Source organism: Megalops cyprinoides, chromosome 6 (assembly GCF_013368585.1).
Source record: "Megalops cyprinoides isolate fMegCyp1 chromosome 6, fMegCyp1.pri, whole genome shotgun sequence".
In the NCBI taxonomy this organism is placed as follows: Eukaryota; Metazoa; Chordata; class Actinopteri; order Elopiformes; family Megalopidae; genus Megalops; species Megalops cyprinoides.
In genome coordinates, this window is record NC_050588.1 from 12857821 (window position 1) to 13100000 (window position 242180).

At 42.9% G+C, this 242180-nt stretch overlaps 8 protein-coding genes and 1 long non-coding RNA gene across 32 annotated transcripts; all 9 read right to left on the reverse strand.

Annotated features, from left to right (window-relative positions):
* Window positions 1–11359: 11359 nt before the first annotated feature.
* snrpe (small nuclear ribonucleoprotein polypeptide E) lies at window positions 11360–16381 on the reverse strand. Its single transcript, XM_036530561.1, has 5 exons — window positions 16206–16381; window positions 15471–15497; window positions 13799–13861; window positions 11898–11976; window positions 11360–11629 (listed from the first exon to the last, which is right to left on the reverse strand). The coding sequence occupies exons 1-5, from the start codon at window positions 16257–16259 to the stop codon at window positions 11574–11576; spliced, it is 279 nt and encodes a 92-aa protein (XP_036386454.1). The 5' UTR covers window positions 16260–16381; the 3' UTR covers window positions 11360–11573.
* A 396-nt stretch (window positions 16382–16777) lies between these two features.
* On the reverse strand, window positions 16778–26513 carry zc3h11a (zinc finger CCCH-type containing 11A). 4 transcript variants are annotated; one of them, XM_036530558.1, is made up of 19 exons: window positions 26432–26513; window positions 25856–25896; window positions 24525–24590; window positions 24217–24352; window positions 23763–23882; window positions 23513–23636; window positions 23198–23398; window positions 23021–23098; window positions 22850–22930; window positions 22580–22693; window positions 21986–22090; window positions 21478–21585; window positions 21321–21380; window positions 20742–21215; window positions 20474–20544; window positions 19847–20375; window positions 19274–19467; window positions 18972–19174; window positions 16778–18791 (listed from the first exon to the last, which is right to left on the reverse strand). In XM_036530558.1, exons 4-19 carry the CDS (start codon window positions 24268–24270, stop codon window positions 18584–18586), a joined length of 2724 nt encoding a protein of 907 aa, XP_036386451.1. In that variant the 5' UTR covers window positions 24271–24352; window positions 24525–24590; window positions 25856–25896; window positions 26432–26513; the 3' UTR covers window positions 16778–18583. The 4 variants fall into 4 exon arrangements, with proteins under 4 accessions (XP_036386451.1, XP_036386453.1, XP_036386449.1 ...); XM_036530560.1 differs by lacking the exon at window positions 25856–25896; XM_036530556.1 differs by having other exon boundaries at window positions 24525–25896.
* A 330-nt stretch (window positions 26514–26843) lies between these two features.
* On the reverse strand, window positions 26844–34540 carry LOC118778962 (acidic mammalian chitinase-like). The gene is made up of 10 exons (XM_036530764.1): window positions 34305–34540; window positions 33288–33344; window positions 31235–31400; window positions 30446–30570; window positions 29963–30086; window positions 29677–29859; window positions 28499–28615; window positions 28238–28370; window positions 27814–28006; window positions 26844–26859 (listed from the first exon to the last, which is right to left on the reverse strand). The coding sequence occupies exons 1-10, from the start codon at window positions 34538–34540 to the stop codon at window positions 26844–26846; spliced, it is 1350 nt and encodes a 449-aa protein (XP_036386657.1).
* Window positions 34541–36778: 2238 nt separating this feature from the next.
* On the reverse strand, window positions 36779–43821 carry LOC118778942 (acidic mammalian chitinase-like). Its single transcript, XM_036530744.1, has 12 exons — window positions 43804–43821; window positions 42817–42874; window positions 42428–42454; window positions 42117–42321; window positions 41445–41501; window positions 40712–40877; window positions 40341–40465; window positions 38641–38764; window positions 38098–38283; window positions 37685–37801; window positions 37445–37577; window positions 36779–37185 (listed from the first exon to the last, which is right to left on the reverse strand). The coding sequence occupies exons 2-12, from the start codon at window positions 42839–42841 to the stop codon at window positions 36926–36928; spliced, it is 1425 nt and encodes a 474-aa protein (XP_036386637.1). The 5' UTR covers window positions 42842–42874; window positions 43804–43821; the 3' UTR covers window positions 36779–36925.
* Window positions 43822–47753: 3932 nt separating this feature from the next.
* On the reverse strand, window positions 47754–53042 carry LOC118779061 (acidic mammalian chitinase-like). The gene is made up of 12 exons (XM_036530922.1): window positions 53022–53042; window positions 52484–52547; window positions 52360–52389; window positions 51746–51947; window positions 51496–51552; window positions 51168–51333; window positions 50885–51009; window positions 50466–50589; window positions 49974–50156; window positions 49502–49618; window positions 48832–48958; window positions 47754–47998 (listed from the first exon to the last, which is right to left on the reverse strand). The coding sequence occupies exons 2-12, from the start codon at window positions 52506–52508 to the stop codon at window positions 47790–47792; spliced, it is 1365 nt and encodes a 454-aa protein (XP_036386815.1). The 5' UTR covers window positions 52509–52547; window positions 53022–53042; the 3' UTR covers window positions 47754–47789.
* A 2901-nt stretch (window positions 53043–55943) lies between these two features.
* Window positions 55944–60284, reverse strand: LOC118779051 (acidic mammalian chitinase-like). The gene is made up of 12 exons (XM_036530913.1): window positions 60271–60284; window positions 59706–59769; window positions 59589–59618; window positions 58980–59181; window positions 58740–58796; window positions 58405–58570; window positions 58103–58227; window positions 57755–57878; window positions 57424–57606; window positions 57049–57165; window positions 56589–56715; window positions 55944–56217 (listed from the first exon to the last, which is right to left on the reverse strand). The coding sequence occupies exons 2-12, from the start codon at window positions 59728–59730 to the stop codon at window positions 56009–56011; spliced, it is 1365 nt and encodes a 454-aa protein (XP_036386806.1). The 5' UTR covers window positions 59731–59769; window positions 60271–60284; the 3' UTR covers window positions 55944–56008.
* A 9637-nt stretch (window positions 60285–69921) lies between these two features.
* Window positions 69922–98568, reverse strand: cntn2 (contactin 2). The gene is made up of 24 exons (XM_036530765.1): window positions 98520–98568; window positions 96045–96128; window positions 91002–91115; window positions 88503–88644; window positions 86479–86654; window positions 85137–85232; window positions 84764–84976; window positions 84342–84444; window positions 83745–83926; window positions 82884–83020; window positions 81757–81886; window positions 81176–81326; window positions 80360–80487; window positions 79828–80003; window positions 79080–79200; window positions 78363–78521; window positions 77827–77976; window positions 76859–76929; window positions 76185–76419; window positions 75503–75618; window positions 73764–73950; window positions 73036–73148; window positions 71458–71626; window positions 69922–70031 (listed from the first exon to the last, which is right to left on the reverse strand). The coding sequence occupies exons 1-24, from the start codon at window positions 98566–98568 to the stop codon at window positions 69922–69924; spliced, it is 3312 nt and encodes a 1103-aa protein (XP_036386658.1).
* On the reverse strand, window positions 91057–102737 carry LOC118778888. The gene is made up of 3 exons (XR_005005022.1): window positions 102606–102737; window positions 102345–102464; window positions 91057–91115 (listed from the first exon to the last, which is right to left on the reverse strand). It is a non-coding gene; the product is annotated as an uncharacterized LOC118778888 (long non-coding RNA).
* A 17618-nt stretch (window positions 102738–120355) lies between these two features.
* On the reverse strand, window positions 120356–210620 carry nfasca (neurofascin homolog (chicken) a). Of its 21 annotated transcripts, none has more exons than XM_036531279.1 (34): window positions 210428–210620; window positions 174111–174168; window positions 168154–168326; window positions 165336–165353; window positions 163477–163582; window positions 161590–161786; window positions 161217–161339; window positions 160307–160477; window positions 158991–159041; window positions 154631–154742; window positions 154170–154354; window positions 153836–153967; window positions 153460–153603; window positions 152923–153034; window positions 152529–152695; window positions 152097–152244; window positions 151692–151816; window positions 151092–151136; window positions 150337–150438; window positions 149009–149206; window positions 148716–148786; window positions 148137–148359; window positions 147804–147919; window positions 146981–147191; window positions 146375–146494; window positions 145703–145876; window positions 144049–144066; window positions 140387–140551; window positions 138170–138292; window positions 134108–134257; window positions 132546–132677; window positions 131438–131507; window positions 127264–127296; window positions 120356–125648 (listed from the first exon to the last, which is right to left on the reverse strand). In XM_036531279.1, exons 3-34 carry the CDS (start codon window positions 168245–168247, stop codon window positions 125420–125422), a joined length of 4065 nt encoding a protein of 1354 aa, XP_036387172.1. In that variant the 5' UTR covers window positions 168248–168326; window positions 174111–174168; window positions 210428–210620; the 3' UTR covers window positions 120356–125419. The 21 variants fall into 21 exon arrangements, with proteins under 21 accessions (XP_036387172.1, XP_036387171.1, XP_036387175.1 ...); XM_036531278.1 differs by lacking the exon at window positions 210428–210620 and adding an exon at window positions 187817–188047; XM_036531282.1 differs by lacking the exons at window positions 127264–127296; window positions 210428–210620 and adding exons at window positions 130188–130199; window positions 187817–188047.
* Window positions 210621–242180: the final 31560 nt, after the last annotated feature.

The window sequence follows — 242180 nt, forward strand, 5'->3', positions numbered from 1 at the left end:
CTTCCCTACCTTTGTCTCACCCACGGAGTGGAGGTGATGTTGCTGACTTGTTTTTACTCTCTGTTTACACTCAGCCTGGCAGCTCGTTGGAGCAGGATTTTGTCAGGCCTGAAGAGAAGGAGAGAGGAGCACTTTGCCCCCTCTGTGTCCCGGTGTCAGTGAGACGGTCCTGCAGAGATGCCCGACTCTTTTCTGCAGTTCTTATGGCTGCAGCGAGAGATGCACAGATGGCCTCTTCCTGAATGAAAGCTCTATGTCAAAGCTCTAGTCAAAGACTATGTGAAGATACACGACAAACCGTTCAAACCCAGTTATGAAGCTGAGGGAAAGAATGTTCCTGAGATGTTTTTTAAAGGTCGCCTCAAGGCTGTTCTCTGAAAAAATTGTAATTTACCTCACAATCATCCTTTAAACTGTATGACTATTTGGAGATAAAAAGCCAAATGAATTAAAAAAAAAACCTTCACAATGAATGTACTAAGTACACATCTTGATCCTTGGCCCTTACAAGGTTGATTCAGAAGTGCCTGGCATGTACAACTAATCATTTTTTATTTTCAACTATAATAGCCCAGTTACGTTTTTAATAGAGAGGGTGATGGGGGTGAGAGAAATACTTGCATCTTATAAATATCTTTGCCAAGTCACTAATAACCACATTCATGTTGTGTCACAGGTTAAACTAATCAAGTGTGTGAAACTGAGATATCGGTTGTCACCATAGAAAATGTTTTTCAAACACAAGACGGATGTACATACAACAAAATGGAGTAGAACATCAGGACTGACTGACAGAGCGTGAGTGTGTGCCAGGCATCAAATCACATTAAAACTCACACCCACATGTTAAACCTGGGGCTGAGTTCAATACGCACAATGTTGTGTAACGTCTCTCCACAACCTTGCTTCTGGACTTCACCTCCCATCAGCGCCTTTCGGAGGCATTGCACAATGTTTTGACCGTTGTGCACATCCAAGATACCAATAGTTACTGTTTTACTTTTCACAGGGCTGTTTGCTCCAACTTTAACGGATCCATCTGTGTGAGCTGGCTATAATTTGAGAATAACTGGAAGGTCTATAGACTTTGGGAACTTTCTTTGAAAAACTGTCAAAATATTACCTCAGTATTATCATTTGACATAAACCCAATTTTAGACTGCAAAAAAGTACATATAAAGTACATGTACATCTGAGAAACCAAACAGATGTACTGAGCTGAACAGAGAGGAGCACATGTCAATGGCCTTCACTAAAGATCTTTTATTCTGATAAAATGGCAGATGCTTATGTCAAGGTTTTTCCTTGTGGGTTGTGAATAGAGTCTGCCTGTGACAATAAGAATGAACAGAATGTGTCATTCTAGCGACATCTGAACAAATTTAAGACACTCAAACAACTGCCAAAGTACATTTCATATAAGAACAAGTGTGTTTGCACGAAACAACATTAACAATATTGTGACATGGCCACAAAAAGGGATTTATCCATGCAATGCACTTATCTCTCTAGGCCACTCTACCTATCTTGCTACATATATGTAGAGCACAAGATGTAATTATATTAGCATTTTGCAGATGCTGTTACTCAGAGCCACTTTCAAAGAACAAGAGGGCAAAGTGCATCTAATAAAGTTGTATGAAAGTGATGTCTATAGTTCTAAGAAACCTGCTCCTTATGATACTAAGCTGAGCATACCCTCAGCAAGCTCTCAGTGTAAAAAAGATGGCAATCAAGTTTTTTTTGTGCAAAACTCCTTGCTTCTATGTGAATGTTAATATGTGATGTCTACATTTTAATATCTTATAATTGGAATCTCAGACACTTAGCTGATTCCCTTGCTACAGCTAAAAACTGCTCTGATCAGAGGTTCAGCCTTGACATCCCCCAGTTTCTTTGAAATAATCTCTAAGAGCTCAGTTCAAGACCCCCTTAAGTTTTCTCCCCTCTCCTAGTTTTGCTATTACTGACCATGATTTCTCCTCTTGCTGTTGCTACGATGACACTAGACTCACTCTTTCTTTTCACCCATTTGACTCATAGGTCTACTGACATGTTCTCATATGCCTTGTGGAGGTCTCTACTTGGATGGTGATTCATCAGCTCAAGCTCAGACCCTCCAAAACAGAACAATTCTAACTGCTGGATTAACCACACTGCTCTCCAAGACCTCTTCATCTCATTGGACAGCTCCATTCTGGTCTCCTTCCACTCCACCAATAATCTCATCATCACCCTTGATTATAAGATCTCCCTCACAGAAACTCTCCTGTCAGAAATCCAGTACTTCCAGCAAAACAGACTCTTTGAATAACGTACCTCCTCTTGGGCCACCAAGTGGTGGAAGGAGTTCTGAGAACTGCAGAATGTTTCATGATTCTACAACAATCTCCCACTGATGACTCCGAACCCACCTGTTCAGGCTACATGTTGGTTCTCAGAACCAGGACATGTCCTATACTTAGATTTTGCATGCCCCTTATCCAGAGTGAAAACTGACTCTCTTATAGATCACCATTAAGCACCACGTGTATGCTAGTGTGAGGTGAGCTGATACAGCTCTCAGGGTCCTTTGTTTTGCACTTCTATGGCATGTGCCAAACAAAAGTCATATACACCACCCCCACCAATAAATTATGTACAGGAATATAATAGGAATAAGAAATAAATACATTAATGAACCACCATCTTTGCATTTTCTATTTATTATCATTCCATTCATCCAACCAAACACTTTCTCTGGGCTTACATTTAGAGAATGATTTGAGGAGCTCATGAACGTGGTTGACAATCTACAGAAATTGTGTGACAATCTGTGTAGGCACTAAAAAGCTACACACACAAAACACTCACAGCAACACTCTCTTCCTAAAGTCTTCCCCGTTGGAAGTTTTACATGGTATTTCCATGCAACTAGAGAAGATCTGCGGTGAATGTGTGCGTGCTTGTGTGTGTGTGCCCTCCGTGCCCCTTCTAAAGCTATTAGCATATAACCCTATAATACAACCCACCTGAAACGTTTCCTGTTTCCCATCTCAGATATTATTTTGACCCATTTTCAGAGATACCTGCTTTCACACCCACACCCTCCCCTGCTGAGATCTTTATCAAACCGCACAGACTTTAATTATCTATTTGATTTACATACGTGTGGATTTAAACATTTGGCAGGTGTCACTGATGCATGCACAACAAACTATGGGATCACTGATTCATTTGAGGTGTATTCCTTTGAAGGCCATAGTGTGCACAGCACTGACATGTACAAGCACTCTCCAAAACAGCTGTGGATGATCATCTTTGTCTTTCTGTAATGTAAAGGTGCAGGCCTGACTGTGACAGTAATTCACAGGGAAACAAACAATAACAAAAATATGCACAAAATCCATATGCATACTCCAACACTTTTGGGCATTGCTGCCAAGATGGATTTTTGTGCTCCACGCTAGCATGGCCACCTGTCCTGATTTCAAGTCCCATTAAATAGCACCAGATCCTTCCAAAAGCAAACAAGCTCCCAATAAATAAATCTGATAAATAATGAACTTCTGAAGAGATAGCAAGAAAGAAAGATAAAGTAAAAAAAAAGCTGATTCCAGAAATGTCAGATCTTTTTTTTTTTTTTGCATATTCAAACTGACATGCCATTAATGCATATATGTACGCTTGTGCTGCACTGTGGACAATCTTATATTTCTCAGAAATAATATGTTCCCTGTTATCAGGCATGCATATGTGTGAAAGCCATATCTGTAACGCCTTCCACCTGTCCCAGTTTTAGATCCCACCAAATAGCACCTTGCAAAAACGAATGAGCTCCTAAGAGTCGGATCTGATAAATAACGAACCACTGAAGAGATGGCAAGAGAGAGACGAAGTGGAAAAAAAAAGCTGATACCAGCAATTATGTCAGACCATGTATTTTTTTTTTTTTTTTGGTGTATTGAAGCCGATATACCAATACCGCTTATGTTTGCACTTGAAAAACCAACATGCAAAAAAAAAAAAAACAGCATGGAAACAGAGATGAAGGGTGGATAAACATGCAAACCACATAGGAGATCTGGGGCGAGACTTTGCCAGCAATGTGGAGCAACAAACATGACAAATATGAATCGCACACATATGCACGCATGATAACAGGGGCCGTATTATTTCTAAGAAACATAGGGGTGACCACAGCGCCGCCCATTCCGATCCCACTTCCGAAGACGCTGACGCACAGAAAAATAAAATGTAGAGAAGAGAAGTGCTCGCCATTATCACTGGGGGTTGGGTGCTGTCAGCTTAATTGCAGACATTTAAGAGTAGAGGAATCACACTGGCCTAATTCTGAGGCCTAATTTTCATTCTCTGGGAGCTGAGCAGGAGAATGCCGCCGCTAGATGCTCGTTGTAGCTCCTTAAGCAACTCCTCTCGAAAAGTGTCTATTAATATGCCCACATTTAATTACCAATTGATCAGAGGCATACAATAACTTATTATTTGCCATTTGTCCACAGAAAACACTAAGGCAGGGCATTTACCTGGGACTCCTACTTCAAGGAGGCAGTGGGGTAGGGGGACACTGAGGGACAGGAGCTGATAGTGACATCAGAAGCTTAAAGTTACCAGATGAGAAAATGCAAATACGTTGGCAAAAATACTTCAGAAAGAACATATACTAAGTATTTAAATAGGGTTTGGTCAATACCGTGATGTCAGTGTAATAAAGCCATGTGAAAAGGATTTAGGAGAACCCAAAGAGACCACAATTTCTGCAGCCTTTCATTAGTGTCAGTTTCACACAGGTGGCAGCTGTACTGTAGTGTTTCAAACTTGGGCTTTTTAACTGAGTTTCCTGCATACTGACATTGGTTAAGAGGAAGGACATCCTTAAAATATGGTTAATGTCATTCTCAAACAGTCAACTGGGATTAGATTATTTTACTAGGCCTTTGCATGGGAGTTAGCCACATGAAAGATCTAACGCTCCGTGTTCAAGCGCAACTGGAGGTCAGAAAGGTAGTTCAAACATTATTCCCGTTTTAAACACTGTTAATTTTTCACAGGCCCCATTGATTACATTGATCGTTGAAACAGCCAGACTAAATTACTCGTGAAACATGACAATAGATAAAAGGGATGGAGATCATTTGACGATGTTAAATTCGACACCGTGGCAGCGCTGCGGCCAAAAGGTGGACAGCTTTTCTGGTTACGAGGTGACAGAGAAAGACAGAGTGTGTGTGTGAGAGACAGAAAGAGAGAGAGAGAGAGAGAGAGAGAGAGAGAGAGAGAGAGAGAGAGAGAGAGAGAGAGAGAGAGAGAGAGAGAGAGAGAATGTAAGAGAGTGAGCACCCCTTCCCCCTTTTTCCAACACTTTTCCCCGCCGTAGCCACCCACGCTTTACTTCTGTTCGCAAAAAGCAAACAACGGCCACAAAATAGCCCGGTCCGCTGCAGGGGCTGGAAGGAATATCGGCAGTGCCCCACACAAAGCCAACTCTGAAAATAGCCCCGCACAATGAGACCTGCCAGTCCGTCTATGAGATAATGTCTAATTGAAAACAGTGCGGCCATTGTGCTGCTGTCACCGGCCCCATTGTCCAGGGCCCCCTTTTTTTTTTCCATTGACGCGGCACGATTGTTCCCCACCATTGTGGCCCCCCTCTCTCCCCGTATTGTTATAATTTCATTACTCGTTTGTTTTTTGTTCCCCTTCTCCTTTAGCTCCCCTGCAGGCCTTTTGTTCCACATATTTGGCCACTTCATTTTAAGCTGCTTCTGTTACTGTGTGCATTTCACGCGTGTGTGTATGTGTGTCTATAAGCGTACGTGTGTGTCGGTGCATGTGTTTGCAATGTATCTTTTACTCACGGCTAAGAAATGGATTAATTAATTTTATTGGGACTTGAGATAACAAATCAAAAATTTGAAAATTTGGCAGTGTCGTTGTTGTATTTAATTATCTAGGCTTATAAGGCTCCCTGCATTGAGTCTATGGCGATACAAACATGCATTTTGTCAAAAGACATACTATGAACATTATAATAATGTAATAACACAGTGAATGCATGCTTCAACAGACTCAGAGTCTGATGCTTTTTTTTGATATCTTTACAGCAGGGCAGTCATAGCCTAATCATAATTTATGTGCGGATGCTGGACTCAAAAATAGTCATGAATATTAGGATATGCCACACCAAAGAAACAGCAATCCATATTCTGCTCCTCATTTGCTAGACCTGCATCCAGTTTCTGCAGGGGACCTGATGACCCTTTAAAGGCCAATGCTTGTCATACAGCACCATTACAATGCTGACCATTTCAGCAATCCCCTTTGGCAGGGTGACAAGTAGTGCTTTGAATGCAACATTTCTGCAACATTTATTCTGAAACCCATTCACACTGTTGTAATAAGTAATATGCTTTTCTCATGGGTATACCGGCAGCGCGCAGCTCTGGGCTTAAATCCACAAACACCTCGAGGTCCAACATTCCAACCACTTGAGTGACCTATTGCATGAAGTCCCGGGCCAGACTAAAATGGCCTTAAAAATGTCAAGAGTGTTCCCTGTCATCAATATTGTTTCAGGTACTCACACTTTGGAGATTGCTCATTCAACGTCCTTCTCACTGGCAACTTGCAAGGACATATCAAGGCTCTTTTATGAACACTTGCATGGGTGTCAAAATGTTATGAGGAATGAATTCCACAATGACAAAACTCCATAGCATTTCCTTGTTTTCATGAAAGCCATTTTTGAAAAGCCCTTATCGTACCTGCAGGATCTTTAGTATGCTAATTGCAAAAAAAAAAAAAGTCTTCCAAGGTTTTGGCCATTACGACTTGGCTGTGAAAACAAGATAAGAAATGTGGCACTAGCCAAGCTGTGGCTTTAGACAGAATTCTCTCGATTGCAATAAAAAATGTCCTCTTCGGTGAAAAGGTGTCAACAGGTCACAATTTAAAACAAATCCAGTTGAGAGTTATTTCCGTCCCATTTCAAGTGGCCCTGTCACGATTCTTGATGTTGCTGTTTAAATTGTAACAATTGCATTGGCTTACATATGCTTCTGTAGTGCCACTGAGCTACAAATGTAAACAATGTAGTTAATGGTGTATAAATCAGAAATGCACTGACATCAATAAGCATTTTATTATGTTTTAACAGATTTTCTAACAGATTTTCCTTGTTGGCCCATATTAAACAGACCAATAGAAGGTCATGAAGGTTACAACACCTTGAGTAATTCATAGACTAATCTCCTACCCCTAGGCGTGAGGGAGCACAAAGAAATGTTAGGGGCTGGAGCCAAGATTTAATATATCAAAAATGTACTTTGCTCTTAACATTGACAGATACATTTTAAAAATTACTACAGTTTATTATTATTTCTCACACATTTATGGTTGACTTCAGCAATTGTTGAACTGTTAATGTGCTGTGAAAAAAAAGAAATAAAAGAAAAATTTGTTTAAATTTGTTACTCAAAATTATGAAGGCAGCTTTTTTTTGCGGTTAGATCAATTCTGGGCCAGAAGATAAGTCAGGAAGTAAAAAAGGACTAATCGGCACACGATTTCCAACAGACGACCGTACCATGTGTGGTGAGGCGCATCAGCAGAAACCTGCCACACCACAACGCTGCTGCTAATAATGACAATCCTTTGCATTACCACATTCATCAGCTTGCTGTGCCCAACGGCTGCAAAACTGCTGTTGTACGGATGGTGATCTGGTTGGAATGATTTGCATGGTTAAACTTAACTTTCTGCTTTTCAATTCCCTTTTCTGAAGAAGGGCGATATAAAATAGAAATGAGCTGTGACCTTCCAACACCATGACACAACAGTGCCTTTGTTTTTTCACTGCATGGCCTTTGCATACACACCAGAGACAATATTTCTGCAGTAGGAGACGTTGAGATGGCTTGAGCCATTCACGTCAGGCTGAGAAGAAAGTGGGCCTTCTGAGCTTCCGTAGAGCTGAAACAGGACCCGAACAAAAATATATACACTCAGAACATGAATTTGCATCGGTCACCGCCGGAAACATACACTTCCTATGGAAACCCCACCATTGAGAGAATCAGAGCCACCTGCCATTCTGAGAGAAAGCATATTGATCTAAATGAGCAGGTCCCACTCCCACCGCCAGGTCTGTACAAGCAGGAGGGTGCTGACAAACCATGAATAGCTGCCGTAAGCACTGGAGACAAAAACCTCACCAGCGACAACAAAGCGGCGGTCCAGACGAGCAATGGCGACCTCGTTTCAGACACGTATTTATAACTTGTGTACAAACAAGGGGAGTGAAATGCGCGGCCGCGCACGGGGGAGACAGTCTGCCACCTGGCAGGTCCGACGGAGACGAGAGAGAGGGTTCGGGGGAACCGAGAACAAAGACATCGCTCCAACAATCGACCCGAGAGGAAGAGGAAGCTCTCTCGGGAGTCGCAATCTGACCTGGGCAGCGTTTCCGCCCGGTACATAGAAAACCGGGAGAGGTGGGCGGCCTGATGGTCGGGGGGACTGTGGGTCGGCGTGGGCACCAGGGCACCGACACCCTGCCCTCTTCCATGTTGTGTGCGAGTGAGAGTGGACGCCAGCACCCCCACCGCTCCCCCGATATGCCCAACATGGCTTTTGGGACAATGGGAGCAACAGGTGCAGCCATCAAATAAGACTCCTTCGCAGGCACATGTGCAAGGAGGACAGGGGGTGGTATGGCAGGGGCCCTTGCCCTTTTTCCCCTCCTCAGAAGTGCTCTTTCCATGCCCTTAAATTTGAATGTCTACCCACCAGAAAGTATGTGCGTGACTCTTGTCCATCATATTATTAGACCAAATTCTTTTTGGGGAAATATTTGGTTGAAATATCAGAATATCCACACAAATTCACATATAATTCATGCATATGGACTCATTAGAGGTCCCATGTGCCCAACTGTAAATTTTACTAATCCAGCTTTGCAGGATTATACAGTTGTAATTTCTCTATATTTTGTATACTGAACCCCCCCCCCCCCAATTCAGTCCTGACCGCTGTGGCCTTTCATTGCAAAGAGGACTATACCAAATATAATTTTAACAGATTGATCGGTTCGTTTAAAATGGCCTAGTTTCTACGGACCAGTATATGTATTTCAATACGTATCTAAGCGACAGAAGTACTAGCTCTATGCTTTTGCCTTTCTTTGGCTTGCTACTGCTTTCGATGCTATAAAAGCAGGTTAACGCATTTTGTTTGAGGGTAGGAGCTACGGCCTACTTAAATCCGTTTCAAAACACAAACAAATATTTGTGTTTAGAAACACAAAACCGGCGTCCCGATCGAAAGAGATCAAGCTGGAAACAATATTAAAAATAACATCCTCTACCACGTGGTTGAAGGCGAAGCGCTCTTAACCTCAGTCGTAAAAGGAACGTTTGGTGGAAAGTTGTTAATTGCAGCTCAGCAATGATCTTCTGCTATTAGCCTGCAAATAGACACCCCACACACGCACCTCACCGCTGCGGCTGTGAAAAAAAGGAGGTTTGCGCTCGCTTTCAAGAACAGGGTGCGCAACTGATTTCCCCCGCTTACGAGCGCAAGCGGCGCGCCTCTGAACTCCAGCGGACGCTCGCGAAGGATCCACGCAGTGTCGAGCGCCTCTCCGGTGTCGCTTCCTCCTCAGATGGCAGCGGGTTCCTGCCTCAGTGACGCGCCCCCCCTCCCCTCACTGCCGGTGCCCCCTTCCTCGCACCTAATGAGCCCCATCCTTGGCCCACCACTACTGATTTTTATCTTACTTCCTCCATATACGATAAATGACAACGGTAGTACTATCCGCAAGATTATACCTCAGGTTAGCATTTAACTTTGCAGTGGGGGGTGTTGCTATTAATAAACAAACAATTCAACAGTTTGGGGGCTGAGGGACTACCGGAGGAAATCTAACGGAAGCAATTCTACATCCTGTCGAATCGCTGTTTATTTATCAAACAAGACGCATGAAGTGGAACGTCGTTCCAAACTGTAAAATAATTAAAACCCGACGTGTATGGTCGATATGATCTTATTCGAAACTTTCCACTTTGCCCCAGCATGCGTTAACACAATTACACAGAAATAAACAGCAGGTAGCCTACTACCCAAAACTGACTTGATTGAAATTACGTTGTTGAGAGTATGAACCATGTTTTATGGTCCGGTTACAAACATCAGCTGAAGAAAGCTAAGGCCCTAACTAACGTAACACCGAAATGCAATATTGACCCACTATTTCATATACCGGAGCTACCATTCATCGCTGTTATCTTTGGATCCAAGATGCATGCATGTTTACTTCCCTCTAGTGGCTACGATGGGATCGTCATCATCGTGTATTCTTTAGGAGTGAAACCAATTTCATTCACTCCCCAGAACTAACTGCATGTACAAAATTTGTGTCCACAGAACGAATACATACGTGCATTCTAAAACTGGCAATGGGCATTTCCCACAGTCTTTAGAACCAGCAAATTGCTTATATGGCGAATTAAATTTCAATCATTCTACCCTAAAGAAAGTCCACAACTGGCTTGTAACCTTTTGTTGAACATTTTCAGGTAGGTCATCCCGTTTGGTTCAAATAAACAGCTAAAGAATTTGATGAAGCAACTATTTCCAACAAGGTTCATTAATGATAACCGCTCAGTGCAACTTTTCTTCCATCCAATTCACAATCATATTCAACAGAATTTCTGCATTTTTCTTAAAAAGTACAGGATTAGTGTTTCAATCTCTAGTTTCTCAATGGAGTTCAGACTGTCAGATGGAGAGTATAGAGACTATCTTAACTGTTTTCTTACTTGCTGTGTTTGCATGCCTTCCTTGGTCCAGGGCTTAAAGTCGTTATTTGGTGTGGCTAAATTTGCAAGTTGGTAAAATCACCTGGCAATCATTGGTATAGATCTGTAAATAAGTTGGTGTCCTTTTTTTAAAATCAAAGTCCAAAGGGCAAAACATTCTTACTATCATGGCCAAAGGGCAACAGTTCAACGTAAAGCAAACTACTGATTAAATGGAGATCACTTAAAAATCTGTGCCAATTCTGCTAAGGCCCCACACTTGACATACTTCATTTGGATAAACACACAGCTGTATTACTCCACAGCTATACTATGGTGCAATATTAAACTAGAGTATGTTTTTTGCTATGAAGACGATTCACTCAGCATAAGTCTCTGGTCAGCCAAAGAAGTGGCCCATGTTACTATTTAACAGCCGATTTACAGATTACAGCCATGGAAATTTGTAACCAACATGGAGAACTACTCTTAATACAGCAACTACTTAAACATTCAAAATGTCTTCATTTTTAAAAAGATTATGAAGCATCTTCAATATTACAAACACATCACTTTTATTATGAGTTGAAAAAAAGTTACAAAGAGGAAATAACATTCCTTATTCACAAGACAGTCATACCATTCACATAGTATCTGACTTAAATCTAAATTGGAAGGGAAAAACAGGATGTTGAATCCTTTATTTGCTATCACACTATTCTTTCAGAGGGGAAAAATGAAACAAAACCAAAACAAAAAAAAATTCTCTTCGTAGACTTAGTTAGCAACACTTTGTAGCAAGGTGATATTGTCGCCTTTCAGCATGATCCGGCCTGTGGGAAAGAAACAGCAATGTTTAGAGCAGTTGCTTTCCCAAAGAGCAATTTAGTCTGCAATAAACAATGACTTCAACTCCACCACCCTCATCCAGTTCCATTTACTTCAGATAATCTCATAACTGTGGAATTCTCAATTGTCAGTGGAAATTGCACTATACTGTTCTCATAAAGAATGAACACGACACAAAGTAAAAGGTTTTTAAAGTAAGGTTGGATTTTGCAAAATTAGCTTTTCCCGGAGAATGCTAAACAGTTCTCTTACCCAGGGGTTTCCTGTTCTTGGTCTTCATGTGGACCTCCTCAGCATCATCCAAAACCAGGTTCATGTATTCATCAAATCCCTGAGACATGTAAATAAAGGGATTAGTTTATAAAGTTATACCTCAACCACTCAAGACATCTGCCCCCCTTTAAGACAAGGGGTGCACTTGCAGGCACTGTGACAGGGCTAAAGTCTCACCTTTAGTAAAGATCAAAAATCAGATCAGTTTTTCCCATTTTTAATGCTGAGGATTATCCTGCAAATCTATGGTTGATGCTAGTTAAGGTTGGGCTCAGAAGCCCAGGCTGGGTACAGAAACATTTTGCTCCTCTCACTATAAGAATTCTTTTTGGCTTAACAAAAAGAAAGAAAATCTCAGAATGAATCAAAACGCAGTCTGGTCACATAGTAGCAACACAGTAGCACGGTAGTATCCAGTTCCCAGTGGCCTTACCATCTAAGAAACACCTTTCTTTATTCAGAGATGGGAGATGTCACTTAGCAGATGCCCTTATCAAGAGTGACTTACATGCACATTTGTTACTGTACATTAAATAACTGTATAACTGTTGAATAGGAATTGAAAACAAACAGAAATCTTAAATACATTTTGGATTACCACAAATAATCATCAATCGAATAATCAAGAATGCAAATACAGTTACTACAGGTACAGTTTACATTTACAGTTACAATTTCCATGTTCTGCATATCATTAAAATACAAAAGGAAATAACTCAGCATTACATCTTGAATCAGGCATTGTCATTCAAAACCATCTGATTTTCACACGTTCACATTTCTACAGAAATCTATGTACCATTTCTGTTCACCACCAGTACAATTTGGAGCTCATTTTTCTTCCAATCTTTTTCCCTCTCTAAAAATCCCAGAAAAAAATTAAAAATCAGACCCATGACATCCTCATAATTTTTTCATTCATTCTTTTAAACTGCAGTGTATGATATATCCTCCAAAGAGGCATTATTAAAATTCTTCACATCTTGCAGTTTCTCTTTATACTTAGGATGTTTAAAGTGAGGGATAAGGAGTCAACATATCTTCTTTATTAACTGTTCTATATGTGCAATGTATATTTTCTGAGTGAAACCCGTTTTATTATCCAATGCTCTCCTATAGGAACAAAAGACAACTTTCCACTAGAGTTCAGCATTTTAACAAAAAACAAACTACACTGCTAGCTTGCTCGCAATAAACTGAGTTGTGTCTATGCTTATCAGTCATGCTGCGAATAACGTGGGGAAAACGCATCTGAATTGGCTATGGAATACAGCTAATGGTTCCTGTTGGGAACGTCTGTGTACATAAGCCTATGAAAGTCATTCAGTGTAGCCCAGCTTGGTAACATTTCAACTGAAACCAATATCAGTGTTAAATGAAGGAATCCATCAGTATTTCACTCCCCTTTCAAACATAAGAGTATGAAAGCAGTGTGAATTATGTATCTCAGTTAAATTTGCTAGCTGATTATTGCATCTTAAGAGAAAATAGGCAAGGTAAAAGGGTAAATCCAAGGTGCTTTCAGCCATGTTTTGTAGAAGGATCATGAAAACAACTGTATTAAAGGTACCTACAAGAAACGTCAGATGCCCGCAGGAAGCAGAGGCATAGCTCAGCGAGAGAACTAACACATCAGACCAGTTGGACAGTGTAGCAGACTGCACAGCTCATGTTCTGGATCAGAGGTGTGAAGGACAGCCACTGTAGCCACTAAAAGACTGTTGCAATGTATGATACAACAAAAAACTGACGATCACTTCCAACTCCTGTCAGACAGTTTTACTGTTCTTAACTGATCATCTGCAAAAAAAACATCCCATGAGGACAGAAACCTTTAACTCAACTGAGAGAGAGGGGAAGAACTACACTGATTTACTTACAATGATGCAGCCCTCTATCCGCATGTTCACTTGCTCATACAGCCACACTTGGATTCTGGAGCGCTACAGACAGAAAAATAAAGTTACATTAAATAAAGTTATTCATGGAGCTGACAGAGTACATCACAACACATGTAAACTGTTCAACTGCTTTCAAAATTTCCCAAACTACATAATGATGAAAGTACAAGTAAAACAGCATAAAAGAGAAGGCCTCAAAAAACGAATTTTAGACCTAACTAAAAATATTCAAATGTATTTATTTGGCTTTAACCCTCCAATTATGTTGCAGGTCAGTTTGACCCATTTTTTACTGTACAAGAAACACTAGTCAACATCTGTTTTTCTCAGTGAAATTTCATGACTTTTTCTCCTTCGGGGTCATGATGTGTACTAGAATGTCTATGCAGACTTTGCATACAAAGATGAAGATGTGGGACATTTTGACCTGCAGCTTTTTATGTATGTAGAGATTTTTTACAGACACAATAATGTCTCTCTGATGCATTTTTATTGGCATTACTTTATTTCAATTTCAAATTGTTCTAACTGCATTTTTGTAAATATCTGAATGTGAATAAAAGCTTTCCCAAGCCTTCTCCTGCTCAGCATGGCCCCAGCATATTGCCAACAAAGACACTGAAAAATGAGCTCAAGAAAACTTTTATCACTGGTTCTAGACTGTGACATTGACACAGAGGAGGGCGTTTGATTCAGAGACTGAGGATTTTTCAGAGACAAAGGACAATGTTGCTGATGATGCTGATTGTGAATTTTCATCTGATGACGATTCAGAGAAAGGGGGACAAGGCACAGCCCTACCTGCCCTAACCCCCCAAGAGAAGAAGAGGTATGGAAGTATTAAGATCGTAATACAGAGCAGTTCACATTGCCACGTGAAATTCAAGGGAGACTGTCATCTTAAAATGAAATCAAAATGGTTCCAGTGCCTACAGGATTTATAGCCACGCAGATCCATCACATACTATCAGCATTTGAACTCATCCAGTTGAGAACATTTCACTGAGAGGATAAAGGTGTTGGGAAGAAGTGTGCTACGTCAGATCTGTCCCCCACGTGATGATCGTGAAACCAGAACCAGACATGTCAAACGGAGACAATACACCTGCAAAAGCACACACTTACATACTGCACATCAGCTGGAGTGTAAAATCTGAGATGATTTTGACACAGAGAAAAGGATCCAGATAATACCTTTGTGTTTTATATCATTAAAATGGGTATTTTAGAATGACTGAACAGTTCTATCAAAACTGGACTTTGTTATAATGTGAACACATTAAATAATTTGTCATTATTGTGTCTGAAATGAAAAGTGTATGTTCTCAATATGCAGGTGAGACGAATGAAAAGATTTCCCTGTTTTAGAATTACTGTCCGTATTCAGTCAATATACAGCTGGTCAATCTGACCCTCAACACAATTTATGTAACCATTTTTCAACATAATAGGAGAATTAAAACATTTAATGTGGTTTTGCAGACAAAGCTCGTGTGAAACAGAGCTCTGAAAGTTTAAAACTTACAGACAGAAAAATCTCAAAGGAAACAACTCGCGATTACATGCAACTAATTCTGTGCGTATGATGAATATGGACAGTATGTTACAGTAATCAATTACATGTAGGGAAAGGACATGCAAAACTACTCACGTTCTGAAGATATCTGAAAATGAGGTTCTGTGAAGAAATCAGTTAAGGAATACAAACAACACCGCACAAGAACATCACTACAGCCACTTACCTAGTTAAAAGCAAATTTATCTACCCTTGAAAAAATTAGCTAGATCACTACCTATGGTTGACTATTTGTTCACCGGAGTCGGTTCAAACCGAACGCTGCAAAAAAGTGATTTAGACACGCATCATTTGAATCTGACACAGTTCACAGATCGTTCAATCTTGGGATTCATAGCTGCCTTCAAAATGAACTGTATTACCGTGGCACATCTTATCGTGGAACAACCGTAGAGTATTTTACCTTAACGAATGCCTAAACATTACCACCAGTGACATTCACATTCATATAGCCATGGTCATACAGCACATATTTCCCTATGGTTGCTAGGTAGATCAATAGCACTGGCTGCGACCTGATTGACGAGAGGAATGAGCAGTTCGCTAGTTAGCTAGGTCGCTAAGTTGCTAGCTAATGTTACAGTACTCTCAGTAGTTACATAGATTGTTCCCTTAGCAAACTAATGTTTCTTCGCAGCTTGCTAGTTAACAGGCTAAGGGCACACCTAATACTCATATAATCGTTATTTAAATTTAGACTGAAGTTCCGTACGAATGAGGCACCTATCCTGGCTAACGTTAGTTAACAAATCTTTAGCGTAGCTACACTACCTAGCTACCAACCAAGTTAGCAAATTTGAAAAAGGATACAATTGGCTGCACCATAACCTTCTGGACCTTCTGTCCTTGTCCTCTGTACGCCATCCTGCAGGATTACAGTCTTCAGCTATTAAAAATTTTATTTTTATTTGACGACAGCTCCTTCTACTCGATGCTAATGACGAGGACCTCACGTTGCAAGATTTCTTTCTTGTATCAATGGCGCGCTTCCGCTACCGCAAAGCATGTTGGGAGCGAAGAGGTCTTCCAGTAAACCCATTGGCGCCTCCCATAGGTGGGAAGTCACCACTAGGCTGATCGAAGAAACTGAACATCATTAACCATTTCATAGGAATAAGCTATGCAGGAACCTACTGATGGGACTATTTGCTTATGAGAATATACTTGCAGTTAATGTCAGAAAAATACTTGACTGCAATCATCCTCACTGAAGTCTATGAAATACAACTTAAATGTGCTTATCTGTGCACGTTCTTTAAGAACATTCAAAGCACATATTTGAAACTGCATCTCTTAACGAAAGCGTAATCATATAGATTTACCAACCCTGTATTTATAAGAGAACTAGAACACTATATTCTCAGAAAGACACTACTCTTCTCTCCATGTTCACAAGTTTTTTATTATTATTATTTACAGAGGATATTACAGAGGACACTTTTATACTATTCGACTGGCATTTAAAATGAAATCATCCGAAAACACACACAGGTATTCAGATCACACCATCCTACTTCCATACTCAGTTCACATGTGGCAGGAGACATACAAAGAAAGTTGGGGGGGAGTCCATATGCTGCCAGAGGACAACTACTGTACTGTAGCGTGGGAGCATATTAAAACAGTATGAACAGCAGACAAAATCAGACATCTTCCCTGAGAGGCAGCTTTTTCACATTTATAATCCAGATCTTTGAAATTGTAAGAAGTGTTAAGGTTATGCTTGGATGACACCATATTTCCGTGGTGGAATATGTCTCTGCTCGTAAGAGAGACAGGTAAAGCATGGTCCCGTGGCATTGCACAACTGAACTTGAGAGGCTGAACAGCAGTTCATGAGAAGTCCTAAATTCACTCGGTAACAGAAAGATGTACAGCATACAGAAAACGTAAAGATTCAGATTCGCAAAAGGACATCTTGCAATGCATGCATCTCAAACTTTATGACGCGTTACATATCACACTGATGTTGATTAAAAAGAATGAGACAACTTTGAGCATTCTGTAATGACTTCAAAATACTTCCTCAGAACAGAGGACATAATTTAATCAGTCAAGGACTCAAGCTTGAGGACTGAAATTGATTACAACACAGATTTGGTCTTCTGAAAGATTTTTTTTTTTTTTTTTTTTTTTACATTAACACATTCAGTTTTCAGAGCAAACAGTAGTTTCAGAGAACAATGCTGCCACATTAAGACTTTCACCCAAACTGATTGTCTTTTTTAGTGTTACTGAGGTTCACATGGAAACGCCATTATATGCAAAATGGTACAGCTCAAATTAAGAAATGGCATGGTTCATAGTAACAGATGACCAGAATATCTAAGCATGATCTTTAGGACTACTACAGACCTACTAAAAGAGGGCAGCTGCAGGTTGTAAGTGCCACAAATCACATCCCCCTTCAAAGTCAGCTGAGGCATACATATACAGTACAGCATACATAGTACACAAATTGCAGCATTCCAATTTTTCCCCATTTATTACCCTATCAAAGAAGATCAGTCTTAACTTTCAGCAAACAAGAAATTTGCAGCGACTGAAAAACCTAGGTTTACACCATCCGGCAAAGGCAGGTTTTGATCTCTGCTGAAGGCAAGACTGAGCACAGACATAGTGCCCAAAGGTAGGACATACACCTTTTTCTTCAAACCAAAAAGATGCTGCTCCCTTACATCCTGCTTCAAATGAGGAATGATAAGCCAAGCAAATGAAAAGAAACATTTTAATATACATCTTATAAATATTCCCTCTGGGAACACATCAAAAGTCTCCGCATTTAAATGTTAAATCTGCAGAAACTACAGAAAGAAGGGGACATTTAACTGACAAACATAACTACCTTCTAAAAAAAACAAAGTAAAAATTAAAAACAGAATCATATCTGAAACCTTAAAATAGAAATGCATTTACATTTTTCCCCCCTGAAATGAGAGCAGACTGCCTGTGTACGGCATGCCTCCAGAGGAGGAAATGACAACACAGACTGAACTGCATCTGCAGTTCTGAAAGGAGAAGAGCCACATCTGAGGGGACGCAGAGCCTCCCCTCCCAACAAATCAACGTCACGGGTTTGAGCAAGGATGCTGGGAAAGGTGTTCTCTTCCTTTTCGATGTGACATGTAGGGCGTTCTCCAGGGGTGGTGATGCTGATGCTGTGTTTGCCCGTCCTCCGGCCGGGGCCCCTAGCTGCCGATCATCTCTGACAGCTCCAGCAGGAGGTCGTCCTCGCCTTTGGCGGGATCCAGCTCCATCTCGCCGTCCAGGCGGTCGTCTGCAAATTCGTTCATCAGTTCATCCAAGTCGTCCGACGCGGCGGGGCCCGCGGCTCGCGGGGTCACTGAGCTTTGGCGCCGTGCCTTGGGCTGGGTGGGGGTCTTGACCACCGCAGGGCTGTGGAGACCACGGACAAGCAAAGCAAGGGTTACGGGCGTACAAATCAGAGGGCTACGCCACAACAAACAAGGTTACATACATAACTATGGGAACTGAGGACACAGGTTACGTTGACACAGACAAGCGCTTATGAACACATGCAGGCAGCTGCTTAGGCATGCTCTGTACTGGTTTTACCTCTGTGGGGTAGCACGGGGCTCCTTGGCAGATGACACAACCTGTTCAGGTGTGGCGAGGCTGTTCTCTGCGCTGGGAGCAGCATGGAGCTCTATCTCGGGGGTGCTGCTGAAGGATGACACCAAGGATTCTGGGACTGACAGCGTGGGATCCTGAAGGGAAGCTTGCGCATCCATCTCCACACAAGCCGACGGGGATGACGTCTAGAAACATAAGCACACAGGCATGTAATGACACCGTTTCCACTCTCTGAGTCTCACTGCACAGACAAGCATTTGGCCTGCTCAAAAGAAAAGACTGACCTCTGGTGCCTTCACCTCAGCACGCTTGCCAAGCGGCTCCTGCACCTCATCCTCCTCTGCAGCGGGGGCGCTGTTGAGAGGCTTCACTGCAGCAACAGCAGAACGGTGACTCTCTGGGGCTTTCCTCTTCTGGCCTAGTTTCACCTGGTTGGCTGCCTTCATTACAGAAGGCTTCACATTCAGTTTGGGCCTCACTGAAATGTACAACAACAGAAGCATGTAAATAAAGATCCAATAAGGAGTGCTTCCTAAATTATCAACAAAGACCACGTACATGGAATTATTAGATGGCACATCACACTAATAGCACAGAGCACAAATCCAGTACATGAGAAACAACAGCTGATACTGTCAATAGTTACACACCGAAGCTATACTGGCAGGCAGTCCATAGCACTATTTTCTGTGTGGAAATGGTTTTATCCAGATGAAGACAAGCTGTTCCAAAATTCTTATGTGATAATCACTTTCTGGTTCTATGCCCCTTTTCTGATTAGCTGACTTGGCATTAACACAGTTAATTTGGCGTATCGTTGTAAGTTGGGAGTCTATGGGCCCAGTGGCTGTAAGTACCTTTGGTTTCCGACAAGTGCACAGGAGACTTCTTAGTAGCAGCGTCCTGTGCCCTCTCGGCCTGTGGCTCCTCTGGAGTGAGGCTGGGGGCTGCAGGGGGCGCTGGGGAGGCTCTCTTCTGCTTCTCCTGGGTGCAGTTCATGTCGCCGACACCGGCGGAGGGGGAATCTGCCTGCGGAGCAGCAGGTGAGGGCTCGGCCTTCTGTTCAGCCCCGGGCACAGGGCTGGGCTCTTTCTGTTTGAGGGTGATGCGCTGCCGTGCCACTGCCGCCGGGGCCTTGGCCTGGGCAGGGGGTTCGGACGGCTGCGGCGCCGCGCTCGCTTTCTGCCTGAGGGTAGCCGCGGGCCTGTGGAGGGTGGGCGCCTGCTGTTTTGGGGCCGGCGGGGAAGCAGGGTCCGCTGGCGGGACAGAGGACGCCACCTGCTCCTCCTGCTGCTGGCGGAGCCTCTTCTCCCGCATGATCTCCTCGAAGGTCTTCACCTTCACGCTCCCGCCGGACGAGTCCACCTTCCCGTTCGCAGAGCCCACCTGTGGAACAGAGAGGAGAGACGGCAAGAGCAAGAAACATTACAGGGCAGCTCCTTCAGAGTCAACCACACAGCCATACTGCACAGAAGAGGCCTCACCTCTGCAGCTGCAGGCTCCGCCGGCTTCTCTGTGGCCTCTGGTGTTTTTGCGTCGCTGGCGTTGGCCGCTCCTGTGAATTCAAAGGTGCCAGTTAGCCTCAGTTAAACGGAAGCTCATGTGTCCAAACATGCTGGGGATGCTTCAGCAAGGCTGTGGCCATTGTATTTCATTGGCCAGCACTGAAGTCGCGTGACGGAATACACCACGAAAAATAAATCTGCAGTTAGACTCAGACAGAAAGGGGGGAGAACCTTTGAGGGAATTCACCTGCAGCCGTGGTTTTGTTGATGCGCAGTATCCTCCTTTTCAGGGGAGCGGATGCGGGGCTCTCCTCTGGTTTGGCCTCCTGGCCCTTGGCCGGCATCCGTGCAGCCTTCTCCTTGCGGATCTCCTCCAGCGTCTTCACTCGGACTTCGCCGGGCTGCGCGGCCGTCTTCCTCGGGCCTGTCTCCTCCGCAGGTGCCTCGGAGGTGCCGACTCCCTCCGACGCAGGCTCTTCAGGGGCCACCTTCTTCTGCTCCTCCAGCTTCTTCTTGGCGTGCAGGATCTCAGAGAAGGTCTTCACGTGGACGCCAGCTATGGGCTTGCCAGCTTTCTTTACAGAGCTGGGGGCCTTGGAAGCAGCGGTGGTGGTAGTGATGGCCTGTCCCTGAGCCTGAGACTTGGCAGCCTTCTCTTGTCGGATCTCTTCCAGGGTCTTTATGCGGATCTCTTCAGCTGGCTTTGAGTCTCTGGTACTCTCTGTTGTTAAGATGGTTAAGTTAACTGTTAAGACTCAAAGAATGCTGGGAACAATGTTCATTAGCCCGAAAGGAATGACTACCCAACCAATTTTCTCCAGCTTACCAGTTTCACCATCAGTAGCTTGTGCAGGCAATCCCAGTCGGTCCCGCACTGGCTTTAAAGCTGGAGAATGGGGAAGAAAAGAATTTAAAAAAGAGAAGCTTTGACATTGGAGAATACATGAAAGTTAGGATCAAGCAAAGCCCAAAAACCACCTCACCTTTTGAAGCGGGAACATTTGTGTCATTATCAGGAGAGTCCACCTTTCTTCCAAGGCGCTCGGCGAGTCTGCGCTTAAGGGGCGGCAAATCGCTTTCTACCGGCAAATCTGCAAAGGTAAATATACACACTTCACTTCCTCACTGCTGCTAAGAGCCATAGAGAAAATCATACAGATGAATAAATCTATAGAAATGAAAACACTTCGATAAACCCTAATAGTATTTGAAAGACTGCAGCCTAAGCTGGGTCCTTTAAGGATTTTCCAATTATCTGCCTGCTTTAAATGCCTTAACTGCCACAGGTGCAGTGCAGGTGTCCTCTGAACTAAACCCAGCTACTCTCACTAACGTCACTAATAGAAACAAAAGACCAAAATAACTTTGATAATAATCTAAGCAAAGTATGACTCATAATCCACACACTTTTACCCAACAACTACGAACCAGGCAGGAAGCACAAAGGTTAGCGTGTTTAAGGTTACAGTGACAGAGTGGCATGTAGGATACCTTTCTGTATAACGAACAGCTGTTCTCCAGTGAGCGCGGCCTTTCTCCTCCCCAGCCGCTCGGTGATGTTCCGTCTCACTGTCTCTTCACCCTGCTCTGGGGCACCTGTGTGGGAGCAGGGAAAGAGAGTATTCCCAATTACAGTCAAAGCCAAAGTTCAGCTTGTGTATGTGACTCACTCTCACAGGACACTTTTGAACAAGAAAAAAATGGAAAGATGAGACTTCAAACTTTCCAGACACTGTCTCGTCTCTGCTGAATTTGAGATTACGATCTCTGAAAAGACACCAATCTCTTCAAATGGCCTTTACATTTTTTGGCTTAATTCTATAGCACACTGCGGTTACGGCTCCTTGGATGCAAGTGTTTAGAATAACAGGAGAGCTTTGAAGAAGATTATAACCTTTTGAACCTGTAAATTCATTCAACATATTGCAGAGATCAAAGAACAGAAACAGATAATAAAATTATATTTAATCAATAATAAACTTCTCACATTCAAGCCATTTGCACATAAAGCACTGTAAAAAAACATCCAAGGTAAAACCTACTCTGTTATTGTACAGAGCCAGATGAGTCTCTCCAGCTGCTTACCTTCCTTGGTGGTGAGCAGTGACGGCTGCACAAAAGACCTGATGTTCTCTTTTTCCACACTCGACCCATTGTTCGGCTGGGCTGGTGGAGAGAGACCGCCAGTGGCGGATTGACCTTTGAGAAGAAAGAACATTTTAATTCTATACGTCTGTATAAAAGACTCACACGGATCTTTATAAGACAGTTAGGAGTCAATGACAAATCAGCAACAGCTGGAAGAGAAAAACGAAGCCTGCTGCAGACAATGTTTCAGACCTGATGCACAATTACCTGCTTTCTTTAAATTTGCTTTGAGAGCTTTCCTCAGTCTGATTTCTTCAAGAGTTTTAATGCCAAAGTTTAGAGAATCATCTGTTATGAAGAGAAAAAAAACAGAATTTAGAAAAAGGAAGCAGCATATAAAGCTTATGTAAAAGGCAGTGGAGCGGACCAATACCATACCTTTATTGGTGCTAGAGATCAGTTTCCTGGGTGAGACCATCCTCGATGTGCTCTCCTCCCCTTCTTCAGAGAACTGATCTGGAGACACACACACATACACAGCGTGAACACCACTCCATGGAACCGCTTCATACAAACCAATGCTTCAGTGAGGAGTTCCGTCACAGAATCTCGTACCATCCTCATCCTCGTCCTCATCATCTGCGGGGTTGATGACCACCGGAGGGTGGGTGGGGCTCGGCACGTTCTCCAGGGTCTCAGCTTTGATGACCCCACGGAGCTGGGGGTTGGCCGGGCTGGCGACGGGCACTGGGGCTGGTGGGGGAGGATCAGCCAGCGGGACCGCCTCCTCCTCCGCCTCCTTCCTCGGGATAGGAGCTGCTCGAGAAAACGGAGCACCACTGACCCACGCTCTTCTCCAAATGCCTGCTGTACTGCAACTACAACACGTGTTCATACGGAAAACAGAATGGCGTTTAGGGCTTCTCTCACCTTTGCTAGGAGGGACAAACACCCCGTCAATCATACGAGGTTTTTCGTGGTGGAACGCACAGTGGGGCTTCTGGCAACCGGCTGGCTGGTTCTCCCAGTAGCAAGGAATCTCACTGCGCTTCTTCTGCACGTGGTTCAAGGTAAAAAGAAAAAAAAAATCACGTACGAGTCGAATGACAACAATGGCAGCACATACAAAACATGACCACCTCCGCGCGTGTCAAAAGAGAGCTTTGTGCAGAGTGTTTACCTTGATGTCCATGTGGCGAAACTTGCAGATCTTGCGAAAACAGCGGTTCTCCTGCCAGAGGTTGCACACGGTCTCGCTGCCCATGGCCGCCTCACAGTGACGGAAAGGGCAGCAGTCACCCTAGAAAAGGGAGAGCGCTCTGCATTAGGGAAATAAGGCTCCATTATGAGGAAAGCCAATCCTCATGACCAAACCGCTTTTTACAAAATTCATCATTCTCAAAAGAGACGCCAGTGCACAGGAGCCTGTTCTGCCATGCCATCTTTAATGGCCGCACTGACAGCTAAACACTGCGTATCGATACAGGAACCTCCCAATGTGAAATATTCTCAAGCACACTGAAAGAAAATACTGTTTTTGGTGCCCCTTTCATGCCGGGTGATGACAGCTGGCCCAACAATCCGATTCAGATTTAATCTGTACCAAGACTTGAAGCTAGGTGTACTCATCCTACCTTGGTGCAGGTGGAGTAGTAGTAGAAGTAGCAGTCATCTCCGTTGTTAGACATGGCTGGGCTGGAGCGGTGAAGGTCTCAATTCTGGGCTGATCACTTCCTGGGTCAACTGTCTTCAAGGCCCACGGGAGTTTCTCTGCTCAGAGCGGGACAGACGCGTTAATGACACCAACGTATCTATCCAAGCGCCGCTCTCTGGCTACCACTATGAGTGAAATCGAGCCAAGCGCTACATGCGATGGCGCCCTTAACATCATCCACACCGCCATGGGCTACATGGGCGGCACCCGTGCTGCCAGCCTGTTCACCTGCAGTGGTGGAGTAGGCGACTCCTCTTCACGCACTTCTGAGAGGTGCCTCCTTGGTGGGCGGTCCTGAAGGAACACTCATTCCATGAGTTAAGAGGGAAATGGGGACCGGAGACACCTGTGTCCTACGTCCCTTCTCTCACAGCTCAACACAGCTCAGCTGCCTCGTTCACCCTCAGCCTGCAAATTACTAGAGAGGGGTGGCCGAAGGAAGTCCTTTTTTTTTTTTTTTTGAATGGGGGTGAAGGGGGTGGAGATCTCTTCTCTATGGATGTAATCCCAGAAGACAGCCAAGGGAAAAAAATGGGGAGGGGGGGATGAAAAAACTGCAGTGAAGGTTAAAAAAATTTTCTTCTTACAATTGGGTGGCAGAGGAAGAGAATTATTGAAGGGGCTGTAGCAGCAAAGGCTCCCAGGAGCAAGAAAAAGAAAAAAACGAGAAAACCAGCCGTCTTCTGGGTATCTATTTTTTTCTTTTCACATAAATTCTATCTGATTCCAGTGATCTTCAGGCATGTAGAAGTAGCTGCTTCTTTACCTATATGTAGAAAGAAAACAAACACTTCCCCGACATTTAACATAATGATACTACGAATGGCAGTCAAACATGATCACAAAGCTCCTTTTCCCGCCCATGTTTTACCTTGTATGAATAAGCAGAGCGAATACCAAGGTTTCTATAAGTAACGTGCAGAAACCATTTCAATGTATTTTGGGCTAATGGAACAGTAAATTTGGGATGGACTCGAAAAGGTTTTGCCCACCTTCACATGGCAAGTTACAGTGCTTGTGCTGTCATTCGACACAGCAACAGCATGCCGTTTCTGTAAATTGTACAACAGCACGTGGCTCCCATTTCGGCAGAGATCTAGTTCATGTAATTTCCTTACGAACTGATCTCAGCTTTGCAAAATACAGAGCCCGTGCATTGCCACCAGACACATCTTCTACAAACACTGACATTTATCAGCTACCGTAAAATTCTGAATTTGGGAGAGTGTACATTAAAATCTTGCCATGTTTTCCTTGTTTTTAAAGGGACCTTACGAGCATCATCTGGCTCAACAGTCCTGTAAACGTTCATTGACCGTTTCTCTCGATAAAGCGGGATAACAGACATTTTCTGAAGTAACGTCATTTCTCGGGCCACTTGCAGTAACGTTAGCTAGGTGGAAAAAATAGCGTAGCGCTAAGCGTTAGCTATAATTTTTATTACAAGCAGTTAGCTAGATAGCCACCTCCATTTACTAACTAGTTTACCTAAAGAATTGCAAAACAAAATCCATGGAGCACAGAAATGAAACACGAAACAAATCGACAAGACGGTTTACCAGCAATTACTGGGGGTTTGCGTTTTTCGTCATCCACGGTACTGTAACACACAATTTTATAGAACGTTAGCTAGCTATTTTTCACATAGTGTCATTCGAAAAAAGAACCTGGATACAGCTGGCTAGCAGCGCTTTTGTTAGCTAGCTCGTTAACTAACTAGCTCTTCGACCACATTTTTTTTTTGCTCAAACTGTCAAAGCCGACAGCGTATCGAAGCTGTTAGCATACAAACACCTCTCAGGTTATTCTGATTTTAAGAACACTTCAACAACTGTGGTTGTTTTAAATTTCCCCAGAAATAATGTGTTTGCTAACATGTAATAACGAATTGCACAACCTTCTATGCAAACGCTATCCGGCTTACTTGCAAGCGAGTTATCCAGCTACTGATCATATTTTTCAAGGCCTTGTCCGGCCTAGCTGCCGTAGTTAGTTAGTTAGCTAGCTAGCTACCTAAAAATGGCTAACCAGCTATAAAATATACAAATAAACCCCACTTTCGGTTTAAATATCCAAATGACAGTATAAATAAGATCAACAGAGTGGATATTTCAATGAAATAACGAATTAGTTACCAGAATTACTTAAACAAGTATCTAATATTCCTTCTCCCACAAGAGCACAAACAGGTCGCTCCTCTCCAATCCCTTTCTTCGTTCCGTTCTGTACCTAGAACAAAATGGCGTCAGCCCAGGCGGGGAGTATGCATAGATATGCAAAGACTAGAACGGTTCGTCTTATTTGATTGGCGTGAAAGTACACTCCCCAAAATGGCGTCCCGAAAGAGCAGTCAATGAACACACATCGAAAACCTTATATTCTGAATCACAGTGAAACTCAGTACTGTGGAGTATGAATTAGCATACTTTATGATTCAATCCTTTGCGATGCGCCATTTTTTTGTTTTCACACGATTGTACCTAGTTTTATAACTGGAACCACTCTAGTAACTCTATGTCTAGCAACTACCTATATACTTTAGCGTCGTCACATGGTTGCATAGCTGCGAAGAAAAACACAAGTAGCGCTAGCAGGAAACACAGACAGTACACCGAAATTGTTTCCCTTTAAGATGTTTTAATGCGTACAAATGCTTTTATTTGGTAAGATTGGTTATTAATAGATGGATAAATCATCATGATATCGCTTAGATATATGTAATGAATCTGTTCAAGAAGTTATGGATAAGGAAAAAAACTCCCAAGTGTACATTCATTTCGATAAATATATATCACATGGCACGTGATGCTTTATTCACAACATTAGAATACAATCTAGTTACACCACTTTAAAATAGAGGTTTGTTAACATCTTGTGTTTGCATCTTTTAAGCGTGCCTGCGCTCAAGGTTCTCATTGCCTTTTGCCCTCGCCTTTCCTCCTGTTGTAGCACTTCAGTTGGCACCAACACGCATTGTTTGACTAGAGCAGCCCTGATCTTCTGTCTTCTGTGGTAGCAAGCTGAAGTGAGGGTGTTGCTGGAGGTGTGGACAAAGACGGATTTATATTCACACACACACACACACACACACACACACACACACTCAGCCATGTTCAAGATCGGGAAAAGTAACTCATCTTATTCATAGTATCAAAGAGATTAGGAACTGTAGGTACATAAAACAATCTCAAGCAGCCATTTCCTGAAGTCACAGAACAGTCTTTTACCCAGGATTTGATGGCACTGTCCACAGTTATCTTCCATCCTTCATTTGTACCACTTCTAGCCTCTGTTACTCAAATGGAGTCACTGATTAGATGGGGAGTGCAGTCACCTGTTATTCCAGGAGCTGATCAGCTGTAGAAGGAAAGTTATTCCTAAAACCAAAAAGACTTTGGCCCTTGAGGACTGGGGTGCCCCTCCAGTGCTGTACGATTTGTCAGGGGGGCACACTGTAACATTTTTTATCCCGTTGCCACACAGATAGAATGAAGCAGGGTTTTCACTTTTAAGGTACAGCCCATCAGCCTTGTCAGCGCAGAAGCTGCCGCCGGTATCGATGATGGTGCTGGTGCTCTGGACACACTTCTTAGGCCAAGGAGTGATCTTGGAAGAGCTTTGAGTTGTGGTGGTCGGTTTTGTTGTGGTGGTGGTTGTAGATGTAGTCACACTGGACACTTCTGGCCTGGTTGATGTGAAAGGCAGCTGTTCTGTAAAGATTAATGTATGTTGTGAATTGTTACCCTCCATGCCGAAGTGTTGAGCACTTTAGGTCAATAGGGAAAAAAGATTTCAGTGTGAATCCTGAGTGATTCTGAGTGATTCTTCCACTTGCAGCTGAAAAGTCAAACAGTGTTAATTATGCTGATACGTCAGCTTTAACTATTTTTTTTTAACTAAAGTGCTTGTACTGCACATCAGTGGCTGCTTAGAGAACTTACCGATATCCAGCAATGTCCGCAAAAGGGCAGTCAAAGGGTAACTTCCCTGGCCGCAGAATTGTCCCGTGAAGTCGTCTAAGTCCAGGGACCAGATGAAAGCCCCACCAAAATGGTTATCCTTCAGGTAGCTGACCTAAGAGAGGACAAGGGAAGGAGTCGGGTGGCATTTATAGCCTTTGTTTGATGGTTCCATCATGGGTTGCTCGGAGGTTGGATTAGTCTTGTGACCTTTTTCCTTCATTTCCACTGAAGCAGGCATACCTTGGTTATATAGCTTCTCTGGTTGTCAAACCCCACCCACTCATCCCCTTTGACAGCATAAGGAACCTTCTGCTCCTCCATCCATTGTACTGTGGTGCCTTTGAGGAAAGTACAGATCTGAAGAAAAAAATAAAAGGCAGGATCTCTCAGATGACTGGATGACAATACACCTCAAGAAAGCTGAGCTTTGCTCCCCTCAATTTTGAAAAGAGGTCACTAGAACCTTAAATGGGGTTTTAGTTTTAGGACTGTTGTCATGAGCGCACAAACCTTTTTGAGTGACCAAATCACAGTGATATGTACAATTGACAATATATAATATGCAACATTTTTAACTATGTTTTTAAAATAATTAATCATCTGATGTATTTATCACATCATAAGCCACAGAATACAGGAAACATGCAGGAATTATGCTCTACATCCCTTTGGAAAGCCCCTGGGCCTAATGTTTTACTGCAAATCTTTCAATACAACCAGACTTTTGCTCTGATGAAACTTATGCACACAATTCCTGAGCAATCTAGCCTCAGAAAGGAGAGGCAGAGCAGTCTTCTATTTGACATCTGGCAATTTTCAGAGCCTAACAATATTTACACCCATAGATGTGCAGTTCAGTTGGCTTTCAGTATTGCATGTTTGTCAGTTAAAAAACACATACATTGTGCACATATCATGCTTTTTTTATGAGAGAACTATTTAATTTACCATTCAAATGCACAAAAGCACAGAATGCAATACACACTGTATAGAAAATACTGAATTATGGTTGTAGTGAGAATGAGACAGCAGATGAAAGACTTTAAAATTTGCATCAATGCCTGAATTGTACCATAAGCTGTTCCATTGATCTCAGACCTCAGGGTGTTCTCGTACCCTTATCTTATTGGGGCACTCCTCTAAGGGCCTAGAGGCAAAGCCACAAAAAAGGTGTGCAGCCTACTTTTTGTGGCAAAATACCACTGCAAGGACTCTTCAGGCAACCACTGAAGGCAACCGCTGAACCACAGAAACAACCACACTGGGAAATATTAACTGTCAAGTCTGCTCTCCCAAAAGACACAAGTCTCCTAAAAACACTTAAACCGTCATGTTGTTGTCAGTCCATGAGAGTAATTTCAGACAAAATAATGGCGATGATCGGGTGATTTTCTCCTTGGTACAGACCATCGACTCACCTCATAATAGGACCATAAGCCCATCTCTTGGGTGTAGGGCCCAGGAGAGGCAGAACCCCTGGCCGGAGCTCCAGGGCCCTGCTTGGCTGAGGCCAGACGGAAGGAGCGTCCATATGTGGGAAAGCCCATCAGGAGCTTCTCTACAGGGGCACCCTGGTCCCTCCAGTACTTCATGGCATAGTCCTGAGTAGGGAGAGGAGGTAATGCAAAGAGACGCCAAAAAAAGGAATCTCGAGATTAAAGGACACTTTTTCAGTTTTTCAGCCTTCTCACACCCTGCCCTTACAGTGTTGGCATAGATGAAATCTCCTTCATCCTGGGCACCACCGTACAGGGGGCTGTTGTGACCGGTGATGCTGTCCCAGCTTCCGTGGAAGTCGAAGGTCATCACATTGATAAAATCAAGGTACCTGAAGGCACAGAATAATTTGAAAGAGCTGGACATTTCTCAGTTCTCTTATTAATATTGGACTGTCAGACCTAATGGACAGGCAGATATTGCACATTTCCTACATATTCTAACACATACTGTGTATTTATTATACAGTCTATTTGCAGAAATATGAAATCATAAGCATGCTGAATGCAATGGGTGTCATGACAGTTAACTCCCAAACCATCATTTGAAATATAATTTTACCTTTTAAAGGGCTTAATCTTTTTTTGAAAAATGAGAAACAAAAATCACAATATTGTCCTATAATTTGTGTATTTTTTAAAATCATAATTATTGCAGAATAAACAACCACAAACTCAATTCCAGACTTACTTAGAGATCTCAGCTATTTCATATCCAGCATCAATGGTGGCTTTCCCAGCAGCCACTGCAGCTGTGACCATCAGTCTGGGACGCCCACTCGCCCTGCTTTCAGTCTCAAAAGCTTCCAGGAGCTCCTGTGGGTCCAACAATAGGCACATCCAAAATGAGTAAAAGTTACATTTATCTGTCCCAGTATCCTCTCTGTTAAACTGCACTGACACAAATTTCGCTTGGTGTTAGGCAATTTTAAGACAACAGCTTATCAATTCATTTGTACCATCAAGCAGCCAATAAGTCTTAATAAGTCTACCATCAAGTAGCCCCAAATGAGTCTTACTGTATATGTTGGTGAATTAAACATCAGATTGTTAATAAACTGTTTCTACATTTCAATACAGGTAATATAAAGGTATCTTGATGAGCGGATGAGTAATGAAGAAGTTTTCCCACCAAACCAAACTGAGTAAAAAATCCCCAGTGCTCTTAGCCATTAGCATAACATGGATGTAGCTTGCAGTCCAGGGGAACCTGTAGGCCCAGTGTTGCCAACTTGGTGATTTTGTCACTGTATTTACTAGTGTTAAATTTTATACAGGTTGCAAAGTTGTTTTTTTTTTTACCAAATACTCAAGCAACTCATGTGAATTTCATCATGTTAGACTGTCCCAAAATAAAGGAAGTATTTAGCTGAAAACTAACTTTCCCACTGGATAACTTCCTCCTCTTCCATTTTGAGGATAAACTGGTGACTATTTGACCTGAAGAGCAAAGTGAGGGTAGGCTGTAGTTTAGACTCACCTTGCACAACAGTGTGAATCTCTTCTTGTCCTCTGGGGGGCTCCCTCGAGACCCTGGGTACTCCCAGTCCAGGTCCAGCCCATCAAAGCCGTACGTCCGCAGGAAACTAATAGATGACTGGACGAATTTCCGGCGGTTTGCTGCAGATGACACCATGATGGAGAACCTGGGGGAAGGTTCCAGTAGTTGCAATTACCATAAAACACCGAAAGCTGTGTGAAATGCAAAACTGCACGCAGATGATTTTGATCTAATATGGTGCCATTCAAAAGTTTGGACTCATCCAGCCATTTTCCACATTTTAATAGTAAAGACATCAAAACTATGAAATAACACAAATGGAATCATGCAGTGACCAAAAAAGTGTCCAAATTCTTTTTAATTAAACATTTTTTGGAAATTCATATATAGGCATCAACTTCAGTATTTAAATTTGTCTAAGAAACAAGTTTCAAGCATTTAAGCATAAGTCTTTAGATCAAAATGCCTTTGAATACGTTTCCCATTATCTTAATCGGGTGTGTCCAAACTTTTGACTGGTATTGTATTTTTGTGGTAAGTAAATCACCCATACAAAACAGCACCAGTAAGATACATGTCCTTGCATGATGTTGCATGTACCCTTCACCTCCAAAATTTCCCCAAAAGTCTAACAGCCATGAGTCATAGAATAGTTATTCTATGACACATTGAACGCTCTCAATTACTAGCTCTCAGTTACTGTCAATGGCACCACAGTAACTTCCTCCACTTCTGTGAAGAGCCTGGGAGTCACCCTCGACAGGCTGGACTTCACCGACTACATCTCCCAGACAACACGCTCCTGTCGATTCTTCCTCTTCAACATCAGGAGGATTTGCCCTTTTTTGACCACCTACTCCACCCAGCTGCTTGTCCAGGCTACCGTGCTCTCCCGCTCGGACTACTGCAACGCCCTCCTTGCAGGCCTCTCAGCCTGCACCATTTAGCCACTGCATCTCATCCAAAACGCAGCTGCTAGGCTGATCTACAATCTCCCGGTTCTCCAGCATCACCCTGCTACTGATATCCCTCCACTGGCTCCCAATCGCAGCCAGGATCCGCTTCAAAACCTTGTCTCTCACCTTTTCTGCTGCAAGAAAGACTGCCCTGACCTACCTTCAGGACCTCATCCTACCCTACACACCTGCTTGACAACTTCCAACAGAACAAAAGGCCCACGCTGCTCACAACGACGTTTTTCCATCATCGCCCCCCAGTAGTGGAATGAACTCCCCACCACCCTGAGAACAACTCCTTCACTCCAACTCTTCAGACTCCACCTGGACTGACACCCTTGCCATTTTGACCTTTAACTTTGGCCTTGTAAATCTTAGATTCCTGAATTGCACTAGTAGTTTTATCTCTTACCTTGTATTGTGCACATTTTTGCCTAGGTAGTATAGCGGTACTTTACTGTGCCTGTGATTGTATGCGATATATGTAATCCTGGATCAGATTAGTTCTGGCTCGCTACACCGACCTTACGCTCAGCTTCAGCACTATCTGCATTGTATGACCTGTACACATCTTGCCTTTGTGCCTGTTTGCCCACTATATGCACTTTTGTATGTCGCTTGGGATAAAAGCGTCTGCTAAATGAATGTAAATGTAAATGCTACATACCACAGATCCACACCATGTGCAACACTATATTTATGAAGGTCACCATTATCATGAAGGTTGGTGACCACTATAACTTTATTGCTGCATTCCAAATCAGAAATTTCATCATTAAATATAATTAAAATAAAATAAAAAAAATGGCATGTATCTGTAAATTAGCATAATCTAGAGGGTGTTGTGTGACCCTTGCGCAGATTATTATTTGATCCATAAATATATATTAAGAACTCTGCAGTCCACAGATGCATTCATTCAGCAGATGCTACACTTTACTGAGTTACAAGTAACATTTCAACTTCAAAGTCATCTTTCTCAGCGTCAATATTATGCATTTTGCGGAGCTGTGATTCATACTTTTGCCACCAGAGGGAGGGCTGTATCAGACAGAAGAAGTAGTACTCTGACTTACTGGACAGTCCCAAAGTTCCACCCGCCAACTGCCAGCAGTGTCTGCAGCCATGGGTTTCTGCAGAAAGACATTACCAAAAGAAATATTTCTTAAAAGATCACCTTGGGTCGTTTTATAGTAAAATGAATTCCATGTAAAATGTCTGGTTGAACAGAGTATTTTCACATTGTAGGGACTATTCACTTAGAGCTTGCACGTATTTTCCAGCTAATCTTTTCCCCGGGGTACCATATGTGTCCTTTAGAAACTTCAGAAGTTTTGAACACCTTTTAAAAATGTGAAATGTCAAATATTCATTTAAAGGCATTATATTAGAAAAGATCAGTAGCTGATCAGTAGTCCTAACTGCTGAGAGTGTCCTGATGAAGATATAGGGGTAGTGATCTTTGGCTCGGAGCCCAAAGAAGGAATCACACTTGGCCATGGGCCGAGGTTGTTGACCCCCCCTATTGGGACATCGTAAACAGGGAAAAGGAAACGGGGGTGATGTGGAGGAGGCGGGATGCAGTGAACAGTTAAAACAAAAAGAAAATGGGATTTTTATACTTATGGATGGTTTGTTAACTACTTCTTCGGGGATTGCCTGAAAATTCTATTTGTGAATCGTCAGGTTAATTTCAATACATGTAATGCAGATGCTGTCCCAGGATATACTTTCTTTTTCCTCAGAATGTACAAGGGTATCCAGATTTTTGTCAGGATAGCAGATCTATATACATCTATTCCTAATTTCTGTGTAAACTGCTAGGCTTCCCAATACCCACTGACCCCCATTTTTATATCGAATTTCTAGTAATTTTTAAAATTATATTTCTGTCCATTCTGTTCTACGTTCAAAGTGTGTCTGGATTATGTACATATGAATCTATTCTCAAATACCAGCAAAGTGAATATGACAATGAAATTAACAGTGTACTGGAGGATGTACAAAACCTTTTTTTTTTGACCATGTGCATTTGGTTACGCTAATTAAGCATCTATCGTGTGCATTTAATATTCAGTGACATAGACACATACTTGGACTTCAGGGCATTGAAGGACTTGTACATTGCCTCGTCGTTCCATTCCTGGATGCTGAGCTCGCTGGCGTAGTTTATGCTGGCAAAGGCATAGATGAGGTGGGTGCACAGGTCTGGATTCACATCATACGGCTGATATCTCCCGGCTTCAGCTCGGTACTGGGACCAGTTAGTGAAGTAGCACACCAACTTGGTGGCGGCAGCTGGTAGAACAAAAAGAGTGGATGGACACATCAGAATACATTCCACCAACCACTTTAACATCGCACACTTTAATTGAGTCATTTTTTGTAAACTTTTTCTGTTGACCTAAAAGGCTTTTTCTATGGGTCAAGAAGGTCACATTGCTTGAAATATAAACATTTGATAGTCAATTTCAAATGCCAGGTCTTAATGTTTGTACATTCAGTGCATTAATTTTGGTAAACAGGGGTCAAAGGGGCTAGAGCACATTGAGTTCTAAGAGAAGGTGACCTCATTTTTGTGTTCTTTACTGGTACCCTTTATTGTGCTGTTCCAAAAGGAATATTCATTTTCATCTAGTGAATGCGTTGGATGAGTTTTCCCCATATAAAAAACATGTTTCAATTAATTTTAAGAGGAAAATGAATCACAGTTTAAAGTAACTCTCTCCACAATCACTTATCTAGGGAGAAGTCCTTTACATTGTATAGTGGTAACTATAAAAAAATTCTGGCATGGTAATATTTTCTGAGCAAACACAACAACAAAAATGATAGCACATAATCAATAATAAATTAAACAAATATTTATAAGCTCCCAGACAGGCTTGCCTCCATGTGTATGCTTTGCCACATATATTACTACATTCTGTCAAAACAAAGTTAAAGTAGAAGTAAATGTAAGTACTCACCAAACTGAAACATCAGATTAAGACCTTAGGAGACATACATTGAAAGTTAGTAAATAATACTACAATACAGGATAAGAGGAAGTGCCCAAAACTAGACAGAATATTTAACTGTTATTTATATTTTGGCATTCACAAGAAGAAAATATAAATCTTACCTACTAAGTTGGTGAGCCATCTCATTGTGATTGACATTGTGCTGTTGCTGCTCAGCCGCATGAAAACTATGACTATTATATGATAGCAAAGAAGAGCAGGCGACACATAATGCAGTGTAATGTCAGACAACCCTCTCGAATGACCTCACAACAGTTTCGGGATGGGATTCATGGCAGCGGCTTGTGTGACAGAAACAACACAACGTGTCCGGTTTTGCCTATTCCTTGAATCATCGAGCATGCCTATGGTACTCATTCTCCAATAAATAAAGGCATGAATGAACAAATAAATGACTGGAAGGAAAGTTATTTCTTGGTCTTATTTAGAAATCATTCTTAGAAGGGGAATATGTGCCTCGTAGATCAAGCCAAATATGTCCCCTGGGATTTATTTTATAATATTAGCTTACTTTTTTGAAACAGTTCTTAGTATTAATCTGGAGCTCCTATCACATGTATGCACTTACAGTATTATAATATGTTTTTTATCATTTTTACATAGCGTATCAGAATTCTCACTGAATTTGGAATATCAATAAAATGGCCAGAGAATGGGTGTTTCAGTGCAACACCCAGGGTAATATGTTTGCCCTAGAAATCTATCCATCATAACATTTTTAATATCTGCTTACACAATTCTTCTAATGCATGCACTTATTTCCCAATGAACTCTTGAACATATATTTAGGCATGAAATCATAAAAATGCTTGTAATACTAAATGGACTGTGCATCAGGAAACAGAGCTTTTATTGTTGTGCACTCACTGTATAAATCTTTCTAAGGCAGAATACATTTACTTCACTCAGCCTATATATATATATATATATATATATATATATATATATATATATATATATATATATATATAATAAAACCCTGGTAGCCAAAACTTAATTCCATTGTGAGGCAATTCTTTAAACGTCTGAGTTTGTGTTATCATGTGTTAAAAATTGTGAAGAAAATATATGCATTGTGTATATATGCATTGTACGAATAACACAAAATTTACAGGATGTTCAGTATGTCCTCTGCATCTCTCCACTGTCCCTTAGTTTCCTCAGCTCTATCTCAAATGAAAAGATGGTGTTTTCCATGTAACCTAATGCTGTACTCTACACATATCTACTGTTAAATATTTTGCAGCAAATTTGATATCTTGTGATTATGGAGAGTAGGCATACACAGACAATAGAATGGCCCTGTCACACTAAACTCAGATACCTTTACCCCAAGGGCAGGTTTAACACCCAGCATTTGTGAAAAGTGTTAAAAAAGTAAGGAAGACACAATAAGCCTTGAGAAACAGGAGCTTGTTTATGACGCAGAAATACATATTTTATTTATGTGCTCAGAATGAACGGAAAAAACACACATTACAAAGGATTAGCTTTCACTGTTTGATTTTTTTACACATATTATATATACAAAGTGGCTTACAGAATGAAGCTTTGGTGCAAGAAAAAAATTACAAGAATGTCTACTATTTTATCTTTCCCATGAAAGCCTTGTAAGTAGAGCAAGTCCTCAGATCACTGGCACTGATCGTAATATTTCCTCACGGCTGCGCCAGCGCTTGGTCTGTTGGACTTCACTTCGAAGGCCAGGTGCAGCATTTGCAGGTGTCGTTGAAAACTGTGCCGCTCCCGCACTTCTTAAGGAAGGTCTTTCCCCCCGAGCACTCGTAGAAGGAGGTAGGGTCCTCCTCGTTGGCGTAGACACCATCGGGCTTCCCGGCGCAGAAGCCTGAGTCCGGGGCGTGTGTAGTAGTCGTAGTGGTGGTGGTGGTGGTGGTGGTGGTGATGGGGGTATCACCAGGCTCAGGAGGGGGGATGGTTGGCCTTTCTGTGTCTAGAGTTTAATAAAATGTTTATACTATTACAATATTATCTGTATCATAATGACTTTCTTCATCATCATGGTGTGCATTTTTGGATTTGAGAATAATCAATCAACTGTGTCAGGCAGTGTAAAAATGCTGTGTCTGATCTTTAAAAATGCCAGTTTTTTTTTACTTGAAAATCTTGGAAAAATCTTAATCCCAAGTTTTTTGAGAATACTTTGTGCGGCTGATGGTGCAAGATATGATTGTGAGGGTCAAAGGATGTACCTATCCCAAGAAGCTTGTTCAGATGGCCCATAAGAGGATGTTTTCCTTGACCACAGAACTGGCCTGCGAAGTCATCCAGGTCCAGGGCCCAGACAAAGGCTCCTCCAAATTTGTTTTCCTGCAAGTATTGGACCTGGGAGGGGGCAGATCAGGAAAGGGGAGAATGAGCCAAGTATAGTCTTTATATAACATCATCATCATCATTATCATCACGGGTCAAAACATGTGCCTGTGACTGACCTTGATCTCAAAACTCTCCTGGGTGTCGAATCCCACCCACTCATTTCCCTTGGTGGCATAAGGCACTTTCTGGTCGGCAATCCATTGGATGGTGGTGCCTTGCAGGAATGTGCAGATCTGAGGACCAAAAAAAAAGTTTCAGCATTTAACTGCTACATGGGTGTTGCTGCACTGGCTGTGCATGTGAGGCTACTACCAACAATGACATCACCCAATGGAGTCAGGATAAGAGCTTGTTTAACCATATAAAGGGCCTGGCTCTTTTGGGTAGTGAGCTAATCATCACTGATCAGGACATGTGCCCTACTGTCTCCTTTTAAACCAGCCTTGATTATGATCTCCAAAGACCTCTCAGAAATGACAATGAAGTCATGAAATGGCAGCTACTGTATCTTTCCCAGGTCGATACCCACCTCATAGTAGGACCAGAAGCCTGCCTCCCGAGTGTAGGGCCCGGCAGAGGCAGGACCGCTTGCTGGAGCTCCGACCCCGTTGGACGCCGCTGACGTGAGACGGAATGTGCGGCCGTACGTGGCGAATCCCATCCTGAGCTTCTCCACTGGGGCACCGTTGTCCCTCCAGTATTTCATGGCAAAGTCCTGGGAGAGAAAGAGAAAGGAAGAGAGCTGAATCTTGCCTATTTTGTTGTTTTTAATTTTACCTTTTCAAAAGACTTCCCAAGTCTTTTGTTTGAGAAAATGATACCCAGGGAAAGTTTCCGGAAAAGTGATATGCTTGACATTTTGAAACTGGCCGTTTATGGGTTGATGGCTTCACATTTCCTTCGTACATCTACCCAAAAACTTTATGTGTTATACATGACAAGACATGACAACTGTATGGCAAAAGTTTGATGAATTCTTTAGGGATCGATTCTCATTGTCTTTGAAACTATGATAGTTAGTAAATTACAGAAATGTCATCTGCAGTGATATAGGTCTTATGAATGCCCTTACAGTGTTGAAGTAGATCAGCTGCCCTTCATCATGGGCACCACGGTATAGGGGGCTGTTGTGTCCAGTGAAGCTCTCCCAGGTTCCGTGGAAGTCATAAGTCATCACATTGATAAAGTCCAGGTACCTATAAACACAAACAGCATTCTTTATGGACAAGCACTATAGGAAACACCCCACCAAGACTATCTTCAGGAGATTCCTGTGGGTAAAAATACTTCAACCACTCCCCTCTGGTAACCTATACAATTTAACCCACAAGTGACCTCTGTTGGTGAGTTGAGATTCCTGTTATCAACAGAAATCAGAGCATATGTCTTTCTGCTTGTAACCCAATCTTTCTCAGTCTGGATGTATATCAAATATAGTCTCAGCTTGTTGTGGACCTTCCTTTCAAGAGAAATCACACCACCCCTGTTGATTTTCCACAAAACCATGGTTTTTCACCACAACCTGATTTATGTCATAGACTTGTTTTAGCAGGTCTTTATTTTCAAGGTAAATCTTGGTTGGTGATTCATAATGAATTAAAAAAAGCAATACCTTTCCCTGAACATTGCAGTAGATATATGTGTTTTGTGGACATTAAAAATAACCACAAAAAAATTACCAAAGAATTAATTGACAGATGTTCACCCTGAGAAACCTTTCAAAATGTTTGAAGTGTAGCTCAGCAGTTTCTGAATAAATGCAACAGTTTCAGGTATTTTTTGCTCTTTTTTGTTTGTACAGTAGACTTCATTTCCATACTGTTTGCCCCAGTCTTCATAAAATGGCCTGTGGCAGTTTCCATTGGTACACCTTCCTCTCGATGCTCGCATGCTTCTCACGCCCTCTTAACATGTGAGGTGACTTTAACTGAAATCCACCTCTTTCACCTGAAACCCTTCAGGCTTTTTCTCCCCTTAGTCCAAGGGTGTCCTGCATTCAGTGTTACAGTACACTACCAGCAATATTGTGCCCAGAAATCTTAGATAAACAGATCGCTGTGCCTGTTTCTAATTCAGCTATATTAGTCAAAATAATCACTGTTAAGAAATGTATCTCTGATGTACTGTGTAGACCACTGAATGTTGTGCAAACAAAAACAGAAAACCAGCAAAAAATCAAGTGTTTAGCTTACAGCTCTCATTTAGTATGTATATTTTATATGGCTAAAATATGTGGGGATTTTGGCTTTTCTGGAGGGAAAGAGTGATTGACTAACACTTGGTGCATGTAGCACCATTGATATCACTTTCTCACAGAACCACCCTAGGTGTCTTTAGAAACTGATTTTGGCAACAAGTTTGTCTCCATGCCCAACTGATGCCCATGAGTTTATAACTCTTTGTCTGAATTGCTTTTATTCTCCAGGTCTCATTACCTCTAATTTATCAGTCCTGCAACTGGCCTCAGGTTATGTTTGAAAGGGTTTCCTGATGCCTTTGAAATTCTTTAATTCCTTGCTGACTTGGAAGCTCCTGAATGGCAAAGCCCCACAATATCTTTTGTGCACCCCTCTCCCCAGACTGTTTCGTTGTATGATGCTTATGTATGGTTGCACACCAAACCTTTTCTAGCTTGTGCAACTGGATCCTGGGTCTATAGAAATGAATGCCTTGGACACTATCCAAAATGGATATTTCTTTCTGCGGGTCACGTGTGATCTACTTTTGCATTTTGCCTTCAATTTAAATAATTGCAGAGGATCCTTGACTTACTTGGCAATCTCGGCAATTTCATAGCCGGCATCGATGGTTCCTTTCCCAGCAGACACTGCAGCTGAGAGCATCAGTCTGCGACGTCCAGTTGCTCTTCCCTCAGCCTCATAAGCCTCAAGTAGCTCCTGCAAATCCAAAATAAAACCAGTCAGCAAGGGTAATGCGTTATTCACCAGTCACTTTAGCGTTCAGGCTTTAAATTGTTAATTGTATTGAAGATGGTAGAAAGTAAAAACCCAAGGAAACATTTGTGTTGCCCTTAAATCAAGAAATACCACAAAATGTGACTCTGACAATATCCACCAATGATAAAGAGTCAATAAACTGGTGAGATAAATATCCGTTTGGTGATGGCAGTGAAATAGGTTCACCTTGACCAGGAGTGTGAATCTCTGCTTGTCCTCTGGGGGGCTCCCTCGAGACCCTGGGTACTCCCAGTCCAGGTCCAGCCCGTCAAATCCATGTGTTCGCAGGAAACTAATGGATGACTGGATGAACTTCTGGCGGTTTGCTGGGGAGGAGACCATGATGGAAAACCTGGCGCAGACGTTAAAGATTGATAAAGAAGATTAAGAGATGAAATCCCAATGCTGGAGAACTGTTCTGCCATTTAAGGTAGGCATTCTAAATCTGAAAATTGTGGGCCACATGGCATCAAATGAAGGTAAAGTGCATTTATCATGCTACAAAATTCTGCCGGGACCCACAGGCAATCCTTTGATGGAAACCATTACAATCAAGTGGTAGGTTATTAAGGCATAATTCATAAGGCACCATTCATCTTTACAAAAATGTAAGAAAACTCTTCTATTGACATCATTTAGGATGCTAAAGAGCTTTTGTTTTTCATCAGTACACAGATTATATGGTTTGGGGTAACCGTGACCAGGTAAAAATAGGAAGGACACCAAACATCAAATCATAGAGGGAGTTCTTCCCGTGTGTGCTGTTCCAGCTTTCTAATAACACTAATAACATTTATGAAGAGCATGTTTACTGAATGCCTTTACTGAATGCAGACTGCCCAAGATGTTATAGCTTATTCCGGAGCAACTACAATAAAAATAATAAAATAAAAAGAGGTGGAAGTAGAGTGTGGCTTACTGGGTTGACCCGAAGTTCCATCCACCGACAGCCAAAAGAGTTGTCAGATGAGGGTTTCTGTTGTAAGTAGACAAAGAAGAGATTATGTAAACCCTGTAAACATTGGCTCTTACTGTGGTGTACTAAGACACCATACTGCAACCACATCACTATCTGTGTTGTTTATGTGCATTGATGCTTTATTTGCATATTTGGGATAACATTCATCAAAGTTGTCAATGTGTCTTTGTGGTGATCCACATTTTCTCATTTCAATTTTGGATTTATGTACATCACAGTCATATGCACATATGGTAATACCATATGCATCTTCTAGACTTTCCCCAGTTAGAATCTGTGATTGACCTGTGGTTTCTAGGGTAAGCTCGGTGACTCATATCTAGATATAGATGCTGTTGCCAACACCCTACTGTACCATGTTCCTTTTTTTCAAAGCAATTATTGTAAATGATTTATTTACTTGGCAATTGTGATTAGTGCTGTATAATCTAGTTAGATAGATTATTTTATACTATATAGCAGTTTTCCATGACCTTTCTCAAGAACTCTGTGCACTTGTGAAAACCACAGGGCTGGGGTGTTGTCATGAAAGCCCCAGATTTTTAATAATTTAAACATTAAGGGTCACATTCTCAGATGCAACCAATGTCTAAGTGAGGCGCTGGTACATACTTATTCTTCAGGTCATTGAACGCCTTGTAGAGAGTTTCATCGTTCCACTCATAAGTGACAAGCTCATTGGCGTGGTTGATGATGGAGAAGGCATAGATCAGGTGGGTGCAGAGGAAGGGGTCCACGTTGGCGGGCAGGTACTTTCCCGTCCCGGGTCTGTACTGGGACCAGTTGGTGAAATAGCACCCCATCTCGACGGCAGAACCTGGAGAACGACAGTACAAAGGGGTCAGTATTGATGACCTCTTGAGAGTCGTATCAGAGCCATGTCTTGGGGGAAAAACACACTGAACAAATATGACATCACTCACCTAACTGGCACAGCACCAGGCACAAGCCTTGGGAAAAGACAAATAGTGGAGGTTAACAAAGAGCAAGGCAGACACATCACACTGTACAGATTTAGTGAGGGGGTTTACAGTAGTGACACAGCTTCCAAATGAAAGTTTGCGTGGGACAGTTCATTTATCATAACTGCTCTGTGTGCCTGGACCAGAAATGGGTAGTATAAACAGCCCTGTGTGTTTGTGGGTGAAACTATGAGTGTCACAAAAATCAGATTAAACACTGAAATCACATGGGTGAGGTGTGGAAGACACCACTAAATACAATCAAATGTGACTTTATTTAATCTTTACCGTGGATGGCATGTGAGGGATAGTTTTTGGACAAAACTATAGTTTTGGTTGCAAGCAATTACCTGCTAAGATGGTCAGCTTAGTCATAGTTGCGTGCTCTCGGAGGCCTTCTTTTTATCACTGAATGAAAGGAGAGAACAGATCTACCTGAGTGTTTGAACATCGTGGTTATCGCCCATGCCTGAGCAGGTCGTTAAGCTGTCCGAGTAACACCAAGCATTCTGTTAAGCTGTGTACTTTTGTTGCTATTCGATAAAAACATTTGGTCTTCCGTAAAACTGATTGTTTGATTGCTATTCACAAGACAAGTACTCCCAAACTTTGGAGTTCACGGTATTTTCCATTAATGCTCCATATCACCTCCCTAAATGCATGCACAGACACACACACACACACACACACAGAGGCACACGCTTATCTAATTGAGGCTGTCCTATTATATTTGACACTGGCAAAGATGCAAGTTAGGGCAGAAATTTAAACCCAACTCTTCATCGTAAGACTTATGTAAAAGCATCCAGACTGATCGGGGGCATATCAGGCGTGTTCTCTTAGTCAAGCACTCATTTATCTTGATACGCTGGCAATGTCTTTACTTGGACACAGAACAGGGCATCTAATTCGCACACGGTGTGGAGCTGAGTTACAAAGCTGTATAGGCCTACTTATTTTAAGTGTATACTGATTTTTAAACTGGGTTGATGATTTATTGTTTAAACTATTCACAACACTCTCTGTTCAATTAGTATCTAAATGGTATTTTGTACTCTGTTCAGTATAATGAATTTGTATCTAGCAGTGCTCTGTAAGCGATATTATATGAGGACATCGCTACAATTTAGATAAATAAATAAATAAATAAATAAATAAATAAATACTGCAGCCCTTCTGTAAGATTTTGGATGATTTCCAAAATCTTTCCTCAGGCAATGTTCTCAAAATCTGGGGAGCCAGCAACAATAAATAACATGGCAACATATACTGATTTAAAGAAGAATAAAAAATGTACAAATTTATAAAGGTCCACTTAGTCAGTTTGTCTGTCTTACCTCGGGCACTTCTGCGGCAGAGAGAACCAGCGATAACCAAAACCTATTGGCCTTATATAGAGGCACAGCACATAAAACACTGAAGGGGGAGTCTGAGGCCAAATAAACAAGATTAAATTGGCAATAAAATAGATTGGAGCATGATCGGATAAGATAGACACTACAGATGAACCCAATCAGTTTTCTTGATGACGCTCCATAAATGTATTGATTACGTAACTTTGTTGAGTAGAATTATACTTGGAAGGAGGTCAGACATGGAAGGCTGACTTACACCTACCAAAATAACATAACTAAAGAGTTGTTTAGTTGTCCTCCACTTTCTGTATATATTTACAACATTAAAAAGCCAGTTCCCCTGTCTTGGCAATTTAGCCATGGTATTTTGTGACTGAATTTCAGAGCTGATCAGACTTTTGTGACTGATCACTGATGGAAAACAACATATCTTGAATGATGAGGTCAGCACAGGTAGTGAGCTACTCTCCCAGCTGGCTATCCCCTAAACTGTACCCTCCATCTTTCACAACAAGCTAACTCCATCTAACTTTCAAGCTACCAACATACCCCTCTCTCTTACATCTGAGAATTCTGCACTAGAGAAAACCTCAAAATGGTGGCTATCGTTAAGTTCCAAAATGCTCCCTGTCTCTTTTTAAAAATTTAAGATCCGTGAACTCCCACCTAATGGTTGGAATAAAACAATCCCAGCGAGGAATGACCTGAGTGATGTACAACTGCCTATAATTTTCAGAGCCAGCAGTCAAGTTGAAAATCTGGCTAAGATCTAATCATTAATAGTGAGTTCCAACACTCCATTGTTATAGAAGAATTCAGTGAAATTTTAAATTTTCTGAACATAGTAGCATATTACTTTTCATTCAAGGATCTGAGCTCCATTAGTTGAAAGATACTCATTGTCACATGAGCCTCAGATTTTATTTCAGGAGTTTAAGAAATGAATTTTTCTTAAATTCATTTTTGGGTTAAAAAAATGCCAAACATGTAAATATATCCTAAAATGAGATGTTAATACTGTTAAGTTATGAATGTGTCATTATCTTATAACATATAAATGTTCTTATTTGGTTACATTTGTATTATGCTCTTATTAAAAATTATCATGATATTTGAACATGTAGTACATAAAAACATCAGTGCAATCATAGTATTAATGGAAACATAAGGCAGGACTTTGGACATTCCTTGGACTGGAATATAAACTTTAGATTCAGTTCATAATTAACTTTCCATTCTGAATACTTTGATTATGTGAAGACGTTCTGATGATGGTAGAAGTAATATAATTAACTACCAGGTAATATAAGTGCATGATTCATTTTTGGAGCACTTAATACACAGTGTATGCCAGTAACATGTTGAGTTCTAATGTTTATTTTCATCATATTATATGATATTAATTTAGTGGTTTTCACCTTGTATGAAACAACTTATTGCACCTAGCTTACAGTTGCATTTTTTCCATTTATGTAGATAGACAGTTTTCTGAAGTGATTGAATTGATGTAGAGGTTGATATTAAGAGCAGTTTCAAATCTGCAGATCAGGGCTCTGACATTAAGTACATCATTCCTATTCCTTTTTTTCCCCACAACATAGCTTTCCTTGGTGTAGTCTGAATGTTCCAGCTGGTAAAGGTCTAGACTTTCATTTGTGATCTTACTGCCTACATAATACAATGGGGGCACTTGGCTGAGACCAGAGTGATATGTGGACCATGGACAATGAACTTTTTATCAATTTTCTTGTAACCAAGACACCACTTTGTTCATGTTCACAAATGAATTATGTTCACTAGGTGCAGAGGGTAAAGAAGAAAATTCATCGCTTATCAAGACATTTTACCTTTGGTTCAGCTGGATCAGTGAACCAAACCTTCAGTGGACAAACATCAGGATTATAGAAAGGGTCAGAAGGGAGTTCATGAATAACTCTTTCAGCTGAACTCCTTTTTTCATATTTTTCCATTTGTTTTTATTACACAACAGTATTTATATAAGATCTTCATAAGCAATGATAAAGAGATTATTTATCAGACAAAATGTAAAACTGCAACCAACAATTTTTGCACAAATAAATTAATAATAATATACATAATAATGTGTCAGACACAATGCACACACACTGACAGTGTATGTCTTAATTATATCATCATTTTCTAAAACAGTGACATCACGCAGTCATTATTTTGGGCAGCCTCCAGCAGTCTTTTATGCGGTTTAGGGGCTGCACAGGAGGGATATTTGATCACTCTGTTGATGGGATTTTCTCCAGGTCTGTCTGGCTTCTTGCTTTTCATTGCCAATGTCAGGCAGTGAGCTGCAAACAAGGGAGACAGAGACCGTCCCTTCATAACGTAATTGTCCTGTTTTGACTGTTTCGCAGAATTTATGTTCATGCTCACCTGCAAAAGGAGTACAGATGAAACTCAGCTGTGCAGCTAAATCAAGTGCTTTGTATGTTGACACAAGTGCTGATATGTTAACTATAAAATTAATGAATGAAAAAATGATGGAATGAATGAATGAATGAATAAATAAATACACAATTAACAAGCATGCAGATTTAACTAGAGCTAACACTTTAGGAAGAACTATATGACGTGTTATGTTGTAACTCTGCTTTTGCACACGTTACATGAATTAAATTCAGCTGTGATGAAAAAAAAATCAAAAAGGAGCTAAGATCTCTTTGTTATAATATAATTGTTATAACAGATAATGTGACCCTACTGGGTATGGATGATCCTTGCTAAAATTTGGGGTACACACACACACACACACACACACACACACATACAGGTATATCAGTATCAATAGCAAATAAAGTCAATGCATAGTTCTAAACCAATTAGTATCAGCTTAGTATTGAATTAAGATGACACTCTCTTGCATGATGCTGAAGAGAAGCTAGATTTAGCATTTGTGTTTAACCAGACAAGACAATAATGATAAAACAATAATAATTTAACCATTGTCATTGAACATAATTTTATTGCAATTTCATAAATTGGCCATGGAAATTTCCAGAGACTGCCAAGAGACCTGTTCTACAGCCAGAGGTTGACTTTAGGACTTACAATAACACTATGACTTTAATGCTTTCACTGTTTACATCTGCAATTAACTCAGCAAGCCAGTAGTGACCATTGAGAATGAAAAAGCTGCACATGCACATGTGTTTTTAACTTTTACATTTGGGACTTTTTGCTTGCTGTGTGGACATGTGTCTAAAATGAACTATGACCTGTGTGTGTGATGTCTCGACATATCACACACACACACACACACACACACACACACATATATATATATATATATATATATATATATATATATATATATATATATATATATATATATATAATTATTATTAGATGATAAACATATAAATGTAATACAGTAGGTTGAAAAGAGTACAAACTGGACACTTTCTGATGGAATGCAAGTCTGTTAATCGCCTGTCTTTGATACTTATGGGGTATTTTTTCAAGTAAACCATTGTGGAAACTGATTGTCGTATCATGACAACATTTCTTAAACGTCATTAAAATTAAATTCAGAATTTTACAGATTGTAAGGAGCTGCCTGCAACAACAACAGTATGTGATCTGAAAAGTAGTGAAATAGAAATAGCTAGCTAGTGACAAAGCCTTGGGTATTTGTCAGTCAATGAGCAGACCAAAATTATACAGTGAAAGATACAAAAATGAACCAATTAGATAATACTGCAATACCTGCCTGTTGATGTGACATAGCACTAGCATACTTGACGCATTGCAACCTGCTAATGGTATAATTTGCTAATGGTATAAAATGTTTTTTTAGTATTACGTTTTTGTGAACACCCATATTTTTCTGGCAACATGTATCCAAATATTCAATTTTCAATCAAGCATGAAGACAGTAACCAGGAGAGAGAAGGGGCTTGGCAGCCAATAGGCCACGCTAGGATCTCATTTTTTCCTCAGGGGTAATTGCAGCACTTGCAGGCATCAATGAAAATTAGGCCTGGCTGGCAGGTGTGCAGATAGGTGTTCCCATGGGAACACTGGAAGAAGGTGGTTTGGTCAGCAGGGTTGGGGTAAAGGCCATCGGGACGGCCGGCACAGAAGGATGCATTGGGATCAGCGGTGGTGGTGGGACGAGGCGGTGTCGTGGGTTTGGGAGGAAATCCTGCAAAAGGAGACAGAGAAGGTGTATTTTAACAAGAGCTCTGACCATTCAGAATCAAGCGTTTCACCTACATCGCTCCCCAGTGGTGGAATCAGCTCCATGTCTCGCTACGGACAGCTTCTTCACCCCATTCCTTCAGACGGGGCCTGAAGACACACCTCTTCAGACTCTACCTGGACTGACCCAGCACACAACTGCTGCCGCCTCCCCCCCCCCCAATCAGTACTGTCATAAATTGCTGTGCTTTTTAAATTGTGCTTTTTAAATTGTTTCTTGTTGCCGCCTTTACCCTGACGCTCATTGCGCCGTTTGAAGTTTGAAGTTTGCCGCTTGAAGGTGTATTGTATTAGTTGCCCTATAGGCTGTAATTGTACAAATCTGATAGTACTGTGTCCTCAAACAGACCTTGCTCTCAGCTGAGAACTGTCTCATTGTGGAACTGTACACATCCTGTCCCCGTACTGTCGCTATACTTGCTGTGTGCACTTTTGTAAGTCGCTTTGGATAAAAATGTCTGCTAAATAAATAAATGTAAATAAATGTAAATGTAAGAAACAAGTTTACCATAAATAGTATGTTAGGGGCATATTCCAAAATATACTAAATAATTCATGTTATTTGCTGAAGTTGTCAAACTGAACCAAGATTAAGCAAATCTGACTCAAGAACAAAGGTAAACGAAAAAGCTCTAGAAGCCATTGTTTTTCCCCACTGTTTTGTTTCTGGATTGTACATCATTTTGCACTCTAATTGAGGAGTACATATATAGGATATCATGAATACATAAATGCTGAAAAAAAGTCTCTCCTAGATGAGGTGGTGTCCTGATTTACCAAGTGAGTTGCGGAGGTGGCTAACAAGCGGGTATGCTCCATCTAAACAGAACGTTCCCCCAAAGTCATCCAGGTCCAGTGTCCAGACAGAAGCACCTCCTAAGTTGTTGTCCCGTAGCCATTGGACCTGGTGAGCAAAACAGATGTGTGTCTTGGGTGAGTAAGGCAAACATGCTAAATAACTAATCTGCTATCCTAGATTTATTCTGCAATTAAAGTGAGTATCAAAAACTGGAAGGAAGCTGGACATATTTTCTTCTTTAACAATTGTGTCCAGCATGTTACCATCACCTTTGTTCACTTTGCATCAAATTATTTTCTAATAATAAGAAAGAGGTCAGGAAACATTACATTGTGTCGACTACAGCAACAAAACCAAAGAATAGTTATTATCTAAAAACCAGCTGTTTCCTTGACTGTGCCTCAAATGATGTCATGTGAAGTGCAAAAAGACATAGCTGGTGCATCTGATGCAATATCATAAAAAGTATTCAGCTCCTAAGTTGTGAACCTTACCTCAACTGGCATGGTAGTTAATTATGTAAAACAATCATAAATATGTTCAGAGTAAATACCAAATAAAGTTAAAGGTAAAAAAGTAATGAAAGTAAAAAGAATAACAAAGAGAAAGAAATCTGTCCTGTAAATAAACATATCTGATCATTCAAACCTTGATTGTATAGCTTTCCATGTTGTCGTAGCCCACCCATGCGTCACCATGGGTAGCATAGGGAACCTTCTGATCATCAATCCAGCTGACTGTGCGGTTTAGGATGAAAGAGCAAATCTGTAACAGAAAACCCGTGACTATAGAAACACTTCTGTAAGTCAGCCTGAGCCACTATCACTAAGTGCTAAGTTGTTTTGTGCTACAATAATGTGAAATGAGAGATCATCTGTTAATGCCAGTCATTTGTGAAGTCATCCTGCTGTTGACTCATGATAATGGAATCTGCTTGGCTCTGTTATATGCTATGCACTGTGAAGGTATGCAAATAATAGGAGTAAAGTTAGTAGGATAAAAATAGGGCTGCCTGAGTAAAATGCATAAAATGGAGTAAGCAATTATGCAGCATGTAGTTACAGGGAGTTGGCTGTAAAAGCCCTTGAGAGATGCAGTGTGCCAGCTGTGATCTGCTCACCTCATAGTAAGACCAGTAGCCAGCATCCCTGGTGTAGGGTCCAGCAGCAGCTGGCCCGTTGGCAGGGGCTCCAAGACTGGTCATGGAGGAGGAGAGGCGGAACGTGCGGCCATATGTGGGGAACCCCATCAGCAGCTTCTCAGCAGGGGCTCCATTATCCATCCAGTACACCAGAGCGGAGTCCTGACAGACAATGAGAGAGGTTAGGCTGTTCACCGTTTTTCCTCAGGGGTAATTGCAGCACTTGCAGGCATCAATGAAAATTAGGCCTGGCTGGCAGCTGTGCAGGTGTACAGTGAACGGACAAAAAGATGACTGACTTCAATGTTCAGTAATGACTGACTTCATGATTCAGAGTGCTTTCATTTTTGAACAACCGAATCCATTGTAATTTGCATTATATTTTACATTGGATATCCCTGACCTCTTTTTTTAATTCTTTGTTGAATGTAGTCTTCTGCCTGCTAGTTTCAGATGTGTTTTTTTCCGTACAATGTTGTGGTGAATGTGAGTTCCTTGATCAAAGGAGCTTCGGTAGAGGGGGCTGTTGTGTCCTGTGGATCTCTCCCAGTGTCCATGGAAGTCATAGGTCATGACACTAATGAAGTCCAGCTCCCTGCAGGGACATGCAACGGACATTATACCAGTACATTTATGCTATGGTTTACATTGACTATTGTGTTAAATTTTATTTTTTATCGTGTTTACGTTAACACGTTTGCAAAGAGAATTTAGTTGATGAAACTAGAATTAAAGGGACCTTGATGTGTCATTGACTTCATAGGTCCTTCAGACTACCATTTGGACACTAGAGGGCACCTATATTTACTTCTCCCTCTTACCTGAGTCATTATACCTGAGGAATCAAAAAATAAGACTGATCACAAGGATGTTTCAGCCTACATGCTTACCTTGACACCTGTGGGATCTCATAGCCGAAATCAATTGTAGATCTTATGGCTGCCACTTTTGCAGAGAGTAAGAGTCTGTTCCGACCAGTATTTGTGGATTCATCCTCAAAGGCTTTTTTGAGCTCCTATAGCAACCCACAAAAAGACAACAAAGAAAAATGGTGTTATCTGTTTCTGTGGTAGTTTTAAAGGCTTATAATAGGAATCATATATGATGCTTGCTTTTCAAACAAAAGCCTGAATGGAAATATTGGGTGCTGTGCAGTCAAGTGCAGCATCTCACCGCAACCAGAGCTGTGAATCTCTGCTTGTCCTGAGGAGGGCTTCCATTTTGTCCTGGGAATTCCCAGTCCAGGTCCAAGCCATCAAAGCCATGCAAGCGCAGGAAGTGGACAGATGACTGAACGAAGGTCCGGCGGTTTTCAGGTGTGGAAACCATCCCTATGAACCTGATGGGTACAAATCAACATGGAAAATGAGGGGTACTTGCTTAACTGGATCACATTTAATATGTTGAATTAAATGCTTACTTGCCCTGGTGTTAACATTTTTTTCACTGAAAAGTAATGCTATATAATTCACAAACTAATAATTGTTTTGTTCAGACTCACGGGCTTATCCCATTGACCCAACCACCAACTGACAGCAGAGTCTTCATCTCAGAATTGCTGAAAGAAATCAGAAAAGAAATACAATAATCAGTCCCCTCTACTGCCACAATTTAATGTGATGTGTGAACATGTCTAAATCCCTCATACCTCTGCCTCTGCAACACGGACAGACAAACAAATGTGTATGAGCACACACACCCACACACACTGCCGAAATGTGTCTCTGTTATTCAAAAGAACAGACACTCACATGCTCTTGAGGCTATTCAGGGACTGGTACAGACTCTCATCGTTCCACTCAATGGTTGCCAGCTGGTTGTCTTTGATGGTGGCTAAGGCATAGATCACATGGGTGCAGAGGTGGGGGTCCACATTATCAGGTGTAAATCGTCCAAGTCCAGGTCTGTACTGGGACCAGTTGGAAAAATAGCATACCAGTTTGGTGGAAGCCACTGGAAAAAAGAATGGCCCTGCATTATACTGGGTGAAGTCGGTCACAGTGAAAAGTCCATTGATTGAAACTCATGCATGTGGGTTATAGTTGCTCAGTTTGAGTAGAGAGAGGTCATTCTGTGAAGAGGCTTGTAGAAATAGCCCCCCAGGCCTCATGCCTGGCAGAGATAGACAGTGATGTGTAGTGGGCCAATTAAAATATAATCTAAAACACACCCCCTTGAATCCCCCAAACAAAAATGAATAGAGGTTTATTATTTTTATCTTCATCATGCCCTTTGCACTTTACCTGTAGCATGACATGTCAACAAAAAACAACAGCATAACAAGCAAACAAAAAGAGTAACAATTAGCAATACAGAAACAACCACATGCTCTATTAAATCATGTGAAAGTAGTTGACATGCTTACCTATCTGGAGTGATAGAAGAACACCCAACCCTATCGAACAAAGATAACAGAGACGATATAAACAATGTAAAAGAATGAGAACAACAACAACAAACAGGACAGTTTTTGGAGGGGAGGGGTTTACCTGCCAGGACAGTGATTCGTGCCATTGTGATCAGGTCACCTCAGGTTTAAATTCCAAGAGCCACCTGTAATAAAATATGGCATGGTTACCTAGTTTCTGGACTTGAAATACATGCTATGAAATACTTGTACACCTGTGTTTTTATTAAGCCAACACCTCTGAGTGAAAATACACTACCACATTTGACTATGTTGACCAATGATATTATTTTTATTGTAATCATAATTGTAATTAAGATTTATTTTGCACATGCTCAAGGACTCAAATCATACTCTTTCCATTTTGATATGCATGCAAACACACACACACACACACACACACACACACACACACACACACACACACACACTCCATATTCTATACTATACACATTCTATATTAGTACTCCTGGTCTGGTCAAACACCAGACTGAATCAATGCACTTGCTATTTGGTTAAGAAGTGAAAAGCTATTCAGAATCTGCTGTTTTCTTTAATTTAAATGAAATTAATATATATTCTAAAATATATGAACATATATGATACGAGAGAAAATTTACCTGCAGCATTACCAGAACGGAAAGGAGATTGCGCGGCACAACCACGTCCACACATATTTATACTTACAGTATAAAGTCCCTAATATCAATTGCATGAACCAAAGTACAAGTGATAAGTGTATGGCCTAACTGGGGAGTGGGAGGCTGATAAACAAAGGAAATACAGATTACAGAAAATAATGATGGCACAGTCATAACTTATAGTAAGCTAAACATGAACTATTACTGATGCTTATGAGTCACTGTTAATATGCAAGGTGGTGTATAGTGACAAATGAATGCCAATTATTAACCAGTGATTATGACATCCCCATCAGGGCATAATGTTTTGTGGACTGCCATGAAAAACATTACTCTGTCTTCATTGTTTTTAAGTTGATTCTGGTCTTTCCTCTTTATCTGTTTCTGCTGAAACATCCAAATGTTTTTTTTTAATAACATACTGACAGTCCAGTTGTTAGTTTTGGGTGTGAACAATAAGAACTGTGAACCAGTTTGTATTTTATGAAGGTAAAATCACTGTGCACGGTCACAAGATATTAAACAAGACATAAGAAAGTTCTGGAAAATTGAGAGTGCAGCTTGGGATCCTGTTGTGAAATGAATTTGAACAATGTCTGACTACACTGACTTCAAAAATGTTGTAAAAAGGAGCTTTGACAAGCTTTTACATTTAGGGGTTACTGGTCAAAATGAAATTTTAAAAAAATATCAAATAACAGATTTATACTGCATGCCCTCTCTGTTCTACACCTAAACTCTTTCATTGTATGGCCATATATTATGGATCAAAAGTGGGGTGCCCTGTCTAATTCATGTCATACACAGATGCCTATATTTAATATTTATGGTCGTGGTTATATATGGTTATGGTTCTGGATGTCATGCTTATATTTGGAAATCTGCTGTAGATGGAGTTCTCATTACCCCAAAGTATTGGGCTAATTGGAGTTATTTTTCTTTGTTATTTTGTGGCTATTTTTAGAAAAAACTAACTGAATGTCAAACTCTAGTGCTCAGATTCAAAATACTGAGTCTTTGCAGCAATAATTTATCTAGGAAAACATATTTTTCCATAGTTACATAATTTCTTGTTCAATGTCCCTCAAAATAGTGTAGCACTTGTTTGAATTTGTTATGGAGAGAGACCGTTATTGTTAAAATGAGTGTACCTCTAGGAGGTCCTGAAGTGGAACTAAATAGGTTACTTAAGGCTACCTTGTTTTGATGGATAGGAGTCTATACATTTTGTTTCCCCTTTAAAATTGTTAATCAATGAGCAAGCAATAAATGCTTGCAAATGACATTGAACACCTCTTATAGTTTATGGTATATTGGTGCATTATATTTGCGGCCATGACCCTTAAACAGAGAATTCTGTGCCCCCATGACTAAGGTAGAAAAAATGTACATACTTGACCACGCTATTGATAACACCGCCAATCACTATTAGTCCCACCGTAGTCAAACATTCACTTAACATGTATAGTAACTAGCCAGCTGTGTATGTGATGTGGTGGGGTCTCAACTGACTGATCACAACTGTTCTTTGCAACATTGTAAACTTCTACGAGTACACTTGCTGTACATATTTGTAGTCACATATTGTTGTAAATTAAATTGATAAACTTCTCTCCACAATCTAGCCCATTTAGCTAGCTGCTTGGTCAAATTTAACAAATCCATTTTCACTTTCCCAGGGCAGATAATGGCCTATAATTTTAAGAGTTTCATACAACAAATAGGGTGTAATATTACACTGAGCACTGTATCTTTTACCTGCAAACACGGACCTACATGGTTATATAGCTTAGCCACCTTAGCTACAGTAGGTTTTAAATTGAGAGTGCTTATTGGACACTGATTCCTATGGGATGCAGGTCTGTTGGTAATCATCTGTTTCAGATTAAAATATGACTGGAATATTTTTTCAAGTAAACCATTCTAGAATGCTATTGTTGTATGGTGATTTTAAGGACATTACAACATTTTTAAAACATCATTCAAATGAAATTCAGTATTTCATAGACTGCAAGGAACTGCCTACAGCATACAGTGTGTATTCATAAAAGTGACAGAATATCAAATAAAGTTAGCCCTATTTGTCCAAAGCAGTAGCCTTGACATCCATTGACTTTCTCATAACTTACCAACGCCCTTTTCCCAGTTCACCATGAAGGAAGACCACTCTGACTTCAAGACATCTCATTCCCAGATCCATCCTGGCTACATGTACAGTAGATAAGGCTTTCAAGCTGATTATGTGGAGCAGTTTAATAGGATGATTTGGGGTGCAGACTCTTTAGCCATATAATAGAAAGCTTACTGGTGATGTGCTGATATCGCATAGAATGTCATGTGTATGTTTTCTTGTCTCTATTCTCAAGGTAATTCAGTATTATTTTCTGGAAGAAAATAAAATCAAAAGTGGACAGCTGAAAATAACTACTGCATACACAAAGCTACTGTTGATATGTATTTTAGTAATGACACAAAACTCAGCATGAAACCAGAGATGTTTTATTGTTATGCTGTACTCACGTTTGTGATCCTTACTGAGGAAATGGCTAGTTGTGAAACTCTTAAATAGTTCCCTGTGATTGTTAGAAAGGGTCAATGTCACAGGGATCCATATACAGTATTTCAGTGCTGAAACAGGATGCAAATTGTAGTATATTGGACACAGAGATGTTATGTTGCATTATGGCACTTTACAGTTCACATACACCAATGGACACATAATCATACAGATCATACAATAATATTACATAACATGATATACACATATACAATGGGCACGCAAAAGTGGACCAGTGTTACATTTATTTTTGGCCTTACTCAGCGCTTTTATAATTAATGGGCATAACGGGAATGAAACCTCCCTATCATAGAGTCTTCCATTTTGGATCAAGCATGAGAAGAGTAACCAGGACAGATGAGGGGCCTGGCGCCCAACAGACTGCCTTGCGTTGGAACTCAGCTTTCCCTCAGGGGTAATTGCAGCACTTGCAGGCATCAACGTAAATCAGGCCTGGCTGGCAGCTGTGCAGGTAGGTGTTCCCACGGAAACACTGGAAGTAGGTGGACTGGTCAGCGGGGTTGGGGTAAAGGCCATCAGGACGGCCGGCACAGAAGGAAGAAATGGGATCAGCGGTGGTGGTGGGACGAGGCGGTGTCGTGGGTTTGGGAGGAAATCCTGCAAGAGGAGACAGTGATAGGGAGATTTTAAAAAGAGCTCTGAGCATTCATAATCAAAAAATGATTTTATCACAAATAGTATGATAGGGTCATATTTCAAATATTAAGCAAATCTTTACTGAAAAGCAAGGTCTACAGAAAATTCTGTAGAAAGGCCTTTGCCATCACCAGAGGAAAGCCAAACCTTATTTGCCTCCTAAGGATTATTCACCCTGATCCTTTCTATTATTTTTACGAACGCTGTTACTATTACACCCAAAACATTTATGATGAACATACATACATCGAGGAGGCCATTCACAGATTATCAAGAATACATAAGTGCTGAATAAAAGCTTCCCCCAGATGAGGTAGAGTGTTCTGATTTACCAAGTGAATTGCGGAGGTGATTCACAAGAGGGTATTTCCCATCTAAACAGAACGTTCCCCCAAAGTCATCCATGTCCAGAGTCCAGACAGAAGCACCTCCCAAGTTGTTGCCACGTAGCCATTGGACCTGGTGGGAAAAACAGATGTGTGTCTAGAGTGAGTGGGAGAAACACTGAAACATTAGAGCAACATTACCTAAAATATGCACGAAAAATGTTTGAATGTATGATTTAGTAAAAGTTGATGAGCTAATGCATCTGAAGCAGCCACATTAAAAAGGATTCAGCTCTTAAGGTGTGAGGCTTATTTAGACTGACACACTTATTAATTATCTAAAGCAAACAAAAATATGAATAAATATCAAATAAAGGAAAATAAAAGCATTGAAAGTAAAAATAATAACAGAGAGAACGAAATCTCCCCTGTAAATGGTCAAGTCTGACCATCACAGCGTTCACACCTTGTTGGCAAAGCTTTCTTTGTTGTCGTAGCCCACCCACGCATCGCCATGGGTAGCATAGGGAACCTTCTGGTCATCAATCCAGTTGACATTTCCAGTTGTGATGAAAGAGCAAACCTGTAAAAGAACATCCTTGACTATAGAAACACTTCTGTAAATTAGCCTGAGACACTATCACTAACTGCAAAGCTGTTTTGTTCTACAGTGGTGTGAAATGAGAGAAGATCATTTGTAACAGGAGTAAACTTAGTGGGATAAAAATTAGACCACTTACATAAAAGGAATAAAATGGACTAAGCAATTATGCGGCATAGGTGTCGGAGTTGACTGTAAAAGCCCTAGAGAGATGCAGTGTGCCAGCTGTGATCTGCTCACCTCATAGTAAGACCAGTAGCCAGCATCCCTGGTGTAGGGTCCAGCAGCAGCTGGCCCGTTGGCAGGGGCTTTAAGACTGGTCATGGAGGAGGAGAGGCGGAACGTGCGGCCGTATGTGGGGAACCCCATCAGCAGCTTCTCAGCAGGGGCTCCATTATCCATCCAGTACACCAGAGCGGAGTCCTGACAGACAATGAGAGAGGTTAGGGATGACCAAGCCTAAGGGTGAAGCGACAAAAAGATGATTTACTTTGTTCTCATTAGATATCATCTTAATTTTTTGCTTATTTGTTGAATGTAGAATGCTGCCTGTTGGCCTTTTTTTCCTTACAACATTGTTGTATTCATGGTTTCCGTGATCAAGGGCACTTTGGTAGAGAGGGCTGTTGTGTCCTGTGACCTTCTCCCAGTGTCCATGGAAGTCGTAGGTCATGACACTAATGAAGTCCAGCTCCCTGCAGGGACATGCGATGGAGGTGAGATCAGTGAATTTATGTCACACATTACACTTCTGGCTAATGATTGCATTAAAAACAGATTTTAGTAAGAAATAAAAAGTGGGAGTAATTTATGAGAGTTGTTAAACATAGAATCAAAACCAACTGGTCCTGCAGTCCACCATTTGGACACTAGAGGGCACCTGTATTTATTTCCCTCACTTATCTGAGTGATTGATTACCTTGACACCTGTGGTATCTCATAGGCTGAATCAATTGTAGATCTAATTGATGCAACCTTTGCAGAGAGCAAAAGTCTGGTCTGCTTGGTGTCTCTGGCCTCATCCTCAAAGGCTTTTTTGAGCTCCTGTGGTCAGCCCCCCAAATGTCAAAAAGACAACAACAAAAACATTGGTGAGTTGGTGTTTCTGCAGTAGTATTAAAGGGTTTATAACAGGAATCATATGTGATGATTGCTTTTCAAATAAAGGTATGAATGGAAATACTGGTTGGTCTTTCTAGAGAGTCAAGTGCAGCTTCTCACCGCAACCAGAGCTGTGAATCTCTGCTTGTCCCCAGGGGAGATCTCATTTTGTCCTGGGAATTCCCAGGCCAGGTCCAGGCCATCAAAGCCATGCAAACGCAGGAAGCGAATAGATGACTCGATAAAGGTCCGACGGTTTTCAGGTGTGGAAACCATCCCTATGAACCTGATGGGTACAGAACAACATGAAAAATGAAGTGTACTTGTGTAACTGGATCAAATTTAAATCCGTTGCCCTGGTGTCAACAGTGAGATTATTGGATTATTGGCTGTGAGCTTTGACAAATGGTTCTGAGTGGTATTTTGTCTCTGTTAATTGTCCTACTCAGACTCACGCGCTTACTCCATTGTCCCAACCTCCAACTGACAGCAGAGTCTTCATCTCAGAATTGCTGAAAGGAGTCAGAAAAGAAATGCAATAATCAATCCTTCATACTGCCATAATTTAATGTGAACATGCCTAAACCCCTCATGCCCTCAACTCGGACAGACAAACAAATGCACACACACACACACACACACACACACACACACACACTGCTGAAATCTCTGTTGTTGAAATAACAGACACTCACATGTTCTTTAGGCTGTTTAGGGACTTGTATAGTGTCTCATCGTTCCACTCAATGGTTGTGAGCTGGTTGTCTTTGATGGTGGCTAAGGCATAGATCACATGGGTGCAGAGGTGGGGGTCCACATTATCAGGTGTGAATTTCCCAATTCCAGGTCTGTATTGGGACCAGTTGGAAAAGTAACACACCAGTTTGGTGGAAGCCACTGCGAAAGAGAATGGGACATTGGCCCTGCATTATACTGGGTGAAGTCGGTCACAGTGAAAAGTCTCTTGACTGAAGCTCATGCATGTGGGTTATAGTAGTAGCTCAGTTTGAGAGGTCACTCTGTGAAGGGGCTTGTAGGAATAGCCCCCCAGGCCTCATACCTGACAGAGATGGACAGTGATGTGTAGTGGGCTAATTAAAATAGTATCTAAAATATACCCACTTGAATCCCCCCTTGATACAGCATTGATATTTTTATCTTTGTCATTTCCCCCTATATTGGGTTGGTAGCATGAAGTGTCAAAAAGCAAAAATAAACAACCAAACAAACCAAAACAATACAGAAACAACATACAAGAAACCACATACTTTGCTAAATCATATTAAAGTAGATGACATGCTTACCAATCTGGAGTGATAGAAGAACACCCAGCCCTGTCAAAGATAGAGAACAAAGATGACATAAACAGTGTAAAAAAAAAGAATAACAAAACAGGACAGAAAAAGGGGGGTTCGCTTTACCTGCCAAGACAATGATTCGTGCCATTGTGATCAGGTCACCTCAGGTTTAAATTCCAAGAGCCACCTGTAACAAAATATGGCATGGTTTCTTGGTTTCTGGACTTGAGGCACATGTTATGAAATACTTTCACACCTTCACACCTGCATTTACTAAAGCAACATTAACCTGAGTACAAATACATTGCCACAAATTACCATGCAAAGCATTGTTGAATGTTGACCTATGATATCATTATCATTTGAATTATTTCATGTGGTGACGTGGTATTCAAGTTGAATCATAATTAAGATTTATTTCACACTTTCACAAGGGTACTCAAATCACACTTTCTTTCAATTCTGATACACATGCAAATACACACACACACACACACACACACACACACCACTCTATATATTAGACATGGAATATATGTTAGTACTCTTAGTTAAGTGTCATACTGAATCAACACATCCATTTGATTTACAAATCAACAGCTATTAATAGCTTGCTTTTGTTCTTTTAAATGAAATTGACATATATTCTAAAATATATGAACATATCTGGAAGACAGGGCATATTTACCAGCAAACCCCGGCAGGAAGGAATGGACAGGACACAACAGAACCACGTCCACACATATTTATACTTTCAAAGCCCCTAATATCAATTGCAGGAACCAAAGTACAGGTGATAAGTGTATGGCCTCACTGGGGAGTGGGAGACTGATAATAGAGGAAATACAGATTACAGAAAACTGATGGCACAGATTCATGATTTACGGTAAGCTAAACTTGAACTATTACCAATGCCTATGTTAAAATGCAAGGCAGCTCACAGTGACAAAAGAATGCCAATGTTATGATCTCCTCATCAGGGAACCATGTTTTGTGGACTGCCATGAAATAATTAGACTTTACATTATCATTATTGTGAGGTCATTTCTGTTCTTCTCTTCTCGACCAGTTTCTGCTGCTTAAGTATTCATAAAGTGAAATTAAACATCCAAATGAAATCCTATAAAAAAAGATATGAAAAGAACAAGCAAACATACAGATGAACACGGTGTTGACCTGCTGTGGATTGTGTGGGTTGCTGGCTATAAAGCTGTGCAAGTTAGCAAGCTCATGCAGGCACATGCGCTGTGGGCAGTCATAGTGTGGTCAGTATAATATGGATGGCGCCAGCATAGGCATGGCCGCTCTGGGCCAGGTCTGAGCAAGGAGCCAGTCCAATGTACTAGTCCCTGTTTAGGCATGCCAAGTCGTGCCCATGCACACCATGGATATGCTGACATACCAAACTGCCATCAGGCTTTTAACTTGTTACCCAGATAAATCACTCATCTACCTAGATTTGAGAAAATACCAACAGCCACCAAGACATGCGTACATTTGTTTTTCAGTGATTTTATAAAATCACCCCTAAAATCCCCAACATTTCAACAGTTACAACAAATATTGCAATATTCTGCACACACATATCATCTAACATGTTTTTTTATGTACGGACAGTCTGACTGCTGGGTTTTGCCTTTGAAAAACAACATATGTTACCAGCATATGCCATGTTAATTTAAGGATATTTATTGCAGGCATCAGTTTAAACCCCGCTTGGGTATTCAATTAAGTGAATTTCCGTGTACCCAGGGGAAAACCTGCCTTGTGACTGAAGTGGTTAAGTGGACTGATATATTCAGTTATTTATGATCAGCAGGCAGGTCAAAGACTAAAAAATACACTTGTCAGTAATACCTTGCATAACAATACTGATAGTGAGTGCATTTGCGGTCTGTATATTGGATACAAACATTCATTGTCAAGTGAATTTAATTCTGGACAAAGAATAAGCTTTCCAGTGCTGTGTGTAAAGAATAGAAGTACATATATATTTCAATGTGATTCCAGCTGATTGAAATAAATATTTGGGAATAGTGTTAAAGCCCTGAACTTGAACTGACTTGAATCCCTGTTTTAGAGAGACTTATATGTATGTAATTAAAATCCATGCTGGCTATAAGCAGAGGTGGAAAAAGATGACACAATGTCAGAAAAGTGGATACCTGAATACCATCAAAATCTTTCTCTTTGCAATTCATGTAAGGCTTGGCACAAAAACATTTGTATTTCTGCAAAAAAAAAAAAAAAAAAAACTAGAAAAAGGAAACTTTATTTTTGAAGAATTGTGAGCCTCTACACAGCCTAGCTAGATCAAAACTGTAATGCATTTCATTTGCATACCATTAATGTTAATTCCAATTTGTATACAAAATATCCACAATATCCTACACAAGATAACGTGAAAATTCCAGGCAAAAGCTAATCTAAATGTAACTATAGTTATACATATTTTTGATGAAAACAAAACAGGATTGGAACTATTAAAATACATGCAAATAAAGTGAATTACTATTTATTTTCTGGCAGTTTTTTAATCTTTTAGCACATTATGTAGTTAACCTTGACAGGTTCCATGTGCCATATAAACGGAAACAGTGAGAAAATTAAAATAATAACAATTGTGGAATGGCCTCTTGTCTTTAGTGATAAAATGGCATTACTACAGGAGCTGACTGCTCAGTCAGTCAGTCAGTTTGTAAATGATTGAGGGACACTGCCATGCCTACGGATGCAACGTCCAGTCACAACCAACAATATAATTTAGACAAGGATGAACGACAGAATGTACAGCAATGCTGTATAAAGCAATCCTGTTGCAATTTTAAGTTCCAAGAAAGGAAAAAACGAAACCAGTAGTTTGATGAAAAAAAGCTTCAGAGGAGTGTTTGCAGAGATAAACTAAGCAACCTCATTGCAAGTAACTACAATTGCAAAAATGAACACCTGCCAGGTGCCAGGAATTCCATTGATTTGGTAGGAAAAGACAATCAGACACCTGGATGAAGATGGAACATGTTCCTGGTGGACCCATCAGGGGCAAAAGTCCGCCAACAACATCCAGCCAATAACAATAACAACGTAGACAAAAAGTCATTCTAGATAGCAGCCCCTCTGTGTACCTGGGGAGATCTTAAAATCTTGGCTCTGTGACCCATGGATGCCTGCTTTTAAAAGTGTCCTGGAGTTAGAATTTATGTCACTTTATAAACTAAGAAACGGAAAATCAACCAAAAGGCGAAGACCTCAATCGGTCCACAAGGGAGTATTTTTACTCAGCTTATAGAGTTCTTTTTATGCCACTCAAACCCCTTCTCTTGTACGGTCCATGGGTTTGGATTTGGGAGAAGTGATATCTCTCCATTTCTTGCTCTTGCTAAGAATGAAGACCATGTCCAGATTGGTCAGGTCTAGAAATGCCCCGTTATTGCAACAGAGCGTGCTTATGTCACCTCCAAGTGCAGACAATTCCCCTGTCACTGGAAATCAGCCTGACGGTACTGTTCCCATAGGGCACATGCAATTGGCATAATTTATTACCATTTATGACATTGGGCTGCAATCGACCATTTCCATACCATTTTCCTGCATGTGCAGCCCTGGTACTCCAATTACAGCAGATCAAAATGGACTAACCCCATGAAAAAAAATCACATTCTGTTTAGATTCAGTGTGCTTATTTTGAATAACGGTCAGCATGTAAATATTTATAGTGCACTAGCAAATCTAACGCGAAATCTTTACAGGCTCTTATGTTTGTTGTCATGTATGTGCTTATTAGTAAATGCTGCATGCACATAAATCAATGCAGATTTACAATGATAAAATCTGTAATGAAGTAACCAATGATTATTATGATTATTATACTGGGCCATTACAAAAATACTGTCTGTCCAAGAGCCCTTTGATGGCTTTGAAGTGTTAACATGCTGCCTGGCAATTAATCCAATTTGGATAAGAGGGTCAAAGGTCACAGGTCTGTGATTTAGGAGAATAGAAGACAGAAGAAAGCATTCAGCTTTCATCATCTCTAAGAAGTGTTTTATACGAGCCTATAAAATGATTTACAGCAGCCTCCAGACACGTTTATCTTTATATGTACATCCCAGGCTGAATATGAGTTAGGAAACAATGAAGCAGAGGTATTATAGTTCCTCTGCATTTTACTGCGCTTATTCTCCAGGGGTGCATGGCTGCAACCATGCTCACTGGATGAAATGTGTGATTCATTTTATGAGGTACAGAAGCAGAATACCAAATAGAGAGCAAACGCCTCTGTGGATGTTTATAGGCACCTATGCGAGTGAGTTATTAGCTTTAACTGTAGATATGTTGTTCACAAACAGTGGCAAATGTCACTACATGGCTTTGCCTTATTGCATAGCTAAAATATGCGAAGTGTTTGATTGATCTGATTTTGATTTGTCATTAATTTACTTTTAAATTGCTTTCTACCCCTTCCCGCAGCCCTGTTTTGGAATTGCCAAACGTGCGCTAGGCTCATCTCGCCGCCTCAGCCTTCATGCAGGAGCACCGGAGCGAGACGAATGCAATCCTCCGATGCACTCGCACACAGCCCGCAGCTATTTTTCTGCACAAGCCGCACGGCACGCTACAGCTGAGTGGGCATTCATTGGAGGGTAGATGCTGTTCCACTGACATCATACGAGCAACTCGCAGACATTTGACGCATTGCAGGACGCCTGAGAGCAGCGAGATGAGGAAAGCTCTGGCTCAACTACCTGGTTTTGAGTCACAGTATATTGCTTTTATATAACGCCTTTCAGGGACTTCAAAGTGAGGAAGGGTGCAGAGGGGTGATTCACTTCACTCACCATCTGCGTGCAGCACCCACTGTAGTGATCCAAAGCTGCCATGTTGCACCATGCTTCAGTTTTGGTGGGGAGGGATAAAATGATTTACCTAGTGAAACTGGGAGATTCTTAGACGAAAGATCCTGTTTGGGAATTTGACCAGAGCACTGAGGCACCCCGAACTCTTCGCAGTAACCGCCATAGGACCTTTAATGGCACACAGTGAGTCAGGGCTTAGATTTAATATCCCATCTTAAAGGCAGCATCTCTTACACTACAGTGTTCCTATCACTGCAGTGGGATATTGGTTTTCTTCTTAGTCCAGTGGGTAGACTGTGTCACAATGGGTGAGCGACACCACTTCCAGCAGACACCTAGGTTTTCCTGCGAGGTCTCCAGCCCCAGCCCCACTTTCAGACATGAGGCAGGAGAAAGTTAGAGTGGTTTGGCTGCTGGCCTAAACGCAGTAACGGCTCCTTGAAATCCCAGCAGAGACAGTCTGCTCTCTCATTTATAGTCAAGAGTAAGAACACAAGAATCAAAAGCAGAGGAAGAAAAATGGATGCACACATTTAAATTCATAGTGTGTTAATACACAAATGCAGTAATATTTCAGATTTTTTGTCACTAATATCTTTATCATACATAGGAAAAAGCCACTAGAACAAATGGAGTGTTTCTTAGTGAATTTAAGTTTTAAAAAGAGCACAAACATGACTCAACAAGTTCCATAAAAGCAACAGGGAGGGGATAAAATGGATTTATGCACGGTCTGTATCTGAATGCATTACGGTGTTCTTGAGATTAAATTGTAATGCATTCAGGTACAGATTTGTGTTGTACTCTGCCTCACTTGTAAGTTGCTTTGGATAAAAGCATCTGCCAAATGAATAAATGTAAATGTAAATGTAAATCCAGTGACATGTTCTGAGGAAAACTATTCTTTTTTCAAAACAGATTATCACAGATTTATATATCATGCAAGGAAGGAAATTTCAATTATCTCTCTCTGAACCTCTCACGTAAAGAAGCTGATAATATAAATGAGTGTGTCTAAATGAGCGGTTAATAAAGATATATAGTACCAGTCAAAAGTTTGGACACACCTGAATGGGAAGCATGCATTCAAAGACATTTTGATCAAAATACTTATGCTTAAATTCTTGAAATTTGTTTCTTAGACAAAAAAATACTACTTTGGAGAGTCTAATATATACGATAGTTTTGACTTGTTTAGCACTTTTTGGTCACTGCATAATTCCATTTATGTTATTTCATAATTTTGATGTTTTTACTATTATTCTAAAATGTGGAAAATAATAAAAATAAAGAAAAAATCCCTTCTATGAGTAGGTGTGTCCAAACCTTTGACTGGTACTGTATATTTGAAAGACAATATCATATGCTAATTTTATTATGTGCCAGCACATTCTGCTTATTAGTTGTGCTGCTGACACTTTGATCTGTATGTAGGTAACAAATATGTGTATATTATGTAAGAGTGTACTTGTTATGTAACGGGGCGGGTGAAAGACCCACACCATGATATGGCTGCTCCCCGCTTCAGCAAACTCTAGTTCATTGCTCTCTGTGTGATAAGGAAGACAATGTTATCAAATAACTAAGATTTACAGCGAGATCTATTGTAGTGTTTGTTTGTGCTAGCGATGGTTTAATGACACATAGGGGGTCTCATTCGCAATCATACCCACATTCACAAGCAAAACCACAACAAAAGCTATATCCTTTGTCACATTGACACATGTACTGCCTGTGAGATGACCTGCTAAATTAAATTGCTCTTCTGTTGGGGTGGAGTAAAAGTCACAGGACAAGGCAAACAAAGGTCAGTGCCAAAGTTCACAACAACAAAAACAAGGGTAGATTTTTAAATACAATCCCAACTTGTTTATTGAAGATTATTTACAAGTGCTGTTTTTACCAGTTTTCTCATTCAAGATTTTGGTATGGCATTAGTATGACATTTCGAATGCAACTCCGACTGACCTCTCGTCAAGAGGACTTTAGCTTCTTTCTACGCCTTGGCTGAAACCAAGCCACCTAAGCACCCTTCCTGGCTAACATGTCACTGGCATTATTGCAAAGCAATAGCAGTGCAATGCTGTTACTGGAACATTGTGAGAATGTTATGAATCAACAGGAAGTTAACTCAACATACATCTGAGCGATACCAAGACCCAATGATTTGACACAACAATGAATCAGTCAGCCCCCACCTCCCCCCACCCCCTCAACCCCACCCCAACCCCCAGCTTCTCAACAAAAAAGGCAACAACATAGTGCATTTGCACATACAGTAGTCGACATGGCTTTCATATGATTTGCTCATTGAGAAGGGAGACATTCATAGAAATTGGGCGCCGGCCTTTTCAAGACTTTATACATGACATTTAAAAAGGACATTAGGGAGAACTAGACATGTTCAGTGAGGTGGCCTACAATCAACTTATCTTGGGTATGCGATAGTAATTCAAGTGAAGTACCTTGCTAAAGGATACACTGTCAGCTCCCTACCTGGGATTTCAGTAATTGGTTCCAAGGCCATTTCCCTAACCGGCACTCCTCATTGCTTAAAACTTGCTCTTTATAATTCCTTCCTGGTCTATTTCTGAAGAATAACTTGTTCGTGATGATACTCGGGGAAAGATGAAGCCAAATAAATGAAAAGAAAGCATAAAATCCCAGCTTGAAAGCAACATGGCCTATTTGAAAGTCTTTTTTGGCAGCATATGGATCTAGAGTTTGTGTACTTAGTCCTGCTGTTGGTGTGGTAAAATGATTTTGTCTGCCATGTTTTTCAAGATTCATTATAAAGAGCTTGATGAATGAGAAGGACTGCTTGGATTGGAGTGGACATTTACTGTTGGCTTATAACCTCAGGTTTCCTTTCTTTGGAAGTGATGCACTATAGAAACCGTAGTCTAACACTCAATTTCATGTAAAACTCCCCGTGTTTCCATTTTTCAGTGTACAAAATGTTCTACAAAATGACCGTTCAATCAAATAGAAAATCACCCTGTATACCCTCAGTAGTGGAGTTTGAGGGTAGATAAATGAACTCAGTACTCTGATATGGTATTTTTATTTCACTACTGCAAATGGACTGAAAGGACAGAAAGGTGCTCTCTTACACTAAAACCTTGCCATGGGTAATTCTACATCATTGGATTTGCAAGGTGCAGCTACTCCTTGCAATGCGGTGAGGTGACATCTAAAACTACGTCAGTGTCTTATGGAGAAAATGTGTATAGAGTTATTTGCAAACGTGGTCTTGCAGTTCTGAAGGATTGTCTTCAACATCTCTCATAAGCATGACAAGACACATCTCTGTCTGCATGGCACTGAAAAGCCATAAGATAAAACTGCTGAAATTGACCCTCCCTTCAAAAAAAAAAAAAGAATAAATACAATATGTATGAGTCCCTTTTTGTGATTTGGCTTCAGCGCTTCACATTCTGGATTTTGGATGTTCATCTCATGGATATTAATGAATTAGACAAAATAAAAGAAACAGGTCTGCAATTCAACCCTTTGTTCCCAAACACAATACAATAATCCATTCAAACCAAGGTCAACAATAAAAAAAAGAAAACTGGTTTTGGCTCCTCGTCAACAATACTTTGTCAATAGAGAGACAATGTAAACCCACAAAATACCATTTGATTCTGTAGCATAATGGTAAAGACCACAACCATTAAATGATACAGAACAATTCTGAAGGATATAAAATGTAAACAAAATGCACAAATAAAATCTACAACTTGAGTTGGTGTGACACAAAAATAACTGAAGTCTTCATAAGAATCAATTCCATTTTGTGTCAATGTAGCCCAAACTCACCAATAACGTTTTTGAGAATTTTGTAGGTTCACAGGTGAACCAGCATTTTTTGTCTGAAGGTTGTCTAGTTTTGTATACCCTTTTCATATGCTGTATTGTTAGAGCACAGTGTTTTCAGTTTTCATCAAAAAAAAAAAAGATTTTTTAAAAAAAATAGCAGATTGGATAAAACTAATTTCCATCTGAATTTAAAGCGCATTGGTCAGTTTTTACCAATTTTCAGTTTGTGTGAAACGGTCTGATTAATGGTCTGATTAATGCAGCCAATTAATTTAGCTAATAGATTAGCTAATTTCTGGAATTCACTTTGAAGTAACAAACTTAAGGACTCAGAGGTAAAATAAATGGTAGGCTAAATTACCATAGATGATCTGACATGCATTTGAATGCATTTCTTCGTCACAACTATGCTACTTTTTGTGTCTTAAATTAATGTTGATTGGCCTAGTAAAAAATTAAGTTTTATTTTATTTGCTTTAATAATTAAAATCATTTGCTTACCTCTGTCATTGTCACACGGTCCAATCATCTGTGCCACGCTTAGATATTTATGCACTTTTCATGCAAGAGGCAATATCATGTGAACATAAACTGAGATTTTTGCCCAGATTTTTGCATGTTGGAATCTCTAAACCAACTTCCACCAGTATTTACAAATAAAATAAACAGCAAGATAGTCCCTGATTATTAAAGGATAAATGAAAACAGAAAACACTGGGCCCTATGTATAAGATATTTCCCATTAACAAGACTTAATGCCCTTCAGGCTGCATGAAATAAAACCAATATTGTAAATGATGCCCTGATAATAATGATAATATCACTTAAAATTTTCAATGATTGGAACAATGCAGTTCAGTTCATAGAACCTTTCATATCCCGAGTGATGATCTAAATGTAAACATGCCACAACCCCAAAGCATAAGCAGGTGTCTGGGTATCTAGCCTGGGTGAACACAATAACTCTACTGATTGCTGAGACTGAAATGACACTCTCAAAGCAGACATCAAAATATATGATCAAATATCTGGCAAATATAATCAAATACCTGGCAAATACCTTTTCAGTCATGTTCTCCCACCATAATGTAACCATTTGCGATATTTGGCCAAATTTGGATTAATACTTTTTTCATCCTAATGACAGTTAGTTGACACTTGCAGTTGCACATCTCAAGCATACAACTGATAAAGTTTCACTGTATAGCTGAATGTGAGAGGACAGAATTAACATTTAAAAGCTTTTTTTATGCACAATTATACGTGCATAAACACCTCAATGGTCATTAATCGAAAACCAGCTTCGAGATGTAGCTAACTGTGGTGTGATGATAAACCAGACCCCTGAAAAAAGATGAGCACTTGATTCACATTGGTGTTCCCATAAGGCATGTGTCTATGAAGAATTCAAATTCACACATTGTCTGTATACTGTTGTCCCAGTCTGAACTCTGTCAGCACCCATCATCCCTGTTTACAAAACATCCCATTTTTTATAAAAAAGAATAAAATGACATAGTCAGTTGTGGTCCTTTTTAAAAGCCCCTTTACCCCGCCCTGCCAATCCCCTTCCCCCTCCACATCCAAAGTCACCAAGGTGAGATCATTGAATCTGACAAATAGACTCAGACCTTGAGGCAGAGCCACCCAGGGATTGGTTGAAATCAGAGCTCCAGTAAGCCAATGAGAGTGAACAATGCCGCAGCAGTAAGGAGGACAGGACAGTCACAGGACTGGAGAAACACAGCTGTGTTCTGCACCATCATTCCAGTCCCTAGAGGAGAGACAAAATCACATTTAGAATAAAGACAGACATCCTGTACACTTATGCTTCACTTACTGTCCTTGTCCCCAGTTTGTCCAGATATGCAAAGTCACAATAATGCAACTATATATTACACTATATGCTGCTATTGTATTATCACCTCCAGCTATAACATATATGTATTTGTTTAGCATCACAAACTGAATCAATTTTTTAAGATATAAGATGGCCAGATAAAACTTTTCCACTCAAATTAATCAAATTAGAAATTATTTTCAAAACACTTCTGGGGTGCTTCTAGAAAACAACACCAAGGGAAACTGTTTAGCTGGAAGTACCAAGAAAATTAGCGCTGTAGGATCCATTAACTTAGTGTATGCTTGGTATATCTGACTTTTCTGCCAGATACCTTCTCTGTGGTTGAGACTCCTATAGAAGTACCCCATGTAACGGTTAAAGGAAACACAACATCAATTTCAAGCTCCAATTAAGTGTTAAATGATAACCGAAAGGTAAACGAATGCTCCTCTATTGTTTACATCTTTTCATAGACACCCTTATCAGTTACATCCTGCATAAAGGCAGCAGTTGTTAGATACTGCTAAGTTTCTTTGTCTACTTATAAAAAAGAAAAACTAGAAAGATTCAGCAAGCAGTATGCCTCAAGGTTACAGAGCACTAAGAACACTGTTGTGTAAATAAGCCACCATTCTAAATGATGGAGTTGTCCGCTGAATGTCCTCAAACAGTCTCGCCTTTCAGTTAGGTCAGTTTGTCTTTCATTTTGAAGCGTTTAGAGTAGACCCTTTGGCAAGGCAAAATGGCCCTCCAGCTCCCGGATCTGCTATCTCGCATAACAACTCACAAGGCAGGGTAACACAGCTTTGTCAGAAACACAAGTCACACAACCCTGGTGTATTAATTACTCTCGTACCCAATTAAGAAGACGTGTTAACTTCCTCATCTGTTGTATTCCCACAGCGCCAAACTAATTAGTCTGATCAAGTCCCTAAATTTCCCTTTAATCACTCCTCCACTTTTGTTGACCACTAATCCTTTCAGTTATTGTTCCATTTACCCTTAGGTTGTTCTTTGAGAAACTAAAAACCCAGAGAAAGTGTTTGGTTGGCAGCATAAAACAAAATAAGGCCCATAAGGGCCTCTGCACTGGCCCGTGGTTGAGATGTCTAACTAAACACTTGGGGTTCATATCTCAGTGCTTGTTTTGCTGTTATTATTATTATTATTATTATTATAATTATTATTATTAGTTTTCGAAGACTTTAAATGAATTCAGTTAAATACACATTTGTACACATCTGACAGCCATAAACCCCACAGATTACCAGGTGGAGGACACCCCTAGGCCATGATCAGAATCCAGGATGGTAGTGCTGTAGCCCTTCTCTCAGTCCCGGACTCCCTCTGCCCTCACCTGAATCCCGGGACACGATGGTCTCGTGAGCGGCCCCGTCACCGCCCTCCCCCCAGGAACGGATCTCCAGCACCACGTAACTGTTGTCCTTGGGCAGAGGCAGGCTGATGGAGGTTTTGCCCTTCTCCAGAACCTTCAGGGCTGACTGACCCTCGTGTTTGTACAGGACCTTGGTAAGGACACAGCAGGGGCAAATCACAGAGAGAAATGGCAGGCATTGGCAGGATAACAAAGGCAAATGTGGCACCTGTGTTTTTTACTCACACTCTCTTTCTTAGTGTAAATAAGGAGCTGGGCAGCACAGGCAGTGGTAAAAAGAAAACCTTGTAACCAAATGCCCTGCTGTTTAGATTGGTAATATATTCAATGTAAACTGTAACAGTTGCCCTGGAAAAAGACAATTTCCAAGTGAATCAATAAATAAAAAAATGTGACTGGAGTTTGAAATGATACTGCATGCAAAGTTTTTTTTTTGGAACACAAGGGCTAAATGTTTTATCGTACATATCTCCTAGTTTTATTTCTCACTTGTGTTAATAACATCTTTTGCCATAACTTTATCTCCTGATTTTTTTATCTGTATAAAACACACCATCAAACATCTATCCCAGGTGGCATTTTCTAATGTGCTGCAGATTGAATATCTCACCGCTCAAGGTAAGCAATGTTTTTATGTGAGAAATATATTTGGCATAAAGATCTTGTGTTGATATTTTGCTTTGGTTACTGCAGGAGCCAAACATTTCAATCTATTCATCAGACAATATTCAGAAAAACAAAGAGCAGATAACGTTTGTTATCAAAAGATTCACTGGAAGATCCTAAGCCGCAGATGATATTACAATATAATCTACTCTTCATCTGAAACAGAATAACTAGGACCTGTCAGTTATCAACATAGCAATTATTGATATGGGCAATTTGCTCCGGGATATCACTGGTGGCACCTTTCTTGCTTTTAGATAAACAGATTAATAAAACAGATTATTATACACTATAACCATTCATATTGATCTACTTCTATGTCCACTGGCGACCACAGTTTATATATTTACGTAAGCACCTTATATGACATGTTGATAAAGGAGTGCTCCAATATGTCTTGATGAATCTCCCATTTGTGTGACTTGATTCAGTCCCTAGAGACAGTACTAGGATGATTGTTGTGTTTAACTGCAATATCTGTATCTGTATCTGAGATGATTACCAGTGCCTAAAATAGGATTTTAGAGAGGCATTGTGTGTACATTTATTTCTATGTAGAATATTAGAGAAAGTTCCAATATCATGGCCAGAAGCAAAAGATGCTATGAAAGTAAAGATCCCGAAAAACTCTGAACAGAGGGGAAACAGAAAAGCAAGAGTAATGCACTGTTTCTAAAATTAGACAAATTTGGGCTTGGTGAAAAGTGGAACCCTCTGGCCTATTGTATTTCAATCTTTCAAAAGACACAGACCAATCACATGTGAGACAGCCGGTCGATTTCAAAGCTATAAATAGTCCCCCAGTTGATGACTGCAGTACCTAGAAAAAGCAGCCCAGACGCACCCAAGAATATAGAACTAACTGCCACTCACCTTGTACCCCAGCACAGCCGACTCATTCTTCAGAGCTTTGACGTGATCCCACATCACCGTTACCCATGATCCATCAGTCTTCCAGGAGACATTTCCCGGGGGGCGGTTTGGAGCTGCACATGCAGGGAAGTCTAATGTTAGCACGTTCATCCTTTAACAAAATCATCCAGATAGATTCACACTTTTTTATTTGTCTCCTGTCCTTTACAAGCAATGGGAATGATAGCCATGACTGTAAAGTCTGGAAGTACACCAATCTGTTTCTGGAAGGCTTAACAATTTCAGTTATTGGCTATTATTATAAGGAGATATAATTACAGTAAACTCCTCATAATTGCATACGCACTTAACCAGAGTGTGCACATAACAAGAGTAAGCAAGCACAGTGGAGTTAATGAGGCACCAGCAGCATGCTATGCACTAAAACACAGCATGCAATTATCCAACATGCAGTTACAGACAGCTGATTGCATGTATCTATAACAGATGTTCTCAGAACAGTTCTGCCATATTGCATTTTATAATGTCAGAGTAACATTGCGAGAATGTTACATGTTAGCTGGGAAAAAAACCTGCAAAACCCGTGGATTGGGGTTTGTGAAAGTGAAAGTTGAGCACGCTTTCTCACAAAGCCAGGCTATCGGTGATGCGTGGAGTTTATGAATCAGTTTACACCCGCAGGCCCGACACAGATGCGCTTCCTCCTTAATCCAGGCCGGCGCTCTTACGGGGTTTCTTGGTGGTGACAGTTGTGCGGGGGGAGGGGGGGCCCGTGCCAGCGCTGTTGTAGGCCAGGACGGTGACGTGGTACAGCGTGCTGGGTCTCAGGCCGGTGACCCGCGCCGTCGTCTCCAATCCCGCTGTCCTCACGCGGTCTGCCGCCGCCTCCTTCTCGTGGTGACGCCAGTAGCGGATCTGAAACCACGCGGTGCACGAAATCCCGGGGTTTAGGGTTAGGGTTAGGGGAAAGTATTCATAAAACATGACCAGATAGGCACTTTCTAGAGTGGACAGGTGCACTGTGCTAAAATAAAGTTGATCATGGTCATAATTAACACTGTTGTTGATATGCATGATACACACTGGGAAAAATACATATATCCAAAACTCATGAAGAATCTAATAATGCCCATACAATGTACTGAACAGCCACCCTGTGTATCATTTCACCTTCATCCCAAATCAGTGAGCAAGCAGTTCTCCACTCACATCAAGGATGAAATAATATATACAATATAATATGTATACATAATATATAATATCTATACATATGTACAGAGAAAGAGAGAGAGAGGGAGAGAGAGAGAGAATATACAGTATGTAATAACATAGAAGAGTGAGTGTTTTTTTCACACGCAATTTTATGCATTTTATTTTTTAAAATGGTAGAGTAATATGCAATATTTTACAATATGAGAATATATAAAAATGTCCATATTTTTACTTTAGTACAGACTATTCGTGTCTGATAATAGATACATGTGTGTGGAAAGTTCATGCTATTATTTTCACAGGGACGGTATGTCCCCGTTCTCTGATCTGTATCCTTTTGTGCACCTGGTGAAGGCAGCAGTCTGGACTCTGTCCCCTTCTATCAGTGCTGTTTGCGCCCCGGTCTCCACCTGGCAGTGCCAGTGGAACAAAAGTGACTGCGAGATCAAGAGTGCCTCTCCCAGGAATTGGAGATAATCTACACTATCTCCCCTGATGAAAGGAGAACATGCTGATGTTGCGTAATTTGCTCAGCCCACCATTAATAAATTCATAAACGAACAGATTAGCCACACACTTTGCCAACAGAGGGTTATGACCTATTTCTGCTATGTGTAGTTAGGCCTCTAAGGCCTTGGCCTGAGAAGCTGATGGTTGTCATTCTTTTTTAAAACTTATAAAAATCTTTTTTCCTGGGTTTTCTTCCCACCATCAGTCATAGAAATGATTTTTTACAAACATTGGTAGGCTTGTCAGGTATGTTATGAAATTCTGTATGGAGAAGCCCCCCTCTATAATTGATTATGTAATTATCTTCATACACAAAATTATTATAACAAGCTAAATGACCACTGAAGGGTTTTTCCTTCGAAGAGCAGTTTTCCTCATATTTGATAAGCTGACAGAAAACGGTAAAAGAGACAAGAGAGTCTCAAAGAAACATGTCGATCATCTGCAATGGAGGAACATCAGAGCCCCCATGCCCCCATGCCCCCACCCCCAATTATCTGGCTGTGCACCACTGGACAGTTCAAAAGAAACATCTAAATGATAGAGCCCAGCTACGTCTATGAGTGAGAGAGAGAGAGAGAGAGAGAGAGAGAGAGAGCACTCTTGACTGACAGCATGACAGCAAGAAAACATTCATTTCTGGCTCTCTGCAGCCACTGTGCTATTCTTGCTGTTGTGAGTGCTTCAGAGCTGAAATAGGATTTTGGGTGTAGGGAGTCTCTGACCCCTTTGAGGAAGGACTGACCTCATAGCCACGCAGGACCCCGTTGGTGGTCAGATGCTGCACGGGGTCCCAGGACACCAGTATCTCGAAGGCCGACAGGGCGGTGGCGTTGATCTTCCGGGGGGAGACGGTTGGTTCTGACGGCAGGAGTTGAAAAAAAAACACAATCAACCTGATTCTCTTCACCTGGAGAAATTGCATCCTCTGGTGGGGCAGTGTGAGGAGAACCCTGCAGCAGCCATGACTGTTGTTCTCATGGAATAATTTCACTTGCTGTCTCCTCACTCAACTCCTCTCCAGAGGCTATATTATACCTGGACATGATTTTATTTGAGTGTATCCTAGTTCATTCAGTGAAAATGTCTACTCAGTCTCTGGCTGTTGCTTTCTACCCACAAGTGCTTCACTTGACTTCCTTTCATAGGTAAACCCCTTTCATCACCCTTACCGTCCTTCTCTACACTTGTCCCCGTAATGTTACCTGCGGTTACTGACTAATCTTTGATTCAAATGCATGACCCCATCACATTCCCAGCCCTCTTTTCCACAGTCCCACCAGCCCACCTTAGCTTCACTCTGCCCCACTGTCTCTTTTCTATACCAAAACTTTACACATTACGCATTACCTCACCCTCCCAACTTCAGACTAGTCTTTGTATTCCCAGGTTTGTCTCAAATGCCAAACCCCCGCCGCAGTGCCCACCTTCCTCTGCCGAATGCACCAGTGCTATCTGGCTGAAGGGCCCCTCCCCCTTGCTGTTGTAGGCTTTGATCTTGACCTCGAAGGGGCAGTACGGCGACAGGCTCTGGTTGCGGTAGACGAAGCGTGAAGACTCCACGTTGGGCACCTTCACTTCCGTCCAGGTGGGGGCATTGCGCTGGCGGAAGGCCAAGATGTAGCCAAACCCATTCCCATTCTGGTATTCCCTAGCCATGGGCTGGAAAACAGGGGAAAACAGCCACTTGTAAGTCCTTTGAAAGGATACCGTGGGACTGCATAGTGATGTGATGTGGTGATGCGATCATTTAATCTTTACTGATCTCGTTAGCTGACAGCTTGACACCAGTTTTCAGGATTGAGAGTGCAGAAACAGAGTCAGCGGCATTGATTAACACATAGTACTGCTCTTTTCTCATCTCTTTGTAAAGACATGGTTGAATATGAAATATAGGGATGTGTCTGATGATCGTGTCACTCAGGGGGCGTGGTTTAATGGACAGAAACAGCAGTGGTGCATCAGTGAATTAATGAATGTACGCCGAGAAACACATAGCACAGAAATGAACTGTACCCCGTCAACTAATCCATTAGACAATGGAGTAATGACAATTGTATCTCTCACACAAAAGCATTCGCAGCCGTACATGCATACTTACCGTCCAGGTGATAATGAGCTCGTGCCGGTCTCCTCCTCCTCCCCCAAGTCCATTGGGGGCCACTGTAGGAACTGTGGGAGAACAGCAATAGACAGCCATAGACATAGAAAACCTTACATCTTTCAGCATATCTAAATGATAGGGGGAAAATATCAAATACATTTGATCTTACTGACTGAATGTGCACATGGGATGAAGGCTTACAGCACCACACATATGTGAAGTGAATATTATTTGCACATTTCTAACTGTATTGGTAGTTATATCGCTAAGCTTTGACAACATCTGAAATGAAACACGTCTGTAACGTGTCTGTAAGTGTTGTTATTCTGTGTCTGACATCTAGTCACTCTTCAGCTTTTAATGAATAAAACCATGTAAATAGTTTGACTCTTGTGTACATAGAGCTCACTTTAATGTTGGACAGGGGACTATGTCTTGCAATTTCCAGATTTGATTCCTGGCTATATTTTGAACTCTTCTTAATGGTCAGCACAACTGTGTGTGCAGTTCAGAATTTTTAAGGGGCATTTTAGTCTGATACAATAGCACTGATATAAATTGCAATGATAGGTTTGCCCAATCGCCAGTTTAAATGAATAATTCACTACCACCTTATTGTATTGAGTCATTATGGGTCTGATACAATCCATCTACCATTGCTTTATAAATAAAACAGAAAGACATGCAACACCTTTGTAGCATTTATCATAATGACTTATAAATAATTTGTTACAAAAACGAATTAATCACTGCATGGTCTGGGTTGTGTCCAATAGGCAGAGCACCGGACAGGTATTTGCAGAGGAACTGGTGGCCTGAGCTTGTTTAAATAGACCTAACCGGCTCTACAGAAGTTATCTCTGTGCTTCATCTCCCATCAGCCCCCGTCAAGGGTTTTCTGGTGGTCAGCCTATTGGACGCAGCTCTGATGAGGCCTCTGTTTCAGTGACCCCTGCTGCTCTGACCTGCTTGCCGTGTGCGGACAGTCTGTGAGGCCATGCTGGGCTCTCCACTGCCCAGAATGTTGCTGGCAATGACCTGGAATTCATAGTCCATCCAGGGAATGAGACCAATCACACGGGCCGACTCGGCGTTCCCCTCGATATTGTGTGGGTCTGTGTTGGCACAGATTAGAGGTAGACAGGCATCTCAAACATCCTTAAATAATTCCATATCATCAGTGCACATCCCCTGTCTTTCACCACCCTCCTATTGTACTGAAGACCATTGACACACTTTCTTAGTCCTGTCATCATGGTTTTCAGCTTGGGTTTTGCTCATTATGTACTTTATTATTTATTTATTGTCACATAATTATGTACATTCACAAATTGTAATGAGTTCTTAAAAACAAACAAGTCTTTTTTCCTATTATGCTAGTGAGGTATATGTTCAGATTATGTTCAGCTCAAGTACTCTCATTATTGTACGGTGAGGTATTAGACATCCGTCCTGATAGTTGTTACAGTGATATGGTATGTGGTGATACTGAGCTCCGCACCTGATCGCATCTGCTTCCAGCCCTGATCCAATGGTGACCTTCCCTTAATGATGTACTTCCCGATGGGACTATGATTATCATAGCCTCGACTCCACCGCAGCTCCACTGCTGTCTCATTCACATCCTTAACAACTACGCCCCCTGGTGGTCCTGGAGGACCTGTAGCAGAGTCAATTCTGAGTTAAGACCATGCTTGCTGTCTTTGTTTACTGCACAGAGTCCTCCAAGATGACTTATTGGCCTCCTTTGTAAAAAATAATAATAACAATAATAATAGAAAGACTCACTAAGCTTATCAGTTACTGGTCATTCTTTTTTCCCCTAAATCAGGAAATGGTTTGGGCATTTTTTTCAAAGGATGGACAGACAGATAGACACAGTATCAGTCAAAAGTTTGGACACCTGATTAAGATAATGGGAAAAATGCATTCAAGGACATTTTGATCTACTGAAGTTGATGTCTATGAATTGATGAATTTCTTTCCAAAAAAATGTTTAATTTTTAAACAAATATTTTTGGCTCCTTTGAAGAATATAAAAATATAAGATAGTTATGTTTAACACTTTTTGGTCACTACACGATTCTGTTTGGGTTATTTCATAGATTTAATGTCCTTACCATTATTCTAAAATGTGGAAAATAGTAAAAATAAAGAACAAGGGTTGTGTCCAGACTTTTGACTGTTTTACTGTAGAGAGCTCTTGACTCATTTTTACCTCTGACCACTAGCTTGGCTGAAGCAGAGGCACTGTCCACCACAGTCTGGGCTGTGCACACATATGTTCCAGCATGTCCTAGCTGGCCATTCACAATCACCAGATCACCAATGGTCTCTTTCTGAGGGGAAAAACAAGACACAGTACAGCAGAGAATTGTTATAGATCCAGGGCACTAAGGGAACTGTGTTCTTAAAGGAAAAAATACAACACGTGCAGTATTATGAACAACCTTAATATTATTAACGTAAATGATTGTTTCCCAAATCAATGCCTGTTTTTATATGACTTTTGATGCTAATAGGATTCTTGAGCTTAATTTGTTAACACACAGGAATTCTAATACTCAGTTTGAAGTCTCAGTTTAAATCTTTTTAAGCAGGCATACATTTTATTCAGAAGGCTGTAGTAGAATAATCCTAATATTCAGACCTTGTGTGAATACTAATGATCACAGTAATACCAATTCCTAACATAATTATACCCATTTTCAGTTTCATTTTTTAAAGTAACTTAGGAATAAATAACATCAACAAAATACTTCTGTTATTCCTTATTTTTTGTTATTTTTTTGCACATACAACCTCAAAGTATAGGGTCCCAGCTGTAAGAATAAAGATGTTGTTATTATACTGAAAGCTACAGTTGGAGTGTTCTCTCTATAATGAACAGAAATGATCATAAATGCTCCTATCGTAACAGCAATTACAGTGATCCTGTTTCTGTTGTATCAGTCATCAGCACTCACACCCTCCGTGCGATGGTAGTGTCCACTGGCTTCCTCTAGGTCCAACAGGACTCCATTTAGAGACCATGTGAAGGTCAGGTCCATGGTGGGATCGTGTGATGCATGGCACTGCAAGGTGACATTCTCCCCCTGGTTGATATCAGCATTGGAGGGTGCCAGTGTGATCTTAGTGGCATCTGGTGGAACAATGAGAGATTTGTCTTCTCATTTTTTTTCATGTAATTGTTTCATTATAATAAAAAGTCTGATCTTTTTTGGGTTGAGAGGGATAATGCTACAGGTTGCACATGATTGTGCAAAGTTCTAGTTTCAGCTGGAAAACAGTCATGTAAATTTGGGGTTATATGTTGGAAAAAGTGCGTGAAATGTTTAGTCAATGCAGTGTTTCAGTTATTACATTAACTATATATATGCATAATATATTATTCTTAAGATCAGCATCCATCCATTATTTAACAGAATCAAAGTTATAGCTTTGGGATCACCCTCTTTGTCAAACAGGAAAGATCCATTTGAAAAAAGTGAGCATTACCTCGGACAGAGAGGTATCCTGTGCTGTTGGCTTTGCCCAGGTAATTTTCTGCAAAGCACGTGTACTTCCCTTCGTCCGCCCGGCTGATGTTGGTGATCCAGAGGTTCCCGTCTGGTGTGACTGTCACTCTGTATGGATCACACCAGAGATCATGTGTGATAATCTCTCCCACACCCTCTCATGTGGTCACACTGATAGCCTGTGGTATCCATGCAGCATTTTTACAGCAGGCCGAAACAAAATGCCATGACCTGGAAGCCCCCAGCATTTGATGGAGTAAAGTAGTGAAGTAATAGGTTTACAATAATCTGCCACCTACACATCTGAGACATGATCTGTTCTTTAATGAACTCTGTATTCCTGTAACCCTCCAGTAGGTTTCAATTACTTGTTGGGTATGAGAACTGTCCTGTACAGCAAGTATTGATATAGAAATGTGTACACCTTTGTTTGAGTTACAAGTAATCCATAGGTTTTATGCAGGGAGATCCACAAGATGACCTTGAAACATTGCATAATAGAACCACAAGAAAGAAATACAAATAAAAAGAGGTGAATTAGAATGGTGCCACATATGCAGTAGCACTTTAAAGTAACTTCATACTTAGAATAATCTGTTATGAGGCCAAACTCAGTTGATTTTCAGAACTCCTGATAAAAACAGTAATTAGAAAGGAAAAAGTAAAATCTGGGTAGTTAAACGGGAAGTTATTGTTTTCAACTTTTGTATGGCACACACACACACACACTTGTGGTAAATACACCCTGGTAAGCACAATGGCTTGGCGCACTGAGTTGGGGACATGTGGGTCTCACCTGCTGTTGTTGGTCAGCAGCTCTGTCCCGCGGCTCCAAAAGAGAGTGGCTTTAGGGGCGGCTCGCGGCCTGCACTCCATCATCACCTGGCCCCCCCGTGCTGCCGGGACGAGTCTCCGCACGGGGCTCAGGCGAAAATCCGGAGCCTGAACTGAGACCACAACAAGGGCCCGACCCCCCCGGGAGAGGAGGAGAGAGAGAGGAATGGAGAGGAAACAGAGCACAGGACAGAGTGAGCGAGGCAGGGGGTAAGAGGCACCACAGGATCCAACAGGACAAGCATGCGCACACCAGGAAAACCCTGGGCTGGAAGACAAACGGAGACGAGAAAAGCAAAAGGGGGAGAATGCATGAACGCCATACAGGTATGATAGGATAGGGAAAAAAAGAGAATTCAACATAACAAACAAAAGCGTTAGTAATTCCTAACACTATTGAGTTAATATCTATGAGTTAAAAGAAGCAACAATCAGTTTCAGCGACGCTCCTTTAATTCATGACTTACGTCACCTGTGTCAGAATTTAGTTTGACTGTACAGTTCCAGTTTTCGTGGAAGTCCATCTGACCCCTGACCTCTCACCTTGCACCCTCAGCTCTGCATTGGAGTAGATGGTGCCGTGCTTATTCTCTGCCACGCACTGGTACATCCCAGCATCCTCCAGGGTCAGGTTGCTGATCTTCAGCTGGCCTCCGTTGACCTCGACTCGATCCTGATGATAGAGGCGGCAGGGAACCGCACATGAACGCACAGAACTACAAAAGCCATTTTATGTTTTTGCAGCAGAACTCTTAAAGGTAAATCTAAAACTATATGACCTTGTCAGCAAAAAAGACAAATTGAGTTATGTATCAAAGGCTTACATAAGGCGCCTCTGAGATTTTTCATGATTTTCCTCACATGAAATTTTTGGTCTTGAAACAGCGCTGCTGAATGGGGGCCTTTATTACTGATGGCAGACAATCTATAGGAGCATCATTACCCTTGCGTTACAGCAATATAGAGAAACTGGCAGCAGAAATAGGAGCACTCAATGGGGCAATATAAATTGGTGATCAAAAAAGTGGAGAGCAGCAGTATATACAGAAAAAAACGTTAAATTTAAGTTTCACACACTCGGTGAGGTTAAATAGACTATACAATATTCCCCGAGAGAAATGAAACAGACCAAAGACAAATGAAAATGGCTGTGTCTGTACAAAAGTGTAAAACACATTTTGTCTGACATCTTCCTCAGGCAGTTCCTAAATGAATGCTGACTGGATCTTATGAACGTTTCTATATATGGCTGCTCTCCACCTCCTTAACCTCATCATTCTGATAAACTTGTAATGTCTTGCAATAGTCTGTGAGACCAATATTACACAATATGATATTCCATTCAGGGTTTGGAGAAATCAGTTACTGGACTTTTTGGAATAGGACATATCCAGGTTCTGGGTTCAAGGTGAACTGTGAACAGATGGACATTCAGCTGGCGTTGGAAGACAGTGCATGATTCTGCAGTTCTAAGAGCAGCGGGCAGCTCATTCGACCACTGAGGGTCCACTGAGGCAAAGAGGCAACTTCAGCATGTGCTGCCGTGGAGGGGAGGAAGTGCCAGGTGACCAGGGGTCTTTTAGGTATTACACCAGCCTGGCTCTGTTACAGGCGACTGTGGTTCTGAACTGTCCGAGAGCTGATTTTCTGTGATAGTGCCGGTCCAGTACCTGAGTGCTGAGGGGCCGGCCGTTGCGCAGCCAGCGAATAGACGGCCTGGGCTTCCCTGCAGCCACACAGCTCCACCGGAGCTGCGAGCTGATCTCCACCTCCGAGTCGCTCATCACCTGCAGCCACTCCGGCTGGGCTATGGAGGCAAGGTCACGCAGGTCATTTTACAAGCAGCGCGATCATTTTTCACTGCATAGCATATATTTAGGAGCAGGATTCGATCTTAGCTCCAGAGTACGGTATTGACATTTTTTTCTATGGTTCTTATTTTTAAATTTTACTATTCCCGTCTTCTCAAGCTAGTTTAAAAGCTAAGTGTAAAAATCAGGCAACCATGCAGGAATAGTCATTTTAAGTGAAGCTTGAATACCATTAATTCTATAAGCAGCACTGCCTCACAATTAAAGATTCCCTGCATGTTCTAAGAGAAATAATAAAGGTCATAGAAAGGTCATCAAAGTAATTTCCTGTTTTTCAAGCATCATCACTTTCAAATTTGGTGATTGACGAGGAGGAACATTAATGATTACTTTACTTTCTGGACTCAATGGTATTAAGCTCTGAGCAACACTGAATATTAACACTGATTTCAACCAGTTTATAAGCCTATATGTGATGCAAAATCATTTGCTGATGTTACTGGCACATCAATTTTCTATGCTGTCTCACATCCAGCCTCCACTGAACAGAAAAATTGAGTTCCAGTGTGGGCCTCCCTGCACTAAACGATGCAGATGTACTGCACAAATTCATCAAAATCTATTTGACTTGCACGGGTCAGCCCAAAGGGTACTACCACAGACTCATACATGGTAAGTTGTTCTCTTAGCCTGCGTTTGGGCATTTCAGGAGCAGGATACCTTGTACGGTGATGCGGCCCTGGTGGGTGTCCCGGCCCTCTGAGTTTTGGGCCTCACACTCATACACCCCCTCGTCCTCGAAGCTCAGGTCCGGTATGGTGAGGATGGGCCCATCGGCGCTGGCCAATTCCTTGGAGGGAAGACTGCCGTCCACCTTCCTCCAGTGCAGCTTTGGCACAGGACTTGCGGAGAAGGAGAGAGTTCAAGCGAGGTGAGAGTGTGTACGCTGCGGAGCTGCAGTCCAGAGAAGGGACTCATGTTACAGATCCACAGCATGGAGGCTTCAGAAATGCTGATGCATGTATGTCAGACATACATAAACTATCCCCATGAAGATGGAAATAGTATTCTAATGGGCACTGTCTGCTCATCTTCACTGGAATAGTTATTGGATATATATGAGATAGCGCACATTAGATGTCCTGTAAATACAGATAAGGAACAAATAATGCATACTTATACCATACGTCTTGCTGATACTTCAAATAGAAATGTTTGCATATAATTAGATCCACAAAAGGTTGTGCATTGCTTTACTGGTAAAATAACTATAGACTGCTTGGTTTTCCATGCAGAGCTACATGGTGCTGGACTCACTTGCCGTATGCAAAACACTCCAGTTGTGTTGTCTGTCCAGCCAATGCATAGGTCTCGGAGGGAAAGCGCACTTTGATGTTTGGAGCAGACTTCCTGGGGTTAGCTAGTGGAGGAGTGGAGAAGAACAGGGAGAGTGAGATTTAATGGTTGTACTTACAAGAAAAACTTTAAACGACCACTGAATTATTCACAGAATTATTCTGATGCATTTTTGAAACAAATCAGAGGAGATCTGGAAATGAAGTTTCTCTGTTTCTCTTTGTGTACTGATTTGGGTATTCTGGTATCAGTGTCACTTATAAAGCTCGTATTGGTATTAATAGTGGTCTTGGTATTGTTATTGATAATATCTGTGTCAGTACTGGCAATGATGTTAGCATGGTGAAAGGTCATTGTAAGCATAGGTTAAATGTGTAACAGACCTTCAGGCTGCACTATGAGCTGGTTAGCCCTGCTGAAGACACTCTTGGTGTTGATGTCCATGCTGTTGGTGGTGAAGCAGTGGTAGTTGCCTGAGTCTTCAGTCTCCGCCTTAGCCAGGTATAGGTTCCCGGTCACCTGGGAAACGAACCACCGGCCCCCGTCCGACTGGACAAAGTAGGGGAACTCTTTGACGAACCAACGATAGGACAGAGCTGCAGGGGCAAGAAGAGGAAGAACATTTATGGACTTGTGAAACCTTGGATTGGCATCAAGCAACTTGTGCAGTGTTAGTCGCCAGGGTAAGATACGTGATTCAAGCACGACCGTATAATCCTAATGCATCACTTTCAACAGAAAGGCAGCTGTCTGTACCTGGGTAGTGGGAAGGGGGCTGGCAGTGTAGAGTGGCTCCTGCTCCTTCATACACAGTCTGCGGGCTCCTGTCATCTGGGGGGAAGTCGTGGAGGTCTGCAGACACAATAAGAGGCCAGTATGAGAAGGCAATATAATGTGAAGCACCAAACACGACCAGCAACATTTAAATGTAGGCATAGTGTGAAACATGAATAATTGTATAGGTAATGAGTGTAAGGTTATAAGGCCTAGGGACAATTTCTTCGTTCTGAAACTGGCTTTACAATTCTTTATTGCAACCTCTGTATTAGCCTAAATGTGACCGAGATTTGGGTTCCTAGTGGTGGATTGGTGGCAGGAAATAGCATAGGGAGAGAACTTGCATGATTATTGCCCAGAGCTTGCTTCCCTAATAATTAACAAGATTGTAAATTTTCTGTAAGAAACATCCACAGCTAATTTCAATGGGCTTAATTGTGTCTACTGTTGTAGACACAATATATAATTTTAATTACAATGAAGAGGTTTGGTTACAGCTCATTAAATCATTTCAGTTATAACAAGAGCTCAGTTTTAACTCGAAGCCTGTTGATTTTTTCATAATTTAAATGATTTCATGTGAAGTTCAAAAAAAAGGAAAGCACTCTAAAATCAGTTTCTAATGGGTTGTTATTTAAAATGCAACTTTTTGGCAGACTTGGCGCTGAACAAAAGCAAGAACAAATGAAAAGAAGAAAATAGGCAAAGGACGTAGGCCTGAGAGACAGGATGCTGCGATGGCAGAGCAACAGAGTATAATTACTCGCTGGTGCTTGGATGGAAAAACAGAAATCAAAAGAACAAAGAAGAGGCACAACAAGGCTGGCTTGAGATGTGTTGCAGTGCAAACCTACCTCTCCAAGAAAAGAAATAAAAAACGAGTAAAATGAAAATAAAAAGAAAACATTGGGGGGGCTTGCACAAGTCTGTCAACAGCACAAGCAAAAATGATGGCCAAATTGAAGGGAGAGTATTTTTTATAATTGTGGTTGAAAAAAAAATGGTACAATTGGTAAGGGGGGGGTTAAAGACTGCCCAACTGTTACTGGACTTTTTGGAATAGGACATGACCATGTAATTGGTCAAATACAGCAGGGCTGCAAGGCATCTTAATAGTGTGAGTAAAAAAATTTGAATTTTTTTTCATTTCCTCTTATTTCCACAAGTTACTAGCTCCGTTTCTAAGTTTCACCAGCAGGCACAAAGCAGGCAGCAGGCAGTAGATACTAAACTAAGCCATTTGACTGGTGATGTATTTTCTCTATAGCCCTCTGAAAGTGCATGTCATGTCCAGGAATGATAACAGCTGCAAGGTGCTTACAGCCAAACTTGAGGTTGGCAGCCCGGCTGATGATGGTGCCGCAGCGGTTGATGGCGATGCACTGGTAGGACCCGCCGTCCCGGCCTTGCTGGGGGCCAGTGATGACCAAATTCCCCGCCATCAGGGTGTATCGTGGGTCCTCCTCCACTGGCACTTCTGTCCCATTTACCCTCCACCTGTAGGGGAAGCCAGAGCTCCGAATCAAGGAACTGCCTGGAATAACAGAGCCCCTACATGAGTCAGCTTTGTCAGGGCAACTGAGAAGCTCATGACAGTACTGCACACCTAGTCCCACCACAGGGGGGAACCACTTTGTCTTTTATCTAGTATTACTCTTGTTCGGTCGCATTAATGGTGATGGTGGTGAACCTTTTTTCTCCCATCTATAGACATAAGAGCGCATTTCATCAGTTGTGGGATGAGCATCTGGTGTTCTTTTAGATCAGGTTAGTTTCACTCTGCATAGCCAATTAGTGTAAACAACATTATTTTAAGCTAATACATTATCTTGTGCTTCACAACTAGTTTGTAGCTTTTTACAATGTTTTGTCAGGTTGCACAGGTTAACTTATGGTAGGGCTTGAATAGTGTTATGCTCACATTCAGTGGTCTGGGAGTGTTGTTAATCTGGTCTGTTGCTCATTCAATTTGGATATACTTAAGTTCTATTGCACTGGAAGTCACTCAGGATGAGAGCGTCTGCTAAATGATTGTATTGTAATGTAAAGGCAGATGGTTGGTGGGCTTCAGTCCTCAGTGAAAAACTGATGTACTGCTGAACTGTTCTGAGGTAAGCATTGTGTTTAAAGAGCGACCATGAATTGCCATTGTTAAGAAGTCCAGCTGTGTGCTGAAATTATATCGTTATTCATAAAAAATAGCTTGTAACTGCTCAAGGACCCATTAACATAACAGTGCAAGTGGCAATTCATAAAAGAGAAGTGAGGATGATTAGTGTTACGGTGTGAGGCTATCATTACATTGTAGACATTTTAGCACAGAGAATTGAGGCATTTGTTGTCAAATTAATGTTCAAGTAACAACGAGCAGTCAAAGCACATCATGCAAAGCAAAAGCTTGTATGATGTCATAACTGTCAACGTCTTGCTTACAAAATAGCATTGAGCATGGAGAAAGAACTTCAAAGAAAGCTGATACGCTTTGTGAAGTCAATGATTCCCTTAAAAAATCTTGCTTTGTTCATAGCAATGCCTCTTCTGATCTGAGAAACTAAATATTTTGGTTTACTCTCCCTACCTTTGAAATGGAAAAATGTGAGACATAACTTGATTTACATGACTGACTCATTCACTTTAAAGGCTAGAGGAGAACAGCTATATGCGCATTGGAAATTGCCAATTATTTAGCAAAACTACAATAAAAATACATGGTAATATTTTGTTACAAAGATTATAAGAAATGTTGTCTTGACTTCCTACTACCTCAACTTTTTGATGTACCCACCACCACAGAAGAGCAGATGGTATTTTGTTTTATGAATCCCGTTAATGACACGCAAATGGAGAAAAGTTGTGGTTTTTAATGTTTTTTTTTCCTCCATTAACACACCTGCATATGATGTTTACAAAAAGCACATTGGGATGCTATCAATCGATAGCATAGCAAAAAATCTGATGGTTGGTTTTAAGAAGTGTCAAGTTAATTTATCATGAGGTGGCATGTACTCTAATGGCTACTATTTAATTGTCATGGGTTTGAATCCCAGGTAAAACACTACTGTTGTGCTCTTGAGCATGGTGATTTATTACAGCTGTTCCACTTAAACAAACAAACAAAAAACACATTATAGATGTTGCATAATGTAAAATTCAAACATTACATATCCGAGATACAGGTGGGTTGTCTTATTAGCAACTAGATGATGTCTTGGTGAAGAAATCAATTACCATATAGTTGCCCTGGGAACAACCAGTGGTAATATATCAACAGTGTGTTTACATGTATGCATGCATGTACATCTGTATTTAAATGTTACCCATATGAGTTTGAATTCAGTACATTACCTGTACGTGGCAGCAGGGCTGGCTCTGGCCTGACAGGCTAAGGTGACCTTCTCCTCTGTAAGGCCCTCGGGGAAGACCACGCTGGAGGGCTGCTCCTCGAACACAGGCCCGCTGTCATGGCCTGACACGCACACTTCTCCACCTGCAGCGGGGAGCCAGTCAGCTCAAAAACATCTCAAGACCACAGCCGCCTCACCGATCGATATTCGCTGCTGTAGCCATGCAGCCTGGCCCACTGACGTCAGCATCAAGTTTCCCACGCTTTGTGTCTGTCTGCTGAGGAGACTTGCTGCTCTTCGCCCCTGTCTCAGAACTGCTGCTCTCGTGAAGACAAGCGCTGCGTCCTCGTCTGGAGATGAAACTCCCGAACACCGCCCCAGCACCAACTAAAGGTCACACTGATGCACGTCTCCGGTTGACTACCTAACGCAGCGGGTGGTAAATGTCAGGCACCTGACCCAGAGACAAAGCCGTCCCTTCAGCTACGTTATTTCACATGGACCTGCTTATCATATGCAGTCCCATTTATTGGAGCCAATGGCTTTGTTGTAAGTTATGCGTGAAATTCGTTCCTTGAAAAATTGCACACACTGAACAGTGCGCAGTTATGTGTCTGTCTCTGAGTAAGTATCAATCAAAAGTTACATCCCGTAACATCATAAAACTGAAAGCCGTATCAGCCAGTTTAGACTAGTACTGAATTTAAATAGGTTCTGCAAAGCCCACTGGAACTGTTCAGACACACCAGTTATTGAATGGAACAATATCTGTTATTGCAAATAACACACTTCAATCAAAATGACTCAATAACACAGTGACAGCACTGGCTGAAAAACATTTTGTGTGTATCTCCGTAACTTCATATGATTCCTGTATTAAACCAGGAAGGCTACAACAAATACCTGTATTCACTCACACATTGCAGCGGAAAAAATGGACCTGCACCAACAGTGGGACCTGATTCCACTAGGACCTACCCTGCCAGGGTGAATGTTGTTATTGTTAATTGTATTTGCTGTAACAAATGTGACACGAGGAACAGAGGAGCAGGAGGTATTAGTGGACAGATATTCTCCTGGTGCACAGAGAATTGAGGCGTTTCGCTGTGAATTGAGTCAGAGCCGCAGAGTAAACACATGGGACAGCAATGCTGGGTTTATTTCTGTGTGTTTGCGTGCAAGGGGAAGGGGAATACAGGACGGGTGGGGGGGGTGGGGGGGTGGTGGTCCTTTTGAATCTGGGACATCAAGACACAGGCAGAGGAAAGAGGAATCACTAATCAGGTGCCTCACTCTCAAGGTCTCTCTGAGGCAGGGATTACACAATGGCATGTAGATATGTTTACTGCTGCTCCTAATGGGATTCTGGCCCTGAGCAGAAAAAGTCTTTCCAGATACATCTCTGGCCCTGAATGCAAATCCTTGCTTTTTTATGTGTAGCAGCCTTTGCAAGGACTCTGTTTCTTCGGCAGGGATTTTTGTCGAATGTGCATTCATCAGAGCCTCTATTTCGGAAAGTAATAATAATATTTAATAAGGTAGCAGGGTAGAGCAATAGGGCAGAGGGTAATAGGCTTCACTATTCTCATACAGGTCTGGGGTTCAAGTCCACCACCATATTTGTTTCAGTGTGTGTTCTGCTGCCCACTCAAAATCCAAAGGTATCTCTGAAAGATTCATGCCATGTGATGTGATGCCAGTGTGCTCTTTGATAGCCTGCTGTCCTGTCTGGTGTGTGTCCCAAGCCTGTGCCCTATGACACCCATGTTGGCTATGGGTGTTTAAGAGGGTGGTGGCTGAACACAGATAAATGGTTCTTTGATGTAACTGGGACAGACACTAGTTTTCAATTCAATCATTATCACTATTTCAGATTAGAGACATGTTCAGCCCTGACGCAAATGTAAGCATATTAGCTGTACAGTTATGTCTGTTGTGAAATCCTGCTAGCATCACTTGAAACACCAAGTTCTCCAGACGTGAATTCATATCTCGAAACACAGTGTTATCGTTCATTGTCAGGTGCTGAGATGAAAGGAGCAGTGTACAAGCATGCGTGAGAGCACGCGTGACTAGGCTGGGGCCGAGATAATTGAAACATAGGCTTTGCTACTTTTCCATCCATCTTTTATGAGATCTCTGAATTATTTTAACAGGAAAAAAAAAAATTCTCCAGAAAATCGAATCTCTTCCGCCTGCTGATCTAAAATAACAACATGCATTTTTAATATTCTTGTCCGGACCCCCACCCCCCTTGCCCTCAGATGCCAGACGCATTCCGAACCATCAGAGTGACGTCTTGCATTTTTATTTAATCGGATGTGGGGCGAGACAAAACAGACGGAGGGAGCTGTCAAAATGGGGGGGGGGGGGGGGGGGGTGTGGTGGGGGGGGGGTGATATAATGGGGAGGTGGTGGTGCATATGCACAAAGAAATAACTCCTAAAATTGGTGATGGGATGAGGTAGTGACAGAGGACTGACAGGGGATAATAACTTACCAACAGAGCAGCTCAGACACAGAGAGCTGAGCCACAGCAGACACGCCAGACGCGCCATCCTCACTCCAAAACCACACCCCACCGCTGGAATGGGCCTGTCCTCGAGAATCCTACCTGAAACGCAGAGGAAGCCAGATTTAACCCACTGTCAGCTTGCCATCTGTCCATTGCATTGCAGCTGTGCCCCTGTACCTATCCATGGTGCTGAAATTAGCTGGAGCACAAGTAACTCATATGGGCGGCAGTGTAGCATAGTGGTTAAGGAGCAGGACTCATAACCGAAAGGTTGCAGGTTTGATCCCCGCTGGGCCGCTGCTGCTGTACCCTTGGGCAAGGTACTTAACCCACAATTGCCTCAGTAAATATCCAGCTGTATAAATGGATAACATTGTAAAACAACTGTAACCTATGTAAGTCGCTTTGGATAAAAGTGTCTGCTAAATGAATAAATGTAAATATGGAGTTCAAAGTTCAAAGTTCTGACTATTGCCTAAGTTCAAGTTTCAGTAGAGCGTTGTTCTGTGCACACAGCCACAGCCCTGGGGGAGGTTTGAGATTCACAGCAGGTCCGGCATTTAACTGCACTCTTATTTCTTGGGGGAGATGCTGACAGGTGTTTGTTGGCAGGACTTTGTCGGGAGGTATGAGGGTAAATAAGCACTAACGATGCAAGGCCAGCAGCGGAAACCCTGCGTTTCCCTTTCTAAACGGCTGTCAGCTCTCCGCCGGCGCCGGAGCGCTGGCTCAACACTTCCTGCTGGCTCCTCTCCCCAACCGCATCCATTAAAATTTCAGCAGGAAGCGATTTGCAACAGCCTCTCCGGCCGTCATGACAGCCCAGGGACTTGTAGCCTCTCCGGAATTGGGATTCGGGCAGAGGAGCAAGCTACCCCGGCACACAGTTCCCAGAGCAGTGCCGTCATGTAAACTGCTTTACCAGGCTCCCTGCTCCCTTTCCTGGGAGCTGTCACCTATTGATGCATGACTTATTAAGACACCGGAATAGAGTGGAACAGACTTTTTAACAGGATCATATTAGGTTTTGACCAGGGGATCCAAAGGCAGGGTGCACTGCTCCATTTCAGGATGAAATCATGTCTCTCATCAGGCCCAGTGCTATGGGGGTGCTTAGGTGTGCATTGCACCCCCAGACAGACCCCTAGTTGTCTCCTTATATCCAGATGTCTACATAGTATTTATGACTTTTTGTGCACCCCCATGGATTGCAATTGCACCCCTCTATATTTTCTCCTGGTGCCAAGCCTGTCTCTCATGTCTTAATTTTATCATGCCACCCCCATTGGGGAGGAATGTTCAAAGGCAACATCCCCCCCAATCCTAATACATGCCTCCTCCTGCAGTGATTTACTAATTGCAACTCCCATTTTACAACCACTTGTCAGGGAGTGTGTTTCCTAACAACATACCCCCCCAGCCCAGGTCTGAAGCAATTATTCAGTCTCTGAAATACATGACAATTGCAACACCTGCATTATTCGGGAATGCAACTAACTCCTGTAACTCAGATGGTCAGAGCTATTACTTTCCTGGTCTTATATTGCTAACAGTGAAGAGCGGCAAGGAGATTTGTCAGTTGCACCTACATGAGACTGGCATTGATGGCTGATTGCTGCCTTGTGTTTTAAGGTCCCTTTAGGTTTGTTGTTTTCTCTGGAAGCATGCAATCTCTGATATCATAGTGTTATTGTAATGCTTCATGGGCAGCAGTGCACTTTAACCACCTGGACGATTGACTCCTGAACTGACTTGAATGGGTTTATAAGATGCCATACTAATGCCATGGGCAGAGGTTTTGGTGAGAACAGGTTCTGGGAAAGGACATGAGTCGTGTGTGAGTCTGTGAAGAAGAGTGCCTCTCTGTATAAGTGAGTGGCTTAGGAAAGGAACTTTGGATGCAGAGGCCTCTCTGTGTGTGGTCTAGGTCATGCATTTAGTATCCTTCATACAGGAATTTAATGGCCCTCCTCTATACACATGCGCGCTCGCGGACACACACACACACACACACACACACACACACACATACACACACACACACACATAGTGTGTACAGCAGTGTGCACACACAGGCGCAGGCACAGACACACGGTCACACTTACAAAGCCACACTCTCACACCCAAGTGAAGGCCTAATGACTGCCCCAGGCAGTGGTGCTTTTAGCTTTTCCCAGACATCTGCTGGCAGGATGCCCCTCCCTAAATGGAGTCTCCTCCCAGCAGGTGGGCTGTTCGGGACAGACCCAGGGCGACGAGCGGGACGTGAGCAGGAGACACAAAACACTTATTTATTTAAGGAATATTAGAGAAGCCAAGATACCCCTGGCCCCGCACCCCTGAGACCAACCCATTGGATGCCCTGTAACTCTGCCAGAGGGGATCTGTGCTGCCCAAAGGAGCTAGCTGTCAGAAGGATTAGGTCTGTGTGGGCATGCACCACCTTGAAACCATACCATCAGTCTAGACAGTCATTTTGTTGAGCCTGTGATGAGTATTTTGCCGCCCTAAAATTTCCATTCACTCCACTCAACAGAGAAGAGCTTTTTTAAATCAGTTCCTAGCACAAACCAGATTGGTGCTTTGTGGTTTGAGACTTGATTTTAAATAAATCCCCCCTCACTAAGATTAGAAGAAGGGGTTAGAACTTGACTCTTTGTCTTGCACTGGTTTGATGCCAGACCTGTATTTGCAGAGAGGCAGTTGTTACTGCTGTGTTTCTCATTGTTATGAAATAAATGGCAAGTAGCATGCAAGGCAATGAGGGCATTATGTGGGTATTTCGATACATTTGCACCTGTAGGAGATGCAAGTAAATAAAATTGTGAGCTATCAGACAAGTGAAACTGCTTGCCCAAGACCTTAAAGTAATCAGCACAGATTGTTAAAATCTTTGCTTTCTGAAGCCCTCTCCTAGCTACTCTTTGACAATAAACTTTACAGGCATTGGAGAAAGACAACAGCAATAGGAGTGTTAAGCATGGTGTGCTGGTAAAACTGGCTCTTTCAGTCTAATCTGGCCTCCCAATCACCCCATATAGCTGAATGGCAATGCATTTCCTATCTATATTGTTCCACAAAATCTACTCTGTTTAAGAGAGAGGAGAACTCCAATAGTCAAATGGTGAATAAACGAAGGCATAATTAATCACAGAGAGAAGAACCAGAAATTATTCCCACTTGTCAAGCTCCAACTCTTATGGCTTGGATGCAGTCGTAAATTGGAGATAAAAGTAATAGTTAAAATTCAGGTTGTGACCACCAGAGGTGGAAAACCCCGGCTTCAGAAAGTAAAAGTCCTACCATGTATTTGTTCTAGCCATTCACTAAACAAGGTGATTTCACTAATTAGCTCCTCTACCTGGCTGAAGAGTTGTGCTAATTAAATTCAGCTGGTGTAGTGCACGGGTGGAACAAATACGTGGCAGAATTTTTACTTTCTGAAGCTGGGGTTTTCCACCTTAGGACATAAAACCAGGGAGGCAAATGTTTGAAGCACCTGCTGCCTGCTTCTACATGTGGTCAGCTCTGTGTTTTAGATTAGATTCAGTGCCCCGGTGGCTCTGTGTAGCTGTCACTCACAGTGGATAAAGAGCTCCACTGTCTCTCCCTGACAATGTAGTGATGATGGCTGGGGCAGAGAAGCTGAGGGGGAATCACAGAGGCGCTGGAGGCGGCCCGGTTTCCTCAACTTCTGTGGGTCAGCACTTTCATTTTATGGGCCCTGTTAGGCATGGGTTAATAGGTCAGCCACTCCCGATAGCGCGGTGAGACACTGAATGAGTCCCTTTGTCCATCTGCGAGAGGATCCGATTTCCTGTTTCCACCCGGATCTAAAAATAAGGCTGTCCTTGCTAGTCCCTTCAAGGGGAACAGAATGCCACATTCACAATATGCCACGGCTGTCCAATGCGAATGCCACGGCATTACTTTTGAGGCCGGGTCTGCGGAAGAGAGAGCTCTTAAATCGAATTCAGTCAGCGTGAGCATGGGGTGCAGGAAGAATGCCAAACGGCATGATGTCCAAATTGAAATGACCACACTTCGGGCTGTACGTCAGAGCAAAGCAGTGGCTTGGGTTAAATTTAAACACAGCAATTCCACACTGAGTTTGCAAAGCATGCGGTCACAGTTTTTGCAATCAGATCAGTTCCTTTCTCTCATTCTCTGTTTCTCTCTCCCTCTCTCTCTCTCTCTTTCTCTCTCAGTCTGCATCCAGCTGCCCCACCCCCCCCCCCACGTTGACATCACAATTCAGAATGACAGCAGGAACACGGGGCGTTTGGTGTCATCTCTGACCCTGGCACCCCCTGCCGCTGACCAACACAAAGGACCCGTCTGCCGTCACCCCCTCGACAGGACCCGCTGAGCTCACATACGGGAGGAGTGACCGCGTGCACCGCTGATGCATTATTTACCGAAAAATGCTCTTCAATATTTCACTCCTCTCGCGCTCGCCCAAGCGGCGGTGACCAGATTAAATGTTAAAAGTGCCTCAGATTATTCTTTGCCAGGCCTGAGTGAGCGCGAGTGCACTGCTCTTAAAAGGCAAATGATCACCGCGCGGCTGTTAAGGAAATGAAAGGCTCCGGTGTGTGGGCACACAGCTTTTAGTGCTGTAATCTTGGATCTTAAAATATGCCGGAGCTGTCGATTCAAATACGTACCGTTGGCTCTAATTCAATATGCAGGGCTGGTGGCACAAAGCCTCGCCATTCCTTTCACAATGCACAACGCCACCTGTGGGAGCCTTGACATCTAGAATGAGTCAATCCATGTTGTGTATGCTATTTGGATGCAGTGCACTCTAGTTAAGCTGAGAGCTCTTGTTCTGGGAGATATCATTTTTGTGAAATTTCTCAGAAGCTCAGCTTTTCCCCTCTGTAATCCTCTCTCGGCCCAAACAATAACTTCTCACTCCCTGCAGCCGTGCCGCTATAATTGCTACAAGGCCATGTCCCACACTGTGAGAGCAAGGCCTGCGTCCCGCAGTTGCGCTTATAAGAAGACTGCAGGAGTTGATTGCACTTGCGAAGCCCTCGGTGAGTCTCGGGCAGCTGGCTGGTGTGGATGCCTCCTGGCCCCAGCTGGTGGTTTTAGGATGAGGGAGACCTGGGAGAGAGAGGAGCGGAAAACGCTGAGCGTATTAAAAATTGGGACGGCTCGGCTGGCAGAGTGAGAAAGAAAGGGGAGACAGGAGTCAGAGTCGAGGGCTGGATTCTTCCTCTGCTGCAGCAAACGGTAACCAATCCGCTGGAGTGGCTCTGCGGCAGATAAAGTGGTCTGTGTGTGTGCGCGTGTGTGCATGTGTGTGTGTGTGTGTGTGTGTGTGTGCGTGTGTGTGTGTGTGGACAGCATGTGGGCCCATACATGTGTGTATGTGCGCAAATGTGTGCATGAGCGTATACTCTATGTGTGCGTATACATGCTTACAGGTATGTTTGTGTTTGCATGTGCATGCATGCCTTCAGGTGTATATGTGTGTGGGCTGTGGGCATCGTGTATATGCGCCTGAATGGGCATGCATGTTTGATGGTAGTGTGTGTCTGTGCATCCTCGCACTTGGGTGTGCGTGTGGATGTTGACATATGGCTTTGTGTGCATGTTCACGTTCGCATGTGCGTGCCTGCATGTTTGAATAAAGAGCATACGTGTGCACACATGTACCACTTCAAATGAAACCACTGCGACATCACCAGGAGTGCCACATGTGGCAGGCTCTCACTGTGCTGACACTGTGCTGACATGTAAGCGCAAACGTGTTAGCACACAGCGCATGGTGCAGATGGTGCGTGTGATTGGAGGGAGATTCATCTGGTTGATGTTGCACATTTCCAACATCTGCGCTCATGCCTTTTTAAGCATATGTGAGTGCAGAGGGAGCTTCTGGGAAAATTCCAGGTTGGAAAGCTTGCAAGGCAATGTCACTGATAGCTTGCAGCCCTGTTTGCCAGAGCAAAATGCGATTGCCTATTGACTTAAAAGCCTCAGATCTCGATGGAAGGTGATTGCACGCTTTTGTCCTTTCGAAAAGGGAGCCATTTGTCTTTCAGGCTGACCTCTGTGATGGCAAGACTACACATTTGGATTTGGACTGGATAGAAGTGTGACGCTGCTCAAGACTCCTTATTATCACATTGTTTGACTTTGGCCTGAGCTTTCATGCTTCATTCATTAAGCAAAATGAAAATTATATGATGTCACACCATTTTTAGTAACTATCAACAAGCAACTGTTTTATGAAGCGAAATGCAATGAAAGCTGTTGGGCTTCCCCAGCAGACATGTTGAGAGGAAGGCATCCTTTTTAATTATGTGTTTCAGTTCTGCAACTTGGGTGTTTTGACACATTCCACTGGAAAAAGTTGCTGTGACAGCTATATGCATATCTGTGGCTATATTAAGACATGTCTGACTAGCCTTGGTCATAATTGGAGGGAAGCCAGTATAAGGCACACTGCCCATCTCTCCATCGGTTATCACATTGCCTTTAATGCAATCTGTCATAGCGCAGAGCGCTGGGTGTGGACCAAAGCTGGGAGTGCATGGCGTGATTCGCTCGGGAGAGCAGGGGCAGATCTGAGGGACAGAGGGAGCATCTGTGTCTGATGCATTCTGGGAAACAATGGAGGGCTCTGTATCCGGGGGGTTCCGACCCCCCTGCCAGAGTTAAATAGAGGCCTATTTACTGATGCGCACTTCACATTATTGATAGCTCTCTCCACCTCTTCTTTCGGACACAGCTCCTCTGTTATTCTGCTCTGGGTGCAGGACAACATGCAGCAGGCTCAGGCTCATGTGGGGAGTGCTCTGGCATCAAGGGGTCCGACTGCTCCCCTTTTGACCTCCAGATGCCATTGTTTTTGGGCTGTGAGGCCCGTTTTAACCGGTTTTATTAATCATTAGCCATCTGCACTTTTGCTCACATACCACACCATAAGACATATAAATTAGGCCGATTATTTGAATTTCCACAAGGAAGGTCAAATACAGGCAAAGAAAGCAATGTTAGACTTGTCAAAAGATATGTATAATGCCTAAATTGCACACCATTCACAGTCTTTTTAATTCATTAAAAGACTTAAAAGATCTCAGATAACTTTATCTGAGATCTTTGTCTGAAATTAGCTTCACCACCAGGGATGATGTTGACCACAGCTGTCCACACAAGTCCATTTGAACCAGAAATAACTACTCCGATGCACAGGATCAAACCATCTATAGGAGAATTCCCTGAGTTCTTGTAAACCAAACCAAAATCCAAACTGAAAGACTGAAAGGCAAAGCAGTGACACAAATGTGAACATAAACCAGGGTATACAAAATAGTTTGAGTTCTGACGGGAGAGAATGTTGTCTTGGAGCCATTTTGTAAAGAAAAAGCAAACACTCTCTGGCATCTCTCTGGCACAGTGGTGCACCAGAAGGTGCTAAACCCGAAGCGTGTCTGTGACAGGCTTGCACCTGCCTCCCCTTTGAGGCGTCCACCTCTCCTGAGACGCTACCCTGGCCTCGTGACTCTGGGAGAGGAGCAGCTGGGATCTCCGGGGGCATCCCGCCTCACAATATTGTCCCTGTCTCTCACCTCCTGTCCAATCCGCACACAAACACAGTCTCAGGGCCGGGGAGGAGAGGTGCAGAGAGGAAAGAGAAATCAATAAGGCTGGCTGGGGGAGGGAGGCTTTCCAACTGCTACACTACACAGATAGCTGTGACCTCAGCTCCAGGGCTGTCCCTGGCCAAAACCGCTACCCATTTCCCAGAACTGCTCTATATGGTGTGTGTATGTGGGTGTGTTAAAAACTGAGGGAAGGGGTGAGGATGCTACAAGATGCTAGAGGCAACCAAAAAGATGCAACAGCAGACATCGCTCATATTCTCCCTGTGTGCGTTATTAAGGACCCGGCATGTGGTTACAGATCTCAGCCAGAAACTGCTGCCAAAATACAAAATATATGGTGTTCTTTTGGAGCAGGGAGGCTTGGAGCTAGTACCATGATGCTGTGGCCTAGCTTTCTGTGGGAGCTTTTACATTGGCTTTAACAATGCTGAGTTTATTCAAAATTGTCTACATTTTAGACTTTCACGGAAGTTTTAATCACCATCAGTGATCTACTACCATGCTTTTTTGCAAAGATGGAAAATGTATGTGTCTCAACATTTACAAGTATTGATTATTTTGCGGGAGGGGCATGGAGACAGTTAGCCTTTTTGATACCCCAGCCTTTAAATATCTCATATTTTCCTCATCTACTCCCTTCCAGGAGCTTCTAGTCTATCGGTTGCCCTGATTTATTATCTGATTAAAATGCTGGATATCTGTAGGCAAACGCAAATTGAGATCACTTTATCTCTCTCTGCGGAGCTGAAAAAACAAGAATCAAAAAAGAACCTCTGCTACTTTTACCTTGAGATATCAAGGATTTCTAAACTGTGGCACAGAGGGAGTTTAAATATTCGCAAGGCTGAGGGCAGCATAAATCGCCTGCCTTTGAATGACTCATATAAACACAACTAGACAGACATGCGATAGAAAGTGAAGATTTATTTAAGTTCATTGAGGCAAAGCAGCTCAACCCAATAAACTCCTCTGCATTTAAAATGAATCTTTCCTATCAATCTGTAATCACTGCGCTTCAAATAAGTATTCTTTGGAGACACCTATTTTACCATAGGGGAAGAAAAACACGTTTTTTGTAAATTTCTGGTACTGTAAACTGCCTGGGGCTTCTTCATGTATTTAAATAACTACACAGCTGACAAAATGAAGCAAATAAAAATTTACCAGCGGGAATGCTGCAGAGAAGCATTTTAGACAGAACCTCAAAATAAACCATAGCTCCCCGAAAAAGCTTTTACAGTCACATCCAAACTTCATCTTGGTTATAGAAATGCTCTCTAAAAATGGGAGAGGCTGTTTAAAGTTTCATTGGGTGGTTGGACTGTGGCACATGGCCAGCTCCCATGCAGCCTGCTTCTCTTCCATCAATGAGACATGGCAGCAAGAGACAAAGCTACCTTCTAACCAGTCTCTTGCTGGATCATTTCACACACAGCTGCGTATGTTAAAATATTGTAGCAGTAATTTTGAGATGTGACAGGTTGACAGGTTAAGATTTGACAGTCAGAAGTACCACTGCTGATAATGTGATGAAAGTTGTGCGGGTTGTCAGTTTGATGCAGTCCAAAAGAATGCTGCCAGCAATGCAGAACAGCTGCCATATGAAGCATGTCTTGAGACATGTCAGCGTGCTGGGTGCATCTGCTATTGTGTGTCTCTGAAGCCTACCTTGCGTTCTGTGTGCAGGTGCTGTGACGCATGCTGTTTTTACCTCTCCCCCCTCCCCGATACCCCCACGATCTCTGTTTTGTGTCCCCTGGTTAGTACCTGCACTGTCCAGCCCCTGACCGACTGCCCGCACACCGGTCCTACCACCCCGCCGTGAGATTAGCAATCTGCCGGCTGTCTTCTCCCTCTGCTTCGCTGGGTTTTAATTTGTAGAGCTGCGGTGCATCCACTCATGGCCCCCTGCCCTCCCTAACCTGGTCAGCGCCCCCGTCTCTCTCCTCCCACCACGATCCCACTCCCTGTTTCTGACATAACGTGGCTGGTTTGATGAGTCGGGGGAGAATTGACGTGAGACGTGGTTCATTTAAACACCCCAGCACCGTGCTTTATGATCTCATCTTCGTTACTAATGGGTACCACATCCCTCTTTCCCCCTGGTATTAGTCACTGTAGTGGAGCAAATACCTTTACAAGGATAATGGGACGAATACATATCGAACCAATTTGGCTCACTTTCCGGGGGGTCTGAAGTCTCCAGCTGGGGGTGAAATTATGGGAAGGCATAAGGGAGAGAAGCACACGAGCAAACAAAGAGACCTGCCCGAGCCTGAGACGTGCACGAGTCGGAGGAAATCACGGAAACTGACAAACACAGAAGAGCAGTGATGGAAAGAAACTGGCTAACTTGTCATATCAAAGAGACACATTGTTCTGGGAGATGCACAACAGCTCGGCCGCGGTCAGTCTCGTTCGGCACTCTGAGTCGTGAAAGCGTTCCCTCTGTGTCGACGGCATATCTGTAAATCTGAACCATCAGAGCGACACTGAAGTTCATTCCTTATGACTGAGTTAAGTGTCTGAAGCACTTTGAATCAAACCCCTCTGATCCCTCCATCCTGCCTTTAGAATGATGGAATCTGCCTAGAGGCTGTCATTACAGGGAACAGCACATTATGGCAACTTTGACATTCTTGCTAATGGCACTTTGAACACCAGCTGACAATAGATTGTTGCCATTAATGTGTCTGAAGTCTGGGATTAAACATTGGTTCAAAATGATTACGGCTGTGCTTTTCAAAAAAGGCTTTCCTTGTGTCAGACTGTTGCCAGTAATGAACTACGGCCAATGCACTGTCCAGAGTCTGTGCTCTGATGTTGCACACCACTATGGCTGTTGTTGAGATAAACCAGATGCTCGTGCTCAACAGCTCAGAAAATGTACCCATCCAACTAAAGTGAACCAGTGTCACACCAACAGTACCCTATCTACCTAGAGGCATCAGCTGAGAGAGAGAAAAAAGAAGGAGGGGGAGCGAGGGCTCCAGTAAGCCCCTGGCATTCGACTGGCACTGCAGTGCACCTGTGCGTATGCCCGCAGCGGCAGCCTGCCCATCTACCCGCCTCTCTCCGCCTGTTGTATCAGCCCAGTCAGCGGGAGCGCCCGGAGGCAGGTGCTGGGTGATCCTGTGACGGGGAGTCCTGCTCACGCCAGGAGGACAAGGACACCCATTCTACACTGACCACAGAGCTGACTGGCCTGGCTGCTGTCCACACTTGGGGTCGACGACCCTCTCTCTACCCTCGGGGGGACGTAGATACAAGGAAGGGGATGCCCCGAAGGGGGCATTAGGATATGTCAATAGGTGTGTGTGTTAATGGAACAGCTGAGAGGAGCAGGAAGGTGCTCCCTCAGATCGGCTGTGTAGCGTTCTGGACAGATCCAGCCCCAACTTTGGAGTTTGCATGTGTCCTGTGTCTCTCTGTATACAGTCCTTACAGCTTCCCTGCATTGAAAATCCCTGTGCAGCTACAGCCCAGCTAAAGCATTAAAAGGGGATCCTCTCATAGCATTAAAAATCAATAACAACAAGCCATTACATCGCACCATGTCACTTTAAGAGCCCCCCCCCCCCCCCCCCCCCCGCCACCACCAGCACCACCACCACCATCTAACCTCCCGACACCGCACGGCATGCGCAGCTCCTGCCACTCGCAGTGTTCGTTACGGACAGTTCGGCAGCAAATCACGGCACTCACCGACCTTAATTAGTGGCAGAGTGCCGGCGTCCTCCTCGCGGCGTCGGGTTCTGATGCACGGGGGAATGGATGGGGTCTCTGGCTGTACGCGGCAGGCACTGCAGTGCTGTCCTCTGGAGATGTCCTGGAAGAGAAGAGGGGGACCACATGGGATTTTCAGATAACGAGGTTCTCTCTTTCTCTCTCTCTCTCTCTCTCTCTGTCCCCCAACCGGCGTGGTCGTCTTGACAGATCCGCGGTGTTCCTCCCTCCCTCACTCACTCACCCTCGTCCTTTCCCTCTCTCTCTCTCTCTCTCTCTGTGTCCCTCCACGCAAGATGCTTTGGCAAAGCTGCAGCCCTGTCGCATTAGGATGTGTCCTCCCAGCACAACAGCCCACACTGCCTCTCTCTCTTTCTCTGCCTCTCTCTTTCTCTCTGTCTCTCTCTCTCTCTCTCTCTCTCTCCTTTCATACTCCAAAGCATCCACCCCCCTTTCCTCTTCCTTCCCCTCGCTCTCACTCCCCTGCGCAACCCCCCCCCCCCCCCCGAACCACCCCCCAGCCCCCCATCCTGCGTGCTGAGAAACACTCGCCCCCCTCTTCTCTCACCTTCCTTTCCCTCTGTCCTCCACTCCCCTCTCCCAGATGAAACAGAGAAAAACAATGCAGCCCTGCTGCCACTGCCTTTTGTTTCCAGCCGCTCCGGTGCTTGCCGTCCGATTAGACTGAGTGCTCCGGTGATTTCACCGCTTCTCCAATGGGGGCTGTTTAATGCCCCCCCCCCCCACACACACACACACACCACCAACCCACCTCCTGCTCCCTCCTTCCATCTCCCACTCACCTCACTAATGAATTTCTCATGCAACAATATGCACACAATCACATCAGAGGGAGTCTCTGTATCTGGCTCAGGGGTGCTCTGAGCCCTTGCTTATTTCTGTTTCTTCTACATCCAATTCTTACATCCGATTCCTCAGATGCAAGCAGAAACTGCAGAAATGTACGCACCTGGAGACTTACGCATGTTATATACTGTTACACATACATAATCACGCACGTACATACATACATGCAAATATACAAACAGGCACACATATGAAAGCATACAAACTTAAAAAGGATTTTATACATAAATACAACCATACACATGCACATACTTGCGCACACACACACACACATACAGACACACACGCATACACATAGTGCCTTCTATATTTATTCATACCCCTGATTAAAAATGTATTCAAGAATTTACATATCGCACATTTTTATGTATACTGTTACTAAAATATACTGTGGGTTACTTTAATGTTAATATCATACACAAAGCAAAATCATATTGTTCACAAATAAATAGTTATATTTGACACATATATATGTATGTATATATATATATATATATATATATATATATAAAATATACTGTATATATGAATATATATGCATTCATTTTCCCTAAGACTCACTTGACAAATACATAGTTTACAAAAAGACATTCAAGCAGATAAACAGTCCCTGTGCTCCCTTATAAAAGAATGACAGACATTTGCGACAAATAGAGAGTCATATTGTCATAACACTGCATTATCTTGCGCAATGCACTGGAACAGTGGCCAGGTAATGCGTCCGTTAGGGCGGCGGGCCGGCAGGAAATGGTAACAGATCTTATCACTGTTAAATGGCCGAGAAAATGGGCTCAGTCCATTTAGTGCGCGGTGTGTATTCAGCCAGCGGCCCGGCCAGCCTTCATGTTCCGGGCATACGGGCACACACACACATGCACACGCGTGTGTGTGGAACGCCAGGATGTTTTTCGACAGAGGTGAGGAAGCTGCGTGCAAGAGACTTCCCTGACAGTGAAGAGCAGAGAAGCTTTCCTGCGGTTCGGCTCTGGGATCGTGCCCCCGCAGACACACTGGAAATGAAGATTAAGTGGATAACCGGGAAACGCTGTGATGAAATATTCAGAGTATCTGGGTCTGAGCACATTATTTGATAAATCCCAAGCAAGCCTTGCCTTACTGGCCATCTCTTTTTACATAGCCAAAAGACCGGGATCATTTTTCACCCGCTATCCCCCCTGCGAACTGCCCGGTCCCCCTGGATCCCTGATTCCTGAAGCTGGTTCCTGACCCTCTCACTCTAATTGCCTGCCGCCGTCGTTCCCTGCTGTCATATTCGTTTTCATTTGGGCTCCTTAACGTCACGTAACGGCTCGGCAAATCGCTTCTGCTCAGACAGAGGGATAACTGTTCATCTCCGGGCCTGTCTGTGTTTGGAGGGGTGATGTGATATCTCCCAAGCCTCCCCACTCTGCTTCTGTAATGAATAGTCTCTGATGCCCCCGATGAGGACCTGTCACTGAGGTTACTTGAGCCATGATGCCTCCTAACATGCTCCAAAAAACAAGTGCCTCTCTCCGTTTTCCTTCTTTTGTTAACTTGGGGCACTGAAATAGGATTCCCCATTCCAAAAGTTGGGATCAAGGATGGAAGGCGACAGTTTAGAAGCATGGTGTCCGACCCTGGTCATAGGGAAGTGCGGTTCTGCACTTTTCCCCAAAATCCTGAACCAGACCTTCCCAGGACCGGGACAGTAAGTTCAATTTCTGAATTTAAGACACAATTCAGACTCAACCACACTCAGACTCACAGGACCCAGTCTTTTTTTGGCTTCACCCCTTAGCCAAGGCACGGGACCCAGCGTCTTGGCTCAGGGCTCCCCGATTGAAGCCCATCTGCTGCCAAGGGGATCAATAGTTGTGATTTCTAATGATGTCTAAAAGCTCCCGAAACCCGAGATCATGGACTCGGGGCGTGCGTGTCATCCAGCGCTGTCACCCTGAGGAATGGTCCCCACAGTGCTCTCTCTCCCTCTCCTCCCCTCCGCCCTAATGGTCACCGTGTCCCCGAGATGGGCCGGAGCCCTCTGTACCATATGGGGGACGCAATCTGCCCATGTTTGTTTTACAAACACACAAGGCCGGAGCCAACGTGAAAGATCAAGGAACGATGCCAACCCAGTGGATGTATTTATGGGTTGGTGATGTATTTATGTGAGATGAGATGGTGCAGAGTGTGTGCTTTTTGTGTTTGAAATAAAGCATCCATTTGGGATGGGGGTGAGCCGTTCTGCTCCTCAAGGGCCTGCACAGTCTAGCAGGTAATGAATGACCTGTCAGTTAGCAAAAATGATTTACATCTGGAACACCGGGTGACTTCATATCCATGTAATGACATCAAGCAATTAATCAATCAATTAAGGGCTTAGGCAGAGCAACAACCAACAAGCACTGTATTCTTCCAAGACCAGAACTGACTGCCGCTGATGCCGAAGCAATGAAGAATACTGGAACATTAGAGAATTTTGCTGAGGGAACTGAACTGGTAATCGTAAGCTCCCAGATATGCATCTCAGGCAAATGATTACTTGAGCAAGGAATGAGGCTGAAAAAGTTCAGTTAGAGCGAGTAAAGGTATCTGCATAGCAAATACATGGTAACATGGTAAAAAATTCAACACAATCATTCACCTGCATTCATAAGCCTACTTGTAGTCTCATGTGTGTGTCTGCACGTACTGTTATCATCCAAAAAATTTTAAACATTTAAATGTGAATTTCATTTAAAGAAAAATAAATTGTTTCGAAAATAAGACTTACACTTTCCTTATTAATATGGCTTTAAAAATTATAATGACTTCCTTTTTTAGGCTTAATGAATGGTCATTAACACTTTTCAGTTGTTTTTCATCCACTGGAAACCCCATGGTACAAAATGTTACCAAATTTTGAATTAATTTCACTACAGATAATTGAGTCCAGTAACATGAATTGATTAAAGGTTTTCACATGAAATAATCAGTCTCTCTCTGACACATCTTTCTCAGTATGATAAATTATCAAAAAACACAATTTGAGGGTGACTGGAAAAGGAGGAAATGATGCCCAATTCCATTCAAGCCACGAGACAGTCAATTTGCATAAATATTTCTTATCATGACATATATCTCTCGTATGTGTTTTTCATAATTACACAATAAAACAGGACACATGATCTGAAAAAAACAAGGTAACATTTAAACCAGGAGTCATTTTTTCAATTTGGGTAAATTTGGCATTTGCCCACTGAACATCAAGAAAGAAAATCTGTAATATTTCCTTCTGAAAATGCCAAGGAGAGAGCCTTTTCATAATCTGAATGCATAATTAGACCCACTCCCATTAAGACTTAAGATGCCCAAGAGGGAGCCTTTTTCTTTTGTCTGAAGTACAGCAGAGAGAGAGATTAGGCCTTCTATTTAAATCCCAGTAAAGGCGGATCTTTTAAGTTATTAGTGATGGCCACCCCCACCTTCACCCCCCTGTGACAAACCGGAGAAGGGTAGGGGAGAGAGAGGAAGGAGCTGGAGGAAGATTTGTGCTGTAGCTTCAAACAGGGCGCCAGCGAATAGCCTGGCTACACTTAATCCTGTTCATATGCCAGCTAAACCCAAGAAGGAGGGAGTGTATGATCTTAGTCGAGATGTTAGCCACAAAGAAGCAGCAGGTAATTCAAACCAAGCCAGTAATGGAAGGAATACTCAAATTCTTCCTAGATTTCAGATGACTGTGGGCTTTGAGGAGGGTTTGGGAGTACAGCTGCTGTTCGTGGTGGGATACCTGATGATGCTGTATCTGTGTGTCAGTGGGGAGGAAATCACACACACACACACATACACGCACACACACACACACAAACACGCTCACGCGCCCACACACTCACCCGCATGCACACACACACACACACACACACACACACACAGGTGTTTTCAGCTGGATGCATTAAATAAAAACTGAAAGAATATATCCCTTCCTCTTGAAACTGGATCTGGTATATCAAACATTCCAGCCCTGACTTTACTTCCTGCTCTCTGTCTGAGCTGGGCCGATCGATGCATGTGTTTTTTTTCCCCCACCTATCTCCTTTTCAGGGCGCCGAGACAATTAGCATTTAGATGAGAAGTGCTCTTAGACACCGTTGGCATGGGGCCCAGCTCCGAAAACGCTGCCCGTTGGGATGCCGAGACATCGGTGGCGGTCTGAGGGAAGCCACCCACGCCTGCAGGCTGGCATCTGGACTGGCCTCTGGGATGGGACTCTGGGACCAGATGTCAGCTACGCGAGATGGGCATCTTCTCTTTGGTGGCATCGTGCAGAACAAGCTGCAACAAGTACCCCAAGTCAACTGTCAGGCCTCCCTCGGAGTGATGGCCTAGCCCATGCAGCCAGGCCCTGCTGTCCTGAGAGCTATGCCCGCCAGGTGTCAGAGAGTGGATCACTTCCTGGTTCTGCATCCGATCCCATAATCCATGTACATCCATTCAAGTTTAGCTGGCTAATTCACTTGGACGTCAGAGTGGCTGTGGAGCCAAACATCTGAAACGCCACTTTGGGATACCACCAGTGAGATAATAAATAATTAATACCAATAATTAAAAGTCCAGCAAGAAACCCAGATTTGGATTTTTATCGTTGTGCTTTTCTGTTGGTATTTGTGTTCTCTGTTCAATTCCATGAGGCCAACTTGCATCATTGCCTGGAAGAGGGGTGTCCCACTCTAGGCTAACAGGACAAAGGTCGGAGCACACAAAAGCACACATCACAGAACATAATCCTTTTTGATTTTTGACAAGATTTCCCCTTTAAAAAAACATAGATCCTAAAAAAATGTCCTTCACAACAAGGTAAAAGTTCCAAAGAGCAAGATGGAGAGACTAATTTGAGCGGCGCAGTCTCTGCAAACTGTCAGGGCTGACAGTCCGAGGACAGCATCTATGAAGACGGGCTCTGAAGCGCACCGCCTTGGCAGCGATGTTGCCATCTGGCTGCGGGGGCATATGGCGGCGCGCGGCGGGGTGCTGCTTAGACCGCACGGTGTGCGGGAGCGTGGCAGCGAGCACCGGTGCAGTGCCAGCAAAGCGGAAAGGCAAACGCGAAACCACCGGCACCCGTCTGGCTGCTGTTGTCTTACCTAATTAGAAGCACCGGGGTCTGCCTGCAATGGGCTCAAGCATAAGGCCATAAACGTCGCGATTAGCATGGGATTCATATTCCACTGTGCAGTCGGTAAACTGCGGTGTGCAGAGCCTGTTCTCCTGCCTTTTAAAACATCTCTGCAGCTCAGGCTGCCTGGACACTTCCCCCCCCCCCCCCCCATTTCTTACTGCTTTTGTTTTATGGGTCAACATTCTGACATAGCTTCTGAAACCGACCAGTCCTGATGCTGAACCGACTGAGTGGTCAAATTCATGCACAAAGGGGGGTTAACTTTTGCGTTTCCCACAAAATTGCTACAGGGACAAAATTTTAGTGAAATTCCAGCCTGAGGACAACTTAAGTGATCTTGTTTACAAAAGCTTCATTTATTTCAATGATAAACCTGTGTACCTTTGCGCTAGTACATAATTTAATGACTGAAATGAGAAAAACTGGAATCGATGTGAATTTATGTCTTTTTTTGGGAGACTTCCCAGATTTAATGCATTCATGAATCAATTGAACTGCTGTAGTTTGCCACGAGAGCTTCAGATGCAATCCAAGATATTAGCTACAGGATCTGCTTTAAGGAAGCAAATTGCATTAAATGTTATCTTGCAGCTTGCTTCCCCCTGATAATTATTAGAAGCTTCTGGAAAAAAATATGATTTAAAAGAACAATCACATCTGCGTTTGCTATTGATCGTGGGAGTGAGCCAAGGGAAAAAAAAGACAACTTCTGTGTTGTGTACAGATGGTTGCATATGTAATTTGAGTCTGATTAATACTCGGTCTAGGGCTGTCTATCAAAATGGCCATCAAATTATGACAGGGAAGGGGAGTTGTCTAAAGACCAACAACAGATGAGCTAAACTTGCCCATCCCAATCCCCCCAGCCCCTCCCCAGCCCCCCCTACCCCCCCCCCCCCCCCCATTTTCTTGTCTCAGAGTAGATGGGCCTCCTGGGACAAGACCCATTAAACTCCATTATCTCGATAGAGAGAATATGAAGGAGCAGTACCACAGATCTGTCAGGATGAGGGGAGTGAAGGGGAGGGGGGGGGCGTTCCGATGGGGGAGGGGAGCATTATCTCTTGTCTGATAAAGATGGATCATCTCAGAGGGCAGCTCTTTCCTTGAAAGGGGTCGACACGGTCCTCGAGGGTGACATCACTTTGTTGCAGACACTGGGCTCGTAACAAGCTCACTCGCAACCCACAGCAGACGGGCCAGTCCCTCTTGACAGCATACAAAAAAAAGAAGCTTTTTTTCCCTGAAAAACTTCCTTTCTAAGCGGTTCCACATCAGCCCCTGGAGATGAAAGAAATTGCTAACGCTGCAGCTCCAAGTCAGAGGAAAGGATAGAGAGAGAACACACCTCGTCTCTGAAGCTAAATGCTGTGGAGTTCTGATGAACGGATAAAACACTTGATCATAATGATGGTTACCGAAGCTGACAGAGCCGAGATAGTGGAAGGCTGCAGCCTGCCAGTGTTCTCTAAACAGCACACGAATTGTCTTGACAGCACAGCTTTGGACAGTAATGAGGAGCTGTAATGAAAATATTAATCATATCAAGACACTCCATGGGCATCTCAATTAGAGTGTTGTATTAAGATATGCACTTGAGACTAAATTGGTCTTAATAGTGGTGTATGGATATTTAATGTCTTTTCTAGTCAGTCAGCACACGCTCATGGCAGTGTACTTTATATACTATACTATATGCACGAGGTGTGTGTTTCATATAGGATGGTACAGCTATTCCTACAGCAGTAGATTTACTGGCACAATTGAGGTAAAGCTCTTTGCTCAGACAAATGTGCTGTCTCTGTATTAACGAAGATGTCAGACCCTTTAATCTCAGCCGATACTGGCCCAACAATATGCAACAGCACAGCAGTTGGAACCCCTGTTCAGGGCTGAAGTGGGGAGTGGCGGGGTGTGGTCTGATAATGACGAACAACAGCATCCTCCAGTGTGGAGTTCAAACCCACGGCTTCGGGCCGTCAGGACTCTGACCGCTAAACCGCCCTCTTCAAGCCAGGGGCAATATATCAGCACACTGTGGCCAGATGAGACAGTGTTAACCAGAGGCAGATCCCCCCAGATAGTCGTTTGATTCAGATCAGAGAGCTGCCCAGCCCCTTGGCTTAATAAACGCACTCACTTATTTCATTGCAGTAAAATAGGATGGGATGGACCAGCGATTAAGACACATGCATCATCCTACATCTCCTGTGGGGTAGACGGAGGGTATGGGAGAGGTATAATCATGCATTGATTTTGCGATTCAGCTAACCGCTTGCAATGTATAGATCTACAGTGGAACAGCCATGCTAACTGGTTGTCATGTGTTATCCCATGTTATCAACATCCATACTATCCTGCATGCAAACCACTTTTACATGCTGATAAAGTAAAAGTGTCAGTTGCCCATTCAAATTGTGCATGCTGATACAACAGATCCTGATTTCAGTATCATTGTAATTAGCAAGTAGTAGGCAAACAGACCTATAGTACTCATTGCACAAAGACTCCTTTCCTATTATCTGACAGACACCATCAGCTGTGGGATCCCGCTGCATCCATTGTCTCAGAAAATAACAAGCGACAGCACGTGTAATGAAATGCGTATCAGCAAGGTTAATAAAGATCACAGTTAAACCCAGTAATAAATAAGAAATGCCCTGGTTTCCCCCAAACCGCACCTTCTCTGAAACAGATGTCCTAACACTGTTCGGAGCTTCCCGCTGCCCCCTTGGAGAACAGCGGAGGATGATGGGTAATTGAATGTTTACCAACTGGGAACCTGGTGAACTTGACAGGCACCCCCCACCCCTACCTCCCTCCACCCCACTCTTACCCAGGGGGGAGGGTTGGAGTAGCAGAGAAAGCAGGCCCTCTTTTTTTGACAGGAGAGCTCATTACTGTCCTCTGACATCTGCGTATGGCAGCAGGGACAGTTCATTAAGGCACACTCGCATCCACCCAGGAGGGATCGATACAAAACAGGCCGGGAGGGGGGCCGAGGAGTAAGGCAGCCGGCGCGGGGGAGACGCCCCTGCAGGACATTAACCGCTTCCTCTTCCAGGGATACGAGGCTCTGAGGTCATTGGCTCCCTCTCTCTGGTCAGATACTTCAGGATGACATCAATTATTTAAGGCCAGTTGAGTGATAAAGGCTGTGGCTTTTAAGTGCAAGACTCCACGCTAGGGTAGGTTATCCCCCCCACCCCCCACCCCCCGCCACATTAAAACGCTCTTCCTTGACAAATGAATGGTAATGAAATTATTAAGATGCGTTCCCATGACTCCTTGTCAGTTAATGAATCACGCCATGCAGACCTCAGTATACAGTCTCAGATTAGATTGATGAGGAGGGTAACAGTGCGTGTTTTATCTTTATCACATCCTGAGTGTAGCTAAGTGAATTTTCCACTGAGCCAGCTTAAAACGCAGTGATTGTCTTGCGCATTAATATTACATTCTGTTCATGTGAGAATCTTTATGATTTTTTTTTTTTACCCCCCAGGACTGACTGAGTGCTTCATTTACAAATATATCGGCTTGTTAAGATGCTCAGCAGCGGAAAGCTTGCATATATTTTCACAGTATAAAATACAGCCAGATGCTGATTTATCTCCTCATGATTAACTCATCAGAAATGCTGCAGATTCAGCTGGGATAGAAATTTCAATGAATTGCAATGGCTTGTTTTTTTAAGAATAAAATTCTTTTATATATTCTTTTAACAGGCAAACTATATGCTTTACACTGAACTTCATCTGCAGATGGCATTATAAGTTGTTTATCAAAACCAAATTTTAGAAAAACAGACAACTATGACCAATCAGGGAGAAGATCTGGTCAAAACAAGCATTTAGGGAACAATTTGGAGCAAACATCTGAAGATGGATCAGTCTTTAATTCTGTCAGGTGTTTTGCTTAATTAATGGTCAATATGCTCCCATGACCATTTACACTTTGGCTCCTAAATTCCATATAAGAATAATACATAAATCCATAACTACAGAATGCCTCAGTGTCCAATTGACTCGCATAGACAAGCACCATTTTAGATCCATGAAAAACACCCATTTGGTTAAAAAGAAGGTGACAGAAGAAGCCTTCATCTGTGGTCATCATGTTTTACACCACTTCACCTCTAATATCCATGCAATATGTTCACGTATAGACTTCAGAGCTTTTCTCATCAGGTTCTGTTCATCTTTATTACGATGTATCTTAAAGTCATAATCTCATAATCTGCTGCAAAACCTCATGCCATACAAATTCATTAAAAAAGCGAAGAAAAACAAAAAACATATGTTGTAGACGTTACCAAGAAGTTACCAAGATTACATACATTATGTTCTTCAGACGAAGTTCCACATTTCATTTCCAAAGAACATTTTCTGTTCTGGATACAAATGATTTATTGATTGTTTGGGGGAAAATACAGGAGGTACAAGTGGAAGCCCAAAAAGCAGTGTTCTGTGGTGCTGCTGAAACAGATGTCAAACATGGTGAGACTTGATCCATGGTGAAATCAATAACCCCCTGAAGCATACTTTTTTCATATCATTGTCCTTTTTTTAGACTGAAATGCATACTTTAAAAACGATACAATACAGCCTTAAATTCCTCCCTACGCAATGCTGCTACCGTGCTAGCTGAACATTTTGTGCTTTTCACAACAACTTGCAGCCGGCCTCTACAGCAGTAACACACAATGTTCCATATGCGCCTTTCGTTGCAGCTGCTCAAACTACAACCTGCAAACCCTGCGTTATGAAAATCAGTGCTTACAGGTCCGGCTGCACCCTTAGTTCACTGCGTTAGTGCCTGGATCTCAGCAAGCACCCCATTCATCTGCAGTAACACCAGGCCCTTGACTTACAGCGCTAAAAAGGGGTGTGTGTGTGTATATGTGAGTGTTGGGGGGGGTGCATGATTTGTGAGGCACTCAGCGAAATTGTGAGAATCTGATGGATCTCTCACCTCTCACACCACTATCAATTAAGCCACCACCGTCTGTCGGTTGGTCGCAACGTCTGGGGAGATCAATCCCAAGGGTTGGGGGGGTTGAACGCTACCTCTAGCCCCCAAGTCTATAAACACGTCCTATGTGGATTTTTTCTTTTTTTAGTGTACCGTGCTCCAGAGGGTGCTGATGGACCTTGCGTGGGCACACCGGCATTCCTTTGACAGCTCGTCATTGCCTGCCTCCATCACACCTGGCACGGATACCGTCGCCAAGGGAAACTGGGGCTGTGCAATCAACAACCCCCCACAACAGCATCACCTATGAGTCAGCTGCTACCCCCATGTTGCGAGATTCCATGCACCACACTGTAGGATGTTAGGGTTCCTGGGCGGCACTTGCACGCCATGGATAATGCACTCAAGGGGTGTAGCCCTGCAGTATCAAGGAACATTAGTCAGACTTTCTTGCCACAGTACACACCCACTAACCCTTCCTCCCCCGGGATCACATCACCTGGTGAGTCAGGCATGGTGCAGGGGCTGAAATCATGCATGCCGTGCGACTGTTCCCTCTCAAAGGGACCTCTGATCCCACTCCTGATTGGTGGAGTTTATGTCAAATAGACATGCGCACACGCACACACACACATAGGCACATACATACACTCACTCACATACGTACACAGAAAAACAGCAAGCAAGCTGTGCATAGCAGCAGCTACCGTGCCATTGGTATTCTCACAGTGTTCACCCACATTCCTATTAGAGAACTTAATTGTAGAAATTCACGAGGCTGATAAACACCATGAAGATTGCATTAATTTAGTGTTTTGCATTGTTTTGAATCCTTTTTCACAATAATAATGTTAAACTCATTCCGTTGATCAGTCTAATTGCAAATTTTATTTCTGAAGGATGTTTTAAGCTCTCCATAGAGCCAGTTAGTTTTTGGCAAAATCAACGTATTTAGGCCTATGCCCAGCGCTTTATCATGTTGAAGTAGGTTTCATCATAGCCAAGCCTGATCAGCAGACAGGGGAAACTGCCTCAGTTCTTCCTTCAAGGGAGAGCCGTTTCCATCCAACCACAGGAGTCATACCCAATACTTTTTCCAGCTCTGTCTATATGGCTTCTTCAGAACAATTCAATGGAGCAAAAATAACGTAATAACTCTCTGCGCGTGTGTGATCATTTCTGACTTGAGCAAACACACAAGGCCCTTGTCATTTTGACATTTAAGTACAACGGACGGTACTGCCATCAAACTCACTTTACCACAGAGTTTATTGGGCTGTAAGATTTCATTTGGCAGTCTCATAGCCTATTGTACTTTTCACCTTGCACCATAGTGTCCCATGTTATCAGTGTAGTCCAATGTACTCCAAACATCAAGTAAGATACACCTTACTAAGCCAAATAACATACCAAGATTTTCTCCAACAGAAACGCTCACTCAGGAAATGGAGTAAGAAAAAAGTGAGAGAAAGGACTTACAGCTTACACCAAAAAGGAGAAAAAAATATTTTAATATCAAATGACACCAGGAAAGTTTGGTAACACTTGCTGCAAACATCTTTTGGAGAGTTTTGGAATGAGGATTTGAAATGAGTCAGTTCTGTATTCAGTATTATTTTTTGTATGTAAAAAAATCAATATTATCCAAATGCTTCTTAGAGCTCAGTCATATTCAGATTTGCTGTGTTTTACAAAAACATTCAAACTGAAAATATGAATCTTTTACAATGCCATCTACAGCTGCTGTAATATCATATACATATACATATACATATACATGTACATGTACATATACATACACATATACATATACATTCTGAATAAATAAATAAAAAGGATTATCTGGCAGAGCTGTCCCGTGATGTACAAATGCTACTTATAAGTCATAGGCACCCCCCCCCCCCCCCCCCCTCCACTGCCTCCTCAGTGCCCACCCCTGCATCAAGCTCTTCTGTTCCCCTTCCTACAGACTTACCTATACAACCCCTCCCTCACAAAAGATCCCAGCCTTGATATTGAGCTAAATACCAATACAGCATAAAGCATGTTAAAGGTACCATGAGTGAGACCCATGGCAAGGTAATAACAGTTATTATCATTATTGGAGGGAACAGACTAATTTTACATCATGGTACAGCTGAAATGGACATGAATATAGCACAATGATGCAGATGCTTGGGCACAGTATAGCGTTGTCCGTGTTATTAAGTTTGCACTTTGCTCATAGGAGGTGAACAGATTCAGTAAATAAGGCTATTCTGTATGGCCGAATGCCTTTTCTACATCGACAGAAGACCCTGCTGCAGAGACGTTCAGGTTGTTTGGCTTTTTCTGTGAGATCGAATAGTTTTTTCTTGTACTGTCGGAAACTGTCAGCAGCAGAAGCCTAGTTCTGTATAAATCCAATTTGGTCTGGATAAATTAGTTTGGGTCGCGCCCCTGGACATATTTCACTACAGAGCTCTGTTAGCATTATAGGCTGAGCATTTCTGTGTGTCATGGTGTTTCCTTTTCTCGCAAGAAGTTGAATGAGCTTAAGATATTGGCATAAATTTCAGAGCCCATTTGTCTCGTCATGCAAGATTTCTTTGCTCAATAGATGACGATTTTTGTTATAATGCAAGCTAACAATGAAATTAGATCATGCTCCTTTGCCACTGATACAGTAAAAACAGTGCACCACTAGTTCATCTGAAATCTGGGGTGTAATGGTTGGGGAACTTGGTATGCAAACTTGCAGGGTTGGTTTCTAGGTGGGGCACTGCTGTTGTGCCCTTCAGGTGCTTTATCTGAATTGTCAAAGAAAAGCCCAGTTATATGAATAGATATTGCATGTAAAAATGTAAACATTTTACAAATCCATACAACGCTTTTGTTCTAATAAATAATTGGTTTTTCATACTTGGTACTGCCTCCTGATAGCTCAAACCCCACACACCAGTTGCATGACAGCCCCCGGCTATGAATCTCTCTTCTAAACCACAAGGATGGGTGACCAAACATGCAACATGTACAAGTATATACATCCAACAAGTGAATTCATCACATGTGTGTTGTTTTTGATTCATGACCCGCAATGAAATACCACCCACTGGCTTCTCTGTATCAGCATTCTTTAATGGACAATATTGATGCTTCCTTTATTTTTTTAAAAAGGCACCTGCATTATGTATTAGTTTATGGTACACATAAAGCAGTGAACTAATGCTGAAAGCATGTTAGACTCAGGAACTATATTTTTTAGAGCAGCAGGGTGATCAATAGTCAAAGAAGGGGGACCAGTAAATACATACTTTAAAGGTTACTCACCAACATAATGCACATGACTATGGAGTCAAGGCTAATGCAAGAATACCTGCAAAAGACATCTTCATACTTGTTTTATTATAGTAACTAAAGAAGCTTAAAACGTATGCTTAAGCAGACACTTCAGGCTTCTTTGGATACATTTTTATTATGTTGACTGTTATTTTCAGACAGAGGCAACACTCAGATGTGCCCTGAGTGAAAAAGGAATCCATACTTGGCTAACATAAACAACATAATGAAGGAAAGGGCAAAGTGTTCCCAGAGCTTTAAATGTAATTGCATTATTGTTGTTAATACAAATAATATATAAGTCATGAATATAACTGTACTATTTCCTAGCAATAAATCATACCTACAGTACTCTTTGTAAGGATAACTTTGCGCTGAAAATTGCGATGGTAAGTTATACTCCAACAAATGCAGCACAAATCAATTTAATGAACACCCCTGTGGACAATGTGAATGCTTGCCCACTGAGTGCATTTGTACATTAATTAGCCAAGACTTCTTTCAATACATTTCAATGGCAAGGAATGAGGAGCACTTTTTTGGCAGTGATCTCAGAGCTCAAAGGGCCTTTTGGAAGTGTCTCAGGCCAGAGCTAAATGTTTAAAGAATTTCAAATCCTCTAAATCAATGAGGCAGACCTTGTGCCAATGCACTCTTCTAGATGAAAACTGGGCCTTTTTACAAGAGCAGGTGTATAATACTATAATATAATATCTGGCAGGACTTGATTATATTGTGAACATCTGCCTCTCTGTATTCTGGTAGTCCCTTTTGGAGAGCATGGAAGTAGCCCGTTACAAGCCCTTGCTGCCCTAGTTTTTTTTACCAGGGATTGTGTACTGACTCTCAGAGCTCATGTTGACAATGTCATTGTGTTCCTCTTGGCTGTTTGCAAAGCTGACTCCAACAGACATGCTTGATTATGAAGAAGTGCATGCCACAGCCAACAATGAAATCCCAAAACAACCTTCAGTTCTTACGCAAGGTCGAGGAATTGAAAGGTGCATGCACTGGGATGGCAATGAGAGAGACGAGAGACAGACAGAGAGAAAGAGGGAGAGAGAGAGAGGTAAGGTGAGAGAGAGATTTTAGTTTTCACCTCAGAACAGCTCATGACCACCAAAGCTTCTGTAAATCAAGGAATCGTGGCCTTTCTGATAAAATATTCCACCACCCAATGCCTTTTTATTGATTAATGTCTGAGGTAAGGTTAGCAATTTAAGTGTCCTGTCATCCTGTGTTACCATACTGCCATCTGAGTCACCTCCAAAGTGCTACATCTTCAGTATCTGAGGCATTCAATTTTAAAATCATAAAAGGTTTTGAAATCCATTGGTGCCTGTTAATGTAAAAGAGGATTTGCATTTTTTTTAATTAAATAATAAAAAGTTAGTAGTGCACGTTTCTTGTTTATGTTAAACTACCACTGGCCCATTTGCCTCTGTGTGAGCAAGCCCTCCGTTCACGTTTCTGAACTTTTCAGTAAGTCATTCCATGCCAACCCATACAAACGTTCCAATCCATAGAAAGGCATTCTATTCCAATCAATATGAAAGAGAACAGCTTGCCAAAGGAAGTGATCCAAAGGCCCTGACAGAATGTGACAGTGATCTAGACATGTGTGGACTCCTGTCAGAATTGGCAGATGCAGGTACCACAATTGTGGTGTTGGGTTACTAGGATACCATCTACCACACCTTAAGCTTTATGTGATTCATCACCACTCCCGCTGTAACTGAGGAGCAAAATGGAGTGGGGAACTACAGCAGTAACCAGCTAAGTAGGGAACCGGGAAAGTATTCCCGAAACTCATTTCAATGATGTAAAACCAAACCAACATGATACAGACTTGAGCTCTTTGCATTCATAAAACCTTCTGCTTACATCAACCCCACAACCCTATTCTACACATTCAGAGAAAATGTATTCTGGGGCGGTGTCTGAAAGCGACAGCCAGGCCCTTTGTTATTAAGGATATGTTCGCTGATGGCTTCCACGGGGGATATCTCTTGTGGAGAAGGCCGGGTGTGTCCGGCCCCTTTTGATGGCAGCCGGGATGGCATTAATATTTACAAGTCCCACAGGGGTCAAGGGGAAAATGTATTCGCCGCTTTTCAATAAAACATCTTGCCGACTTGCTTGCCGGAATCGCGCGCTGATTTATGATGAGAGCGGCTTTATTAATCTTGCCCCGTTTTCGTGTTTGTCACATCCATAAAGGGGTGCACAGCGGCCATCAGGTTTAATGGAGGCTGTGTAAGCCATGGTTGACTTTGCATGAGGAAATAAATCAGCGGGGCTGAATTACGGACGCTTCAGCGGTTGCAGGGTAGTCCAGGAAATGACGGCCCTCTGAGATTTTAATCTCACATTGACTCCCCGGTCGAGTGCATTACTGTGCTGTTCTACTATCAAACACTCTGCAAACACCTTTAAAGTATGTTTGTGTGGGAGCATCTACAATGTGAAATAAGGAGGTAATTATGCACATTCATGATTCATCTGCACATTCAGCAGCTTTCTCACAAAGAGACTGCTTGTTTCAGCACCTGCTGTTTAAATGGTGTATGAATATTTTACAGATCACACAAAAACACACACACATATATTGGCCAGGTTACAAACTGTATATATATGTATGTGGGCAAATACATTAACGTGCTGTATATGAATTTTTTGGGCAGCGAGTGGATGATTATAAATGATGGTGATAAAGAAGGCTGTTTAGTCTTGAAAAACAACATCCATCAGGCCAAATGTTCCACAAATTGTGCTCTTATGCTGAGCACAGTCAGGCAATCAATGTGCAAAGGGATCCTCCAACTCATAATAAGGCATATCAGCACATCTCTCTGGAGCAACAATTTTCTTTCATCTGACGGTGCTAAAACCAATATAATGGCACCTTTCTGTGGGTGAGTGCACGTCAGTCCCCTCTCCCACAATGACTGACTTCTGACAGCTATCTAAATCTAATGCCTTTCATCCCTGAAGATGGAAAGATGGGAAAGCAATATATGGGGGACAGTCATAGTATTTTAATCACATTCACGGGGGAGACATTTTCGTCAGACCACAATGTACAGACTGTGCGAAGTGCTTGGATTCCTCGGCTTCTGTAAATGTATGTCTGCTTTAGACAGCTTTTTTAAACATTTATCCTTACCTTTGACTGACAGCTAAAGAAATGCAGTCATTTTCTTGACCAACACATATCAGCGATAATCAAAATGAATGGAAGAACTTGTGTCTGTATTGAAAAAAGAACCCTTGCACTGTTTGAACAACACTTGGACAAATGCTAATTGAATCCAGGGTAATTAATGTCAGAAACATTCATGTGTGAATCCTCTCATAGGTACCCAGCAGTATTTTTCTCCTTAAATAAAAGACACTTTTCAGAACTTTTTTTAAAAGTAGGAGAGTCAGTGGTTTTTAATCACAGATGTCCAGTGTTTCAATCCATTGGCGGAGCCGTCATCCCAATTTTCATACTCAGAGTGACAGTTCATAAATATTCCTTGCAGTTCTAAGCAAGATGAACGACAGATACCAAGAGACTAGCCACCCTATAATTGATCGAGGATATTTTTATATATTATGTTAAGTTAAATTTCATTATTTTTCTCCTGCTGACATGTTCCCATGTCATAATCTACTCTCAGTGATTAAGTGATATTATGTCATTGGTCAGAGGAAAAGCCAATCATAAGACAGCCTGTAGTTTAGAGGGAGGGGCAAAAGACTAGTGTGGGGGAGAGCTTTTCAGAACTAAGTGAAGAAAGCCAGGGATTGAGTGGTGCCAGCTAATTATCAATCCCTGCATTGAGTTACTACATAATTTATTAAGTGGACAGGTGGATCGTACAGTAGGCTCACACATATGTGGGCTACAGTATTGCCTGATGTTAAGTGTTATTAATAGAGTGGGCTGTAATTTAAAAAGCAGGCAAAAGGCAGAAAGAAAAGAGGGGTTCTAAGGGGCACATTGTGTTGTACCTTGCTGAAGTTTGAGTTTCAGCACTTACTTTTACAAAACACATCTTAAAGATGACAAAATATGTTTCTACAAAGATTTGTCACTTTATAGTATAATCATTTCCTTTCAGTCTCTGGGAGCAATTATGAGCATCTGATTACTTATTAACTTTGTAACCACTAAGGTTTGATTATGAATGATAAAATTTGCATTGTAATTTTGGTATGAGTATGCAACTTTTGGTGTTGGGCTCTCAGTCAAGTCAACTTGAAATATTCGTCATTCTCATGCAATTTAACTACAGCACCATATTAGATGTGTGGAACTAATGTTACTAACAAAAATCCCACTCTCATGCACACTCGCGCACATCTGAGCCAGGCTACATTAGAAAATCAGCACTTGTGTGTGTATGTGAGTTCATGTGTGTGCCTGTATGCCAGTATTTTACTGGAGGACAAAACTGGGGCCGAAACAGTGCTTAATATTTGACAGAGTAGATGTCAGAGGAAAAAAAAAAAAAAAAAAACAAGCAAACAAAGCAAAAACACAAGTAAGAGGTCAGACAGTTTAGAGAAAATGAAATGACTTTACTATAAAGAAAGGCTTCCCTAGTGGATTAAGTTTTTGCCTCTCGTCATACACGCATACATGATGATTATGTTAATATGCCGTTTTTGACTTTTTTCATTTCCTTACAAATACTGTTAATCTTGCCTGTAGGAGCAGTGCCTCACAAAGTTGCTTGGATACAGTTAAGACTCTGTAAATTTACAATAGAAAATAAATACAAATCAATATAAAACAATTTCCAAATAGGCTGAATAGATGTATAGATATGTACTGTGTATAGTGGCAATTATAATAATAATAATAATCATACTCATAATAGTAATAATTGTAATAATAACAATAATAATAATTATATATTAAGACATGAGGTTATTCAAATATTAAGCATTTGTGTCCAATAACATTAATTTGAATTTCTTTTTTGCAGTTATAGTATTTTAGAATGTTTCTTTTAGGTTAAATGAACACAGTTCTCTATTAATGCACAACTGACATCTTGTTGAAAAGTGATTTGTTCCTGTAGCAGTCTAGGTTATGCATTCATTTTAAACAACATGAAACAACACACACACACACACACACACAAACACACACCTTTCATATGTCTTCTTTCATACGAGTTGTGTTTTCATTTTTCTGCAAATTAACAAACATTGACCAAATAAAAAAAACAAAAACACATAAGACAACATAAGAAAGCAATGAGAGTCAGCAGTATTTATACTCCTTCTGTGTTTTCTGTGAACTATGCCAGTCCTTTGGGGACCCCGTGGTGGGAGGTGGAGGGGTTGAAAGTGAGATTCGGGTGAGTCTAGCAGTCTAAGGCAAGTTCAGAGTAATGCAATCATGAGCCTAAGTTGAGCGTCTCTGTGGGGCCTCCCTCTGAGCATCCTCCAGGTGGGGGGGAGGGGCAGAACAAGGCTTGCCTCCATGAGTTCTGACCCCTTTTTCGACAGTTTGAAGGCATGGGCGCAGCCCCTGCACCGGTAAAGTTTCGCCACCGATCGAAAATTTCCTGGCCCCCTTCTTTGTGCTCCGTTGACTTGTCTGTGCTTGGCAGTCACAGTCCCGGAGGCCGTTAAAAAAAAAAAACTAACAAAAAAACAACCTTCAGGTGGCTAGATCCCCCCAAAAATCCAGAGGATATTGCTTTTGAGGTATCAGAGAAAGAGGGACTGCAAGTGGAAGAGGCACAACATGGGGTGGGGATGGGGGGTGGGGCATTTGTAAAAAGAATTTCACGGTAAAATATGAGATGAAGGCATTGCAAGAGAAATCCTTGCTAAAGAGCAAGAGCTAAAGCATGTGCGTTAAGCCCTGTCAAATAGCTGTCACCAGGAAAGGTGAGCCAGCAGGCATGGTAGGTGAAAGGCATGATGGGAAACAAGGGATCAGTGAGTCAGTGCAGTCTTACTGGGTCTGCCTGTATGTGAGCTTGATGGGCAGAGACAAAAAGTTTCTTTTTTACTTCACTTATAAAACAGTTTTATTTCTTTTCTTAAAGGTGTGCACTCATCACTTTGCGGCCTTAGAGTACATGATATTTACGGTCCCACAGTACTTGATATTTACATCTCCCATAGCTTCCTATGATTTGTCCACCTCCACTCATGAACTTTAAAAATATTTTTCAAATTAAAGTGTTTTTTTTTGGGGGGGGGGTTAGGGAGGCAGTCTTCTCTCCTACAGGCTAAAGGTGCACAACACAAGAAAACAGAAGCCAAAAAATGAAAGTCTTGCAAAGCCAGGCCTCAGGGAACAATGTTGTGTCAATCAATCACACCTCATCAAAATGCAGGACAAACTGCAGAGAAGATGGTGCACATGAGGTCTGCCACTCTGGGATGCCCCAAGTACGTTTATTATTGGGTGCAGATACTTGAAAAGTAAGTGTATGCAGCTAATTTTCATCTCGCTAAAAATTAAATAAATAATTACATAGATAAAATATAGTACTTTTTTTTTTTCTTCCAGGTCCTATTTATAACCAATAAATATAAAGAATATTTCATTTTTGCATTGTGTCAAAGTCATATAACGTAAATTCTAATATTAACATGTAACATTAATACAACAACATCATCAACAACAGTAATACTAGAGAGAAGCAGCATATTTGTGACTGCAACATGTTAGTTTACAGAAATTCCCACTGTCAGAAAAAAGTCTGCAAAAATTCATTCAGTTTTGTTTGTACAATTTTACTGAAATGGACACAGGGCAACTATCTGGTGTGGCAGACAATGGGTTTTTTTATCCTCCGTAATTTGACCTGCTAGTTCTAAAGTAACCATTAAAATAAAGTATTCAACACATAATTAATAAATTAATATTATCAGCATTATAAATTAAACTGAATTACGATAAAATATAAAATACTAAATACATTATGATCCCTTTTATTTATGGCAAGGTGTTAACTCATGGATTCTTTATGAATGGGCAATTATGCAGCAGTGAAATGGGTGGTAATGAGGAATGCTAAAGCTTTTTTACTTTCACCCGGTCTACTCGGAGCAGCGCCCTTGTTTAACAGTGACATGTCTGCCGGGCAGTGTGTGAACCATGCTCTGAAAGAGGGAACACCTAGAGTCTCTTCAACTGGCTCATCACCCGGGAGATGCCAGCTCTTATGCATCAGGAATCTCTGACTCCCTGTCCTGTTGTCTTTCTTGAAACTAGCTTCCGAGGCCTAGTCTACTGACATAATTTAAGGTCAGACTCTGATATCAATATACACTTGTGTGTCAAAGTTTGTGCCTCAACTGTCTCAGATACGGGCACCTCTGCCGGCCTGCAGAGCAGAGATCTAGAGCTAAGAGTAATTATTCCAGGGGAATTCAGATATTTTCTTGACCCCTGCCAGCAAGATATCTTTCAGATAATGATCATTACTCAACCATGCGAAAAAGTAGTTGTTTGCTACAACAAAATCAGCATTTCAGTCTACCAGCGTATCAGTGCACCCCAACCATTTTACACCTACACCTTTACATCTAGTTAGGACTGCCGTGAAAGTGCTGTCAGATCAGTCCTGGAATCACACTCACACATGTCATAAGAGCACAAAGAACAATGTTTGTCCAGTTTGAGGGCTGTGGCCATTCTTAGCAGATGCCCCAGTTGAGACAGGCTAAGAGTGAAAAAAAAAAAAATTGAGCTATTTGTGAGGTGGACAGATCATCTGAGGCCAGTTGACATATCACACCTTCATTACTCTCTTGTCTCTCCGCTGTCGCTTGCACTAGAACAATACCATGCTTTAGAATAATATTTCCTATAGTATCCTTTCCCCTTTACGGTGGTGCCGGGCAGCCTCGTCTTGCAAACTCATGTGGCTATAATGATATTGCTACAGTGGCAGCCATATGAATTTTCTGCAGGTACAGAGGCTGGACAAGGGAGAACGCCATGAATGACAGACACACAGTGCTATAACAACTTGGTAAAAAGACGAATTTTTAGCATTCTTTTTCTTTTCCAGTACAGCCAGAAAGGAAAACAACAAGGAAACGAGAGATTTTGGAACCAAACTTAACCAAAGCCATGGGACAGTTATACAGAGTGCATAGTTTTGCAGGGCACAGAGAGATGTGCCGGCACTGTTCACGGCATTTACTCGTTTATTCGATTTATCAACCAGGAATCAAGATCTTTCATTGTGAATATATCAATATGATAAACCCATGCCAGTATCCTGGTGATCGAATGGCTTGTACCTTATAGCTGATATGTTAACAGGTCTGGCCTTTTTTTTCTCTCCTTTCCTTCAAAACTAGCTATGGAAAAGGAGGGGGGAGGGCAAAGCAAATCCTCAAAAAGAAAACAGAAGAAAAAAAGCAAAGCCACACAAAATGCTTCAAAATCCCAACGTTGCCTCCTTCCCTCTAATCCTCTTTCAAAACCTGCCCCCTTTGTAACACACCAAGGTCTGTGTAGGGGAAGAGGAGCGTGGGGAGACTGGTACTGGTTCTGGCTCCGAAAAATGTCACCTTGGTGGGCCAATGGGGCGCCAAACTGTGGCCTGGCACACGCATGTTTTGTATCTTCCCCTCCGGTACACTGAAGGACGATGCATCCCTCAGGGAGTTGTGGGACGTCTTGGTTTCCCGGCGCTTGGTGTATATGTGTGTGTATATATGTGTGTATAGCACCCGCCAGCCTCCCCCAGACCCTTCCCAGGGGCGGGGCGGGGAAGGGGGAGGGGCTATGCCAGCGAGTAGATGGCGTTGACAGGAGAAGTGGCCTCAGAGCTCTCATTGCCTTCTGTCTCCTCCTTGTCTTTCTTGACGGTGTACTGGCCGATGAAGGAGCCGTCCTCGTTGAACTGGCCGTCGCCACCCTCACCATAGTCCACCAAGCTGTCGTCACTCTCCTTCACGTTGCCGTCCAGGGAGGTCTGGCTCCCCTGCAGTGGCTTGTTGTCCTCGTCACTGCTGAGGGAACAAGCACAAGGTCAGGGTTCAACTGTGACACTAAAGTTCCCGACCCCTCTCCTTTGCGGGCCTGGACAGAGTGTGGACAGACAGAAAGTCACCGGAATAAAGGGACGTTACATTAATTCAAAAGGTCTGTTGATGGGGTTGCATCTTAGCACGATGGTGAGGTCACTGGATTTTAACCATAATTCTGCATGTTCAATTTTCTGGTAATGAAATGCTACTGTAACCCAGAGCAAGGCATTTAACCTTGAGTTGCTTCTTACAAATATCCAACTGAATAAATGGTTACTATTTATGGGTTACTACTCTTTACTTCTGTTTTATTAGTGTTTCAGCCTGATTTTACAATAGCAGACCTTCTTTATAGAGCACTGAGTTATTGACTACTTCAGGTTTATAGAGATAAGAGCACAGGGTGTCTGCACAGTCTGACTGCAGAGCTACCAGTTCATTAATGGAGTAAACTCCAGTTTAAACCGTGCCACACCTAAACAATTCAAGGATTAAATAATTCAATAATTCACTTCTAATAAAATTTTAAATGTTGAGGTGCATGTTGTAGAACCAACCTTTATTAATTATGCAGTTATTCAATGTCATTGTTTGTTATACCTGTACATTTCCATGTTATTTGAGGAAGAGTGCAAACCTAGTCCAATCCTGATATTTTTTTATTGCTGTTTTGTTTGTGAAGACAGCATTCATGAAAAAAAATAGCATGAAAATGACTGTAAGAAATGCAAGGACATTAAAAATAAGATAAATTAGCAGAAGCCTGTTCTAATAAATGTAATGCAATGACCCTCTCCTCGATTCATTAATGCCTTACATTCCTATTTTACATTCAGCATATGAGTTAAACAAAAAGGTGTTTAAATAAGAAATGAAAACCTGTTAAACTGGGTGAAAAGCCCATGTTCTGCATGGAGAAAATTCCATCTTCTGGACGATCTACAGCCCTTAAATCTCAGCATTCCCAATAACATGCTGCGCTGTCTGAGTTTTATACCTGCAGGGGGTGTTGTCTCATGCAAGGGTATGAGGAATTATAAGTAGTCTTACTTTTCTTTTGACAGGCAAAGACAAGATCAATGCAACAGCAGGTAAGCACAGACGCAGCATGGTAAAAAAGGATGCACGATTTGGTCAAAGCTTGAAGTCTCTTTTATCTTCTGTTTGGAGGCTCCGTTTAGTGCAAGCTCTGTTATAGTACTGGTAAATAGGCAAAGGTGAACGTAATGCTATGGGGAAAAGTCACCAGGGTTACCGGGAAACAGCCCTCTCTGCATGCATCATGCCAGATTACAATGTCAACCAGATAAACAGGCAACAGGGGTCAGAACAAATACCAGACAAGCGAAAAAGAAAAAGAACAAAATGCTACCTCTCTGGCCACAACACACTGCCTCCTTCAGCCTTCTCATAAACTATACATTACCCAAGGGTAGGTCTGAATCAAAGGCATTATATACAAGACACGCACAAGATCCAGATGAAAACAAACTAGAAAAAAAATGCACAGGGGTAGATCCTTTTGTTTTAATCGATTAATCTGCAGAATGGAAGAATGGCTTCAGTGTTAATCTGTTAATTGCACTCTCATACATACCGTCTAAAGGGACGAGTGGGGACGGATTTTTTCCTACAACATGCATTGAAATAAAAGAACTTTATTATGTGACAATGCAGTCATACACACACAAACAACTTGTCTGATGTCTTCTCTCATACTGTGCACTGGATGTGTTAAACGGTTGAAGATACGCTCCCCAGTGGTGGAACGAACTCCTTGTCTCGCTACGGACAGCTTCTTCACCCCATTCCTTCAGACAGGGCCTGAAGACGCACCTCTTCAGACTCTACCTGGACTGACCCAGCACACAATTGCTGCCCCCCCCCCAAATCAGTGCTGTCGTAAATTGCTGTGCTTTCTAAATTGTGCTTTTTAAATTGTTTCTTGTTGCCGCCTTTATCCTGACGCTCATTGCGCCGTTTGAAGTTGTTGAAGTCCGCCGTTTGAAAGTGTATCGTATTAGTTGCCCTATAGGCTGTAATTGTACAAATCTAATAGTACTGTGTCCTCAAACAGACCTTGCTTCTCAGCTGAGAACTGTCTCATTGTGGAACTGTTTCTTGTAAGTAGATAGATGATTTTCAAATGTGTGTAGACCTATCAGAGTGCCAATCTATCTAATTCTCGATATTTGAATATGACTAAAATAGTTTCAGTCCCTGGGTCTCCAGCTTTCATCAGATGAGTCCTGTGGCACAAAAAACCTTAAGGAGTGGGGGGTTGTTCCTCTGGTAAACCACAAATCACAGGGCACCTGTAATGTCTCGACAAAAAGAATTGTTCTAGGCTTGTTCATTTGTGAGTTCTGACCAGAAAATTGAATACAGTGACTGACACAGTTTAGCTGAAATGTAATGGATATCATTAAAGCTTTGGTCATTTTGGTCACTCATTGTTTAATAAGTAAGCGTGATATCTAATGTGAGATGTTTATGAACCTTTCATGAATAATTCATTTAATTAAGATTAATCGATTAAAACTCATAAATAATAACAATAATGATAATAACTATAATAAAAACTCGGAAGAGCTGATATGCATCTTAGGGTTAACAACTAAGAGGAGTCACGTTACAATGCTGACACACATTGCTCTTTTCATACCTTTCCAGAGACCTGTATTGGTCCAATGGGAAAAGAAAAGAACAAAAGAAGAGAGGGGAACAGAATAAAAGGAACACAGAAACAAAAACAGAATGAGGGAAACAGAAGAATGGTTGAGGGGGAAGTGCGGAGAACAGTAAACTGTGGCAGTAGGTTGTGATGTTAACAACACCACAGTTATTACGTCTTACAGTAAGTGCGCTCAACCTTGCCATTGTTAGTCATACCACAGATATAAACTGTTAACCAGAGGTTGCCATCCATGTTTTGAACTTTTTGAAAATGGAGCATATATCTTGTAATGAATATCCGTTTTTTCCATTTTAAGAACATTGCATTTGCAATGACATGTGTTTTACTAAACAACTTAAAAGAACTGCATTCAATGACAAGATGTAAGCAGTTTTTTTCAATATCTTCTTCACACCTCCATGTATAATTTAATACATATGTACAAATCACATAAGCAGACATTACTCCACATGAAATGAAGGTACTGTGAACTGAACTAAGGTCTGGGAGAACAGGTGGTTTCCATATTTTGAAATAAGTTTAATGTAACCCTATCAGCACAATGGTGAAAGAACTATTCTAATCACTAGAACAGCTAGGTGTTCCTTGCAAGCATGCATCAGTGAGGTGAACATAACCACGAAAGCATTCACCAGTGTATTCATCCAATGACTACACTTGAATTGCATCAGTCCGACACCTATCAACACACATGCAAAGAAATGACATTAAACTGAAAAAAAAAACTGTCTGGTGCTGTACAGAGAAGGGTCTAGTGGCATGTACTGCATAAGTACCTCACCGCTTTCTGTTGAATAGTCCTTCAAGGGTGTCAATCACGGCTAAGTGAGAAGATGTTCTATCATTCTTAACTCCAGCCCCAGAGAAACTTCAATTGATTTTGCATTCCTGATTCTAACTCTTCACTTGTAAGTGGTTTCTTCTCAAACATCAGCCATCAAACAAAAGGAAGAAATTGGACGGATGAAACAGACACCCAGCTAGGCAACACAAGAAGTGCATATTTTCCAAGACTCAAATATAATCTGTTCAGTTTATATATACACACCCCGGTTTATATACTTTTGATCAATATTCCTTCAATTTTCAGTCCTTTCACAGATATTAACAGTCAAAAATTTGGACACACCTGATTAAGATAATGGGACACATGGATTCAAAAATATTTTTATCTAAAGACTTAAGCTTAAATGCTCGAAAATTCTTAGACAAATGACAAATAGTGAAGCTGATGCCTATGTATGAATTTTTTTTTCCAAAAACTTTCCTTTTAAAAATTATTTTTTGGCTATTTTGAAAAATCTAAAATTTAATTTAACTTAATTTAAAATTAATAAAGATTTTCCAGTTTTGATTTGTTTACTACACTTTTTTGGGTCACTGCATAATTCTTTTTGTGTTCTTTATTCTAAAATGTGTAAAATAGTGAAAATACAGAGAGAAAAGTGTGCCCAAACTTTTGAGTGGTACTATATATATTATACCTCACAACACCTTCAGATAATTTATTGCTGCGTTCTTTTGAAATGCCTTGCTAAAAAATTCAATCTACCAACCATCCTGTGATGTCTGTGAAAGGACTGACAATTCAAGGAATATTAGCATTAAATTCATAAACCAAAATCTGAAGAACGGTTGTGTGTGTATGGGGGGGGGGGGGTGTATAAGCCACACCCGCTCCTCCACTGTTTATTGTGTTTGACACCCCTGGAAGACGGGGGCTCTAATTGGCCCCGATGTGACCTCTGCTGTAAGAGAGAGACCCCTGACCCTACCACAGACATGCTCGGGTTCGAAAAAGATGCCGTGCTCAAACCATGTACCTGTTCTCATTCCTTAAGTTAAAGCAGCCGTTTCAAGGGTGGGGGAGAAAAGGAATAACAGTGAGGACATATGGTATCCTACAGAAAGGGACAGAGTCTGCAGGACAATCCACATCAGTGTTCACAGCACGGCACAAAGTCAAAGAGAAGGATTAAGGATTATAGATTCCTATTCAGATGCAATAGTTGCATTTTAGACTGTGTGTTCAATGAGTACTATCACTGACAGATGGCAGCTTAATGTAACACAGTGACACAATAAAGAGCACCAAGAAAGTTTCACTGCCAGACTAAAATGTGTTTAGAGCACAGCTCTCCTAGATGGACTTCCCTCAGTGATTGGACCAACCCCTGGTCAACCATTGGTGAAAGCAGGAGGGGCTAACTCATCAGCCCAGACGCTGTCTCTCGTGGCTCAGACTACACGACAGTACGAGGCTCACAGCAATTCCTGTGAATGCCTAGATTTAGTCAGGAAATGACAAAGAGCCGTGAGTTGGACAAGCAGAGGGTTAATTGGCTTTTAGGACTTTCTCTCCCCTGCAGGTTGAGATGAGTTACGGGGTCAAACGTGTAATTAAATCTGCAAGGAGGAACTTGACCCACAGCCAACAATGAGGCCACGTGATTGCCAGTCTCTGTGTAGACAACCACCTGATTCTTGGAGAGATAGTGAGCCACCTTGCACGATCGCGGTAAGTGAAAACCATGGGAACGGAGTACGAGTACAGGCCCCTAGAGTCAAAGGTCACTGCGTGGGCTGTCAGCTCAGCCCAGACAGAGATCGATATCTCCCTGCCACGGCTCTTATGCCTCTTTCCACAGCTACGGGTCCATGTTCTCCTGTGGAGCAGTCAGCATAGTCTCAATTCCTTCCATTCCAGATGAATTTGCACCTTACTGCATGACTGTTCTTCCAGCTGTCCCGAAAATCTGTCTTTGATGAGCATTGGCTTTAGTCTGATATAAAGAGCCCAGCGGATTTACTTCGAGTATCAGACATATTGATATTGACTGAACTGGAACAAGTCTGCCCAGGACACACTGGCTTTTTGGAAAAAAGAATTCATTTTATCAAAATGTTCAGTCATTCAAATATCACACCCGTGTTTTTAAATGAAAAGGGACTGAATATTGACTGTGATTGTTTGTCAGCCTTGCTGCAGTGTAAATGCCTTTCTGTCTGTCTTTTTCTCTCTTTTTTATCTCTATTTGCCTTTCAGCTGTAACTGGTGCTGAAGCAGACTTACCGGTAATCAAAGGACCCATCCTGATCTTTCTGATCAACCGAGTCCAATGGAAGGTCTTTCTTATCCCTCACTGGAAGAAGGAACAAAGAAAAAACAAGAACAGGAATATAATTCATTTTCCTTGTTAAATTTTCTGAAGTAGAGTGGTGCCTAATGGGAATATTGTGGAACCCAAACCTGTCATAACTGGATTACAAATACTAAGGAGAAAATTTTAGCATTTGCTTCATTTGCCTGCACAGCTTCTGGTACCTTCTGGTACTGGCAGTGATTACTCAGAGGAGCTTAAATTATCTCAACATGGAGAACTAAAACAGAAAAACACAAACCAAGAAATGGGAGTTTAAACTTAAAACGGACTGTTGAGAAAGTTTAAAGTCATTAACATTGTGAGATTTTGCTAGAAAGTACAGAGCTGGAAAAGTTGTGTCTGCCCTTTGGATTGCCCGTTTATGTTCACTTATCCCAGTGTACAATGTACAATTTGTCTTTCCAAACTACAGAAGAGGGGAGTATTCAATAGCATTCATTTCTGCATTTACACTTTTCCATTGTTGCTCTCCATTCTGAGTGCTATTCTAAGCCCTTCCTTGTAACCATTATTAGTACCTAGAAGCTGTGCATCTAATACTACTAAAATCAATCTGGTTTTAGTCCACAGTAATGTGCTGCTTTGTATTTTACTGCTTTTGTTCCCACAAAGACTCCTTAACATCTTTTTTAACATAATCACGCTCTAACCCATTTCTAGATCTCAAAAAAGGCAGTAGTTACTCCTCTTAAGCGTATACTACCAGTACATATAGGACTGAAAATGCACAACCAAAGGATGAGATGAGAGATGAGATGAGAGCCACTTCTAGTGTAAACACAGTCAAAACACTTAACCTGGCACACCGTTTTGACCTTTACTCAGATGTTAGCCTTTACTAATAATATTATTTCAAAAATGAAGCTGAAATTGAATGAGCTTAAGGAACAAGACAGGAGAAGTGTAAAGGCCCACAGTCAGGACACAGGAAACAGGGCTCTGTGTTCAGGGTGCCGCGGAGGCTCGCAGGGTGTGGTGAAGGACCCTGAAGGGGTCTGAGTGACGCTGCTTCCTCACCTGGGTATTTCCCTCCTCGACTCCTCTTGATGAAGCAGACAATGAGCAGGATGAGGACCAGCAGCGCGATGGCGCACATCAGCCCGATGAACCAGCCCTGCGTGGCGATGTCCACCTGGTCCTTACTGTAGGCTGTGGACCGCAAACACAGCACGCACACGCACACACACGTACGCGCACGTGTGCAGGCGTACACACATACGCACACACACATTCGCACAGACACATACACGCATGCGCCAAACACGTGGAAAGAAAAGATCGACGTCGGACAGAGGGAGAGAAGGAGAGAGAGAGGAAAAAACAGGGAGAAGAAAATGAGTCATCTGTGAGGCCATTTGAACACCTTTGGAATCGTTGCAAAAGCACTGCATTTTAAAAACAGACATTATTTTTCTTGACATCAGGTCCATGGTGGCTCCTTTAATGAACAGTAGAGTGAAAATGACATGCATTTCCTTCCAGTTCCAGGCCTTCCTGCAGTCTGGAAAGTGATTTTCAGCTTCACCTCCATCACAAGTCTCATGATAAGATGCTTTTTACCGTATTGTTTTGATATGCATTCTTCAAGCTCTGAAGTAAAATGACAGATTATCACATTTTCTACATCCACAGATGAATGATTTCACAGAGGTTTATACATTAGACTAGAGACACTGTTAGTCCACAGCATGCTCTAAGCCTGCTCACTGATGAGAATGAAGCTTTCAGTTGTGTCCCTTCAGGCAGCTAATCAAATTACCATTTGGTATTCATGAGCTTGAAACCCATTGTTGAATACTTCTGCATTGCTGCCTCTTCGAAGCAATCAGGATGTAAGATAATTGAAAACACTGAACCCAGACTTGAGGAGGTGTATCTGTCTGTTATCAACCTACAAGCCCAGGCATCTGTCAAACAGGGACTGCCAACCCAGCAACCAATGTGCCAAAGAGGTGCTGATTTTCAAGGGCCTTGTTTATCAAAAACATCCTCATGGACTTAAAGCCAAGTTACAGACCTGAAGAGAACAAAACGGTTTGAGCATGAAGTTATGAGAGCTGTCAACCTGCATTAAAATACACAGGTAGATACCCTGCACACAAGGACACCTACAGACCATGGTGTGACCTTCATCGCTACTTCACTTACACCCATTGGCATTCCTAGCAGTGGACGACAATGGCCCACGGTTGTCACAGTGTTAGTTGAACTGTGCACTGAACAGGTTCCACCATGTGAGGGAGGTAGGACAGATTGGGCCTGTTGGACCCACCCCCCCCACCACCAACAGCTTGCATCCCCTGGCCCAACTCCCCAACATGCATTAGACACATTTTATTACATTTACTTTGCAGATCTTCAGAGCAGAGATGTTCAGAGCACATTACACAGCTGACAATGTTTGCATGTTATCGATTTATTCAGCTTGGTTATTTTCTGCAGCAATTACAGTTAAGCGCCTTGCCCAGTGGCAGTGGGGACAGCAGCACCCCACCTAGGGTTCGAGCCAGAAAGCGTTAGGTTACGGGGCCTTCACCTTACCGCTAAGCCGCCCCTGCCACGGCCCCGGCCTGCCTCACCTGCACTAGTCTCAAAGTGGACGTATTTGCTGCTGATGCTGTCGTGCTCGTGGGAGTACACGCGCAGCCGGTACCTGGCCCCCTCAATCAGCCCCGGTAGCTTTATGGGGGGCTGCTGTTTGAAAGTCATGCTTTTCATCGTCCCGTTACCTTGGGGGGAGGGGAGACACAAGAGAGGTGGCGATCAAGGTGTGTGGCGGGGGGGGGTGGCGTGGCCTGCCGAAGTTTCTACAACGCGCGGCTCACTTCCAAAGCAGGCAACTGAGACTGCGGGGGCGCGGCCTCTCCCTGTAGGCCTGCTTGATTGTCGGGACAAAGTGTCGAGATGAGGGGAAAAATCAGAGCAATGCTGCTGGGAAGTCAGATGTGGGAGGTTATCGTTTTGTTCCTCTTTTTGATCAGTACAGCAGACTGAACCCCCATCACCATGGATGATTCTCAGGAGAGAAAGGACATGTTTACTGGGGACAGAATAAACAGTTCTGGGAACAGGTGTATCATATGCAGAAACTGCGGTGTGCGAACACGTCCGGGTTGCAAATTTCGGCTCACTGGAGTCGTAAAACAGCGGGATCTGTTGCTGTGAGGCAATGCACATAGCTGTTTGAGCTGTTCTGCTCTGCGGTCGTATGCCGTTTCCTCCTGAGAATCGCATGGTGCTCATTAAAAGGGAACAAGAGTTCTAAGGAGGTAGGTTGGGGGGGGGGGGTGGGGGGCGCACCATATCTCAATTACCTGCACACCTCTTTTCATCTCAGTGAAAAAATACAACAAAGCCTTTGCCTAAAGCGGCGATCCACTTTGTGCAAAGGGGGACAGGACACAGAGCGCCTCCTCGCAGGCGGAACGCAGTATGTCCTTTGTGACATCGATGAGAGTACCACATCATCGGACGGTGGGTATGATGGTGTGGTGTTCTGTTGATGTGCGGGGTGGTGAGGTCATCACGCACCATGCTGTGCAAAAGCAGTCCCTCGACCCGCCCAGAGGCACCTCACCACAAAACACATGGTCAAAGGGCGGGCTCTGATACAGCTCTGACCACAACACAAATACCCCTCTCTGAGCAGGGGGGGATAGAAAGGCCACTGCCAGTTAACACTGAATCATTTCACATGTCTCACAGTCTCAGCTAATGGAATTCTCTGCTCCAGCTGATGCTGGGGAGAGCTTCGGAAGGGTGCTGCATTCCTAATAATCCGAGTCCTCTCCCGCGAGGGACAGCAGACGCCTCATGCTACACACACAGGCAGAGATCCCACAGATGCGCCTTATCTGTGCATGTTAGGGTGCGCTCTCAGTGCTAACAGTAAGATAAGGCTACAGTCAGAAAAGTCCTACAAGTTGCGTGCTGTGACAGCCGTAATGAGCTTGTCAGGAAGCAGAGTCAGGGAGTGGCCCTGCCTGGAGTGCACAGCCTCATCTACCTTCATGCAGCATGCAGCATCTGATAGGTGGGCAGGATGGGAGGAGCTACTGATAGCCTGGTGCTCAAGGTGGGAGGAGCAAGTGACATTTTGGCAGGAAATGGAGGGAGGAGAAATTCATACACAGGGAAGAGGAGCAACTGATGGTCTTGAGAGGAAGGAGCGACTGACAGCCAGGCAGTAAGAGGAGGGTTACCTAATGAGCTGGCAGAGCTCCCAGTACCTTCTGTCTCTGACAGCATATCCAGGATAAGTCTACTCAACCCCAGTTCTAACCCCAGCCATTTTGTGAAAAAGGCTGAAACTGATTCAAGGTCAGTGCCTTGGGGCAAAATCTACCCACATGAGTGACAGCAAGTGTGTGTGTGTGTGTGTGTGTGTGTGTGTGTGTGTGTGTGTGTGTGTGGGAGGGGCATCTAAAGGCAGAGGGTAGAGGAGGTCTAAGTCCTTGTAGCTGACTTCAGGGTGACTCCAAGCTGCTATATCTAAATGGTAATGCACACACGCTATTCTGAGTTTCCCAATTCAGGAAAGGAAACATGTAGTTGGGAGGACTGCAGATCTCCAGAAGCTGCTTTGGGGCATGTCTAGCTTCTGACTGTGTCTGCCGATTACATCACCGAGCCTGGCAGTCAGGCAAGCATCTATCTATCTCCAGCCAGCGAAAGTGCATTTCTGACACACGACCTTGAGTGACAGAAATAAGACAACCCCCCCCCCCCCCCCTCCCAATCTCCTTCAAGCCTCTGCTACAGCACTCTCAATCTGCAGCGCCTCCAGTTACAAGGTGTCCACAAAACCGCAGGAGCCCAACAAATCTGCCAGTCTATTTAGCAAGGAGTGCTCATTCCTGGGGCCTGAAAGGCCTGTTATGACAAATCACTTAGAGCCGTGCACCTGAGAGAAATAGCAGCCTGACAAACGATGCAGTGGCTAAAAGCAGGAGTGGGTGGAGCAAACATGCTGAATGGCAATGAGCGGACTCAGATTTCATGGATGAGAGGCACAGGATTCAAACAACGGCAATACACTTTGTCCTCAACTTTGAAAGACAAAATATTTAATTTTTTTTTTTACTACTTACACAACATTCTTTCTTAATTTCAGCTGTCCCCAAACCAATAATGTTGTGTAAGAAATGAAAAAAAGAAATGGGGGAAAAAAAAAGCAACGCTTGCTTTACCCCAATTTAAAGACAAAGTGCTTTGCTATTAGGCTAAATACAGCCAGAAAACACATGAGATCTGAAACAGCATGTCTTGGGAGAGTTTATTAGTATCTTTCAGAAAAAAAACACATGAAGCATGAGTCTTTTCCTTGTTTTGATCTTTGAACACCTTTTTTAGAATTTAATTGAAAATTTACTGAGTAAATGTGCTTGACTTAGAGCAGCGTAATCACCCCCTGGTCAGATGGATATTAATGAATATGCATACATTTATCTCAGCATGTACGCAGTACAGTGGATCAACTTAGAGGGCAGAGAGTGTGAACTAAATTCTGTCAACCATTCTTCAAATACAATGATTCCCTTCTTTTCTTTTTATTTTAGAGCATGCTGGGATGTAAAAAATGACACTTTCTCTGCAAAATGTACAAATGAGTTTCAATAAGGCATGTGGTAGGCAAATTGGTGCCGCTTATGTACGGCTCGACCCAGCATCTCTTTTTTTTTCTTCTCACTCTGTAAATCTGCTTCTATTTATGGCGCTCTCACTCTCTCTCTCTCTCTCTCTGCCTCTCGAAAGTCAACACACCATCTAAAGGGAACTTTCACGGCTGTTGAGGAAACAAAACTCCATCGACCCATTCCTGTAGGGAGACTGAGTTTCTGAAACTCACTGAGCAGACCTGACAGGCCTGTCGTAGGGGGGCTTTAAACAGCATGGATTCTCTGCAGTAGAAATGGTGCTTCAATAAGCCCACACATCAATAATTCAACTGCAATGCTATATAACATGCTGTTCTAAGTGACAGTCAGTTGATGTAATTCCTCTCAGGTAAACTCTGATCTGTCCAGCCCAATTGGATGAATGTAATAATAATAATAATAATAATAATAATAATAATAACATACAATTACTGAATAATGTCCGCTTACTGACATCACTAGAAGTGAGTCAATGGATACAGTTCCTGGAATCTGGGATTATGTAATGGGAATGAGGTATTTGATTTCCCATTTTGGCTCCTTAGGACAGTGGTTCTCAAAGTATGTGTCATAATTCACTTTTGGGTCCAAGATACTTTTGAGATCGAACCAAAATTATGACTACAAATAAGCATAAATACATAAAATATTGTAAGGGAATTAAAAGCACAAATGTGGCCACTAACTGTGTAACAGGATATTTCTATGCATTAACCATAAATTTTCACACTTGCAAGAAACAGACCACATTTTTAAATAACCAAATGACCAGTGATTGCTGTTAGAACATGTTACAAATGAGTTGGCTGTTTATTTGTTAATGCACACATAATGATCTTGGCCAATTTCTCTTTCAATGCGGATCTCCATTTGAGAAATGAGAAACACTGCCTTAGGGTGTGAAGTTCCCTTTTAAAGCCCTTCCCACGGTACCTGCTCCAACCCCTCCCCCTTTTCCATAGGACTATCATGTTGCTTTCTTACTTTCCAGAGTGTACTCTAGCACAAACTCGCTGCTGTCGACAGGGAAGTTGTGCTTCCAGCTGATGTTAGCATAGTCACTGTTAGGCTCGACCGTCAGATTCCAGATCTCTCGTCCGCGAGCCGCTACACAGAACACATTGGAGAGGGAAATTAACACGGCCATCAGGGAAAGCAGGACACGCATAACAGACAGACACAAGCAACCAATTCAAATATGCTGCAAAGAACATCCATGGTCAGACTTACAGGAGCTGGCACACACCAACTGAGATGTCGGTTTTTATTTTTAATTTGGGACAATGGTTCTCTCTATATCCTAATTGCCTGCTCTTCATGGAACAATGTATTGATATGGCATCCATGGGAGATCAATTCTCTGCCCTTTTCCACGCTTGAAAGCCACATTATAAAGCTGAAAGGGGCTTACTTTTGATCAAAGGAGTAAAACCGCCAGCTTTCTTTTGAATTTGTAAGACCAACACCTGACTGCACCCTTCAAGGACACAGCTAATTGAAGCCATGATTTTAGATTACCCCACAGTTGGCCTGAGTTCTCTGGGGGCAGACACACACGGTGCAAGCTTTCATTATCACGATGATAAGTCAGAGGTACAGACTTAGTAAAAACGACCTTTTGAAACACGAAAATTATGGTTCAGAGCCAATCCTGAAGTTTTACCCAAATGAGATCATCCCAACTTGTGTGTGTATGTGTATTTTCTCTCTCTCTCTTTAGTCTTCAGAGTTGGTAATATATTTATGGGTTTGTATTGTTAGCCTTTTTTCCTACTGTATTATGTTTAAATTGGCTTTTAAGGACCCCCTTGAAAACAAGATTCCTCACTTCAAGGTTTTTTTCTTGTTAATACAAATACAAAGTAAAGGTTGAGATTATGTTCAGCTGCATAGAAATGTACCACATTCACCTAAGTTTGTATAATATGTTAAATGATGTCATATTAAGTATTTTTTAAAAGTTCAAAATCTTGTACTGCACTGTTAGTAGATTGCAGCTGGCTATTTTGGTGTTGAAACATAATGTCCTAGGCATACCTTGTGGTCTACGGTCATAACACAGCACAGACCAACACATAGCCAGTCACAAACAATTAAGAGAGAATTTGTCTTCTTTTCCCTCACAGGCTTTTACGGCAGACTAATTTCTTAGGCTGCTGCGCTGGTGCTCACAAAAGCTGGCTGCACTGAGGCTTTTGTTGCTGCTTTGACAAGCAGTCTACGACACCTCAGGACCTCCCCTGCTCTTGCAGGTGGCACAAAAGTGGGGCGTGGCTTTGTGGTCTGATGCGTTCTGAGAAGATGACAGAGTGGAGGATTGCCTCCTGCAGCCCGCTGTACACGTAAAATGAGATGAGATATTGTGGCTGAGGTAGTGGCTCCAGAAAGTCCTCTCTATCTAACATTCACCCAACTACACCAGAACCACATCCTCCCATGCCCCCATATGCACGTTGAGACGCAGCAGATTTAACATCCAACATGGACGTCACCTAGAAGAGGGACAACCAACGTTTTGGTGAGGGGGGCCAAGTTCCAGAAGTTTTGCAGAGGAAAATTTCTCACTCATGTAGTAGTCGCACAGTTGCACTGCCAACACTTTGAAGTAGGAACCGCTCCATCATTCATGATAATTCCTCATTTCCTTGGGCAAAGAGCATTATCTTTGGCTGCTCTATGCTTCTTTTGGTTAGGACTGAAAATCTGACGCACACAAAACATGCCAACTTGAATCTCAAAATTAATCTGAGAAGATTTGAGGCACCATTAAGTCAGCTCATCTCAGTATTTCAGGTATTCCAGTATTCATTAGGCAAGGTTTACACTATATATTTACCCAAAGTAATGAATGATAATAATATGTGACTGTGTGTGTGGGGTGGGATGGGGTGTGCAGAAGAGGTGGGTCTGTGACAACACCCTTTGAGGTTACAATCGACCCCTTTGATAATCAAGCTTTGTTAGCCCCTAATCTAGAGGTAGAGGTGCGTTATCAACTGCTACTGGTGACAAATTTTGTTATCATTGATCACGCCATTTCAAAATCAACCGAAGAGGAATGTTCGACTCTTGCACATGAAAGTCACCACAGCTACTGGGTAAGCTGTGGACGTCACTTCTATCTCAGTGCATCATGTAGGCATACAGAGGGACGTGGTCAACACAACACCGGCCTATGGTGAGAGTGAGGGGATTATGTACCCAGTACATCCGCACGCTTGGTTGTGACAAAGGTAGCAGCGGTAGTGGTAGTAGTATTGGTGGTAGTAGTGGTAGTGGTGGTACTCGTGGTTGTAGTACTAGTTGTTGAAGTGGTAGAGGGAGTGGTAGGAACAGTTGTGGGCACCAAAACATCTGTGGGAACCACTACAGGAGATGGGAGGGGAGAGAAAAAATAAAGTTAACAAGGAACACAGGGGAGAAAAAAACATGTACATACCACCAGGGACATCGACAGCAGCAACAATTCAATGACTAGATGGAATTCCCACAACTACTGGCACTGCACATGCATGATGGACTCATGGGATAATTCATATATTTTTGTATATATGTCAAATATTTTAAAATCATGTACAGAAAGAATAAACTAAAATGCACCTTTTTCATAGATACTTTTTGTGACATCCATAAGTGAACACCTACGCTTTTAGATGTAAAAAGGCAATTGAAAAATGCAATAATATCATACCTTACTTATCATATAATGTAATTTTCCTACATTTTTATGAGATTTGCTATAATTTTATTATGTACATAACTATATGATAACATTTGTTCAACAATACATATTCATGATAATATATATTATTTTATACATTATATGATTACATTATCAACACATCTTCATATTACAGGCCTAAAAATACATTAATTTCATATATGGCACTGTAATACATTCAATTAATTCAATAAGTCAAATTTGGTGAACTACAATTATGCTTTTTCAGGCTGTGCTTAAACATGGAAGTTGCCTTTCAACGTTGTGTGTCACTGCCCCCAAGTGGTGAAAACTGACTATAGCTGCAGGAGCATCAAGTTTTGTTCAGAAAAAGATGCCCATATTCACAGCGCAGTGGTAAAGCATTGGCAGTTCTGGGAAATCCATAGATTCATAGACTGACTTCTGGTATATGATGGCTCGGATAAGCTTGAGAATGATCCTCAGCAACCTGAACTGTTACCATGCAGCAGATACTGGGCTTCAGGAATACAGGATTCGTGGAACCCACAAGAAACGTGTTTCCACATTGTAGATCCCACCTTGGCTTCACGCTGGAAGTACCCTAGATTCCCCCCCATCCTGACATGCATGAGTTCCTTCTCTCCCTGCAAACACCTCCTCCCCATGCCATGCAGGCTGCTGTTTGCCCATTCATCTGCAGGAAGCGAGAGGCAAGAGAGAGAGGAAGCCGCTGACGGGGTTGGTGCGGCATGCCGTGCAATAGCAGTCCTGCCCCTCAGACACAGAGGGAAAAATGAGATTGGGTGGGGGGGGGCGGGGGTGTGAGACAAGTCTGGTGCCTGGAAATGGAACTGCTGTGCAAGCCTGCTGCCTGAGAGCCTCGTGACACGACAGCTCTTCTCACGTCGAGAAGCGCCCGGACCCTGTCTGTCTAGGTCTTGCTTGTGAACTCAGGGCGGCTTGACGCGGGTGGCAGAATCATTCGCAGTGCCCTGCAGAACATCTCAGAAAGCCTCTGTGCAAGTTTCGGCAGCCAAGAGCTTAGAGCACCCTTACCTTTCTCTCCCTGCTATCCGAGCGTTTGCCACAGGGCAAGCAGGCTCGGCGCCTGGGGACAAAGCGACGGCTCGGGACCGGAAGCGCAAGCGTGACAGCGGGTGTGGCGAAAGCGGGCGTGCAGCGTGACGCGCCTGCTTCAGAGGCGCGGGACGGGATGGCGAAACCGAGGAATGGAGGAAATCAACCGCAGCGTGATTTCTCGTGGCCTCATTCCTCTGCCCAGGCCGGAGTGAATGCGGCTGACATGCAATGGAAGACTCTGGGCTCTTGGGCCACCAGATATGACAGCTTAGCTGTTCAGACCCCGCCTCCAGAAGGAGGGCCATGGGTGTACCTCTGATCCCTGTCTCCACCTCTGACTGCGTGGCCTACACACTTTCAGCCTTTCACCCAAAGGCCAGCAAAAGTCCTGCCCACCCCAACTACAGTGATGTAAGCTTAATAGCAGCTATATATAGTCACAATCACTGTACATTGTACACTGCTGGTAGATACTTGCTACAGGACTTTCGAATGTGGGAGGCACACGCACACGCACACGCACACACACACACACACACACACACACACACACACACACACACACACACACACACACACTCTCTGCATTATTCCTGACTCTTTGCTGAGAGTAGACCATGCAAAGCCAGTCACCAGAGAGAAACCGTAGGTGGTCAGGCCAGGACCTCTCCGTGGTAATGCAGTGCCTATTTCATTACATTGCGTGCGGAGAAGAATGATGTTATCCTAGCAAAGTGGAAGTGCATGCTTTGAGTGGCCAGAAATGGGCAAGCCACAGGAAGTAAGAAGGAAGTGGAGAAGTGCCGTCAGGGGTTGGAGGTTTGAAGGGCTGAAAGAGCCGTATCGCAGAGAAGTCTGGATGGAGGGATGGGTAAACCATATGGTACACCTCTCTAAACTCTGCTGTTTCCAACATCAGACAGAAAACAGGTCCTTAAGGAAATCAGTGTTAGTGTCCACAAACTCTGTAAATAAAGTTGCACATACCTATTCCATATTTTATGTTTTTCTGCATTATCTGTACAGCTCTTAACAATCTCTGCTGATACTGGCACATGATATGAGTATTCATGGTCAGCATTTACAACTTTCCATAATGACTTAAAATCCCAGTTATTCTCAGACATTTGAAAAGATTTTCGTACATTCTTTGAGCAAACGGTATAATCACTGTATATTTCTGTATAATTACTGTAATGCTCTGTCATGAATCAATATAATGATGGAGAGGCAGTTAAATCAGCTTCAGGATTATCAATCAGCATTGTATTAACAATTGTCCAGTTGTTGACTCATTACTATAACTATAACTACAGTAATTACTTAAAAATGCCTCTGTGACAGATGTGGAAGGGTTTACTCCACCCGTGATGGCACGTACAGACATATAGACACAGACAGACAGACACAGGAAAAGGGATCTGTTAAACAGACAGTGCAGCTGGGCCACACACTCAGCCTTGGTTGGTTTCAGTCAGTCCCCCTACCAGAGAGCAATAAAAAGCAATAATTTTCAAATGATCTGAAAACCATCCATTCTACAATATTACCTCAGTAACAGGTTTTACATAAATCACACTAAGGGAGACCAAATATTTTATCTAACACATTTCCCAACTACAGACACTTAGTTAAGCTATTGATTATAGAACTAAATGGCTCGTTTTTAAATGCTGTTCCCATATAACATCCTTGCTACATTCTACCTCTTATCTTTTGGTAAATTTTGAAGTACTTTATCTGGTTATGAATATTCATGAGGGGTTGAGGTCACAGACATTTCATAGACAGAACACCTTATTTTTTCAGTTTTCCAGTTATGGATATCACCTATTACAGATGGTACCAGACCCTCACAGAGAACATGAAATATGAAACATTAACCCCCCTGATTTACACTTCCATGGTATGTCTCTGTAGCATCAAGAGTGTGTGGGCCTGTAGCATTGCTCTCTGTAGGGGGAATAATACAAAAAATGAACTGTAGAGCATGAGCCCTCTACAAAAGGTGAGCTTCTCACAGGTACCCAACTGCCCTGCTGAGGGACAGACGGACAGGCTGCCCCTGTCCCATTACCAGCTCCTGTGAGGACAGTACCTGTGCTGGCAAAGTCTTCTGTCAGCACCAGGAGAGAGGGAGGGCAAGGAGGGGGGAGACAGGAGAGAGTAAGTTGAGAAAAACGAGAGACGGAGGGGCTGAGAGAGAGAGAGACAGAGTTAAAAACAGATGGGGATAACCACAGGAAAGAGAAAAAAAATTTAAATCTTCTCACACTTAGAGAGACACAGCAGACAAAGGACACGGCGAAACCATGGTAATGATATTCTATCCTTTTGCATCCTCTGTACATGGATACTGTTCCCTCCCCTCCGGCTGCTAACAGCAACAATCCAAACAGTGTGTTGACTTTCTATCCATTTCGGGGCTGAGGACAGCGCTTGCCCGGAGATAAAGTCACCCTCTCCTGAAAGCCGCTTTCAGCGCTCCCAGCTGTGACAAAGATGCCTCTGTTTACACGGACCTTAAGCTGGGAACAAGGAAGCTTTCAGTGACAGCCTTTTCAATCATTGTCAACTCAACATTTCGGATTGCCACAAGACTCCCCTTTAGCCACATTTAGGAAGGGAATTCACACTTCCCACTCCATAAACCCAGGCCACTGACGTGCCATTCGCTTTGTCAATAAAATAACAAGCAGAACGTGTAAGACTACCGCAGAATATGAATGGACAAGGTTCCACAATATTAGCCACAGTAATTCTGCATTTCAATATGGTGTAAATACGTCTAATAGTTTGATGCATCAGTGCATAAAATGCCAGCATATTTTCTGCCGTGTTACTTTTTGTTACGAAATAGCTTTTGAACTGATGCATGGAGAGATCAAACATTCTTCATTGCTTTGAGTCAGCTGTAACTAAAATTATCATAAAGCTGGCTTTACAAATTTTAGATGTAGGTAGTAAACAAAAATACAGTATTGTCTTTGATTCCAAAATTTATCTTAGCATTGCTCTTAAGAAAAAAAGGTTTAACAGCCATTGGCTTGGCTAGCATTGAGCTGCTTTTTTTGCTGATCATTGGCTGTTCTTACAGGAGAATCAAATTCTAAATGGCTCCCAGCCTTATGAATACAACAGGTAACAGGCCTTTCAAGCAGCATGCTAAGGGGTTGAACTGCGATGCAGAGACAGAGTGAGTCACATTCATGCCATAATAAATCCCACATTTAGAATGCTTGCATACCACTTGCTGGTACACACACTGTGTCCTCAGTAACCAGGTAAGTCATAACATTCTCCCAACTCTTCAGCCATCTTTTGTCAGCACTACCACATTCTTCACATCCTACTGTCAATCCTTATACAAAGTCATGTGTTATCCATGAAAACATCTTTAATCAATATGTTACTACATTAACGTAGACCTGCAGAAAATGTACCTCTTATACTTTCTACTCCTTTCTACATTCTACCCGCAGACTGGCTACATATTACTGCCTGATGACAACACAATATACACTGAGTTGTTCAATATGTGTGACTTGCAGCAGACTGCATTTCTTCTTTGTGTACCTTTACACTCTACACTATGATTTCTTTGGAATAGACATTGACCCTACAGCTTCCTGAGGTTTTTGAGAGATCAAGGGATCAGCAGAAGGGGAGTCCCCTCTTCTGTCAGGATGGGGGGTGGCTGGGGGGGGGGGGGGGGGGGGTCACCAGAGCGGAGTGCGCTGGCGAGACCTCACCTTCGTTGGTGAAGTGTGGAGACTCCTCGGCGTACACCTCGCCGGCGCCCACCTGTGTGCGGGCGGCCAGGAAAAACTTGTAGTGAGTGTAGCGGTCGGGCAGACGCAGCGAGAAGTCCGTCACATTGGGGAGGAAGTTCTCCATGTGCATCCGTCCCAGTCGCGTCCCATTGACTGAGGAGAAGATAACAGGGGGTGAGCTCAACAGGAAAATGTGAAGGCGTGCAGTGCTGTTTATTAGAGATGAAGTCCAGAGTACTAAGTTTCAGAGTACTTTCACACTAGCTTTGCATGTCAGCTCCAACCATCCCTTCCGCGATACGCTCCAAACCATTTTCATCTCTATGGCTCTTAATGGTTTCATGCCTTACTTTGATTAAAGCGATTATGTCTCAATATCTGGGATTGGACAATCAAGTCCTCAAATGACAGATTCCAGCAGATTTTAATAGTTGCATTTCAATTTGCCTGATACAACAGGCGATGCCACTCCCTGTCCAGATAATGACTTCACTTTAAACAATTAACAGAGAAGCAAAGAATTACATCCTGTATCCCTTAAAGAGTGGAGTTATCCCATTCTTGGTTCAAGGTATTTGACCAGTCCCAAATCTACAGATTATGCAGCTTTATTGGGCAATGTATTGACAGCCCTGATAAATGGCAGCCCACCTGTCTGGTACTTCAACATGTATCCAATAAGGATACCATTGGGCTCCAGGGGCTTGTCCCACTCCAGGTAGACGTCTGGGTACCTCTGCACGATCTTGAAGAACTTGGGAGCGGCCGGCACTACAGGGTGGAGACACAGGAGAGCGCATTTGCCCCTGACCCTGACAATGCAACTACCTTTCCGATGAATTGCAACAGTGAGGATACGCAACAATACATACCTTGCATCTGAGTCTCAGATGGTATGCAGACATGACCAACTGTGTGCTTATTTATTAGCATGTAATATCAGCATGATCTTGGCTAAAACGTTCCATTTTGTAGTTAAATTTCATCTCATATGGATTAAATCATATCAGCAGTAAATACAATTTACATCATATTTCCAACAAATACAGCAGATAACCAGTAGGGACTAACTGTCTGTACCTTTCAGATATTATGAATTTACACTGATGGATATTCAGCAAAGTAATTCAGCTAAATCAGTTTGCTCAATAACGTCCTAAACCAGACTTAAAACTGAAGCATTCTGGTCACAAGCCCAGTCACCCCTGCGAAACTGGGGGACAACCCCCTGGGGGACCCCTGCATTTCTGCTCGTACCTCCCTCCTTGGTCTGGAACTTGACAGTGTTGCTTTGCGGCCCCTCATACTGTTTGTTAGCCACCACCATGTACATCTTGTAGTTGCTGTAAGGGATGAGGCCTGTCAGGATGCCCGTGGGCTCGTCGGAGGTGACGTAGAAGCCCTTGGTCTTCTTCTCCTGGTTCACACTCAGGCCCTTTAGCAGGCTGCTCTCCCTCCAGTAGTAGGCCTGGGGGACAGAGAGAGCCAGCACTCACTGGGTCACTGTTGCGAAAAACCAGCTGTCCCACTCCACACTCAGCCACTATTACATTAAATTACATCACGCTTGCTTAGAAGATGCTCTTAACCAATGCTTCTTCATGAAATCAAACCACCTGTCTTTGGGTCACAAAACATGCTCCTTACTACACATTACCACACTCCAGCCCCAGCTGAACTTGTGCAGCAGGGTGACATATAACCATCTCTTTGTTCTTTATTTCACTGATGTATATAAAGACACTTTTTTTTCCATTGTTGTCAGCTATATAAAATGTGTGTGTTACATCTGGCTGGGTTTTCAAACCAAAAAAAAAAGCGCTACTGAAAGTTAAGGTCAGGCCACCTCTAAACTCTAAGTGGAAACTTGCAATTTCAAACTTTTGTGGCAAGGACTATGTAAACTCTCTCTGGCAGCCTGACAAAACCCAGCTTCTTCTCCACAGTGCGCTTCTGCCTGTGCCAAACATGAATCAGGAAGGACACAGCTGTGCACTCTTCTAATTCTGATGCGCATATCTGAGTTGAGCAGGAAATGGAAGTGGAAAATGTGGTATGGGTTTGAGTCCGGTAGCCTTACCCTGTACTCCTTGAATTCACCCATGATGGAGCTTGGATCCACAGGGTTCCAATGCACGTTCACCTTGGTGCTGTCAACCTTGGACACCTGCAGGTTGGTGGGAGCCTCTGTGGGACCTAGGAAAACCCAAAGCATGTATTACTCTTCGTATGTGATTCAAATCACCTGAGTCCCATTCACTTGCTACTGAAGTGACAGGATTAGGTTACTTATTTGACTAAGGACATCCAGAACTGATTGTGCATGAATGTATGTGTGTGTGTGTGTGTGTGTGTGTGTGTGTGTGTGTGTGTGTGTGTATATGCATGTGAGAACAGATGTGGTGGCACCCACGGTCTTCCCCGGAGTGTCCAATGACCACGTGTGACTCTGGGCCCCGTCCAAAGTCATTGATGGCCTGGACCTTGATCTCGTAGGGCGTGTAGGTGTCAGTGTTGTGGACGACGTGCTTCGCCTCCTTGGTGGTGATGTTCTTCCATTCATCTGCTGTGTCCTGGCGTCTCCACCACACCACGTAGCGCAGGTTAGGCCCGTTCCCCTCTTTGTCTGGCAAGGGCTGTTAACAAACACACATCACTGAAACATCGGGAGATGACACTTTCAGCACCAGTGGGTTCAGGTAATCATTTTCCCCTTAAATGCCTCACATGACAAATTGTCTGCAGCAAAATTGGACTGCCTTAACAGTGATACTCAGTTTACCATTGATCAATGGTCTAATCCCTAATTCATGATCCAAAATGAATTTGAGTAATAATGAGTTGAAATAAATTCTAATGTACATCACAGATGTTTTGGGCTACTGAGTACTCTGAGTGCCTTCACTAACTGCCCACTTGGTGGTGTGATAACCTGTGGTTATTACCCACACTGCATTAGCACCTAGGCTGGGTAACTAACCCCCTCTCCTACCTTCCAGGTGACCTCCATATTGGTCTTCTTGGTGCCCATTCCTTGGATGTTCCCGGGAATGGCATCGGGCGCTGAAACACATGGCACACTGGCATGATGGGCTAGCAGTTGCACTTGTCTACTTTCAATCTAATTTCACTGGAATACCTCTCCCAGTCACGGGTTCAGTCATAAAACCTAAGCTGTTGCAGGACAAATGGCTTGATTACTGAAATGGTAGAGTAAACTTCTGTGTAGCTTAGCGTATACTATCTACACCAGTGCCCTCTCTCTTTCTCAGCGGTGTGACTTACGAGCCCCACTGGTCCGGTACCGTGGCGACGGGAGGCTGGGCTCGCTGGGGCCGATGTCATTGATGGCGATGACCCGGAACTGGTAGTTGATGAAAGGGGACAGTTCCAGGATGATGGTGTTGAGGTTCCCGGGGCAGCTGGTTAGGTTCTGCCACTTGCCTGGATCCCAGTGATTTTCCTCGTACTGGATTAGGAACTCTGGGAGGGCAGAGAAGTGAAGGGGGTATAGCTACGTGTGTGCCGCAGCCAGCCAGCCACACATGCTCATGCCTCACCGGTCACTATGTCACATTTAAGTGTGGGTTTGGATATATGAAGGCCGGTTGATTTGGTCTGCAGTCAGTGCATCCAAATATAGTGTATATTTATATATAATGAGGTTCTCCCAAAAAAGTAATCCTGAATGTCAAGCTCCAATTAAATTAAACTCACATGTTAAAATGGCTGACACTATTTTAGAGAACAGCTTTTGGCCCTCAAACCCTTTAACTCAGTTTGAGTTATTAGAGACCTGATCCCCCGCCCCCCCTCCGTTAAAGCAGTGTCTGGTGCTGCTTAGAAACGTGCCAGGAAGTGGTGTGGCTCCCTGGGAATAGGGTTGAGCCTGCACTGCTGAGAGGCGAATCAAACAGAATCAGATTCAGTCATGAGCAATTAGAGCTGAATGACCAGAAAAGGCTCTGGCCTATGACTTGGCTGGTAGGAGAGCTTTGAGGCACACAGACGGCTTGTGTGGAATGGTGGTGACAGGCTATATTGAACAGGACAGAACAGCTACAGCAGGTTTGAAGCTGTCAATCTGACAATCTAGGGCATCATCTGACCCACTGGGTGAGTGAATGATGGACAGGGATGTAAATTCAATTGAAATTAATAAGGGACGTGCAGGGCTTAAGGATTTGGATTTGCAACCTAAAAGTTACAGGCGGCGCAATCTCATAATTCAGCCTAATAGCTGGATAATACATAAAAAATAAAAAATGTAGTTCATCCTGGATAAGGTCATGGCACAACAAGGTCATATGTCAAGCAAATGAATAAAGATAAAGAAGGAAAGATAAGAAATGAAAGGGAGGAGGAAGGGAGCGGTTAAACCATGAGGGCAAAATAAAGGGGAGGGACTTTGTGAGGGAGGAGAGACTTACGTGATGAGTGTAAGAGAAGAGAAAGGGGATTTGTGTGAGGAGAGGGTCTATGTGACGAGTGTAAGAGGGTGAGGCTGTATGTGACTGGAGGGACTACAGTTTAAGAAAAGAGGGAGGAGCTTTCTGTGAGGGGAGGTGCTATGCAGTGTGTATAATAAAGAGGTGGGGACGGGGGAGCTTTACGTCTGATGGGGCTGTGGTTGTCATCTCCAGGGATCCAGGTGAGTCTGAGGCTTCGTTCTGCCAGGTCCGATAATTCCAGGTCCATTGGGGGGTCCGGGCGGTCTGCAGGGGGTAGGGCAGGGCTGTAAACTCACCATGTTGCTCTCAGAGACCACTCCAAATGAATAGCCACTACCCTCTAAAACTTACTTTCTTTCACATTTGTTCTATAAACTGTTCCTATGGAGCACATTTTTGAATGTTTATTTGCTATTCAGAACTTCAGATATTAAAATTACTGTACCTTAAACATGACATATTACCTGTGAACACACTTATGTTCTGGCTCTATCTGGCAAGGAGGGTTTATTCTAAAAAGATAGCTGTAGAGAGCTGACAAAGCCCAGCTGTAGGAGGCGCTGACCCAATGGAACACTACACTGATGACCTGGCTCCCTGTGGTCATTGAAGGTGTGCTATGTTAAGCGCTGGTTTCACCCCAGTGTACTAGACAATTACCCAAATTTACTCTAAATCCTGTTACCTCATCATCCTCTTATTTTACCTGGACATATGATACAGCCTACTTTCCAGATAATGCGCAGTTGTAGGTATAGTGGTGGTGGATGAAATTGGTTCCAACAAAATTTGTTGTGCTCACATATCCTTCAGTGAAAAGTATAAATGTATATATATATATAAATACAAAAATACTACTATCATTCTTATCACAAGGAAAGATGCAGCACAGTCGGATAAAAGGCCATGAATGTTACCTGCATGCATGGCACTACGATTTGAAGGAGACAGGCTTTCATCCTCTGCGAGGTAAAGGTTAAAGGTCAAAGGTTAGTGTGGTCATTAGTACAGTGTGGCTAAACCATATTAGTCAGACATCACTTTTACCTCACACAATTTTCCCAAAACAAGCGCTATATAATTTCTTGTGGCAAAATAATTCACTATAAATATTAGTAGAAGTAGTTATAGTAGAAGAATATTATAAATATTTAAACATGACACAACATACTACAGTTTGTAGTTAGAAAGAAACATTACTGGTACAATAGCACTGTTTCACAGTGTTAATTGATATAACAGGGATTTTTGTAACAAGACTGAGACTCAAAAATGAAAAGGTTAAACACTTAAAACCATGTAAGAAAAGTCAATGCTGATTGGCTACAACAATCACAAGGTTACTGCTGTGTCCCAGTCAGACTGTGTAGATGGTGAAGAGCAGAGGGCAGTGTGTGGGGAGCAAAACCTTAGTGTGTATGTATGTGTATGTGTGCACACATACATGCATGTGTGTGTGTGTTTGCTGTCCGTATGAGAGTGTGACTGTGTGTGTACACTTGTGAGTGTGCCCATACCCAACACAGTGAGCCGGGCAGAGGCTGAGTCCTCATCCAGCTCGGTCTTGACAGTACAGGTGTATGTCCCCTCATCCCCTTCGTGGACATTTGGAATGGACAGGGAGTCCTTGTCCTTCTTCAACCTGCACACCAGACAGGAAAAGGAGGGAAATGGTGAGACTGGGGGACTGAAAAAGTACCATGATGCAAATCACAGAGAATAAGGTAGAATTAGGAATACTCTGAAGGCTAGGTCTTCGAGGAGAGATTTTAGAAGCCACGGGTTGTATGTGGGGGTGAGCCTGTGTGCTATAACTTGTACCATACCTGACTATGTGTCTGTGTTTATATGTGCACGTGTAACTATGTGTGTATATGTGGCTCTGTTTGTATATGCATGCATGCATGTGTGTGTGTGCGTACCTCCAGCCCAGGTTGACGGGCTTGTCATCCTTCAGCCATGTGACAGTGATGGGGAGGGTAGGGTCAGATTTGACACGACAGTCGAAGCGAGCCAAGCTCCCGCGGGTCACTGTCAAGTGCGCAGGGGCACGATCAATCCGGGTGGGTTCTGAAATGGACCGGGAGTGACAAAGACATTCAGGACAATTTAGAGAATCCAACATCAAATGAAATCTCTCACCAGTTCATTTCTGCTATTGGTGAATAAAACCCTCATACATAGTTCCGCACACACACACGAAGAGAAAAACAAATTCATGTGAGGGCAAGAGATCACACTGCATCAGAGCAAATATCAGCTATAATAACAGATATAATAACAGCTTTTAACAGCAACAGTGACTGATTTCAACACCTGTTAACACAGCAATGCTCCTTCTCTGTGAGACTGACCTTTGACCTCCAAGCGGACCTGGTTCTCCACCTTTCCCATGATGTTGCTGGCCACGCATGTGTAGGTGCCCTGGTCCTCTGGCCGCACACGTTTGATCTCCAGGGTGCCATTGATGTACACCCTGTAGTGCCCTCCATCCAGACCACTACCCTGCCCATTCTTAAACCTACACAATCACACACATGTGCACACACACACAAACACATGCACCAACACATATACACACACATATAGAGTGTTTACCATGTTTATAACATTAGGAGGCCCATTCATATAAATATTTTTCAAAGTACTTAGACTGTTTCAAGGCCTATGCTAATGACTTATGTGGCTTTATAAAACTGCAAAAATGTATATACGGTACAACCCTCTTCTACTCCCCCTTGCGCTCACCATCGAAGCTCAGGTAGCGGTGAACCAAAGAACGGGCAGTCAAGGAAAGTGCGTTTGTTTTCGATCACCTTCAACAGCTGGTTCTTGGGTCCCAGCATACGAGGAGCCATGTCTGTAGCAACAGAGAGCAGACCCACTGATTGAGAAGATCCACATTCCAGATCGTTCATCACTTCCCATTACCCAGGGTAAATCAATTATGGCCATTAGCCAGGATCCCTCACTACTGACAATTATCCAATAAGCCTCACTATTACCCATTACACAAAGGGCTTCTTTTACATATCGAAGCTTGTATCAAAAACTCACCAATCTTTTATCTGAATAGATTGTTCTACTTACTCAGCTCACAACATTAGCTGTGTATTTTAAAGATCTGTCGATCAGATAAATCTGTGCAGTGTTGTCACAGGTGAACCCTGCTCACAGCCCATAATCCTTATCCACTGACCACAGTATCTGTCTTCTGTTGCTCACTATCCCGGATCACTCTGTGGTATCCACCACTTCTAAGGCCCTGCACCCACAGCCCCTCACCCAGAATGCTGACGAAGGCGTTGGCCAGTAGGTATCCATGCTCATTGGAGGCATTACACTGGTAGACAGAGCTGCTGCCGATCTGTACTGAGCGGAAGATGAGGGTGTCGCCCATCTCCTTACGGCTTGGGTTTGGTGGAGCAGCTGGAACAAGGAATCAACAAGGATCTTAACAGTGAGCTTGACCACTAATTATCACATATGATATTCACTTCCTGTAGTGTACAGCTTTCTCATGCATATAAAACCTAGTAGAGAGAATAAAAGACAAAGGGAAATTATGTTCCTATAGGCCCCCTTTGAATGTCATATGTAAAGTACTTGTGCGGATTATCAGTGATCCATTGTGAACTGCAGTGCATTCTGGGAGACTCACTCTCGATGGGCTCCCCATTGACCAGCCACTGAATGCTGGGTTTGGGGTTCCCGTTGGCTCGGCATACCAGGCGCCCATTCTCATCTGGAGCCAAGACTAGGTTAGATGGCCGGTCCAGCCAATATGGAGCCGCTGTGAAACACAGGAGCGTGGTCAGGAGAACAGATTCTTTCCATAGCAATGGAAAACACTGTCTGTTGCGAGGTTAACTATTCTTCGATGCCATTCTAAACACTCCAGATAATCACCCTAATAAAATATGCAAACTGTAATTGTATGAGGCACATCAACAACACAGATGATAATAACTGCCACCTCGGTGGCCAAGGCTGACCTTTGACCTGGACAGAGATGGAGTGGCGGATGCTGCCGATCTTGTTGTTAGCCATGCAGATGTACTCTCCCGAGTCCTCCTCGGACACACCCACAACGCGTAGCGTCTTGTTGAATTTCTCCAGCCTGACTTTTTGCATGGGCAGGTCACCGCCCTTCTTGAACCATTTGATGCTTGGGGTGGGGCTACAGGAAGAGGGAAGCAGAGACAAACAGGTGAGTGGGCATATAAGATCTGAAAAGAAATGCAAAGATACACAAGATGCAAGCGCATAATCAGTGTTGGGTATATGCAGGGTTCGAATCATTAAACACATGTACAGTGTGCATGTGGAATCTCTCCCTATAGTAACGCATGCAGGTTTTTGCACCAGTGTTCGGTCAGGTGTGTGTGTATGTGCAAGTGTGTGTGCGTGTGTGCGTGTATGCATCTGTGTCTGCGTGTGTACTATAGGGACTCACACTCCGGCAGCGATGCACTCCAGCAGAAGCTCCTCTCCGCGGAGCACCATCTTGGAGCTGACCGTCCCGGATGGGGCCAGGAAAGTGGGTGTGGTTTCAGCCACGCCACGGGCTATGGAGAGGGGGGGCCAGGCCAAAACACAGGGATCAGCATCACATAAAGCCAGCGGCTGCGGGACTGAGCTTTCCTTTCATATGCCACTCATTGGAACACATTTAATAGCACTGTCTACACCCCACGCGTTGCATTTTGCATTGTTAACAGTGCGGCGAGTAGTTAATGGATTAGGCTTGTAATCAGAGGTTCAGACCTCTCCCAGTAAACCGATGGCACTCCTTAAATAAGATGAACCTTAACTGCTTTGGTTAATTGCTTGATAACTAAGTGGTAATATACTACATCAGTGGAATCAGGCTAAAAGCAACTGTGACAATGAGGTTAGTTAGTTAATGGTGCAGTACTCTGCAAGGCTTGCACATATTATAGGGGTTTTCCATGTCATTGTGGAGGGTAATCTCAGATGACCAGAACTTCTTCCTTTTTAATTAAAATTTAAAACAGGGTTTCCAGTTTCCCATAACAGAGCGTACTGATGTTCTGCATGCCCAAACCTGATTTAAATGCTATTTTAGTTATAGCACAAGGATACACCTTAATTAAACGCAATGGTACATGTTCATCCATTTGAGGCACTAATTAAATCCCCAAGCATTCATTATCCAATTAAATCCACTGCCACCGAGGTCAGTCTTCTTTTTTGAAAGCTGGAGAGCAAACACTGGTAGCAAATTGGAGGGCTATACGAAATGCTCTCAAGGTAATTCATGTCATTGGAAAAAGCAGACAGACCATGTGACTATTGTTACTACAATTACATGTTTGCTCCACTACATATTTTGTTTTGAGAGATGTTCATTATTTTCAGATGTTTCCCATTTTCAGAGCGTTGCTGCAAGCTGCTTTCAGCTGATGTTGTTTTAGGAAACTCCCATACATGTTAAGTAAATGACTACTTGATATTTAGAGGGATTGCATCATTTTCTCAGACATCCTCTTATTGTTTTCAAAGACGGGAAATTCAATGTTTTTTTTTTTTTTGCTTTCATGGTCCTTTCAGGGAATTCATTAAAAAAAAAAAAAAAAAAACAACATTGATTTTGACTACAATCTGTCTCTATCACAGATCCTTTACACTAAAAAACAACAGCAAGTTAAGTGGCTTTCCTCAAAATTATCTAAATAAGGGTGAAACCCAAAACACACTAAATTACATCTACCCATTTATGGCTACTATAATATGTAATTAATTCCTTTTTTCCTGTAATAGACAGTATTTTTTCACGCAATCAGTATCTTTGGGCTTACACATTGAGCTTGTGTTAAAGCAAAAGCTTCTGTTAGCCACATTTGGAGCTGTTCCAGATTTCACTGCGCTGTGAGTCAAGTTCAGCATTTGGTCATTAATTGCTTCACTTCCAGAGTAAATGCTGCCTCACATCTTTTCGGAGGCACTTAAAATCTATGCTGAACTTTGCCAGCATGACACTTGTAGATGAAACAGAACAGCTTGTTTCTTTATAAGGACAGAAACATTGAAAAGAATTAATCAGTTGTTCTAAGAAATAAAGAAGCAAAGAAACATGAACAGGGCTGGGCATTCTGCATTAGGGCCCAAATATCCTGGGATAGCATGACTCACTAAAACACAGATTAAAACCCCGTCAAGCCTATCTTAGGTTTATAATGTGGACCTCTCTGTAGACCGAGCTCTCTTTATACACAGCTACACTGCCATGGGTCAGCTGTTGCCAAGTTTCCCTCATGCCATTTGGTGCGGGTGAAATTCTGTCTCTGTACTGTAAAGTTGCCACACCCAAACAATCAACCAATTATGACATGGAGACCTGCAGCACCTCCTTTTCTTCACTCTTGTCCTTTTTTCCCCCAACTGCACATCCAGATCTTTTACAACAGATATTCAGGAAACTCAAAACATACTAACTGCAGAGGCCTTGCTCTACACTGGACCCTTTGCCTGCATCACCTGTTCATATCACACAATACTGAGGACTCTGAACACCTGCTGCACTTCACTTTCCTCTCAAATGAGCTCGTTAATATCATCTATTAAAACAGACAGACAGATGTGCTCCAAAATTTATCTTTAGTTGCCACTAGGGGGCTGAGATGCAACTTTCTACTTTTCCCCTCAGTAAGGTTAGAGCATTTGTGCTCTTTTTTGTTCTGTAAGGAGGAAAATGTTAAGAGGACACAGCAGGTAAGGCAATACAATACGTAACAGCAAGAGTTTTGATTAGCACGTCTCTGTCTCAAATCAATCACCACTCACATCTTAATCATTCTATTCTGATCACCGCAGGTAATTTACTCCCTTAGACTGCAGTGGTGAGGTCTGACAAATTATGAATCAGCAGGGTAAAACTACCACCAGCCAAGACAAAGCAAACCTGACAGAAGATAGGGCAACAAGCGGAGCACTTATCAATAAATGTAATCAACATGATGGAATATGATTATTGATGACAGACTTCACCCCACAAGGCAGGGCTGTGTAGAGACATCTGAGGTCATAGCACTGCCATGCTGACTTTCCTCTGACGTTTATCTATGAAATGAAACAGTGAAATCTGGAATTGCTGTGGGTATCAGACATTGATATTAATATGAACGGACACTGCAACGGAAGCCAGAAATGAGAGCTGCAATGGAGAAACAAATTAGTTTACCAAGGAAGTACCATCCCTTTAAATTACCAGGAAGGCCACAAACACACACACAAAACAAAGGATATTGTTAAAACATATATTAATCGGTCTTTCTTTACCTAGATGACCGGACATCAATAACGATACAAAAAACAAAGTTAGTCAGAGATTATTTCAACACCTCCAGCAGGAGCAAACCTCTGAGGCACACTAAGTGTGAAGAACATAGCTGTGCAAATCTTCCTGTGATACACTTCTGTGCAAGCGACACAAACACAAAGAGCTGCTTATTGTTTGAGGCACTGAGAAAGCCCTCACAGATTAGAGGCTACGGAGGCAGGACTGTCAGATGATGCGTGTGGACTGCGGTGATGCTGAGCAGTGACAATGGTGCGGCTTGTGCGTGAGTGTGTGTGTGTGTGTGTGTGTGTGTCTGTGTGTGATTGTGTGTGTGTGTGTGTGTGTGTGTGTCTGTGTGTCTGTGTGCCTGTGTGTCTGTGTGTGATTGTGTTCCTGTCATCGAGGCCCCTATAGAAAACTGTGTGCCGCAGTCCGGCAGCAGAAGCGGCCCACACACAAAAGAGCCTGTCTCTGCACATTTATGGCCCATATCAGGTGCTGGGGAGAGAGCGGGTAATGGCTGTAATCACTCCTCCTCCTCCTCCAGTGACGTCCATGCCTCAGTGCGTACAGATCCTGCCCACTACCACTGAACCTGGGTCAGCTTCAGCATTTGTCAAATTAGAGAGGAGGGTTTGGAGCAGGTTTGATAAAACTGAAACTAGACCAGTTGTAGGCCTGAGGGATTTACCTGCCCTTAGTGGCTGGATATTTTTATACATTATCACTGAAGAATGTTAAGAAGTAAATGAATGAATATAATATAATATAATATAATATACTATAATATAATATAATACTGATTACAACATCAGTTAGTGGCACATTTCCAGTCCTGGAGGGCCAGATGCTGTATTGTTTTCTTTCCACCTTAATCACCTGATTAAACTAATTAGTTTTTTGAATAAATTAGTTCAATCTTTCCCCTCACAAAGCTGCAGTTACAGCAGAAGGGGTTGTTTGGCATGGACATTGTGACATCGAATGTGTGAATGGTGCATGTCTCACACCACAGCTGTGGATATAAAACACACTATGTAATACAAAGTCTGATCACCAGGAATGGTGGAATCATTTGCAGTGCCTCTGTGGAAAAAGTAACTGGGATGCAGCCCGCCAGGACAGGAAATCAGCTCTCTCTTGCACACTGAAATTATTAAACAGGCTAATACTGCCTGTTGAAGTGGTTCAATTCATGTCATTGAGTTAGTTCAAGTGGCCATATCAATTTGCAACCAGGAAAGAAGGCAGCTAGATCCAGAAACATCGGTGGAACTAATACAAGCCTTCAGACATTATGTTCACACATTGAGTCAGTCCTGTCTCTCATCAGAGTTAAGAGCGGTGACTACTTCCTTAAGCCAAGCCATATCTCCCCACTTGGTAAATAAATTAAATTCAGGTAAATTGATGATTGGTTAGCAGGAGCAGGTTAGGGAGCTAGGTGGGTTAGGATGGTTACCAGGGGACCAAACCAGCTAATACGACTAGAACCGAATGGCTGAAGACTCACCACTGTACAAGTCAGTGTAGTTGAACCCTGATGTGTCATTAAAGGGCTCTTCTGCAACAAAACAACACCAGGCCTGTCAGCATGCAATGGAATAAACCAAACAGAAGCACACAAATGGGATGGGGGCAGACCATATGGGGCGGGGGGATACTGTACCACTCCGGTGACAAATGAACAGTGACCTTCACCAATGACCACCACCAAGGAAAGAAACATGCAGGACATAATAAGGAAAATAGGAGGAGAAGAATGAACTGGAAGGAAAAAAGACAGAGACACAATGCAAAGTCTGCTTCCAGGTTTCCTAAATCACAGAAACACACAGATGTGAAAACAAAAGAAGATCAATGGGGAATCTGCCACTCTATCATATCTGTAACAAGTCAAAATACTACAGAATGATGAGGAGTGCAAATTTTTACAGTATAGTATAATATAGAATAGTAATCTGTGATCAATTAAGAAATAATGTATAGATGGGTTCAACAGGCACAGCTGCTGGGCGTATAAAAAGTAGCGTCCTGTAGCACATTTAGAAGAATGTCAGTGCTGGGGGATTCTGAGATATACAGGGAATGATGGTGTGGGCCAGTGTCAGTGATTTGACAAACTTGGGTGCATCTGATTACATGTCTGCTATTGGAATAAAAGCTGGGAATAATTTTAGATGTGACACATCTGATTTTTCTCTTATGGTGTGTTGTCATAGTTTAGACTAGTATGTTCAAGATATGCAGAAGCGCTCTTTACCTATCCATGACATCCAAAAAAGCCAAAATGTAAAAGCAGAATATAAAACTGAGCTTATAATCTTTGCAGTTACAGTTTGTGGAGGATGTTGCTAGGTCCCCTGATCGAAAAAACTGAAAACATCAAAAATTAAATCAACATTTTAACAGACTGTGGCAAGCACTGTATAAACATGAAAAGATCACGCTAAGTCCACGTTATTATAACTGAAAATATTAAACAGAAATAAAAATACACACACCCAAAGCAAAAACACAATAACTTAAACTGAACCGAAGCACAGTTATGTGGTAGACCTACGGCGCAAAAACTGTCAGACCATCTTTTCAACACTAGGTGGCCACATTCCATATTTCATCAGTTCATACATCCTCGTGAGAAGGCCCAAAGGGACACACAGTGTTTGTGCACCGTGTGAATGTAGACATACTGTTCTTACGCACTGTTCCTGGATGAGCCTCTGTGTTTTACACAAAACAGGTGGAGCCTTCGTTAGAGCTGGGATGGCTAATCCTGGCTAAGCCCCAGGTATGCCTATCTGTGAACATGGATGCAGGGGTACTTACTCGTCTGCACTTTGAGGATGAAGGGGTTCTTCTGCTGAATGGTGTGTGTGAACATGAAGCGGGCGTTGCAGCTATAGTCGGTGGTGGAATCCTTGGCCAGGACATTGGAGAAGTACAGGTCACCGTTCAGCCCCATGGAGACCCTGTTGTCCTGGGTTATGGGCATCATAGCTTGGAAGGGAGAGAGTCAGTACCATAATTACATAATACTGCAAAACACAGTGCAATATGGGATGCAAACTGATGACCAACTAATAGATTATTAAGTGACCAGTCATTAACCAAACCTTTGTTATAGCTGAGACAATAATAATTACATACATAATGTAGGTATATCTGTCTACAGTGCACAATATTGTAAATATATTACCAAAATAAACTGTGGGGTCATATTGGTAAATTATAATTAAAATGTCTTCTGCAGTAAACAATACTCTGTCCTTGCAGCGGACAAGATTTTTTCATTCAGTTCGATTTTGGAATAAAGATACATGCATGCCGGTACAGAACAAAAACTACAAAACAAACCACTGAAGGCTTGACCAGGAGAACCTCTGCAGGCTGCACACTCCATATAGAGTTTCAGTAGTGTATACTACAGTATGAGCCAGGGCGTGACTTTGACAATAAGTGAGTGAAAATATCTTCCTAGCAAAACTGTAAAAGACCTCAATTTTGTGCATTCAGCTATTTCTGGGGCTGTGAGCTTGTTCAGCATCAATGGCTGAGTGGTACATAGTACAGTCAAGCGGGGACAGAGATAGATGGAGATAGTACACTGAGATGTGGACAGTGGAGTGAGATGGAGACAGTCAGAGCGTGGGGCCATAGTGGGGACAGGACATTGTGGTGGGAAGTGATACATAAAATGGACATTACTGTGAGTGAGGACATTAGGCCGTGTACTCACCACTGTTCATCCAGAACGTATGGGGAGGGGGAAGGCCAGGTGGAGGGTTGCAGGGTAGGACTAGCGGTGAGCCCTCAGTCACTACCACTGGCTCCAGAACTTCCTTTGGCCACAGTGGAGACTCTGAGATGAAGAAGTAGCAACAATGTCAGAACTGCACTGGTCTTCTGAGCTCGGATAACATATACTATATATGCATTCAGAGGTCATATATATGTATGTGTGTATATATATATATAAATATGCTTTGGTACATCCTACCAAACCCTTTACCAAGTTTTTAATTTTTCACAAAACAGCTGTATGTGTGTTTTAGTAAGAGCTGACAGAAAGGTGTGTGTGAATGTAATGATCTGCAGGTATAGGCCCTCACTGGAGACTCGCAGCAAGATCTTGTTTGAGAGCGCTGTGCCGAAATCATTGGTGGCAAAACACTGGTACTCTCCCTCGTAGTCCTCTGGCCGGCCACCGCTGCGGAAGCCAATCTCCAGCGTCCCCGAGCGCTTCCGCATCGTCACCCGTGGGTCTTTCCCCACGTTGAAGAATTTCCCGTTCCGTCGCCATGAGAACCTGCCACATGAGTAAGGAACGCCTCTCAAGTCACATGGAGCTGGAACACACTGCACCGGCATAGATCTGCTGAGTCACAGGCTGAGCCTTCTACACCTGTCCACTGCATGAATTTGCATAATTGTCTCTGATTGGCCAATGAATAACACACTTGCATAATTATGGCTCTGGGGCATTAGAAGGGATTATCAAGGACAGTATCTGTCAGCCTGCTCAACCTCCTGAAACATTTATTAAAAATCTTTAAATCAGAGGATGGCATTGGTTGGGAATGATGCTATTTGATATTTCCACAAAATTCACTTGATTTCTGCATGAATGGTTAGCTGGGCATATTATGCTATCACAAAGGATCTCTTGGGATAGTAGGAAATGCCTGTTATGTAAACCTCAATATGGGATGGGACAAACAATGCTTCCTGAATGGCACCACTGTCCTCAGCTGGTCAAAGCCAGGTTACATAAGGGGAGATAGGAAACTCTCTATGGTCCCACGTCTTGTGCCCATCCTGCCAGTGAATGCCACGGGCAGGGGGATGTGGGGAAGGCCAGAGAGGGCACAGCTCTGGGTACCGCACTTGCTCAAACAAGCTTTGCTGTTCGTGCCCCGACTAATGGTTGTCACTCCCAATTAGAGTTGGAGGGGGAGAGAGCACAAAGAGGGACAGAGAGAGTGGGATGTGGTGACAGAGGCGTGCAGTGAAGGGGGAGGACACAGACAGAGAGAGAGAGAGGAAGGGGAGAGGAGAGAAACAAAGACAGGAAGAAAGATAGAGAAAATGTAATAAATATTTCAATTATAGGAACGCCTACTAAATATTACTTTCACAGAAAGTAACGGAGTGCTCCTAGGAGCCATACCCCAGCCCAACTGTCACAGCTTGAGGGACACAAAATCAACACAAAGGCACATTGCAGTTAAATCCTTCTTCAGTTATTCTTTTTTGTTGTAAATTTATTAACAAATTACAGGCCTACTTCATGGTTATTTTTAGAGGTGGAGTATTCTGGGGGCAGTCTCTGCTGGCCTTACCTGCCTCTTATCCTGATTAACACTGCACAGTTATTCTTGATGCTTCCATAATTTGATTGCAAAAATCTGATTTTGAGCCATGCCATTGTTATCATAGAAGTGCATATGAATTGCTCATTTGTATCCTCAAAAAGACACACTGTGTTAAAATTAAAGTAGGCTCTAGAAGAAATAGATGTTTTTTTACAGGACAAGCAGTTGAATACTCCATCTTAACAGATCCGTTTGTGTTTGACTGATTATATATACAAGTTAAATAGGTAAAATGTTTTGGATAAAATGTCAGTACTGTGCATTTGCTTGATCTCTCTATCTAATTCAATTACAACACTTGTTCTTCTGATGATCTTTAATTAGTTTAGCATTTGTTTTTCTGAATTGTGTCCTAATGTGTCTCAGGCCCCACTATTACACCAGTGCATGTGATGCTTCTGAGCTGCTTTGGCAATAGCCGCAAATGTTCTTGGTGGCAATAATGCACCTTACAATTTGCAGCTGAAGATGAGTGAGACAGGAGACAGAGGAGGGAGAGAGAGACTGGGTATCTCGGTGTGAAGCAGGAGATGGGGATAGGCTGCAGATAATTCGGGCAGACAGGAGAAAGAGGGAGTGAGTGACAGAGACAGCCGAGAAAAAGAGATCTTTGTGTGGCCTCACGTTGGCACGGGGTTTCCCTTGGCTTCGCACTCGATGATGATGTTATCTCTGGGGTCCACAATGTAGTCCTTCAGTGACTGCTTCACAATGGTGGGGGGCTGCTTCACTGTGGGGGTGGGGGGAGGGCAGAGAGCATGATGTAACCAACAGTGCTCTGGTGGGAGCGTATCTTAAAGGGGACCCGGGGCTGTTCCATGGAAAAGCATCAGAACCCGACCTTAGAATTATCAGGTGAAATAATTATAATAATAATTTTACATTTTCTGTGAAAACTGACATATGGGAAAACAAAACCCAGGGAAAATAACTGTTGACTGTACCAATTGCAGAAACTACCTTCCAAAGAAGCTGATCCAAGGTGCCTTTTCATATTTCACTTTGTACAGTAACGTGCTTTACTACACAGATTAGGCTGACTAGGTTTTACTGCACAGCATGCACACATGAGCAGGAACACGTGCAGTTCAGCAGAAATCGGAGAGTATTTTCATAGCTCCCCCTCCTTCTACGCTGAAAACATTTCAGAAATGATCTGAATATACATATCAGAGCCTGGGGACTTTCTGGAATGTGCAGCCTTCTCAGCATATATCCTACTCTTCCTTTGTAGCCTGTATGCCTACTGTAAATTTGCTTAATGTTTGCACATATAGTAGAATTTTCTTTAAACGTATGTGTCTAACAATGTATTAGCCAAACAAGTAAAACTGTTTATTTGTGTAATGTAATGTATTGTAATGTATTACAATGCATTACAATACATTAAACTGGGATAAAAAGGTGGAATGTTTTCTAAGACAGCTAAGGTCAACCTGTGAAAAATGATGCCTGCTTGATCTCATTAGCATCATTTAACATATACCATACAACTAGTTAGCTTAAAATTACACACGACCCCTGTTTCATGACAAATCACTTTATAATGATCGACATTTATCATAAAGTTGCTTATAATCACTGCTTTATGACACAAAGGTGAAACAGTAAACGTTCAAAAATGAAACCAATAGAATGTGTTTGGCTGGACATACCAAGCCCATACCAGGTGGCCAGTCCTTTGAAAGGTGCATCATAAATGCCAGGTACATCTAAATACTTTCCCTGGGTTAACTTATCTCATTCTAGGGCCCCTTTAAAGTAAAACAGTCTATCCATACAGGGAGTTATAGCATCAAGCTGGTTTTATCCCCCCTTTGGCATATCCGCAGCTGTGTTCAGTGTACTATACATATTTAATTGCCCACTTACCCAGAAGTATCCCAATTGTTTTCTACATTGCTCCACTTCTATCTCACTGAACAGGGGGCATTCTGGCAATGCTTAGACTAAAAGCTACAAAACACTCTGGAGAATGCCCATATTTTCATGGAAAAAGAACAGAAATAAATTATCATTTTAATGAGTTATTGTCTTGATGAGTGACATACAAAAGGACACGTACCCCACAATTCTTTCATTTCTCACTGTGTTTGCACTTGGTAGAAATCTGATGCAATTTGTATTTACCTTTTAACCCCCCCCCCCCCCCCCCCCCCCAAAAAAAAAAAAAAAACATCTTGCAAATGAAAATCACACTCTTGGTGATGCAATGACAATAGATGGCACATTAAAATAAACCCAGGGTTGTCGGTTGTTCTCTGGAGGGCGAAAAATTGTCATTTTTTAAAATGAATCTACTAAATGTACATCTGGTGTATCAAAGAACTCTCCTTGGATTTCCATAATTTAGAAAATCCTTCAGAGAGGTTTCTACCAATATTTAATTGTCATAAAGGTATACCGGTGATAATACTTGTCAGAGAAACACCCCGGATGCACTTTAATGCAGATGAATATCTGGGTTAATCAGGAGGACTTACGGTCTTGTTGGATCTTTGCTGTTAGTTCCAGCGGGGCCAGAGATAGTGAGGAGAGAGGGAGGGGAGATGGGCTTGTTAGTGATATTAGCGGAACCATGGTCAACAGTGATCTACTATAAGGTATCCTGCATTCCTGTCACATGGTTACACCAGGTACTGCCCAGCACGTCTACTCCACTACCACTGCTTCTATGTAATTCATATTAGATATTGTGTTTCTATATTAGTTATTAGCTGAGAGACTTCATCCTTTCCAGCTCAGCTCCCACTATGTAATTATGCCACAGAAGATATAAGAATGATAAACCATTTGTATGTGTGATTTTACAAATCACTTCATACATAGAGAAAATTCTTACCTGTTTATGGATTCCAGAGGTGTGCATCACAATTTTTAACAAAGGGCAGCATTAAAAAAGAGAAGGAGAAAGGAGAGACATTTGTGAGTAGCTGTAAGAAGTGACCTGGAATGTGACTGGGCACTACAGACAGCCAATCAAGATGCTGTTCAGGAGCCATTTCAGAGTGTGGGAGAGAAACACCATGGAACACCATTTCAATTTGCCTCCAAGAAGCATGCTTCAAAAAACAATAACATTATGCATGACAAAACAAAACATAAAAAAGAAAATTACAGCTGTTGAGCAGTTGTGGACTTTCCCCACTTTCTCATGACCTCCACATTCTACTCTATTGGTGAGCTATGGTGTCAGAAGAAGAGCAATGGCCATTTGGTCAGCGTTGACATCATCCTCCTCATGTCCATCACAGGAGGCACACATATCACCCTTTGCTCCTACTCATCAACCGCCCAGGCATGGGAACAATAGCTGTGGCCTGGCTCAGGAGCTCTGAGGCACACAGCCCCGTCTGTGGGGCTTGACAGAGCCAGCTCGTCTCTGGCAGGTGAAACCTCTCTCCTTCTCTCCGATGGTCCCTGTCTGTTATTAATCATGCCACCTACTCAAAGCCACTGGGGGGGAGGAGGGGGCTGGAAAGGTTCACGGGGAAACGATGGCAACCCCAATCATTGGAAAACCACTAAGGGACAAGGGGTGGACAGAGCTCTGTGTGTGTGTGTGCGTGTGTGTGCATGTGTGTGTGTGTTTGGGGGGTTGGAGGGGTGGGTGACAAAGATTGATTTCTCCCCCTTGCAGTTGGCTAAATAAAATGCACATCCTACAGCAGGACAAGGACTCCTCAGATATGATTGCACAAACAGCTTATACTTGTCTATCATTTCCTGTAAAAAAAAAAAAGAGAGATGAAAACACTTGCCCTATTTCAGGAGGTGGCTGATTCATGTTTGTCCTACATGAGTGTTAGCAGAATGTATTTACAGAGGTCAAGAGGCCATAAGGACATTATTCATTCGACACAGGGAAGAAAATTCAGACTGCTAAATCCCTGGAAATCAATAGAGATTCATAGGATGGGATTGGGGAGAGAGAGCAATAAGGGAGAGGAGGCATTGAAAAAGAGTCAACAAAAATGAACCTGGCATGTATTTTGAGCCTATTGCACATTTCTCTGGACCGGCTACTTAGGAAGAGCCCACAGGGCACTCTGCGTTCTTTCTTGGTTTGTCGTTTATAACATCACGGTCACAGAGCAAAACAATGCTGTGTTTCTACCCCAGTGGCAAAAAAAGAAAAATTAGATAAATAAAACTACTGGAAGCCATAGGACAGAAAAAGGACAGTGTATTATCTGCCACATTAAAACCTGCATACCATGTGATAGATCCAAAATTGCATCATGCTTTTTGTATGATCAAATGTGGACATATACTGGAGAACTGACATATTCTGGGATATTTCAGCCGCATTTTAATACAATTGGCTGATGTGAAGAGAAACGAGCATGAACCTGTGCCAGTTATTCACACATAAATACCTGTGGCAAACAATAGGATGATCAAATATCTCCACGCTCAAAAATTGCCTGCTTGCTGTTTACTGCTGAGAATGAACAACAGTTCTAATTGGCTGGTATGCGGATTGCTGGTACGAGACCCGGTGCTGCATTTTCAATAAAATCCAGTTAGCCAGATGAATAACAAAGAATAAAATTATAGTCACCATGGTGCAACAAACATAGTTTCATTTAACAAGGTAGCAATGGGGATTTGTAAATGAATATGTCTGTTGACTAACACAATGACGGAATAAGCATTACAGTGACTTTGTGAAGTGAAGTCTGAGAATGAGCTGGGGAGGGGTGAAGAGTTAGCATGTGGCCCCCTCTTTTACAGCACACAAGGCTGCGTGTGGGTGAGAGAGCCCTTTCCCTCTATGAACAGAAGCCGCTCATTACGTTTCGGCTCAGCTTTCATGCCTAACCCCCTTGTCACATATGTTAGGGTTAATAATGTATATCAAGTCACCGTAAATTATTCACCGTTTTCATCCACATTGTCCTATAAACAAGCACTCTGTGTAATCTTCTATTTCAGCCCAAAAAACAGCACAAAAGAAGTGTCACACTCAGTGCTTTTATGGAAAATAGACACTGAGTAGCTGTCACTTACAGGGTCAAAGGTGACTCTGGGTGGGGCTGTGAAAGTGTCTCCTTGCCTAGAGTGCGGGTGGGGACTACCAACAGAATCGGATGGTCTTAAAAACACCAGCCATCAATCTCAAAGACCAGCCATCAAAGCTGGATCTTTGTCAAATATGCTACAAAACAACACATGAATATTGGTGCATACACTGAAACAAGAAAATGGATAAATTACTTTCTAGTGTTTCATACTATCTGTGCTGTTGTAGTTAAGATAATCTTTAGTGTTCCTACAATAGGGTTGCAACTGACTTACGATCTAATGGAACTTCAATTGTGCACACTTCCCGCCAGAACAGCAGTAGGAGTGACAGTCTGGCCAGAGCCACCTCCCGCCTCCGCGTCAACATCTCTTTTCCGATTGGCTCTCGGGCAGTCCCGTCCTTTCCCCGACCGGCTTGATTGCACTTTTTTGGCCACGCCTCTCACCTGGAAGACAGACACAGACAGGTTTTATTCTGGGGGGTAAAAACACTAATGCTGTGTGCGGCTGAGGATTGAGTGAGGAAGTCCACAACGTTGTGACATCACACAATCAGCTGTCATCTAACGTCACACCGTATAACTGCAAGCATCATATTTGCTTTGCATATTTGTGGATTAATACATTAACTCAAAACGATCCCTTTTTCTTAATTTTGCCAAGCTATGAAAACAGACATGAAGAAACGGAGGCTCTCTCACATATTTCACATAGAGCTAATACAATCTGCCACCCTTGTCAAGGGTGTCCTTAATTGCCCTTGATTTCCAGCATGGGTCAACCTGACAAAAATGTTCTATAGCATGTGACATTTTTGCAAGTGTGTCCCCGGGGCGCCTTTTGGATATTCATGTCTAGGGTGAAGCACTGCAGGAAGTGGAGCATGGTGTGCAGTCTATGGGCATGTGTGCCACACAGGCTGGGGAGATCTCTGGCTGGCCCACATTCACAGCTGACATGACTCCACTCCAGAAAGCGGTCCAGTGGGGAACTCCACGGAGAGGACTGCGAAAGCGTCAGAGACGCCAGGCAGGACAATGTCACCCTGTTTACCAATCCCTGTTTATGCATCTGCTGCTCTTGACATCGCTGGGCATTGTGGGAACTTAACCATGCGCGTACAGTGTGCACCACTAGGTTTCAGTCTCATCCTGAACTGTAAGTGGACTTAGTGGCTACTTGCTCTATGCCCAGCAGATTGAAAACTTCCACTCTTTTCCATGACTGCAATTAGTATTTCATGCTGTGCACTGGTGCCTACAGCCATTAGTATTGGATACACTTACATGCATTACAGTTGTTCCTTCAAATGTTGTGTACATCTCAGTGGAATATAATAATAACAATGATAAAATCCAATCCACTGAAATTTACTTTAACTTTGACACTGTACACTAACCCTGTGTTCATTGTTTTTAGTGGAGAAAATACAAGGAAAGACCTGAAATGGATATAAATCATATTGGCTGTATGACTGTGTTGCCCTGGACAACACAAAGGTAGTGGAATTGATTGTTCATCTAGTCGAAGCTTCCTTTGGTGCTTCTCACTGCTTTGCTTGTCCCTGTTTTCTTGTATGTGCAGTGTGTGTGTGTGTGTGTGTGTGTGTGTATGTGTGTGTGTGTGTGTGTGTGTGTGTGTGTGTGTGTGAGAGAGAGAGAGAGAGTGTGTGAGTCTGTGTGTGTGTGTGTGTGTGGTGAGGGACAATGCACAAGGGTTAGAATCAAGGCTCCCATATCACACTGAGCAAGAAGCAGAGCTGACAGAAGCAATAATCACCACATCCCCTGCCTGTGGCTCTCCTGCCACTGTGGTGGGGGAGGGGGGAGGGGAGAGGTCAAGGTTTGAGTGACTCTCATTGGTGACGTGGCTTCCGTCTCACACTATCAAGGAGAAACTCGCACATACATCTTATGGACTGTTGTCCCTGCATAGGGCTTTGAGCAAATTTCAAGCACTTCAGGTCTTGACAGGATGACATATCTCACTCTAATTTTGATTAAAGCTAATTGCCCCAAAAACATGAAGAAATATTACTTTGTAAGATACATGGTTGTGTATCTACAGCAAATCTATGTAATTAAATCAGTTCCCTCCATACTGTATAACATCAACCATGTCAAACTAAAAATAATATAAAGGTCTAGATATGTTAAAATATATGATAAAAATACGATATATTAAAAATAAAAAATTAATTACCAGTTAATTAGCTGAAGTGGCTAAATTATTGTCACTATTGAGGTACAAGTACAATACTTGTGTGTAAACAACCATAGCTGATGCGGGCAAGAATCATTACGGAATAAGTGTCGTAATGGCTAAAGAACAGTCTAATATGCAGTGAAAAAGAGTGGATGATTTAATGGAAAATTGCCAAGTTTCTAGGACTGTACCTTGTCTCTGTGACTGCAAGGAGGAGGGGAGAAAAGGGGCTGACCTTGGCAGAAAAACAGATGGCCAGGCCATGAGCCGAACTCATAATGTTGTTCGTGAAGGAAAAACAACTCTATGCCCTTGATGTGGTTAGATGCAACAAATGTACTTCCCGCTTTAATCACCTTCTTGGCAACATGCTTACTTCTGACCTCTTTTGAACACTTCTGGGGGTGTGATAAACGTGTAAAGGCATTTGAATGACACCAAAGTCAATAGGAACCCCCAACTTTCATGTCAGTCTAAATTGATTTTTCTCCATAAGGAAGCTAACTTACAGTACATATATCTGGAAGTACATGAACAAGGGAAATTACATTCAGCTAAATATCAGTGTTGTTGTAAAACCAACAAATATGCACACATACAGTAGGCATTAGTAAAGTACAGTAGGCATTATTTAAAACATAAATTAAAGCATTATTTACTGACATTTTTTATGTTAGCTTTTCAGAGCTCAGTATTCTCAGAAAATGAGACTTCTGTGCCAGCACAATGCTTAGTTAATTTGATTATTAAAGTTCAGTTCCACTGTTTGGTTTATCTGGTTTCAGGGCAGCTTTTAAATGGAGAGCTATAGGGCATTGTAACTATTAGGTATTACATTAAGGGGACTAGGATTAAACTAATAAATGAGTTCTAATTCAGTGTGATTAGCATTAAACTTAAAGAACTGAGTTAACTGTAAATACCCACTTTACATGAATGGTCATAAAACTGTACAGTTAATTTGTGTCAAAAACTGTACAGTTAATTTGTGTCAAAAGTATGACAGGGTGAGTGCTAGATCAGAGTTGGTCACACTATAAAGATTAAAATAATGATTCAAATAACAGAAACAAGCACCTACACACACGCGCACACACACACACACACACACACACACACAAACATACGTATATACATGCATGCATATGCACAAACACTCTCACATACGTATGCATGAACACACAAACACACAAACCATCTGTCATTAACCCAACACCATTACACAAACTACCTAATGTGTCCCATGGGAAGAGGGCACAGATCTCACAGCATGCCATATGCTGCCCCTGTCAATCATGCAGGAGTGAAATGGGAGCTACAGAGTTACCACACACACATAGCTTTACAACTTGTAGATCTGTGAACTGTCCCACTGAACTGCCCAGGCTAGACAAAGAGACCAACAGGCTTCTGTACTTCTGGTGAATAGACATGAAGGACACACAAGATGTGGCTTACTGGTACATTTCTTGTGAAGACACAGACCCAGCTCCTGTTGACAATGTTACAAAAATGGCAGCCCGTGTTGCTTGTGCCAATACCACAGGTGATGCAGCGCCACAAGTCAAAGAAAATGACAACCTCAGGACAGTAATGGGGTTAACTTTCACATTCATAAGGTCTGACGCAGTCTGAAGCATTCGCCATGGCAAAACATGACATGTTTTATTCCTCCAAACAGAGGCGCACATACTACACACAGGCACCTACATACACACACTGTTGTGAAAAGAGCCCCAGGGCCCTGTTGCCTGGAGCTCCATGCCTGGCACAACTGATCAAGGTACATTACATTTTCCACTATTGCTCACTTGACACACACCCTTCTCCATTTTATGATTATGTTATTAAATACAAATAAATGCACAAACACACAGACACACACACACGGACACACACACACGGACACACACGGACACACACACACAGTGTTTTTCTACCTTCTATTCTATGATTTATTCATATTTGCAAAACCAGTCCATGCTCCTTAAGACATCCTACCTGCTTTTTGTTTCGGTAAGGTTCACACATATAGCATGACATCATTTTTGTTTTTACTAGCTGACTATATTCGCTCCAGGTACTTCATGCCAACAACAATCAATCAATGCTCAACCCTGCATTTGTGTTTGTTCACACACGTTGCCTTAACTGATTCACTCTCCAGCATAGTGTGCAGATGCACGTTAAAAAAAAAAACGTTTTGCTGCAGGGATCCAGAGTGGCTCAGCCAGCAGAAGAGCTCACTGAGAGTGCAGGCCTATAGCACAAACATTGCTCGCTTAGGACTGGGCAATGTCATTAGCCAATTATGACATGTCATATTATCAGCTTCATGAGACATCACTGGCTAAAGATTGCTACTTAAACCAAGTAAATGCCTATGATTTCACATTATTAAAGCCAAAGCAGTGCCTTTAGGAGAATGTGTCATTCCCAGTTTGGAAATGTGAAATTTAAGGTCAAAATATACATTCATACAGGTTTGTTTTATCTGCTTCCACCGCTCTCATGACAAGACAGGCAGTGTTTTAATTGAATCTAGAGGGTTTCCATAGCCTCTTTTTGCAAATGTCAAATGTTGCTTTTGAATAATTCAGTCCTAAACTAGAGATGAAATCCGTGTTCATAGCAGTCTGTCGAGGTCACTGTTTCAACAATACCACAAATGTTGAAAAGTTAATGTAGCTCAATTACATGACTGAGCATGCTATTCTCCTTGAAAATGGAAAGCAATGCAATAAAAAACCCTCTTGAATTGCATTCCAGAGGTAACGCTACATGATATTTCCCCAAAAATGGCTAGCGCAGTCCTTGAGGAATAATGGGTCGGAAGGGAAAAAAAAGTCTGAAGAGCAGGAATTATCCCTGATGCAGGTCGAGGGGATTATTAATATGACGACTGAACTAAAAGCCATTAAAGCACAGAAAAGGCACTCAATGGTTCATGGCCACAAATTCAGAGGAGAAAACTCCGGGTACAGACACAGAGGCACTGCAAAGAGGGTGAGAGTGTCAAAGAGGGCTAATGACACATATTACAAACATGAAAAGACACTAGGGCAAGTAAACAGGAGCATCTAGCAGCGAGACTGCCGGGCAATGACCCAAACTGGGCCTCTGCTCCCCTCTCTCTCTCTGCAGCTGACAGCGACAGTGCCCCCCCAACCCCCCTCCCCCATCCCACCCCATCCTCCCCCCAGGGCCTCCAGCACCCATGCTCCTGATCTATAAATACTCCCATGCCCATCACAGCCCATTACACTCAGTGGATCGAGCCCTCTCCGCCCCAGACACTCTGTTCCTCCCAGGGCACCTCCTCAAGAGAGTGACATTAGGCGTCGGTGAGGTAACTAAGGCAACAGGGGTCAGCTTCTGAAAAAAAAAGGATCAAAATTCGACCTCATTCTGAACAATTAACATGTACACCTAACTGTAGTGTGAGATTCATGAACGTGTTCAAAGCAAAAGGGTGAATCATAACTGGAATACTAAAACTGGCTTTAGACATACCAAGAACACACAGTAATAGATGCCAGTTCACTGAACTGAAATGCTTAGTACTGCACATCCAACCAAAACACTTTCCTTGGGTGTACATTCTTCAGACAATTATATCAGGCACTCTTCCATGACCTCTTCTGCTTGATTGTCTGGCTAAACTAAGTCACACTAAGATCCCATGGACAGGAGACAGGAGACCCAGAGAAGGCCTAAAGGGGAGATGATGTCCCACTGGTGCAGATTATTACGCAAAAGGAGCATCACAACATGGCTATTACTGGCTACCACTGCCAGACCAAAATGGAACACTGTTATTGTTATTGATTGTACAAGGGAATACTGTTATTTGAAACAACAGCCTTGGAAACAAAAACAAAAAAAAATGGTTCAAGGGATTCAGTCCAGCTGCAACCTCCTGTAACCTCAACTGCAGCAGCCTTGGCCAAAAAGCCTGTGGTCTTCAAATACAGAAAGAGAAGTGATTAATTCAGAAAAAGATGCAAGAACAACTAAAGACTTACACGAAAGCGCTAGGATCCCCTGGGTGGTGTCGGCAGTGATGGAGGCAAGTTAGGCGACCTGCAAAAGCACACAAAATAAATCTGTCATGGGTAATGCTTTTCTCAGCTCTTTTGTCAGTTCATTCATTACTAATTTATTACTCTTTCACAAAATGTTAAAAAAAAAAAACAAAAGCGCAGATCACCTCATTGTTTCTGTAAATGCAATAACCAGACATGTTCAAATTTATGACTACAGTTTCTTTGCTTTCCCCTCCCCCACTTCTTCTCTGCTTTACATCTGATCAATGCAATTCCATTTGTTGACCCAGTGAGCGCTGCACACCCATCACCCCCATCTTCCACCTCTCTTCCGACAGTATCTCACTTTCTCGCTGTAGAGCATAGAGCTGTACCACAATGGCAGAAAAATTTTTGTTTTGTAGAAAAAGTTTCGATTGCAACAAGCTCACACCATCATCTAAGGTTCTTGTTCATCTGGGAACAAATAATGTAAAAGAATTTTTAAAAAAGACCACAGCAGAAGGCTCATTTGAACATGGCGAGGTGAAGAGAGGATATTCATTTTTTTTTTTTCGTTCCCGGTAAAAGCATGTCTGTTTTTCTTGTGTTATTTTCAGATTTGTGCAGATTTGTCCTGAGGATAGCAAATTGACAGTGTTCACTGGGGAGGCAGATGCAGAGAAGGCTTTAATGTGCCTCAAAGTCCTCCTCAAGTCTGTCAGTCATAAACCCTCACTGCTGTCATGGGCCCTGATGAGCCACTGATTCTGCTGGGTGCATTCATCCAGGGTTCATTGCACCCCCAGGCCAGTAAGCTGATGGCTTATTGGACACCCTCTCCTTCAGGATTCCATGTTATATTATCTCTGTGTACCAACAGTCAATGAACTTTCTCACCTGAGAACAGTACAGACTGCAAAGATGACCCAGGGCCAGCACTGACCCCTAATATACCAAGGACAGTGAGAGAAAAAAAAGAAAGAGTGAGAAAGAAACAGAGTGTGAAAGAGAATGTGAAAGAGATGTAGACAAGGACAGACAGACAGAATGAGAGCCATTGAGTTCACATGGAATAGATAAATACAAAGAAAGAAGGTGAAGAAGATGCACAGCACAGAGAGAGAGAGAGAGACAGATGGAATGAGAGATAAGGTGAAGGTGAGAGGACATTGTCAGGAATACAGAAACAGTACAAGAGAAACTGAGTGACAGAGACAGATATAGAGAGAAATTAGAGAGAGAGAGCGAGAGTGAGAGGGACCAGGGAGCACTTGCTGGCAGCATGTGGCATATTCATTTCAGTAGGTTATCCTCTGCTAGCGTAACATACATTACCCTGGTTCTCAAGAGACACTGACCTCCATTCACAATGTCTTAACAATCGTTTCTATTGTCGCAAAAGCATTTTTTTTAAAAACAAAGAAATGCAATGCTTTGTTAAACAATCAAAGCTGCCAAAGGAAAAAGTGCCTTCTGATTAGATTGAACAGAGAGAGCCACGGACTGCACTCCATGCATCAAGGTTTGGCCTAAGATGCTGAAGGGATGTGATAAGGCGACAGCTTGTCTTATTTGATATCTGGGTCTGTGCTCCACACTTCAGGCAGTCCTTATGCCACAGAGCTGGTAAAGTTATCAGCCACATCTCTAACCAAAAGTCCCGTGTAGTCTGTATATCAATAAATAGAAGTAAAAGAGCCCTATCACATGTACCCCAAAAAGGGTGCTCTGATCTGTCTCAGCACGAAGATATTCAAGTTTAAAAGGGTTTTTTATTGTTTTTGCTAACCACTCGAGCTCCCTCGCCCCTTCAAATCCAAAACCAGTAGAAGCCATGCTTCCATTTCCCCAGTCTACAATTAGCACAATTTTCCTAATTAAATCCCCAAATATAAACAGCATTAAACTAAATGAGGGCAGTTAATGTCAAGTCTAAATGGCTAATAAAAAATAATGTTAATTAACACATTAAGGTCTGTGGAAAATTTAACCTGATTTATTTTATTAAAATTTGAAACTCATGTACATGTACACAGTACAGTAATGCCCTTAATGTAATGGGGCTTTCAATTTTTACTTAGCCATGCCTCAGGAATTGCTACTCACTTTATGGGAATAAATCACTCTAATTACATGGAGTATCCTAATATTATCTAGATATGCATTTTGAATTCTGACCAAAAATCAAATGCTAGAGTAAAACACACAGTTAATTTAACCAACTGACAAATATAAGCTCTTAAAATGACCAATTACACAAGCAGCAAATACAAAAATAAAGGCAGATATAGGTAAGAACCAGAAGAGTAAGGCCAGCTATAATAATCGGATGCAAACCAAGAGATGATTCATTCAGTTCAAATTGTTAAACACCACGTGAGCATCCCCAGTGGTCTGCAGGCAAATACGAGGACATGGAAACGCTCCTAGCCAACAAAGCATGAATCGCACGTGTGCCTCTGGGAGCACGGCACGATCCACTCGCCTTCAGAGATAAACCTGCCCCCCCCCCCTTCCACCCATGCGTCCCAGAGCGCCCTCCCTGCCTCGCCACCGCCCGCACCCCTCCCGGGAGACATGCCACGCCCTTCACCCTGGTCCACATCTGCTGATGAGGAATCTGAGGTTGCTCGCTCTCTCAGTGCCCGACACGCAGTCTCACACATCTCGGTAATGGGCTTTTAGACTGTGACCTATGACCGGGCTCCATTTGGCAGCCCTCGCCGTCCAAGGAGAATGGACACATCAGGCAAGGCAGACACAGGGAAAGGTCAAAGGTCCGGTCGTGTGACAAGACGGCCCTGGACCCCAGCCCTCAGCGCAGACGTTCCTGGCATTTGGCCGCAGTCGCTCAGGGGACACAGCTATAGACAAGAGGGTGCAGACGAAACTGCACTTGAGAACAAAAGGGGGGGCCCCGGGGGGGCAGGGGTGCGCAGGTGAGCTGGGTGTGGAGGACTCGGAGGGGCCTGTCAGACTGGGGAAGGTGAGGTGCAGGGTGGGGGGGGGGGGGGGGGGGGGTAAGCGAGCGAACCTGCTGCTCTGCAGAGATCGGGCCTGGCAGGAACAATCGCTCGCTGTTGCAGAATGACCTAGTTTTAATGGGAGGATGGGAAGGGGACTGAAGGGGGAGCGAAGGCTGGGCGGAGATGAGAGGGAGGGATCAAGGGTAGATTGATGGAGAGAGGGAGGGAGAGAAGGAAGGAAGGACGAAGGGGAAAGAGGCTGGGGAGGAGTGTGTACCTGTTTGTGAGCATACAGGAGGAGGAGGTGGTCTTGGCTGAGATAGTGGGTGATAGTGGGGGTCCGTCTCTTGTCCCTAAGTGGCCACCAGGAAGTGAGTCGGCCAATCAGCAATAAATCAATACTCATTTCCCAGAGCTCCCTCCTCCTGCAGACCTCTTCCTGTGCTTGCTGTTTATAGGCCACCATAAATAAGTGATGTTTGACACCCTTAGCATGTGTGTGATGCACAAGGCACAAGGAAGAAAAAATAACTCCCAGGAAGACGTCACAGACGAAGTCACTATCACTTTAACTGGTAGCACTAAAAACCATCCTTTCCCCCATTGGCATTTAATGGCGGAAAAGCCAGCGTTACTCAATTACTCTCAGTGGATTTCCGACATTTAAAATGGATGAGAGGCTGTCTGTCTAGAGAATCAGCCGGAAGCCGCAGGATGGATTTTGCTTTTTTGATTTCGATGATAATTTCAGGAAAGGGTCCTTCAGGCACAGAGCAGCGATGCTGTAACAGGACACACTCTCTTCTGTAGTCTGGGTGTTCTTTCATGCCAATAATGTACTCCCACAGCATCCTGTACAAAGACAATTCCTGCTTTGGGCCCCAGAGGACCACAGACTGCATCATTTGGTGTGATGTAAATGTTGATCCTGCAGTAACTTGGGGTGTGAGGACTGAACATGGGTGACCTGTGCATGCTGAATAGGTGACCAGTATGTGTTGAACAGGTCACTAGTGCATGTTCAATCCATGACCAATGTGTGCTGCGTAGGGGCTTTTGTGTGGGAGAGTGGCTAAGGAACTGGTCACGTGGTTGCAGTTGCATCAGTAAATATCCAGCTGTATAAATGGATCTGGATAAAGCTGTGTAAATGTAAACAAAATACAACCAATGTAAGACGCTTACATAAGGGCACATGCTAAGCAAGTAAACCATAATAACGCATTAAAATCTTTGGCTTTCAGTATAATCAGCCTTGCAGAGAGGATGGCTGGATGTTTTGCTTCGCTTCTCACAGGCACACGGCTACAGGGCTCCCATTGGCCGCCTCCTTCCTTGGAGACGGTAACCTGCCACACCTGTCCAAGTGTTGCTTTCTCCCTTTTGCTTCATTTTCTTTCAAGCATACTGATCCTATAGTGAAATATTCAAGACCCTCCCCCAGCCCTCCCCCGACCGGCTCCATCTCCTCCCTCTGCAGACCCTCAGCGTATACACACACACACACACACACACACACACAAATACACAGTAACACACACACACTCTCTCTCTCTCACACACACACTCAGATACAGGCCACTGCAGTCAGGTTGAGTAGAGGTCAGTGTCTCCTGAGCACCAGGGCCATGCATGTTATTCCACCACTTTGTGTCCATGGACTCAGCAGAGCATAACCTGTTCAATACACCACACAATGTTACTGAGTGCTCTGTCCTGACAACCCACCCCCATCTCAAACACACACACACACACACACACACACACACACACTGCTGCCATCCCCCTCACACTGTGGCTCTGACAGGCTTTGGCCTTGGGGCTACTACACAGTGACTCAGTATCCTCCTGCAGGATTCTGTCTGACTCCCTGAGCTCAAAGCTGGCATGGCTCAATGGGCCATGCTCTACAAGCATGACGCTACAGCAGTCCAACACCCCCCAGGACCAATGCCCCCCCCCCTTCATGCCCCCATCCATCCCCCTCTCTTATGCCCCCTCTCGTCAATCCACTGAACATTAGTCAATACAGGCACCTTCAACTGAAGTTCCCCTCACCTGCACAGAGTACACGGAAGGTCTGGGGAAGTGGGGTTGTTATGCTTAATGATATTTCATGCATAAATCTGTTCTCACACATAGCATGCTCCACAACTGGGCTGTGACAGGTAAAGAACCTTGCTGAAGGGTAGAACAAATACAGGGTCAGGAGTACCATAAAAAGCTAACATGAACATTTTCTGACATCCTCTGAAGCTGTATGTGTGTACACTATTTATAACGGAGGCCTGTGTTGGAGCCATAATGGCTCACAAGGAGCACAGCTTCATCTGATTCATGTGGTGCAATGCAACTCAATGTACAAAGAGGCACCCTACACAGGCCATAGCCCATTGCCATGCTATTATCAAAGGACATGTCCGTGAAGCTGTGCCTTCAGGATGACTGCACTGGGGGTTTAACCCAACAGATTGGTACTAACATAAACACTTCAGCCATTAGAGCACTGTACTCACGCGAGGAGGAGTGTTTCCTTAAATCCAGCTGAGCAACTCTGCTAACCACGTTGTTGACAATCATTTTTCAAGAGAGGACACAAAAATAAGTAAGTATGTAAATAAATAAATTCAGAGACACTGTGGCGCCATCCTCTTTATACCTTACACTCACAATCTTTTTCCTGCATTATTGTGCTCAATGTTCCATAACTGGAATTCACTAGATTCTACAGTTTAAATAGATACAACAGCTTGGAAAAGGAAAGGATGCATTCACCAATCTGCTGTGAAAAAAAGATTCTAGAGAAGTTCCATCCAGGCAAGAAATTAAAGAAAAAAAAAACTGGTCTACCCAGTGAATAGATGAATGTGCCATTGTATTCAGCATCTATAATTGTGCCTGATGGCATAAAGCAACATCATATTCAATTATGTTTGAGCTAGGATGAGCATTTTGAGAATAACTGCAACCAGAAGCATGCTGTAACATTTTATGCAATTAATTATGCCTGTACAAAACAGGAAAGGTACACGAACACAGCCCTAATCTGGGGCATTCAATTCTAGGTTTACTCACTCAGAAAGCAGGAGTTACTGAAGTGCATTTTCCACTATGCATAACATCCTGCTCTCAGGAGAAAATGCCCAGAGGTACCAAAGAATTTAGAGACAAATCTACCTTGCAAAAAACATGTATTTGGCATGAAATTTTTATAACATTTATTGTATTGTTCCAAAGTCCATTAGGTGAATAGGTTTCATAATGAAATTGCGTATGAACATAAAATGATAACAGTACGGTGAGCTTTTTATTATTTTTCAGCAGAATATCTGTAGGTACACATTTCGCTGGGGAATGAATAGGTAAAATCATGCATTTCACAACAGCAGGGAGAGATAAATCAAATTTAGAGCATGGACAACTGGAACTGTAAAAGCCCAGGTCTACAGGCAAAACAGAAAGGGTTAAAAGAGCATGCTCCACAAAGCCAACAGAGCCTTCCAATAAACATACAAATTAAAGCATGTATGCTCCAAGTCTGTCTCAATCTCTCTCTTGCCACCCCCACCCCTTCCCCCCAAAACCCCCTCTCCTGACTGAGAACACAAAATCATTTCCACGTCCGCACCTCACTTACTTGGAGACCTTCTCACCCCTAGGTTCCACCTCGTCCAATGAGAGGAGGCCTGCTTGGCAGAGTTCCTTAGCAACAGCATCTCAGGAGGGGGAGGAGTAAAGAAGCCCCAGTAGGCGTGAGGTTGGGGGCGTTTTCCCCATTACCAGCGCATGCAGGGGAGGCCTTGTGCCTTCAACCACCTCTGTACAAAGAGATCCTGCGTGCAAGATGAGCCACTATTTACATTTGGGCGCCTGCGAGGCAGGCCCCCCAGAGATGGAGACACAAAAAAAACCCCACGTCCCCATGGAGGCAGGTTAAAACAAAACAACTGCACCAAAAAAACCAACGTCTCCAACAAGACGTTCTGCCAATAAAAATAGGGGACGCTTATTTAATGCTGCCGTGGCACAAAAGCCGTGAGGGTTCAAAAAGGGGTGAGACTCGGATTTGTGACTAAATAGACAAACAGCACACAGAGTCCGAAAACAACATCAGACACAACAAACCTGGCAACGGGGACACCGCGGCAATGCTCCTTTTCATGGACAAAACTCGAAAGTTCGGACGTTTTGCTTGCGTTTAGGCTGTGTTGTTAATCCAACGACATCCCAACAGCAGCACATTACAGTGAAGAAATTCATGTTCTTTGAAAACATGCAAGTCGACGCTAGGTATGTTCTGCACAGCAAACGGGACGCTCAGGTTAAAGATAGGTCTGCTATGAATTTTTTATGTGTTCAATATCTGATCTCTGCTTGGATATGACCTGCAAAACAAAACAAACCCTAGTAGGGGATACAGGCCTAGCTCCTTCTCAAAACTGAAGTTGTTGCTTGATTGATATACACCAATTTGTCTTGGATGGAAAAATGGACGGACACTGGTTTAAACACTGATTTGCCTTAAAAGCGTTGCCTTAAAATGCTGCGGAGCCAGAAATCGAACAAAGGGGCCATGTAGTCATTGCAGACACAGTTGTAGTCCCAGGAATAGCTGCTGGGCCTAATTTGCCTGTATCAGCCCATCTGCCCAGGGTTACCGTGGTGATTAAAAGACATTCCGCGGCTCCTGGTGGATCTCAGCAAGCGGCCTCATGGGATACAGGCGGTGTTCTCTGTGGGCACACGCTGCGATTGGTAGATGGAGTGAGAGGTGAGAATAGACTCCCCTGGGACTCCTGCTTGACAGAGGACATAAAGGGATTGGGGGTGGACTGAGATTTTTTTTTGTGCACATTGAGTTGGTGACAAATCCATTAATTAAAGCCTCTGAAATCTATCAGTAGCACAATAACAACTACAAGAAACGCCCCTAGAGCTAATTTAGGCAGCTGGGCGTTCCTCTTTGTGATTATTCAAAACACATGCTGTCAGTAAATGAGTGCCGATTAAGAGACAACCGAAACGATGAACCCAGACAGTCCTGGATTTGTCAAAGAGATAAGTACCCTCCCCTAAAATAACAGAGACAGTCATTTTCACAGGAGTCAAAGAGAGTCATCTATCCAGCACTCACGAACCAACCACATGGAAAACATTCGCCCTTCAATCCTTCCATTTGTGGAAATCATGTGGTATTATTTGATGTTACACTGCAAAAACATTTACACACAGATGACATCTAAGAGAAAAAAAACCCAACAATCACAGAAATTCCAAGAAGAGTCACATCTTAAATGAACACATCACCCTCCAATTTCACCACATATACAGCTTAGTTAAGTTACTAGCCTTCCTCTGTGAGTCTCATTCAGCTGAAAATGACCTATACCATGCTATCTTTGAGCTGTTCAAATTAGTCACTTGCATTTTTGCTGAAATTCTACAAGTAAACCTGACTGTAGATCCCATCCTTTGGCATCAAAGGCCTTAGAGTTAAGTATTAGAACATGAGCCAAAGAAAACCCATTCCTCCTTCCATATAAAAAAGGTAATAAAAAAGTAAGTCAACTTTGGTTGTGCAGAGTACCATATGTGAGAGTCAGACAACAAAGACTGGTGTGGGCATGAGCTCTGGTGCCCAAAAAAAAAAACCCCACGGTCATAGGCAGAAGTGATTTACTGAGGCAAACACAGTGATCAGGCAGAAAGAGAGCAACAACTTTATGAATGCTACAATATCTTAAAACAAGTTGTCCTCTGTCCTCTGATCAAACCCAGACCTTTTAGTCAACAGGGGGAAGTTATGCAAGCCACTTCCTGTCAGTGGAGTCCCACCTCTGCACATCTGGACACGGGTTGTTATTTCAGCAATACTTCATGTCACTGAGCAATGAAAATGTTACTAACACACAGAACATTTGGATGATCGCTTAGTTCTCCTGTGTCCCCCTGTTCAGTGTACTATAAACAGATCAGTCTTTTTTTGTCCTTGGCACTTTGTCAACAGTCAACATCTGAAGCTGAGCACACTAAATAGAAAATAGATTTATTGCAAAATATTTTAAAAATACATCTGGACATATAGTTAAATATATAAAATTGGCCACAAAAATATATAAATATGGACGCATATTTAAACATATGTAATATGTAGCAACATACTGTACAACATTTATTTAGAAAAGGTAATCTATGTACTGAAATATTTGACATACATTTTGTTTGCACTTACATAAATTGCCATATATATATATATTTTTTCTTTTTTATTTATTTTTTGACATTTTTTCCCCTGAAGCTGGGCTCAATAATGACCTTGAAGACAATGAGATTATACTCTCAGAGAGGAGTAGGTACCTTAGAGTCTTCGTTTCACAATCTTTGTTGAAGAAAAAAGCTCTTAGCAAATACAGTTAAAACAGCAAATCCCTGCCATAAAATACACTTTCAAAAAAAAAAAAACCTGTGCCCCTTCCAAATATCAAACCCTCCTAACATGAAAATAAAATAAACACTGTAAGCATTATCCGGAACCCTCCAGCACACTGAGACCCGTGAGGGGCGGACACGCCTGAGTCCCCGCAGCACAGCGGAAGACGCCGCTCCGATCTCAGGCTCCTGGCCTTTCAGGGTGAACTCACTTCCCGTCTCCAAATGCCAAAGGGACCGTTCCCGCATATCGGCAGGGGCGCTGCGGGTAATATATGCGCATTCTGATGCTTTGCTCGCTGTCTTCCTGATCCTGGTTCAGCGATAAGGATTCTGCCAGGGCTGTTGGTTGCGCTAACGCCGCCGCAGCTCTGGGGCACAGAACAAAGAGCCAGTTGAGACCGTTCACCTGCGACGTGCCCCACCTGAACACTGCGAAAATCTGGAAAATCTGACAGGGTGGCTGCAGCCCTGGTGATTTCACACTCCTCTAAGGTCCCGCAGTGCTTTTCAACACCCTTGGTGAGGGAGGCCCAGGCTTGTGATTTAAGTTCCTCCTTGGCAACGGTGGCCTGTTGGACTCCCCTCTGAAACTCGGCGCTGAATATTGATGGACATCTGCCGTGCTGTCTGGCCACTCTGAGGACACCCTCCCCTGAGGGGGGCTGCTGGATCTTCCCTGTGCCATTAGGTTAAGGAGGACGTTCTGCGAACCTCAGTGGTGCCACAGTTCACATGGATATGGAAGACTCGTCTTTGTAATGGCATTGCATGGACTTCCGCCGATATATGCTTTTTCTCTATACCTTTTGTAAAAGTGTTCTGATTGCTCACCTTTCCTGAAAACCTGACCTAGCCATTCCCTTGCTCCTGGACCTGACCCATCATGGTATCCTTAGCGTGTGGACAGTGTCACATGACAGTGACGATACTTGCCAGGGCACAGGGGTTGTCCATTGAATGGGCTCAACTTGTTTCTCCAGCATGTCTCTCTACACACGCTGACATGCAGTTGAGCGACAAAGACCAAAAAAGAGAAAAAAAAAAAAAAAAAAAGAGTCCCCTTCTGCAGCACAGGGTCTTCTGCTGAGACACTGTCACTTCTCATTGACCATCTCTGCACATGCACACACATACACGTGCATGAGCATGCACACACATACACGTGCATGAGCACGCGCACGCACGCATGCACACACGCACACACACACACACACAGTCGCCGGATGCTTGATGTGAAAGCCTGTGTGAAAAAATTGATGTTGTCTTTGATAGTAGTCCACTGTAATTACCTCCCCCTCCTCCACACACGCACACACACACACACACACACACACACACACACACACATATACACACTCAGACACACCTTCTATTGAGCCAGACAGAGCTGCTTTGTTTGAAAAGCCAGGCTGCAAAAGCACCAACGCAAACTACTTTGAGCGGCCAGTACATAAAAAGGACACGAGTAACCTTCAGAAAATGTCCACTACAGCACTGCGATTCAGGGAGACAGTACGGATTACCATATCATACAGTTATCCTCATGAAATCCAATAGCGGAAATTCTAAACAGGATTGGCTGTGAATCCCTATTTCTGTCAGTGAGTTTTTTTATTTTCAGTTCATAGCGCTTAATGTCAACACTGTCCCCATTAGAATGCAATATACAATAACCCACGTGGTAGTGGAAAAATGCTTAGTGAACGTTTACAAAAACACCAAAGATTAACATGACATGACGGAAGCACAATGATGCACAGCAATCCCCCGTTATGTAACGAGGGCTTAAAATCACAGGACAGCGGAAACTGTTAATAACCATCACCACATGCTTATCATAAGGGATGTCATTTAACATTTCTCATGTAAAAAAATTAAAAATGTAGATTATTGAGCTTGCCCTGTCCCTAACACATGCAGGCATGGACCTTTGGGAGGCTGTGATTGTGATGGTCCTCGGGCACACCGGTGCTCTGCAGCTGGGGCGGTTCAATGGGAATGGAGAGATTAGTGGCAGATGGAGGGGACAAGTGCACTGAAAGCCCTGATAATGTCCTCTGATATAATGCATCCACCACACTAAACCTAATTTTTGAGTTAGTTATATTAATTAACCACACACACATACACACGCACGCACGCACACACACGAACAGACTTGCGTGCATAGACACACACAAATGCATGACTTGCTGAGAAATGAACGAGGGAAACGTTAATTAATTGTCAATTAATTAACAAACCAAGGATTGCTGTGCAATTTATGTGAACAGCCATATCATAATTGGGAGCTTGTTCGAATTTTGCTAAAGAGATGTAAAAGCTGCAAATCTCTTCTTTCAAATAATAAAAAAAAACGGATTGTGAAAATATGGTGAAATCTGCCTGGAGGGGGGGCTTATGGGGGGGCTGAAGGCTTCAGCCCAAATATTTGCTCGGAAAGGCATTCTATTCCCATTATTCCCAGTGTCTCTCCTGCATCCATTAACCTCTTCCTTCCCATGATGGAACAAAGCCTCAAATGCTCCCATACCGCGTGGTCACTTGATGGAGCGCAATCACTGTCCTCGTCTCCTTCCACCCTCTGTCACCATGGGCTATTCATCAAAATGATTACTAGTACACAGTATGCAACGTTACAGCGTTACCGCTTTTGCTGTTTTGACATTTGACTTTGTATCAGCGTAATCTGTTGAGACCCTTTTTTTCGCCGCTACTTTATTTGGTTGTATATATGACTGCCTTGGTAAAACCTTGGCCTCAGGATAAATGGCAAGACAATAACCTAAATATGATGGTCTGTTTGTGGACCATATGCTCATTGCCTACAGAAACGATCAACCTCATGATAACACTCATAGATGGTTCAATTGGCTGACAGCCTCAAAGACACAGTGAACAGACACATCACGACTCCGCGAGCAGCGGCACAGCGCTCCCCTGCTGTCTTTGCTATATAAGCTGTGCTGTCGGTGTGTGCACGCCCCGTAAGCTTTCGGCACCCACAGCCTTAAACGCCACGGATTCTCCAGGAGACTCCGCTTCCGGTCCACGCCGCCATATGCCGATAGCCTCAGCGTAAGAATGCCAGTAATCTCAGTGATTTGACCTGGAGCGAGCACGCACTTGGCACCGTCGGAGTGCGCCGTCGTATCCATTTGGCGGCACCGTCCCGCTGCACTGCCCGTGGTGTTAAACGCGCTGACCACCTGGCGCAGAGAGCGCACTCTACACTCCAGTCTGCACGCTCAGAACTCGGGTCTCCTCAACAGACACCGCACTCCACGAGCGGCACGTGCTCCTCTGTAGCGATGCCTTCCTTGAAAACTTTGCAGTAAGAGCGCGCGTCTGCTTAGCGCAGTAAGTGCAGTCGGTGAATGTGTTCCCAGCTATGAGTGACAGCGTCGGTCAGCTCCAGTTTGATCACACAAAGGAGCCGCGTCTGTCTGACAGCGGGCTCAAAGGAAAGCAAGACCAACTGACAAAGAGGCAGACATAAAGATGATCATTACAGTGTTAGCAAAAGGGCAAGGATCAAACGCCTGTCAGCACAGAGATGGGCAGACGCGGTCTTTCTGGTGCAACATGTTGCCATTGCCTATTCGACAAGGATCGATATCAATGCTCATTATTGACAAAAGATCCCATCAATGTGTTTGGGTGAATATCTGTGTAATTACATAGAAGGGGAGGGGGCGCTGGGTTATATATTGACTGACTTCACAGCTGTATAATTCATTCAAAAGTTTCAAACTGAAAACTGCTTTTTTCCAATTTAGAGGGAATAACATTTCAATGACACACAGCCTTGCAACACTGAAACAGCTGTACCCAAATACAGGACTACTTTCATTCAGACACGCTACACACACGTGAATGATCAGTTATAATTACCTCAGCACACTGATACAAAAGACAGTGTGAATACAAAGACAACTGACCCCTCAGATGCGTTAAATCAGCCAGTGCGCTCAAACTGCACGGATGGAAACGCATTTCCAGACGGCGCTGAAAGCCAAAGCGTGGCTGATTCATTTGTCCTCAAGCAGAAGATTGCGCCGTCGTGTTGGTCAAGTCGACACGCCGTGTCGCCGCAGACACGCGTGAGGCTGATCGAGTCTGAATGTTGATGTCGGAACTGGTCAAACTCCCATATGTAAACACGGAGCGGTCGGCGCGCTCGCCCAAACAGAGTGCCAGTTCGGAGCACACGTCTGCCTCAGACTCAGACAGTGCCTAATAACAAAAGCTTTTTCCCTCGCGAGTGCATACACAGCAGCATAACAACAATAGCAACTACATTACCTCTCCTCCTGTATGCAGGATCCCTCTTTTTAAGTGAAATTCAACGGATCCCGAGGCTGACCCATTCCCGTTCCCAGAAGTCCTTTTCCAATATGCTGGACACTGCAGCGTGATGCACTGTTCCTCCTCTCTCTGATGCACTACTTGTCAGAAGCAAAAAATCCAAGATACAGTACAGTCAAGGGACTGACTCACACTGTTTATTTTTTCTTCCACATCCAATGGCGAGAGAACTGCGAGTCCTCATCTACATTGGCAAAGGAACAGCAGGACCGTTGTGTCTCTCACCCCCTCACTCCCTCTCTCTCTCTCTCTCTTTCCTATTACACACAAACACAAACGCCGATTCTCTGTCTGCCACAGCCCCTTGCCTGCTCCCCTCCCACCTCATGAATTATGAATAACCTCCAGGGCAAACACCCTCCCCCCTCTCCTCTCGTCCACCCCCATCAGGATCACACATGCGTGCGCGCACCGACGCTGACAGACGCACACACATACACACGCACAGCACCAATGCAGACACACGCGTTCACACATGCACGTACATGCACACACACACACGCATGCAGAGCGCAGCCACCCATGCGCGATCCACCCCCTTCGTTCCGCCGAGCGGGCACGGAAGGCCACAGAGGTGTAGCTGCGCCGCCGCAGGGGCTCGAGCATTTCACATCGCCGGCATCATCTCGGTTCTTCGGTTTGACCCCCTCACCTCTCCCTGTATCTGATAACGGCCCGTCTCCATCAAAGCGTCAGAGCGCCGAAAGATTCAATCAATAACGTGTCAGCAGCATGCTAATCTCCCCCCCCCCCATACAAAATTGGGGGAAGTCTCACACACAGGACTGAAATTGATTATGAGGATTATGAATGGAGTAGAACAACTCTCGGCCGACACTGGTGAGATAAGAGCCTGTCTCTACTGTACATGGGTTAAGAGTAAAGCATCATATCAGCGGCTCCCGTTGGGCGAACGTGTTAGAAGGCGAGACGTTCGATAAGGCCTCCTGAGGAGACGACGGCAAGTAAATGAACTCTCCAGAACACGGTGCTGGAAGCCCGGCTCGGCTGATTTTGACAGAGTGCTCTGTCCCGGGGCGGAATGCTAATTAACTGTTGTGTCTCCGACCCCCTGGACAGACCCCAGTGCACCTCCAAATTAAATCCGAAAACGTGAAGTCAACCCAGGGCATTTGTGTGTGTGGCTTTCTTTTAATCATGTGAAATTAGCACCGCAGGAAGCCATAGGCCCTTGATGACTCATTATTTTCCAGCTGCATGTATAAATAAAGAGCAGTTTCCCCAAAACCAATCCCCTTCACCAAGCCTGTCTCCCAGCTGACCCTAGAAGCCAAACCAATCAATTAGACTCAACATAATATAGCGCCTTGAGCCAAGGAATTGCCACGGAGCTCATTACAGATATGCAGTGAAAATTATACAAATAAATTAATTAATAGCAATCATCGAGAAATGATATGAAGATGAACAGAGAGCAAGAAATCATGCAGAATGACAGCGTTAACACACACACACTCACGTACACACGCACACACGCACACACACACACAAGTAGTGGTAGTATTTCCTCTATTGACATTCAGCCAATGTCTTCTTCACAGTCTCAGCCAAAAAATGGCAACTGCTGTAGCTAAAAATGGCAACTTTCATCTAAACTGAGGATTTTGGACTTTGATTCTAGTGACCTGGTTCACAAACATGCCACCTACGACAGAGACGTTTTCGGCTGCTGTGAGCTCAACAGCGCCCCTGTGACTGATGTCCAATTAGCCTGTGTGCTGTGTGGCTGGCTGTGACATTGCAAGTCAGACCTTCATAAATCTGAAACAAGACTGGGTAGAATGAGGCTGAGGTACAAGAATATATTAGGTAGGCTGTAATGCAGAAACAATGTACACAATGCAAGAAGCGTAAAAGTATACAGCATACATAATCTTTGAAACATTAAAAATAGGTTAAAGATTTTAAGGCATCTAAGAGATTCATTATATATTATTTACATAGACTGATGCACATTCAGGAGCTAGGATTTTGTGTTTATAATGTAATGTATAAAAAATTATTTTAAAAAATGCTTACATATGCAAAATAGCCTATTTACCCTCTTAATAACCTTGCCCCCTTCCAGGGCCCAATATCAAATCACTGAAAAATACCAAATTCCACTTAGGAGAACAATTTTGACCCCAAAAAATAGTAAAATACAAAAAAACCCATACAACAGCCCCCACACTCCATAACAGACCACCTAAAATTTCTGTGGGAAACACACACTGTGGATCCCAAGAAGGAAACCTACAACTCCTGTATGTAATGAAACTGAAGCCACAGCATGAATCAATTTCCTTGCACAAAGTACTTTGCAGGGCCAACCCGCATTGGCAGAGGATTCCATATGCTGGCTGCATGCAGGGTGTTGTCCAAGCTAACAGCATTGTTTTATTAAGCTCCGCAGAAACAATAGAAAAGCTGATGCCAGCGATACGTGATGTAGTGGAAGCAACTGGAGAACTCACACTTTGGTGGAAACTGTTTCATACCAGTCTGACAAGATGCAGACCAGAGATGAGAGAGAAGTTTTGAAGTTTTGAATTTTAAAGAATCTGTGTGGTCACAACCACTGACATTCCATTTTCACTCTAATTGCATAACTTCCTGCAGCTGCACTCCAAAAATGAAGTATTCTCCCATACATACATGTGCAAAATACTTTCATTCAGAATTGTCTTTTTCGGTGCAGGTGTCCTTTCACAACATTCTCAGAAATTACCTCTCCATCTTAATGACTGTTTACATGCAAAAGCAATAATACCTCTTTGGAAGGAAGCAGACAGACTACCACACTAAAATACACAAGCATGTGGATCACAGAGCATGTTCATAACTAATTGTGAAGATAATTTCATAATAATCAATCAATTAGTCAATGTTGCTGCTGCTGCTGCTGCTCCTGCTGATGATGACAATTATGATCATTAAGCACATGACAATATCTTAATATTCATGTATGGTTTCAAAAGTCTGTAAAACAGGACAACAAACCACACAACATGGAGTATAAATGCTGCATCAGCTTGCAAAACCTGAAGGCCATCTGTGCCAGAAGATGCACACAAAGCTAAACAGTACTTAGCTACTATTATAGCTCATATTTTGGAACACCCACAAAAAATGTACAGGGACTTCAGAGGGTCTAGTCCTAATCTGTTATCTGGAGGTAGAACAAGTCGTTGTCAATTAAATTTGCCATGGAAACAAAATTGCATTGCCATGACAATGGCACTGCTCTCGGTGGTGAAGGTACTACAATGGCAATTGTTTAACGCTAAGCATCAGAACAAAGGAAGCGAGCCTGGTGACTCTTTTTATGCTAACAGAAATTAAACACACCAACAAAAAATAAATCTTTGCTCAGCTAAGGCTGATTCACAAAGCCTCCGTTCAATGAAAGCAAAACTTAAACCCTGCATCCACTCCGCTCCATATTTGCAGTTTCTCTGTTCTCCTCCCTGGGAACTGTCCGAAAGACAAACTGGGCATCCCTAATTGTGCACAAATGTTTCACATTCTTGTTGCTCCTGACGTCCGTAATGTGGGCTCAATTGTTGGCAGATGCTAAGCAGAAAACCAGGCGTGAATGAAATGTTTGTTTCCTTCATCTGCAGTTTGCACAGAACAAAAGCAACTAAGTTCCAAGCTTCTGGAATCATCCCACAGAATGCTAGGCTGTGAGGTTCTCCTGAGATCAGGGCACTGTCATCCTCCAGCAAGTTCACCTGTACTTTTCTTCTGTCTTAAAGCTGAGAAGGTTAGTGGCTTATTTTACTATTAAAGTAATAGCAACGATACTAATAAACCACTGGGGAAAAAAGAGAGAAAATTAAGCTGTACTCTTCTTTTGTGAAAGAATGACGTAAGTACAGAGACAGGTGTTTGAGACAAGGGTTTTCAGAGTCAAAAATAAAAATGATATGCTTCTTTTCCTCATTAGACAAAAGCACATTATTATAGAAAGTTTGAGAAAGGACTATAAATATGCATGAACAGGCTTCAGGTCTTACAGGCCTGAAACTGAACACGCCTGTAACATGCACAGGGAAATCATCAAAAGTTAACTCTGAATTTAATAACATGATGTAGTGACTTTGAAATTGTAGCACAGACTATATATATATATATATTTTTTTTTTTCCAAGAGAAAAATTTTATCATTTAAAAGGGAATGCCTTGAATCTTTGACATTCCTTCATGAAACATATACAGAAACATTATTTTACTACTTTTTTCATTGCTGAAACTTGGAAACCAACCAGGAAAAGGAACCACTCTATGTGGCAAATTTGAAGTGACTAAAGCACTTCAAATGCTTCAAAAAAGTACTGCATAAATGTATACGCTCACAGGCGGTAATATGTGTCAGAGCAGTGGTTTATGAGAATAGCAGTGTTACACCATAACACGGGCAACCCCCCTTCCCCACCAACAAAACACACACAGAATGAGAGAATGCGTGGGCTCCCAGTCCAGTCCAAAAGTGAAGAAGTTATGATGACCATGCTCCCCTGAGGGAATGTTACAGCAGGAGGGCAGAAGAGCAGATGTGCTCACAGAGAAATGCCTGTTTTTACCCACACACACACACACACACACACATACACAGACACACACACTTATATGCACACACACTCACGCACTCACACTCAGTAGCTGCAGGGCTCCGCATCAGGCTCTCCACGTGGGAGACAAAAGCCATCTCTGCCCTTGCTGCGGATTGCTGACACAAGTGGGCGCCGGGGAATGTGGAGCAGGAGGTGACAGAAGACACAGCTCGAGCGGCCTGTCAACAGCACACAGACAAGGACAGGTGCACCCACAGACAGCAAGGATTAGACAGAGGGGCAACATGACACGGCAAGAAGGGGTCCAGGGTGGTGGATAGAAACGGACTTTTTGAAGGTTGGATTGGTGAGGCCTAATAATAACTCTTTTCTTTAATGTCTCTTAGTGCCTACAATGTGTCATGCAACAGAGTGAACTGTGTAGAATATGAGAGGACCACATAGGCAGAGTCCCCAACCCAGGCAAAAGAAAGGCCCTCTCTACATCAGTCTCCCCTCAGGCAAATGTGTTAACAGTTGGGGGGTTGGGGCTGGGGTGAGAGAAAGAGGCTGCGGGAGCCCTTTCATGGTCGGCACAGCCAAACGCAGTCTTTCTAGCAATGGAGCACCCGGAGCCAGTGTGTGGGCGCCAGGAGGAGTAGGAAATACACTGGAGCGGGAGAGAAATGAAGACATTCCTCTCTGGTGGTGCAAACCTCCAAGTACAAAGGCCCTTTCTCAGCCTCGGCATCAGGTGCAACGCTAATTGCACTGTTTAAAAATTTAAGGCAGGACTCACCCACAGCGGGACAAGCCATGAGAGAGAGAGAAAGAGAGGGAGGGAGGGAAGGGGGGGAATAGAGAGCCTCTTGTTTTGGGAACTTGTGGAGCGGAGAGAGAAGAGAAACAAACACAAGAGTAAGCACAGCGCGCGTTTAAATCCAAGCTCCCGAAACACAACACCAAGGACAAACGGGATGTTCCGCCTCCACTGCTTTCCCCGCTAATCAGCCCTTCACAGTGCCGGCCCTCATTATGGCCCTAAATGAACAGCTCTCTTTCGCTGCGGACACAAGTTTTGCATCCTGTTCCAGGAAGGAGTGAGCGGCCGAAGCTGCTTGCGTAGCGGCACACAAAGGACGTGCGCAGTAAATGGGAACACACGCCGCGCTAAGCCCCAGAAAAGCATGCATCCGTCAGCCTTGGGACTTTCTTCCACCAGCAACACAGGGATGGTACGGGCATCATGTGTGGTGTTCTGCAGAACCTCTCTTGAGCTTGTCTGAGAATACAGACAGAGGAAATGTAATCGATCACCTACAGTTAAGGCAGCTGGCGGGTGTTAAAAGCCTCCTCCTTTTGCTTTCAGAGTGAACTCACACCTTTCTCCTCCCTCCCCACCCCCCCTTACTTCTCCATGTGCCAGACAACAGAGCTCGAGGCTCAGATTTAACAACGCCTCAGATCCAATTCTGCATCTGTCCCGACTCGGCTCTGAAAGCCCCATTCTTTTGGATGAGCCTATCCTAAAACTGTAGGGACTGCAGCTGTTCAAAGTAAGCCCGGGGACACAAGACAGAAGCAATGCCCCTTCCAGGTTCAGTGTCTCATTTGTGTTTGGAATACTACAGAATAACAAACAAACGTATCCCAGAACTACTCCCTGTATGTTAAAATGTAAATCCAAAATGTAATGTGGACTGCTTTAGATAAAGTCAAATTATACCGGTGCCACTTCCACATTTCCATTTACACATAAAAGGTAGAGTAAATTGTGAAATTATGTGCACAGTTTGACCCTTTTTTTAAACAAATTTTTACAATAATCATTGTAAGCACACAGTTATCATTATGAGAGTGTATAGTAGAACAGCAATAACTCTTTTACAAACAGAAAAAAGAATCTACATTATAAATTGTTTTATAATATCAATTATTGAAATTGTGTCATTTTAATTGTGTATATTCTTTCCATCACTTTTACCCATCACTGGCATGTTTATACAAATGAGTAATATACACGATGCAGATCTGTATGTAATAATACGACCACATTGCATCAGAAAACGCAACATATAGTGAGCCATGTTGGCCATTTTTATTTTAACATACAGTCACAAAACAATTTAGAAATGCATTGCCTCCTGTTAATTAAGTATGACTTAAAATAGTTACTGTGTCAAGTTTTAACACTGACATCAACAACTAAATATAATTGTAACACTTTCTGAAAAAACTGGCATACAAACAAAAAGAATAAGCATCTTATTTATGGGTATTTATATATCATTTGCCTTCTGGTTATTAACTGTTCATCTGATGAATGACTACGAAAAAATTAAAAATGGCATATTGCCTGGATTTTCTCTTGATCACAGACACAAACCGTGTGAAACATTACTTCATCCATACAAACAACATTTTTTTCCACAGTGCCAACTGTGTTATAGTGTAAAAAAAGAGTGACTTTTTCTTGCATGTGATATTTCATGAATTTTCATGGAGACATTTAAACTGACATTCTATAGTAGGTAACATTCAAAACATGTCATCAAATCTGGGGTCTAGGAAACCAGTGCTTTTGTGAGGCCACAGAAATTGCTTTAGCAATGAACACAACTCATAAGTATACTGTTAACAGATTTCTACTTTGTGCAGTTTTGTAATATATTGTAATATAAAACTTCCCAACTTAAAACTTCCCGTGAGTTTCCCACTGTTACCTAGTGAGTCTTTCTAACTCTCTGAAGCACAATTAAAGTACAGGCAACAGTCAAAAAGCAACACTAACACAACTCTATCTGTACTTACACCTAGGGTTATATAATGAATTATTTACCTTAACATAGCACTTAATATAAAAGTAAATGAAGCTTGAAATTAAGGTGTTTAACTGAGAAAGTCATTGGCCTTCACAACGCTGACTTACAAAACTTGTTTCATCCAACAAAAAACTTTCCTTGCATTTTATTTTCTCATGGAGCAACCCAGGCAGCCTTGTAAGCGTTCAGGTGTGATACCTGCAGAGGACCCTCACACAGAGTGTGGTTATATAATGAAAATGTGCGCAGATATTAAACTGAGTGCTGAAGAGAGAGCACAAACAGATTTTAGGATTCTCTTCCTTAAACACCAAGGCACATCGGCCTAACACAAACCCAGCCTGAATAAAACCCGGGACAACAGTCCATGCCTGGCTTGCTTTGCCGAAATGTACCAGTCTGGAACATACCGAACCTGAGCCAACCTCAGTCATGGTGGGCCAGGGGGCAGGGCTTAATGATACACCTGCTCTGCTGCCACACTTACTTCCGGGCCCCAGGGCTGTGTAAGGGACTGAGACCTATCCCTGGGCGTTGTGGCCTTGTTGTTGTCAAACTGGGTGGGTTCAGCACAACAGGGCAAAGGGAGGCAGCAGCTGAGCCCGGCCAACGGGGACGCATGCATTCTGCAGTAAACAGCTCTAACGATGGTTATGCAATGGTTGCCGAGCGACGCTGATGCTAACTGACAACCCCTCCATCCTAAGCTCTCCGCAGTTGCCAGTGCTGCTTGTTTGACCCCGGTTGCGGGGGCCAAATGCAAACATTTCCTCGACTACGTACCCCTGGGCTTTCGATTAACATTTTCAGTTGTAGTAGAAATGTCATTAGCTTTTAGTTTGCTATAAGACCACACAGGAATGAACTTCTAGAAAATTCGTGAAATAGCTTTCACTCAAAACTAAAAGTTTCTTTGCAAAACATATATCATACATTATCATTCAGATTATAAAGGGATTAGAAATGATGAGATTTAGAGATTAAAACGGCAACAAAATAATGTGACAACTGTAATGTTCTATCTTTTCCATAGTAACTGATGTAACATTTACTGATGTAACATTTCATTTTACTTGGCATTTGACATTTACTTGACGTAGAGAATTATTTCATATTCCCATGCAGAAAAACATTACTATGTCTATTAATGTTTCTAGTGTAGCTTTAAAATTGTAAGCATCAATTACAAAGAGTGCTTTTTAAGAAAAAAAGACTGATTGGTTCGTAAAAGCAAAAGTAGTAACACCAAAATCAAGATCAATACCATGCTCTCAGGGATCATTGAGTGCTGCGTATGGAAAGGAATTAATTACATCATTGCAACGGGCCCTTTCAATCTGACGCAAACTAAGCAGGCCCATTCACATTTCTTCAGGAAGGTAATTTACATCCTTGGTGACAGAAGGTTGCAGCGGAGTGTGCCGCGACAGTGGCCGTTTAACAAAGCACGCTGAAGTGGGAGCACTTTTCCGATTGTTGGTCTGACAGCAGCGATCACGCTCAGGCCCGCTGAGTGCCCCTGACCCGCAGCCTTCCGAAGAATAGCCCGGTCAACAGGAGGTGATGTCGTTTATTCAGTTAATTGGTGGCTGGACAGGGCCAGTCCTGGAGTGGGTGGGCAGTGTCGGACTGCCTTCGTCCCCCTCTGCTACTCTCGAAAACCCCCGCTCCTGAGAAACAATGGGAAGCAGCTGGAAGGCAGTACCGTGAGGTAGCCGCGCACGCTTAATTACTAGCCAAACAAGCCATCTGCAGCTTGGGCCTCGCAACATCTGTTTCGAATCAATAAAAGACAGCAGAAAAGAAAGGATGCACACCACACTCACGTAAAGTATTTCAGGTCAATAGGCATTGGTTTAATTTTTCGAAAAGAAAAAAAAACTTTTTTTCCAAGTGGGTCAGTGGGTCCCAAACTTGGGCACAAGAAGTGTCCCTTGGGGTATATGGGATGTCTCCAGGGACTACTTACGATAAATAAAGGTTATTCATCTGCTGTTATATTTTCTTATTTTCGTTGAAAATGTTGCTTGTACAACAAAGAAGAAGTTGAAATTTTAAACCCTTTGCATGCAATCACCCTGCAGTGTACATTTTGTTTAATTTGATACATCCACTTTAGAATAATATATGGTGAAGGGGCGGAAAGGGAAAGGGAAGTCTGTACAGGGATAGATGAATTAAATAAACACAAACTCGTGAACTGCTACTCTAACTGATACAATAAGCCAAGGGTCTATAGTTTTCAGTACTTGACAAGAGTTTCCCTGCAACAATGGCCATCTGCGCATCAGATGTCCAGCTCCGACCATTGCATGATCGCAGTCATACCCCAGAGGTCATTTGTCTGCAAACACTAATGGCGACATATATAGCCCTGAAGGAAACGCCGCGACCATTAATGCTCTGGCCCCCCTACAAGATGGGGCCACAAAGACTCGGGCGCTGGAGACACGTGATCCGCCCCGATTGAAACCGTTTAAAGCTTTAATCCCCCGGGCTCAGCCTCGGTCCCCAGCATGAGCCTCCGGTTGTAGAGATACTGATAACGTGCAGAGACAGCGCTGCCCACCACTGGCGTGGGCTGCCGAGACAGAGGGGGGGGGGAGGGACCCCTCTGGTCAAGGCCTCGCGAGGCGATCACATGCAGCTGGGTTTGTCTGGGACGCTCTAGGTTACAGCCGCCCCCCCTCCCACTGAACACCTGCAGCCATAATTATTATTTCCGGGAGAGAAGCACTTGTGCCAGTGCATGGCCATCCGATCTCATAGCTGATTAGACAGGGCGCAATGCTAATGATGCTTATATTCATTTAGACAAAAAAAATGTCCAGTACGATAGGCTTGCAGCTATATTATACAACAGAGACAAGCTGGCTGGCTGGCTGGCTGGCTGCAGGATCAAAAACTTGATTTTCAGTTTTCTAAGACACTTTGGCTGGTTAATTATTCATTCTGATAGGCAATGCAAACACAGTGTCTAAATATTACACATTCACGTTCGGTGATGAGCATACACGCAGACGTCCGCACAGACGAGGTGGCCTGCATGTCGATCCATATCTTTTTTTTTTTTTTAAACGCAGGGAATATTATACGCTGCGAAACACAAAGGGATTACTGTTCCGTCCAGGCCGCCTCTCATTTTGCCTCGGGGCGAGTGTTGGGTTACGGATGCTAATTGTCTACGGTTCACTGCAGACCTGCCAATTAACAAAACCAGTCAATTTGGTGGTAATTAAATAAGATGTGGTGAGCAGGCCTGCTGATTCTGATGGATTCAGGTCGTAATGTTTCTGTGAGCACTGAGGTGGTCTGCTGACCTACATGTGTGAGTCGAGGAGGCCTCGAGGGCCAGAACTATATTTAGATAAAGAGAAAAAAGTAGTGAGTAAATAGATAAAAAATATACACCACATTTCCTCTGAAGCACATAGCTGTCAATTACACAAGTTTTCCATCTCAATCAGTGCCAGATGCCTAGAACAGTATGCTACCAAGCATTTTCTTTCATAGCCTTACAATGAGTCAGTGAGATTTTACGATCACAACAAACTCAAATCTTCGCTTCTGGTTTGAATCACACACAAAACAGCTATTGTGTTCGTGTTTTGGGCTAATTCTGCTCAGATCTGTGCTATTTTTGCAACAAAGACATGTGGCTCCAAAAGACAGTCGAGATCGTGAATCATTTCCAAAATGCAATCAATGAGAGTAATCACAATAGATTTTCACTGCACATGGCCTAAAAGGCTCATATCTATCATCCAGCACCCACAATAAATCTTCCCTGAGAGCCCATCTCCTCTGTTGTGAGACCTCTGTCCCGGGTTATTGCGAGGAATGAAGACCTGACTGATGTGATCACCCGGCTTAATGTGCCACAGTTTTCTCAGAAAGCCAAAGCCTGACATTTCACTCTGACCCGTTACGGTCCATTAATCCATAATCATAAGGAGACGTTTTCTCATGTTTATATTGACTCCGCGGCCGAACGGGCCGGGGTGGGAACCAATCGGATTGAGAGCTCATGAGCTTGGGCCCTGACTTCCCAAAAGGCGCCCCGACATGCCTGACCTTTAGGAGGCATGAACTTTATGGCTCTCCCGGGTCGCAGATGAAACACTGCCCTTTCCTTTCCGAGGCCCCGCCGCCTGACAAATGTGCACCTCACACCCTCGCCATTTAAGAAAGCCAATTAAAGCCAACGGTCAATGATCAGCAGGCATGATGCCGGGCAGGCGCAAATTGGTTTCGTGGAGGAATGGGTCCTGCGTCTAACTGTCCTTGCTCCTTGCCGATTCATTACCACTCAGGATGGCACTCAGTGGCGCTCGGACCAATCACTTTGTCCAGTGGCCCACAGTAAGCCAATTAATATTTTTAAAATAAAAGGTCAAGCTGGGAACTGTGACCTCCTCAACAGCGAGCACTCAAAGCCCATCTCATGTTTGTAAGAGCTTTTGTGTTTCACAGTCTTGGGGAGTGGATCACAAATGACATACGAGTTTTGACTGGGAAATTTTAAATTAGAGCAGCACCAGAATCTTACCTGGGATTTTTTTTACTGAACACTATCAGCACCAAATTTTAATGCAACTCACAATTGAATAAGACACCAAACACAGTATGTCAGATAACTGAACGAAAGCAATGTGGGTCTTCATGAAATCTGTGCAAGATGAATACCGCCTTAGGTTTCCTTCAGAGGTAATGAAGTTGCTAAAGCCGAATGTACTCAGAGTGGTTTTCCTTAAGAAATCTCCTTCTTGTGAATTCTGATTCAAAACTCTAATGCAGCCAGCGGATTCTTAGGAGTGGCACAGATGTGAGTGAGTTCAATTTGACCGGTTTTCCCTTAAAAATTGGATGCCTGCAACAGAAGCCTCACAATCTCCAGGGCATCTGTGCTGTCTTTCAAGCCGCGGGGGTGGGAGGTTGACAGCGAAAGTCAAGCGGCTTTGCGTGCGGAGCAACACCAACAGCTGGCCAGCAGGGGGATTGCAATGTCCTCCATGACTGCTGCTTTAAGATATTTTTAAAACGCCTGTTTTGAATTGAACACATGTCCGTGTCCAGCCCGTTGGTGGTCAGACTGCACGCTTCTGCTCCTTCCGCCCTCCACCGACTTTAAAATCCACCCTAGCTCCACCCCTCCCCCTGTCGCTTTCTTCTCTCTCATTCTCTCCTCCTTTCCTCAGCATCGGTTCTGGTCTTCTGACTTCCGTGTGTGGCAAAACTGCTTGGGGGCTTCAGATGAAATTATCTCGATCCTTCGATATCTAGACATGACTCACGCCTTCCCCCACCCCGACAAAATCGAAGTAAAGCTTCCGCTCATCAGCTCCATAATTCAGGAAGACCAAAAAACAAACAAATAAAAAAACCTCAAATCACTGGGGCAATCTGCTTTTTGTCTCCAGCTTACCAATCTTGCTAACTCCCCCCCACTTGTACTTATTGAACCCCTCAACCCCCTTTCGTTTTCTCCTGTTTTGCCCCACTTTCCTGAACAATAGCGACAAGGGGGACGGCCCCTGGGGGTGGGAGACGGCGAGTTTAAATATCAAAGCCCACAATGGACACCACGTCGGCCCCGGAGCGGCTCTTTCACCCGGCTTCCATTGTCCATCTGCCGGTGCAGAGAATGGGGAGAAGCGAGCGGGCGGACTCCAGCGAAGGGTGTGGATGCTGCCAGACGCAGTCCCTCTCTCTCTCTCTCCAGGACCTTTACTTTATCATTGTAATGAGGGCTGCCGGGCTCACCCCCAGTCAGCTGCCGAGTGACGGCCTTCACGCCTCCTGAAAGGAATCAGGGCCTCGCTCTTTGTTTATTATTATTTTTCTACATCATTTCTTACGAAAAATGATAAGCACCCATTGTGCTCCCGTGATGGGACAGATGTGGACTGGAGGAAAACGAGAGCGGTGCTTCCACTGTGAGCAAATGGCAACGCATAGCTGACGAGTGAGGAGGCAACAAGAGAATCATCTTTAACGACACGCCATTCCCTGTTTATTGTTTGAAACGCCCTGCAGCCCTATGGATAGGATGGATGAATAAGGAGATCTAAAGTAAAGTAATTGTAAGAAATGTTATCCTATATATTTTTTTCCCCTGCTGGGGAAGAGGATAAGAGGAAGCAGATGAATATCTCTAAACCAGACTTTACTCATTAGCCAATTACAGAGACCCATGTCCGCATTAATGGAATTGATTTCCCAGCAAGAAATCCAGGTCGGCGTAGACTTAATTGCACTTTCTTTGTAGTGCAGGCGTTTTTTGAGTTTGTGTTCCCAGCGCAGCGCTCTTGAAGATATCAATTATTGCTGAGCAGACCCTGCACAGTTTACTCCAGAACCTCCCCTCCCACTAACATCACACGCTACCCCTCTGCCCTTTGTGAGAGATTACACAGCTCTGTCAAAACTCATTGGCTCCCCTAGGACTGCCAGTGTAGAATATAACCCTTGGTAGTGTACAGATCCCCAACTGTGACCCCACTCCCATAGCTCCCATTATCTTGACTCTTTAAGCCTGCAGCCAATCAGGAGACTCAAGCAGGCCTGCACAGGGTATGATCAATATGCTTAGAGGTGGATCCATACCTCTGGGGGGGAGGGAGGTGGGGGAAAAAGGAAAATACCCTGATCTCCCGCCCAATCACTTTCATTCTACTGCTCCTGTTCCTGTTGTGTGAAGACAGGTGCTCTGCCTCTTCCAGATCTGAGGTCAGACTCCTAGGCGTCCAATGCCGTTTGATGCCCCAGGGTGGAATAAATATAATGAGAGACACAACCCCCATCCCAACCTCCACTGCCCTTACCAAAGCATGATAATACTTCATATCAGGTGACGCCTGCACCACTAATTTTGTCATGGCGGTATCGATCCCCTATAGTCACACACAAGACCACTTTTAATCAATGTGCTGAGATGGCCAGGATTGTCAGGCAGTTAGCAGGCCTGGAGGAAATGTTTTGTGACTGTTGTGCAGAGTAGACGGGACGGGCTGTCACTGCGATTTAAGGCGCTCGAGCCTGAAATGGGGCATAGCTGGACTTTCGGGAGAGAAAGTAACCTCGTCGGGAGGGCAGCGCCGTAGCAAAGGTGGAGTATCTGACAGAGCAATAGCTTGCTTCCGGAGAGTGAATATTCAGGTTAAACTGACGTTAGAAGCAGAGCAGCATTGCAGAGCTGCTCTGCAATGGGGGATCGGGGGGGTCCTGTCAGTGACATGTGGTCTGACCCCTACCTTGTGCGCCTGACAGCTCCAACTGACGGACGCACCTGGACTCTTAAGTCTGCCTGAAGGAGAAGAGGGCAAAGCACACTCAAAAGCCAACGCGCGCAAAGGAGAATCAAGCTCCACCGCATGACAAAGGCGGTGCTACTGGACTCCCTGCGCTTAACAATGGGCCGTACATCAAACAGGCTCGCCAAGTGGCTACAAACCGCATGAATAATTTACCACAGGGATTTACCGGCAGGATCATTTCTTTTCCAGGGCCGGCCCTCTCCACAGACGCAACCTGGCATCTCCGGCACAGGAGTTAACTGAAGTGTGTCTGACACATTCAGCCAGCACTCACAAAGACAGCTAACATGGTCCTGTGAGGAAGACGAACCCAGAGAAAGCATCTTGCTTGTACTCTACCTGCCAACATAATTTGCTCTGGACAGAACCAACAACTTGTGTACTTAATATTCCCACACAAACACTTTTACTGGTATTTCTTTAAAAATACAAATCAAATTTCAAGATACAAACAACTACCCTACATGTTTCATGACGATTATAAAGTTAACATTAAGGTCTTTTTCTTTTTATCAAACTGCCCTATAAGCACTACCACTACTGTGCACTTACATCTTGGACTAGTTCCCACTATTTTATCTCACTGCAACAACTCTGAAGAAGCTCTGAAGCTGAAATAGCGCTATGGTTTCCCAACCCATATATGCCTAAACAAATATTGAGCTACCTAACCCTAGTTCAACAAAAGGGACATGGAGTTGCTTCTCTTTTCACTGGTTGTACATCTCATGTTTATCAGAAGGAGAGGACGTACTTAATCCCTACCATTTAGATCAAAGACACTCCTGATTTCTCTCACTCATCCCCAAGAAAGGTGATCTTACTTTGGCATGGCGCCTTGGTATTAAACATTACTTACTTATTAAACTACAATGTAGATGCAGAGATGCAGGACCTATTGTGGCAATTGGTTTGATTTGTGCTTTTATATGGCAAATCGTTTGTCAGATTTTCCCATTGGTCCCTCTATCTACATCTCCCAATGCTGACAATCTGGATGCAGGCATGGAGCACTAAGCCTTCCTCCACCCTTCACAGGACACTGTCTCAGGGGTCAGCAGCACCATCTGGACCCGGGGTGACAATGCAGGGAGGAAATGCAAATCATCTCTGGTGGATGCTGGGGTTTTAACACCACAGAGACTACATTATCCGCATGGTTTTCCTCACAGAAAGCAGTAACCATGAGAAGCAATACCGTGAGAAGACATATTGCATTGGACTGTGTCAGAATCTTTATTCGGCTCTGGAGAGGATCCTCCTATCTATGGCAGGAGCAGCTGTGCTTCTACAATGTCAGATCACCCATCTGCCCTGTGTGTATGTCTGACTGGAACACCTTAGGTTATAGGTGTTGGAGGAGGAGGTTAGAATAGCTTTACGCTAATCCAACAGAAAATGTGATCAATCATTTCGGCATCTGTATGGATCCCTGGAGTGAAGCTATGTCTAATCAAACCTTCTCATTTCCCAAAACAATTCGCACTATGTCACGTCTCTGACATACACACTCGGGGGATTTGGAAATGGCGTGAGGGAGGTAGGAGCAGCAGGGGGAAACTATGATGGACCTCGCAGAAAGAAACCCTCGTCTGAGCTTGTTAAAGTGCTCTCTCGCCAGGTGCCCCAGGTGTGAGAATGAACTCAAATAAGGCCTCCTGGCAGGACGTCATTCGAGTTAGGCCCACACTGTTCTAATTCCATTAGTCTGATTTCTGACAGCCCAAACAGAGCCATTGTTGTCAGGCGGAGCTTTGAGCTCTGAAAGGTTGAGACATGGGAGCAACAATAAGACCAGACAGTGTGTATCTGTTATTGCGGGGAGCACCGTTCTTTCAAGCGCCTTTGAAGTGGCGCATCAAAACATGAACGACGGTAAAAAGCCAACGGAGCCATTGTTCTCCATCCCTTTATAGTCATATATGAAAGTCTGAGGATGGACAAATGCTATAGATAAAAGGGAGAAAGAGGAGAGTGTCGCTACAGCGCACTTCAATGCGGCTGCGACAGGGCCTTCGTCATGTCAAAGCAAAATTCTGACATGCTTGCGTCAAGGTTTACTGTATCATCTTTGAAACTTAATCCATTCAGACGCAGGGAGAGACTGCAAAAGGGATCGAAATGCTCCTTTTTTTCTGAATGGATTTATTCAAAGTAGTTCCCAAATGAGTTAACCGGAGTTTCATCTAGATTTCAAGGATACCTTGGATGATCTTGACCATGATTTGCCTTTCCCAGTAGTACACCTGGCCAGGGATCTGGCTTTGGGGTGACATTGGAAATTACTTCATTAAGTTTTCATTTGTGGCATTTCATTTAAAAGTTAAAGTCAAACTGTGTGGTAAGTAATCACCATTGTCATGCTTACCATTATACTTCAGTCATGGGGCCACACAACTATTTCAAGGGTTGTGTTGTTACAGTACATACAGTAATGGCTTTATTATTTATGTGCTACATCTAAGGCTACACTCACTCCCATATCCTTACTGCTCAAATGCTCAGTATGTATCTTGCCATGACAGCTTTGTAACTGGTATGGACAAGAGTGTTGACAAACAAGTAAGTAATAATAGATAAACAATTACTGTAGTCACAACCATCATGTTGCTAGTGCAGGTACATTTAGCTACTAACTTTAACAGCACTGTGACTCATACCTCTGCAATTGAGCAGAATCATGCTTGGCTATGACTCATGCCTGAGTGGAAGGATAGGGTAAGAATGGGCTGGCATAGTGCAAAAAAGGTAGGGTTGGTAGTGCAGGGTAGGAAAGGTACAGTGCATGTTAAATATCAGTATGCCATGCTTAGGCCATGGCTGTTGGCAGCAGTTTCTTTGCTGTGTCCCATTGCAAAGGCTACAGAGAGACTAGGCAGGGATCCGGGGAACATTGATTCAATTTGATTGGGGTGCAGCCATCTTCCAGACACTGAGCAAGTCCCCGCTTCACCCAGAGCCACTGCAATCCCACTGACAGAACGGACTCTTCACCACACCAACAAGCTCAGGCCTTCCTTGAGGAAAAATGGTGTTATTTAATGCTGTATTTTCATTGTCACTGGATTGATCTGATCAGTCTCTTAAAAACAAAAAACAAAACAAACAAAACCAACAAAAAAAAAAACACAGGACCTCCATTCACAAAAATCCCATTTCCTAACTGTTGCATGACTTATTGCATGCAACTGCATGCATTTATACACACTGAATGTGAAGTTTTATTTATATCTGCAATAACGTAAACTAATAAGTGGTTAAAATCCTAAAAAGCTCAGCATGAACATGAGCAGCAATAGTCATGGATGTAGCCATATCTGGTTCATACTGTTACACTTGCATATTAATCTGTTCTCTCTCCAATTTTGACAATAGAGTTCAGCATGTTACTAAACCAATGAAAAATTCACAGTTTAGGATCACTCTCTCTTACTCCCTACCCACTCAGTCTTAATATATCTCCTGCCAGTATACAGAATATCAGGCAAAGAGCTCACCCAAGCCAATTCAGTTCACACCATGCAGTTTTTGTAAACATTTTAATCATGTTCAGGCCACATCCTGATCATATGAAGGACCCAAAACAAGTCGTGTGCTCGGAATCTGGAACTGGGACTGGTTCAAACACACTGATGACATTCATCTGTAGCTTGAAGCCTGTGGCATGAGCTCCAGCCATAATGCAGACCACTCAGCCCACATGCTAATCACTGATCCTGGATCAGCAGGAGGCAAGGGAGGGGTCTGGCATGCGGCCAGTGTTCTGCATGAAACAGTGTCCCCTGGGGAAGGCTGGTCGTGGATATGTTTGGTCTGGTTCTGGCAGAGGCAGAACTCAGAGAGCCCGGAGCGACACCACACGATCTCGCTGCTCCACTGCAAGACCCAGACAGCAGCCTCCCAGCCCTGTGGATCCATAACTGCGCGTCGAAAACACCCTCTTTCAGGAAAAGGTTTACCCCTTCAGGGAACGCAGTTGCTTCTTCATAAAAATAGAAGCTCAAGAAAACAAAGGCAACCAACTGAAAGGTATATGCGGCTTCTCCGAGGAAATATGAGAAGGATGCAGGCCTCGGCTATTCGATTAGGAGAGACGGCAAAAAAGTATTGCGGGGAACGATTGCATCTGTGAATGAACACACGGGGATATGAGTTGCCCTACTTTCTCCTCAAGTCATTAATCAAGTTGGTGTGACTCAGTGTGAGGGACCCAGACACTGGCAATGGGGCACACCTGCCTCCCAAACCACAGTACAATGTGTCCCTTCAATGCAAACACACATATCCAATCACACAGGTCTTAACCATACTTCAGATCATGTCACATTAAGCGCTTTACGGACAAGATCTGCATAAACCATATTAAACTCCAAACTCAAAGGGGGGTCGCATTTAAATATATATAGCTTCTAGCTTTTTTTAATCTGGTGCCAAGCAAACCAGGGAAAAAGTAGCAGGGCTTTCTAATGCGGTTTTAATTAAGGGCCCACTGTGAGCCACGACAGGGCTACCCAGCACCACCCTGGCACGGCCGTAGCTCCAGCCGCACGGCGCTTGGGCCGACTGACGAGGTGCCAGGGACGAAGATCCCTTATAAATAGGCCATATGGCGGACCGCTTTGGCCGGGGCGGGCAAAGGGGGCAGCTGCGAATATACATCGATACGCTAAAGGGCTAAATGTGGGACAGAAGTAACACTCCCGCTGTATAGTACAAGGATCCATGTCAGGTTTTTATAGGCGCTTGCTTTCCGAGAGACAAGCTGAAAGCACTTTTCTTTGCATCTGCAGAATAAGGTAAGAATGTAACACATCTGGACGCCACTTGCATTCACTGTACATGGTAAGAATGTCTTAAACTACTTCTTCTTTGGATGGTGCAACACTTCCATCTCTAGGAATACCACATACGGCATGCTAGCCTCCACTCAGTCAAACGAGTCGACCGGAGGTTAACTGGGAAAAATAGCTGTTAGTTTGGTAATTACTGAGACCCAACACCTCATATCAAATTACACTTTACAGCCAGCAGGCCTCTGTGCAATGCAAGCACGTAGACCGTGTGAACACAAATACAATAAGCACAGCACAAAAGAGGGATGGCCTGTCATCGTCTTCGCTGATCTATCTCAGGGTCCCCCCTACTGAAACCCGGTGCTATATCGAGGTCACATGTTTATGAATATCATTTAAAGTGGCCAGCACTGCATATTTAATTCATGATGGAAATTTTTTTTTGGACTTCAGTCACAGAACAGAATCTGGGAGATGACAAGGGTCTGTGTCTCCCTATAGTGCAGTCAATAATTCAAAACGGAAAACCATCTCTTTGGACCTCAACATCTGAACTACATTCAATACAACTGACAGCTAATGACAGACGATGCATACATCTCTCTACAATACCACTGGTAAAATTCCCAGCAAAAAGAGTTTTTTCCAACAAAGTTAAGGACGAACTGTGGTCGCAGCACCAATGAAAGCCTATTCAGATATGGGTTCACATCATAATGCTGAAGGATATAAACACCACACACTAAGGACACTATTTGGTCTAATCACTATGGGTTTAGTCCTTACCTTTGAGGAAAAAATGTATGCAAAATGTATGTTCTTTATTTGCCACATAACACTGCAAGCTTGGGAGTTGCTGAAATTAAGGTGTGCTGGAAAGTAAAGAAAGAGCAACAATTTTCTAAACCTGTTACTCTGAGCTAACTCCAAAGTGCACTGCAGTTTTAAAGAACAGGTGCCTAAATCTTGCAAAGAGTAGATTAGCTTTGATGGAAAATTAGCCCCCTGAAATTCTTAATATTACACATTAACTTTTGGACTGCTCCTCTGTCAAAGAAAACATGGTACTTCAGTAAAAGGGTCCTATACACTTTGGTCAAAAGGAAAGACCCTTAATATCACTTCTGTAGTAGTGATGAGTCGGTGACCTACTTAGCATGAAAAAGAACCATGTTCAATTAGATCTCTTCACCCATTAGAACAGCAGCTTTGCATATATTAGCATTTGGGCTACTGCCATGTAGTTCTGTGTGTGTGCGCATGTGTGCCTGAGCATGAGTGTGTGTGTCTGAGTGCGTGTGTATGTGTGTCTGTAAACATGCTTGTGCAAGAGCGTATGTTATCATACTTTTGTGTGTGTGTGTGTGTGTGTGTGTGTGTGTGTGTGTGTGTATGTGGGTATATTTGGATGAGTCAGAGTGTTTTTTCTTTGCATATACACATGCATATGTGAGTGAGTGTTTCTGTCTGTGTCCGTATGAGGAAATATGTTCACTGTACACTCGTGTGCGTTTGTGTGTGCGTGCGGGTTTGTGTTCGCATGTCGTGTGCATGCGGGTGTGCGTGTCAGTCCAGCTTGGAGGGCTTGGCATGTCTGTTCTTTCACAGCGTACCTGGGGATGCTGCAGGCCTATCCGGCCCACGCCGGCTCTGAGCGCCCAGCTCCATCATGCTGACCCAGCACCTCTGCTGTGGTTTCATCCAAAGCCCTTCTTTTCTCTCTAGCAGGGCACTGAAACCTCACACCGAGCCAGTAACATCCACTGCATGCGTCCATGTTTGAGTGTAACAAAATATATATATATATATGGCCTCGTCTGGATGGAAAAGCATTATTTTCAAATTGTACACAGCTGTAGTGTGCAGCAAGCAACGTTTTTTGCTTAAAAATGTGAATACAGTCGTGGCAGAAACAGCATGACAGTCATTTCAAAACGTGTCAGATTACTGATGAAGATGACTACAGCAGATCACCAACCCTGCTTTTAATGGGAATTTTACAGTAACTCAGTGAAATCACTACTTGTACAACAAATTTTCAGTTGGTCACGCAACGGCACTATATTATATTTACATTATAGTCCTCTCTTGTACACAATCGCTAACAAGCACCATCCAAAGTGACACAGCGTTACAATGCTCCTGGCTGTACTGCATTGGCCTACCCCAGCACGTCCCGGCTAGCCTGCACTGCCGATAGGAAAGACTTGATGCAGGACGATGGAAGGAAATGAACCGGGCCCTTTTAAAGATTTCCTCTAGCGCGCGTGCAGGTAAATTTTCATTATCTGTGTTATTTGACACGCATCAATGACAATCGGCATGATAATACGCCGTTTGCGCACAAGAAAGCTAGCGACCGCCTAAAACAGTTTAAATCACTCACTATGACAAGTTATAATCTCAGACGATATTGAACCTTAAGGAAAGGCGTGGGCTCATTTTGCTGGATGAAATGTTACAAAATCAACAAAGCGGTTGATTTCCATCTTTATCGGTGCACCACAGCTCAAAATGTAGCTATAAACTACAACAGTTATACTTCCCGGAGCACTGAACCGGTTTCATTATTGCTGGTCTGTATTTCCCTGAAACCCTGCAGCCACCGGCCTCAAAAACACTACTTGACAACCTTCATCATGCACATTCATCGCTTAACCGAACCTTTGCCGTTTAAATATACCTGCTGTAAACGCAATTACTTCTTTAATACCTGTAATAAAGACTCATCGTTACGTATTTTCCCCAAATCTGCCCCTGTTTATAATTTGCGCAGAGCAGCAAAAACTACACCGCATCACTCAGCGATGCGCAGAGGACTCGAGAACGTGTGTCAGCTGCATACGGGAACAACCAGGGATTACGCCACGGCTTTATAAACATCCTACAAGATCTTTGCTGAAATTCCAATAACCCAGAAAACGTTTGATCTAGACAAGTCCGACTGTACGTGCGCGCTTAATATTCGGACATGCCGCGGAGCCCAGCGGTATCCGATGCACAAGTGCACTTGCTGCTATTATTAGACAACCTACTGAGATAACATCTCGCATCTTACCTGTGTGTGTTACCGCGGCTGCGACTTCCCGTGCTTTAAGCAAACGTATTCCCTCTTCGCCGCTCTGTCCGCTCGCGATGGCATGTATTTTGCGTGTGTTTGTTGTCGTTTAATGCGGTGCAGCACTCTCATTGAATTCTGTCCTCCGCCTCTCTCCCTGTGAAACCGCAGTAGCTTCTCTCAGCTGAGCGCGCGCTCGGTGCCCACGCTCGCGCCTGTCGCCCCAGTCAGTGAATGTGTGTGATTCGGGAAAGGCGCGGGCTGGACAGGTGTTCCAGAGGATAGCTGATGCACGCGATGAACTGAGCTTGTATGCGAGTAGATATGTGTGTGCCATATGACGCACACATCCAAGAGTGCATATTACACACATATTACAAACATATTGGATGTTAAGATATTCATAAGGGGACAGTGAGGGTGGTCTGAAATGCTTAACAGAATTAAATGCAAATACAGCAGTGCATATGGAATGGAACAGTGCATTTACCCTTGCCTACTTTGCTCCTTCAGACAAGAAGTTGGTGGATTACAAACACTGTATCTGCTCCCTGAGTGGCACGGGCACGCTCAGACTCCCACAATGCCCCTCTGTCACAAAAACAGTCTAGCCTCAGACTGCGAGAGAAAATGCATCTGTATCTGTTACATTAAAACACTGAGACTCTGGTACGTCTCCTCATCGGAGGAACATTTCGCACAAGACAAGGGCGCAAGCACTTTGGATCACTGTAGATTTTGGTCCAGTGCCCAAGTGCAGCGTGCTGCCACCATTAAACAGCATTAAACAGCCCTGCTGCCGGTCTGCCTGCAACGGAGGGTCTGCTCAATTATCAGGGCCTCGCACATGCGTCTCCCCGCCGTTCCGTCCGCCCACACTTTGGTGCTTTTCGGAGCGAGAGAAGTACGGAGGAAGGGGGATTACCAGCCCCCTCACCACCACCATCTTCCAGGGATTTAAAGCTGCCTACATTGATTATGTTGCCCAACAATAGGGGAGCCTCAGTTTCATAATCTCAGAAAGCTTTCCCGGCTGGAGATCATTGACACGCCATTAATTTGATATCTCTCAGAAAGCAAGAGTTTCTTTCCCCTCTTTAAAAGTAGGGATCAGGAACACAGGCAAATCTGTTCATGTGCTAAAATATCCGGATGAGTAAAATTAAAAGCAGGGCAGAGCTGAATGAGGATATAATGATTTTTAATTATGCTGGGATGTATTTCACTACATACCTTTGATTGGCTGTCAACGGCCCTCTTGGTGAAATAAAAATGTCAAGATTAAAGGAAAGCCCCAATGACACACTATATAAGGGTAGATCTGTAGGTCAGGATTAAATGTAGCCCTAGACTTGTGAATGTAATTTACATCAAGATTTGAATGAAGCAGAAATTGTGAAACTGCTCTGTCGAGCATAGTTTTGCAGTTGTTGGAAACAGTCCCGTAAATAATCATATTGAGTACTTAAAATGACTTGAACAGCAGGTGGTCCTGAACGTTCATATAATTCTAGGTATTTCTTATTTCAAAAATGTGCACTTATGTAATATAATCAAAATGTTACCTATAAATGATACAAATTATATTTTTTAATGGTTCAAGATGACACAAATATCAGGACACACAGAACACATGTATTTTAGCAAGAAATTAACAGGGGCATTAGATACTTTTCGGTGGCTGTGACTACTTTTGGATATTTGTATATTTTTGCCATCTAGTGGTAAAATGGAGGTACTGTCACGACTTCGGAGGAGACTTTCAGACAGCCAATGAGTGAGTATATGAGGGACTGTACTCTTACTGTGGTTGATTGATGGCAGGCATTTATTCACAGCCAATGTGTATGTGTGTATGCATATGCATGAAATGGCAACTGGATGAATAGACAATTACTTTGTAATCATATACATTGCTCCCAGAAATTGTAAGTGTTGAGGCTGTCTTTTTTCTTCCACACCAATGTCAAGTCATTTAGAAGCAGCACTGGGTAATTGGGACCTTCTCTGTTTCCCCACAGACAGTTGTCCTAGAAAAAAGAAATAAATTAAATTCTGGAAACCTCAGATTCACAACTTCACATTTAAGCCATTTAGGGGCATAGCTTTAAGAAGGCATCGCAAACCAAGGGGACAGGCTCTCAAAATATCACATCTTGAACATTTCGCAGGTCATTAGTCCACAGTCATGGTGCTACCATTGATCACTACCAAACATGCAGTGAATTTTCAGTTGATATACTGTGAACTTCTGATTAAATAGTACTGCTTACTGCTCTACAGCAGCAAGAAAACAACGTACTAGTTAGCAGACTTCAGAGATACTTAGCCTTGTTGCATAGCAATAGATTATTACCTTTTCAGGATAAAATTGCAAACTGCACACATTTTTTTTAATCCTCACTTAAAACAACATCACACTACTACCTATACTAAACATCATCTACAATGGTGAATTTTATGAACCTTTTTTTTTTTGAGAGGGGGAAATAGGAAGTGATGGGTCAAGCTAGAGGTGATTTTTGAACATTAATGGTGAACATCAGTGGTGGCCATTGTTACTTTTTGTGTGTTTGTTTGTCTGATGGCAGCTTTTTTATTGTTGGCAAGTTATGATGATTGCTTTTTGCTTGTCTACCTAACCAGCTAAATAGCCATTGCTTTGATATTTCTAATGTGAATAAGTACTTCAACTACTGTTAAATTGCAGCAATTAAGTAGAACATGACTTCTCTTATTGTTGTTAAAGTACCAATATGCCTCTGCCCTTCAGCAGTTTTATGCTTCTGTCATTTAATATCTGTGAACTCAGAGAGAGGACAAACAGTCGAATATGTCGCTATATGTTAGATCTGACAGTTTCTTCATATGATTCCATTCAGCGACCATAACAGGATGAGAGTTAATGTTTCTCTTCTCTGTATTGCAGAAAGTTAAAAAATGGTCCTTTCTTCTGATTTGGTGGATAATGTTCTGACCGGCAGCTTACAATAAAGATCGAAATGCACCATATGCTAAGCATGATGGGAAATATGAAAGATCTGAAATACTGTCAATGCAATGTTCATGGAATAAATCATACTAAGCGTGTAAGAGGTATCAATGTAATGCTGCCATATTAAAGCCCAGAGCCACAATGATTATTCTGCAATACCACCCCTGCAAGTCACTGCATTACACCAGTACAGACAATGCTGGTGGGCCTTATGCAAATTTGTAAAAAAAAATGCCAAGCTCAAGACTCATGGGTCAAAATATATGTTGCTAAAGTGTAGCATACTATTAAGGAGCAAGGCTAGTAACTGAAAGCTTGCTGGTTCAAATCCTGGTTGGGGCACTGCTGCAGTACCCTTGGGCAAGGTACCTAACCTAGAACTCCCTCAGTAAATAACCAGCTGTATAAATGGATAACATGTAAAATTGTAAACTATGTAAGTCACTCTGGATAAGAGCGTCTGTTACATTACAATAATATAATATAAGATCACCATCAAGAGCAAGGACTGAGGCAAAAAGTCTTGACTCTCAGAACTCATGTTTGACTCCAGTTAATAGTGTCAGCATTCCTCTCTGTGCCCCTGACTGCGTCTATTCATGACAAATGATCCAGAGAGCGTGTGCTGGGCACCCAGGGCCATGTTCAGTGCTACGCTCACTAACGGCCAGGCCAAAACACACTGAGATCATCCGCTCTCAAACAAGGAGGACTACTGTGCCCAAACTACCGTTGCCAACGTTCCCTGGCAATACTCAATTGAGGGAATTGTGGACCCAGAGTTCTGTTTCCAGAACAACAGGTTTATTTGGGAGCTGGAGTGTTTTCAAATGTCACAGGTGTGTGACCTCAGCTGTGCCTGTTGAAGTGGTTTCTGTGACACGACCTTTACGAGATCTATCACGGAAGCAGTTTGGTCAGACTGCAAACTAGTTAGACCTCAGCTTTTAGTACCGTGTTTAAGGTAGAGATGCACTATCATAACATGTATAATAATATTGTTATATTAAGTAACATAATGATGCTGAAGTGATATTTCAGCTGAAGTCCAAACTGGTAGGATTTGATGACAAAGGAGTGGAAAGCAGTTGGTTGTAAGTGAATGAAGGGCAGTAGCTTTTGACAAGTACAAATAGACCATCTCTCCTGTGAACAAAGGGAAAGAAGGGCATTGGGATGGGACTTTATTGCCTAAGGTCTTATCTGGGATGAATGCCCCTTCCTCTTAATTACAACTCATAAGAAGGATACAGACATGATTACTCAAATATATCCTAACTGAATCTTTTAATGAAGGTCAAGCTGCAGCTCTGTCCATTACTGGCAATGCACAACAGTCTCACAACATTGCACAAATGTTACAAAAACATTATGTGAGTTGTGTGCGCACATTTGTGACAGCAATTTGCATTAGACACACAATTACAGTTAATGTCTTTTTGGTTAATATCACTTGCCATAAGGTTTTTTTTTTTTTCTCTAAGTGTTGGCAGTGTGGCATAATGGTAAAGAGCAGAGTTCACAATGGAAAGATTGCAGGTCTGATTCTTGGCTGGGGCACTGCTGCTGTACCCTTGGGCAAGGTACTTAGCCCACAATTGCCTCAGTAAATATCCAGCTGTATAAATTGGTAACATGAAAAACAGGAACCTATGTAAGTCGCTCTGGATAAGAGCATCTACTAAATGACAATAATGTAATGTAAGTGAACCCTATTAAGAGCACAAGTGGGTGATCACAATTTGTCTTCATAGCAACGGAGCAATGGGATATAAGCAAGGTTCATGAGAAGTTTCATTACTAAAAACAACATCGACAACAATTTCTTCATCTCTAAAAGACAATTGATTCTTCTCATCATTTTCCCTACTAGTCGCCTATTATTTTTAGCTCAGCTATTCTTATAACAGAGCTTTTCAAACTTTATTGCTATGGATACCTACTGAAGTGATTCAGGTCTTTCTCCTGGATTCCCCATTTGAGATCTGAACCTGAAAACCAGGCTGCTATGAGGCAAGGTCTTACACATAATAATGTTGTAGTAGTATGCTACCATGACAACATTGTGTATAAGACTGACCCATGACTATATGTTTTAAGTGAAATAAATAAGATAAGATTAATTTTTGAGATAAAGAATTAGGCCCAAAACAAAGGGAGAGTAAGCCAATCTGCCCCGTCTCTCTCCAGCTGTCTGACTCTTTCTCAGTCCCTGTGGGGAGTATTGCTGCAGTCTTGGCCCTTGCAATAAACAACTGGCACATTGGTTTCATGTTTAAAACAGTAGCTTTCTCCCACTATAAAGCAGAAAGGCTTTGATGTACTCCGTACAGGGCAGCACCTGTGCTGTTACTGCCTGCTGGGCCTATTTCATTATTCCCCTGGACCAAGACAAGGTCATTACCTACCTACAGTAGGTCAAACTTTGCTGCAGCAGAACTGCACACTTCGGCCTTTTATGTGCGCACATGGTGTGAAATGGTTGAGCTCTGCCCTCTAGTGGTCACAGTCCATAAATACAGCGGAAGAAGGAATAAAAAGTTACTGTGTTTACGATGTTTGTTCAGTTGTTATTCTCTAGGTTTTGTGGTCTGCACAGAGTTGCATATGTTTTATGTTTGTGTTAGAATTAGAATCTTTGTATGATCTTCTGTTTTGTCTATGTTTTGTGAATTTAATAATTATAATGAGTTTACTTACATTTTTTTTTGGCTGAAAATAAAAAGGTTGGAAGGACAAAGATGCTATGGAGGACTAACATCCCCAGGGTTCCTCACAATTTCACATTATTGCATCATTTCAGTGTTGTGAAGCCACCATGACTTGAGAAAATGCTGTTTTGTGAAGAAATAAATTTTCTTGACATGACATCAGTTGCACTGATGTTTTTCACGTTTTTAATTGCCTGCCATCTACTACTGTACTACTTTTAAACCCTAGATTTAACCCTAATAAAGTATTTTAACCATAAATGAATGAATGGCCAATAGCCTCTACACATTGCAGCACCCAATGGAAAAAATCATGCTAGCACTCAGCACTCAATACAAAGCTTTGAGGAGGTACATTTATGAGCTCAACACTGCTCCCAGTGGCAATGCAAAGCATGGTCATCGAGCTTATGAACATTTTCCAATACCCTGTGACAGATCATTTTTAATAGTGAAGTTCCTGTATCGGCTTATTGGTTTGAGATAAAGCCAGTACCCACTTCCATTAATTTAAAATATCATTTTGTTTAAAGACCTAGAGCTTGGCATACAGAATTTGTTTTGTCCTGAAAAATGAAGGCTTGTGTCATTTTGAATTTCAGAAATAAAAAATGAAGTTTAAAATTTAAATGGAAAAGTTAATACTGAAGCTTGTCTGCCAAGGTTTCACTTTGAATAAAATCTGAGATGCATTCACATTGGGGTAAATATTCATATATTCATCCATATATGTGCCTGGCCAATTTTTCTGCAAGTGGCTCCTTTATTTGGAAACTCTGGAAAGGGTTTTTCAGCTATATAACAAAACCACACTCACAAACACACACACACACTCACAAACACACACACACACACACACACACACACACACACACACACACACACACACACACACACACACACACACACTGTGTGTGTGCATTTGTGTGGGTGTGTGTGCGTGTATGTCTATGTATTTTTTATACATTTTTAGCTAATGATTCCTACAATGGTCCAATTCTTCTTTCCTTTTTCCCCAGTGAATATGTGGCAACAGTCTATATCTATGAGCAAGTATCCCTTTCCACATACACTCATTGTAAGTAAATTCCATGAAATTGCTTGGAACCCAATTAATCAGCTGCAGTCAAGTGACTGACAAGCCGTAAGCAGCCAATGAGAGGTCATTAACAAGACCATCAACCACTTTCATAGAAAAGGCAGGGACATTCCAACCCATTTGCTTAATGTGGCCATTATGTCGCCATCCGAGATTATATAGTGGTGTGATGCCTTAAGACTTCAGCCTAACCCTTTTCCCTGGCATTCACCATATCACCGACAGTGTGTACCCCTTACCACTGCGCACGCCCATCGGTCACACAGTGACAGCTGGTTGAGCTACGGTCCCTGTGCACTGAAGAAGCCGCAGGCTTGGCTCACAAATCAAGTCTCCTAGCCTCTCCATCCCGTCTTCTCCTCAGACAGAGTGCATTGACAGTTTCAATGTTACCGCAGAATAAGTGCTTCCCCAGGGCTCACCTATAACAATGCTCACAGTGGAGAGCGACATTTGGATGAGTTGCGACGAGCTGGGGTACGTGCAGGACACATCACGGCAACAACATTGGGGGGGTGGGGGTGTTCTTGTTTCATAGCCTGTGCAAGGTCACTGAGGAGACAGGTACACAGGTGCTGACAGAGGGGGTGAGATGTTTACTCCGATTCACTCTCTGTCCTGCGGTCACGGGCGCACCGTCCGGGCAGCTGGCGTGTGCCACCGGTGACAGGTCTGACGACTGGCGCCGGGGGATAGAGGCTTGACATCTGCAGTCTTAGAGACGGAGGAGTTCAACAGAGTTTTGACTGCAACTCATTCTAAACGGTATCATTCTTTATTTTAACAGGGGCCTGTGATTCTAATGAATTGTGGGAAGAGTTGCCTTACTCTGCCCTGTGACTTTTTTTAAGGAATGTTAGCGATGGACTGATTGAATGGATTTTTCAGTCTCCAGGACCAGAAAGCTACAAGTGAACTGGAAATCCCTAGAAGCCCAGCTGGAGATCACAGGTCTACACATTTCATTTCTTCAAATATTTTTTTATTTATTTGTAACAAAATGCTTGTCTCTCTGAGCCCCATGGAGCCTGTCTGTTTGAGGCCAAAAGGAGAAATATGTTGTACTGTACCAAGTAGTTTTTTTACTATACTGTAGTAGTTTCAACCTTAATCTCTTACAGCAAGACGCACATAATCATAATATTTTTAGTACATTTCCATCCATAATCTGTCCCTCAGCTGATAAGATAGGCCTTGCAGTTACCATAGCAGCAGTTTGTGTGTGTGTGTGTGCGTGCGTGCCTGCGTGGATGTGCATGTGTGTGTGTGTGTGTGTGTCCACGCGCGCGTGTGTGCTTGTGTGTATGTGTGTGCGCGCATGTGTGTGTGCGCGCGTGTTTACGCGTACTTCTTCAGCATGTGAAAGTCACGTGAGGAGAGAGAGACAGAGCATGCGTTTAGGTAAGAGGACACAAACATGCTCTCTCTCTTCCCGTGGAACTCGTTAACACTTCCACAGGAGTCACCATGGGAACCACCGCCGCACAGCACCAGCAAACAATCCCCGTACGCGTTGTTCCTGACCACTCCGGCGCTGGCTGTCAACACACGGAAAGAGAGAGAGGGTAAACACTGGCTGCACATAGAGATGGGGTGGATCAGATCATAGCCCCTGGGCTGAGAGAGCTATTCAACCCTGCTGTTTTACAGCTCTGACTCAGCTATGACGAGCAGACTTAAAGGGATGCTTTTCTTAGCCATCAAAAATGACACTTTTTAATAATCCTAGATGGCCTAGTGAAATTCTTTATTAATACAGTTTCTTTTTTATCACACTGAATGATCAATAAATGAAATCTATGATATTCAAAACAATGAATTTTACTTCCTGATTGGGTATTCAGTGACTCAGCGACTGAGAGTAAATGTTTCAACTTTATTGTAGCCTATAGGTAGAAGAGAAGGAATCGCTATGATAGCCCATGTCTGATTAGTCAAACGTATCTATATATGTTATTTCTTATTGCTGGCTATTTACCTAACTAAATGAAGCTAATCAGCTATAGTGCAGTTGCAACCAGTAAACAAAGCTAATTTGTTGTCTGCTGTTGTTGCTCACTTAATCAGCTAGTTAGTGAATCATTCAATGCTCCTTTTTTGTTATGCACATGATATGTGTTCAGCCCTCAAGGGAATTTAATTAGCAATGTTGGGTAGATGACTAAAGAACAAAGCTTGCTTAAAGCTCTCAAGGTTAAGGACACAGTGTAGAGCAAAAGGACTTAATAACCCCCCAACGTGGCAGTCTGATGCCTACATGAACTTAACCATTATGCTGACCATCCAAATGGACTTTAATATTCCATGAATGCACTTAGAAATTTAGAAAGTACATGGATTGTGAAAATCAATGAAATGATTCTTGGTTTCCTTTGAATTATCGATCCTTTGTGACTGACCACAACACTGAGGGGAGTCTGACCATTGCATGAACACCACATCGCTCATCAAATCTGGTAGAAAAAAATCAAGACAGAGACACAGCAGCAGGCACCAATGTGCCCCATTCACCAAGGGAACAAAACGTTCCTACCATCTTGCATGATGGGACCTGGGATAAGCCAGTGTGCTGCAGCTCACTGGGGACTTCACTGTCGCCGATCTCTAACATGACAAGACGTTACATTTCAGCAAGATGTTTCAGTTCAAGTCAAACTGACGTTACAGTTCAGCTGAATTAATCCGTGATCTGGGTCACACAAGTCATGAGTCACAATACCTCACCAGAAATGAGATGCTACCGTGCATCATTTTCATCACTGTCTGCCCTCAGGACCATGGCTCCACCCCCACCCCCCCCAAACACACCCCCACACACACACACACACACACACACACACACACACACACACACACACACACACAAAGTAAATATTTACTTCTAGTAATGAAAACTCAAATTGTGAACTATGCAAGTCATTTGCTCATAACAGCATATGCCATTATACAAAATGGAATACATTTAGTAAATGTTCTGATGCCTTATTTCAGCCAGCAATGTAGTGTGTATTTTAAAGCCTGTTTATCTGTCGTTTTCACTTAAGCGATGTTCGTTAAAGAACAATTTGTATCATCTGCAGCTTACATCATCATACCCTAAGGCTTCTGAATCCAGCACCCTGACTCACCACTGACTTGCAACACTGCCTGGCAGCTGATAGACGGATAGGGTATGCATGAGGGAGGTATACCTGCTCCTGGAGTGGGCTGCTTAATGTGGCACCTGGTGACCAGGTTTCTGGGCACTGAGAAGGACATGAGGAGTGGCTTTATGTGCCACAGGTAACGTGATCTCCTGTGTTCCTGTGTACTCCCCTGCTGAAATCCCTCCACTGGCTTCCTGTCGCTGCCAGGATCAGATTCAAGACCCTGACCCTCGCCTTCTCTGCAGTCAACAGGACAGCCCCTGCCTACCTCCAAGAACTCATCCAGCCCTACACACCAGCCCGACCCCTACGCTCAGCAGCAACTGGACGCCTTGCTCCCTGCATGGTCAAGGCAGGAGGTGCTCGTTCTGCCAGACATCGGCGTTTCGCCTACATCGCTCCCCAGTGGTGGAACGAACTCCCGGTCTCGCTACGGACAGCTCCTTCACCCCAGTCCTTCAGACGGGGCCTGAAGACGCACCTCTTCAGACTCTACCTGGACTGACCCAGCACACAATTGCTGCCCCCCCCATCAGTGCTGTCGTAAATTGCTGTGCTTTTTTAAATTGTGCTTTTAAATTTTGTCTCTTGTTGCCACCTTTACCCTGACGCTCATTGTGCCGTTTGAAGTTGTTGAAGTTTGCCGTTCGAAAGTATATCGTACTAGTTGCCCTTTAGGCTGTAATTGTAAAAATCTGATAGTACTGCGTCCTCAAACAGACCTTGCTCTCAGCTGAGAACTGTCTCATTGTGGAACTGTACACATCCTGTCCCCGTACTGTCGCTGTACCTACTGTATGCACTTTTGTAAGTCGCTTTGGATAAAAGCGTCTGCTAAATAAATAAATGTAAATGTGTGAAAGCTGCACATAGGAGAGGGAGAAAGGTAGGCAAGAATAGGGGAGTCTGACTGTTTTACGACCGGATTATAGCAAACAAATGCCACCTGGTTCCTACATATTCTCACAGTTCAGCAGATCTTGTGTGGTGACAGGAGATTGCTGGGGTTCATGACTCAAGTCTCAGTGGTTACACAACCTTTTTTATATTACCTGCTGTATGACAGATAGCACACAACTTTCCCTCTGGTATAATGCTGAAATGGGCACTCATCATTTCTCTCTCCAGCTTTCATCCTTTGGTCTCATCTCATTCCGTGCTTAGGACGAAAGGAACAGCCCTTGGAACACACTACATTTTAACAACGGCTACGGAGCATGGCAGTGACATTGTTGTCGTTAAGTGGGCACGTTTATTCCAGCACAAACATGGCACCAATCTCTTCCGCATCTGCGATACAATTCAGGCACCACTAGAGGGCAGGCATTCTTTAGTAATCTTTACGTTCCGCCAAGACATGTCGCGCTCCATTAGCCACGTAGAGCGAGTTTGTCAATATTGAACCGCAGCGTTGACAAAATGCGCAGCATGCATTGGCCTTGCTACTGAACAGAGACAAATAGCCAGTTTGGATTTTTTTGTGTGGCTACATTGCCGCCAAGTCATAGTGATGGATGTGAATATGTCAGCTAAACCTTAATAAAAATGCATGTTTATGCTGCGCGTTTATAGCGTATTCCTGCACATCGTATTATTGCTATATCACTGCTATACTGTACTTGCATCTAAATGTTGTATTTACCTCACCCAAATGTGTATACTAAATCGTAATACAATAAATAAACCACTGAAAACACAGACGCGAACATTCCGTGTTTTCATTAGAAGAGCTTTTCTAAGTCGTCACAAGCATGACGCAATCTAAACTATGAATGCTTTACTATATTATAAATTAATACCACAAATATGACTTCTCTCGTGATAATTCAAAGTATAGCCGAACATATTAAACTGGAAGGGAATATTGATGAGATTTCCAGACAAGTCAGCACAGAAAATATATATTTTCCCTTGTGCATGAATTTGTAATCAAACACTAGCCCACATTTAAATTCCATTCCACGCAAGGCTTCTTTTCTAGCTTTTGTTCCCAGCACTTCTCTTCCCCTCTCTAAGGAGCACTGTTTTTTCTTTTTCGCTTTAGACAAAATATTACAAGAACCAAGCTGCCGTTTTATCTCATTAGTAAAGGAGGGCGAGTGAACGTAGTACCCAAGTTCATCCATAATATACGTAAAGGAACGTTGTACACCATTTCGTACATTAGTGAAACACTTTATGCGGTCATTGTATTCTGTCCTGCTCTCCCATCTGTCTTGTGTCGCAGCGCTCTCTCACCTTCGTGTCTGTTTCAGCTCAGAAGTGTCTGACGAGCACTACGCATCCCGTGTCACTGTCACAGACGGGGTGTGGAGGACTCCAGTTTCTGACAGGTAATTGTCCTTGCTCTTCTCTACGATGTCTGCAGTGCATTGGATCTGAGGAAAAGGAAAAGACACTTGTCAATTTGTGAACAACAGCAATACTCAATCCAGCTTTGACAGGGGGTTTTCTTTTTAGGAGACCTCCTAACCCCAATTCCATAAAGACAGATACTTAAAGGATATCTATGGCCATCTTCCAGAGGAGGGAAAGAGGCATTTTAGATTACTTTGCCATAAGAAGAGCTTGGAGTAGACCTTAAATTGGATATTTGCTGGAATATATCTCTTGTATATATATATATTAAATATATGCATAAGTAAATGTATATGTTTATCTTCTGTATATTAAAATAAACCCCAGGAAGTGTCACTTAGACTTACTAGGACACACCAAGATGGTGGTCCTGGCAAGGCTAAAGCTTAAATTCATGACATGTCCATCCAAACACTGTCACCAAGGTTAATTTCTCATGGAATTGCCTTAGGAACCCTTTAAAATAGCCTAATCAGTAATCACTACTGTAATTCGTTTAGCCGAGCACTTCTTTCAGGTTGAATCACAGAGTTTATAGCAGCAGTGGCCCATGCCTGATTATTCAAACCCTCAACCCATCTAATCCCTTCATGGCTGCTCCAAGCTGAAATTTAATCAAATTTTATTTGACAAAGTGCTTAGAGGAATTGTCACAGAGCACCTCATAGACTGAATTCCGCATAAACAATTCTCACAGATTAAACAGAGACTGAGGTCAAGTCTCATTTTATGCCTCTTGACCAGGTCTAAGCTCCCAGCAACAGGACCATGCACCCTCTCGGTGCAGCAGATGGACAGCGGGTGATGTCTATCAAGCCCCTTTCAGACTTGAACTGCAACCCCAAACTTATCTAGACATTACCCAGAGGAGCTGTATGCGAGAATGCAAATGTCCGAGTCAGTTGGACTGGACATTAAGCGGATTTTACCCTGCCAGCTCCCAAGTACAAAGTCCGTGTCATGTCCGTTTGAGTCCATGTGTGAATAGAGCCGGTCACTGTCCGGAAGATTCACAGCGAACAAGTGGGCGTGTTGATGTTACATAACAACAAAAACTTACCTTCCTGTTATAGTAAATGTATAATTAACAATAAATTATGTCTACCGGTAGCATCATTTGGATGGCTATGTGTGATATTTTTTTATAAGCTACCCAATAGCTATGTTTGCCTTCTCCTCCTCCATGCCACATTATGTGCCCGTACCACCGAAAGGTAAGACATTGACAAGAAAAAACCTGAAAATACATCAACTCGCGAATACTTTTCGTGAACTCGTCAATACTTTTCACTCATGAGAATGCAAATGGTGTCTAACTGGAAAATACCACGAGGAAATCTGGACGTGTCTACATTCACAATTATTTCACACAACAGTGTAACATACTACAAATGTAATCATTAATGGTTGCATACTGGGTACTACACTGAAAAATAGCATGCAGTATACAGTATTTACTTGTGTAGTACTGTACGCAGTACACAGTATGCAGTATGCGGTTTCGAATACAGCCACTGCGATTTCTGCAGTGTAGTTTTTGTGTCATGTCCTGTCTCCTGCACACTCTACCCAGGCGCCACCCCTTGCCTAAACCAAACGGAGTATTTCCAGTAGGTAAGAACGCGTCTGACACTGACAATCTCATGTTGTGTGCTACATGTGTGAAAGGGCAACTCCGGACAATGTCCGAAGTTCATATGTGAAAACGTCTTCAGTGGGAATATTAAAAGAACAGCTGCATTCTCAGAAATAGTAATAGCACAACTTCCCAGCCCATTACACTGATCCAGTCCTTGTTCCAGGGAGGAGTTGTCTGTAAGTTCTGATCTAAAATCAGTTTTGGTGTTTAGCTTGTAATGGTTACAGTTGAAAACTGTTATTGAGAAATCTGACCCTAGATCAACATTTCTGGCTCAGGTCCATGCACAGTACCTCCAGCACTCTGGTCTCCATGGCAATGTGGGCCTCCACACAGCTGGGCCTGAAACCACGGGTTGTTATCCAAACCAATGACAATTCCCGATAACCAATCACATTGTAAGAAGAGTTCTCTCCAACCAATCACTTATAGGGGGAGAGTTCATTCAGATTGATCAGTGTATAGTAAGAGTTCAGTCCAACCACTCCCATTACATAAAGGGTCCACCGGATCAGCTGTCCTGGAGTGTTTTTGCCCCTGATCACGCAGACTGAAATCAATCTGTCACACAGTTTACATACCTGTCCCCGAACAAGGCATCTAATATGATGTCCATGTATTTCTCTTAGGAAGAGACACAGATACCACCATTAATGAAAGGTATACAGTACAATTCTCAGACTGGGACTCCATTCCACAACCACATAAGCACATATTCATATTCTATAATCAACCAAGCCTGTTTGTTGCAAAATGAGGCAGCAGAGTTCCCTGACCAAAGAATGGCTCATTCACACTACATAAAACGACATTGATAAAAAGTATCACTTTATCCAGATAGCAATCTCCTTGCGCACTGTTATCACAACTATTCTTCATGAACATACAAACATATATACACACACACACACACACACACACACACACGCACACGCAATTCTTGTTAGGATTGCTTGCAGACACTTCTCCAACATTGATTTATAGTATGTTTTCTTTTGAATTAGGAAAGTGTTTGGATCAGTGGGCTGAATCCAGATCTATTCCAGGTGTACTGATGTTTTTTCCCCACTTTTTTTTCTCTCTCTAAATGCTTATTACGCTCTCCAGTTCAAACTGCGGCTGCAGTCTCAGGCCACAGATTAATTTGATTCATCGCCTGAAGTTCAGACCTTCTCCCTGGGCAGGTAGAGAGTAGAGAGGAAGCTGGGCTGCTATATCGAATGTCCTCCAGGTCGAGAGGGAAAGGAGACTTTAAAATCTCTTATGCAACCGCCTCATAACATAGGACGCCACTCACGTTTATGGCCATGTACAGAAAACGCAATGGCCCCTGGTCGCACAAAAGTAACGGACCTAATTCAATTTACATTTCATTTGAGACAATTCGTCCAACCTAAGTATGTTTGGATAATGTTTTGCTTCATACAAACTGAGGACTAGATTCTCAGTTGTAAATTCCACTACTTTTAATACTTCTAAGTATTTTTTCAACATTGCTTTGATGGAACATACACTGTCAATGGTCCAGTAATGATTTGGTAGCTTTTGTTTTTTATAGTACTGACATTTTTACACACACACACACACACACACACACACACACACACACACGTCCCCACTGCAAAGGCCTCTAGTTTTGTCCCTTTCCTTATCTCATTACTTTATCATTGACATTAGTCCAGCCACTCAGTCAAAGTCGGGTGAGCGCTAAAATCTCTAAACAGCATTGCTGATTTCCCAGAGTTCAGCTCTGTTTTAAAATGTTGGAGGACCCATTAATACAACAGAACACTTACATTAAAGCACTTGCGAGAAACACCTTTTACGTAGAGGTAACATTAACAAGACTTGAACCTAAAACCCACTGGTCACAAGGTACAAGCGATGCCCATTGCATCACTCAGATCTCTGTAAAATATCAGGGCAGATTTGTGTGTAACAGAATAAAGAACCATGATCAATGCTTTCAACCCTTGATCACCATTAAATGAGATCAGATCGTGACAAGAGCATCATTAACATTGCAGGGCAAGGATTACATGCTGGTGTGTAAAGTAAGAACTTTGTTTGATGTCGATTGAATCTCGCTCAGTATCAGTCACCTCATTGTCAGGCTGTTTTTATTCTTCTTTTTCTGTGCACAGATATTGTGCATTGCTGAAATACCAAAGTCATTATTTAAATCTAGCTTCAAACAATATTGTCCTCGATTAATGAATTACGCCACGGGGGAAAATGCCTTTAATCCCCCAGCAGGGAAGGTTAAAAAAAGAGTGCCAAAAATCATATTTTGTCAAAAAATACAGCACAATTACAGCTGTCTCAGTCTCTGGTTGATGGTTGCATGCTGAGCTGATTATCTTGCACTTACAAGAGTCTTCCCTGTGAACTCGGTGACTCATCCTCTTATGTGTTAATATTTTCATCCAATCTTATTTTGTTTATGCCACAAACATTCTCAGTAAAGTCTCTCATTTCATCCATCTTTCAGCAGCCTATGTCATTGGACTCTTTTTGTTTTGTTGTTTCTTGCTTATCACAGTTCAACCTGATCCAAAAAAAAAAAAACAGGAGAAGAAGTATCACATGCCCCAGAGCCTGCTGGGTAGACCCCAAATTAGTTCCTTCTCTTACCACAGCTTCCAAAGAGGGCAGAGGGGTCTCTGCAAACTACAGAGGAGACGTCTGAGGCCTCGGAGGACCAAAATAAATTAAAACGGTTTTTCAACATTTTCCTCTTGAAAGGAAAGGGTGAGGGTGGGGGTGGGGGAGTGGGGGCAATAGACTTCTGTGGAGAACCTGTCATTGTGATTTGAAGCCCCGGCTTCGAGTCAAGGTCATGTTGTTGCGTGCAGCTCTCAGGCGGGATTACAGAGTGGGGTTAGCCTTTGTGAGTGCACAGTGGCCCTTACTTTCGCACACACAAAGGGGTGTGCGCATAAAAGTTTATTGTGATGCTGAACCTGACAGGCTGCGTTGTCTAACTGCATTACATTATTGTCATTTATTAGATGCTCTTATCCAGAGTAACTTTACATAGGTAACAATTTTATATGTTATCCATTTATACAGCTGGATATTTACTAAGCAATTCTGGGTTAAGTACCTTGCCCAATGGTACAGCAGTAGTGCCCTAGCAGGGAATTGAACCAACAACCTTTTGGTTGTGAGTCCTGGTCCATACCATTACACCACACTGCTGCATTCTCAGCTCTGCCTAAAAACTTTACCTGGTGCTGGTCATTTCTGGATGTGTCCTCAAAGGTGGAAATGCTTACCAAAAACTTCCTTTCTTTGCGTGCTGTCTAAACAATGTGTTGGAGGGACACCACCCTAGCCAGTCACAGCACTGGCAAGTCAAACACTTGGTGTCTGCTCTCCAGACAGGTGGGGTGCTGAGCAGCGAATGAACAAATGCCTTTTTTTTTTTTTTATCCTGCGCATCTAAATGTGACATGCTACAGATTGCGGATTTTCAAGATGATTAGCGCTACATGGGAACCATTATAAGTTAAGTAAACAGTGATTATATCGGTGTGCATTCTCAAGATAATGGCTGGCACCGCTGCTGCAGAGAAACAGAGAGCACCTGTGGCTTTTTGTGTGATTGTTCTGGCTTCATTTGCCTCCCTTTGTTGTCATTACACACTCAGTGTAATTGGACGGTTTGCTGAGAAGGCATTGGTCCTGTTATGGCAGCCTCCATCCTGTCCACAGCAAGACTATAGATGTTATTTTCATATTTTATAAGCCACTCTTTAATTATGGGTAGTTTTGTACTTATTCTCAAAATTGTCCCTGGCTGTTTTAATCATAACCATGTTTTAAAATCAGCCCCATGCAGAAGAAAGCAGTGAGTAAACTGGGGCACCGTGCTAACAAAACAAGCACGGAACCTAGGGGAAACAAGGGGAACCTATCCACCAAACAGTCCTAAATAATTGTGCCCCTGCAGCAGGAACAGCAGTGTTCCGGAGTGTCAGATTAGAGCGTACAAATGCCTTAGATCATGATCATTGTAAACCTCCGATCATCGTTCGTTGCTTTGTGGGTCCCAGCCCCGAGCCCCACCAGCTGAAAACAGAGCTCGCCTCCAACTTTCTGGGTTTAGAGTCACGTCGCATGAAGTGGCAGGTGCGTGGGACCCGTGACCTTCTGTGCTTCAAACACAAATGCCGCTCCTCTACAAAAGAGGGCATCTCAGGACAGGCCTTTTGATGAAATGTCACAGAATTCATCGCCACGAAAAGAAAGCACAGAAGAGCAGAGGCAGTAATGGTGGCATGGCGTTGCTGTTGTCACTCAAGGCTGAACTGCAGTGCGGGCGAGAGGAAGCAAAACAACATACCACATAGTGGCAATAGCCATGGAGATCTGCATGCATCCTGGCTTTGTCTCATGCTGTGGAAACTCCTTCCCCCCTGCCTCTGTGATGTGGTGGGAGTACATTTCACAATACAGTAGGATTCTCAAGAGGGCGGTTTAAGGCCTATTTTTTCAGCAGAGGTGAGGGTGGTTGGGGGTTTGGGTGAGTGGTCAGATTGACAGAGTGTGGAGGTGGTCATATTTTGATGTTGGCAGTTATGTAACTTTAATGGGTAATTAAAGTTATATTTGGAGGTTCATCATCTCCTGATCACAAGATAATTATCATAGGATTTTGATATTACAAAGTTGGCTTGCGATCATGAGATGCATTACTCAATTTCATTTAATACGTCAATATCAAAAATCCTGAGTTATGGATCTTATGATCTTGAGAGAAATACCTCTTGATATTGAAATCCTGAGATAACGATCTTGCAGTCTCAATCCCAAAATCTGAGTTTGTGCTGGACTTAATGAGGCATTACACAGTCAAAATAAAAATATATGACCGTACATAAGCTATATTAGATGAACATTATTGTAACATTATCATACATGGGATTGGATTCTGTGTGTTTTTCTTTTCTACAGATCTTGTGGTTTTTACAAATGTGTCTCACAGTCAGTTATTTTTTGTTTGGTGATTCACAAATTGCCACTCTATCAAAGAGCAGGAAGGTCATGCTCATAACAAACACTCAACGCACTCAGTTCTGACTGGCTCAAATGCCTCACAAAGACCATAGTTAATTAGATTAATTGTGGGGACACCTCAGCCCTCTAGACTGGAGAACACTCCAAACAAGAAATAGCCTCACAAACTGACAAATTGGTGGAAAAACTGCAGTCTTTGTTAAAAAAAGTTTTATAAAAATAAATTAACTTTTATAAAATGTAAAATTTGTTTGTGTGTATGAGAAGAAGGAGGGAGCTTGAGTTATGTAAAGGCTGCATTTAATAAGCTGTCACTGAATTCATCAATACTACACGTACAGTGGGTCAAAAACACAGACAAGCATATTGACTGATGGACTTAGAGGTTCAATTTCAATGATTACAATAAATGTTACCATAAAATATGTATTAGCCATCGCTCTCATTCTTCCTGTCAGTATTCATGGGGATAAAGATTAGAAACAATAAAATAATATGTGAAAAATCCTGCTACATCCTATACGTGACCATCCAGTAAATCAAGAGGAATAATTGCCATGTGACACCATTGACAGTATCTTGATGCATTCTGTTTGCAGTCCAATGCATAAGCAGGCTTTCATGTGCAAAGAATAAGACAGAGAATGATCATTTCTCCTGCTCTCTCTGTTCTGTCTCCAGGGGAGGTTTAAAGCACATATCGATTGTGTTGGCACATTTGATTGTTTCCTTGAATATTTCTATAATTGTTATTTTCTAATTTTAGGCAAAAATCCCAAAACGCATCTTCAGACATGGTCAGAAAATCACAGACAAAGCCAGAGTGCAGTACGGAGGCAATAAATGACAGGTTTTAAATGACAAATGCAAGCCTAACTCTTATTCAGGAATAAAAACATATTCCTAGGACATATTTATCTCTCTTGTCAGCTCCCATCTCTTCTCACTTTACTTTCATCTCACCTGTCAAACACCTAAGAGCTGCAATCTGACGCTACCAAATCTCCCACCATCAAAAGTGACGTTTAATTTACAAAACTATCCACTGGGCCAGTTTTATGACAACAATGTGACAGTGTGGCATTGGGCTAAAGGAAACAGGCTTGAAACTAGAAGGGTGTGGGATCAAATACTTGATGGAACACTGCTGTCATACCCTTGAGCAAGGTTCACGTTTTGGCCTCAGTAAATACAAGCACATTACATTATTGGCATTTAGCAGACGCTCTTATCCAGAACGACTTATATAGGTTACTTTTTTTTTTTTTTTACATGTTATACAGGTGGACATTAATTAAGGTAATTCTGGGTTAAGCACCTTTCCCAAGGGTGCAGCAGCAGTGCCACAGCAGGGAATGGAACCGGCAACCTTTCAGTTACGAGTCCTGCTCCTTACAACTATGCTACACTGCTGCCTCATGGCACAAGTACAGTAGATAAAAATGTAAGGTAGGTAAAAATGTAAGATACAATGAATTAGGATGTCTGCTAAGCAAATGAACGGCATAATTCTCAGGACTTCGGCACCCCCTCAGGTTGTACACGCAGGCCCTCTCTGAGCTGTAAACTGCACTTGGCATTTGATTGATGGCAGTGTGTCTGAATTTGCGGCTATCGCTGGAAATGGAGCCGCGTATGACACATCGAATTATGCAAAAAACCCATACATCCTGTAAATGTGCCGGAGTGAAAATCGGTGTATTCCTGCAGAAGGTGTGCAATCACGTGCTTCACACAACTATCAGATTTGTCACACAATAAATGCATAATCAAACAATCAGGCTAACAACTCGCAGCCTTGTTACACATCTGTAGTTGAGGCTGAATATGCCGGAGGGTGTTACCTTTGGCACAGCGCTGTTGACAGAGACAGTATTGACAAAGCTCAGTGCAGACTGCAGGGTGGTGGGGTGGCAGTAATATTGATGAGAGGGCCACCGGCCCCAGCCAACCTGTTGTTTCTGTTCAGAAAAGCTGCGCTTCTTCAAAACACAATAAATAATAAACATATTGATCATATTGTTATTAATAAATAAGCCATAGGCAATAATACATTATTTCCTGTGAGTATCGGGAACAAAAAAATATTTCTGTTATTAGAAGCCCTCCCCCCTCCCACGAGGATCCATCTCAGGAATTTATTTTGTCTGCAATTTGGAAGATTTAGACAGAGCGCAGGTAGACATACAGTACACAGAGCAGACTAGTGTACAGTGTTAAAACCCACTTCGTTCTGTTTTTATTGAGTATTTTTAACTGTAGGTTTAGGCATAACTGTCTATACCAGGTCTGCTGTGCTGTGCTGGTGCATGATCCATAAGAAGCCTGCTCCTGCATATTAATGAACTGGGTGGGCCTCATGTGAAACGCATATCTAGACATTAAGGTTGAAAAAAGAAAATACACATTTGAAACTAGTGTGGTCAAGTTTATCTTCTCTTCCATTTGACACTGGAAGGCAACCGTGTGACATGCATTCACAACAAGAAATATGTGACAGTGGTTGCCCCTAGCAACCGCTCAAGGGGGTCATTTGACGGTTAGCGAATGTTAGAGCATTGCAGATGATTTGAACATATAGGATGCAGTGATTAATTTCACATTCTGCATTCTGATTCTGCGGATGTATTTTTGTTTTTCGCTCAGTTGCCATTTGAGACATGGGGACTGGCCTTCTTTCACCTCCCTTCTTTCACACATGCATGTGTCTCCACCCTGTGGCAGCACCACCCTAACAATGCTACTAAGCAGTAGTTCAAACTGGAAAACAATTTGCTGTTGCACATGGCAGAGGAAAGCCATCACTTTCCAAAGATTTGCCTCTCATGACCCATTAACAGTTTTAGCACTGGCCTTCACACCCAACACATTAAGCTCTGCTCCAATCCATAATCAATGCAGCTAATGTTTGGCTGCTGTTCACTTTAGGGACGGCTTATCAAACAGGCCCTGAAGGTTTACTTGGCTACAGTCATGCTTACAATACACACTGCAAGGATAAGTACCATCATTTCGGTCAATATTTTAGCCATTACATTTATCTGTATCGTTTGTTCTATAATATTGCAGTCACTATGGTTACTTTCATTGTTACTGTGGCTGCCAGGCGTGGCAGAAAAGTAGAGTGCAGCTGTGTAGTAAGCAATCATTGGGAGCGTGTCAGTGTGCTGTCTGCGAAGGAGATGTGGAGGGGGCGACAGGAAGCACCCAAACCTCAAGCCACCCCAGTTAACCCTTTTATATCAGTGCAGAACTCCCCAAATCGTCTTGACACATCCTCTCCACCTACATCACTTTATCCCACCTCAGTGCCGTCCTCTTCATTGTCCTCTGTTTTTTGGGATTTGTTTATCTTGATGTATTTTTCATCCCTTTCTCCTTTTTATGTATTGTATATGTCACCATAAAATAAAATAAAACTTGAGAGAGAGAGACAGAGAGACAGAGAGAGAGACATATTGAAGAGGGAAGCATTGCGTCAATCTCTCCTGATTTAGCATTTAGATGACAGCCCCTCTAGATGGATGATGTTGAGACAGGGATCTACGCGGAGCTCCCTCTCACCCGACACTGTACGCCGGCTAATCTGGCGAATGGCACTATACCCGATAAATGTTTGTGAAGCTGTCTCCTCTGGGCCCGTAGCAATCCTCACATTGATTTCTTAACCTCTATTTTTTTTCCTCTCATTTTCCTCCGTCTCTTTCTTTTTGCCTCTCTTTCTTTCCAAAATACATTTTTATCTTTACCTCCCGCTTTTCGAGCGATTCTGAGCACCCCGCTTGGTTTGTGAGCGGCGGAGAGAGGGTGCGGAGGACCGTGACCCTGACCTGTCGTCTCACATTTCCTCCCCTTCGATCCTGGACCGGGGCAGCGTACTAATGCACTCTCACAGATACACCTTTCCCGGCGATTTCCGCTGTCTTGCAGCGGGTGCCAAATAGAAAGTTTTCACCACAGGCGAAATAAATCAATTCATGCAGGAATGAAAAAAATAAATGGAAATAGAGTGGGGACATTATTATTTATTTTGTGAGAAAGAATATTGCAGTTGCCTCGGGCTTACCGTGAATCCTCACTTTCAGCAGAGAGAGAGAATGAGAGGGAGTGAGAGAATGAGAAAGGGAGGGAGAGAGAGAGAGAGAGAGAGAGAGAAAGAGAGAGAGAGAGAATGGAATCTGAGAATCTAATAGCGTAATGATTTAACCCAGATTGTCTCAATAATTTAGCCCCAATGTGCAATGTGCTTTTATCTAACCACTACATCCAAGCACATGTCCAGCGTAGATCTGCAGATGTAGACAGCTGAGCCGTTGCGTCTCCCCCCCCAGCTCCGTTCCTATTTTCGGGCCTGACGTTGGAAAAGGCATGCCTTTAGGCGGTGTGGAGTTCGTAGGGAAGTGCTTTGAAGGCCGACAGAGTCTCAGCTGTAGCTCAGAGATCCCTCTACTCTTGACTTCACACTCACACTTCAACCTGTCAGAAATACAAGGGCAGACTGCCGGACATTTGTAAGTGCGGTATGGTGTTTTCCAACTTTAGTTTTTCAAGCTGTTGCTTTCTCATCTTTAATTGGAAGTGGTTGTATTTTCGTCTTTTGACAACTTCTGGACAAAGCTTTTGGGATAATAGTTTATATCTGGCGCCCTGTTGGATACCTCTGAAAACCAGCTTGGGACACGCACTGGTGCAGCACAAGAAGATAGCAGAGACCTCAGACACATTTAAAGTGTTACTGTTCCCATGTTCCCATCATGTAAGACATTCTCTGGTAATATCAAGACTATTGCATCTCCTCCTGCTTTTACACGTATTGTACTGTTTTGTATGTGTTACATTTGTATACATACACACATACACACACACACACACACACACACACACACACACACACACACACACACCAATCACAGACATAGGTATCTTTCTGTCTGACTCTTGAACCAGTGATGCTCAAGGCTCACTCTGCTGGTATAACTCCTATTCCTTGCCCTTTATTCTGACTGACTCAGCCAATGAGAGCCAAGACCTCCACCTTGAAGAGCTTTGTGGTCACCTTGGTAACACAGCAGAGGCTGCAGTCTCCTTCAGGAATTAAAGAGAAAGCACCTTCATGCCCACATCGGGCCAGCCCTTCATAATAACAGGGACCTCGCATTGTGCAAGTACATGTCAGACCTGAAAAGGGCTTTGAAACAACCCCACTGTCCTGAAGAAATGGATTCCTCCTGCTGCCTTTCAGAATGAGCACAAGTGCTCCCCCTCACCCGGAATCAAAGGAGAGAGGGGGGGACAGTGACCGACAAGGGCAAAATATAGCATATATGGGCCAGAAACAAAAAAAAAAAAAAAACATTCAAACCAAATGAAGGATTTTTATGCATTCTTCTTTGACTGGGCAAATCTGTTAACATTTTCCTTTAGATTCAGAAGTACCTGAATCACTGCAGCATGTATTCAGCCATGTAAATGGATAAAATTGTAAAGCAGGAGGTAGGTTACACTAGACAAGTGTAGTAAATGAGAGTTCTCAGAACAGCAGTTCAACATGCCCTGGAAATGTACAGATCCTGTAGACTGAAGTGTTCAAACTTCATAACTCCACTCCATAACATAATAAGATATGTTCACACAACATATCTTCATTCTTATGTTTCTAAATCTCTATATTATCTCTCCAGTGGTGTTTTAAACAGTCGGCTGACTTTTATTACAGTTTTTGTCTACTAATGACACACTTCTTAAAACAATACTTGTGTGCTTCCATTGTGCTGCAAATTTTCTCTAAACGCCTCATTTGAAGCCTGAAATTTACCTGCCTCTTATACCTTTCTAATAATCCTCATGATTTTCCTCCAATTAATCCTAAATTTTACTGCTTTCTCCGCTAGTGCTCTGATCTAAATTCTGATTCAATTTCAAAAGCGGAGCTAACATTCTTAATTTAACTCATATGGGTCATTTTTTATGCCAGTCTTTTTTTGAATACTTTATTTATCACAAACGATCAACATACCGCGTGCTGTCAGTCACCCGGCACACAGGCTCTGTGGCCTGCCGATAGTGATGATGATACAAATCTGTGCAGAATGTTTCTTTTCGGAGGCCCCAAGACAGGCTGGGAAAAAAAAAACCCATAATGCAGTACAACAAAGCCTGCCGCATTAGCAAGCGCCAGGCGTTGAGAGAGAGCCAGCAGACTGACAGGATCTGTGAGATCCGCCGAGCCTTTGTTTCTCAGATGTTTGGAAGCCTGCCATTGCTGACCGACTGCGCCACACCGGGCCTGTGGATGAAGTGTCCGCTCTGTTCCTTTTTTTTCGGAGAGTGGGGGGGCAGTGCTGACCCTGAAAGTTTGGCAGAACCTGCCAGCCAGAGGAGAGGGATGTACGAGGCTGTTACCTCCCTCTGCTGCTTGTGGAAGCACAACTGGGAGGACGGTCTCTCCTCAATCAATTAAATAAACTGAGAATACCATTTCTGCCATGGTCACAGGCTGCAGAACAGAGCTAAGTGTATTATGAGTTAATGTACAACAGGCCACATTTGGAAGAGGTCCCGGGTGGCTTGGGTGACAAGGGACACAGGAGGTTGTCCTCCAGGGGCTTCTCCTGTCCTTTAAACTCTGAACCCTTGTACCCTCTGTTAATGGGACTGAGCTTTTGCATCAATAAGCCGTTCATTTCAGAATGGAAAAAAAGATTTTGGAGCAGTTGTTTTACAGTGTGTTAGGAGGAGCAGGGTGAATCCAAAACACAGAGATGACTCAGACACAAAGGTTGGTTCTGAGAAAAGCAAAGAGTTTCTTCTACTGAAGGCTCGAGAAGCAAAAACAGTCTTGGCACAAGAGTGCATACAAAAAGCATGGCAACGCAGGACTGAGCAACTGCACAGGGAAAGGGCAGGGCTTCAATGACAGAAAACATGTGACAACAATAACTAATCAGCACAGGTGTAACACCTCAACTAAATGAGACATGGAACAAACAGAAAGTGAGGCCATCTGGTGGTTGTCCCAGGAAGCAGCAGCCGGGATGTTCTGAGAACACCTGTTGGTTATTCCAGGAAGCAGCAGCAGCTGAAACCCTGACACAATGTTGTAATGCTGTTTTATACCATTATTCATTGCTGCTTTACCATACAGTGCCATCATGTGTATCATTCCTTCTGATCTGCATCATTTGTTCTCATTATTACTGATACCAATTACATCATCAATAAATAAATCATAAGCTGAACATAAGTGTATCCATTCAATTTAAACAAGCAACAGGCTAACAACACTCCCAGACCACTATTCCTTGTGTTGTGTCATACAAAGCCAACTTTGACGATTCCATTGTGAAACACACAGCATGAAATGAAAAGGTGATTAACTGATGGATGATATTACATATAAAATGCTGAGGGTGTGTTCATAATGTTCGTGAACAGTGCATATCATTTGCATGTTATTATAAATACATGTATGCTTTTCACTTCTGCTGTATTATAATCAAACTAATGTGACGTAGATTTTTTTTCTTCTTGGGGTTCACATAAAAAGTTATGAGGCCTTTTTCTTAGTCATTCAGATCTCATACCTTGAGACCTCAGATTATTGATAAATCAATGAGTCCATAAAATTTTATATGAAGACCTGTGACAGCCCCAGCTAAGTTGATTAATATCAAATTAGCCTCTAGACTATGGAAATGTCCACTCAGAAAACTGGCAACGGACTTTAATAGAATATGGGAGGAAAAATGAAAGATAGGGCAGTCTTAAAGGTATAATCGATGTCAACAATAATTTCAGGAATGGTGCGTATAATTCATTCAGATTCAAACTTTTTGGTTTTCTTTTTTCATTCTAATTAGAAACGTTTTCTGCAGGGTTCTGCTAATTGGGTTTTAAAATATTTTATGATAACCGGAGACCTGAGGGATTTGTTAAATGTAGTCAGCCTGGGGTGCTGTTCTCCAGAACAGATGTTTAATTATTAAGAGAGCATACATATTACTTTGCATTGTTCTGAGACAGAGACCTTAGACGTAGACAGGGGTTCGCTGACCACTACCAGTCTACACCTGCTTTATTGACACAGAATTATATATGTAATAGATTATGTCTATCAAAGCAGGTGTATTCACTTGGGAATTAAGACTGTGAGAGGCGAAGCGTTCGCGTAATCATGCCTACTGCTAAACGTGCTCTGGAGTGATTGCATTAACAGATTTCACAGTCTGAGAGTGAGGGTCATCAACCAGTTACTTTTTGGCGGTGGTCCAAACCACTGTAACGCAGGAACAATTTACTGAGGCATTTCATTGCAGATACATCAGAAGCCTGACGCTAGTAATTCTTGACATCTGGTCTCCCCATTAATAATACTAAAGCGGGGGCTGCCCGGGGGAGCCGGGGAGCGCGGCGGTGAGGAACGGCACCCCATGAATTCCAAATGTGGCGGCATTAAGCTCTTTATCGATCTACAACTGTGGCACCGCGTTTATGCACGCGCGTGGCCCGCTCCAGCCGGGGTCATAGCTCAAGTTTGAAATTATGCACAGGGCAGACCCTGTCCCCCATCCTGCGGGAGGAGGGGGGGGGGGTTATGTTTATTTTAGAGATGGCCACATTCTTTGGAATGGGGTAGTAATGGACGTTGGGTTGGTTGTGAGATCTTTGGTATTATGCTGTCCCTTGCTTCCTCAGCTCGGCCTCCTCAGGCAAGGCCTCTTGGGTGGACCAGTCTGACTGCCTAAACCCCTGCCTCTACAGTAATCAGCCCCCCAGTAGGCTGCAGGAGGCTAAGTGAAGGTTGTGTTCCAGCAGACACCTATGAACAGTAAAACAATCCCATTGTAAAGAGTATCATACTCAAATCTGATTGATTGATTGATTGATTGATTGAGAGATTGACTGATTGATTGATTGATTGATTGATTGATAGCACACCTAATGACACAATGTCCACTTTATTTTCTGCTGCACAGTCCCCCCCCAACACCACACACACACACACACACACACACACACACACACACACTATCAATGGTGGTTGATGTGGAAGGCCATTTGTGAGCAGCTTTCCCCTAAGCTGGTTGCTAGGTTACTGATATTGAGGAGGCCTGGAGCTAGCGGTTGCAGGGTGTGGGCCTCCTGCTTGATCGCTGGAGTCGAGCTGTTGAGCCTGAGGGCCCGGTCTCTGGAGGAGCAGTGCTGGGTATTCTTATTGGTGGATGCCAAGTCTCCATGGAGCCCTATTCTTTGTGGTCCTCAGGCCGCCTCTGGTGCCTCAGCTCTGAACTGGCTGCTGATGAGAAAAATGTATAGGTGCAGAGACCATGACATGTCAGTGATAGTAATGAGGAAAAGTAGAGTAAAAATATCTAGTAACATAGACAAGAGGGCATAAAGTCAGAGAAGACCATGTTAATGACATGAACCATGTGATACTGTGTCAAGGCTCAGGCAAGGACTCAGGCGCGGACCACGGGAGCTTGACATACTGGCTCTCCCAACACTTGTTGAAAAGAAGACTCATATGAAACAAGTTATAGTTCAGTATGTGTGACTCTGTCTGGCAATTTAGGACCCAAAGGTACCTTGCTAACCTCAAAAATCAATAAAAGTTTGTCCTCCAAAACTCACTTCTCTTCAGCTTGTTTTGACTGAGGCCTATATTTTACCCATAGGTTACTGCACCACAGAGAGCGAAGAGATGGGTGAATGCATGTCCCTTCACTGTGCAGATATGCACATGTGTGGACCAGCGATAGAACACTTGGTAGAACAACTAAATTACTACTTTGAACATGTTCTCTCTGCTCACATATCGCAAATTAGTTGGTTTTCCTTACTGGCCCCACAGTAATGGAATGAGCAACCCAGAACTGTCAGAACTCAAGAAATACTCATTCAATCAATCAATAAACCCAATTTTACACGATCTGTTGTATAAATATAATTGAAACAAAGAGTATGTACATATGAATTGATCAGAAACAAAACACGTGTTTTGTTCCGCTTGTTTGGATTCGGCAACATGGGAACCCATTCTTAGCTCTGACCATGAAAGTTTTGAAAGCGTAGCTCTGATTGCATAAATTACTTCAAAGTCTTCTGCATAAGGCATGCATTATAAAAGGAAGAAAATAAAATTAGTCTGAGGCGTGGGCTTCAATAATTAATGGGCTTGCATCTGTGGGATCAGATCTTTTCCTAAAACTCAGGAAGGAGCAAAATCGACCTGACATGTTTATTTTCACAGAACGGCTCGATTTGTTCTGCACACAGAGACGACATGATTTATGCACGACACCCAGACAACTACCTGCCATTGAAGCCGGCCCTGCTCTTTACCTTCGGTGTTTTCCTGCTTACCCGACAAATGAAGCAAAGGTCCTGTCTAATGTACCTTTTGATCTCTAAATGCATTTCTGACGACAGTCGGAGAGAGAGACAACCCGCTGGAGATGGCTTTAAACTGCCTCGCATCAATTATTCATGAGGCTCCGCAGCGAGCGCCGCTGCTTGTTTGGAGAACGTGAAATTACACATCTACCTGCATCAGTAATTGTGATGATTATCGTCAGCAGACATATGGCCAGGCTTTGTTTGCTTCGCGAACCGCGGTATTAGCGCTTAATGTCATCAGGGACGCTGTGCTTCCGACATTAGCCGAACCAGTCACCGCTGCCCCACTTGTCTATGCGGGTGCTGTGTTAGCCACGCTACCATGGGACTTAATGGCAAAGTAGTGAGTGGTAATGTATATTTTTTTAAATAAACAGAAAGACTTTGAGATTATTTTTTGACATGTTTGGCATATTATTTGTTTTGTATACCCGTAGGCGACTGAAAAAAAGTTGGTGTTAGAATGTGGAATAGCATGACTGCCATGAAAGCTGCCACGGTAGATGAAAGCGGTTGACACTGCTGAGCGCTTTTGCTTAGCTAACTGGTGAGCAGAAGATGGAGGAACACTGCTGCAAAGTATTGCAAGGTTTTTAAATTGTCACTAGAAATGTCAAAAATATCTACCAAATAAAATAGAAAAGCCCTGATAATGTCTGAGCTTTACATGCCTACTTGTGCACAGAGCCTCGTCATTCTCTGTCGCGTGTCGGATATTCCACCTGAAATTTCTCCGTGGGTGGCATGTCACTGAAACACACTGTGAAGTTCGAGCTGAGAATCACCAACCAAATTTTTGTCTCATACATGGAAGTTGCATCACTCCTGTTACTTTTTTAAACAAAAATATAGAAGGGTTATTCTCTGGCCCACTGATTCTCAATCCTGCTCCTGGGGCCCCCCTGCTCTGCACGTTTTCCATCTTTCCCTGCTCTACCTACCTGACTGAACTCATCAGTGGCACTTTTGATTAGCTGAGCACACCTGATTTAATCAAGAGCATGTTAGTCATTTCAATCAGGTGTGTTTGGAGCAAAGATAGATAGAAGATATGCAGGACAGGGGGGCTCCAGGAGTAGGATTGAGAAACGCTGCAAGTCTGGACAATACGCAGTTGCTGAGACTCAACAGACTTTCGTGGGGAGCTGTGTCATCTGTGGTCACCGCTGCGAATTCCACAACCTCATCCAAGCACTGTATGTATCTGTGTTGGCGCTGCTTATTAATAGATCACGCGGCTGTCGTTTTAAAGGCTGTGGGCTTGAGGGGCTTTCACCCTCGGCTCTGTCTGTGATTCGATTAAGCTGATTGCTGTGGCGCGTCGTGTCACTCAGCTGCTGTGGTCCGTCACGCTGTATACAAACATTCCTTCTGCCAGCGCGGCTCAGGCCACCACGCTGGCGTCCCTCCACGTGGGATGCAACATCGCCCCCCTAAAATGTCAGCCACGTCAAGTTCAATTGCGCTGGTGGTGTGTCAAGCAGCACTTAGTTAATTGGAAAAGAAAAAAAAATGTGAATATGCCCAGTGTCATTAGCTATCAGGCTGTGACATGGAGCGGAGATGCAATGACTGGAAGATCTATCCCTGTTTGCTGTTGCGCTGTCAAACCCACATCACTGTGTATCCCATTGTACGGGCCCAGTGTACAGGTGACCAGCTGTGCTGCATATCCGTATACAATTGTATCTACCGTGCTCCCATTCTGGTGGCTGGTTACTCTCCTTAGAAGCCGCTGCTTGCCACTCTAAATGCAAGTGCTGTGCGCGAAACCCACGGAGTCTCTAATTGTGCGGTAAATCTCGTGTGGGCCCGTGATGAATGCGCGGCACAATCAAGAACAAACATTGCCGTTTCATCTCCGCTGCACCTGATCACATTGGTCAACATGCACAGTAATATTTGCATTTCTTTTTTCTTAAACGACTGTAGTTTGTTGTACAGTCTGGGAGCTGTGTTAAATTTCTGCGTGCACTGTAAGGCACGGCAGTCTGGAATATAATAATGCAAGGATCTTTAAGCCCACAGGTCTGCTCAGATGAAACACAGTAGCATGGCTCTTTTAAGCTGCCTTGACTGCTCCAATAGAAATTTCAATATTTCAGTAGAATATATGTATATCTCTTTTTTCCTCTTCTCTATATATGAAATGTATAGAAATAAAATAGATAACTCTCTCAATTTTAAAAAAAAACTCTAGCTTTCTCATCCCCTGATAATTTCTCTTCACACAGCATGTGGAATGTCCAGCTCCTTGTGTGAAAGAAGCCTGAGCAGAAATAGGCTATTAGAGAGTGTGTTTCAGAAAACAATTTTGACAAATGGTGCCATTTCCAGGAAATGACACGATTGTGCACAGGGACAAGTGCTGTAAAAAAAAGGAGA

What these genes read in the sequence shown, in the direction of transcription:
- snrpe (XM_036530561.1), bottom strand. Translation starts at nt 16,259, where the DNA reads ATGGCGTACAGAGGACAAGGACAGAAGGTCCAGAAGGTTATGGTGCAG. An exon ending in AGGTTATGGTGCAGCCAATT is followed by an intron (nt 15,498 to 16,205) that starts GTATCCTTTTTC and finishes ATTTCTTCACAG; the next exon opens with AACCTCATTTTCAGATATCT. An exon ending in GGATAGAGGGCTGCATCATT is followed by an intron (nt 11,977 to 13,798) that starts GTAAGTAAATCA and finishes TACATGTCTCAG; the next exon opens with GGATTTGATGAATACATGAA.
- zc3h11a (XM_036530560.1), bottom strand. Translation starts at nt 24,270, where the DNA reads ATGTCTAACAACGGAGATGACTGCTACTTCTACTACTACTCCACCTGC. An exon ending in AAATGTTCCCGCTTCAAAAG is followed by an intron (nt 21,381 to 21,477) that starts GTGAGGTGGTTT and finishes CCCATTCTCCAG; the next exon opens with CTTTAAAGCCAGTGCGGGAC. An exon ending in AGCTACTGATGGTGAAACTG is followed by an intron (nt 21,216 to 21,320) that starts GTAAGCTGGAGA and finishes TCTTAACAACAG; the next exon opens with AGAGTACCAGAGACTCAAAG.
- LOC118778962 (XM_036530764.1), bottom strand. Translation starts at nt 34,540, where the DNA reads ATGTGTCCATCCACTCTTTTTGTTCTACCAGCTGCCGCCACCAAGTTG. An exon ending in TTCAATGCCCTGAAGTCCAA is followed by an intron (nt 33,345 to 34,304) that starts GTATGTGTCTAT and finishes GTCTTTCTGCAG; the next exon opens with AAACCCATGGCTGCAGACAC. An exon ending in GAAATAGCTGAGATCTCTAA is followed by an intron (nt 30,087 to 30,445) that starts GTAAGTCTGGAA and finishes CTGTGCCTTCAG; the next exon opens with GTACCTTGATTTTATCAATG.
- LOC118778942 (XM_036530744.1), bottom strand. Translation starts at nt 42,841, where the DNA reads ATGACTAAGCTGACCATCTTAGCAG. An exon ending in TAAGCTGACCATCTTAGCAG is followed by an intron (nt 42,455 to 42,816) that starts GTAATTGCTTGC and finishes TCTTTTCCCAAG; the next exon opens with GCTTGTGCCTGGTGCTGTGC. An exon ending in TTCAATGACCTGAAGAATAA is followed by an intron (nt 41,502 to 42,116) that starts GTATGTACCAGC and finishes TACTTACAACAG; the next exon opens with AAACCCTCATCTGACAACTC.
- LOC118779061 (XM_036530922.1), bottom strand. Translation starts at nt 52,508, where the DNA reads ATGGCACGAATCACTGTCCTGGCAG. An exon ending in CTGAATAGCCTCAAGAGCAT is followed by an intron (nt 51,553 to 51,745) that starts GTGAGTGTCTGT and finishes GATTTCTTTCAG; the next exon opens with CAATTCTGAGATGAAGACTC. An exon ending in CCACCTCCGCAACTCACTTG is followed by an intron (nt 47,999 to 48,831) that starts GTAAATCAGGAC and finishes CTCCTTTTGCAG; the next exon opens with GATTTCCTCCCAAACCCACG.
- LOC118779051 (XM_036530913.1), bottom strand. Translation starts at nt 59,730, where the DNA reads ATGGCACGAATCATTGTCTTGGCAG. An exon ending in CTAAACAGCCTAAAGAACAT is followed by an intron (nt 58,797 to 58,979) that starts GTGAGTGTCTGT and finishes GACTCCTTTCAG; the next exon opens with CAATTCTGAGATGAAGACTC. An exon ending in GATTCACAGCTCTGGTTGCG is followed by an intron (nt 58,228 to 58,404) that starts GTGAGAAGCTGC and finishes GGCTGACCACAG; the next exon opens with GAGCTCAAAAAAGCCTTTGA.
- cntn2 (XM_036530765.1), bottom strand. Translation starts at nt 98,568, where the DNA reads ATGCCCCCGGAGATCCCAGCTGCTCCTCTCCCAGAGTCACGAGGCCAG. An exon ending in GGGCCGCATCACCGTACAAG is followed by an intron (nt 83,021 to 83,744) that starts GTATCCTGCTCC and finishes TTGCCTCCATAG; the next exon opens with CCCAGCCGGAGTGGCTGCAG. An exon ending in ACTACCATCGCACGGAGGGT is followed by an intron (nt 79,201 to 79,827) that starts GTGAGTGCTGAT and finishes TTTTCCCCTCAG; the next exon opens with AAAGAGACCATTGGTGATCT.
- nfasca (XM_036531279.1), bottom strand. Translation starts at nt 168,247, where the DNA reads ATGTTGACGCGGAGGCGGGAGGTGGCTCTGGCCAGACTGTCACTCCTA. An exon ending in GTTCCAGACCAAGGAGGGAG is followed by an intron (nt 146,495 to 146,980) that starts GTACGAGCAGAA and finishes TCCACCCTGTAG; the next exon opens with TGCCGGCCGCTCCCAAGTTC. An exon ending in TCGAGGAGGGAAATACCCAG is followed by an intron (nt 131,508 to 132,545) that starts GTGAGGAAGCAG and finishes TCCTTCTTCCAG; the next exon opens with TGAGGGATAAGAAAGACCTT.